General features: G+C 43.3%; 3 protein-coding genes and 1 long non-coding RNA gene across 10 annotated transcripts; 1 reads left to right on the top strand and 3 right to left on the bottom strand.

Annotated features, from left to right (window-relative positions):
• Positions 1-2840: 2840 nt before the first annotated feature.
• PTGIS (prostaglandin I2 synthase) lies at positions 2841-77420 on the bottom strand. Of its 4 annotated transcripts, none has more exons than XM_059733160.1 (11): positions 77325-77420; positions 63381-63509; positions 34026-34149; positions 33091-33269; positions 22612-22746; positions 21279-21433; positions 18989-19170; positions 10980-11148; positions 9914-10095; positions 5552-5703; positions 2841-4703 (listed from the first exon to the last, which is right to left on the bottom strand). In XM_059733160.1, coding segments are annotated over exons 2-11 (1428 nt in total). In that variant the 5' UTR covers positions 63383-63509; positions 77325-77420; the 3' UTR covers positions 2841-4555. The 4 variants fall into 4 exon arrangements, with proteins under 4 accessions (XP_059589143.1, XP_019340078.2, XP_059589144.1 ...); XM_019484533.2 differs by lacking the exon at positions 77325-77420 and adding an exon at positions 73976-74148; XM_059733161.1 differs by lacking the exons at positions 63381-63509; positions 77325-77420 and adding an exon at positions 73976-74147.
• A 9140-nt stretch (positions 77421-86560) lies between these two features.
• Positions 86561-140120, bottom strand: B4GALT5 (beta-1,4-galactosyltransferase 5). Of its 2 annotated transcripts, none has more exons than XM_006267419.4 (9): positions 139912-140120; positions 104361-104495; positions 98956-99069; positions 97436-97560; positions 96298-96414; positions 95023-95210; positions 94630-94752; positions 93678-93779; positions 86561-89757 (listed from the first exon to the last, which is right to left on the bottom strand). In XM_006267419.4, exons 1-9 carry the CDS (start codon positions 140036-140038, stop codon positions 89610-89612), a joined length of 1179 nt encoding a protein of 392 aa, XP_006267481.4. In that variant the 5' UTR covers positions 140039-140120; the 3' UTR covers positions 86561-89609. The 2 variants fall into 2 exon arrangements, with proteins under 2 accessions (XP_006267481.4, XP_059589142.1); XM_059733159.1 differs by lacking the exon at positions 139912-140120 and adding an exon at positions 139607-139673.
• A 4229-nt stretch (positions 140121-144349) lies between these two features.
• LOC106740282 (uncharacterized) lies at positions 144350-171063 on the bottom strand. Of its 3 annotated transcripts, none has more exons than XR_009464318.1 (3): positions 170807-171063; positions 166295-166475; positions 144350-144560 (listed from the first exon to the last, which is right to left on the bottom strand). It is a non-coding gene; the product is annotated as an uncharacterized LOC106740282 (long non-coding RNA). The 3 variants fall into 3 exon arrangements; XR_002089449.2 differs by lacking the exon at positions 170807-171063 and adding an exon at positions 169088-169157; XR_002089448.2 differs by lacking the exon at positions 170807-171063 and adding an exon at positions 168673-168977.
• On the top strand, positions 169166-237153 carry SLC9A8 (solute carrier family 9 member A8). Its single transcript, XM_006267418.4, has 16 exons — positions 169166-169253; positions 169511-169689; positions 177154-177234; positions 198460-198518; positions 203609-203692; positions 204938-205039; positions 206353-206387; positions 209978-210121; positions 212203-212341; positions 214774-214879; positions 221218-221334; positions 223461-223543; positions 225684-225795; positions 226493-226713; positions 228082-228228; positions 228967-237153. Exons 1-16 carry the CDS (start codon positions 169240-169242, stop codon positions 229072-229074), a joined length of 1731 nt encoding a protein of 576 aa, XP_006267480.1. The 5' UTR covers positions 169166-169239; the 3' UTR covers positions 229075-237153.
• The last annotated feature ends 5511 nt before the right edge of the window (positions 237154-242664 follow it).

The following is a 242664-nucleotide window of genomic DNA, read 5'->3' as shown; positions in this document are numbered from 1 at the left end:
CTCCGACTAATTTAATGCACAGCAGCTTGCCCGTCTTGCAAATTACCATCATTTACGTTGGGTTTTTTTCTACTAAAAAAAAGATGGTTTACTTGAGTGTGGAAATCTATAGCTAATGTTAATGAAATGCATCTGTTCATCATCACATCACATCTGCTCTGAGGAGCTCTGCGTGTCTCAGCTCTGCACTAAGCACTCTTAAGAACAATCTCTCTCAGTTTGCAAAAATAACCTTTCAGAGGCAGGGTAAGGCCTGTTCAGCATAATTTGTTCCTAGAAACAAGATTTAGGCTGGCCTAACAGCTGTAATCATCTTTAGTATTGGGGTGGAACAGAAGTATCATTTTAATGAGTGATAAAAAGTATCATTTCAATGGGTGATTATATAATTATAATTTATTTATAATCCAACCAATTATGACTTATATGGGGGGGGGGGGGTTCCTGAAGAAAAGTGCACTGTATAATGCTTGTTAATGCTGGGGGTATTAGAAGTGGTTGCACCCTTTTGCCAAAGATCAGTTCTTTGCCACACACCCATTATGACTTGCCCTCTTCTCTTCCAAATACGAAAGAGCTTCAAAAAGCTTGTGTCATACTGCAAGCTCATTCTACCTTCTTTCACCTGTTAGCTTGTATTTCCGAGTACAAGCTTATACTCAGAGATGAAAACACAATCAGAATCTTAACTCTTTCTAGTTAAAGGGGCAAAAATTAATAAATTGAAGTTATTTATTGCTTGATGCTACAAGCTGCTGAGCAATTTTTTTAGCTCCCATGATCTTCAATGCATTGGTGGGTTGTGACTACTAAGCACTTGGCCAAAGTCACTCTGCACCTCTCAGGACTGAGCCATTGATGTAGATTTCAAAGACCATACATTTTTTTTAAATATCTCACTTTCTTTTTATGCCTGTGATTCACCTGTTTTTCACAATGTGATATTTTTCAGTGGGACATTCCAATAATTTGAAGTAGCATTAATTAAAAGAATGAAAAAAATTATTCTCTTTGCCTACAGCAGTGATATCCAGCCTTTGCCCCACAAACCAGATGGACAGCACTCAGTCAGTCCGTGGGCCACTTGGTGGGCCTGATCTGGTGCATGGGGCAGGGGTCCTGATCTAACCATTCCAGAGGAGTGAGTAAAGCCAAAAATGCTGGTCTCAGGTATCCCTGGCCTTTGGGATGGATAGAAAGGAGGGTCTCTTAGAGTTACAGACAATAGATTGGGGCTTAGAGATCTGTGTTCAGTTCCTAACTCTGCTATCACTTTTGTGTGTGATCTTTTTGTGACTTCAATCTTTTCAGGTTCCCATTTGTTAAATGGGGATAATGGCATTGCTACACTTTGTTTGGGTATTGCAAGATAATTTCATCATCTTGGCAGTGCTTAGGCATTAGGATAATGAGGATCATATAAAGGATCCAGCAAGAGCTGCCACCTGGTCTGGAGCAGCTCAGACTCTTAGTTCTCCCTGTAAACTGTCCATATAGCATATTCACTTATTTGCCAAAAGCTCTCATGGTACCATGTGGGAGTTGGTCCATGTTCTGGCCCCGCATCACTATAAACATATTGCAGCTGGCAGCATGCAGTAACTGCATACTGTTTCTCTGGTACAATAGTAAAGAATACCTAATCATCTGTTCCCTCCCAATGCAACTGGCTATCTTCAGTCATTCTTCCTAGGCTGCAAACATGACTTGTACCCACCCAGCATGTCCAGAAACCTCTACAAACACTTCCATTGATGTTGCTTTAAAGGTAAAGGACAACATTCAGCATCCGCTTGGTCCCACTGTTGAAGGTGCACAACTGACTGAAGCTGCTGTGGCTTCACACAAAGCCAAGAACATCTCAGGTACTGTAGTTAGGCCCTAAACCAGTGGTTTATAACCTGGTACCCGAGTACTCCGGTACCCCAAATGTACCCTTTTCTACATTTACTTTGTGGTCCTGTTTCACTTTTTTAGGAGTGAAGCTCCCTTGTAGCAGTCTATGGTTACAAGGGGTGCCTGTCCTGGGATATAGGGTTCAGCACAGATCTCTTTCTTATAAAAAAATCTAAAGTGTACTAATAACTTTTTGGAAAAATTAACAGAACTATTAAAATGCCTTTCCCAGCTGTAACTTAAATGCTTAGTTCTTCAGTTATCAGAAGTAAGTAGAAATGTGCATTTAAAGAAATTGCCATAGAGAGGCAAAGGATAGTAGCTAACAGGGCTATTACCAGACTAGTTATGAAATATGGGAGATGGACTGTATATTGCAAATACAGATCAGTCTAAAGAAAAGCATCCCAACTATGATAATGTGTTATTTTAGCTGAAGTGGCTAATAGCCCCAAGACACACACAAGCAGAGTGTTTTAAATAAGCCTCTATTGTAAAAGTGAGATTTTTAAGGCTATTTTTGTTTCAAAGCAATAAAAAACAAGAGTGGCATTTTGTAATGAAAAGTTTGGTTTCAACTTCAGTCACAAAAACTTGACGGGAACATTTAGTTTTAAATCATATGTGAACATGTAAATATAAAACTGTATCCTAATGCATTGCATGTGTGTAAATGAACTGAATCAAAGTAGCATAGGGTACTGTCATTCTGGCATTTTCAAACTTTGAGTGCAAGGCACTGCAACTTTAACATTCTTGTACCATAGTTTCTTTGTCTAACTAAAAGACTACCTGCACTTGAACATGCTGTGTGTATCGCGTGCCTTCCTGGAGAGGTGTGTAAACATCTCTCTTCCTCCTGGTAAAATATACAAATCAAGAATATCTGAGTTTTCTGAGATGAAAAATCTTATCACCGGCACAACGTTCTGAAACCAGTCAAACAATGTCCATGTATTTTTATTTAACAAACAAAAAGGTTAATCAAGTTTAATTTAAAACTGACCCAAAGCAAGGTTTCTTCTTTATTCCTTTACACAAATATTTTGGGAGAGGAACAGGTGCAAATTAAGCAAATTCTATTTAGAATATATCCCACGAATTCCATCATTATTCTCCAAATGTTCAAGACTGTAATTTGAGACTGAATCTTCTAGTTGCTTAAATCACAAGGACTCTAAGCCAGGCATCTTCTACTGGAATGTGGATAATAGAATATGGCCCAATTCTCCAGTATGGGGCAGCTGCTTTGCACCAATGTGACAGAAGGCAGCACACCCAACACCCACACCCCAGTGGGGAATCCTTTGTTGGTGCTGAGCCAGTGCAGAGACTTCTATATCAGCCCTCTCCCAAATCCCTCTTGCTTCTCCCTGCTGCCAACATAAGTGGAAGAAAGGCAGCATGGAACAACAGTCTCTTGGCAGCCTCAGTATCCACCAGCCTAAAGTCTGTTCTCATTGTATGCCTGATGGCCTAGCTACATACAACAACTGCAGAACTGGAGAGCTAAATGTAATGACACCTTTCAATACCCTCCCACCACTCTTCTCCTATCTACCTTCCAGGCCCTCCATCATCTGGGCTATAAAACTAGAATCTGGAATAGCTCTTTTCCTCCAGCAGCTCAGCTGATCAGTTAAAGCACCTTCCATTTAGTGATGCTGAGTCACTCAAAAGTATCTTCCTCAAGTTCTCTCTCATTATGTGGCTGTCAAGGAATACCAACCCTCTGCATGGACACCAGGGCTCAGCTACTCAGGAATAAAACCTAGGTCTCTGTATACTTGAGATCATATTTCTGCTGCCTATATTTAGTCACCCAGTACCCAAGGATTTGAATGAATGTGCAGAGTTAATTGAGAGTTGCACACTATAGAGTCTGACAGCTAGATTTTCCCTTAAAATGTGCTTTCATGATGCAAAGTTCACTAAGAGTATCTAGTGTTTAATTACTAAAAATACTTTGCGGAGTGTTGTAGCTCTATTAGCTACAGTCATGTGGCATTAAAGCTGTAGCCTCACAACTACAAAGGCAGCAAAATGGAAGGTGCTAAAATTTATGACATCATCCTAGTTCAGGGGTGGGCAATTATTTTGGCTAGCAGGCCACTTAATGAGTTTTGGTGAGCTGTTGAGGGCTGGGGGTGGTGGGAAGATGCCAACTGATCCTATCTGGCCCACCAGCCATTGCTGAGACCCCTAGGAGGAAGGGCTACACCCTGCTCTGCTCCATTCTGCTGCAGTCAAGGCCAGGCTGTGCCACACAGTGTGCAGACTCCCCCACCTCCCAGCATCCATTCCCCTAGCCCAGCTTCATGTTGATGCGGTGCAGTTGTGGCACTGCGGCCTCCAGCAGCTGGGCCTGCATGGGGAGTCTGCAAGCTGCACTGTCTGGCTTGGCCCCAGCTGCGGCAAAGAGATGCTGGGCACAGCCCTCCCTCCTCAGGCTCCCAGTGGCAGTCAGTGGGCCAGACAGGATCATTTGGCTGGCTGGATATTGCCCACGGGCTGTATTTTGCTCACCCTTGTCCTAGTTGCTACTATCCCCCCAATTAAGTTTAAAGCTGAGATTTAGAACTGGTTCAGTGGTAAGACAAGAGATACAGTTCAACACAGATGAGAACAAGTGGATGACGGAAGAGAAGCCATTGCTCTTTCACGAAGCTTTCAACTTGTATCGAACCATGATATCACCTTCTGGCTGTAATATTCCAAAGCCATATCTTTCCTTGTCAAACTCTGGGATCCCTGAACCGGGATGTTTCAGTTCCAAGTCAAAACAGGATAACAGGAGGAAAACAAACCTTAAAAAAAAAAAAGATAAAATAGTCAGATTAGCATCAGAGTATCCTTTGGTTTCTGTTCTAGAGGTCATAGTCTAAACTGCTTCTTAAAGCAGGATGATGTCTGGCTAAATAATCCCAGAAAAACTGTTCATCTAACACTTCAAAGCCTCCAATGAAAGGAATCCTGTAACTTCTCTAGGCTGTCTGCTCCAGTGCCAAATTCTAACTGTGCAGTCTGATATAGTTCATGCCAAATGTGTTTCAGGCTGAAGTTTTTGGAAAACTTCAGGAAAAATGGTTCAAGCTGCTACTGAGAATCAGAGTAGAGAAAAATAGCACGTAATCCTGTGATTCAAGATTACATCATAAAGCCCGAGGGGACTGAATTAAAGTTGTACAGATGATCTTATTTCTGGCATTTCCTAATTTTTGGACGCCTGACTTTGCAACCTAAATAGTTTTTTTCATGCATTTTGTATGTGTAATGTAGATCTATGAAACTGAAGCAATGAGTATACAGCAGTCATGAGCTTGGGAGCACTTTCAATATGGCACTATTTATGGTGACATAAATAACCTATTTACATAGTCTGGAGATTTGTCATCTTAGATGTTAAAAATACTACTTAAGTTAAAAATTAATTTCTAAAAGAGTTTTGATTTATTGAAGGGTAGACACCAATTTTATGGATGGTCTCAACATATTAACACAAACAAAATTCTACAGTCCCTGGGTAAGTATTGCATGTGGTGAGTTTTAATACAAAAAAAACCTTAATTTTCTATAATCTTCTAGGAGTTTATTATCATTAAAATTACAAATGGCCAGGATAAAAACCATACTGTAGGCATTTTATGTTACTTACTGTTTGATGCTATTAATTGCATGGAACTTCCCAATACATGTATTAATTCCTGCTCCCCATGGCAAGTTGTAATGTTTGAGTCTAGTCCCTCTTTTATAGAAGTCATTTTTCTCTGTGCCATCTGGATTGAGGAATCTGTCATATTTGAATTTCTGAAAAAGAATAAAGCAAATCCCCACCTACTGGTTACTGGACATGTTGCTAGAGCAGGTAGCTGTTTTTGAAACAGAAATGATTATTTGCTGTATATTTGTATTCTCCTGATATTAGCTGAACTGCTAGTTTAGAAAGAACATTGCAGACTCCTTAGGTGTATGTAGGAAGATATTCTGAAGGGAGGTGGAGCCCAAAGTGTACACTATGGACATACTTCCTGAATAAGGATTGGAGAATATGGGTCAACATGGTTATATGCCATGGGAAAGAACAGAGAGGAATTTCTCTCATCTAGGGAGTCCTTTAGGAGGTTGAAGGGGTTCTCGTATTTTAAGGAAGCCTGCTATAGACAACAAAGGAAAAAGGAGAAGGGGTGTTGGCATGGAAGGTTACTACTATGAATCTTTAACCTCAAAGCGTGTGCTCTCTGCCTTCGGCAATACAGTTTTCAGAGGCTATATTAGCACAGCAGGAAATGGTTTGCTTTGTTTTCTCTCTTAATAAGTTAGACTCTGTATATCTTTGAATATAACCTGATTTGACCATTAACGTTGAAGGGAACTAAATTGACTGTCCATCCATGAAGACTCTGGAGGCCTCTGTTTTCCTAGTTAGAGTCTACTAAGCACAGCCAGGACATAAAATGGAGCTGCTAGGGACTTGAGCTCTTTTCCCTAAAAACAGCAAAACTTCATGACAGCACGTAGGAGAAGCCAAAACCCTAGGAACGTGGTTGCCTATCAAAGAGACACAATCAAGAGTGTCCACCATACACCAGAAGAGAGTTACGCATTGTGAATCATGCAAAGAAACAGACAGCCATCAGTGACCTCATCCAATAGTGAATATGAGGCTCCATTTCCTACAGCAAGCAGGCATTCCCCACTTCTTGCATTTTAAGTCATGCACATATCTGTCCTGCTCCAATGGTTGGTTGCCTGCAGACAACTATGAATACTGAGTACTTTCATCTTGGTGACTCATGTTGGATCCTTTATGTCATGCACTAAGGAACCCAAAGCAATTAAAATACAAACTTAAGTGAATGAGCCCTTCCCATGCAGATTTCTGGTTATTTTGCTTATTCTAGGTCAATGGCTAAAATACATACAGAATGTATCTACACAAGCTGCTTACTGCACAGTAGCCTAATAACACTGCACAGTAGTGTGCTAGTCAAAAACCATGCTAATACACTACTGCACAGTGTTATTAAGCTACTGCACAATAAGTGTCACAAAAAAAACTTGACTGAAATTGTACATCAAAGTGATTTGCTTCTATAGCGAATCCAGTCTACAGGGCAGCGCTGGTCTTGGTTTCTTTGTATCTACAGATCAGCACCATAGCCAGATGTCAAGTTCATGGAGCTTGATGAGAAAATATTGGTCCCCAGCAAGCACACATGTAAGACGTGTCTACACATTGCCCTATGGTGACAGAGACGTGCTAAATCACCATACGGTGCACTACAGCGACATAGCAATCATACGGGTCTAGACATGATCCCAGCTACGTCGCCATAACGGCATGCTCCCCCCCCAGTATAGCACACCACTACAGTGATGTAGCGGCAAAATCTACCCATGCACCACGTGGTAGCCACCTGTAGAGCACCATGCTTTAGTACTTCCAAAGATAACTTCCATAGTACTTCCATAGCAACATTGCCATAGACGTGCCCATACATTCATAGAGTTTAAGGCCAGGAGAGACCAGTTTAATCATTTATTCTATACATCACAGGGCACAGATCCTCTCCCACTAATTTCTTACATCAAGTCAATGCAGGAAACCTTCACCTGATATAAAAATTGGCTCCTGTTGACACTGGCTCCAATGGGACTGTGACAGCATTCACCAGCTAAGGATTTACACTCTGGTTGAGCTAAACTATCACTTTTAAATACTTGCCTGGCATTCATTTATTATATTTCTAACCTGGATTTGTCTAGTTCAACTTTGAACCACTGGTTTTCACTGCAGCTTTCAGAGCTATCCACAATCGCCAATCTCTTCCTCCTGGAGGCACTTGTAAGCTCTGATCAAGTACAAAGCAACAACAAATCTGTGCAACCTGGGAAACATTCTTCAGCACCACCCACTTCATAAAAAGAAAAGCAGTTTCATTTTAGAATGAAGAAGGAACTACTGAATAATGGGCCTAAACATTAAAAAAAACCATGCACAACTAACAGCTTGCCTTGCATAGTGCTGAGACATCTTCAAACTGACAGTTCTGCAGACTGAAATCTTCAGCTTATCCACAAAACAAAAACTGCATTACAGCAACAGAGCAAATTTCCCTCCCCTTCTCTAGCAAATGTACCTCTGCTGTCTATAAAGGAGACAGGCTTTGTTTGGCGCAGCCAGTATATTTAATTTGCCTGTAGATGCAGGTGGTTCTACCAAACCACCAGCAAACCAACTCCACTGGTATTTTTCATGGATTCCTTCCTTGGCATAATAGCCTTAGGTACACTCTTGCCTGCAATAATCTTAACCTCAGACTTCAGTAAGCATGACCTCAAGATATCAAGATTTGTCCCTTACCTATGCCAACTCTGAATCTCTTCTAGTTGTAAAACTATAGCACTAGGAACTGCACAATTTGTCAAAGAGCCAGTTATGACAAAAGGTGTTGAGTTGTTGTTGTCGTCAAGAAAGGAGTTGTGACTAGAGTGAAAAATGAGTCAATTTTCTCTCTTTTTGCTTGAGGATTTTTTTCTTTTAAAACTAACCTGTCATCAGGTTTTGCTGAGTTAAACTAACATTTAGACTCTGCATACACCATCTCTGACTGGAGCACAGTAATTTAACCAGTTATTACTGGGTTTCCTGGCTTATAAACTGTATTTATCAGAATTTACATTATTTCAAGGCTGGTATCATTTCTGGCATCTTGGCCCCTGGCAGGTTCCATGGAGAGGAAGCAAAACCAGCTTGTTTCTTTGTTACAAAATTAGCAGGGGGGACTACAGGGGTAACAGATGTTTCTATATTTAAGCACTACATCAAGTTGTTATAGCAACTGAAAAATGGAATTCCAGTCCCCATAACAAGCCAGTGTTCCTCCTCACATACCACTGTTTCCACTTTTTCATTTTTAGAGCTCAAGTTTGCATGCCTTCCCAGCTTTTCCCAAAACACTGATTCTGGAGGACAAAAAGAGAAAAAGCACCTCTCGTTAGAAAAGTGTTCCTTAAAAAATATCACTTAAAAGGGAGAAGCAGAGGAAAGGAACATGGGATAAAATGTTCTCATAAATCAAAGCTGAGTTTATTAAAAGAGAATCCACAAAATCCTTCACACTGCTCCAAAGATCGGGTGCTAATTCCAGCTGGGAGTAACCATGTGCTGTTAGCATCTGGTGGCCACTCAGTGACCTGAGCCCAGCTGCACAGAAGACGCAGGAACCACTACAGCAGATGCAGCTCGCTGGCAGCCACAGCAGAGGGGCTACTGCCTCAACAGCTCATGGGGAGTGAATCCCCAGGCTTCATCATGCCTACTAGTGGTCCCTAGGAGGTCAACCCTGAGTCACATTTGCAGGATATAAAAAGTCAGCCTACTGCTGCCAATGCTGCATTTCTCCCATTTGACTGGTGGATCATGGATTTCTATCTATTTAGCTCTACGGACTTCTATCTATTATGCTCTCTCCACAGTAACCCAGGCTCTACATTTGTCCGGCCAAAACCTCACATGAAAATTTTAAGATTCATAGCTTGCTCCTGGTTATATAAAAAAATTTCAAGTTTCCAAATTTATGGTTGTTTGAAGAGTCCACCTAATTTAAGCAATCTATATTGTTGCTGGTAATTCTCACTTAATATTTAGTTTTAATTCTTAAGTGTCTAACATGAAGGTAGTGTTCTCTCTTTTCCTGACATGAGTGCACCTCTTGGATAAATATTCATGCAGGTGTCTGGAGCCTTTCATGGGAACAGACCAGAAGGGACCAGCTGCGTGGGGTCAAGTCCAGTCCCCTGCCATCATCATCAACCATATTATAAACAGGCCAAGCTTGAAGTGGCATCAGCTCTAACTGGCGTGTGAAAGGAGCCAAATTTAGGTTCAAGAACAGTTAACACAGTATCATATTTTCTACTCAATAGTTTTAAATAAACCAGTGCAGTATGCACTGTGAGGAGGAAGAGCAAAGAATGGTGTCATGAGAATTAAAACTCAGAAAGAAAAAGTTACCTCAGGGTCTTCATAGATATCTGCATCCATCTGGGGGCTTAAATATGGAAAAAGGCAGAGCCTATCTCCCTTTCTCAGGCTGTACTCCCTGCCATCTGCCAATCTCAGAGATGCATCTTCAAGGACTTCTCTGGTGATAAACGGGGCTGCTGTCAAACGCAGGGCTTCTTTCAATACACTGTCTGCACAAAAGGAAAACCAAGCAGAGAATTACTGCATCCAGTGAACAGAAGTGAGCAATCTGCAAACTGTTCGCTTTGCATTGGTGCATAATGGATGTAACTGTCCACTTCCAACAAAGCAAATTGCTAAACAGAGTTCTACCATGTAACCTGCTATCAAATGATGCTTACACCTTGGAGGGCTCCACATTTCCTGCACTCCCAGGGACCCTGGACAAGCAACAAAGGAGAGACAATGCAAGCTGTAGCCATGTCTTCAAGGATCTTCCCTAATATTCTCCTCCAAGAACGAGTGAAAGGGGCAAGTGCTTTGTTAATGAAGAGTGAGATTTCTAATGACAGGTCAACTGCATATGATCAAGTTTTAAAAAAATCCTTTTCATCATATTCAAAATCCAAATTCAGCTATGTAGCAGTCCCAGACTATACACATGATGGCACAGGAGAAAATAGTCCAATTGCCATAACTGCCTGTTGTGCCAGCATCGATTCTGACCCCCTGCCTCTGAAAACCCCAGCTTCACTCTAGGAAGCCAACAGTTTCTCATGATGCACACAATGCACAGGGAGTTCGCAAGTGCTGGGTGCTGCCAGGGCGGAGAGTCCCCTCAGGTACAGAACTCCCAGCCCCGGCTGTGCATGGGAGCCCAGACAGCTGATGTGTAGAGAGGGCTTGTGAGTAAGCACAGTTGTTGCTCAGGCAAATTAAGGGTGTGTTTGCAGGTACATTTTGCACGTGCAATCATTGCCTTCAAAAAACTCTTAGATAGGAAAAAAAAACTACATTACCAAAGATTTTTAACTGATATGTAAAGTTACATGATGGTAAGTGCTGTAAGTCAAATGCTGTAGTCCATCGACATCCACAAAAGAAGAGCACTAACCAAAAATAGGGGTGTTGTCCAGTATCTCTTGGCTAATGCCATGCATCTGTTTCATTGTTTGTCCTCTGTGTCCAAGTACTTTTTCTAATTCACCTTGAACTGCTGCCATGGCTGCAGGATGGTTTAGAAGAAATAGGAGAAGCCAGAAAACCGCAGGGCCTGCATTCCCCTAAAAATAAAGCACCCAAAAGGAATCAGAGTTATTAAAATTGTAAAGCGGGTGAATTCGAACCAGCAGGACTTCCATTATATTGCAAAAGGCACAAGTCAATGTCAATTCAATTTTCATTACAAATTCCTTTCAGTCAATAAGTGAAAAGTTTAGGCTGGCAGCTCAGTCTATTAACACAAAACCGTTCTTGAAGGACTGACTTTAAAGGACAATAAATATCTTTCAGACTCCTGTGCATTATTAATGGTAGTATTCCCAGAACTAAGTGGCAGAAACTTGAAAGATCTGACAACTCTGCCGTTAACAAGGGCAAGAAAAGAAGAAGCCTAGAAAGCTAAGACAAGAAGCTTGGCAAGTGTTCTGCCGTCATCTAGGAAGCCCACTCTAGCAGGAACAGAAAGTTGAGGCACAAAATGTAGAAATCCAGTGCTAGTTTCAAAACAACAGCAGACTTTTGCAAACAGTAACAGGCAAACCTTAATCAATAAGGTTTCAGTTACTTCACAGAAAAAAATTGCATACTACTTTTATGAGCATGCAATCCATGTGGGAAAAATTTACATCCACCTGGGAAAATTCTGTGATGAGGATCCTGTCTCAACAATAGTATATACTATAGGGTATACAGTATACCAAAATGGCTCACTTCACCCCTCTACAGTCTGCCCAAAGCTTACACACCAGTTAAATGCCATACAAGCTCTTTTGGTTACAGTTACTGCCATTGCCAGTCTGGTGCATACCTCAGTAAGTTTTACTGGGTATAAATCCACCTGATTCAAAAAACGTTGTCATTAGAAGAGGACTGTGATTTGCTCAGTTACTATTTTTATTTGCCAACCCTTAAACTACCAGCATATACCAATTACGTTACCTGCCAAACATGTTATAAACATGCAGCCCTCTCCAGCACAGCCAACTCACGAGGCTGAATCATGAATTTTACAATACTGAGTACTTATCTTCGAATGCCAGATCTTGGAGTCATGTGGTTAAATAAAACAGCTTACATTTTTTTTAAAGTAAGGATCTAATTTTCATGGCAAATAAAAAGAACTAAAAATGTATTTTAAAATTCCCATGATTTTAAAAACAAACTCACAATTCAGTGGCTGGATGATTTTTGAATGCTTGAGATTTGTAATAGTGCTTTTTCTGTCCCCTAGATTGTAAAGTACACATTTCTTGGGGTAAAGAATGGCTTTTTGTTGTGTTTGTCCAGCACAGGCATCTTAGCCTATGACTTATCTTTCTATGCAATACCTCAATACAAAACAGATAATAATAATAATAATAATATAGCCACTGTTAAGTGAGAGCTCATTTGTAGTGACATAATAGTCCCAGAGTATGGGAGGAAATGTGTCCGCATGTCAAACTAGTAGAGAGAAATATTTGATGGGCCAGCACTGTATATTTTTGTTCTTGTTAGAAAAAAAAATTGTGATGATTAAGTAAAAAGCAAAGGTGCATTTCTGTCAATACAGAGTGCATCTACGGTACATTATATCTAAGTAATTTAAAGAGTAAAGTGTATCACATAAATAATTCATTCCCTTTTTGGTAAGCATGATACCATTTTTGCTGCCTAAATTTTCAAGGAGGGTTGCTTTTTAATTAAAATGCAAGCATTTATAAATGCACATGAACATTTAATTATTCATGTTGGAACTAAACAGAATTAGACACACATTAGAAAGAATAAAGTATCTTTCATCTTCCTGTAGATTACATTCCAGAAAACTACAGTAGCTGTGAATGACCCGAGTTTGCCTTGTGATAAAAGAGGGTTTCAGTCCACTGCACAGTGCAATGTCATTTGAGGAAGATTCGTTTGCTGGTGTCAGACCAAAAAAGAACAAAGCACTGAAAAATCAAGTCAATGTTGAACCTTTTTCAGTGCCTATCTTAATGCAAATGCCTTTGCAGCAATTGTATATACTACTGAGGCAGATAATAACAGCTCAAATATATTTCAAAAGGTTACAAGCAACTGTTCTCTTCCTAACACACTGGCAATACCACCACAGAGGGTCCTCACCCCAACCCCCCTGATGTCAATGGGCTTCTCTCCACAGGCTCCACCGGGGTTGGGATGTGGCTCTAATGGGTATAATATCATCAGTGTACTAGAGAGTGAAACTGAATATTGCAAAGTAAAGAAAATCAGAATTACCTATGTGTGCTTTTGAAGATTTCTCCCATCAAGCTGTTTTTCTTAAAGACTGAGCCCCGCTTTATCTCTCAGATAAACTATGCAGTTTGGAGTGCAAACCTCAGTTTCTTTCAGGATAAATACTGTATTTACTCAAATATAAGATGAACCTGAATACAAGATAACCCCCCCTCCCCCCAGTAATTAGATTCCATATATGTAAAATGTATAAATTTGTTATAATTTTCCAGGTATAGAATCTAATTATTGGAGATTTGCCTTGAATTTGTCCCCTTCCCACAGTTACAGCACAGAAAATAAATCCAGCTCCTTCCGTCCTTGCTGTCAGACCCTTCTCTCCCTGACCCCATGGAAGTGAGTCAAATTTGAAAACGCTTTCTTTAAAATAACCATAACTGTAGTAAATTAGTTAATCCCACAATTGATGCATTTTACCTTTTTTGAAATTGCTGCAAGTTTTAGCACAGGTATTTACATAGGTGATGCATAGGGAGGGTATGGGGGTAGGGGCATGTGCCCCCCCTGAGATTAGCCACTGCCAATGATGCCACTGGTGTCTGTGGGCGGTCGCTGCTCACCACTCCCACCCCTTGCTACCAACACCGTCACGGCCGCCTTCACCACCAATGTCAGTGTGGCTGCCTCCGGGCAGTGCCCGCTCGGCACACCCTTGCCACCAACATCAGCGCAGCTGCCTGTAGGTGGTCCCTGCTCAGCCTGAATGTAAATTTGATACCTGCATCATGCACAGTAAATTTAAGCTGCCCACTTACTGCCAAGTAAATTTAAGCTGGTATAAATGCACATGTAGACACTCCCACAGTGCTTTTTTTTTATTTGCAAATATATTGCATTATTTCTACCAAAACTGTCCTGTGGCCACTATGGCTCACCTGACAGCCCAAATCACATCATTGGCATTATATCATACACTTTCCCAACACAATATCTGCACTGCACACCTGTGCTCCCATGCAACCATCATTCTCACCCTTGCCTTGTCACAAAGACATGCAATCTTTCCCTACACCCTTAACTTATCCGATGCCCCCTATATACATGATGCTAGTCCAAAGCCAAAAGGTTCACAATTTGCCATGTAGTTAATTGGGCTGGGCCCAGCAGAGTCAACAGTGTTCCAAGTCATAGTGACCCTGCAGACTGGCACTGATCAGTATCTGTGTACGTTCCAGATATCCCCCACAAAGGAACCATGTGCTAATTAACCGCACACTCACAACTGGAACTGGATGGTCTTGCCATGAGTCCTGGGATCCTCCAAAAATTAATATGCAGGTGAGGTGTAGGACGACCTGGCCCACCTCCACCTTGGTTAGGTTGGGGGCCACACTAATCATATACAACCAGCCAAGAGAGGGGATAACAGGGATTCTGATTGAATTGTTTGGGGCCCTGTTTGGTGATATTTGCCAGACATTTAAGACTGGTGAAGAAACAGAAATCTTTTGAAATGGGAAAGATACAACTCAGCTGTGGGAATGAAGAGGAAGTTGAAATGTATCGAGTGTAGTGGTTCATTATGACTTGGAAGAGTCAGCACTGAGAGGGACTGAACACAATGGGCATTACATCTTATCAAGACAGCCTGCACTGGCCTATGCCTTTTGGCTAAGATCAAGCACTTTTGGCCCCCAAAGGGAGAATGTAAAGGCTAGTTATAGTCTTCCTGGTACCAGCCTGGTATTGTAGTACCTCCATGCCTGGTGCTGCTTCCTGTAGAGGGTACCACCTGCACATTTTTTTAAGGGGAGAGCAGGGGAAGGTTTCCATCAGAATCAGTGGTGTCAGGGCTGACTCTGGTCCCCCTGGAGCCAGCCTGTTATTCCAGTACCTCCAAGCCCAATGCCAGTTCTCTGTGGAGAGAACACCTGCCTGCCTTTTTTTTTTTCAAAAAGGGCCCCCAAAAGAAAGAGGTTCCCATCAGTATGTTTGTTTAATATTGTCCATGTGTTTTATAGTCATGCTCACTGTCAGCTGCATTTAATCAACTTCATAGTTAGCTTCTCTTACAGAGCCCATGCTGCTTTTGGCAACAGTTTAATGATAAATGATGTGTTTAATGAGGTTTCCTTGTATGCAAATGTAAGATGATGGGCTTTAGGAAAAACTTGGTCAGTATTAAGCAATAAAGCTACAGTAACCAGAAATAAAAGAGAACAGATGTTGTAATGGATTTTTGTAGCCATAGATTATCCAATATACAAATATAGAGCCTGATCCAAGGAGACTTTCAATCGGTTTTTGATGATACCCCATATAATAAACCAATCCGATAGTTGAGGACTGTATATACCATAGAATATTAACAACGTCTAGTTCTTATATAGTGCTTCTCCACAGTAAAAACAAGCAGGGCTACAGACAGAAGAGGTGACTCACTGAAGGTTATACAGGGCCAGGAACAGAACCCAGTGAGCAAGTCTACATGTGCAATTAACGTGTCTGAATTTTCTGCACAGAAAATTCAGGCACATTAAACAGAGCTCCAGCATGCATCTGCACATGCATCTGTCAGGAGCAAATTTGCTCCTGACAGAAGCAGTTCAGTTTGGGGCTGCTCCATCCCTGCTCTCCCACCTCCCTCCCCACCCCCACAGCAGCTAAGGGGAGCTCCAGCTTTGGACTGGCAAAGAGCACGGGGGCTGGTCTTGATCTCCACAGGGCTGGGAGAGCTGTCCTGGTTACCAATCAGCTGCCTCCCAGCCCCATGGAGTTCAGGACTGTCTCAATCTCCACGGGACTGAGAGGCAATGTCCTGCAAAGCTGGGACAGCTCACCCCACCCTATGGCCCCCTGCTGCCTAGGCTGACCAGAAGCAATTTGCTCCCGGTCAGCATCTACACATGTGCTTTGATACATTAGTTTAATGTGCTGGTTTCTAGTACCTGTATCTACAAGTACTAGAAAATGGCACATTAGACTAATCTACCGGGCAGTAATTGCTGCACATGTGTAGACGGTGATGCTGCACTGCACATTAGATTAGTCTACTGCACACTAAAGCATCTCATGTACACCCAGTTTGATTAAGTCCCAGGCCAGTACTCTCACTTACTGCTTATAGACAATGGGTCTGACCCTCCACTTTACATCAACTTTGCACCACTATAATTGTACTGATGTCAACATTTTTCAAAAAACAGTCTCTTATTTTGAATGCCCAGCTTAAAGAAAACATTAGTCCAGTGTCTGTAAATTTAAATGACTGTTTTCAAGTACTTACTTGTGCCCGTTTTGATATAACTTCTTGTTAAGAACAGTGGGAGTTTTACACATTCTTCTTCCATTTGTTTTGAAGCCAGGCTTCTATCTATAGGGTTTTTTTCCTTATGTCACAGACAAGAAACTGACTTTCTAGAAGGCCTGGAACTATAGCTGTTTAGAAAACGTCTCTGCTCAAGATGTCAAACGTGATAAAATGCAAGCTAAAAACACCTGGAGACAGACTGTCATCTGTGATCTGTGCCAGAGACTACGTGTTACTTCTCCTGGGAGAGCAGCACCTTGGGCAAGGACATAAATGCTTTCAACAATAAGTCAGACACCACCCCCCAGTGGTGATTACGTTTCTGACTAGTTAGGTGCATAAGAAAAGGTTTACATATATAGCCAAGGAGAACCTTTGCTCCTACATGTGAACAGTGACTAGAGTTGCCAACTCTGAAAATTTTGTTGTGCGTTTCACAATATTTGGCTGGTTTCTAGAAGTTCCAGCTTCAGGATGCAGTGCATTATGTAAGAACTTCCACTTTCCCTTTAAGAAAAAATAAAAAATAAAAAAAGCAAATTTCCTAGCTTTATACCCAAAGAGAAAAACTTGAAAATGTGACCTCTAAAGGCTCATTATATTATTATTTGTTCATTATTTTCCAACAATCTTTTGATTTCAGAACCGTGACTCAACATTTTGGGATATTTGGGCTATGGTTGTGAGTAATGGGTATGTACATACATACGTACACGTTTTGAACACTATTGCTTACACACAGCAAGAGACAGCAGTTCAACTACTTAAAACTGGCATAGCTCTATTGGCTTCAAATGTATACCAAGTGAGGATCTACTCCAACAAATTCACTTGCACAGAATGATCTATGATTGATTTGTATCGCTTGTCTCAGTTCACACCAATTGTGATATCAAAAAATCCTTTGAAAAAACAAGAACATTCAAAGTTAAAGTTTCCTGGTGACTATAATTCACTGTACTAAGCCTGAATATTGTAACTCTCATGATCCCCTGCTAAAGGGCTTTGGAACAATAAATGATCACTTGAGCAGCAAACTGACAACACACCAGTTTTGTAGTGGATAGGGTACTATACTCATGACTACCCACCACCCTGAAACACATGAGTGACTGGTGCCTCCTGAATCTGGGAGGGCACCTGCAGATGCTGCTGACAGCAGCGGCCTTGTCATGGGGGCACCAACTCTACCGACAGCATCAGTGTCGGCCGTCAGGGGCGGCACCAGCCCATCAGGTTGGACACGTGGACCCCCTACCAGTTGCCTATGCTGAAACACTCTGCTGAGGAAGCATGCAGGTTGTAATTGAAGTCTGCCATACCAGATGCATTAAAAATAAAGCCAAGGCCTTGTGCTGTAAGAGTGGGACATGAATCTGTGTTTGTGTGCCTGGTGTGCAAACAGGTTGGCTCTGGCATATTCTCAGTTTACTCTGGATGAAAAGAGTGGAGTAGGCAAATGATGCTTAGCATTTACTTTGGAAGAAAGACTCTTCTCTGATGTAAATTTGCTACGGAGAAAGTTACTCAGGTGTATGTGTCTACTATCATTGTCAATCTCATTCTGGGGTAGCCATTTACTCAAGCTGGCTTGGACAAGGTGCTCCAGTACTACTCTGGGCAGCCAGCTTGGGAGAAGTGGTCGTGTGTTGCTCCTTACTCCAGAGTAAAATATATCACAGAGCAAAATCCAAGGGAAATTACTCTGGAGTCAATGTGTCAAGTGCCTAGACTGTAAGCACATCTACACGTTCATTAATGCACCTTAGATGCTGTGTATTTAGAATAGGATTTCCTATTAAAGTACTAACTAAATGCACAGTACCTAGAGTTACTGCGCAGTAGCACCAGAGCATGGTTATTTAGTGTCGCTACTCATTAACCTAATAACCCTGGGCAGTAGGCTATTAGCACCACTTGTACTGTAACGCACTACTGCACAGTGTTATTAGGCTAATGCACTGTAAGTGCCTCATGTAGATGCGCCCTGTAAGGAAATAAACTTTGGAAGGAATGGGCCAGTGCATATTTTGAGAAATGCCCTCTCTAGGATGGCACCAGAAGCCTCCACTAAGTTGTAGATTCTATATTATAAAAATAATGTTGATTCTTCTTTTCTGCAAGTGGTCTGGAGCTGTGCTTTTCTAACCCCAAGGCTGTATTGAAGGTCTAGATGACAATTGTGGAGTTCCCATTGGATATAGCTTTCTTGCATTGTTCTGTTAAGTCAATGTTATTTTTCCCATGCTGGTATAAATGTTGTCTTATTTTCCAATAGTATCATAATTTCTCCAGTGGACCCAGTCTATATTGATTCTAATGGAGCTCTGCTTTTTCCAGCCTCCTCACTTGCCAAAAGACTTCTCTCGCCAAAAGACCCGATGCAGTTTTACCTGTGTGACCCAGAGTTGCAGCAGCATGGCTCTGGACTGCATATCCTCATCTACTCCAAGCTCCTCTAGGTGCTTCTTGTAGCTCTCTAGCCAAGAGCTTTTATTTGCTTTGCAATTCAGTCTTTCTACCGACAGAAGTTTCCAGAGACGCTTCTTGATTCTGGCTACTTCCTTCTGTTCCACTTCACATAAAAAGCAGAAATTTGGTTACTCAATATGGGGGGACAGGGAGAAAGAAAAAAACTGCAACTGATCTGTTTTAGTAGCTCTTGGCTTAGTATGTGAGGATATAACTATAAAGCAAAGTGAAGATGTAACTGTAGACAGGTAAACATACTCATCCTGGTTTAAACCGAACCAGTACCCAACTAGTACACAGTCTGAAGATACAGGACTGCAGGCTTCAACCTACACTAGAGACCCAAATGCATCCCCAGGGCATCTTGTATTTATCTGCCCTGTTTGTTAGCTTCTGCTGAAGCCCAAGACACCACATTTGCCAATTGTGTTATCCTGTGCTAGAGAGACCCTGGACTAACAGGGCCTGTGTCTCTGGGCTACAATCACACCTTCGTACACTCAGTGATAAGAACACAGAAAACTTAAAGCTTTCCCAATGGTGCCATCTACTGCCCATAAGTGCTCTTCCAGATCTGGTCCAATGTAAACACTAGGACGGTCTTGCTCAGAAATCACTTACAAACCATATGCTCAGTGTCTCTGTGCTTTCCAGAGCAATGCTCCTTCCCTTTGTCCTAAACAGTGAGTCTCCATAACTGTGGCAGAGGCGAAAAGCAAATTCTCAGAAGGCAACAAAGAAGGAAGAATTAGACCCCTCTGTCGTCAGATATACCATAGTCCATGGGTTGTGCCAAAAATTCTCATTTTTAGCCTTGCCTCTATTGGGAAAGTGAATTATATTCGGAAACACAGTTAATCAGCATGGTATTAAGCAATGTTCCCTCTAAGGAGTAGCAGTCCATGAGCTTCAGTCCGTGAGTGCGCCACTTCAGTCCCGCCTCCCCCTTTTGGTGCGACTGGGCAGGAAGTGGGGGCTGCCTGGGGCCTGGTGCGGGCTCCACCGGCTCCGGGGAACTGCTCCGCTCCCCCACATCACCTCAGGGAGCAAGGAGGCACGTGGTGTCAGGGCTGGGGAGTGGAGCAGTTCCCTGGAGCTGGCAGAGCCTCACTCAGGGCAGGCAGCAGCTCCTCCCTGAGGTGAGGCAAGGCAGGGATGGAGGCTGGGGCTGGCATGGGCTCCGCTGGCTCCAGGCCTGACGCCACATGTCTCCTCACTCCCCAAGGCGACGCGGGGTAGCGGAGCAGTTCCCCGGAGCCAGTGGAGGCTGCACCAGGCCCCAGGCCCCAGGCCCTGTCCCCTGTCCCTGCAAGGAGCTTACCTTCAATACGTGTCCCACACCATAGCCCAGCTCCTCTCCCAGCAGATGCACAGCCATAAAAAGCTTGTGCACGGCAAAACTTTTACTTGCAAGCAGCCACGCACGTGCGCACCTTAGAGGGAACCTTGGTAATAAGTCCCATACAGTCATACTCAATACATTTCCTATTTGGAAAGCAAGCATTGACCACATCCAGCTAATACATTTCTTGACAAACCCTTATGCAAAGCTGATATGACCATGCTGATATTCCAGTGAGCCTGGCACTCACTTGGCCAGCAGGCAGCCCTAGCAAGCAGGTTCCATGAAAGTGACCTGTGGAGACTTAGCTGACTTTTGCCCCTTCCTACAGGGGCCAGGATATAGAGACACAGCACAGATCTCTCTGACTATGACACATGACACACCATGCCACGTTACAGGATTCGAAGTCTTTTCCCTTTTCCCATCCCACGTTCCACAGCAGCCGATACAGGGTCAGGGCAGATTCCTTCAGGTGGCACACAAGGGATGCACAACAGCCAATTCCCCAGATAGCATGCAAGCAATGCAAGAAGGGCCTCAGCTAAAATAAGTTGCCTTTACAAATGCCATGGGAGAATGGGGGTAGAAACTGATGTCTGGGGTCCAGAGGATCTAAACCATTCAGAGATTTATTGTTTAAAGACAATCATCTTTATATGTCATCTGAAAATCAACCAAAAGCCAGTAAAAAAAAGAAATCAAACCGCAGACCAAAACCTCAGAGATACATGCAAAGGGAATATTAATTAATCTGTATGTGCAGTTGCAGGAGCTGTGCCAATAAGTTAGCTGTATCATGGCATGGATTAACATGCTCGACTACCTGGCCTTATAAGAATGACTCTCTCTGCCCCCTACATACTAACCTGTGGTTAGCATAGAGCGGGCTGCTCTCATCAAAAGCCGATCCAATTTATAGAATTCATTGTAGACTTCAGAAGAATGGGCTCGGTCTTTATCTTGAGAAGAAGGATCATCATAGTTTTCTTCTTCATTGCCATACAGTGTCAGATATCCAGCTCTGTTTAGGAGAAACAAGGACAATACATTTGTTTCAGAAAAGATAAAACAAATGAAAACCTGGTTCCACTAATGTCCAAAGCAAAGCTTGTATTTGCCTGGCTTTCACCTAACAGGTTTAGTATTTTAATCTTAATATGTCATTAAAAAATTCTTTACCATATATTGCAAAACTTATGTAGGTCATGTGCAACAAAAATTATTTCTTAATGTAGAGGGTAATAGTACAGTATAAGTGAAGTTCTGATATTTTATTTTACATCTGTTTTGCTTTGTTTTTCACAGATTTGTCATGTACACAAGTACAGATCCAGCTCCTGCTTTTGCATACAGGTTACTTCTACAAAGTCTATACATCTTAAAAGAACACTATCAAAGTGTTCCCGTGGAGGATAGTTTCAGGCTAGACGTTAGGAAGCGCTATTTCACTGTCAGGGCGGCTAGGACCTGGAACCAACTTCCAAAAGAAGTGGTGCTGGCTACTACCCTGGGGGTTTTAAAAAAAAAAGGGCTAGATGAACATCTGGCCGGGGTCGTTTGGCCCCAGTACTCTTTCCTGCCATGGCAGGGGGTCGGACTATATGATCTCCTCAGGTCCCTTCCGACCCTACCAACTATGAAACTATGAAAGTGCTCATGTCAAGTGCTGAGAAGTTAGGAACGAATAAGATTATGATACAATCTTTCATTGTAGAGTTATATGGTATTTTTTTCCGCATTTGGTGCACAGGATGGATGGTGCTCACCATGAACAGCTGTTTAATATGTGCTTTATCCTTGTTGTACAAGGTGAATTATTTAGGTCAAAGGTCTGTCTCAAACTTAGGTAGCCAATTGGGCTAGCAGGGTTAAGACTGATTGGGTTCCGCCACCAATAGAACAGAATGGAGTGATCTGGCTTGCATCACCTTACCTGTTACTGACTACTCCACCTACAAGCCTGAACAATTTGGTACCTATTTATAGCTTGGTTACCTCAGGGATGAATTTATAGCTTGGTTATCTCAGGTCTGTCAGGATGAATCTAGAGTGAGACTCAAACTCAAGCCTCTGGAGCTATAGTGAGACACAAACAGATCTTCTCCCAAGCCCCTTAGCATTTTACATGCTGCAGTAAAGAAAAAAATAATGGAGCTTAGTGTGATATCCGAAGGCGAGGGACTTTACTGAAACTTTCACCTGAGCATTGTGCTGTAAGACAGATAGAACAAGCCTCCTTCTTGCCATTGCTGATTCTGGTCAGAAAGCAGAAGAGTCTTGAGGTTGAAGAACATTGCTTTTGTGAGGGATGAAAGGTTCTTGTTCTGCAGAGTCCTGCAGAGAAACAAGTTTGCAAAAAAGCCTTCATGTATAATTCTTACGATCAGTGTTTAGCAAGAGTCAAGTCCCACCTACATCACAGGCCCTATAACTCTGGTATCTGAACCTAGTCCACAAGCCCTGCTCAGACAAATATGCTCTGTGGAATGGGGAACCTGAGCAAAGTATCTTTCCCACTGCAGCGCAGCATGCCCTTCAAGGCAACTCCTAGAGCAGCAATGGCAGTAGTAGCATGCAAGCCCTGATCTGGATTCTGTTCTGTCCCAGGGTAGAAAGGCAGCTGTAAAGATCAAAGCTAGGTTGGAAACTCCCCAGCTTTTAGGTGCATTTGGATTTGTTTTTTGAATGGAGGTAGAAGCTCCTGAGAAAGAATCAAATGCTGAACACTGAGGCCACATCCCCACGAGTGGGAACATGTGCTTCATTGCACCTCAAAAGTTTGAGGCACTGCAAAACACACACAGTACACACAAATAGGTTCTCCATGTTGCATATATGCAGCACAGAAGCAAAATTAGAAAATGGGAAATCCCGTCACCTAAAAAGCACGGAGAAAAAAAGTGGCATAGTACATGTGGCAGCAGCATGCACCGCCCAAAGCCTGAGCCTGGTCAGCCAGTCATTCTCCAGCTGGCAGCCAGGCTCCACATGCCCAGATCACGACTGCTACAGTTACAGGAGGTCCCCAGGACCACAGGTAAGGCTGCTGGGGCCAACCCAAGGGTTGACTTCACCCTCCCCTACCCCACCTGGGGCAATTTGCCATGCACCAGAGCATGTATGCATGGGCAGGGGTGTTTCTTGGGGATAACCAACTATGTGGTCCCAGGGAAACACACCTGCATGCTCATGGGGATGCTCCCTGAGATGCTATCTCTGTGGATTTATATTGTGTCATTACTATCGTTCCTGTTTCAGCTAGAGGGGGTGGGGTGGTGCAGGCTCTATGGTGCACAGTTGGCAGCCCAGATGCTGCAAAATTCAAGGACACAATTGAAGTGCTCATGGTACAGTCTGTCAGATTCCCATGAACCTGTGAATTCTGTTAATACCTTGTCACAAGAACATGAAACAGGAAAAGTGACAGTCCAGTGAGTTGGACTTTACTGGCTCATGAATTACGAAGAGAATTTAGGTAGCAATTTTCCATCCTTGGAGGTTTTTAAGACCTGGATAGACATAGCCTTGGCTGGGATGATCTAGTTGGGGGTGGTCCTGCTTTGAGCAGGGCGTTGGATTAGATGTGACATCCTGAGGTCTCTTCCAACCCTAATGTTTTATGATTTTATGAAAAATGACTTAGCCAGGGAAAGGTCAGTTTGCAAATGCATTCACATTTGGGGCAAACCAGAGGTCAGATGAAAAATTTGATTGCAATGGTCTAAAATTTGCCATGGAGGCAAAGGGATTTCCACTGATGAGCTTCCAGTAGGCACTGCATTATGCTACTACTACTCTTGTTCCTTAAAAAGAACAGTCCTTCTGTGACAGCTGTTTTCATGCCACTGAAATGGTTTCCAAGGGACTGATTAGGTGTCATTTTCCTTGATGTATTCTGTCCACTTGGGACTTCCCCACACAAGACTGTCACACAGGACTGGAGAATACTGCAGCTCCAATCTTTTCAGGTGAAGTTGTGCTAATCTTTGGTAGCTGATTCAGTGCAATGTGCTGCTCATATTAACCCACCAGAGGAACACAGATGACCCTGTGAACCTTCTATTCTAGAAATTAGAATTAACATAATAAACACTATTAATATGCTAAAATAAACATAAGAGCATAATAGAGAGCAGGGGTACCATAAAACTTTAGAGCTCTCAAGCTATGTGTAAATGTAATGGTACTTAATAAAAAATCTGAAACGAGGCTCTATAATAGGGGCAGACAGTTATTTTGGCTGGAGGCTGCTTAACGAGTTTTGGTGAGCCTTGATGGCTGCCCTGCCCCCTGGTAACTGTCATGACCCAAAGGTCTGATTTTTGTGTGTGCTTCGGCACTAGAATTATCCCTGTGGGATTACAGCTTCATTGCACAGTGGAGTTTTGCTGCACAGAGAACCTGCATGCAAAGGAGAGAGTTCCCGCAACTTTGCAGCTGTCTTTGCAGGGTGCATTTCCCTTTGCAACACAGAAATGCACAGTGCAAAGAGTTCCCGCTCTTTGAATGCAAATTTGTTCCCCGCTATTGGCTAGTTCTAAATTATTCCCACGTGGCGGCTAGCGATTGGCCTGCTAGCCGTATAAGAGGCTTGAGCAGTTTCCACCCAAGCCGAAGAGGACTCCACATCCATCTTGTGGGGACTCTGGGTACGCGGCAGGGTGATAGAAACCCTGTGTGGGACTCAGAGGAGCTTGGCGGCCTGATCCACCGCCCACCTCTTCCCGTCTTCGAGTGGTAACCTTTTATAAGACGTATCGACGAGTTTTGAGGCGCGCTTGTCCTGAACATCCGGAGTTCTGTTTGCGTGGAGCCTAGCAAACTCCACGTGATTGTTCGTGTTCTTTCTGTTTGTAACCGCAACTCAAGCAAGTTTTCAGCCTGCACCGCGACCATCCCGGTGTAAGTAAACAATCTTAAATCAATCGTTAAGTGTCTGTGCCTAATTCTAGCTCGGCACCCGCCCTCTCCTATCCGGCGTGCCCGGGCTGCCGGCCACAGCCCGCGTGCAGCGTGACAAGGGCCTGGGTTCGCGCCCGGCCCGCACAGTAACCATCTTGGTACCAGAAGTCCTACCTCTAACCCCTGATCTTTGCCACCAGAAGTCCTTCCCATTACCCAAAAGTACTCTTTTTGGGAGGAAGTGTGATGCTATCTTGAAACCAAAAAAACCCAAATCATTTACTAAAAAATAAAACATCTACTATAACTTATTTTAATTTTATTTTAAAACATTTTTGGCCTGATTTATGGGTGCTTGCATAGTGTATCTAGTGGCAATTGCATAACAGCTTAAAATACAGTCCTGGTCTTGTATATTGTGTGTGGACGGCAAGGGGGTGTATGTGGGGAGATGTGGTTGGGAAGTGAGCGTGTGTGTGGTGGGGTGTGGGTATGGTGGGTGGGCATGGATGGTTGTGGGGTTATAGTGCATGGGGTGGGAGAGAGAGGGAGAGAGAGACAGGGCCAGGCCACCAACTCTATTGCGTGTGGCTCTCGTGGACTGCATGCGAGCCTCACCTGATACAGCCAGGCAGACCCCATGCCTAGGCTCCAGGCTTCTGCCACCTCACCCTGGGTTCCTGCCAGCCCCAGGGCACTGGCATGGGCTCTGTGCTCCTGCTCACCACCACCAACCCCCGCTGCTTCCCTACTTTTCCTCCTGCACGCCCATCTACCACAGCTGCCACCGCTTCCCAGCTGCCACTCCTCCAGCCCACTGCCACTGCTTCCTATCACCCCCACTCCCCACTATTCCCCCTACCTGACACCCACCACCGCTTCCCACACATCTCTTCCCCACCCACCCACCACTCTGGCTTCAGCCTGCCCTGGCCAGCACCACACATTCCTGGCTGCATGGCCAGGATCACATGGCGTGGCATGGAACCAGCCCAGCCTGGCACAGGCCCTGCAGCATGGGTGCATCAAAGTGGTTTCTCCTCCCCACTCCCTCCTGGCTAGGCCCTGCCAACTCCATGCCACGTGGCACGGCATGGATCCGGCCCAGCCTGAGTCCTGCAGCATGAGCTGATTGCGGTGGTTTCCCTCCTCCCGCATCCACTCTTACCTGACTTTCCACTTGGAAGGAGGGAGTGCTGGGAACAGCCAAAGGGTCACCAGGCCAGAAGTCACAGAGGCTTCTGATTGAGGGCAGGGGGCAGGCTGGGGCCAGCCCGGGCAGGCCTTGCTGCTCAGTCACTGGGTCTAGCCGCCAGCTTCTCCTGGGTCCTGTTCCCACTGGCCCCTCATCATCTTTGACAGGCAGCCAAGTGCAGATAATAATTCATTCTCTAAATTTTTTAGGGACCCCCACAGGCTGGATAGAATGACCTGGCAGGCTGGATCTTCCCCGTGGGCCACATTTTGCCAACCCCTGCTCTATAAGGTAAAACCAGCACCTCTAAACAATTGTCGCTCCATCAGTTTTTATACCTATATATTAGAGCAATGCTTTTCAACCTTTTTAGACTCAAGGCACCCCTTGGAAAATGCCAGCTCTTAGTTTTCACTTTTTTAACTACAGAAAAATAATAGAACAGTTTTTCTGTTGCAAAGACCTCAGAAAGACAACAACTATGCATTTCTACTTGAAATCTCTGGGTTTATCGTGTGAATCATGTTTGCAAAACTAACAGTGTTAAAATTGCGTGGCACCCCATGGCACCCTTGAAAGGATCTCAAGATACTTCAGGTTGCCACAGCAACCTGATTGAGAATAAATAGAGGGTTATGTCTGACTAAGGACTGCTTCCCCGAACAACTTACATCTATCTTTAACAGAGTTTAAAACTTCTGTTGGCAAGAAAATAGTCAGAAGGGGTCACTCAACTCTTCTCAATTTCAAAGGAGCAAATTTAAATAAACTAAGGGAACTCATGAAGTCAACTGCATTGAGAACTTGAATGTGAAGGAGGCCTGGATTTTTTTTTAAGTCAAAGATTGAAAAAAAAAACTATCTCAAGTAAGAAGAAAAAAAATTGTAGGAAAGATGCCAGATATAGCTGGATGACTACCTACCCTTAAAAGGATATCTGGAACCAGCAACAAATGGAAGTAGTACTGATAAGCAAAGAAAGTACTGGTTTCAGATTATATCTTTGAGGTCAAGAAGGGAGTAAAATGAAAACGGCTAATGAACAAAGCTAAATTATACCTTGGAAAGGTTATTAAAACATATAGGTAAACAATCATCAGATCTGTAAACCAAAAAAGAACATGGAAAAAACTGGGCCATTATGTATTTTGGGTGAGGCTCAGATAAAAAATAACTTGCTGTGGTCCAAAATCTAAATGAATACTTCACCTCAGTTTGCAATAAGGGAAATGAAGTTGAACAAAGGCAAGGCCAGACCAGCTAATGGGAAAGAAATTCCTACTACTGAGATGGAGGCAAAACTCAGAGAGCCAGAGAGCTTAATTCACTCACAATGGAGGAATAAGGACCAGGTAAATCTCTGTCCCAGAATTCTAGAATTCTTGGGGGTGGAAGGGAAAAGGAAGGAAAACTGGCACATGAAAATGCTGGTCAAGTAATAAGTACTTATTAAAAGGCTATAAAATTGAGGACAGCACCAAACCTTAGAAAATAGTAAATATAGAATATATATTTAAAAATGAGAAAGAAGTGATCTGGAAGACCACCGGCCTATTTGTCAGATCTTAATAATATGCAAGGATTTAGAGCTAATGTTAAGATAAAATGGAAAATTTTAAGGTGAAAGGAAAAATAGGGTTTACTAAACAGATTGTGCCAGATTAACAAGGATTTTTTTTCTATTAAAAAGTGAATGATTTTGTATACAAAAGAAAAGTAGTATATCTCATCTCTCTGAACTTTAATAAAGCTTTTGATATTGTGACACATGGTAAGTGTGCAAATGGAAGAAATTGGAGTAAATGAAAAAAGTATTAAGTAAATGAAAAAAAATGGAGTTAGTACAAGAATTGTAAAACAAATAAAGATTGGTTAAAGAGGGAAGATTCTGGAGAAAGGGGAAGGAAGTATCATCCTAGAAGGAGGTTATTAGTCTTGAGACTGTTCTTATTTAATGCCTTCATTAAGGACCTTAGGGCTAGGGACACACATTACACATAAATCAGTTTAGGTGATCAGAAACTGGTTTAAACCTGTAACAGAACAGACATTCAGTGCACATAAACCAGTTTGAAAATGGCTAAAACTGGTTTGAGATAAACCTGGTTGAATGCAGTATCAGACTTAACTGATTTGGGTCAAACTGGTTTATGCAATGTCTGTCCCAGGCCCCTTCCTTGTTTAAGTTAAATCAGAGTCCTCCAGCATCCCAGTTGTTCTGCAACCCTGGGTGGTGCTCTGCTCTCTCTCCTCCAGCCCAGCAGGGCTGCCCCACCCCTCTGCTCCCTGGCTGCAGCTCCAGCAGAGACTGCACTTAGAGAGCATCTGCCTAGCTTCCTCCTGCTCCTCCCCTCCCTGTCATCACTCCTTGCTCAAGCAGAGATTCCCCCCTCCCCTCTGCCTTACACAGACACCTCTCACCATTAACTAGCATACCGCATACTGGATACTAGAGGTGAGTGAAGCGGACCACATTCAATTGCCCAATTCAGAGGACAGTGATTTGATTCGTTGATTCAGATCACTGTGCTGATTTGATTCAGCTGAATCTGAACATGAAGATTCAATTCTGATTCAGAGAATCAGTGATTTGGCCATAGACACAGCTTTATATGTTTTTTCTATATACCTCAAGGTACCAGGTGCAGCTCAGGAGCACTGAGGTGGTGAAGCAGATGGAGCATGTGGAGGTTGGGGGTGAGGGGTCCCTCACATGCTCCGCAGCAGACCCAGAAGTGCTTCTGGTCCACTTCCAGGTCTGTCGCCAAGTGCACTGGGGACCCCCCTGCACTCCTGTGGGATGCTCCATCCCCCCCACCATCTCAGCATTCACGAGCTGCCTGGTACCTTGAGATATGTAGAAAAAACATATAAAGCTGTGTCTATGTCCAAATCATCGAACCTCTCCGAACCAATTCGGAGGCTGCTGATTACATTCAGAGAGATTAATGGGTCTCCTGATTCAATTCAGGTTCAGAGATTTGGCCACTGAATCAGGCCAAATCTCCTCTGAATCAAATCAGTGACTGAAGCTTCACACAGCTCTACTGGCTACCATCCGTGCTGTGGGAGACAGGACAAAGGCAGACAGGCCAGTTTCATCTTAGGGCTTTTTGGAACTAATCAACAGGTCACCTGATAATGTCCCTCTGTTCCTTTCTTGGAAATAGTTGTTTAAGAAGAGCTTGAACTAATGAGAGAGTCTGTTGTTTTGTCTGATGGGCTGATAAATGCTAAACAACTCTCTGTGTAACTCCCTGCTGTGTAACTCAATGCTCTTTTATCAACAGCAAGGGGGGAGGGACCTCTCCCTAATCAGAGCATCCTGCAGGGGCCTGGCCATGCCCCCCCCCCCCCCTCAGCTCAGCATTAGGGAAGGGAACGGAAGGGAGGGCTGTTCTAGCGGCCCCTGGCTTCCAGCCTGAGCCACTGCAGGCATGTGCCTGCATTTCTTCAGTCCAGAGGGGATGTCTGTACAGTTACAAATTGGTTCAGCGTAGCCAAGCTAGACTAGCCTGCAAATATTGAATCAATTCAGGCTCAGGCTTTTTCAATGTCTGTCCCTAACCTAGCAGAAGAGGTAGGGCTGAGCTGATGAAATTTGCTGATGAGACAAAGTTAGGATTCTGTCTCCAAAGAGGAAGATCAGGATGTCATGGAGAAAGAAGTGAATCATCATTAATAGAAATAAAGTACTAGAAGTGGGATGAAATTCAAAGGGTTGTTGGTTGTAGCCATGTTGGTCTAAGGACATAGCCAGACAAGGTTCTGATAAAATTCAAATACATTCAGAGACCAACAAGACGAATTTTTTTACAAGAGCTGGGACTTTAACCATTGAAAATGTTTAAGAAGGGGAAGAAGCAGGGTGTATGAATTGATCTTTAGACTGCTAGGAGCCACCAAAGGATGGGTCAGGAAAAAGGCAAGTATGATCATAGGATGCATCCAGGGAGTATTTCCAGGGGAGACAAAAATGTTAATGCCATTACTCCAGAGCTTAGTGAGACCCCATTTGCAACACTGTACAACTCTCATGCCGGCCACATAGTTTACATCAGTAAACAAAGCCCCCTGAAAAGAGCATGTTTGATGGGGCCCTGAAAGTGTGTGTGAAAGCAAGGAAAGATCATGTTTATACTCCAGTGGCCTCATGAAAATGGGACAGGCTGTGGTTTGAACTTTTGGGGACATCCCTGCTTTGCCAGTATTTCTATTACACTGAGACACAAGCAGCTGAAAAAGAAAGGTTTTTAACTGAACATAGGAAAGCTGGGAGCTTCTCTCCGAGTCCAGTCCTCTACTATCCCAAGTACCAAAGTCATAAAATACCTTCCATAAACTTATCACATTTTAGTTTAAATGAAGTTGGGATTTTGGCCCCATTCCTCCTACTGGAAAGTTCTTCCAGAACTTTGTCCATATGGTGACTTGCATTTAGACGAGACATGTTCATGGCCAGTTTATGCCTATTTGTTCTTCTGCCTATATTGTCCATTTAATTAAAGTAGCGCTTTTTCATCCCTAGTACATTCCTACAGGTATACTCATAAGGAGCAAACATATCCTCTCTCAGCTTTCCCTTTGCTAAGCTAAATAATCAAGCTCTTTTTGTCTCATCCCTGGTCATGCCCTGGGAAGAAACATGGTGTATGAATTGATCTTTAGACTGCTAGGAGCCACCAACAGGATGGGCCAGGAAAAAGGCAAGTATGAACCCCTTTTCTATGTTCAATGTAAAACCTTTCTTTTTCAGCTGCTTGTGTCTCAGTGTAATAGAACTACTGGCAAAGCAGGGATGTCCCCAAAAGTTCAAACCACAGCCTGTCCCATTTTCATGAGGCCACTGGAGTATAAACATGATCTTTCCCTGCTTTCACTCACACTGCCAGTGCCCCATCAAATATACTCTTTTCAAGGGGCTTTGTTTACTGATGTAAACTATGTAGCCGGCATATTTATGTTCAGTCAGGTTGTTTTCCCCTCTTTTATTTAAAGGTTTTAAACATGCCTTACTGCTGTCACACCAATCTTAAAAGATCTGACGTAAAAAAGTGATCCCAGAGCAGACTAAAACAACAAAGCCCCCAGATCTGAGCTGCTTAATTTCTCTTTCCTATGAACTATAATTTTTTCAAGGTGATTTTTACAGACATCTGAATAACATTCATTGGGAGCACAGTATTGTAAAAGCCATCCCAACTATTTCAGATTCTTAATGTCCAAATTTTGATCTGCCTGTCCTGAGAGGGCTGGGACCTTTTGATGTGGTCTCCTAGGGAGGTTCAGGTACTGAATTGAGTAATGGAGCTTACTTAGTCCTGCTCAGAGTAGCAGCAAAAGCACACTCTCTTTGTTGCTGGCTAACTCTTTAACTGGATGAGGCCCAACTTCTAGATCCTTTAGGATGTGGTAACAGAGTAAGGGCCATTCCTGCTGGCCATCACTCCTAGCATTCTTGAGCACTATGGGGAGATCGTCCCATTGCTTGTGAAGAGGACTACTTGGAGATCCCTATATCCTCTCCTTCCAAACTCACCTCGTGCTCTGTGACAACACTGGCCAGGAGTGAGACCAAACGGTCAATTCCAACTGCCTGACTGAAAGCAATCCTCTTTCTACAATATTTCAGGTTCATTTTCAGACATATTTTGGAAGACTCTTAGCCAACTTATCTACATTTCACCCCGATGATGAATTTTTCCTGAAGTCCCTTCAGTTCCTTATAACCCTTCTAGTTCTTCACCAAAGTCCCTTCAGTTTATCTAGACAATTCAGATGCTTAAGTGCCCAAACCTAAATACAGCATGCTTTCCCCAGCTATATACAGCACCACTATCACCTCCTTACTCTACCAAGAATCACTTTTACCTCTCTTTTGCAGGAACATGGCATTACACTTTTAAAAGAAATAGCCAATAATAATGTAAATGTTTTGAATGTTAACTAACAGATGGGTTAAGATCCATCCATCTTCACAGGTACAAATATTCCTTTAAAATTTAGGGAGCAGGCACTGAGGTTAGTTAGCTTGCTGTCATTTCAACCTTACAGAACAACTCACTGGAAAAATCTAGAGACAATTCAGGTCTTTTCTTCTATGTTGTTTTGTTCTTTCATTTTAGTTACCAGAGCCCAGAAATACCATCTCTATGGCATCATCGCATGGCTCTCTCATGAGATGATCATTTCACAAAAGGAACTGATTTATACAGAGAGAGAGAAAATGATATATCTATATATCCAGCATGTGGTATGCTAGTTAATGCTGAGAGGTATCTGTGTAAGGCAGAGGGGAGTGGGGAATCTCTGCTTGAGCAAGGAGTGATGACGGGGAGGGGAGGAGCAGGAGGAAGCAAGGCAGATGCTCTCTATGTGCAGTCTCTGCCAGAGCTGCAGCCAGGGAACAGAGGGATGGGGCAGCCCTGCTGGGCTGGAGGAGAGAGAAGAACACCACCCAGGGTTGCAGAACAACTAGGATGCTGGAGGACTCTGATTTAACTTAAATCTCTCTCTCTCTGTATATATATATATATATATATATATATATTAGCAAAAATGTCCCTCCATATCATACTTACAATCTCAGCATGGCTTTTTCATCACTAGGTTCAAAATTTGGCAGTTTGACATCAAACATTCGCTCCATTAAGATACGGGCATATTTGCCAAAATCTAGCTTAGAGTTTGATTCCCACAGCACTGCATCATAGGAGCAAGGGTCCAACAAGATGGTGATGAATTTTCCAGCAACCCGAATCTAAAGAATTAAAAAAAAAGAATCATAATGCAAAAATGCACAAAAAAGTAATAATGCAAAGTTTTCAGATAAATGAAGTTTATGATTCTTAGGACCTAAAATTCCATGCTTATAAAAAACACTTGTTGTGATAGGCTCCAAAAATTGAACCCTTTACTCAGGGCATTGCCTCAGAATATTAAAGCATAGAAGATCAGGCCCTCAAACGATGTTAATGTTAATAACATTTTTGTTCAGGTTTTAAGAGGATTATCTTCAGAAGTATTGGGAAGAAACTTTCCCCCTCCCTCCCGACATTATAGAACATTATAAAAGCATTTGCCTTCCACTGATGCAATGGGTTTTGGCCACTCTAAGAAACTGGATGGACTGAAGGCCTCCATAGCCTAATCAGCTACAGGAATAAAATAAAATAAAATAAAATAAAATAAAATAAAATGTAGCTCTGAAAACTCACATTGCTCTGTCAAAAAAACTTCATGTTAAAACCTTACTAAAAATCAAGCCATCTTTGCCTTGCTTAGTTTAAAAGCAGCCTTAACCTGCTGTGGTGCAGATGAGGGAAGAAACAGGCCAGGACAGGAATGGAGAGGTTTGTAGAAATCACTGCTTTTGATGGTAAAGAATTAAAAGCAGCTGCTCAGACATCTATATGAATGACTTACTGGTGCAGCTAAACTATGCACATCCCAGCCTAATGGTTACCTGGCAGAATTCAAGTCATGCTGGCATAGAGGATTCATAACCAATACTTACTGTGAAAATATCTCCATGCTTTTGTTTCATTTTAGACAGAAACTTGGCAGGATCTTTTCCAAATTCTCTGGCATGTCCAAACCAAGGAATATGACCTTTGTCAAGTGGAGGGTCACTCGGTAGCCTGGAAGAAAGATCAGCTTAAGCTCTTAAAAGATAATAGTTTAACAAATCCTGGGACTTGCTTCCTGCTTGTCAGCATGCTATGACTGTCTTGTGAAAAATGACATCACAAATGGCACCTTGCTTTGCTTCCTCACTTACTCATGAAAACAATATTGCACAAACCCCCCGCTCAGGTGTGAACTACAATCTTGGGTATTGCTGCATGAATCGTTTATAGTCAGCCAGAAATTTAGACCACTACATTGATTCATAAAGGGGCAAGAATTAAACAGGATTTCAAAGGAAACTCCGTTTTTAATTCGGCTCTTGAAGGCAACCAGTGTAACCAGCAGCTACATATCATAAATGTTCATGACAAAGATACTGATTGAATGCGTTTGAGGGGAAGAAAGGCAATGGACATAGAAAAGTGCTTTAAAATAATCCTGTGAGTCTTGCAAACAGACTGACATTTTAGGGAGTACAACTAGAATTCTTTTGCACCAGTAACTCCCTATATTAAACTCAAGTATATCAATAACATGGACATGAGGAAAGTTTGGCAAGGGTAAAAGCATTAAGGGTGGAGAGATGCTATTTCCCTCATTTGTGCTGTTTTTTTCCATTCTCCAATTATTTTTAGAACATAGATTATTTAGATTATTTGCTGTTGAGTCACCCAGCCTGCAACCTGAGATTTTAATTTAACAGCCTCACTTTAAGGTCCAGGTCAAATTCCTACTTACTTTACACTGGTGCAAAAGTCTGGCACAGAACCCAGATTCCCACCAGTACAACCAAGATCACAAACTAGCCTAAGCACAGGGGGGGAAAAAATAACATGCCTAGAAATATTTCCAAAACATTAAATAACATTTGAAGGAGGAGGGAGAGTAGGGTCTATTCATATCAAAATTTCAGATTGGCCCTGTTGGCGCTTCAGAGCCATGCTCCGAATTCTTTCAGCATGATACTATTTTACACAAACCCAATTCATTTTCCTGCTTCTTGATTTTGACTGATTTCTGCTGAACCCCTCCTAAACAGCATTTTCCTCTTGCCTGAGAAGAGGACTCCAGGCCTAGAAACGGGGAAACTTTATTGTATTCAATGTTTTGCAAATTATTTGACCTCCTGTAGTTCTGTACAAAGAACTGCCTTTGCAAAAGTGTTCAGCATCATTTAAACCCATGGCTTCTTCCCTACCAAGAATAATTTTTTAAAAATTAAGAATAAAATGAGGCCCTGCCACAGGCAAATATTCTCTATGTGATACAGCTATCACTTGAACTGCAAAACCTGCCCAAGAGGCGATGTTCTTGGACAGCTGCTCCAACACTTGGTACTGGCATAGCTAGACTGCGACTATACTAGAAAATCTTATTTAAAGCTAGGTGAAGAATGACTCGACTACATCAGTGATAACCAAGCAGGGTGTCAGGGCTACAGGGAGATCCTTTGAAGAGAGCCCCAGGGAGTGTGAGGAGATCATAGACTCCCAGAGAAGTGGGGCTGGAAGGGACCTCCAGAGATCACCTAGCCCAACCCCCTGCCTGAGGCAGGATCATCCTGACCCAAACCATCCCATACTCTCCTTAATCTAAACCAGCGGGTCCCAAACTCCAACAGCTTGCGCACCTCCAAGTTAAAACGCTACAACCTTAAGTACCATCAACACATTTTTCAGTTCAACCTTAAGTACACCAGCAAATTTTTGTCATATAAAGTAATTACAATCAATCTGTTAAAGCGTACCGATGACAGGCAGTCTGTGTACCACTGGCGGTACCCATACCACAGGTTGGGAACCGCTGATCTAAACGTTACATCTGGGTACTGTCACTCAGACCTAACACCTGAACCTGCTACAGGTAAAGCACATAAAGGCAGGCCGAGGTGCAAGGAGATGAGCGGATAACAGCCAGCTTGGGCTCTCCCTCCTCCCCTGCAAGGAGGTAACCCTGCAGTACCCAGATTAGTTTTGGGGGTAGGGTGCCATCAATTCACAACAGCTAGGGCGGTGGCTGGAGTGGGACCAGCGGGGCCTGGAGTCTGAAAAGGCCGGGGACCCCTGGTCCGCGTGGTAGGTGTGATCCCAGCCTGGCAGCCACCCCAAAAAGGCGGCACTAGGGGCACCGTCTCCTGCGTTGCTTTTGCAACCTGGTTCCTGCGGCCAGGATCGGCTCCCTGCCCCTGCCCCTGCCCCGGCTCCCCTCGAGCACAACCCAAGGGCAACGCCGCTCCCGGCCGTCCCGCCGGGCCCCTAAGGGAGAGGGCACGGGAGGGACCAGGGGGAAGCAGCGCGCCTCCCCGCCGGGCTCCGTCCCGTCCCGTCCCGTCCCGGGACACCGCGGCGCAGGCGGCAGGAGCCCGCGGAGCCCGTCCCGTCGCGGGGCAGGTGAAGGCGGGACACTCACCGCGTCCTCCGACAGCGCCGCAGCACCAGCAGCAGCAGCAGGAGGGAGATGCCCAGCAACAGGGGCCAGAGAGCAAAAGACATCGCGGCTCTACCCTCCCCGACGGACGAGAGCCTTTAATGCCTCTCTCCTCCCGGCCTCGGCCCCGGCCCCGGCCCCCCCTGCGCACCGCGGCCCCGCGCCGCCCCTCGCGCTGGTGGGAGCGGGCGCGGCGCGGAGACGCCCAGCCCCGCTCTCCCCCGCCCAGAGCATCGGCCAGGCCGGGCTCCCGCTGCGCTGCCCGGGTGCGTCTCCGTCCGTCCCGCAGCCCCGCTCTGCCGGGAGCCCCCGGTAGACAGCTGTGTGTAGACTGGTGCCCGTCCTCCCCTGCCCTGAGCCTCACGCGGAGCCTCTCGGAAAAGCCTGAGGCACAAGCTTTCGTCTCCCTGTCTTTGTGAGTGAGCACCGTGGTGTTAGACCTCGAGAAGAAACACTGTCATTCTGCTGAAATGCAAGCCCTGTTGCAAAGCCACAGCCCGTCCTTCTAACAAGGATGGGAACTGGCCTTTCTTCCAGAAAATCTCCTTGAGCAATGCCAATTCAACCCAACTTTTGTCATATTCTGGACAGCTGAAAACGTGCCCTGAACAGAAGCGCACAGCCAAAGAATGATTGTATTTGAATAGGGAGGAAATCACCAGAAACCTGGCTGAAATAATTAAATACTGTTTTCAAAAACAACTAATATTTCCGCCATCTTTTAGGTAACAAGAGACTGATATTATTTCCAAATCCTGTACTAGCTCCTGCCACTGCCACAAGCAACACAAAGTGCAACACTTGAGATCAGAAGCAGGAAAAATAAAAAAAAAAAAACAAACGGGGCTATTTTTAGGTTATTTTAGATATTCCTGCATGAGACTAAAAGATGAGTTGTCACTGATGTCAATGAACACAAGCAGCCTGCTCTGTAGTGTTATACAGCTGTGGCTATTTGGGGTTTATTTCAAGACACAGAGGAAGGACCCTGCCTTGACTATTTTGTCAGGGCTGAAATTGTGAAGTGAAATTCTAAGCAAGTGAGCAGTTTAATAGAGAGGACATTTGTCCACTTTTGTCATTTGTAATCAGCCTGCTAGAATTAAGGATCTTTTATTCAGTTGTTTTTGCACAACTCTTTAAAAGTAAATAATAATAGCCATGCAGATATATTGATTTCTTGTATTATTGTATTACTGCTAGGACTTGGAGCTGTGATGCTAGTACTTTACACGTAATCACATTTTGCTTTATTGGGACACAACTGTGCCAAAACAGTTACACAAGAGACACATCCTCACTGCTGTTTGACTTGAACTGACTACCGACCACTGGGTGCATCTACACATGCGCTTTACTGCAGTTATCTAATTAGCTCCGTGTCGCTGTCTATAAGTGTACCTGGAATCTGGCTGCCTGGATGTATAAACTGAAAATACCACAGTCATATCTTACTAAAATATATCCTTTTCCCAACACATTCACTTCCTTTGGTACAGAGACAAGCATAGTGTCAATATGACAGGTGTTCTTTCAACTATTTTTCCTCATGAATATAGATGCCCTTGTGGATAGTTTTCCTCACAAGTCTGATCACCAAAAATCTAAGATTATGTATAGACAACGAAACAACAACTATTCTCCTGAACCACTCTAGTACAGGACAGTAAGCACGGCACACCAAGTGAACTGCTCGTATAACTCCACCTAAGGATGGAGTGTCTGAATCTGTTTTGGAAACATAGCAAAAGCGCAATTCTGACTTGATGCCATATATCAGGAGGTTGTACTGTTCATTTTTAAAAGAAAGTCTCTATTCTTGCTTGTTTGGCAGCATCCACATATCCTTTCTAACAGGAAAACTAAAGTACAATAAAGTATTAAGAAAAAACCCTGATCTGAAATATAGCCAGTTTTATTGGGCTTTTGACAGAGCACATGAAGCAGTTTCTCCTAGTAGATAACGGAGCAGCTTGTTTTGACAGGAAACAATAGGAGCTGTGATACAAAACAATGTAAAAACTTCGACAGCTCTGCTGAAGTCTGTCCTCTTTTTACTTTTCTTAATTTTCACTCAATTTTAATCTTATTTGCCTTTTCATCTCCTTGGGTACATATTTTAAATTTTGAAATCTATGTTCCTTATAATTAGGGACCTACTTAAATCACAGTTTTGCAGTTTTCGTGGAAACAACCAAAAATGGCAATTTCCACAATCACCATGAAAAAAATGGCATTTCCTGTGATTGTTTTTGCAGAATCGCCCCACAAAATATCAAAGTTTACCAGAATGCAAAGGAAACGTGGCAGTCCCAACAGCCATAGAGGCGTGATTTGAGAAAGAACGACTGAGCGGCTGAGCTGGTGACATAGACACAGTGAAGGTGCCAGTCAGGAAAGCAAAAGGGCTTTAGTGCCATCTTTTAAGAAGCCAGATGCAATGCTGCAGCCTGAAGATGATAAATGAAAGGAAATCCAAAAAAGCTAAATACATTTCAGTTCAGGATTGTGTAAGGCAGTTCCCTGGAGGAACCTTGCATGCAGATAATGGTAAACTGTTTTGTTCATCATGCAGTGTGACTGGATGTATGGAGGAAAATCACCATTGATCAGCATTTGGAGCAAAAGGCTGTTGCAGAGGCTGAAGAAGAGTAAGAACAAGCGACTATGTCTTTGACCTTTAAAAGACCCACTGAAAGCAGCCTGACAAGAAGAGAGGCTACATTTGCATTAGCGGAAGCATTCACAACTGCCAACGTTCCTCTGGAGAAAATTGATAACCCTAAATTAAGGGACTACTTGAACAAACACGTGCCAAATTCTGACAGTTTCCCATGTGCAAACAAGCTTCTCCATTGTCTGCCAGGAGTAACTGCTTCACATGTTCAGTCTACAAAATCTGTATCAGCAGAATATGAATCAATCTTGATTGAGGCAGAGGAAGCAACAGATGCCCAAGATCTATGTTCTGCACATTTTAGTTGTACCTGGGAGCTGGACAGACTGCAACCTGCCTGTTTTTCAAACAGAGCTGGTTCATCTTGCATCTGTCAGTTTTTCTACTTACTGTGGCACAAGCTGTAATGAAAGCTGTTGTAAACTACAGCTTAGAATGTAGCAAGATCTCAGCATTTCTGTCTGATAATGCAATGTATATGTGCAAAGCTTTCTCTGATGTGCTCCACAGGATGATGCCCAATGCAATTCATAATCATCTGCAATGCACACATCCTTTCTTTAGTAAGGCGCACACATTCCTGATTTGGATAGCCTGCTTTTCTCTTTTAAAAAAGCGTTCAAACATTGTCCAGGCTGTAAGTTTTGATACAGAGTAAGGATCAAAGTGAGGATCTACAGGCATCTGTCACTTCCACCAGAGCCAGTGCTGACAAGGTAGAATTGGTGGTTTAATTCAGTTTGTTAACATGCAAAAACCATGAAGAGCTACCAGCAGTTTGTTACTAGGAACTTGAAATGACATCCCACTCAGTGCATGCTTAAACAATGCACTCTCTTAAGACAGGGAGACATTGAAAATTAAGTTTGTGGCTGAAAATGCGATCTGGTTCATGGAGCTTCTAACATGGTTTGAAAGTCAGCAGACTTTGATTCCCCAACCACACAACAAGCTGATGGATTTGATAAGTTGAGTTGAAAACACGGCATCATAACTTTCAAACTGCCAACATGAAAACCAGCAGAGACAAGAACTGTTCCAGGCAATAGCTTCAAAGTTGAATCAGTACTACAAGTATGATTAGTTAACACCACTGCAGTTTAAACAACCAGTTGCCTCCTTTTTTACTGCTGTTTCCATTTTTAATCCCGATCAAGTGCCTTTTCAGAGTTTTGACCCTCAGCTACTGAAATCAATCCCTACATGGCAGAAAGAGCATGACCAGGAACATGCTGTTTATATGAACTTTGTCAAAGAGTGCCAGATGCCTTTCACTATGTGACTGTGTTTTTGGAGTCTGTTTCTGATCGGTTTCCACATCTTGAAAACTTGGCAAAATGCTGCCTTACGATACCAACCAATTCAGTGGACACAGAACGTGCAATCTCAGTACATGGACAAGTTTTCCGCAGAGACAAAGGGTGTCAACTGGAACCGCCAGTGGATGCTGCATGCAAATAAACAACCTTGATAGAAATAATTCATGTTAGTTGTTGAACATATTCAACAATTAACATGAATTATTTCTATCAAGGTTGTTTACTTGCAAGCTTTCGGGTACACTCATCTTTCCTCAGGCACAGGAGAATGCAAAGAGAGAAAGGGTGTGTGTGCCCCAAAATTTGCAAATAAAGAATTTTTTTAGCAAATATCTAGTTGGTCTAATAAAAGATATCACTTCTGCCATGAGTTCTGATTCCTTTTGCCGGTAGACCAATATGGCTACAACCTGTACCCCTTCTAGAAAGGTTAGCATTATTTAGGCATGTGTGAAGTGGGCCATATTCGATTCGGATTCAGCCTGATTCGGGGGACAGTAATTCGATTTGCTGCTTCGGATCACTGTCTCGATTCGTTTAGGCCGAATCCAAATCTGAAGATTCAATTCTAATTTGGAAATTCAGCAATTTGGCCATAGACACAGCTTTATATGTTTTTTCTAATTACCTTGAGGTACCAAGATTGACTCGTGAATGCTGAGATGGTGGGGCGGATGCAGTGCCCCACAGGAGCAAGTGGGTGGGCCACCGAATACTTGGGGGCAGACCCAAAAGTGGACCGGAAGTTGTTCCGTTCCACTTCCAGGTCTGCCACTGAGTGTGTGGGGGCAACCCCCCGCCCCGGCTCAGCAATTGGCCGCAGGTAGACCACGGGTGCCCTCCCACATCCAGGAGGCACCAGTCACCAAGCCGGGGGCAGGTCCCCTGCACACTTCAGTCGGACCCAGAAGTGAACTAGAAATGCTTTTGGTCCACTTCTGGGTCCACCACCAAGTGTGCTGGGGACCCTCCCCTCCCACCCTGTGCTCCCATGGGATGCTCCATCTGCCCCACCATCTCAGCCTTCAGGAGCTGCCTTTTACCTTGAGGGATGTAGAAAAAACTCATAAAGCTGTGTCTATGTCCAAATTGTCAAATCTCTCTGAATCAAATGGGAGGCTTCTAATTCAATTTGGAGATATCACTGGGTCTCCTGATTCAGTTCGGATTCGGAGATTCGGCCGCCAAATTAGGCCGAATCTTCACCAAATTGAATCAGCGACCAAAGCTTCACACAGCCCTATTATTTAGTATTACTAACCTTTTTGTAGAAAGCTAATAATAAATTGTGATAATATTAGTTACAATTAATATTGTGTATAAATTTATGTTCATAATATAGTCAGTTTAGATTTAAATTTAATACTTCATCGTATGTAATGCGGTAATTTATTTGATATTTCCACAGAGTTTGGTATTTAATTATGCCATGTTTTTTGCCTCTTGGCCAATCAGCAGCAAAGGAGGGGTCTCTGTGAAAAGACTGTGAAATTGGCTTCATGGGCTGCAAGCGGCCCATGAAAATCCCTTTGTCTCACTGCAGTTTAGCTAGGTTCCTTATATGCTAGTGGGAAGTTTTTAAGAATGGCCTGTACTTTTGTGTCTTTAGCAAAGGGAAGTGTAGCTGTAAAAATGCAATGTCTAAAGTTTCAATACTCGTTATCTAGCTTTGTGAAATGCTTTTTAAACCTGTTCTTAATCTCAAGCAAGCAGCTCCAGAGTAAATACATATCTCCAAGTCTTTGAAGAATAAGATTTAATGTGCAAATCCTGTCATCTTTCCAAAGGGTTTGAAGAGGGTTGGTGGCAGTTTTGTCCTACAACTTACCAGAGTTGTGGCTTTCCCTCCAGACTTCTGATTTGGTGATGTGAGAAAGCTACTAAGGAATATTCATTTATGAATTTGGCTTATCTTTACCCCATCAACTCCTTTAGTGTCTGATTTAATTACACGGAAATGTGTAGATTCATGGATTTCAGTTGCCTTTGGATCACATCCTGAAAGAATGTTATTAACTGTTTCCTGCATTAAGCTCTGAATAGTGGAACATTGGGTTTGGAGAGGGGCTAGAAGGTAAAGCTGATTTTAATTTGATTTCCATCCTGGACCATTCATAGATTCACATATTGTAGAGTCGGAAGGGACCACAAAAGATCACCATGTCCGACCCCCTGCCTCTTTCCTGCCAGGGGTAGGGGGTCAGACAAAATAATCCTATGTGGTCCCTTCCGACTCTACAATCTATGACTCTATGAATGGTTCAGGATGGAAATCAAATTAAAATTGCACTCAGCTTTACCTTCTAGCCCCTCTCCAAACACAATGTTCCACTATTCAGAGCTTAATGCAGGAAACAGTTAATAACTCTTCATAGGAATATTTTGATATTTTTCTAATGAAAGCCTTTTTCAGCAAAAAGAGCTACACTTTGCAGGACTGCAATTGCTTACCAAAAATGCTTGCCCTAAATAAGAATTTACTTTTTCATATACAGCAATTTTTTTTAACTTGGGTGTTTTTCCTGTGGAGTGTAATAAACAAATTCAAGCACCACAAATATTTACAATTCCACTTTAAGGCTGTTTGCCCACAACTGGATCTGTGATTTCTTCACTTTTTGGCCTACCAAAAAAGGTCAACCAGAGGAGAAAATGTTTGGATTATTCCAAATGGAAAAGATGACACTGGAAACTCTGGCAGACCCACTTATGGAACATCCAGTTATTGTGGATACCTCTAGATGCAGAGGACTAGGAAAGATTTATTGCTGTGGGATTTTGAGAGAAAGGAAAAGTGATTTCCTTTTCCGTTATGTGTCAGTAGTGTTAGTTCTAGTGTGACATACCCAGGTAGAAAAAAGCCCTAATTAATTCAGATCAATCTGTGCTCAGATTAAGCAGATGTATGAATAGTCAAATCCCTAAAATGAAAACCTGCCCAGTAAATCCAGAGATAATATCACTGGGTTGATCTGAAATCTTATGGACACTTTCTGCCCAGTAAATAATTCCTGTTGCCAAATGCCAATCATCTCCAAATTGTATTAATTGCTTCAGACTGAGGGCTTGATCTGAGTATTAGATATTACATGATTTTAAGAGATTAATAAAGCATAAATACTTTAATTTGCCAAACAATGTGCTGACAAATGCATGCCCAGAACTTTTTGTTCCTCAGAAATGTGTCTTTTTCATCTCTTTGGGTTTATTCAGGGGAATTTGCTGAAAGACAAGGGTAGCAATCTTAGTGGGAATGTGTGCATCAAACATAAGGGAAGTTCCCAATCACAGAGTTTGAAAGTTTTGTGTCAAGGCTTAATTTCTTTCTGGTTGTTTAGATTAAAAATTCAGTGTCCATACAACAGAGCTGGCCACAGCATAGGGAAAATTCTTCATAAAGTTAATCATCAACCAACAAGTAAACAAATCTGTGAATAGTATGATTAATGTTGTATAATGGTCAATTAATGGAAAATAGCCACACAATTTATCTGAAATATACTGAAAAGTTTCAGAGCAATTGCTCTACCAAAAGCTATTTCATACCAATTATAGCAGCTGAACTGGGTTTATATGAGCCATAATCTTTCAAATCAGAACTCACAACAGTATGCAGGGTTTGAATTACGGGGGATCTTGGGCGGGCTGAGCCACCCCATAAGAGATGACAGCTCTTTCTCCCCTTGCTAGAGCCCCTTTCTAGAGATTTCTTGCATACCCCCAGGGGTACATGTACCACAGTTTGGGAACCCTCACCTCAAGCTGCTGACAGGCAAAACTCGTGACACAGATGACCCTGTGTGTGTTAAGGCGCAGCGGGCTGAAAACTGCAGGGGTAGTAGCCCCTGCTGAGGCCACAAAGCCTGCCAAGTTTCAAGGAGATAAGTGCAAGGATTTGGGGAAAACTGCACCTCAAGCTGCTGACAAGCAAAACTCGTGACATGGGTGACACTGTGTGTGTTAAGGCACAACAGGGTGAAAGCTGCAGGGATGATGGCCCCTGCTCAGGCCATGAAGTCTGCCAGCTGTCACAGAGATAGGTGCAGTGTGGTTCTGGAGCCCTGCACCGCTGGCTGCTGACAGGCAAAACTCGTGACATGGGTGACTGTGTCTGTCTGGGGACAGTGATTGTCTGTTTGATTATTGGTTGGTTTCAAACCAGGAAACATGGCTAGCTTCTGAGGAAATGGCTCATTCTGAACTGATCTGCACTGAAGAAATGTGTGATCCTGCTCTCCATTCTCCCATTAACCAGAATGGTACAGGATGGAGTTTAGAAGGGAGGAGAGCGTGCATGACCAAGGTATAGGGACTGACCTGCAATCCACCAAACGTGGATTTTTTTGCAAAAATCTAGTTGATCTAATAAAAGATATCACCTCTACCATGAGTTCTGATTCCTTTTGCCTTTAGACCAATATGGCTACAACCTGGATACCTGACACATGAAAGATATCACATTGTAGTTGATTTTTTAAATGAAATCTTCATAATTTGACAAGGAGGAAGCAAGTTTTACCACCTGAAACCCAGGACCCTGCCGCTGCTTTTATTTGAAGTAATCTGCATTATCACAGAGTCCAGAGATGCCTCACCACAAAAGAAATTGTGGTCCAGAAGAGCATTCCGTCTTTGTATTCTTCCGTAAAATATGACACTTCATAACCGGAGGGAAATATGACTACATCCTGCTTACCACCAAACAGCTCCTAGGTAAACAGCCTATTCCAACTTTTCTCTGAGCCTAACCTGCACAAAATGAACAGTTCCAAACAGGAGATTTTACCACACCTTTAACTCTCCTATGAAATATGAACTTTCATTTCTACCTAGGAGAACTTTTACAATCTTTTCTCTGATGCCTGATGAAGGGTGTTTGTGCCTGAAAGCTTGCAATTAAAGCATTTTTTTTGCAACAATCTGGTTGGTCTAATAATAGAGATCACCTCTACCATGAGTTCCTTTTGCCTTTAGACTGATATGGCTACAACCTGGATACCCTTCATATATATATATGCATATTCATGCACATTCACTAGCTGTTTTTTTTCTGAGAAACTACTGCTGCTGACACACACACACACACACACATACACATATAATATGAGCAGCAATAGCTTCTCAAAAAAAAAACAGCTGATGAATGTACATAAATGTCACCTCACAAATCTCAAATGGGCTTTCACCCAACAAATACACTCCTCCAAAGAGAGAGCTCTTTTGAAAGAGCCACCCAGATACCATGCACAGTAGTGCTGTAGTATAAAAACAAAATCCCCACAAAACACACACCATTAGTTGACATATCATCCTTCCCTGGAAACTATATAAAAATCCTCAAACAGTTGAAACCCATACTAGAAGAAGAGCAAATTCTCAAAGAGATTTTCCCAGAACTACTCATCCTAGCCTTTAAACAGGCACCAAACCTCACTCATCTCATCACCAGAAGCAAACTTCCTATGGTGCAAAGCACACTGAATAGATCCATACAACGCCAGGACAAGAAACGTAAAACTTGCCAACACATTTCCACACTCCCACAATTACTACACCCTACAACAGAGCCGTCACCATTCCTGGATCTTACACCTGCACCTTGTCAGGACCCAGGGCAGCCGGCCAGCAGATCTCCCTGACTCCCACCCAGACAGATAAGGGTCCGGGGCCTTAGAAGGCCGTTAGGCGGGTACTTGTGACGCTTGGAGTGGAATTAATTAGGCGGACGCTTATCGGTTGCAAAGCAAGATTATTTACTCACGCCGTCAAGGTGGTGAATAGCACAGGTCAGAGATACTTGGTTAGTTACAGCTTAAGGTTCGTAGGTCATAGGTCGGTCTGCATAAGACTTTTTTGGTCGGGCAGATAAACGGAGAAAAAAATCAGGCCGGCAGGTCGTTGATTTACGTCTGATAAGGTTGAGACGAGGGAGACTGACAAGCGATCAATTTGTTAGTTATTCTCACTCATATGTTCAGAGGTTTTTTCAGGTGTGTGTGCGGAGGTCTCCCGTTCTTCAAGGAAGTGAAGACGGGTTTTATTTGTGTAATAGCCAATTGCTTTTCGCCACGTTATAAATTTAATTAGAATCGCCAATTATCTAGTGGTTTTCGCTAGGGTGTTATCATAGGGTTACTCCCTGTTTTTTCTGACCAGTTATAATGATTTATGTACAGCACAGAAGGCTAAGTTTTATTTCTGTTAGTGGCGCAGCAATAAATTTCTTTTTGACATGCACAGCAAAAAAGCGGTTACTATCATTGTTAACCCTTAGTTAACCTAGTGCAGAAAAAAACTGTTTTGAATGGTTTTACTTGTTTGTGACATGGGCACTACTTAATTTGGTTGTGACATGCCCCCTTGCCCATGGCAGAGCAAGTTACATCATGTTTACATACAGACCATTTTGTTCATCATTGTTAGTGTTTGGCAAGCAGGTGTATACAAAAGCAAAAAGCGTGGTTAATTTCATTTTGAGATACTGTAAAATTTAATAACTAAAACATATAAATATAACAATGGCTATTATGATTAATGGTAAACACAAGATAATCAAAGACGCCGACACTTGAATTAATTTAAACACAGTAAACTGTAACCCTTGATTTTATATAATTTTTTCTAATTCGATTTTTTAAGGTAATTGAGAGTGCGGTATTAGATTAATGCCCCCTATACGGAGGGTTTTTTAAAATTGTGGCTTATTATACTTGAGTTAAATCGTAGCTTTGAAAAAACTAATTTTTCGTACCGTTATTAGCGGCCTTTCTTCATTTCTTTTACTGTCACCTCTCTTCCCAAATCGTTTCTTTTCCTCTTCTTTGAATGTACAGGTTCCTTTAGAACCTTGACTACTTGTCCCCTTCCATCATCATCTCCCTCATCTCTTTTCTTACGTTCTCTCAATGAATGCTTCTGTCCACACCCGACCTTTCTGCGACATCCCCCAAACCTTCAGACTATCAATGCTGTTCTTTCTCAATAATTCAGAGCTTTTTACTCAAAACATTATGACTTGGCTTCACTGCGTAAAGTTTCAAACAGGCTTCAAAACAAAACAAAACAAGTATGTACAAGATCATTAACAGAAAAAGAAAAACCATAAAATGAGTCATTAGTTATGTTTTTGGCCTAAAATGACAGGTTTAAGACCGAGTTGGAGGTTTTGAAGTCAGCTTCGTTCGCCAAGGAACCTGTTGGTAACAGCAGGAATAGAGCGACGACCCTGCTTGCGACATATGAGCAGGCGGCCATTGTGGCGTTGACCCGGGTGTGTTGCAGGTTGGTGCTTGGTGATTCTCGCAATCAGGCAGTCACAGATTGCCTCTTTGTCACCGCTGGGCCTGTAAGGGAACAAAATAAATGAACGGACAAACAAACAAAGAAAACTAAAAAACAATAAAATTGTCTTTTGTATATCTACGAGCATAATGTCGTAGTGGTTGGAATAGTTTATAGATGCCCCCTTCGAGTAGTTGCTTGTTGGGGCAGGCTGCGGTGTTATTCGGAGTGCGCTGTTAGGCGTGGGTGCCTCCGGGGCCCGGACCAGTTGGCGGGATCGGTCGAGGTTGGTAGCCTAGTATATGTGCCAGTTGTCGTTGTCCTGCATCTTCTAGGACGTGCAGCCGTTGTTTGGTAAGCATGAAGTAGTTTAGGAGGAACCCAAACATGGCTCTTTCCTCCGGTGTCCTCTGGGATGGCAGTCTTGATTTTTTTCGTGAGTTGAATTGGGAATGTCTTGGTCCTTGGTATTCGACTGGATATGCAGTAAGATAGCTTACGGCCACGGCTGAGTTTGCGGTTGCTGACTTCATAAGGGCTTGTAGTCATGGAAATTGACTTAAAAGATTCTCTGCTGGCTGAGTAATGAGCAGGTTGAGGAGAAGGCGAAGGGTGATGGTGTCCTCTTCTCCATAGATCTCCATGTATGCTTCGATGACATCAAGGGTGGTGGTGGTGGTTGCACCCTCTGGGTTGGTTACTTGCATGGTTATTGCTACAGGATGAGCGGCAGCTGTAGTTGTTACTGTGTTTGATGGGAAGAACGGATTCTCGCTCGTTGCCCCCTCCCTGTGGTATGGAGGTGGGGCCGTTGGGAGCGACGTCATCTCAGGGGGCGGGCTTGCTGGGTGGAGTTCCACCTGTTCTTTTGTGGCTCCGCCCTTTTTTTTCAGGTCCTCCGGGCAGCTCATATTTTTCTCGGTGCCATTTTTTGGTGGCAACGGAGGGTTTTGGCACGCTGCCATCTCCGCAGCAGCTTTGCTGACTGTAGCTAGCTGGGTTTTTAAGTTTGCATTTTCACGCAGCAGGAGTGACACTGCACAGAGCGGCACGTTAATCATCTTCCCTTTGTCCCACTCGGAGCTTGTCCACTCCATTTCGACTCCCTCCTCTCCTTTCAGCGAGAAGTAGCCACTGACGCACCCTGTCTCTACTCTGCTTGCTTGGTGATAAGCGATGTGAGCCCATAATTCATCCGCGTTATCTACGTGGCGCCCCCCACTACACCAGGGGCAGTTCTTAATTAATTCCCACTCCATCACATTTCCCCTTGATCCTGTTCGTGACGCCATGTCGGGACCCAGGGCAGCCGGCCAGCAGCTCTCCCTGACTCCCACCCGGGCAGATAAGGGTCCAGGGCCTTAGAAGGCCGTTAGGCGGGTACTTGTGACGCTTGGAGTGGAATTAATTAGGCGGACGCTTATCGGTTGCAAAGCAAGATTATTTACTCACGCCGTCAAGGTGGTGAATAGCAGAGGTCAGAGATACTTGGTTAGTTACAGCTTAAGGTTCGTAGGTCATAGGTCAGTCTGCATAAGAGTTCTTTGGTCGGGCAGATAAACGGAGAAAAAATCGGGCCGGCAGGTCGTTGATTTACGTCTGATAAGGTTGAGACGGGGGAGACTGACAAGCGATCAGTTTGTTAGTTATTCTCACGCATACGTTCAGAGGTTTTTTCAGGTGTGTGTGCGGAGGCCTCCCATTCTTCACGGAAGTGAAGACGGGTTTTATTTGTGTAATAGCCAATTGCTTTTCGCCACGTTATAAATTTAATTAGAATCGCCAATTATCTAGTGGTTTTCGCTAGGGTGTTATCATAGGGTTACTCCCTGTTTTTTCTGACCAGTTATAATGATTCATGTACAGCACAGAAGGCTAAGTTTTATCTCTGTTAGTGGCGCAGCAATAAATTTCTTTTTGACATGCGCAGCAAAAAAGCGGTTACTATCATTATTGTTAACCCTTAGTTAACCTAGTGCAGAAAAAAACTGTTTTGAATGGTTTTACTTGTTTGTGACATGGGCACTACTTAATTTGGTTGTGACACACCTCCAGAAGTGTTATGTATCTCATCCAGTGCACCAAATGCCCTGATGGGAAAATATGTAGGAGAAACCAAAGAATAACTAGTACATACCAGAATGAACGCACAGTGAAAATCTATCAAAGACAAAAATATCCAATTACTTGTGAGTGCACACGTCTCACAAGACAATCACTCCCTCTCTGATCTCTCACTTCTAATCCTCAAAGGGAATTTCCAAAATACCTTTTGTAGACAAGCCTATAAACATCACTTTCATAAATCTACTGGATACAAAAAACCATGGATTAAATACAGACATTGGATTTATGACATATTACAACCTGCTGGCCACCTGATAACCCAGGTACCTGCCTGTAGCTGACCACTTACATTCCTTCACACATTTCCCTCCCTTCCCCCACCTCCCCTTCCTCCTCTACCTATTGTCTTCCAAACTACCGCTCATTTGCATTTTCACAACTTCTTTTCTGCCTTGGAGAACTCAAAACACCAGCAGTCTCCCTGGGCATTTCTACACATACATTTTCGTGCTGGGATATGCCGGAGATCCAGCACATCAGAGCACACTCGATTAATTGCTAGACTTGATTAATCGCAGACTTGATTAACTGCATCGCGTGTGGTTGTTTTATCAGCAAAATACGCATCAGCATGTAGAAAATAGTGGTGGTGTGCTTTTGAACTAAAACACCTTTGCTGTGTTTTAGTTCAAAAGCACGCCTCTGACATTTTCTCAGTGCTGACGTGCATTTTGCCACGTATACAACTCGCGGCGCAAACATGTGTACAAATGCCCCCTATGCCTGAAGAAGGGTGTTTGTGCCCAAAAGTTTGCAAAGAACATTTTTCCAACTATTTAATTGGTCTAAAAAAAGATATCACATCTACCCAAGGAACCTTGCCTGCATAAATGTCTTAGCACTTACTTCTAAAAGGCTTGCTACATCTCAAACTGCACCTAGACCACTAAAAGAAAAATTTGGAACAAAAATGAAATTTGGGGGGTTGGTTTGTTGTAATGGGGAATACTTTCTTTTCACTGCTTTCAGAAGTTTGGGAAATTCACTAGGAACCTGAGTGTTGCACCTTCAATAAGGCTCAGTTTTTAAAGGAATGCATCAGAGATGCTTCGAATCTTCAAAATTTCTTACAAGCCAAAGGCGCTGCTTTTTAAAAGATCCCTAAAAAAGATCCCACAGGCACATAGGTGGTGGAAGACTGGGGCTGACGGGGCTTTGCCACCCGAAGCTAATTTTGCGGTGGCCAGCAACAGCGGCAGCGCCATGGTGCTGCCATCCCACAGCACCCGGCACTGCTCGGCGTGCAGTCAGGCCAGCGCCCCACGTGCACCACTGCTCCAGTGCCACTGCCATGCCCCACTGCCACAGCACCACGCTCAGTGCCCCTCCTGTGCACTCCTCACTCAGCCCCCCCAGTAATATTGTCTCCCGCCTCCGGTGCACAGCTATGTCTTAGGTTTTCCAAAAGCACATACACACTCTGAATCCAGTTCTAAAAATGGCCTAGTCCAGAAGCCTCTCATGTTACAATTGGACTTTTCTGGCCAAAACCATCATTTTTGAAAGCCAGGAAAAAAATAGTTTAGCTGCATATGCATTCGCTAGAGCCACATTTACAGTGCTGCTTTCCTGGTGAAACCCCATGGCACAACCTTGATACTCCTTTTTGAGGCCCACCAAGCTAAGGAGTGCTGTGTTAGAGAGATCACCTGTAAAGACATTAGCCTTAGATCCTGTGGGCCCTATCCTCAGTGAGTCAATCTGTTTTATGACCCCTAATACCACCAGGCCTGTTATTTTTAACCTTTTCTGGCACTTTAATCAGTGCAACTGTAAAACTGGAAAGAAAAAAATTGTAACTCAGGATATTTGTATGTAGACATGGGCTGCCAAATTTGTGCTTCAAGGTCAACGGAAATCCCTGCCTATTTCATGTGGCTATGAGATTATTATCGTCAATGCATTTTTAAAACAGGTCCTAAACAATTCAAACTGTTTTTCTGGAATTTCAAAATGTGCTTCTAGTTTAGGCAGCAGCAAAACGAAGCCCAGAATTGCAACTGGTCAGCCATTTTGTCCCATGGAAGGAAACCAACACCAGATGGAAGGACTACTGAAATGGTGAATGCAGGATTTCTGCTTAACTAAAAGCAGTGTAGAAGAAGGCACTGAAAGAAACTCATTTGGATTAGAAGCATACCACATAGCATGTATTCATATGAGTGATTCAAGGGTCAAAATATGCTGAGCAAATACTGTTAAAGGGTCTGATCCTGGGTCAAAACTGAGAAGAACTGCAAGTGCTCAAGCTTTTCCTTTGGCAGGGCCCTAAAATATAGAGATGAAAAAAACGTGACCACTTACCAAACACACACTTCTTCCTGCCTTCCCCCGCTCCAAAGAAACCAACCTATCCTACACTCAGACTTTTGCTCTACTGATTGAACTCTCTTATATAGCATTACAAAGCCAAGAGCACAAAGGGTTTTATACTCAGATCTGGGGTCTGGATGGAAAACAGACCAGGGTAGGGACATGTTTAGGACATTTTGAACCCATTTCTCATTTCTGTTTTTTTCTATCAGAAGCTTATTTTCAACAAAGTTTAATCGGCACTGTGTTCCATTCCAGCAGCAAGAATAAAAGCCAAGACTCTCCTACTCCAAGAGCACTCCCTGTGGCAAAAACATCCATGATTTTATCATGAAACTCATGCTAACCGGCTCTTTGGCAGTCATGTCATAATTCTGGATTTCATTAAGCAATCTTCTTGTCATAGAGTTAGAAGAAAATGTCTGAATATGTCACCCTGCAGGACACTGAAGCTAAAAATAAGAGCGAGAGCAACAAAAGGCATGTGTTATTGCTTTTTAAAATCTCCCAGTTTTTAACATCTGAGCTTGAAGGGACTGTGATCCCAACTATTTGGGCTCTATAAAGGACTTCTATTAGTATGACAGAAATAGGCAGAGCAGTTCTGATCTTATGTAGCTGGGGGCAATGTTATATCTACATATTAATTAGTGCATTACAGTACTTTCTCCTATACATAGCTCTTACACACTATGTGCTCTTATTTACTAAGGTTTTACTACCCATTTCCCTACCCAGTACCACATTCTCCAACCTCGTCCAATTGCTTGATTTTTTTCAGGGTATGGTGGGGTTACATAATCATGCATTTTTTTCTGCAGCTCTTCACCTCTCTCAAATCTGACTGGCTCTTTTCCAGCCTCCTATTTTATTCTCATCCTCTTTTTCACACCATTTCTATTCAGCACTGAATTTTTAACATGGGAGGAAGGATGCTTTAGGTGAAAATGTGCTTAATACAAATAACCACTAATATTTCCATGCATTCCAGAAAAGAAGATTTTTTTAAAAAGTTTAAATCAATACTGCAAAATTGTTAAGTAAACTTGGCAGGCAAAAGCTTCTGATTTCTCTCATCTGCATGGGGAACCTACTAGATGAACTGCACATCCTTATTATGCATAAAGGACAAGATATTTCTTTTCCATTTACAAATAAGTGCTTTCCTGTTACTATATTTATGAACTAAAACACCGCTGATTGTTGAAGTATTGACTAAATGCCATGTAAATCCCAGCTAATGCAATGAAACTTTCTGTAGGGAAAATAAGCAGATGTTTCCCCAAACCCACATTTGCTTTGCATATTTAACTGCAATTTCTTATGGTGAAAGTCCTTTTATTTTCCTTTTAAAAGCATCTGGATTAAATGTAATAATCACAACACCATACTGGAGTAATTCTTCAGAAATGTCACACACCCTGCGGTCAACAGATTCCAAGCTGCAAAAACAGGGAGGTGAGGAGAGTGGTTTCTAATCAGAGCACCACCCTGCAAATATTTCTGGATTTGAGTAACTTCACTCATCCTATTACGGCCTTTGATTACTCATGTTTGTAAAGATACTTGTGTCTATGGCTAAGTACAGATAGTCAAAAAGTCTGAGGCTGAATTGATTCACTCTTCGCAGGTTACACTAAGCTGCACAGATTGAACCAAGGAGCAAGTAAACAGACATTCACTTTTGATTCCGGAAATGCAGCCACGTGCCTGAAGTGGCCTAGGCCAAAAGGTGGGGGGCGCTAAAGCATGTTTCCTTGATCGGCTGGAGCAGACTGCTTGGGCCAAACCAACCTGCCCACTCTGTAAAGGGTTTGCAGGGCAGGTGCAAAGCATCCTGAGGGACTGTGAGTTAACTTGAATCTGGAAGGGATTTCAAACAGAAGTTTTAATAAAGCAATTCAACCTAAATCAGTTGAGTCTGAAACTACAGACATCCAGGTTTATCTTAAACCAGTTCTGGCCATTTTGAAAGTGGCTTATATGCCTGACTTTCTGTTGCGTTACAGATTTGAACCAATTTCTGATCATTTGTACCAGTTTATGTGTAATTTCTGTCCCTAACTTAAGTGCTTGCAGAACTGGCTTCTTTATTATTTCATGCTTTAGGCTTTCCATTCAATGTCTATGCTGCATGCCTGGGTGGATATCAACAACTGATGGTGGCAAGCATCAATCCTTCGGGATCATGGTGTATCCATGAAAGCCACCCAGGAATTTTTGGACGACTGGGGGCTACCCAGACCTTCCATCCTCCCCTTAGGCCACTGAGACAGAATCCAAAGACCTCCATGGCTATAGTTGTATAAGTGCCTAGGAATCAAACCCAGGTCTTCTGTGTGGTAGGTAAGGATCCTACCTCTGAACCACAGGAGACTCCTCAACCGAAGTTATTGAACCTGAAATTGCTAGCTTGTAAAATGTGTGTTTCTACTACTTGAGCTAAAATATGTGCCCTGTATCAGGCTCAATCTGTAGGCATGACAGCTACCACTAGAAGGGGAACAGAGCATCGTACAGAGGGTATGGATTACACATAGCACAGCAAAAGGCAGAACTCTGGGATTTCCCCCTCAATATATTTTATGAAAATCAAATGGAAGCTGCAAATGCTCAGATGAAGATTACTTGGTAATTTCTCTGGTCAACTATTTTATCTTAAGCATCAGTTTAGGTTCAGTGGCAGCCTCTTGCCCTATTTTATACTCTTCTTCATGGTACAATTTTGTATTTGTCTAGGTTTTGATCAAGGTTTCACTTGCTTTGAAAATGTGCTGCTTTCTCCTGACTCTAGCAGGCTGTGTGAATCTACTGTTATTGTTGCTTCTTGGTCTGTTGGCTAACATCAAGTGTATTACCCATTTCCCTTGCAAGAGCTTGAGCAAAAATAAAAGTTGGTGAGGAGGAAAGAAAAATCATCCATTAGGATTTTCTTTAAGATTTTGTTCATCGCAATGGTATTTTTCCAGATATCTGTGTTCTGTTAGGCACAAGAGGAGAATAGGAAGGAAATGACACAATCTACCAGGCCTTCTGCAAACATGTACCATCTCCCAGTCCTGTGCCTTTCTCAGATGCTCAAAGCTTATTATTTTAACCATTAAAAAAATAATTTAGGAATCAAGGGGAAAGAGGTCACGTCTCTCTTAAGAACTCCAACCAGGGGTTGCTGTATTTTTTCACTGCACTTCCCAGAATTGTTTAAATTTGAATAAAACTTTCCCTATCGCATATGTTGTTATTCTACAGCCAAAATAAAACAAGCAGATCTTTTAAAGGAACATTTGCAAATTAAACATCCAGAACTGCCTGGGAAAACATGAGGTGAGTTTTGTTTGGTTTTTTTGCCTGCTATAGCTACACTACCTCCCCGACTGACATAAACTAAACCAACAAAAACCCTCTGTTGTTACCAGAGCTGTGTCCACACCAGGAGTTTTGCTAGCGTCTTTTCATACCCCCAGCCAACATGGCTATGCCAGCAAAGCTTTGTAGTGCATCCCAAGCCTACACTGTGCTGGCTGCAATGTGCATGGCTTCTCCCTCTGGTTACGTACCAGCTGGATCACTCATCGCTGCACCTCAACAAAATAAACAATAAAAGCAGGACTCAGGCCCTAAAAGCCATGAGATTGTCTTAAAAATCATGAGATTTTACCACTGTATAAACTTTGGGGCTTTTTTTATTTGTTGCTCATCTGTGAAACCAGGGTTCCCTCCTTTTTCAAGCTTTCTTCTCAAATGTGAAGGATAGAAAATCACTGCTTCCAGGCTTGGCTCGTGCAACTGAGAGCAAGCAATGACATTGCTCAGGACTGTTGCTGTGGCCTGCTGACACCTCAGTGCAGAGGAATCCCAAGAGATTTCAGCAGGTGGCAGGGATCCTGCCCCGTATTTTATTAAATGCAAAACCCCTTTATCTCTGATGCAGCGCTGCATACGTTGTAAACGCTGCAGTCCAACTCTCCAGTTGATTTTTTACTGCTTGATTGTGTTTCCTTTGGAAAGGGCTGAAAACTATCAGGATTTGCTAGTGATAGATTTCCAAACCTTAGATAACCAGTCTCAGTCATTTGTCAGCCATCATCATCAAAATAAATGTTTATACTTTTCTGTTGATCAGGAGACTGGTCTTGCAGCAACTGCATCTTCACTAGGTGCATCTACACATGAATTAGCATGACTGAATAAACTCCAGCACAGTTTGTTTCAGACTTTCTTGCTCCTGGGCATGCCATTTGCACATATGCCCTGTACCACAGCACATCAAGTTGAGGCAGAGCCGCCCCAGCTAGCAGGGAGCCCCAGGGGCCAGCCTGCCAGCCCAGGGCTGCTCTGACCTGGCTTAATGTGCTGCAGAGGAGCTGGCTCAGACACAAGGGTACTTCAGTATGGGGCTAGCCAGTAGGCAGTAGGGCTGTGTGAAACTTCGGGTGTTGATTCGATTTGCAGGAGATTCGGCCCAATTTGGTGGCTGAATCTCCAAACTGGAATTGAATTAGGGGTCCAATATAAAGGTCTGAATTGATTCAAAGCTCTCCGAATTGATTCAGAAGAGATTCAGAGAGCTTTGACAATTCGGGCAGTCCCTGCCTGCTGCAGCATGGAGCTGGAGCCAGACTCAGAGCTGATAAGTAGGAGACTCCTGCCAAGCCCCATCCCCTGCCTGCTCCCCCAGCCCCCCTTGGCCCCCTCCCACTCCCTCAGCCGTCCATGGCTGCCCCGCCCACCCCAGCTCCCGGCCCTTTAAAAAAAACCCTGACTCACCAGTTGCTGCCTGGCAGAGGGTTGATCCCCGCTGCCCCCCACTGCCCCCCACTGCATGGGAGGCTGTACCATGAGCCCCTCCACCCTCCCTGCTCCTCTAGCCCCCCACCCCATGGCTGCCCTGCCCACCCGAATCTACCGCACAGTAGTAACAAGCCACTGCACAGTCAGTATCACCTAAAAGCTGGTCAGCAATGCTACTGAGCAGTAACTCCAGTTACTGAGCAGTTATTTAGTACTTGTGTATACAAATACTAAATGACTGTGCAGTAATGACTGTGCAGTGTCTCGTGTAGATGCAGCCAGTATGTACCTAATGTGGGGATTTAAGCTTCTATGTGCAATTTTATAACTCAGATATGGCTGCACTGGGCCTGTGAATGAGCAGCAGAAAGTGAATCCATGCCTTGCAGTCTATGATCTGCAGTGGGGCTGGAAACTATGAGGGTTTGTTAAATGTTACTATAATTGATTCTCCTGAATGGTCTCCCTTCCCTTCCTGTACTCACTGATTAATGGGAAGTGAGATATTTTTAAAATAGTATCTTTTCCATGCAGGCAGAATGAGGCACTTTTATCATTGTGCTTTCCTTGGGCAGGTTTTGTGTTAATTTTGAAGTCTGACCTCTGGCCAGGCTTCCTTTCAGGAGTGAAGAAGCAAGCCTGTTGCTTCCAACTGATTTATGCCCACCCTTTTACTCCCCCTGCAATTCTACTACTTTCTCCTTTGCTATAATAAGAGAAAAAAATAACACATTTTAATTAATAGAAAAGTCTGCAAAAGACCTAAAGGGCAACCTGTGATTCTCTTCCTCTCACAAGAGCAAAGGAGGACATTCTCCAAATAAAGGAGCCACAGAAAAAGAGTTTTGCTACTAATTGTTTCACAAGACTGCTTTTAGACAGCTCGGTGTTGATATCTCCCATTGACAGATGGCAAACAAAAGAAGAGAACAGTTATATGGCAGGTCTGACTCAGAGTGCCCCACTTGTGCCCTCAAAGACACACTTGTTTTGTTAAGACTTTGACCCTAGGAGACTTGTCAGAGTCACAGAACGAAACATGTCACAGAACCAGGGATAAAAGGAGTGAGGACATGGGGCAGATCCAGAGGGGGTGCAGTGGCAAGGCTGCACCCCTCTTTCCGACCATGCTGGAGGTGCAGCAGCCAGGGATTTAAGTCTCAATATGCATTTCCTCTCTTCCCCTCTGTGCTCAAAGGTGCGTCCCTTCCTCTCCCCACCACCATCCTCTCCCCTGCCTGCTGCTGGGCTGAGGGGGTGAGGAGGAGCTCCCACCTGCTCCAGCTGGGTTGCATGGGGCTGTACTCAGCCCCAAATTGCAACAGTGGTGGCAATAGGCAGGTGCATTCCCTCTCTTTGCCTGCTCCCCCTGGGTATTTCCTGCCAGCCCAAGAACATGGCCCCTGGTCACTACCACTGCTGCCCCAGTGCCCAGTGAATGCAGCCCCCAAGCCACTTAGCTGGAGTGGGCAGGAGCTTGTCTCACTTCCAGGACAGCACCTGGCAGCAGCAGTCAGGAGAGAGAGAATGCATTCATCACATGCATTCATCTAGTCAAAGCAGAAAGAATCCTTGGTAAATGGGATTGTTGAATTAATCAGTTAGCTGCATAAGCTCACGGGGCTCATTAAATGCTCTGGATTTTCAGGGGAATGTCCCTCTGCTGTTATAATTATTCCCTAGGTCACCATTTTGTCTAGTTACACCTTATGTTTTATCTTCTCTAAGCCATAGGATATGCACTAGCCAATCAGCCCTTGCTCACTCCCTTTCTAATACCTATTGGCAGAAGTGTATTCAGCCACGTTTCTTTAAACTCAGCAAATGTCCTCTGAGTAAGAACAGAGATCTCATTATCTTTACAGGGTGGAGCAGCAATGTTCCATGAATCATAGATAAACCAGGGAAAATAGGTACAGTCCTGGCAAGCATAAAGTGAAGCAACTACAGATAAACAGGATGCCAAAAAGCAGAAGTCTCAAGGGGAAAGACGAGGGGGGAAAAACAACCACCAACCAGTACTGTTACATGGCTTCCAGGCAATACATAAGGATAATGCTTCCATATGGAGCACTATATGGCAGGGGCTCATCAGAGCTAAATAGCAACTTGAAGAGTGTAGATTCTCTTTCATTCTCTAGAAAGCACTGTATTTCACTGTATAAGGAAGGTAAGGCTTTGTTCTTCCAAAGTACCTTCAACCTAGTGATCTTAAAGCCCTTTATATTGCTTCATCAAAGCATCATAGAAGCCCTGGAAATAGCTATGTACTACATTACCCTGTTTACAAGTGAGAAAATAGAATCAGACAATGCTCTGAGAGTGTACTTTTTAGCATATATAAGTATGAAGAGTATACCTACCCACTTAATTGGCTTGCACAGTAACTAGAGCTGTGCATGCAGCCACACTACAAGCAACCAGTCAGATGTCTACTAAAAAAGGATTGCGAACTAGTATCCACCAGCTTTTTTCAGAGAAGCCAAGTAAAGGCACTGCCCAGAAACAGAACTAGCAGGTGAAGAAAATAAATTACACAAGTTGTAACACTGTCCCCCACCCCGCTGCTAGAAATGCCATGGCTCTTAAACTCCATAGCAGGCACTTCTGCCCTGGCAGGAAGAGACCCTGTATGATTCCTGAGAGGAAGAGGAACATTTTGATTGGAAAATCACCTTGTTGTCTCTACAAGGGACAGAAAGAACAAAAAACAAAGCTCCTTCACTACTAAGGAGTGACTCGCCAGATCCAAACCAGCCACCTCTTAGTAACCAGAGGCTGGGAAGATTCTGTTGCCAGCACATCAGCTTGTCTGATGCCAGTTTGCCCAGGGACAAATGCTTACCCAAAACCAGGGCCCCTACTCCAGGGAACAAGGTAACAAGCTGATCAAAAAGTGCTTCCATGTAACAGTGTCCCAACAAAAAAGCAACAGAAAACAACTGCTGTTTCGCTGCAATGGAAAAGTTTTGTAGGACTGTATTGGTTTCAGCCAGATTTGATTGAGCAAGGCAAAGAAAGGCATTACAGAAAGCCCAGTCTCCAGCACCTGCACTGCAGCAAATTCTAGTTCTGTACAAACAGTGGAATTGTATAAATTGTATTGCATTTAATCAGTGATAAAACCAGGTGGAAAAAAAAACAAACCTCTAGCTATATCCTCAACCAGTCTGGCCCCTGATCATTAGGGGTAAGGATTTGCTACCCCTTATGCACTCCGAGTTATACATTATCCCATGACCGCTCCATCAAATCAGAGGGTTGGCTTGTGCGGTCAGAAACTACCATCACCATGGCATTTCTGTGATACACAAGGCTTATATGATCCTATTATCACAGTATCAAAGAACCTCACAATCTATTTATGCACCTGAGACCTCCAGTGAAGCAGGACAGGGCTATTACCCCCATTTTCCAGGTGGGGAGCTGAGACTTGGGGAGCTTTTAGGTTTCAGAGGAAGTCTGTGGCACAGCAGAAATGGGAGCTAGATTTTTCTGAGCTATAAGTTGGTGCCCAAGCCATTCAGAAATCCTTTCACTCCAGTTAGGCTCCTTCTGAAGTCAGTGGGAATAATAGAGCCAAACACCTCTCAAGATCTGGCTCCTAACAGCGACCATATGATAACCTACCTGATATCCCACAACATTAAAACTAGTGTCACTGTTGGAGTTCTGCTACATGTCTGCTTCACAGGACCTGGTTTGAAGGGAGTACATGCGACTCTCACGTTATGAGGAGCTCCATGAAAATAGTCCCTTGGAGCTGGGCAGGTGATGCCATCTCTGGGGCTCTTGGCAGTGCCTGGAGGGATCTTCCAGTTATCTCCAAATAATAGACCCATAGCGTGGCTCCCTTTCAGTACAGCTTTAGCAAACTGTCCACTTACTCATGGTCATAAGAAATATGTTTATCAAGGAAAGCACTGATATGTTAGGAAAAGGAAGAGGCGCTGCCAAAATACACTCTCTGAAATAACGCAGAACTCCCCAGATACTTGGGGTCTGCTCCTTCCCAGAGGAATGGAGCTGAAACGACGGAGCTACAATGGAAAATTATTCTTTCTGACATCAAGCCTTATCTGAAGGCTGAGTTCATCACTTCACTGGGGGGCTAGTGATGGTAACGGGCCTTGGTTCCAGGTGGTCTTGCAAAGACTGCAGCCTTCATCCACTTCAGAAGGTTTATTTTGGCCTCTGATTTCCTTTAGAGAAAACAAAACCTCATTCCTGGTTTGTGTCACTCTCCAAAGGCTTTCCAAACAATGCCTTTTGGGCACATTTAAAACAAAAATGGTTTCTATAGCCTGTTGCTAGGTGTTGCTTTTTTTTTTTTTTTAATCCCACAGCTCAGGAAATCTAGCTCCCATTTGTGCTGTGTCACAAACTTCCTCTGAAACCTAAGAGCTTCCTGTGTCTCAGCTCCCCAGCTGGAAAATGGGGGCAATAGCCCTGCCCTGCTCCCCTGGAGGTCTCAGGCGCATAAATAGATTGTGAGGTTCTTTGATACTGTGATAATAGGACCATATAAGCCCCATGCATCACAGAAATGCCATGGTGATGAGTAGTTTCTGACTGCACAAGCCAACCCTCTGATCTGATGGAGTTGTCATGGGATAATGTATAACTCAGAGTGTGTACGGGTAGCAAAACCTTACCCCTAATGATCAGGGGCCAGGCTGGTCTGAGGATATAGCTAGAGCTTTTTTTTTTTCACCTGGTTTTATCACAGATTAAGTATAGGATGTTGCCTCATTTATTTCCTTTTGGGTGGCCTTTCTGGAAGGACTAAGTGATCTCCAGGATGATTTGGGCTCCTAAATAGTCCTTTTCAAAAGTGAATTAAATACATCTAGTGCTGAAACCTCATTACTATTCTCTTATTTTGCTGATCCAGAACTATGGTCATACATGAGTTCTTATTAACCAAAGACAGATCCTATGTTAGACTCATTACCACTGAACTGACTGTCTTGGATCTGGCTTTTGCTTGCAATGGTCTCAGAGAAGAGGTTAGATATTTCTTCCATACCCCAGTAAGAATTGCAGTCTAAATTTTGGGAGTGGACATACAGACTGGAAAATAGCACAAGCAACTAGCTAAGATTTCATATTTCAGTACCTCATTTGTGAGCATAACTGCAGTAATTTAAATATAAATCAGGCCTGTAGTTGCAACTAAATGCTTTGTGCCAGATCCTGAACCTCATATTTTTAGGAGCACTTCACTGCATAAAGCAGCTTATTGAAGTCAATGGAACCGCTAGCAGGGCAAGATAAACCCAGTCCAAGTAAATAGGCAGGATCTCACCTTGTTTGGCCACACGTGGCTTCAGTGAGTGCAAGGTGTCTCCAGCGGGACCTACAGGGTCTGGCATGAAATTCATGTCCATCATATCCCTATTATAACTCCATTTTCCTTCTCTCTTCCCCACATCATCCTTGGCTGGACACCTTGCTTGATAGAACTGTTATTTGACAGCCGTTTTATCTCGTCTACAGGCTCTTAAAACCTTAAGCTGTTTATTTGGTTTATTAAAGTCCTCATGACATTCCAGGGAAATATAACAGCACTGGCAGTTTTATGTGGTTTATCTGACCAGTCCAAATGAAAGACCCAACCCTGCTTCTACTGAAGTCTGCGGGACCTCCAGTAATGATTTCAAGGGATCAGGACCAACCTTGTGCAGAAGGAAGGCCTCATAAAACATCAAAACAGCAGCAGCCTGTTGGCTTTACATGACTCACTGCAATAACAGTGCTGGAAAAAGAAAACCTTGGCTCCCACTATATGCTCAGGGCTGGAATTCAGAAGCTACCTTCACCCTCCAGTTGTGAGGGAGGCTGGGGATCCTTTCTGATCACTCAAGGGCCATTTTGTTTCCTCTGTCCCTGCAGTCAGCAGACAATATTAAGTCAGAAGCGAAGGGTTCTGCTGCTGCAGTGGAAAGTTTGTCGGAGCAGTCTCCATGAAAAGACAAGGCATTGTTGATCCTGGCCAACATCACATCTGCTCAGTGAAATTAAATCCTAATTTGTCTGTTATACTGGGACTGAATTTTGGCTCAGAGCAAGAAAGCAGGCTTCTCTGGAGTTATCCACAATGGAGGGGCCTGGCCCCACATCTAAAAGAGCAGCAAAACTTGAACTTTGTGGTAGGTTTTGAGTGTTTAAATATCAGGAGGAAATAGGAGGGAATCCAGGGAAAATGCATCATTCTTGCATAAACATTTATAGCACTGGAATAATGACATTTAAAGGAGAAGTTCTGCTTCATATTCATAGCTTTACAAATAATGATGCCACATACATTTTAGGGCCATTCAGCCTCCGTCCTGGTCACTTCCTTTGTGCCAATGTTTCTTCTTAAGGCTGTAATGTTGTTTCCATTGGTATTAAAGTTGTTGCCAGGGTCTTCAACAGGTGCAGAAGCAGGGCACTATGAAAAGAGGATGTGTAACTGTGATTAAGGTCTGAATGCCTTAGTTAGGCACCATATGTTCCTGTTTCTTGCTCAAGTTTGAATTAAGATCTTGTCTGAATAAAGGCATTTTCTGCACCTGTTTAAGTCAAAAGATGGTCAGTTTTTGTCCTGCCAAAGAGCAACATAAATTATTTCCACCACCAGACACCAGAACCAGCCTATATTCTTAAATTGTAAATGTACTGGGAATGCAGAGCACACATAGCCAAGTAACATGCACTAAATAGTTGAAGGGGGTTACTCATTGTTTAAACTACTGGACTACAGCATTTTTTAAGCCATAAAATACCACACTAAGCCTGTTGAAATGTTTGCAGCTCAAGTTCTTAAAGCCCCAATTTTTCTTCCAAGTTCTGAAACTACTTTCTTGGAAAAGTTAGGATTTATCTTGTTTACAAAGCTTCTACAGAAGTGACAGACCCGCTACAGAAAGGGGAAGCTTCACTCTGCAGCTTAATAGTATGCAGGGAGTTTTTTAATGAACTATTCTCTGAATCATAAGAAAGAAATGATAGGGTCAGATCCTAACTGGGAATATAGCCCTGAATTTTTAAAAGATGGCCAGTCAAATGGTCTCTGCTTCAATATGCCAAAGATTGTATAATAAAATGGGTATTTAATACTTTAAGTATTACATATAATGGTTACTATTAAGCAGAAGTTTTCAGCCATATAGGCATCAAAGAAGTACACACAGGGCATGTCTAAAAATGCATTTATGCTGACTTAAATTTACTACGCAGTAAGTTACTCCATAGTAAGCAGGAATAGGTTGGCTTCTACATGTGTAGGTGTTAAAGCACATTAATGCTGCATGTGGACTGACTTGGGACTAAAGTTAATCCCAAACCAGTTAACACTCACAGCAGTACTGCCCGGTAAGGTATCTACACATGCATTGCTATGCAGTAACAAATTAGGTGTAAATTTGATACCTGCATGATGCAGGTCTCATCCCATCTGGAAAGCAGGCCTTACGTGCCAAAGTATGAGCATAAGTCAGACTAGTGCCTAACAGTCTTCAGTATTTGCCTACAAATATTCAAGTGTAAAGCTGAGGCTGTCTGGGTCTCTTTTGCCTTTAAGATACTGAAGAGGCAAACTCGAGTTTTAATTTTTAAGGCATCCTCTTTGTGGATATCTGGACCCAGGAAATACCTGGACTCATTGCAGAGCTCACAGCCAGGTATCACCCAAGCTGGAGATAGAAAAATTAAGGAAAGGAGGGGCAGCTCTGCATCTTACATTAGCATATAAAGAGGGTGCAGGTCCCAGCTTCAGAAACCACCTGAAGTGACTGCATCATGGTTAGTCAGCTGACTGGGTCTCAATCACAACCCAATGGGTCTCAGGCCCTAGGCTTTTTCCTTCCGTGGACTGTTCCTTAATTCATCCATGTTCAGACCCAGGCCAGAGTTAGGGTTCTGTGGGACCACTTAAGGATCACTTGGTCCTGGACCATGTCAACAGGACGACTGGAAATCAGACCCTGCAAGAATTTCCTTTTATGAGCAGAGATTTTTCATGGCTACTGTGCTTGAGAGGATGTGCTTTATCTGGGCTATATTGTCTTTGTTTCTTCAATAACCCTGTTTATTTCGTTCTGCATTCAGGCAGGGAGTAGCACAGATATGAACCTGGAAGGGGAACTCCACACAGCAGTTCATCAATACTGGAGACACCGTTCAGTCTCAACAACAAACTGGGACAACTCACAGGAGTAAGGACCTACCATTGAAATGCAGAGGTGCAGAGCAGCTAGGACACAAATTCTGCTTGAGGACACAGTCTGAAACCCAGGAACACAGCACATGCAAGACATGGCACAACAGTTGTACCTCTGTAAGCTATCCAGGCACTTCCACTGGGCCTTCCTACATTTTGGTGTACATCACATCAATCCAAATACGATAAGTTTAGACAAGTAAAAGATAAGGGATAAACAGAGCTAGCAGTAGGCCAAGGCAAGCAGATGCAAATTCTGGGGCCAAAATTTGCCAAACATGCAAGGAGGAACTCTGCTTCTCAGCATGAAGCATGCCCAGGTTTTTCTCTCTGTGGGCTAAAGCGATACATTCTTGCATCTAGCCTCTAACACTTGCCATCCCTAGAAGTTTTTTTTTGCCGCCTATGAGGGGCACCCTCAAAGTCCTTTAATGCTTCATTCCTGTGTTTTGTCCTGTATCCCACCTTTACTCGCCTGTCACATCTTGATGTAAATATTGTTTAGCTGTTCTTACAAGCAGGAGACTACCCACTGTATGACCGATGACTCGGGCTGTCCTTGCACGCTCCAACCACCCCCGTATGTGCCCCACACCTCACAGATGTTATTTGTACATCTATGTTGGGGCTGTCAGCCACCACGGGCTTCTCACCCCCGTCTTTCTCTAGCTAGGCCCACCAGGGTTTGACTCTGAGGCTCCAGCCCTTTAGTACTCTCTGGGCCCGTGTCCCTACTTTTGTGCTCACTACAGCACCAGACCTTCTGCCCCCCTTCACACTGCACCCCTGGGCACCATTGGGTCTTCTGACTCCTGAGGCTTGGCCCCTTTCTTATGGCTTGGGCTACTAGCCTAGATCCACCCACTAGGACCCAGCTTCAAAGTCCTATTTTCCTGCAGCCAGCTCTGGGCCTCTGGCCCTGTACAGCTGCACCCACTAGTGCACTGGGCCCTTTGGCCTTTTATGACTGCGCCAAGGCACTAATGAGGCTGCCTGCTCCCCTAAAGCCTCAACCACAAACCACCGGTTTACTAATCAAACACAAACAAGTAAGCCCATGGGCTGTAACCAAAATAAAGTTAAGGAAGGCAGGCTGCCAGCTCTTGTTTTCCATGGCTCAGTGCTTTTGCTTTCCAGTGTCTGCTGTGCTCATTCTTGTGGGGCTGCCGCAGTTTCTCTGGGAGTCATCAGAAGCCCACCCCCTCTGCAGCCAAAACTCCCTTTAGCCAGCTCAGCCCAGGGTTTATAGTTCTGGCCTGCCCACTTCTGATCACCTGACGAGCCAGCAAGGCTCAGCTTTTAACCCCTACTCTGTGAGCAGGCTGTGCCCAAAAAGTTCTGGTCTTAATGGGGCCAGCCTGCTTTCTGGTAACAGGGCTAGGGTACCCTGTTACATAGTCCAATGCCCTAAATGTTTGAACAAAACCATGCAAGTGAGGTCAAGTCTTATGTGATAATTTTTGCTTGTTCATTTTGCAACAACACGTGGACACCCCAGTTGAGATCAGGGTTCCCTTGTGTCAGTGCTGAACAGATACTGTCCACCTAGCAACCAAGATCTCCTACCCAAGAACTTGGAGTTTAAGTTGAGCAGACAGGCAAAGAGTCGGGGGGGGGGGGGAGGAGGAAATATCATCTTCATGCCACAGATAGGGAAACTGAGGCACAGAGGAACATGCCAAAGGCTTGAGATAGTATGGCTGCCTCAAAGCTGAGACTTGGACCTAGGTCCCTCAAATCCCAATCCAGTGTCTTCTGTGTGTGCATATAAGTTTGATAAACTCCTTTCCATGCAGAGATCATTTGAGGAGAACTCAGCAAATCACTCTGAACTAGTCACATCTCCAAGGAAGTTCATGTCACTTTGTACTTGTAAATTATCCAGAGCTGATGGTGGCACTCTCAGGACTGGTTATTCAAAGTTATGAGCATTTGTAGACGACACTTTAAAGTAGGTTAAATGCCTTTCACCGCTTTAATGGCATTGTTGTTTGCCTATTCGGTGGCATACTGCACGTTAATTCCAGCTGCTGTAGCATGTTCAGTGGCATAATGCGCCTTAAATGACTTTGGGGCGCTGCAAAGTAAAACACCTCCGAGGAGTTTTGGTTTCCTACCCTACAGCCATGGAGGGAAGCACCAGGCTCTGTGCAGCTCAGGGGCTGTGCAGGCAGCCCGGGAAGGCAGGCTTCACAGAAGAAAAGAAAAAAAGAAAACCACAAAAAAGTGAGCCTGATCCCTGCTCCCTGGAGCCTGTCTGCCTGAGCTGCGCAGGGGCCCGGTGCTTCCCTCCATGGCTGCGGTGCCTCCTGGGACTGCCCGAGCTGGGTGCCTGCTGGTGGGGGCCACCTGGAGGGACCACTGCTGCTGCAGAGAAAAGCACCAGCCCCCTTTCCCCCCTCCGCAGCTCAGGGACTGCTCTGCCTGCCAGCAGCTCGCTCTGCCCTCCCCATCGCTGGAGCGGCAGGTAAGGATCAGGCTCTGACATGGGAGTACACGACACAGGGGTTTACTTCACCCTAAACTGAAGCAGTGTTTTTTAAAATATGCCCCATGTGCTCACCAATGTGTGTGTGGGCTGTCACTCCTCTGTAAGCAGCTTTCAAGTTTTTGCCTGTAATGAGCGTGGAGACGGAGCATGGGAGACGAAGCTCCCACGGTTCGACTCTGTCCTTTACCTGGATGAACACAACTCCCAGGACTGAGTTTCCAGAGTGAATTTTAGTGATTAGAAATTCAGCTGTTACTTTGGCGAGATTCTGCAAAGGACCCTTTAGTTTCACTTGGTGAAACAGTCGCATTCACAGGGTGAAAGCCTGGCCCCAGTGATTTTAGCAAAAGCAGGACTCCATGCTGGGATATTTGTGATGATCAAACACAAAAATCTTAAATCCTGGTAATGACACAGGCTAACTTCCTATGTGTTACAAGTTGGTTGTGGGTAACACAACTGGTCCTTGTGATCTGTCTGTGTCCAGACAGTTATCAAGAGCATGTGAGGAAGCCTAGTTTAACTTCCCATTCTTTCCTCTCCCCAGAAGCATAAGGATTCAGTCAGTGACGCTGGTTAGAGAATATAAGAAAGCACTAGCATTCACATACAGGAGATAATCATTTCTCGCAGCTGTGGGACCATCTCGTGTCTCCATCTTCTGTTGGGTTTGTGCAACCGCAGCTTATAACCTTTCCAAAGGTACTTTCTAACCCTCGGACAACAAAAGTCTATTTGTTCAGGAAAGGAATCAAAGATCGAGTTGCAGCTTTGATTGCTTCCAGGTTATTAAGCATTAAGATATGTCTGGGATCTTTTGTTTGGCTGACAGATGGTTATATTTTCCATTATAACCTAATGCACATGCAATTGCTGACCTAGCAATTCAATGATTACACGCAAAACTCGGTAATTGTACGTACAACTGACTATTCACATTTGCCTGCAGTTGTATGATGTAGACATGTAGTTCACTTAACCCTGGGCATGATCTTTTCTGCAAAGTCAGACATTGCAGATTAGATGTAGGAGAATTACTAGCCAGATATTTAAAGATCTTCAGTCAGTCATAGTAAAGCGTGCAAATTACCAGCTCTCTCTCCACATATACGACATTAGCACACACACTTTTGTTTCTGAAATCTAGACCTCATAATGTGAGGCAGAGGGCCTCCATTTTCTGAAGGAATCATGCATAATTACCCATAAATATGTAGTTACCATGGCTACACTGAGAATGGCTGCTATTTCATATATGCCAGGGGTGTCAACCATACAGCCCGCCACACTGCTCTTCTATCTGGCTATTGGTAGCAAGCTACTAGGAGGAGACAGGAGCATATCCTGCCACAGAATGTGGGGTCCCTGGACCCCAGTGGACATGGGCATCAGTGGCAGGCCTCTGGATCTCCCCCTAGTCTGAACACAATCCCGTGCTGCTGCCTGGTCCCCAAACCTACACTGCCACCTGAACACAACCCCACTGCAGGCCCATGGATCCCACCTGAGAGGAGTCCCCATGGTTCAGATCTCACCTAGAGCCTAGGAGGAGTTTGACACCCCGATATACGCATTACATATGCATTTTTGAAATCTCAATACAATTTCTCATGTCAGTTAGGGGAGTTTCACTGTAATGAGGTACTGGACCTTCTGCCCATAGTGTCATACAGTGCAGGAGATGAGACCTGAAGGAAATTAAAAGATGCCCTGGGGCAAAAAAACAAAACAAAATAAAAAACAAGGATACAAGTACCCAAGTGATTTAGGAACCCAAATACTGGCTTACTGGCTTTCTGGGAGAGGTAGGCCTATAAGCCACTTCAGTGATTCAGAAATTTCACTCCAACTAATGTGATTCTTGCAATACCATCATTAATGCTGGCAATGAAGGTTGTGCCCTTGGTCAAATGGACGAGTTCTTTTCCCAGAGTCTCTCAGCTGCACCAGCATACACCGGCAGAGCAGAGGGGCCACAAAAGAGTAAGGGGCAGCTCACTGATTTTACAGTGGCCTGGAAAACAGCCAAGAGCAGCCAGAAGGTGACTCCATGGAGGAATGGGGGCTAAAGCGCCCTGGCAACATCCCGCACACAGGAAGCCAGTAAGACTGGATGCCTGCTGGTTCTGCACTCCCCAGGGACTTCCACAAGCTGAGGAAATCTCCAGACCACCACTCACCACTTGTCAGAGCAAAGGCCAAAGATTTGTGCCTCTGCGCTTTGTACAAGGCATAACTTTGTTCCTTCTCCCCAACAATTTGCATTAGGCCTTCCTAGCTCTGCTTTGCCAGCAGGTGGCAACTTTAGACTGTTTTTATGAAGTTTGTTCTGCACAGCGAAGAACTGGATTCCAGCTTTGAGAACCTTAATGTCCCTGTTCACAGCTGTTAATCCTTAGATCTGTGAACTTTTGTTCACTTCACTACCAACACAGTTCATGTCCACACAGTTGTTCTGCTAAACCTAAGGAAGTGCTGCCTTTGTGACAGACTTCTGCTCCTGCTATAGGGATCCTTTGCTCTGGTTTGCTTGTATGGGTGGGTGCTCCAGGCAGGCACATCCAGTGGAAATCCCAGTTCTTTCCTAGCTAGGTTCAGACCACAACTTCCAGGATGCATTTCCCTGCATGCTTTAGCAGTCTCCTGGAAACCATTCCCCATATAAAAGAGAGGAATCAGGCACCCTCACTTTAGGATGTTCATATAACCTTAAGCATCACAGGTGTGTTCTGGCTACTTCCAAATATGCAAGATGCTTGAGAAGACATTTACTGCTCCTTGTCATCTGCCAACTCTGCCTTATCCATCCTCTGACAACCCATCATTGCCTATTGTTTCACAGAAGCAGGACAAGTGTGCAGAGCTTCCAATCCCTGGATTCAAACTCAGGTAGACACGTGTGGTGATTCTGGTGTTCAGTTATATTATACGTGCTGAAAAAGAACTGCTAGGGAGAAGAAATGGCATCTTCCCAAGGTTAACAGCCTCATCAGAATATTATAGCACCAGCAGTAGCATAACCCTGCTGAAGCCTCTGTGGCAGCTGAGAAGCCAATAGGAATTCACAGAATATAGTGGCCCTGCTGTTTTTTGCTTACCCATGTAATTCCTCGGAAACCGCAATAAAAGTATCTTCTTCCTCATCATGGTCTGAAGTGAGTCAGTCAGCATAACTATTTTTAAGCATCTGTTCAAATCACATTAATTGCAGAAAATTTACAGCTCTTTCCTTCATGGTGCCAAGCACTTTGCTGGTTGTTTCATTTCCCTGAGGTACATAGCGGGGGATTGAGCTCATACTGTCAAGTGTCATTTGCACCTCCTCAGGCCTCTACATGAGCAGCTGAGGCCTCCAGGCCAGTTTCTCCACTCCCTGGCAGACCTCCCTCTGCAGACACCTCCTGCTGCAGGAGGGTTTCCCAGGAAAGGCAGAGCTGTGAGAATGGCTCCATCCTTGCCCACATTGCTCAAGCATCCTAAGCACCTGCAAACCATGCTGCCCTCCACCTATCCTTGGCCAACAGGAATCCTCCTAAAAAGGTGGCAAAACTGAGAGCAACTCAAATGCATTAGAGACCAAAGTAGCTGGCAAATAACCCCCCAAAAATATAGGGATGAAGAGGATCAGAAATGACCAAGGCACTCTCCTTCTCCACCTCACTCACTCCTGCACTTTCTGAGCCTCTCTGCAAGTGCTCACCCGCAGCACCACACCTTTGCAGACTTTGCGCTCTGCTGAGACAGCTAGTATTTAGAGAGGCAGAGCATGTACACACACCCATGCCCACCTTGCTTCTCCCCAGCAGGTTCATGGATGTCATTCCTTGTTGTTCCCTTTAAGGAAAACCATGTTATTCCATCAATATGAAGGTGCTGGTCTATATGGACAGAAGGGTACAGCACGTATGTACAGCATTTTGATATCTCATATATCCCTCCTCTCAATAATTATTAACCCAGATACCAATTCCATGAGTCTCTGCAAAGAGCAGGGTGTGGTGTTGCAGATGGCCATGGGTTGGTTTTATTATCCCATTATTCCAAGGAAATTGCTCCTAGTCCAGGTGATGCAACTGTCCTGTGGTTCTGCTGTGTTACATGTACAGTGCCACTAGGAGTGACAGACATTGGCAAATTAATGGTACAGCTAGGAGAAGGAGCACGAGGTGCATGCGGCTGCACACCCCTGCTTTGTGATGGTGCATTCAAGGCCCAACTCCAATCATTCAGGGCGTTTATACCCAAAACATCAGGACTACCCCTTCCTTATGGGCCTTGAAACCACCTAGATTAAAACTTCAAGCAAGGCCAGATCATATTAAGCCTCACTGCCAGCTCAGTGCAGGCCATTTTCTTCTCCTCTCTGGCATCCATTCTCTGCTACTGCCTTCCCATAGAGGAGCTCTATTCATGCCGACTTGAGTCACTTTAGCAGTGAGTAGCTTTGAAAGGCATGAAGTGCTATGTACACTTCTACCCTTCTCACTGGACAAAGGCAACATGCTCACTTGCTTGGTCTCTCTCTCTCTCTCTCTCTTTGCTCCTACTAATATCAGTAGCAACACCAAACATTAGTGCCAGTGGAAGCTGGAGTGAACCTACAACTTTTCCTGAAGTCACAGATAAGAGAAATGTGCCAAAAGGTACACAAGAAAAATTAGTGCTTAACCATCATCCACTTTCTGCCAGGACAGGAGGTGCCTGGGTTTTCCTAGGTGATGAAACCAGACAGAGGTTTGAAGGGGTAAGAACTGGAGGCTTACAAAGAAACATCAGACAAGAGTTAGGGCCACTTTTGTGGCTCAAAGTTGTTGAATGATTTCCCTCAGGCTGGCAGATGCATTGAGCCAGATGTGTAGCTGCTGTAAACCTCCAGTCTGCTGAGGGTCTGGCCCATCCACCCTTGCCTCCAGCGTACCTGGGGGAAACTTTCAGACAAACCAGTCTTCTGAAGTAACAGACAGGATTTCTATATGTAATGTGTGCAGGTGGAAGCTATAACTACAGGGCAAAACTACTGTAAAATGCATTGTAGTTGCCCTGTGACGAAGGGAAAAAGCTTCCCAGCATAGACGTTTCCAGCCACCACATCATTTTAAAGAAAAGCTAGGGCTGGCCAGAGACCATTCCTCCAAAGCCTTTTTGGAAATCAGCTTTTAATATTAAGTTTTCCCTGTCACTGCAGCAGGGGAGCCAAACCCTGAGGCTGGCAGGCGGCACAAGGATCAGGCCTGGGCTCCAGGGGCAGCAGGTGCGGGGAGCTGTCCCATTTCTGAGGCAGCTCCCTGCTAGTCCCATGCAGATCATTGCTCAGCTTGGCATAGAGTGGGCAGGAACTGTCCCACTTGTGGGGCAGGTCCTGGGCAGCTCTGTGCCAAGCGCAGCTTGCCTAGCTCAACATGGAGCTGTCTGGGAGCTGCCCCACAAGTAGAGCAGTTCCTGCCTGCTCCCTGCTGTGTGGGAGCAATTTCCTAGTCAGCTGTCTACATGTACTCCTGCACAGTAGCTAATGCAAAGTTAACCTAGTACCTGCATTTCTTGGTACTAGGAAACCTCGCATTAGCCTGATTTACTGTGCAATAAATGTTGTGCACATGTAGAAACTGACACTTTACTGCGTAGTAGATTAGTCTACTGTGCAGTAAAGCATCTCATGTAGACATGCCCGGTAACTCTTTCCCTACCTCTGCTTGGGGATTTAAAAGGCTTTGCCAGCAATAAACAGTTAATTGTACCTTCTAGTGTCCCAAGGAGGAAGGGAAGTGTTATTTACCCCTATTGCAGGCAAGGAAAAGGAGTCAGAGGATGGCAAGAGCAAGGTCAGATACAGTCTGCATTGGAGGCAGGAAAAGAACCCAGAGGTCTTGCCTGACAGCTTCCTGCTCAAATACTAGCAAGTACATCCTCTGGACTGAATGGTACTAGTATATTTAAATACCTTAATTTTCCTGATTACCATTGTCTTTCATGGGAGGAAGGTGAAGGGCTCTGCTGAACCCTCATCCTGGAAAATCCTGATTTTCCTCCAAACACTCCTCAGAGCCCAATTTCTGTCTTTCATTTCTAATTGTAGCCAGACAGGGATAGCACATTTCTGAGCAGGACAGGCATATACATAGCTGTTAGTAAGATGCACAACTGAGTAAGTGAGAAACTACAGTAGCAATTACAGACTGATCCAAAACTGCCAGGGTGTCTCACTTACCTTATTTCATAAGGTCAGAACCTTTCACTTTGTGGATTTCCTCTATCAAGGGGCCCAGAGGGATGAAGGTCCAGAAAGCATTTGTCAAAGACCTTAGATGTTCAAACACACACAACAGTTCATTGTTCGTCACAGGCCCTGTGCCCCACAACCAAGACCTCAGCTGGTCAAACTAACCTAACTGTGCAGAAGTCAGCAGTGATTTATAGCAGCTGAGGCTCTGCTTTAGCAATCTGGAGAATTCTGCATCTTTGCACAGACCCCAGCAATCAAGGATTAGTCTCTACTTTGCACACCAAGAGGTGAAGGGGCTGGAGCGGTGATTTGCAGCACAGGGGGCTGTGCACTATTAGCACTATTAGGTATGCAAACACTTACATATGATTCACAAGATAAACTCAGAGGTTTCAAATAGAAAGCCAGTGTCAGAACCATTCTGACCTGCTGCAGTCTGAGTTCTCTGCAGCAGAAGAATTGCTTGGTTATGTTTTTGTCATCAAAAAACAATTGCAAGCTAAGAGCTGGCATTTCCCAAGGGGGGCTGGGAGTCTAATGAAGGGTGCTTTGGGTCTAAAAATGTTGAGAACCGTGGGGCTAGAGTACTGCTGTGGCACAGGGCAGGAGCTGAGCACAGTGACAGGTGAGCAGATGTTAACGAGAAAGCAGCTCAGGGGACTGGCTTTGTTTAAACCCCAACAGGCTTTTCTCTCTGGTTGTGTTACCATTCTGGCTTTATTAGAAACCTATTTAACTAAAACTCCCTGACAAGAAAGGCCAAGCAAGAAGCTCTCTAGGAGTGAGACAGCTGACAGGCAGGAAAGGAAACCGTTATGGCCTTAGAAGGTTTATGCTGTGGGAAGCTGTCTCTCTGCAACTCTTCCCCCAACAGATGATATCAATGGCCCCTCCTGCATCTGTCTTCAAAGCAGCAGCACTATTCAGAGTGCCAGGGTCAGTCCAAGATAAGCCCTGGGCAATGTATTTGATTTCAAATGTCACCATGGGGAACATGGGCTAGTGAATGTAGGCAGCTGGGTTCTGATTTGCCAGGGCCTCAGTTTACCCATCTGTGCAATGGAAAGAATAGACTGACCTACCTTCTGAATTGCTGAGAGATCTTCAGGGCTAGGGACAGAAGTTACATATAAACCAGTTTAAGTGAGCAGAAAGTGGTTTAAACCTGTAACAGAATAGAAGTTCAGTGCACATAAACTAGTTTCAAAATGGTTGAAACTAGTTTAAGATAAACCTGTTTGAAAGTAGTATCAGACTTAATTTAGGTCAAACCAGTTTTTGAAACTTCAGTTCCAGACCCCTTCCTGGTTCAGGTTAAATCAGAGTTCCCCAGCATACTTTCCAGCCCTGCCTGTACTTAGCCTGTATGAGAAGTGCTTCTCTAAAAGAGCAGTGTGCTATCGTTAATTTGCACAGAGCACTTGGGGCTCTGTAGAGGTCCACGAGTTTCCCCACCATGTTTGTGGTAAGAGGCCTGGCAAGAACCGCTTTTGGTTTTCCATTTCTCATGCTGTGCTTTAGTCCTGCTCCTGTAAACAGGACTGCCTGATCTCTTCATGGCGCAAGATCCCACATCTACTGAAAGATTTTTCTATTGACTTCACTGCAAATTATATGCCCAGGCACTGAAGGAAAGCAGGGGTTTTAGCAGGTGGGTTGTAAAAGCAAAGATGATTTGTACTGAGTTTCTACTTATGTGAACCCTCACAGTCCAGATTTCAGCAGGAGAAACACCAGCTCCTGAAATCTGATTGTAGCTGATAAGGGAGTTACTGATTTTTCAGCTCTTAAGGTATTAGTGACTTGAATCCCTGGCTGGCTTGACCCTTTTCTGAAATCTAATCAAAACCCCTCAATCTCCAGCTCATTTCTCTGCAAATGAATCTGGACTCCCCCCCACCCCTCCCTTCTCTTCCCCCTGCCGCTGCACTGACTTGATTGCTTTGGTGTTAAACATTTTTAGACAATTCAATCATGGACCTTTGAAAGCTGCCATCAACTAATGAGTTCAAAATTATAGATGGAAAAGGAGGAGAATGCAAGGAATCCCTGATAGTAACACAGAACTAGGGCCCAGCGTGGGGAAAATCCTGTTATTGGCAACAAAGCCCACCTACGAGCAAATCAGTGGGATGGGTCCCATGGTGATTGTTGGCTTAGAAATGGTATTTAAAGGTTTGTTTTTTGGGAATTGGATATATATATATATACACACACACTATATATATATTAGTGTGTGTGTGTATATATCCAATTATATATATAATTGGATATACGTGTGCGTGTATACTAGCAAACTGCCCGTCAAGAATGACAGGGGTGGGGAGGGATGGGGGGAGGGAGGGAAAGCTTGCTAGCCCTAACACCCTCACCACCACCTCCCAGGAGTGGTGGGGGGGACTTGCCCCACTGTCCCCTCCATCCCTCTCTGCCAGCACCCCACACTGCTGCCTCCAAGAAGCAGGACCGGGTTGGGGGGGGACAGCCACTGGCACTGGCCTTGCCCACCCCCCAGTCATGGCAGTGCTCCACCATGCCACCACCTCCTGTCCATAATGCTCTTGGAGCACTCTGGTTGTTTCAGTAACCAATCAGAGTGCTCCAAGAGTGTTATGGACAGACAGACAGACTAAGCCTTTTATATATTAGAATATATGTTATATGACATTAGAATATATCTGTCTGTCCATAATGCTCTTGGGGGGGCATGGCTCCCAGCAGGACTTGGTTCCAGCCAGTGCTGTGTCAAGAATGACGGGTGGGGCATAGCTCCAGCAGAGTGGGCCAGGTGGACACGGGGGGGGGAAGTGGCACAGGGCCAGACACAGAGCAGGGGGGTGGCACAGGGCTGGATGCAGAGCAGGGGGGTGGCACACAGCCAGATGCAGAGTGGCAGCAATGCAGGGCAGTGGGTGGTGGCAGTGGCTGCCACGTGCAAGCTTCCCCTCCATACCCGCTCCTGGGATGTGATGGTGACACAGGGTGGTGATGCTCCGTCCCCACCCGCACCCCACCCCCCCATGGGGAATTCACTAGTATGTATATATGTATATATATATGTATGTATTAGAATGGTTCAGGACGGACAGCAAGGGTTAATTGATTTCTAAAAAGCCTTGGTCACACATGCACAGTTGAACACAGCCTGGGAAAAAGGGGGCATGTACCACACTAGATAAGTTGGCACCAGCCAACAAGGCCCCAGAGCAGGGGAGCCTAAGTCCCGGTTTTGGAAGAACAAACCAAATTAGGAGAAGGCCTGGAAAGACCAAATTATGTGATGTGCTATGTGATGAGCTATGTGGATGTATGACAACAACACAGAGAGACTAACCAGTGACAGCCACAGATCAGGAGTCATCAGGCAGGAAGGAGAATATAAAAGAAGGACTTTGCTACTCCAAAGGGTTCCTTCCCATTTCTTCTCCCTGAGAGGGTCCCTGAGAGGGGTCCATGTCCCCCTGGAATGGTCTCCGAGGCCACCATGGACAGAAGGCACACCACCAGCTCGTCTCATCCAGGGTATGGGCCTCAGCATCCCACCTCCAGGCTGCTTACATCTGACACCTAAGAGAAAGCCTCAGAATGAAACCTGCATCCTTGCAAGATGTTCTTTGATTCTGACAGCCCTAGGATTTGGTTGATATATAGAATTGCTTGTATTGTTTCTTTTCTGCTATCACTGTGTATCAATAAATTTGCCTATTATCAACTGAAAAGTTTGTGACTGGTCTGAGGGCGGGTCCCCTCCCTGGAACAAGGCATCTGGGTCCTAAATCCAGAGCCAACAGTGGTCACCAGTTTCATAGTTGATAAAGACTTTAGCTATTGAATCCAATCACAGTGAGATGCTGGGTCAGCCTAAGGGGGATACTAAAGTCCAGGATACTTAGTAGCCGTCTTCCATGCAGTGCAGAGGAAGCTGGCCACTTGATCTGGCCTTTGGCTACTGGGCACCATTGTTGCTGGAAGTGGGACCATGACTGAACTGGGGTGGATCTATCCAATCAGCACATTTCGTTCACAGCTAACGTGTCCAGCTTGAGAGCCCAATGCCTGGTCATGCTGACACATGCACAGACCAGGGCTTTATTCTACTATGTCCCTTTGTTAATAGAAACTGGCTTTGGGGCCACCCTGCTTCATACTGACTGATAACTGTCCCAAGGGGCTGTTACATCAGCAGAGAGGTGCCAGAGCACAGCAAGGTCCTGCCTTAACCGCACTCCCCATCCTTGAGGCTGTTCCAGGCCTCTCTCAACCAGTAACTCAGGCCAGTATTCCAGCTTGCACTCCCCTGAGAGCTAGGATCTGGCCTTTGCACTATGGCTCAAACATACAGAGGCAACACACATATCACCACAACCCTCTAAGGGTCTCAAATTTCTCCTTTTTCCCACAGCAGCTGAGTAGCCACTTGTATACCTGGTTTGCATAGCTATGCAGGTACCCCACTGATTTGCATTGCCAAGCACCAAGGAGCAGTTAAGCTTTCTGTTCTCTGCACTAGGAAAGAGTCATGGGGAGCTCACTGCACAGGCCCACAGCTTGTCTGGCCTTTTATTATTCACCCCTGTTGGCTCTCTACCCACTATTTTAACATCCTGGGAAGGATTTTGAAGAGTTTCTCAGCCACTTTTCAATGCATCCTTCAGCAATCCAAGGTAGATACCTGTTTTCCATAGCTATCTTTACACAAAAATCCACCCACTCTTCAAAGAAGAACAGTTTTCTTAAATTCTAGGTGTAAGAAACGTGCATTAATGATACAGACTTGAAGCAAAGGCACTTCTGATACCAGCAGAGGGAGATGACTGGCTCTCTTCTCCAGAAGGGCCCCAGGAGCATGCACTTACCTCACCAGAGCAAGACTGTGCGAGTGAGTCTGCTCTTTTGTTTGTTTTAATCCCCAAGCAATTAAGCATGCATGCATACCTGCCAAGGTTGTCCGAGAGCTTGGAAACATTGACGTGTACAGCTTTTATGAGCTCGCCTGTTGCTTTTTAAACAGCACAGCTCTAAACCCCAGTGCCATTGTGTCACCATTGGACCTGGAAGGCCTAGCTGAGGAGGACCTGGAGAGAAAGGGGCTGTCCCCTGATCTTAGAGGCAGTCAGTCTCTAGGCCAGGGCCAGTCTAGTTTGCATCCATCCCTTTGAACAGTAGCTCTTAACTCTTTTAGACTTGAGGCAGCCCTAGGAAAATGCTGACCCCTAGTTTTCACTCATCCAGTGAGTGAGTTATAATTTTCTCCTCTTCTTCCATCTATAATTTTGAACTCACTGGCCCTTAGTGTTCACGCCTCCTTGCCCTTGTCTGAGCAAAATAATAGAACAACTTTTCTGCTACAAAGAACTCAGAAAGACCACAACAGGGCAGAATGTTTTTGACACTGTGATTTCCTATCTGAAAACCCTGGGTCTGTCGTGTGAATCATGTTTGCACACCTAACAGGGCTATCATTGCATGGCACCCGTGAAAGAATCTCAGGGCACCCCAAGGTGCCATAGCACCCTGGTTGAGAAGCACTGCCTTAAAGCCTACTCTGTAACAAGCCCAGCCTTGTCGTAGTGCACTGCTTGTGGAAGAGCCAGGAACAGGTGGTATAACGCTGCCTGCATAAGCTGTGTCACCCAGGGATTGCTCAAAGCAACAGATGATCCCTGTTGTTGTAGTTAGGCAACTCTTTGTCCCCTGTGTAGCACCTCCCAAGACCTGGCCCCCATCCTCGGCTTTCTGTCTTAAACAATGCCATTGTCTGCATGCACGATTGCACAGTAGCAGCACTTAAAGTCTTCAATCCAGCCTGCAAACTTGCAAACCACAACAGGACCCTTTGGGCTCCAAGGCTCTTGAGACACTTTGAGGTCTGCTGTGCTGGAGAGTGGAACACGCTCCTCGGAAGAGGCAGCCCAAGCCTTGAAGAAGGCCCACGCTAACCAGATCAGACCAGCAACTGTGTGGTAGAAAGGGAGAATCACTACTCTAACTGTGCCAAAAGGGAACTGAGCCACAGAGCAGTAATAAAGATCCTGTGCTGCCTTGAGGCTTAAGGGCTCCCGAAAGAGGCTGTGAGTCCTTTGGACTTTTTTTCCTTAGATGTCTTTGCCCCTAGGAAACCCTTTCAAAGGACACATCCCAAGGGCTGGTCAGCTCTCAGGGACCATCTGCATGAGGGAGATGTCCTGGGGTTCTCAAGGCCTTGCAGGACACACAGAAAGGCAGGAGCTTTTGGCTGCCCTAACACTTTGCTTCTGGGCTAAGCAGGTGACAGTGCTGCAGGGCTGGGCTATTTGCTGACTCCAGGAGAGGGAACAAAGCATAAGGAAGTACACGCAGGGACGGGAGAGGGGGTGGCTGAATTGTTTGTTTAAATGGTCCTAGCAAGATCTGCAAGGGGATGTTGCAGAAGATCCATGTGCAGCACAACCCGGCTTTTCCTCCCTTCCTCCTTTCTGTCACCACTTGACTAACTGCGTTCCCCTAAGCAGCGTGCAAAAGCAGAGCCCAGGAGGAAGGATAAATGCAGCAGAGCAAAACAGCTGGCCTTGCCCCAAACCTGCCCAGCTCCCAATAGTGGGAGATGCACAGAGCCCACACTCAAGTGCTCCAAGGCACAGAACAAGCACGGCTGTGCTCAGCCAGGCTGCAGCACCCTCGGCTTGCTGTACCCATCTCGGTTACATGCTATAACCATGTTTGTTCACGGTCTCGGTTACAGACTGCAGGAACTGGGTTCCTGGGCAGGGCTGTGGTGTTCTCATGCCCTCTATCTACAGCCTAGTTTTGGACAGCACATTTGTCAGGGCTCTAAGCAAGGACCCCTGTGTTGTCCAAAGTAGCTCATGCCCTTGGCTGGTCTCTCTCTCAGCTGGCAGTTGCTATTTTCCTTGTGACCCTCTGCCCAGTTGCCCTCCCATCTCACCCAGGAGCACACCAGGTGCTGAGTGCAGAGCTCAAGTACATTGCTGGTGTTGTAACAAAAGCAATATTAGAGCTTCCTAACAGCACTCTTGTCTGAGAAAAGTCTGAGATATCCCAACCCAGCCATACCTTATGCACCAGTTTTGGATCCATGATCACTGTAGGGCAATAAAAACACAAGGCCCAGGATGAAGAACATCAGAACAGGGGATGTAATTTCTGGGGCCATATTTGGGAAGGGAATAAAGATACTGAGAGATTCAGACTCTGATTGTCCTTAAGAAACCCTGCAAATATTCCAGCCTCGAGGGTGACATTCACAGTACTGAGATTCCTCCTGCTTAATAAACACCATCAATGCCCAAAAAAGAAAGTAGTAAAAGAAAATACTTAAGTAGGAAGTTTTCTTAAGGGAAAGAAATGTTGGGCAAGTCCAAGAAGTTGACAAGGACCTGCCTTCTGGCTACTGATGAACATGAAAGGTATTCTGCAACAGAGTGTGCACATAGATTTAGTATGTCCCTGGAACACAACAAGGAACTGAAGTCCACTGAAGTGCCTTAGTGGCAGTTCCTGGCACAAACTTTCTGTTCTGACCAGCAGCGCAACAGACACCAGCCACATGACTTCCTTTTCCTGTACCTTGCAGGAAGAGGATATTCACTGCACTCCAGATGCATGTTGGGGGAAATGAATAGAGAGAAATAGCACCCGCCACATCCCCTATTGGATATCACCTCCTGGAACCACATCCTCCTCTGAGGAAGCTGCGTTCTGTCCTGCTGAGGCTGCCACTTGAAGCAGTGAGCCGAACAGCATCAATCTTCAGGCTGTGCTAGCCACAAATTCAAATGGCATCCCTCCCCTTCCTTCTACAGGACACAAAGGACTTCCTCATCCTAACCGCATGGTGTTTCAGGTCCTCCAGGTACCAAGAAGTCCAGAGTCTCAATGGAACATGCACACAGCTGGGGCTGTGACCCGAGAGCTGCAAGGAATTTAGCTCCAGATGTTTTGTAGGTGAAGGTCCTGCCCATGTTTGGAGATGCTGGTTGTGAAGGAAGCAACTAGTTTTTAAAGCATGTGTTGTGATAAGCAGGCACCGTCCACCCCACACATCATTCTTTGCTAAGCATTTCTTGCACTTGGTTATTACAGCTGCTCTGCCTGTGCACTCAGGAGCTCCTGCCTTTCACCAGCTCAGGCCTGTCCCTTCCCAATAAGAGCTGACCTCAGCCCTGTTCTAAAGTAGCAACATATGGACTTTTTAAACACAGGAGCTGTTTTCCTGCTATGCTCCCTGAAAAAGTAGAAACACCATCAAAAGAAAAGTTGAAAAGAAGCAGAAAAACCAATTACTGCAGCTTTTGCATTTCTGTCACAGTCTTTTCATTAAGAAAAGAAGTGTCCCAGTTGATAAAGGATTCCCACAGCAGATCTACGCCAGTGGACATTCATCTCAGAAAACTGCACCCCATACTAGCCTTGCACATGTAATGGAGCAGGCATGACAAGACAAGGCCATCACACTGTAATTTATTGCAGGGCATCAAAAAAAACCTCAAAACACTAGAAATGGGAGAGGACGAAGGAGTCAGTCAGGAACCCAGAGACATCTGGGGCTCAGAGGGATGCATTCCTTAAAGAACCTTTGGGCAGGAGAGGGACACTTTACAGAAGCAACCTCCACACTTATTTTATGGGTACTGTGAGCAGACTGCTGATTTTTTCTCCTTGAAGTCCTGAATTTTGGGGCTGGGTCTTGGTGTTCTCAAGGCCTCTGCAATGGGGACCTTAGGCCTGCTTAGTCCTGGTTCAGTACTAAAAATGTTCGGTACCAGGCAGCATCCTGATCAAGACCTGAATTCATGAGCCACGGCCATGTGGTTGCATGGGCCCTAGAACCAACTGCCCACCAGTAGTTTTGGGGCTGCTAATAGATCACAGCAGCCCAGATTCTAGTCCTTAACAGTTGGTCACCTTACTTATGGAAGGTATCATGGCATGGAAAGATGGCTTAAGTACCTGGAAAGCCCTAGCTTCAGTGATGCCACATTGCTTCTTTAGTTAGAAAGGGGCCTAGACCTATTCTGAAACTTCACTCCCTGCGCTCCCAAATGCTAGGGGAACAAGGATGGAAATCCTCTTCTTTGAGTCCTCTCTCCAGAAGAGTGGTTTATCCTTTTATAAAGCTCTAAGGCAGGGATGTTGAACTGGCTTGGCCCTCTGAGCTCGGTCCAGACCACAGGGATCCTCACAGACCCACCTCCAAAGGCACAGCAAATGGCATTAAGAACCTATGGGAGTTAATGCAGCTGTCACTTACCTCTCACCACTGACTTCCTTCCCCAACGTGGTCTCACCCCTTCTACCCCGTTCCAAAATTCCCAGACCCAAGCCCTGAAGGCCAGATGAGATGGCTCCTCGGGCCAGCTTTGGCACCCCTGCCCAAGGGGCACATCAGCACAAGGGTATATTTCACCCCCTTCAGTACAACACCCTTTGAAGACTCATAAACAGCAGAATCACATGCAGACAGGCCAAAGCAATAACCCTGCATCTGACAAAAAGGCATTTATTGTCTGTGTGGCTGATCTGCAACCAACGTGGGAATGGAACAGTTCCCTGACCTTGCAACAGCCAGAGAGAAAAGTGCAAGCAGCCAGCAGAGCCTCATGACTCCCCATGTGATGCATGTGAGAAATATGAAGAGCCAGAAGAAAAGTCCTTTCCTCCTGTGATACTTTTCCACCTAAGGCAGGCAGGCACTGACTCGCCTTTCAAGAAGTCCCACACCTCCTGGATTTCCTCCTGATAACAAGGAATCCTTGCTAAGATACTGCTACATGCCTGGTTTCAATTACCTAATTGAGAGGGCACTAGTTTCAGCTACCAGGAAATGGCACCACATTTCACATTATGCCTGTGCCAAAATGGAGACACCTCAGGCTCACCATCTGGAGGCCACCTATGCTGGAGGGTTTTTTTATTTGTTGGGGTTTTGGGGGGATGGGGGGAGGGGGTGTTAAGGGACAGTAAAACTAAGTTTCTGCATAGGCTGAAGTTTTATTTCATGGAACATCATTGGCTGTGTGCGCTGAATCAACAGGCTAGCACCTAGCTTGACAGAAGCAGGAAGGGCTCTGTATGGCTCCTCTCCTCCAACCTCCTTTCTTCTCAACATTATACAGTTACTGCATGCGAGGTGGAAGATGGGCAGCTCTGAAGTCTCTGCAACTGCAGAACAAGTACATCCCAGGCAACAGCAATCACAACTGTCATCTGCTCCACTTCAATCCAGCCATGAAGAGACCAGCTTTTGGGGGTTATACAGGAGTCCCGTCTTCCCTGCACTTTTCTCCAAGATTCCCAGCCAGGCAGCTAATGAGCCACAGTTGTATTTTTAGGGACACATGCCCAAGTAGTGGACTGAGAACCCAAGCTCATATCAGATCTGATCCAGCCAGACAGTGGTAGTTTCTCATCACCTAATCCACTTATTACCCATTTGAAATATAGTCTAAGAGGCAAAAGATGCCACACAAGAAGCAATCCTCTAATCAACTCTGCTCTGCTCTTGTGTCAGTAAAAAGCTCTTGCCACAACCATTAGTGCCTAGGAACGATGGATGAGTAGGTTTTAACTAGGTTGCCATCTCCACATACTGAGAGATCAGGGCAGGGAAAGAAAATATTTGTTACTGAATCAGTCCCTGGGGTTATCACCAAATTCAGTGAAGGGCAGAGAAAGTGGTTTGAAAACTTCCCCTTAAATCGTATAATTAAACTCTCAACGAAGCACTGGGAGACGTATGCAGGCAGCAGGCTCATAGCAACACGAGGGTGGTGAATGACCAGACATGCTTCAAACCCAAATCAGTAACCTGAAAACAAATGGTTAGTCACTTTTCAGGTGACAGCGTTAGAATTAATGTGACCTTGAAAGAGTGTGTCATCTTGTAGCCATGAGAACAACACAGCAAGTGGGAGGAAACAGCTCCTAAGAGAAGGGAGACATGAGGAAAGGCACAATCTCAGTTAAAAGCAGCATGTCAGCATTTCTTTTGAGGCACTTAAAGGCTTGAAAGAGGAGTTGAACTGCAGGAGGCAAATCTGACTCTGTTCAAGCTTGCTGACTGAAAACCCATCCTCTCCAGTCCCTCTGAAAAGCAGAAAGCAATTTAAGGCAGGGGGAAGCCCTGGTATGCTTAACTCCCACAAACACCACACCCATTTATTCTAATCTCAACCCCAGACTGTACTTATTCCACCAGCTGGATCCTATACAAGTATAGCTATTCCTAGCTAAAGCAGTGAAGGATCAAGTTCTGCTAGAATACCAGGAGCTTTGAGCCTTAAGGAACTGTTGCATGGCCGGAGTTTAAGAGCATTTAACTCTGCTTATTTGAGGATCATGTCCCTAAGTGGAACTTTAGATGAAGTGAAACAGGTGATTAAACTACATAGTTCACAGGCTGCACAAGGCTCCCTTTACAGCGATGCCCATTTCCCCAGGTGATTAGATCAGGTAAACTCCTTAGGTATTACAAATCATACCCTTCCCACCATTCAATCACAGCTAGGGCACAGGACCAAAAACTAGGAAGTGCAAGTGTGATTCCAGCTCTCTCTGTAGCCTTTGCCAAGATATTTCAGTTTCCTCTTCCTCATACACAAGACAGATACTTGGCAGCCAAGAAGGGTGAGAGAGACAGACAACTAGTGTTTACCAAGACCTTTGTCAGGAAGCTACGCTATAGCAGTGACATCTGTAACACATACTGGCCCTTTCCCAAAGACTAGGGACATGCAATGTGAGGAGGCAGACTAGGGACAGCAGCAGGTACACAAAAGTTGTATGATAGGTAGTCCGGACATTTGACGTCAATGGATAAAGAGCATTCTGTATTCAACTCCTAAGTGAGGAAGACATGGCTGAAGAGCCTTCCCTTTAACATGAACTAACTGCTCATGAGAACTTTGTCAAAGGAAATGCCAGGAGTTTCTTCAGTCTCCTAGCCAATAGGCAAAAACGGAGGCAGAGAGTTTGGTGTAGATATCTGTCTGTTACGGATGGGATCAACAAATTTCACATTACAGCCATAAACCATTCAGACTACTAAGCTTCCACCTGACATTCAAGACTCACCCAGTTCAAATACTGAACTGGATTAATGGGAGTTCTCTTGCCTTTTTAATATTCTTAACCTTTAGGATTGATCAGCCTGTGACAGCACATCAGGATAATCCTCAGTTCTACCACATTCACTTCAGCTTCGCCCATGTGCTCATGAAAGAGGAATGGCAGCTTAAGAGACAAAGGGAGATACCTGGGGCAACGGTGAAAAAGCTGGTGTACTGGACCACTGCTAATCATTAAAGATGAGATGGTAGCACTGAAAAGACATTACGTTCTCCAGAGTAGGAGCCATCTTAATTAGGTCGTATAGTACCTGGCACAATGGGATCTTTACTTCAGTGCAGCAGCTCCAGGTGTTTCTGTATAAGCCAACATTGAACTTCACACTGGAGGTCTCCATTCTTTTAACAAGTGAAAACTCTTGTGCTGAATGCATCAAAGGTACATAAAATACTCCCCTCAAAGAACACATAGTACCTTTAAAAGAAAGACACCACTGCAATCTCCTTGGTCTTGAATATGTATTTTTTACTGAAAAATCATTCATAAATTAACAAATACAAAAATGTACAAACACATGAGTAAATAAATGTAATGACACAAAGGATTGCTTTGCTGAAAAGTGTGTGTGTTTTAAAACACTAGATTTCAGTGCAAAAATGTACCCCTGGCACCTCTTAAAAACTTAAGAAGCTCACAAAGCCATGATGATGAAAGGATATAATATAGCTAGAGTTAATGCTACCTCTGATCGTGAATGACTGAAAAAAAAGCATGTGGCTCTTGCTCAGTTGGTAACTTCTGTAAAGAAGAGGAGCTTTAAAAATAAACTTTAAATAAATATTTTAAGCAAATAAAAACCCACATGGCTTATTAAAAAAAAAAAAAAAGAAATCAGCATTGATCATGTCCTGCCCCCCAGCAGGGTTGGTACACAATGTTGATGTACAAGGGATAAACGAGTGGCCTTGGTGAATTTCAGCTGCCAGAATATGTACAGTTCTCTAGTATGAGACTTTTTACACCATAACAGCACATGCGCTCAACAGTATTTTTTTAAACAATTACATTTACTATACAGTATTGGACTTAGCTGATAAGATTAACAGTGCACATTTTAAGATATTCCACATTTTAAAGAGGGAAAAAAACAACTCAATGTGATTGGGAAAAATTAGAGTGATGTTGATTAGGTGAAATGGACCCTTTTACGCCTGCCTTAAATGAGTGCATTTCTGAGTAGAGGTAATGTCTTTTTAAAACAGAAGGTGCAACAGATGGTAAATACACATTGAAAGCTGAGGATTCAAACTCAAGTACAGCTTTTAACATCTACTCACACATACATGCACGATTCCGGTGGTGGTGAATTTAGACTATCTGAAATACATTCCTTGTTTGAAGCACCATTAAATAAAGATTTCTAGCAACATCTCAAGATTAAAAAGGTATGACAGGGGAAGTAAAGGGTCTGCACTTGAAAAGGGTCCACAATAATTAGAACAGGAGTAAGAAGCAAGTCTTTATTGCTATATATGCGCCATAAAAGAAAATCCTTACCTCTGTCTGTAAATAACCATGTAGGATTCCCTCAGGAAGCAATTTTAAAGCACATGTATTCAAAGACTTTAAACCTAAATTACAAATTTATCAGCACTCTCAAGGGCAGATTCTGTCCTCTCATGCAGGCTGATTGATAAGATCTACACAACAAGAACTCCATGTTTTCTAAACTAAGTTATTCTCAAGAGACAGAAGAGAGGCCTGGTCAGTCACACCCACAGCAGATGTGTATGGGGATCATATGTCCATGCAACCAAGAAAACCAATGTAAACTATTAGAGTTTAGAAAAACAGAAGGCAAACAATGTGATAAAAGAAAGTTAAAGAACTTCTGAGGTTTAAGCACTCACGTCACTATATATATATATAAAATATACATGTTATGTTAAAGCAACCCCCCAAAAAAGCTTTTACTGTCTGGAAGGCCCAGTAAAAGTGAGTTTGTACATGCTGTATAATTGATGGATTTGTTTTAAACCAAAAGAAAAAAAAATTAAATAGGCACAACCAAAAAACATCATGTCTAGGGAAGAACAAAAAAAAAAAAAAATCTATAAAACTGGATGGGGATATGGACCAAGCTCTTCAGTTCTTGATACTTATGTTTTCCTGAACTAAATTTAATGTCCTTCATTTTTCACATTGTGATTTTAAGTCTGTGGCTAAATCGGTCCCACTATTTGTACTGCACAATGCTTTCTCTGGTTAAAGACCATAACCAAGTGTTCTACCTATGGTTATAATACACATTAGTTCAGTGTACTGTTTCATTTATACAATAAATATAGCAAAATACTATTGCATAAAACAAAAAAGTATTATATTAGAGGAACCACTGCAGAACGCTGTTAAGTTGGGGGCAGATTTAATAAACCGCAGCCAACTGCTCAAACCTACAGACCACGATAGAGGAGAGAAGATATGAGCTTGGGGATATGTTCAGGGAGACCAGATAGGCCTTCTGCTGAATCTGGCTCTTGGGGTGGAAAAGAGCATGGTGGGGATGGGGGGTGTGAAAGACTTATTTTATAAGTCTACAATCCAAGCTTGCACTTGCCAACAGGTATAGGATACAGGGGTTTATAGGCAAAGAAAGCCATCAGGAATAGAATAGAAAGACGTGATAATTTTTCACAGGATCTGTTGCAAAATGATGCAAGTTGGATGCTTTTCCTTTTAATGTAGATTTCAATACCCTTCCCTCCCCACAGTTTGTCATCAGATGTGGCTTCAGGTTTCTAAACTCCTGCATCTTACCAGTTAAGGCCCCTGGTCCTGTAAACACATATGCACGAACCTAAAAAAATGGCTTTACTCACATGAGCAGTCCCATTCACTTAATTGTATTCATGCAAGTCATTCCTTTAAGTACATGTGTAAGTGTTTACAGGATCGGGGCCTACGTGAGTGACTTGAATACATAAACTTTTAGCTTGGGTTTTGAATTGTAAAAGAAAATAAAAAAGGCAATTTACATAGCTTATTTACACTTACACTTCTTTAAGAAGCGATTCCATTGTATATACTTCAAGCAGGTCATTTAAAAAACCACACAAATGTAGAAGAATGGTATAAGTTTTGTTTGTTCTCCCATTAGGGCCATTGCCTACTGGACTGCTTCTGGCATCCAAAGTCAAGCAGCCAAAGAGTCATTCAGCCAAACTGGTTCCGTGAGAGAAAAGCGTGTCAGAGAACAGTTACAGTATTCGAGATTGTTGGAGGAGACGGAATGCAGAGATGAGAGCAGCAGGTCACACCGTTGTTCTTAAAACCAGAAAGCGAATCAAGTCACTAGGCTTGCTGCACAAACACTTGGATTGGGTCAGTACAGCTAAGACGATTTGTGCGTGCGCTTTCAATCTTATTCTTCAAATCTTATTCTATACTGTGATCCTTCATTAGACAATGCATTTGTTGTCCTTGGTGATGCTATAAAAGAATGTCTAACGTGTTGCTTTCTTGGCAAAGGGCAAAGCAAATGTTTTATCTCCTCTTAATATTCATTCACCAGAGCCAGCTCCGGCGTCAGGTTAACAGTTATGTTTTTATACAAGGCGTCATATGTAATGTTTGGAAAATAGTTCAAGTTATTGAGACCATCCAGGGATTGCCTCTCTTTTGATTTCCTCAGCAGCGCATACCTGTTTAAAGAGAAAAAAAGATGGATGTTTTCACTGCCAAAAGCTATTTGCAACTGTGGAAGCCTAGGCTAAGAGCCACTTGGAAATCTAGGGCCAAAAGAACAAGCAAAACCATGAAAGATGTTCCAAGCATGAATGCTTCATGGCTAGGCTGGCATGGGCTTCTCTGCAAACTTCAGGTGTGTAAATATTCCAAATGGTTCTCCAAAACAAAAAGTTATAGCCCATAGCTGGGAGGATATGTAACACAGAACACAATCTCCTCAATGTAATTTTATGTTGGACACACAAGAAACTTCCTCAGCCTTTTTTTTTGTCTCAGTATGATCCAATAACCCCCTTCACAACACATGCAAAGCAAACTTACATGTGACAGCTGAGTGACATGAATCTATCTTGGGATAGCATGACACTCCCCACCTGGGAGAGCTCACCATCTCAGTGACACCCATAGCAAGTGATGGGAAGATGACAAAGGTTATCAATTTTTTAGAAAACTGAACCCCACAAAGAAGCAGAAACAGCCGATACTGGACTAGAGGCTGGGGGATTAAGAGTTAGAACTGAGTTTTGGAAGAGGGAGAACTCAGGTAAGAGGGGACTCGATGCAAGTTTTGGGGCAGGAAAGAACATCCCAAAGATACAAGGACAAGACATAGGAGTGAGGAAAAAGGAAGGGTGGGAAAAACATTCAGGCAGAGAAGGTACTTTGATCTTCTTTGTTTGTATTATTGTATCTAAGTACTTCTCAATCTTTAATGCATCTAGAAGGCAATAAGTGAAATGAGTAAGACTTTGAACTTCATGTTCAGAAAGATGGAAGGAATGAGGAGTGAATAGACTACTGTGCAATAGAAGTAGCAGGAAAGATGGTTTTAGCTGCAGCACCTTGGATATATTGAGTCAGAAGGAAGGAGTGAGGCCAGAATGAAGTTACAATAGTTCAAGCAGAATAAACTACTATTATTAAATACAGCTTTAGCAGCAAGGAAGGAAAGAATTGGAGAGGGAAAAGCAGCAATGTTGATAACGTCAAGGATTGAGCAGGGGGAGGGGACCTGCAGGTTTGCCAAAAAGAAGAATGGACTGAGAAGAGTTCTACTTAACATGAGTCAGTATGAGAAATGCTGGGATACACCAAGAAGAGCTGAAGTAAAGACAGGCTCTCACTTCCTGGAGCAGGAAGACCTGAGGTTTACTTGATCAAAACTTAAATTGCAGGGACAATTAAGAACAGTCAACCAGGCAGGAGGAAAACCGAAGGAAGTCAGTCTGGGACACCCATTGTAGAGAGCTCCTTTGGAAAACACTAGGTCAGAGGCAGCAGATTTGAAAGGCACATGGAGGACATAGTAAGCCACGCAGCTTTGTAAAGAGTCCAGCTTTGCTGCCCTGCTGCCTTGCTACAGTAGAGCTGTATGCCCCACACAGCTATGCTGACAGCAAACAGCAAACTTGCTCGCACTTGTGTTGCTAGCTGTAGTGTTAAGCAAAGCTAAATTACTGCTTTGCTTAACTACATATGAGCTTGCCCTCTACACTGGTGACTAACTGCAGCAAATCCCCTGACTAAACATGACTCTAGTTTAAGGCTAAAAGGACTAAGTACAGAGGCTTTTAAAGTAATCAGGGCATCTCCCTACAGGTACCAGGCAGCAATGGGCTACTAAGCTATGCACTGATTTGTAAAACCTCTTACTACGAGTCAAATCAGAGATCAGTCTTCTTCTGAACCCTCTAACACACATCAGATAGCAATACACTTCAAGCACATCACCCAATGTGACACTAGTTTTGGACTGGAGCAGTGTCAGCCTCTTAAACTCCAGATCTTAGGAGACAAGAAGGCAAACCTAAAGCTCACATTTCTGCTGCCTGGAGCCTTTGATACTTCAGGGAAACTGAGCACCTGTGACATTTCCCTCTGAAATGGACTTCCGTGCTTTAGTCACAGAAAACTGAAGAGGAAAAATGCAGCAAAGGAGAGACAGCAGTTGTTTGAAAGCAAAATGAAAGCTAAATAGAAGGAAGAGGAGGATTACTGAATGGGAGCTCTTAAGAAAGGAAACTTGAGGTTGGAGAGCAGCCCAGAATGCCATGTATCACAAGTTCGTTTCTCATCTGAATTTGCACTTAGCTCATGCAGTGTTTGCCAGGGAAGATTTTGCAGAATTCCCATTTAGCAGCTTCCCTCGTGCCAGCAGGAGGCAGCAATACAATTTAGATTCAGGAAGACTATTCCAAGCTGCTAAGACATGCAGCTTTTCACAATTACCTCCAAAGAGTTTCTGCATGTGAGCTTCTGTAAGGCTCTGCTTGGCTGCAGATGCATATTGTAAACTAACCTATTAAAGGTATCCAGTTTTTAGGATCCCTATTAATGGGCATCACTTTCTGTGGTCCCTGGAGCTATCAGGTGCCAAAGCCACCAGCCTCTTTACAGAAAGTAATAAAGGAAATTCAAGTGGCCAAGTACTAGTAGATACCCTACACTAAGAACTGAAGAGGCACTGGGAAGTGTCTAGCTCTGGAATGTACTGGAACCCCTGTACCATCTGTGCAGGTAACAAGTACTTCAATCTACAGTACAGGATTGATACTGGTACCTGAAGGGTGGATAAGGATCTTAACACCTAATAACTGTCCAGAGCAAAGGTGTCAGTGAACCCATCCCAAGCTTAGAACAGTCTATTGTACTGGGCCCACAGGATGCTTGGGGGAGACACAGATCTGAATCGGGTCACACTGCTCTTTATGACTACTCTTCTCTAAACAAGGAGTGAGATCCTGTTGACACCAAACAAAACTGGGAGCCTAGAGAGACTGCTGGCCTACCACAGTGCTCCAAGGGGCAGTATGGTTACAGCCTTTAGGAGCTGACAAAGCCCTCATGGTACTCTCTAGGGGAGTCAGATGAGACTACCTGGATTTTGGGGTCCAACACACAAGAGAACTTCTGTGGTGTATGCATTTTTCCTACATAAGAGGGGTACTTGGAGCATCTATCATTGATAGGAACAACTCCCCCAAAAGAAGGGCAGGTGGTGAATCCAGGAGATCTGTACCTTGCAGGGCCTTTGTAAGCCTGCTGCAAAGAGGCGGGAACTACAGGTTTCCAACTCAGACTTCCAGGTGAAGAAGGATCTGCAGAGGGCTGCAGAGTACAGGCACAACTCTCCTGGACACAGCTACTCAAACACGCACATAGGACATATGTGCCAACAATGAAATGCATATGGACAATGACTTTAAACAAAATGTATGTGACAGAAGATGTTGCTTTGCTGTGGAAGTTATGCTCACAATGCAAATTCAGAAGACTCTGAAAATCCAGGCAGTCTAGGGGTAAAATCGAAATGGAGGTTGCTGCAATAAGCGTAACACTAAAATCAATTAATCCTTTTATAATCCTGGCTGCAACCTAAGCAGGGCTGGCCTTGTTCAATGTCTGGATGAGAAACTTTCAAGGAAGAACAAGGGTTGCTTCAGTATATGATACTAATTACCACCTCATTAGTAATTAGCATTCTTTCCCCAGAATGTAAAACCATCTCTCCTCTCAGAATATAGCTTGTTAGTTATAAACACAGACAATAGGTGGGTTGGCTGGAAATGCACATTTTTTGCTTGAGTTTGGAAAAACAGTCACAAAAGTAAGGATTTTGTATCCGTTGAGTCCAGGGTATTAAATGGCCCAGCTGAATTCTAGTTTGGAAAGTGATACCTTGCCCTCATCCCCTGTACGAAGGACACTGAAGCTTGCAATTTCCCTTCCTGGGCTGAGACTGTTTTGTAGTATCTTTGTGCCTTGTTCAGTCCCAAAACAAGTATCACCCCCTGTACAAATGACAATTTGTGAAATGCTTTGGAATCCCATAGGATCAAATATAAACAATGCCCCATAATAAAATTTCACTTGCCTTCCTAAGAACTGCACTTCACCTCGATGATGGTGTGGAATTGACTTGTATTTCCCTGTGTCTCCTTCTGGTCGAGTCACTGTGTAGCCTGCATACTGCACTCTGCATTACAAAGATAAAGCTGACTGTTGCATTTGCTCCAACGTCATTACCAACACAGAACAAATCACGAGCCACAATAAACTTATTGTCTGTAGTGAGTGTGCACATCTATTCACTAACAAAATGAAATGGGAATGTTGGAACCAGTTTAAGCTTCAGGCAGCTTGTGCTATTTTCAATATACCAAGCTTTAGCTGAGAAGTTCAGCTGAGCAACAACTTAACTTTTATGGCAAAGCTGAAAGCCAACAATTTCACAGGTTCCCTATGACAATAACCAATGCTACCCCACTCTATTAGCCTCAGATCAGTTTTGCGGTAGCAGGCTGAATTCACTAAAGCAACCTTCCCATTTATTCAGGCATCTTAAAGTGGTACAATCCCAGCTGAAAGAGATATGAAATCTCAAGTGCACAATCAGCATTGCCTGGAGAAGAGAGGAGGGGATACTTCCCTTCACAAAATTGTATGTCCCTCCTCTCTAGCAGAGGACAGAGGCTGGAGACTTCTGAAATTGCTTAAGGCTGAAAGTTTAAGTAAGCAGGCTCAGGGGCAGTCCAAAGTAGTAGGCAAAACCCACTGCTTGTCTTTGGCTTATTTTAGAGCAGAGGTAGGCACAGCCCCAAGAAGTCTGATTGTCAAGAAGTTGGAAGCATGTACTGTACACCCAACAGCTATGTCCCCAACCCATGTGGCAGTATATTTCAGTGTTAGGCCAGACAACAACAGGATGTAGCATGGAATTTGCCCCACAAATACCTAGAGTATTATACAGTATTATATCTATACAACAACCTGTGCACCCCCCTATTCCTCAGGAAGTGGACTCGAGCCAAGATGCATAACAGTACCTGTTCCAAAGGTCATCATCTTCTCCACCCCAGCCCCAGAATGCATTGGGGAAACCATTAATTTTCTGGAACTGTTCCACTGTTAAGCCACTCACTCCTCCAAAGAACTCACTGTAAGGGAGCCTAAAGAGAGAGACAGTTAGTCAAACTTATTGGGAACATAATTTGTCACAGTTCAGGACTAAGGCCATTGTCTATTCCCATCCTATCAAGATATCTGGACAGAGATGACCTAAACCAAGCCATGGGTATGCTTGTTTCCCTCTGCCTTAGTGGGAGTGGCTTGTGTGCTTTGTGCAAAAACTCTAAACCTACTTAAATTTGACCCTCTTCCCTTTTAAAAGGCAGCACTGCCAAGGGGTAACTGTACCAAAGGGGAACACTGGTGCTTACAGATACATATATTTATCCAGCTTGGCTGCAAAGTGTCTTGGCATCTGTCCACATCCATAATAGTTGCGGTCATTTTCTGGTATGTGGTCCACATCGTGGAAGATGAGACAATCCCAATCCAAGTCCTTCATTGCTTCCCGGAAGCCAACATTGAAGAGCATGGCACGGTTAAAAGGTTGGTTACCAGCCTAGGAAACGGAGTTATTTCTCAGAGGAATACCAAAACATAATGCACTTTTCACCACATACACAAAGTATGGTGCAGTAAACCCAAGCCCTTCATGGGCTCATCATAAGCCTCTCTAAGCCTTTTAGGACAAATGTGGCATACAAATCAAATACGTAAAACATCCTCAAAAGAGAGGGTTTTCAATATTCTGGTGCTGTGCAGAGCCACAGCAAATAGATATTAAATCCCTTTTACCTCCAAAGGGTGCTGCCTCTCTGATCAGCTGTATAGGATCACTCTAAACTCCAGCTGATTAGAGAAACAGTGTTCACTAAAGTCAGAGCTGCAGCAAACAGCTGAGAAGACTGAAATTAAATTTGGCAATGTAAGGCAAGGAGGATGCAAATGATCCAGGTTTTACTGTACAAATTCTCAATGTTACATGTAGAGAACAGGTCTTTATACAAGTGTGCATGGAAAGGCTAAAAAGATGGTTATTTAATTTCTCTAGCCTCCTATCCCAAGGTTGGTGGCTACTGTAACAAAGAAAAGTACAGGTCTACTAAAGCCATGCTACAAACAGCTTTCTACAGCTGAGTTACAAAAAAGTTCTGATCGTCCTCTCTCTCTACCTGCTTTTGCCCCAAAAGAGGAAGGACAGGTGGGTTTTGAAACATGTGCTAAGGGTTAACAAAAGGTAGGTAGTTTGAGATTTGGAAAACATTTCCCCATCACAGTTCATTCAATTTTGATCTTCATTAATCAGATCTTTCTTGTACTGCATGGAGCCAAACCTATTCAGGTGTTCCAGACCAATATGCCATTCCCATGGCATTGTATTAAGAAAGGTCTGGTTACACATACCAAGCAATATTAGCCAGAAACCTTTGAAAGCCTGTGATATAAGTTCTGCAAGTGATAAATGTGGCACACTTGGGACACAACTTGGGCATTTACCATTATTACACAATGCCTACAGTGAAAAAGGAGTTAACTTGATGCTGCATACTAGAGCCCAGGGAAAAAGATGCAAAAACACACTTCTTGTTCTAATGGTTATTTCCACTGGAAAAATACTAGCCTGGAAAAGTGTGGGTATCACTTACTTGCTCGATGATATAGAACGCAAACTGTAAACGTTGGCTCTGAAGCATTGGAATAAGGTGCCTAAAGAGAACTGGAAGATGCTCATAACGATTGCGGAATGGGATCAGGATTGCCACCTAAAGAAAAGGCAAGCAGATAATTAATGCTATCACTGGAAAGCAGCTGTCACTTTAGTGGCCTACATACCACCACCTCAAGGCATTGTCTGTGTCTGATGCCATGAGTATTGTTACCCACATCCACCCAACAAAGACAGTGGTGTTACAAAAGGGCCATCATCTAACTCTTCTCTCAGGATGCCGAGACAGTTCCTTTAATGCACTGTGTCTCATGCTGGGGCATTTCCCATCCCCTCCCCCCCCACACACCTCCCGGCACACATCTCCTTTGCTTTGTGGATTTCAGGGCTCTGGTTTTAAAAAAAAAACAAACACTTACTACCTGGGGGATTACACGCCTTTCCAACTGCTGGTGATAACTGACACTGACAGCACTGGAGACTGAAATCGTCTCCCACTAGGGAAGTAGAGCATGAGCCATGACAAAAGTCGTCTCTAGCACGCTGCCAACCTGTACATCAGGGAGCCCATCTAGCAGTAACGTACAAGTCCCAGGTCATACAGTCTCCCTGCAGCAATTAATGCCCCAAAGCAGAGGTGGTCTTAGTGATCTGGACACCTGTCAGCTAGGAATGAGACCAAGTAATTGACTGCACATGAACCATTAATTGTCATCAACAGGCAATACCTTTCAGCAACTATCAGTTGTGATACACATTTGAACTACTGGAGTAGACAGATTCCACATGCCACTGGTAGCCTCAGAAGTTCTTACAAAAACTAAACACTGAACCACCAGTCAGTAAGGAAGCCCTTGGCTTCAGAAGTCTGTTGAGAGGTATTTTTCAACAGCATATTTCAGGCCTGTGTTACAGGCATCCTTGTACTCCTTATTAATATAACCCAAGGGAAAGGTCAAATGTAAAACAAAGAACAGTTCTTGGTAAGTTTGTTGAAACTGCTAGAAAGATATCCATTGGACTGACATGATATCAAAAAACTTTCATTTTGCACTCTCTTGTACTGAGAAATGGTGGCACATTCACAGTGGCACACGGCTGCTCCAAGTATAGTTTACCTTCCAACGAGGCAGGCAGTCATTAGGTTTCCAATGGCCTCCTCGCTTGATAGAAGGGTCTTTAGAGAATACTTGATGGATATCTTCCATTGTAATTTCACTCATATTTACATCAACTGGACCCTCTGTGCACACAATGGAAAAAGAGAAATGTAAGAAAGGCAAATGCTCTCATTTGGACAGGAACATGCACCTCTGGCTTCTTGACTAATTTGATCTCTTGGCTTCTACCCCATCCATGTGTTCTGTCTACTTCCTTTTCTTTTGCTTGTTAGTAGAGCTGCTTGCAAAGCAAGCATTTCCCTGCCAAACATTAAAAAAGTTTGATGAGGAAATCCTGCAAGTGTCTCATGCTTTCATTCATCTCTGCAGCCTGTCTCCTACTCAGACATCATCTCCAAGGTCTTTATCCTTAGGGGAGGTATTACATCACAGAAGGTCTCTGATCACAGTTTATCATGAGAGATGTCTGAATAGGGGGGGCTTGTCCTATACCAAATGAGAACATGAGGAACTGCAGTAGGATTCCAAATCAGCACAAAAAAGAAGAGTCTTAGGCAGAAACAGATGATTCTCTCAAAAAAGCCAGCTTTGGTTTCTTTAAAAAAAACAAAACAAAAAACCCCCCAAACACAAAACACAAAACACAAAAACCAATCTTCTGTTCAAAACAAATTTTAGCGGAGAATTTTTGATGAGCCCTATTTATCACTGCTTTACTCTGTGCGGCTTTCCACCCCGTGCTTCTTCAGCTTAGCCACTAATTTTTAGCCACAGGCCAAGGAAGACAGTTGCTCAGTGAAATTCAAAGTTAGTTTAATTAGAGGATAGCTCAGTGGCCCAATTCATTGTATTCCACTGTTTCTGGGACTAATCCAAGCTGGAAAGCACAGCAGTAACCACAGCAGAAAGAAGTAAGGGAGCAAACACTTCTGTCATCTTACAGCTGCTGTTAATGTCCCAATGGAGCAGTGAGGTATTGAATCTTTTCACTGATTCATGTTGCACAATCACTCTCTTGTTTCAATTTGTCAAGTGATGGGCTATTGGTTTAAAGGGAAAAGTGTCTCAGACATACAGCTTGATTTCTGGGATCTGGTAAACAACAAGTTTCCAAGAAGAGACAGTTGCACTTGCAGAACAGCATTCCTATTCATTCCTCATTCCCACCCTTCCTGACAAAGTTAAACATAAGAGGTACAATATATAATTATATCTGTAGGTAAAGAGTGGTACTAGAATGCACAATCCAAAAATCTGCAGGAACAGATCAACTGGGCTCTGGAGCATGTAAGTAAAGTGTGTGGTGTCTGGGAGCCAGGTATAATCTAATCAACATGGCTGCCAAACTCCCAAAGACTACAGTTTATACCACAAAACCTGTAACAAGAAGGTATCTTCCTCCTATTCCCCTCCTACCTCCTGCTCAGAGGAAACAGGTTTTTGATGGGCTGCAACCAGAAGGAAGGGAAGCATGGGTTGGAGGGAAGGAAGGGAAGACAAGTCACAGCACTACTCACTCATAGAAGGGAGTCTCTCGGGACAGGTATGGTTTGGAAAGTAGGTAAAATCTTCAGGAAGAAAAGTTGTGGTTTGCAGAAAGGTTTCATTGTGATTCAAATCAAGAGGATAATCTGGGGAAAACAAAAAGCTGCTTAAGCTTTTAATCTTACAGCTATCTCCACTATTCAATTGCTAACAAACCCATTCAGCTGGTTACTGCACATGGACAAGGCATCGATGGGAAACTGCATCATGAACTGTAGGCAGTCTCACAAAAAAATTGTTCCTTGAAGTATCACGATCTCCTTGACCTGGCCAGCTCAACAGATGAACACTGTAGGGGGTAGAATTGCAGGGACAATCCAAAACATTTCTTCATAGCAGAATAGCTGCGACTAAAACCTGTGGAGCAGGCACCTAGGCCATGATATGCAGAAACTCAGACTAAACCATCACAAGGGCCCCTTGTAGCTTCCAATTTATTAAATTATTTTCTACTGAAGTCTTTAATAAACTGGGCTGAAGCAAGTTAGCCAGGAAAGGTAAGCTTCTGCTAATACTCTGTAGACTTCCAATGACTGCAGAAGGGAGGCTGAAAGGGAAAAACTGTCCCTGGAGCACTCCTTTCCTGACAAGGGCACATACAGGAAACTCAGTTAGAGAAGCCCATTACTTGACAGCCTGCCTTCCCCCCTCAGGCCAGTCAGCTGACAGTCAACTGGTTGTTGCTCCTAGCCTCGTGCCAGTTTGAGTCACCAGTGCAGTGAGCTGACAAATCAGTTGACTGTTAGCCCTGGCTGGGACAGCCAGCCCCAGGTCCAGTCTGAAGGGCTTCCTCTGGTGGGGATTTCAGACCTCACCAGGAGCCTCTGATCCCCCATGCCACAACAGTCTAGCTACAGCTACTGGGCATTGAATCTGAAAGTCCCTAGTGGTGAAGCTGCCTTGGTGCATTCCTTAAAGCTGTCTGGGTGCCACAGACCAGGTTGCCTCTCCCCATGGTTTAGGTCTGAGCACCAAGAAAGTTTTAAAAGGCATGCCTGCAACTTAGCTGCAGGTACACTCTTTAAAGCTCCTCGTGTACCAGGACCCACAGTGCGAGGCATGGGGAGCTGGGAACTCCTGGCTCCCTAGTTGCCTCTTCCACAGGTGCTCCTGGAACTTAAAAAGTAGGCAGGCAGTTGAGGCTCCCAGCCGCACATCTGCTTTTTAAAGGTCCAGGGTGCATAGAGCCTGAGATTGAGGATACACTCCCTTATGTCAAGCCCACAGCACCTCCCCCTCCCCAAATCTGCCTCTGAGGATTGGGTGGGACTGCTGAGACCAGGAGCCCATGCTGTCCCCAGCCCAATCACACAGCTGCACCTTGGTTGCTCCATGCCAGATCTCGATGCTCAGCTGAATGAACATCAGGATCTACATTTTAGTCCTGACATGCCATATGTTCAATTTAAGGAATGATACAGACAAGCCACAAAGACTTTACACATTATATGTGTAATATCTTTGTGGCGTGTTTGCTGTATTATCATCACACTATAAATTGGCTTCAATATGTGGCTGGGTTACTATTTGAGGAGCAATAAAATTTTAATTGCATGTGCACTTTAAAGTATGCCAGGGCCCTCAGTGATATGTACTTCTTCAAATATTTCTATTATTTTCAGTCTTTACAATAAAGCTAGTGTTTACATTCTTTCAAACTAAACACTTCAGTTTTTCTTATGCAGGAAAACTTTCCCTTTAATTATTTTGGGTTTCAGTTGCAGAGAAAAATATCTTTTTCATTTACACTAGTTCAAACTGAGAGTTAGAGGCAAGAAAGATTTCTCCCCCTCTTCCACCTGGTTTTTCTTGAGAGACTGCAAGAAAACAAGACAGGCCATGAACCTGAAAGTTGGGGGGACAGATCTTCAAAAAGATGTATACAGTTACAGAAGGAGAAAGGCAGCTTAGTGGAATTTCTAAAGGGTAAAACAACTCCTACAAAAAGTAAATGGACTTGAGGTATCCAGCCTGCTTAAAAACCATCTGAAATCCCAGTAGGTCACCTATCTCCATCTATAAGAGTTCACTGTAGACCAGATTTTCAATTTGTCTATTCACTAGGTGTGTTTAGTAAATCAGTTTTCAGCATATCAAGCCAAGTTTTGCATTCACTTTCCCTATGTACCCAGCACATTTAAAGTATTTTGTCTAACAAAAACAAATTCTAGTTCCCATCCCAGGCTAACAAAAATCCAATAAATAAAAAAAAATAATTTATTTTCCAATAAAATTGTAACAGGTAAATCTGAATCAATGTATTTTAAGATAATAATTGTTCAAATAAGCATAGGTAGTGTGATGTATTCTCCTTGTTAGGTAAAATACTAATGGTTATATTTGGTTGCAACCAAACATGTTTCAGTTTTAACAAATGAGAATGACTCTTTAGGAAAAGAAGCAAATGTGACAAGTTATTTAAAAGGGGGTGGAAAAAAAAGAAAAATCAATCTTTTGAAGCAGGTTCTCTGTGTGTGTGGACTTAAAATGGTTAGAAACCAAACCGAGCCACTTTGCGCTAACCCACCATTCCCCTTCCAGTATTTCAGTTTCCTTCCTTAGGTTAATATGTGGCATCCAGTGTCGTTCGTTCAGTTCATCCGTTAGATGGTGTAATTATTACCCCATCTTATTCTAACGAGACAGCAAGAGCCCACAATGGACTTGCAAATGAACACCAAAAGACTAGCATTTTAGTGCCTATCTTGGGTGTGTGCTTTACTCTGATCAAATTTAAATAAACAAATTACCATTAAAATGGTGCATGTATTACGTGCTCGGTCTTGTAACACCCTGTTTGGCTCTCTAGAGGTATATTGTGCTGCTGTATGATGTTCTCTACACTTGTAGCCTGACATTGATAAGTATTGCATTTTGTGCTTGCCAACATATAAGCAGAAACTGTAGTTCATTTAAAAAGGGACTTAAAATTTAGTACCCGTTACTGAAGAATGACAGCTTGCTCTGGACAGTGAGGAGGGAGTGCTTTGTAAATAAACAAGAGTTGTTGAAGCAAAGGAAGCATGTTGGAGGCAAGAAATTTAGCACAGGCACATACAGCTCTGTGAAGATCACAGTATGCCTGGCCTTCCAGGTTTCCTGCTTCAGCACTAAGCTGCATTGCATCCGTTATTATGAAACAACCCTGGCACAGCATCTATTTAAAATTATGCTATCCCAAGCATAAAGTTAGGGAGACTGACAGTTAATATGGTGGTGCAATTTGAAACGTACAATTGAAGTCTATCAGAATTATATAGGGCTATGACGACCCTAACTCAAGTTTGTATATTTGGGCCCTTATCACAATGCTATTAAATGCCTTCCAGAAGTGTATTGATATGACCAGCATCTGTCATGTATACTTTTTTCTTCTTCCTTCCTCTTCTCAGGGGAAGTGTGTGTCAAGATATTGGTTTTTTAAATCAATGTTATTTACATACAGTGTGCTGTACAGCTATATTAGCAGGGTCAAAATCAAAGAAGTGTGCCTTAGAATAAAAAGTGATGGCCCCATCTCTGTTTGGGAAGGCAGACAGATCTCCCCAGGCAACAAGTCTGAGCTTTGAACAGCCTCATTCACTTTAGTGGATATTAAACTCAAATGCCAATGACACCGATGACAGTATTCTTGCCTCCTAAGAATAATAAAATAGCTACAAAGGAGAGGAATTATTGTGAAGATTTACACCCGTTTCAAGAAAATTCAGCACTCATCCTCTCATCCTGGAAAGATGCAAAGAAGCAGCTAATGAAAGGCATAACCCACATGTCTATAAGAAAATGTGTAGGCCTTTACCATGACATGCAGTGAGCAAGGAAAAGGGGGCAGTTCATCTTATTTCTTTCCCGTCTAATCACAGTTTAAACTCCCACAAGTTTGAAAATAGATTAAAGCAACTTTTTCTGAAACTTAAAAATGGAGTGAATGGATTGAGTTGACGAATCAAGGTTAACTTTTAAATTAGGCAGATGAGACAACCTGTGTGACAAGGGAACTCATTTGGGGGCATCTGAGGACTTTCACTCCTCTATTTATAGCAGTTAATCTAACCACAGGGTGCCAAAACCTTAGAAATGGTGTGACATCTTAGACCTCACAGAAATTCCAGAGATTTCAAGAGATTAAGTTGAGGTAAGACCTTGGTTTTTGCTCATAAGGAAACCTGTCTCAAAATACTCTTCCCTCATTTGTCCTCACTACTGAAACCCAGGAAAGTACTTCAAGACTTCCTCCTCAGAGCTATCAAGCTTGGCTGAAATGCACTAATACTTACTCTAGCATGTTAGAACATAGCTAGTCTTAGGAACTAATGACTCACTCAGGTGTCAACAGTGAGAAGGGCAGTTTCAGTGGGAAATCAGTTCACACGCTATAGTGTCACCTTGTCCTGCCTTGTTTTAGTTATAGGAAAAAATGCCTTGATCTCTTCATTACAAGTAACTGTTTACTGTGCCCCGTCTTCCCTAGCAAAGGTTTGATATAACTTTACCACAAACTTCCTAGAGTAGACATAGCTAATACCTGCAAAAGAGGTGGAGGAGAAAGAATGGGAATGTATAGAGAGAGGGTCATGTCATAATGGAATTACAAGAGCTGACATATGAAAAGACGTCAGTACCTCCAATTCCATATTGCCAAGAACCTGGATCATCTATTAAAGGTTTGTCTTGCAATGACACAAACATGGGAGGTAGGAAAAAGTCCAATTTGGCTCACTGGCCACAGTATAAGTTGATGTAACCTTTTGTATTCAAACTATCTATTAGTGTAGTATTCAGATGCCCAAAGTTGCCAAACCAGCACTCCCATTTTAAGAGAGAAAGTAGTTTAGTAATTAAAAAGATAGGGGCTCGTTATAGTTAGAATCCCCAATTCTATTCCAAGTTCTTCTACTACTTCTGGCTGAACTTCAACAACCTATTTATGTTCTTCTTCCATGTAAAGCAGTGAAGCTTGTAAGTACATGTTCTTCTGTGTACCTGGAACAGTGTTTCATTCAAGCACTCATTCAAGCCTAGTCAGGTTTAAAATCAAGCCAGACATGCATGTGGTCAAGGGCTGAAAGCAGAGATTTTTGAAAATGGGTTGTTGTGTTAGTCCTACAAGAAAACAAAATAATTTCTCAGGGTGAGTATGTTACTTGTACATCCCTAGAAAGCAGAAGGATAACAGTCATTTTGGATTTTGTAAATACCCCCAAATTACTAGAGGAATCTGAGGAAAAGACTGCACAGAAAAAGGAAAATAATATCCTCCCCTGTTCTGTATTGACCCACATATATTCAAACCCTTCTAGAAAAATGGTTTGACCTGACTCATTTTCCAATGCTAATGGAAACACTAATCAAAGTTACTTAATTACTAAAAATGTACCTGAGTCATTTACGCTGCTGTTCCTCTTGGCATAGGCACTACGGACCACCTGCTCATAAACCTGAGCTCCTATTGTTCTCATGTTTTCACGAATCATGATGCCTTGGGCTTGCATCATGAAGAGGTAGGTGTTCACTGCAATAGAAAAAAAAAATATCAAAATTAGCAGCAACTTCTTCCAAAAGCAAAATTTAAATCATCAAGCCTTTTTAGAGCCATTTGGTTGTGCTTTACTTCAATTTCCTCTTGCCAAGATGTTCTCTAGGGGACACATGCCGAGGTTACCCTGCGAGGGATGGGAAACGTCATGCATTATTTGAGAAGATGACGTCCAAGGGACATTTTGAAATGTATCCGAGAACAAAAAGTATTTATACTCTTAATCCTGTTAACCCAGGACCGTACTAAATTTTGAGTGGTTACATTTCCTGCTAGCATCCAATATCATTCTGTGAGGTTTTCAAGTAAACTACGAAATATCAAGAGTACTTTAAGTGAGGACTAGGGGGTAAATTAATAGGATTTCTGAACAGAAGCTCTCCTGCGACATGGTTACTAAGTAATCACTGCAAGAAGATAGAATTAATTTCATTTTCATATAGCCTTCAAACTCACCCTCACACAATGCGCTTCAGGGAACTAAAGTTATAGCTCAAAGGTGTCTACAATAGTGCTATGGCATAGCCTTTCAAGCAGTCAGTTTACATCTAAGCATTGATACTGACAAGTTTTCTACTTCCTTTGGGAAAAAGCCTTATGGGTTTTTCTTTCAGCAAAGTTTTCTTAATATTTACTTATGTGTACCTTCCGTCTCGCACATTAACAGTTGTCCCTTGCCATAGTCAATATTTATATTATGTCATTCCACTCATCCCTGGTACGATCATAGAGAAGAGTGCAACAACCTGAGTGTTATTTGGCACTAAGCAAAGGTCTCACCTCTATAGTGTCAGAATACATAGGTTGGAGGAAGTCTCTTAACCTTACAGTGCCAGCTCTGCCTTGAGAGAAATCTTCCCTCTCCTGCTCTAATCAGCTAAAAGAATGCTTCCCTAGATGGGCAGTGCTTTATCGAGAAAGACTTTTTCCTTGTTGCCCAACAGGCAGAGTGATAGGATTTTTTTTCCTGCTGCAAGTCTTCCTCCTGCTCCAAATCCTTTTATTTTACTTCTCAGAATCAGGGACCTGCCAGCCCATTTACGTTTCTGCCAAACTGTTGTACGGTATTGGGAGAACAAATCACTATGCAAATGCTATTTATTGCATGCCCCATCCTTTTAATTCATTTCTTCTGAACCGCAAGAAATTCATGTCCTGTCTTGCCATGTGTCAGAGCTTCCTTTCCCCTTCTGCCAGATTGTATCACAATTCTAGTTAAATTTAAAATTTTGTAATTCAGTCTTTAGAATGAAGTGGAGAAAAAAACCCCCACATAACCAGGGATTTCAATCCTGCACTGGTAAATGATCAAGAGTACTTAAAAAGGAAATCAAGTAAATAGTTAAAGGAAAGAAAAAACATTTACCAAGGGAGAGTAAAACAAGGTGGCTTTGTTCAGTAGAAGTGAGACCCTTGCAGAGAGGAAGCAACAATTCAGAATAAAGAGCCACTGGACAGAAAGAGAGTACTGCTAGGAACGCAAACAGCAGGCACTGGTCTTCTATCAAAGGGGAGAGCCTGTTGCAGGAGAAAAACTAACACGTCAGCACCAGAAAGTCCGCTGTTCATTACGCGCCTTCTGGGTCACTGAGAACGCAGGTTAGGTAGGTTACCCAAGGGCACTGTATTGGAATCAGAGTGCAAGGCTCTGCTCTGAAGTGAGATAACTATTTGGGAATAAGCAGTTGTATTTTCAATGCCTAGTTCAGAGTCTCCCGAAAGATCACAATATTTTCTCTAATCAATCATGTAAAAAAAAAAAAAAAATTACAAACAAGGTTTAAAGCCTTTTGCAAGCTGCAAGGGAGACAAATCACCAACTAACAGAGAACCATGCAAGGTTACTCTGACCAAACGGGGTATTTATTTAATCCACATTTTAGCTTTTATGGATTAGATTCTAAATCAACAATATACGAATGCTCTTGGAAAGATGAAAACCAACCAATCTGTCCTGTTCTTCAAGCATTCATGGTTAGAAGAAGAGTCAGACTTTCAAAAACAAGTCGTTCAAATTGCTGCCTCCAAGGCCTGAATATCTCATGGGATTAATAATTACATTGGGAGTCTTTCACTTGTAGGTCATTGTTTCAGGTACAATAGACACAGCACTTCCTAAACAGGCTAAAGATATACATAGGCTACAACCAGCCCCAGGGGTCAGAGTAGTGTTAGCTATGCCTGTGCGAGATGGAAGAAGAGATTTTCAATTGTGTTGAAGTCAATAAGCTAACTTGACCTTTTTGGGGCACTGTCTCTATGGGTAGGAATAGTTACTGACTGGTAACAGTTTAACAGCCTAACCAAAATGAATCTTCAGCCCTAGTTTAGTTCAGTGCATAGGCATCTACTATTCAAGGCCATCATAATAAATGGCACTAATTAGCCTCTTGGCCAACAGTGCAGGCAGAGAACAAGCAATAAACAGTCTTAGAACAAACAAATCCCTCTTATAAAGAGAACCCTGCAGCATGGGGTGAAGTTCAAGGACAACATCAGTTAAGATAGTCTCGGCCAAAGATAAATGCAGTTAAAATTCTACAGGAAAAAAAACCCACACCTAAACTGAACACTCCTCCAGACCAAATAGCCTGTCAACTGCTCATAAGAGTCAGTAGAAACTAAAAACCAAAAAACCCAATCACTAAACCATGGTTCTAAACCAGGATTCCACCAGATCCTTTGAAGGGTGCTGCAAGGTGCGAGGAGATAAGCAGATAAAAGCAGTCTCAGACTTGTCCCTGCCTGGCCTGTCCCGCATCCTTACTGCTGGCCACTCTGCAAACAGGTAAGCACTGTAATATATCAAAATCAGGTGCCACTAAATTCACAAGAGTTATGGAGAGGTGCCTGGAGTCCAAAAAGATTGAGAACCACTGCTCTAAACACTTGTTAAAGCCCAGGGCTCTCAATGTTTTAGCTATCATAACTTTTCAGTAGAATTTGAACTGTTCCTTCCTTAAGGCTTTATTCTTTCTTTATGCTACCGAGTCCTTGATAAGCTCTCTCATAGGAAATAAGTCTTCTTTAAAGGGTTTAGTGAAGTAGTAATTCAATGGCACAACTAAGGAAACCAAAACTAAGTAAAAATGGGAAGGGCATCCAGCAATCGCTTTTGTAGAATTGTTCTTAATGGACAAGAAAAATTTTCTCTAGTAAGACTATGTCTCAGCTTGGTTGCCAAATCGTTTGAAAAGTCCAGCAGAACTGAATTTCCTGAATGTGTTAGTTTTGCACAATTCTAATATTATAATCTTAATTATTTTGTTAAAATAAATACTTGGGGCTCGTTTTTACAGAAGTATTTGTGGTCACCTGCAGCATCCACCCCAGAAAGCACTGAAATACAACTGGTAAGGTCTGACAAGTTATATTCTCTTCCTCTACCCCTTCCCTCATGGGAAGTAGGATGGTGAGATGAAGGAACTGATCTGAGGTAAGATTAAGCAACTTCCACAACATCACACAGCAAGACAGAGTCGGAATAAGAATAGGATTGCTGACTCCCAAGCCTTTTTAAAATAATACTTTCTTGCAAGCTGCTTTTCTCCTCAGTCATTCTATTAGGGCTTGATGTGTAAAAGGAATTAAGCAGTTCCATTTTCAGAAGCAATACAGGCTGAAAATTGGACAGGAAGACAGCATGGTTCCTCCTTCTCTTATGTGTACACAGCATCCAAGATGGTTGTTGGTGCTCAATGTCAAGGGGGTATGGGCCTCAGAAATGCAGTTCTTTGCTCCATTTTAATATAAAAGCATTTAGCGATAAGGAGAGTTTCTGCAATTTCTATAGCACTGAAAAAACTTGCTGATGCTGAACAAATAATAGTTCAATCCAGTTTTGCCAGGAATAAGGAAGGGAAAAAGAAAAAGCATGACCCAGTGTCTCCTCCTTATTCAATTAAGACAGAGGCCAAGTCCAAATAAGCATGGCCATATGGTATGTGGCACCGCAGACCCATCTGCTGCTAGTGTGCTGTTGCTAGTTGTTCCCGGGGAACCAAACGTCCAATGCTTATCTGGATGCCAGGGAGGTTTGTCCAGAGCTTTAAATATTCCATTCATTTTTTCTCCTGTTCTATTAAATGGACTAGATGAAGCACAGTCTAGTAAGAGCCACATTACATGACTTACTCACTTGGACTTTCAGAGAATTGCAGCAGAAATTTGTAACACATTGTCAGAGGATTTGCCATCTCCAGGGAAGTTTGTTCTTGCTTAAAAACAACCCATATTTAAATCGGATACGACTTATTTCACCTATTACCCCCTTTGGTGAAATTATTAACACAAGACCTGTGCAGAGAAAAGCTGTTGCATCAACATGCTAACTGTAAAGACACCACAGTGGTTATCCTGACTTCCTCTCGTAGTAAAGCAACTTATTTTCCAGCTACTGAACTTCAACGATCAGAAATGACTATTTGATAATAAGAATGATTATAGAAAAATAAACAAAAGAATAAAAAACCCTTTATCATTATGATGCACTTTAAAGTGATCAGAATATAATCAGGACATGAAACTCATTCAGCTCCTGAAGGAATCAGCATTTTTTTGTAAAGTAATTTTAATGACTAAAATCTTAACATCAATGAACTTTCTAAATAATTTTACAGGGTTTTCAGCAACAATCAAGGTCAGCTGCAAACAGTCATGCACAGAGGCTTCAATACAGAACTTCTGAAGTGAAGACAAACCTTCCCTCTTATATCATCTTTTGATTAGCTTCCAGGTGAGTTTTAAGGTTTACTGACCTGGAGCCTAAAATTCCAAATAGTTTGCAGCTTGACACAGCGACAAGCTGCTTCACTCCAAGTGATACTATCAAAGCTACAATCAACACAGCAACTCAAATTGGCAAATGCATCTTATGGCATTTGCTCAACAAAAGGAAGGTGAATAAGTACTCAAACAGTTACACTGCTTATTCAGGTTAAACCATGTTTCAGCCTTGAAGCAATTTTTGATGTTGTGAGATATTGTTGATCTAATCACACAAGAGTATCACTATTACTTTACATTTGCATCCCACTTTTATTCCATTGCACAAAGCATTACAAACTACAAAAGGGTGGCAGCCAACTGGTACGTGCCACGTCAGGCAAGAGATGGTGAAAGGTGGGTTGAAGAAATTCTGAATCAAGTCTACAGAGCATTAGTTTCCACTTTTCTGAGCACCGTTAAAAGGTTCTCTACTGACTATACACAGAACGATGATCAATTTTAAAACGGTCTTGTCCAAAAAGACCCCTCCCATGCAAGGGCATAGAATTCATGTACCTACATTAGTAGGCTGTAAGGCCAAACTTACCCTCCTAGTATTTAAATAAGTGATTTCAGTTATGTCAAATGTTAATTTTAATAAAATTTTAGCACATATATCTACAGCTTGAAATCTCTGATTGAGAAACAACTATCACAGCTCTCAGAGAGAGATGGAGAACACCAACTTATGAATAAAAAGAAAATATGGCCATGGTAGAAAGACTGGAGATAAATTTTTATTAAGAAACTAAAGACGACTAGAATAGTTGTAACCAAGGAGGAAAAGTCCAATTGCATAACCAATGCTTCCTGTAATAGTTTCTATAGTTATTATAGTAACAGTTTCAACCATTACTCTAAGCCTGCTTACAGATGTAAAAAAAAGTGCTAAAAAGGCACTTTTACTTTAAGCTCAATGCACTTCCCATCATCTGTATAGATCAGGCCCCTCAGCAAGGCTTTTTGAAGCTTTTGTCAAAGCAGATTAAAATCAGTTTTAGATAAAAGCGCCAAAAAGCCCAGCTGAAGTTCCCGATCTACACAGACGCTGGGGAGCTAGGTTGAACTAACGTGTTTGCTCTTTTGGTAAAGCACTGTTTGTTTGGTTTGTTTTTGGGTTTTTGTTTGTTGTTTGGGGGGGGGGGGGGAGAGGTTCACATCTGTCAGCAGCCTAAATGACCATCTGCCTCCACAGTAAAATCATAAATGACAAGCAATAAATCACCTGCACCATCTCTCTGCGGTACTATGAAATTATCTTGCCCATCAAATTTTGATAGGGCCTGTAACTTCAAATTGATTTTCTTGTTGCTAGATAACAGTTACAGTAGCCACTGCAGATACTGTGAAAACAGACTGGCACCAGGGCTTTTAAGCAACGTTGCATGTCCTTTATTAAAGGCTGACTTATCAGGAAACTTCGGCTGCCTTAACAAAAGCCCACAAACATTAAAAGCCCTGTCTACATTAAGACTTTTGTAGACTTGATAGCAGAGCACCACTGGAAAAGTTTAACACCTCCCAATGTTAAACACTTTCCCATTCCTTACAGAGTTTAGCATAGAGAAAGAGGTGAAAAAGATTACCACAAACCCGTTATTTTAGACAGAAAAAATGCATGGCATAATGCAGCAATGTTAGAAGGCTGGATTAAAATATGCAGAAGACAAGAATGGCAATTCTCCTTCCTAAATTAGATAGGAAATAGTAGAAGTCTTCCTGTGTATTTCAGGCTTCAAAAACATTTGGTTTTTATAGATGTCAAGTTCAGATTAATTGTATACAATTAGAGTCCAACATTTACATAACTGTGGTGACGTAGTTGTCACCCCTCCATCTATCATTTATTAATCAAGTTATCATCCTTGCTGCCCTATTTATAGCCTTAAGCTGGGCTAAAAATTAACAGGACAAAGGTGCCAAGCAAGTAATCATACAGAAAGTCTTACCTATACTTGGCAAGTAAATCAAACTGCATAGGCTCAGAGAAAGAAAAGAAATCATAAAACACTGCTTAACCAAAAAATGATTGGGTGTTGGTGAACGAATACAGTTTGAAAACCTGAACTTGTTCTGAAGTTTAAGTTATAAGGGTTGATAATTGTTTCTTCTTTGAAAAACTGTTTATGGCAAGCATTTAGTCTAACTTTTTGCATAGGAGGGCCAGAAAGTTTCTCCAGTAACTCCTACATCCAGCTCATAACTACTGGTTGAGTCTTTTAAATATATCTCCATCCAATTTTTAACTAAAGAATTCAAGCAATCGAAAACCAAATACATCCCAAGTAATTTCCAATGGTTAATTTAGAAACTTTGTAATTTCAGAAGAACAGGTTTCTTTAGGAAAGAGAGAGTGTGGCAGACAGGAGAGAGCAGAAGGACATAAGTCTGCATGTTCATTTTAATGCGCTTCCCCTCCCACCTCCAAGAACCTCAAGTTCAAATACATTTCAATCTCATACCCCTGAGGTAATCAGATTTGTGATTAAACCCAGGACTAGGGAAATCAGAACATGAATTCAAATTGGATTTGATGGGTGGCCCTGAGCAAATAATCCCAAAGATATACAGAATGTAGTTTTTCCTCCACTAATGAAAGGAGTAATGCCTATCTACCATAAATTCATTTATTAGAGCGCACATTAAAACATTACATTATAAAGCACATTAAAAACAGAGTTTAAGTGACTTATTACAGTTTATACCAAACCAGTCAAAGACAGCCCAACTCCCAGTCTCTTGGTGAAATGACTAAATGTTTTTTTTATTAAGTGTGACAACTATATAAAGAAGGGAATAACAAGGAGCAGGCAACAGGCATTTACCTGAACTAAACCTTACCTTTCTAAAAGGAGGATGACTCTCCTACTTTAATTATATTCAGAAGATACAAATACAATAGTTTCCCATTTTACAGTCATTTCCTCCCCATCATACAGTTATGCAGATCTTGCTCTGTATACTGAGGGCAGAAGCGAGAGAACAGATATATTCTCTACTGGGATTGCTATTTTCCTCCAGCCAACAGCACTATCTCTTTTAAGAAGAAAAGGACATAATAGCTGCCAATCGGATTTCTCACTAAGCCAGAGATAGTAATGCTACTGTGTCCAATGAGGACTTATGGGTATTACAGTTAAATCTATAATGCCACAGACTCATTTCAACGAGCAGCAAATTGGTAGTTGACACCTTATCTTTTCCAAAAGCGATGGCACCTGCATACTGCCAAGACTCTGGTCCCAGGCAAACATCTACAACTCAGCACAAATGTCTTAAGACATGTGAACTCCAGAGATGCTTCAGTCCCAAACACCCTAGCAGATTGGTTCTTACTGTGTAAATCCTTTCATTCACAGTATTGATTCACCACCATTCTGAGGCAGAAAGATCTTTCTTATGAAGAACAATTTGAGTTGATTCCAGTGAACACATTTTAAATTAGTGGAAGAGGAAAATGTTCCACATGCCAGGCTACAAATCCAACTAACTGGTCTTATCCACATTCCTAAGGCTAGAAGGTAGTAAGAAGACTGCAGGGATGTGGGAAAGGACACACACAACAAACTGAGAGCAAGTGCACATTCAAGACAGCACACGTGTGAGCACTAGCCTGCTCTGACTGGATCCAGGAAGCAGTTTGGCAAAGCTCCTAAGACTCTCTCCCACATGGGTACCAGGTTGTTTCAACACAAAGAGTTTAGTAAACTGATTCCTGGATCTAGTCAAAGCAGAATGTAGATTGTTTGTGATAATGCAATGAATGATGAACTCCATTATCCCAAAACAGTTTACCTTTAAAACACTAAGCTCTTTCAGTTTCACCTTTAAACAATTTCCAGATACAAAAAAAGTCTTCAAACATACTGAAAAGGAGCCCAAATAGATTATTTTTTCCTTGTTAAAACCACTACGTTTCTTCACTTGGCCTTTCTAAGAGATACTGACCTTTGAGGCTCAGAATCCACAGCAACTCAGAGCATGACCAGAGTAAAAATTGAAAAAAAGAGCAACTCATTTCTAATTTAAAGTGCCTGTCTGTAGTACACACAATTTTAAATGCAGCAAAAACACTGTAATCTTTAACATATTAACATCCTTTATATTAGAAAGAGATTATCTATGGCCAAAAGAGATAACACATTATTTTTAGCCTGGAAGATTTTAACGTTCTAAAGGGTTTATCTAGTCAACTAGATTAAATAAAGACTTGCTATCCAATTCAATCCTAGTTTCATCACAAAGTTTTAGTACCCCGGCTACAAAGGAAAAACAGCTTATGGCAGACAATAACTTTGGATACTCCTCATTCAGGCAAAAATGCACTTTTTTTTTTTTTTTTTAGCTGTGCATTTTAAACTCCGTATCGCTCAATAAATGCATCCAAGTTACTACAGAGATCTCCTAATGTGTTGCAACTAAACCATCCCTTTTGAAAACCAATGAGTGTGGCACCTGGTCACCGCTCAAATAATGGGCATGTCTTGCTCCTATGAGGTTTTTAGGTCTTGGGCAGATTCTTATTAAGTTTCTCTTAGATCTAAAATAGGTCTAGGTTTATAAGGTTTTGCCAACAGAGCTCTGTCAGTCAAGATGTGAAAAGATCATACCCTTTTCTGACAAAACTATGATGGCAAGCTTCCTTGCATGGATGCTGTTTCACCAACTGAAAAGCTGCAACCTGAATTGATATAACCTAGAAAGGTGCTGCTATACCAGCAGAAAATCCCCTTTGTAGTCACACTCCGCTTCTACGTTAGGGGGCCCTGCTGGCATTCCTCCATTAAAATAACTACAGAGCCCCAGGTCTGAGTGCATTTGTAAGACACTATTTATCCCACACTGTTCACACTGGTAGTTTATTTACTGCACAGTGGTCACTCATCCCTACCTTGCGAGCGCTTGCTTCCATATGTAGACAAGCGTTAAGGTACTTACTCTGCTGGTATCCAAGTGTCATGTCATGGCACAAGCTATGACATGGCTCCTCCTACTGAGGAGACATGTTTATTCCCTAAAAGTCACATGCACTCTAGACGTCTCTTATAAGTGGTGCTAGGGGCAGATCCTGAATCTCAAGACTTGAAGTTGTACAGTTTCATGCAATCTGTTGGTGAAAATTTATTTGTATGTTTAAGGTTCTGTTATAGAAAAAGGGCTTTGACTTTGTTTGCCTTAACTAATGATGCAGCAGCAATTGCACCAATTTAGTTCTCTTTCCTTTGTGGTTTTACTACAGACTTTAATAGTTAAGATGGATAAGTGACAGTTTTCTTATCAGTATATTTTTTCCTACAAGTTCTCAGCCCTGTATCATGAAGTTCCTCAACTTTCACTGATGAATGCAGACTGCTTCCAGCTATAAGAAGTTCAGGCTGGGAGAGGGCTTTTTATTTTGTTTTGTTTGCCTACACGGATAGTTGTGGCTTGCAAATAAAATGAAGAAACCCTTGTGCCTTCTCTAGCAGCACCATCACTTATTTTTCCCCAAGACAGCAAAGAAACCAATTTCTTCCCATTTGCACATAATATCCATTGGTTCAAGTGGCGAGTCCACATTGCCAGAGACCAAAACAAACAAGAATGGGGCTTGCACAGCAGAGAGCTCCCTAGAAGAAGAAGTGGAGAGATGAAATATTTATTTTGGCTTTCAAACAAACAAACAAACAAACAAAACCACACACAGCAAAACCCCTCCCCACATATTTGAATGCTAATACAATTAAGATAATGCAAAGTACCAAGCTTCTGTGCAAGATTTCAGAGGGCTTATTGTCAGCAATGATTAACTGGAGCCCGAACAAAACCACCGCAGCTGGTGCATTTGCTTAGAACAAAGCAGCTGACAGTAAAAAGATGCAACCTTGAAGTTCTTGCAAAAAGGCTGTCACTAAACACATAGTTGTATAAAAATACTAATGTGATAAGACAATTATTAAGCTTTATCTTGAATTATGCCGACTTTGGATATTTACCACTGTAATGCACTTTTCTTACACATAGCTGATAAATCTACATATTAACAAGGTCCAAATTACTGCTAGCAGCTGGGTAACAATGGGATAAAAAACAAACAGTTCTGAATGACCTTCTACCTTGTGGCTAACAAATGTGCCATTTTATGTCCTGAAACAGCACATAACTCAAAAGGCATTTGTTAGGGATCTTCCAAGACAAGACTCTCAAGGTGGTTTAGCAACTCTTGTTTAACTGTCCATTTTAAACTACTTAAGTATTGAGAAAGTGGTATTTCTAGTTTGGGTCCACCATTTCCAGTACCTATTTTCCAGTTTTCATTATAAAAAACAAGATTCACTAGAGGTGGCCTTGTAGAACTATCATGGTTCCCTTTTCAATTCCCCATCCTTCTGGCCATGGAGAGCCAAGTTTATCAATACTTCAGCCCAGGCAAGCCAGACATGGCCTTGTAAGACTGGCATGATGGCTCCTTCTCCAAGTCAGAGGCACAAAACTATGAAGAGACCAAGCTCTACTGGACTTTGCCACTGCCAATATACTTATGGCACTGTGCCTGGTCTGATACAATTTAAAAAATTAAATCTACCTAACATTTAATTTAGCCATTAACAAGGCTACACCAGGGAGTAACAAGGCTACACCAGGGAGGGATACCTCTGTAGCACTGAATAATAACCAACCCTCACCCAGAGGATAATTAAGACATCACAGCTGGCAGCATCCTCCACAGCTAAGGCTGTGCACTACAAAATCCCCAGTTACTAGAAATCAGCCAACTAGCACGAGTATCAGAGGGCTTTACTGCTTCTATATGAATAGGAAGAAAAAAAAATGTAAAGTAGAAACAAAATGCACTTACATCAAGTCCAAGATATTAAATACTTCTGGTGCGCTTCAAGGAGCCAGGATAGATTGTGTGCATTTCAAGAAATTAAACATGAAAGTCTGGATAGTAACTGGTATTCCTGACAAATATGAACTTGATTAAATATATTTTGCCTTTCCAAAATCTACCTGCAGCTTCAACTGAATAGGGTGCTTGCTTCCTGCCCTGTACTATTTCACAGCACTGCAATAATTTAAACTGTTGCCACATTCCAATCAAGAGAAAGCCACATTTCAGTGCTGCAGATGTCCAAAAAAGACTCTTAGCTGCCCCACAGTATGTTTGCAATCCTCAAATGAAAGGTACTGGAGAAGTGCAGAACAGAGCACCTGTGAACACATCATTAAATATGCTAAGCCTTTAAATCCACTTTAATTGAGCAGGTGGGTCCATCCCCATCTTTCATTTCTAGAGATACATGGAACTGAATGGGTCTGCTGTTTTCGTACTTCCACTGGATCTAAACACTTCGGACTGTTCTAAAAATAGAATTGTTCAAAGAAAGTCCTAAGCATGTGTTATTCAGACAGATGCATCACGTCTCAAAAGAGGCTACAGTCTACCTGTCAGCTACCCAAACGGCCATTCTCAGAGGACATGACAGGACAGATAAAACAAGAACACGTGAGGAAGTTTTAATTAGTATCACTAGGCAATCGGAGCAAGTGCTCTGGAAAGTGCACTTACAACTAGGAAATACTTTACAAATAATTTCAAGCCCTCTTTCCTGGAAATCCTTCGGGAGTATGACGCACTCAAAAATCCAAAGAATATTGGGAAAAGGACAGGAGAAGAAAATTCAGTAGTCAGAAGGGGGTCAGCAACAGGACAACCTTGAGAAAGCAAGGACCTTCAACTGACGCCATCTGTGAGCTTTTCTCTGTATTACATGATCTAAGCAGAGAACCTGCAAGCATCAGGGACCAACCGCAGTATCTCACACATACAAAGGCACAGCCTGTTCCTGTGAAGTGAAAGGATAAATAAAGGTCTAGTTTGAATAACTCAGATCTTTACATTACATGGTGATCAATGGAGAAGGGTGTGGTAGTTCTAAGGGATGCCAAATTCTTGACTCAAGACTTCAAGACAGCCAAAAGCCAACACTCATTAAGGGGGGGAGGGGGACGGACCCAAACCTTTCTAATGACTGCTCCCACACACAGAACACACCAAAATCCTAAAACAAATAGGCAGTAAGGTTTGCTCTCCTAAAAAGTAAATCCTTCCTGATGAGAGAAAGAGAACAGTAGTTTCAGTAATTACAGCTTCAAGTATTTTCTCAACACATACTAAGCCATGAACTATGCGAGCCTTGTATCCAGGATGCACAGAACCCTTACCAACACAAATCCCCTACCTTCGAGGCCATGACCTCTACATTAAAAGAGAGGGCAGACAGATGTTGACACAGTGTCAACTTTTTATTTAACACATTCTTCTGAAAGTGACTCACTAACTTTTGTCGCCATTAGACTTCCTTACATTGTTCTACAACTGACTGTGTGACCTTGGGCAAGTTGCCACTCCCGGAGCTTCCATTCTTCCAATCTGTATAGCGAGGAACAATACTATTCACCTAGTATTGTGAGGTTTAGCTTAAATGCTTTAAAATAAAACTACAAGATCCCTGAATGGATTATCATATGGAAAATTTTAAAATGCCATTTTCAACTATTATTTTTTCTTCAAGTTCGCTCCCCATGCAATATAATCATTCATTAGAAGATTCCCCCAAATATTTAGATGTTCTGCTTGACCCATCTAGTATGATCCCAAAAGGAGAACTGAACTGAACTGAACTGAACAAAGTCTTTCAAAGTGAGAGAGAGAGAGAAAGTAAGCTTGAGTAATTAGATATCCCACTGAAAAAACAGTGCTGGATGTTAAGTGATTTGGGTCAGGGATGTAGGTTGGAGCTCTGTTAGTCTAAATCAAAAACAGTCAGAAGTCTGAATGACCAAGGGCCAAGTTATGCCCTCTGGTTTTGAGACTGTTTAGGTCCTCAGAAGACTGATCTCAGCAGAGACCAACCTCTATCACTTAGACTGGCTATGAATCCAGGAGAAATCTAACCAACACTGATACTATATATGTAGGGGTCCACCTAACTCAGAGGCGGCTGGCTGATTTTGCAGGCAGATCCAGCCACCGTTTTCACAGGCTGAGTGCAACACCTCCTCCCCTCACCTGACTGGCTGAAGGGTCCTGGCAGCCCTGCCTCTAACCACTGATTGGTTGTGAGGGCTGTCTGTCATATGGTCCCACCCCTCATGGCCAATTGGTGTAGAAGGGTGCAGCCACACAACAGGCAGCCCTCTCAGCCAACCAGCAGAAAGGGGCAGGGGGGGGTGGCAGCCACATTGCCAACAGCCCCCTTCCCCACCAGGCTGCACAGTTGGGCCACAGTGCCATGAAGACTGCTAACTCCCTCTGGGGAGCCAACATTTTATTTTCAGTGCGTTTTTATTTGTTTCTGGGTTTTGTTTTGTTGTGGGGTTTGGTTTTTTTTTTGGGGGGGGGGGGGGGGGGTTTGCAGCAAGCCTGTCATTTTTCATGGAGCTTGTTATTTTTCACGGAGCTTGCCCAAATTTCCAGTTTCCACAAAAATCATAACTGCAAATTAGGTAGGGTCCTACATATATGACACAACAAAAGCAGTTACTCCTTAGTTAAGGCTGCAACCATGTTTCCACTATAAGCCTGAACAGACACACCTTGTAAGATCTGTTTTATGGGTAAATCAGATCTATTGCTAAGGCAGAGTTTCTTCCTCTGCAAGATCTGAAGCAACTAACAAAGGGCTCTTCTTCCACACAGCCTCCACCTGTGCAGGCCCAGACCTAGCAAAAAGGCCATTACAGAAAAAACAAAACAAAACAAAACACTCCAGAAGAAAGGGAGAAAGCAACAGTAACACTCAGCTTTCTGCTGGCCATGCTTCCCGCAGACTTGGAGAGTTCTGGTCCTTTGGATATTAAGAAATCCAGGACAGGAGCCACCTCCTGCTGGATCCCAACCACTGAAAGAAAAGAACTCCAACACCAAGGACTAGTCACAGCAAAGGGTCTCTGTTGCTAGATCACGATTCCTCTCTACAGAATAATACACAGAACGAGGATTAAAAATATGATGGACAACAGAGATGGTGCTAGCTTCCAAGCTCCTTCAGAGGTAGCAACATCTCATCACTGATATAAGCAAGATATATTAAGATGTTTTCTGGAAGAGGGGCGAGGGCAGTATTCTGTCACTACCCTTCTATTTTGGCATTGTCATCTCTGAACAGCTGTATTAAATAGAACCTGAATGGGATGGAAAACTCTACGCCACAAAACACTTCCTACTACATAGTCAGAAATACCGCTACAGATCAAAAGATACTGCAGGTACAACAGGCCTTTCTGAAGATATCCAGCAATTGCATTAATACTCTTTCAACAACATTTACACTCTTACTTCCTTTAAAGTCTAGCTTTTCTGTTTGGTTCCATCTCTGGCCCCCCTTACAGGGCTTGTCTCTCTGAAGTTTGGTGACTTATAGTCTGCAAAACTATTCCAGTTGCTTAATAAAGGCGGATATCCCCCCCGCGAAATGTTGTGGGTTTTTTAGCTGAATATTTTAGCTTGATAGCTAGTCTCAGAGCTGACGTTTTCAGGGGTTCTGATCCATTTCAAATAAGGCAATGAGCTTATCCCTTGATTAAATACATAGCATAATCCACCTAAATCTTGTTAGCTGAGAAGTAAGTCACTCATCCTCACTAGTTGCAGGAGGCATTTTATTTCACTGCCAGGAAAGCACTGAAACCTCTCTGGGTGAAGCCATGGCTGAGAAAAAAAAAAAAATCACCTGCATATTACAACAGAGAGGTAGAAAGTGCTGATGAAACAGGTAGTTTGGAAATACTCATTGAAAGACAACATAATTCAGTATCAAGGAAATCTGATACTGATTCAAGTTACTGGGGTTTGCAAGCTGCATTTATAAGCCTTCGAGTTAGAAGAGTCTACAACAGACGGCCACCATTTGAAAAAAAGATACTGTCCACATGCACTTCCTCCTGTGTCTGGAGTGTGAATGCAGCTGACCACAAGGTAGTTTTGTGGGGAAAGGACGGGCGCTCTACTGTGTATCAGTTGCCTTGTGGTAACTGCTCCTCAGCATATTTTTACCACACAGCAAATGGAAGTTAAGCTGAAGTAACTTCGTCCTTAATGAAAGCCCTTAATGAAACTACTAAGTTATAAAGAAGCGGCTCTCAACCTTTCAGACATGAGCATGCACGACGTGTGCCTCCAGAGGCTGGGGGGGCACAGTGACCGCCCACAGGCAGTGGCGACTGGGGAGCCATGAAAAAACTTACTGAATAAAAATTTATGGAAAATAAAATGCTGGTTCCCCAGAGGGAGCTAGCAGTCTTCATGGCACTGTGGCAGTGTTGGCGGCGGGCCGAGCAGGGAGCTCCTGCAGACAGCCACACCGGTGTCAGCAGCAGGGAGAAGAGGAAGGGGCAGGGACGGGGGTGGAGGCTGCTATTGTCAGCAGCGGCTAGCAGCAATCAGGGACTGCGCGTGGGGGGGTAATAACCACCTGCAGACACCACCAGCAGCATCAGCGGCACTTTTGCAGGGGGTGCACCACCAATCTCAGGGGTTGCATGTGCATCGCCAATGGACTTGAGGCATGACTCTGTGACTTTCATGGATTAAGTGGCACCCAATTTCAAAAATTAATTTATGTATGACAGCACTTACTTCCTTACAGAGGTCAGGCTGTGGGGGTGGAGGAAATCAGTCAAGCAGGGACAAGCCTGAGTCTGAGCTCATCTGCTTATCTCCTCATACCTCAGGATCTTGTGGAAACCCAGGGTTTCATGGCACCCTGCTTGAGAATCACTTGTTATGATGGCTTAGGTTTCACTTAAAGCAGACAAACATACACATTCAGCCACCCAAGCAGCTGCCCCATGGTAAAGCTCTGCTTCACTTTGCCAGGGGAAAACTGGGTGCAGTGGCCTTAGCTAGCTCAGCAGTAGGAGTTCCACTTTCTGCCCTAGCATGGGCACAGGTTTGGGTTTTTTTAGGGCATCAAAGTATGAAAGGCAGGTGGAGTAGAGGGGGAGGAAGATTCCATCATTATGGACTGTTTATAAACACACCATGTTTGTCATGTTTCCCTTATTCCAGGAAAAGCCAGTCAATTCCAGCAAGCAGCTCACTAAGAGGAGAAAAAAACCAAAAACAAAGATTATACACTTTTAGACATGCTATCAGGGACCTGCTCCATACTTTAGTTTTAGCACTGTAGTTATGTTGTTGGGAGTTGTCAAAATAGTCATGACAATAACCCCCTTAACAACTGGACCAGGATGAGACCCTTAGTTTGATATAAGTGCTCTTTTCTTTTCCTATCCTACCTGTAACTGGTGTAGATACCCTCATCCTAAGCATATGCAGGCACATGAGATGCATATACTTACCCAGAGCAGGACAACTTTCTAGGATGTACAAGGCCTATGTGTTTCTTTTCCACCACGTTTCACGCAGACACCAAGGATGGTGCTGTACTGACAGAACATTAGACTTTCCCCCGCTCTTTTCTACTTCCTCAGCCTTTGTGCTTCATAACACGGAGGTCAATATTGATGATCCTAGCCTTTGCCAGTTAGGTAAATAGATAATAAAATCAAAAGTTTCAGGAAGTCTGACTGAAAACCCCTTCACAAGGCAGTTCCTCAAGTTTTGTTCTTTTTGGCACTAGTGAGGCCATCCTTTCTGGAGTTTTCCGGTTAAGCTTTCCAGGCTGCAGAGAAGAGATTCTATTGGAAAAACCAGCACCAAAAATTCTTTTAAGCGTCTAATAAAATAATGAAAAGCACAAACAGCCAACTGACTTGCATGTCACCTGGAACATGATTTCAGGAACGCCTGTGATTCCTTACCACCAGGCCTTTCTATACAATTTAACTCTGAAGAAGACTCCCTGCTCGAGTGATTTGTGTAGCAGTGACTGCAATGTGATGCAAATGCCAGCAACAATGCTTAGTCTGACTCCAAATAATCATGTGGGGTTCTTTCGTTCTCGTGCACCGCTAGTAAAGATACTACAGGGGAAATTCTGCCTTCAGCATCAGCTGGGCAAGCCTAATATCAGCAGTGTGACCAACCAGACTCTGTGCACTACTCTACAGCTGGCGCCCAAGGAGGAATGGAAGCCAACTTACTCTTAGACTGGCTCAGCAGAACTTGCAAGTACTTAAAGACTCCAATTCTGTGTTAGTTGCTTAAAGTCAACAGATACACAATGACATGTATATCAATACATACAACAGATCTGTTGATAAAGGTATCAATTTTATACACCTTTAGACTATCCTTGTAATTTAATCAAATAGTTATCTACCTCTAAAGCAAGAACGGTTTACATCTAAGGCATTAAAAAATTGATTTTTTATTCATTTAAAAAGATAAATGTACTCTAGCAGACTTTTTTTTTTTTTTAAACAGAAAATCTGCATTTGTGCTAAGATGCTGCATAAGCCATCTGCCAGCAATACAAGTGTGCTAGATACTTGGCAATCAAATATATAGAATTTGAAGGAGTAATTTGAAGTCTGCTGCTTTGAAGAGTCGTATTCCTCCCTCATTCTCAAATGTGTTTCAAAGTGTAAACATTGAAGACAGTGCATATCACCCCTCATTACTGTAAACCCACCCCAATTCTGATCACGAGAGCTGATAGGAAGTGGAGACGAAGCCAAGCTTCCATGTTGCATGAGCAGCACTGATGGTAGGTACAGCCTCCAGTCAGAAACATTCGGACAGCTACCAAAAGGACTCAAATTATTTAACCATTTTAACTTGTAACCTCAGTGACCTCAGAATGCCCAGGAACAGAGCGAGGAACAGCCAGTTTGTAAATAGGCAGTCCTATAGCCAAACAAACGCTTCCCAAGGGTATTTTTAAAACAAAGCACTATATACACTAGTATCTTTTAAAAATCATGTATTGCATAGGAAGATTTGACAGAGATCTGCTACCAAGTACACAGGGATCTCTAGTTACCAGCTGCTGTAACAAAAACGGTTCCTAAGGGGAAGGGCTTCCTGCAGAGTAAGTATGCATGATAAATGACAGCACTTCAGCATTGCAGGGGGATTTCACCGCTTTGTAGGTTGCTGCTGTAACAATCTTCTCTGACTCAGCAGCTGAAAGGAATGCTGGGAAGGGAGCACCATAAAAAAAGTCATGCATTATTAATGTGGACTCTGGCAGCAAGGCGTGAGTTGGAAAAACACTGAAGAAAAATATGACTGCAGAACAAGAGAATGAGCTGCATGCACTGGGACAGGTCACTCCATTCTTTTTACACTTCCCATTTGGAATGTGGGTACATTAGACACTTGTCTAAAATCTCAGCCAGCTGCTAGGGTTGCATGCACTCCAATACCACCCAGCTTTTACTTCCTTAACATTGTGCCTCAGATCAGAAGGAGACCACACACTTACTGCAAAGGCTGTCAAACTCATCTGGCCCAGGACTAGTCCCCTGGCTGGGTGAAGAGTGATGGGCTGACCCTACAGACATTCCCTCTCCCCGCTTCACATGCTGGATCCAGTGCCTGCAGTGCTTGCTCCAGCTGGTCCAGGACTGCATTGCACTTGGCACCCATGCTGCCCAGACTGGGATGCAAGTGGCACATGGTGCGTATTCCAGTAAATCCAGGGTGGATGCCATGTGCAGCACAAGCCCTGGATCAGCTGGAACAAGCATGTGAGCCAGCAGGCAGTGGACCTGTGGAGACTCCATGGAGCCCCCTTGGCATTTCAGATCCAGACCCTTTGCAGGAACCTGTACTGCACGCAGTTTGCATAACAGACTGATCGGGGGGGGGGAGGAGGGTCCTGGACTGACCCCATGTGGGGCCAGCACTGGGGGCTGGATGATGTGGTTCCCCCACATCTGACACTCCTGCCCTAGAGCATGGAATTCAGATTTCCCCCAAAGCATCAGTCTTAGGGCTAGAAGTACTTACTGATTTCCCTTTCCTTTCTTTCTATTCCACTAATCCACTTCCTGCTTGTGACCCCTATTTCTCCCTTCAATTCCTGGCTAAGGAGCCCATTATGTTGCTAGCTTGAGGCATGATCTTAGCCATGATGGAGAGAGCTCAGTCTCCAATCCAGACCAGTGTCATGGAAGAAGCAAAAGATAAATCTGCAGAAGAAAAAAAAAAAAAAATCAAAAAAAAAAATCACACTTTTACTTTGAGGCTGTGCATGCAACATTGACTGGATCAGCAATGGCTCCCGTTTGGGAGCCAACTGGAACATAAGGCTGAGGCCTGGATTCTGTACCACATGGAAGACTATCACAGGAGGATACAAAAGTTTGTGGAATACAAGGAACAGATTGGTTACATCTTAACAGTGCTAGAAAAAGATACCATCAAGTTGGTAGCTGGCCAATTTGTCTTGCTCATTTGAAAAAAAAAAAAAAAAAAAAAAAAAATCAGCATTTTTGCAATTTGCTTTGGGTCTTGAAATTCCATTTTTCACACTAGGTGGTAGGTAGTTTAACATTAGCAAAGACATGCGAATCAAGCCATGTGTACAGCATCCATGTCATAGCATAATTACACCCTACTAAAGAGATCCCAATGAAGCACTGAAAGAGAGGTAGTCCCTTCTCATACAGTCTTGCTTTGCTACCCTATCACCACTTCCTCACCTAGTGCGGTGGTGGCCAACATGCATTTTTATTGCTTTTCCCAGATACCACGCATACTAGATGTCTAACAACTCTACAACACTTCAGGGTGGGAAGTGATGAAGGCAACTAATTCATGGTTGATATGTGCAAAGTCATGACAGCGATGTCTGTGCAAGGCAAATCTTGCAAATGTTCATAGGGGGCAGTGAACCCATCTTAACAGAAGGAAACTGACAGACTTAAAACATTCACTAAAAGGGTCAAGAATATATTACAAAGGCTTTGCAGTTTTAGTATACAACAACAAGCAGATGGATACAATTGTTTCATTTCAACCCTGAGAAGCTCTGCTGATGGTGCTGTTTGCCTGATAGCTGAGAAGTTTTCAACATGGATTACTAGTCTGCCATGATATTGCTCATGGGTATAAAACTAATTACATTTCAGTAATTTTACATGTACCATAAAAAAGGAGTTTTCTGAAGAGGTATTTATCCACTAGCTTGGAATCAACCTCCAAGAGCAAAACGTTTAATGTCCTGAAGTTAGTTCAATGCAATGCATGATGTTTAGCATCTTGGGCTGTTTTTTTCCCTGTAACATGGCCTTACAGAAGCATTCTTATCATCTGCAGTTTTAGAAGTCCTCTGCATGCTTCAGTCACTGTCATGAACACAGACCTGAGTTCACTATGACAGAGTAGCTCTAGAGGTAGTATCTCATAGATGACAACTGCATTCAACCACCAAGAGAAGAAATCAAAAACCAGTCAGATTAACTTCAGGAAACGCTGCAGAGTCCTGACAGTCACCGACTCAGAAGACCTGGGTGTCCTTTTACTCAAATCTAAAGCTCTGTTTGTGTACGTCAGAAAGATGAAACACAGTGTCTCATGCTAGGACTTGAATTTGTTTTTCATAAGGATTGCAGAGTTTTTTTTGACAAGAGGATTAAATCACTAAGCTACCTCCCACCAGGGGATAAGTTTTCACAAAGAAAAACAGGGAATTCCAAGATCCCTACATTGTCTCAGCCTGCTGAATGCCGGACACACTCCAGGCATTCCTACTGGAACTGTAATTACATGTTCAATCCTTTCATTGCTTCTGGGACTCTTCCCAGAACTATGATGCATACATATCTCTAGAGATATTCCTGCTGGGAAGTTACATCACACATCACTATTTTGGGTACAGTTCTCCCATCAAAATAATGGTAGTTCCAGGAAGACTTCTAAGAGCAGCAGGTTTTTTTTAATGGTTAGGTTCAATAGGTCCTAAAGAGAAGTCACAAGGCGATATTCACCATGTTGACCTAAATCAAGACTACTGGATTTTGTTTTTCACTCTTTGCATCTTCCCCCCCAGGCAAGTCCCTTCATCTTTTTGCCTTCCAACAACCTACCCTACAACAATAACAACAAAAAATGGTTTCTGACATCTTGAGACTGACTTTGCTATAATTTGTTAAATGATCCTAATTGTGTGTATAGAGCCACTAAAGTGCAAAGATTTAAAATGTTCTGCAGCTGAAAAATATAACCAGACCTGCACATGTACAAGAGAAGTAAAAGATGCTATGGCAATAGATCTGTTTTCAAGAAACTTGATCTAACCACTACATTTACATAATAAAGATACGTTATTCACCTTGACTAAGCCTTAGCAAAAGAAGCCCTTCAAAAGTAGTATAACTATTTGATGATTTCCCCCTATTTTTTAAGACTCTTTTGTATAAGGACTGCTGCAGAAGTTCAAGAATTCTGCAAAGCATGACCTGGATCATAGTGTAGTAGCATGGAGACTTTGGTAGGGTTTTTAAGGTGAGAAGAGCCACAATTTATTGTTCATCCATTTTTGCACTGTGTCTGAGACACCCTACAACAATTCCAGGCTAACAGTTAAACACCCATTCTGTGCTTAGAAGTTAAAATTCACCTCCATTAACAGCACTGAAATGAGAACAGTTGCAACAGACATACAGATCCCTATCTCATTTCTTTTCAGATTAGTCTCTAGGGTTTTCAGAGTGTTCACATGGTGCAGATGCTGCCTGAGTTAATATAATTAATTAGTCCACCTGGAAAGAGACAGACAGACAATAGGCTCAAGAAAAAAAACAACAGCTGACAGACTCCTTTGTATCTACCAGGAGTGATAGCCACCTGAGTTGTCTGAGCCCTGTTGAGACCACAGCCTTCCTTGCTATTGGCTCTAGTTGCCTGACCTCAAATGGCAGCTTAATATTCAGGCTGCGACCCTTCAGCTGTGACTTTCTCTTCCCACTCAGTAATGGAGACTAGACTTCTCCCTAAGGGGTCCACTGACACCTTAGGAGCATGGTTACAACATGATCACTTCAAAGAAAGTGACTCTAGCTAGGAACAACTGTCAGTAGAGATGGAAAGGGTATTCAGCTCTTGGAGAGATGCCTCAGTCTAAACAATGAGTGGCAGGGTGTCCACAACATCAAGGCAATGCCTTGATCCACAAAAGCCCAAATCCAGTATCATGTGGGATGAAGTGCTATGTGCATTTAAATAGGGGTATAGGTTGTAGTCCTGATGGTCTAAGGACATAGGCAGACAAGCTTATTTGCGTAAATCTGATATCTTTTATTTGACCAACTCAAATAGTTGGAAAAATTCTTCTTTGCACAAGCTTTTGGGTACAAGTACCCTTTGTCAGACTAAGGAAGTGTCTGCAGTTACACACACCAACATACCCTTCATCAAGCTGACGAAGTATCTTTGCATCCAAAAGTTTGCTCAAATAATTTTCCCAAATATTTGAGTTGGTTTAATATATCAGATTTACCTAAAGAACCTTGTCTGTCTATGGTTTAGGTTGTAGCTGTGTTGTTGGTCTAAGGATATAGGCAGACAAGGTTCCTTGGGTGAATTTGATCTCTTTTATTAGACCAACCCAAATGGGTGGAGAATAGTTATTAAGCAAGCTTTCGGGTTCAAAAACCCGTCGTCAGGCTAAGGAGGCTGCAGCAGTTGCTGTGTGCTCTTCCTGGATGGAATGAAAGGAAGAGCACACACCAACTGCTGCAGCCTCCTTAGCCTGATGAAGGGTTTTTGAACCCAAAAGCTTGCTTTAATAACTATTCTCCAACCATTTGGGTTGGTCTAATAAAAGATATCAAATTCACCCAAGGAACCTTGTTTGTCTGCCTATGTGCATTTAAATTGGTTTGGAGAGTGACTTGGCATTGTGAGCCCTATTTGGGGAGTACTATGATGGACACCATCACCGTTTTGAAACCATTATGTTTCCGTAAGTTACTTAGTCATCTTACAGATGCCATGGACCAAATTACATTAGTAAGAGTGACTAAAGATACTGTTTTTGTCATACAAGGCTTGGTGCACTGTATAGCTACTAAGGCTTTGATATTTCTTACTTGTACGTTGCTCAAAACCACAATGCTGAGCATAGAGCAAAAATGGCTAAAAGTAGCAATCTTGGATGAAGAACAGCCCAACGCATCAAACAACAGGCTTTAAAAACCCAATAATCCACCATCTCAATACAAACGTATCCAAGCCAAACTAGTCTGTAGTCTTGCTTAAAGAAAGGATTTCATTCAATACATGTTGAAACACAGTTGTAGCCCTGAGGTCATCTATTACTCAAGGCCTAGACACACTAGCGTGATTTCCCTGGACAGTAATAACTTTGTGTAAACATGACTACAGACAATGCTCTAACACCATGGTAAAGTGGGGCTTAAGACAGTCCCCTGGTTACAGGTTCATTTTAAAAGAAGCAGCTCCTTATTCAAAGCTAATTAGTCATGAAACAGGGATTACTTATGTTTATTGGCAGTCGTATGCCAGACTTAGCATAGTAGAAATATGAATTTGAAATCCTAGCAGTGAGAAGCCTGCTTGGGTGAACAAAGCATTTAAAACCACTCCCCAGCATTGTGTGTAAGAAGGTTGTACTGACACTTATTCACAGTCTTATCTGGCAAAAGTTAAAAAAAACAAACCAAAAACAAAAATGGTAGTGAACTTTATGGAGAAGCTGGCTCCACTGCAGCTTCCAGGGTATACATAACAATATTTTACTTTGGGTCTTGTTCCTATATTTTCAAAGGTGAACAGAAAACAGCTGCACTGTTAAGAGACAAGTCTCCATATCAAGAAGCATGAAAAAGGATCTTTCAGAAAGTATTGACTGGAAAACCTGCAGACAGGAACTTTGTCTCAGTTTCCTGTATAGCCACTTTGCATACTTCATGGTCCTAGTTGCTGGTCCTTTTCTCTCGTCTTATACCTCCACTGCTCAGCAGAAACACTCCAGGGAACCATCTGGCCATCCTGTTGCCTCCCAACAGAAGATGGAGCTCAAGATTATAATTCAACCTGGGTAGTTTACGGCTGTCACAGACCTTCCAGTCATCTCATTCACATGGGAATGATGGCGTCCAGGTAGCAGAAAGAAACACTAGTTACCATTCAAGCAAAAACATGAAGCAAAATTATATTTAAGTTCTTCCAGGCATAATGAAGACACCAAATGCCAATGTACCTTTCAAGGTTGGAACTATGGCCTAGCAACAGCACACACTTGACTCTGCACAACTGGGATGCAGATCAGAAGTGACCAGCAATCTCTCATGGGAGCAGAGTATGCTGGTTCTACCTTTGTGACCAAACTGCAGTAAAAGAACAAACTAAGGCAAAACCTTGCTGTCAGTGACAGATGCCCAGCAGGCAAATGGTCTCAATAGCTGTCTGTGCCTTCATTATTTACTTTGCTTTCTAAACATTTCCCTGAGGATTGTATTATCAAAGAAAGAAGGTATCACTGGCACTAGATTTCATTCCTTGCTCCCTATCCTTTCCTCTTGTCTTATACCTCCATTGCTCAGCTAAAACTCTCCATGTAACTATATGAACATCCTCTTGCCTCTCAATAGAAAAAAAGAGCTCAGGATTATAATTCAAACTGGGTAGTTTAGGGCTGCCACAGACCTTTCAGTGGTCTCATTGTTGGCTACACCTAGCTTCACCTTGTGCCTTATTGCAACTTTTTCACCACCAAATACTTTAAGGCAGGGGTGTACAACCTTTCTGAATGTGGGTCCAGATCATGAACTTTTTATCACCCAGTGGGCCCACGAGCCATATTCAAAGACCTCACAGGAAGCAGTATCACATCAGCCCCCCACCCCCTCCTCCTGAAACAAATGTATAGTGTTTACTTTCATTTCCCATTGCAGCACCTCGGGCCTCAGAAAACAGCTTGGAGGGCCGCATGGTGGCCCACGGGCCATATGTTGGACAAGTCTGTTTTAAGGTATGTCAGTGATACACAGGCCATTAAAATGTACAAGTTGCTCTTGATAGAGTAAATGAGACATTTTACAGAAAAGGCCAACAGCACACACATACATACACACACCATATTATTGGAAGTTTTCACTTTTTAGACTCAGTGTTATTGCACCACACCCCATTCAGATAAATGTTGATAGTACAGAGAAGAGAAAAATTGCCCTCAAGAATTTTGCTGCCATGCCAAAGCCAAGTTCCTGTTATGACAGTGTTAACCAACAAGGGTTTTTATTTATGCCAGTAACCAACACCCCACTGATGGGTGTGAAATATGCCTGTCATCACCTAACAACATCAGGGAAATAAAAATCAAGATGAACTATAACTCTTGCAGATAGGAAGGAATTTTTACTGAATGATTTAGATGTGCTGCACTTTCATACCCCAGGTTCTAACAAAGGAGATTCTCCCCGGAAAAAAAAACAATTTTTAAATAAAAATTAACACCACAAGCCTCCTGCCCAAAGCAACACCTGGAGAAAGATGCCCAGTGCATACAGAAGGTGCTTTGCAAACTCATGTATTAAAGCCGAAGACCTCCACAGTGAAGAAACTATGTAAAAATAACCTTCTAAGAAACAAGAACATATCCTTGCAGATACCTAATCTTAAAGTGAAAATGCTTAGGATGAAACAGTAACTCATTTTGCAACCAACTTGCAAAAGCATAGCTATTCATAACAACAATACAGAGTAACATCCAATTTCCCCAAATCCTTGTAAACTCAATGCTACATTTTCAAGAAGCTACCCTACCACCTGAGCACAAAACTCCAGATGTGCCTACTCAGGCACTCAAGAGGCTGACATCCTTCTAAATATATACAATTAAAAATTCAGGGGAAATAAGGTTGAAATTAAAGGAAAACCTTTGCTCAAAAACCTAAATCTGTGCTATGTTTTTGAGTGGCTTCTGTGTGCACAAGGACAACTTCTTGCTTTAGTGTTATCTTCTGTGTAGTTATACACAATAATAATTACTTATGTAAGTTTGCTTCTGTGCTTATGCTTAGAGAAAAAAATGAGAATAATTTGTAACAAGGATGAAAGTAGCAAGAGCAGGAAACAAATCTAGAAAACATTTCCTTAGTTCTGGCATGCAAAGAAGTAGAGCTGTTGTCTATAACACGCTCAGCATGAGGAGGTAACCACTTAAGTCTTTGAAATCTATGCATTTAACAACCAATCCATAGTACTGACACTCAGTTTTCCTTGAAGCGTAACAATTAGTTGTCACTGTATATTATATGAAGCAGCTATGAGATGGCACTACGTTATAACTCCAGCCAAACCCGAAACAAAAGGTAGCGAAATCTGGAAAACAGGAAATGTTGAACAAGAGGGAAAACCCACTCAACCTGTGTGTACAGCCTGGATATGAGAAAGTAAATAGCTTCCACATGGATTTTGAAGAAAAGGTAGTTTGTATTTTGAAGTGTGCACACAAACAGGAGTGGTTTACTCAAGTAACAGAGAAAATTAGGGGTTGGGTTCACACTGGTTCACTGTGCAAGCTCTAGCTTGCAGGATGTTAAGAAAAACATCCTTACCCATGAAAATAAGGACATGAGGGGGTGAGGCTACCCGAGGTGCCAGGGTGGATTTGATTTAAATCGAATTGATTTAAATCATGACTTAAATAGCGATTTAAATCACTGCTCAGGAAACCTCAATTTCATCATTGTTTTCTACAGAAAGTGCATTCTTGTTTAATATAGCATTAATATGTATTATTCACAACTCAGAGAAAGATGTAGCTTTCACTTTCAGAAGATACACACTATACATTTTAAAGCAGTGATTTATTTTGATCTTTTTTCAGATTAATTTTGCAGCTCCATCAGAAAACTGAATTATGATTTGGTTATTTTATTTACCAAAGCTAATTGAAGCAGATACTTGTGAAGTCATTGGAAGGTGAACTATCTTCAATTCACTAGATTAATCATGGATATCTGGGGGATATTTTTGCCATACTGTATTAGAAGGACAACAACAACCATCACCAAAAACAACAGACATTTAAATTGTTTTACTTAACTAAAACAACAAGCTTATGTATTCTGAATATTGTTCTTCAACAACACACGTATAATTATTTTAACAAAACAAACATGTATTTTTGAATTTGTAACTATTTTAGTTATAAATATGAAATGTGTTTGTAACAAAAATTAAATAGATTATTTCAGCCAGGTAAATATGAGAAACTGAAAATACTTGTAGAGATAACAGGGCTGATGGGTAGGTAATCATGTGTGTTATCTCTCATCTCCATATACTGCTGTTAACAAGGATGTTATCTCTGAAGACACAAATCCAGTTTGAGAAATGAAACTGCAAACTGAAACTAAGCATCACAGAGATGCTTAATGGGATCTTCTAGACCGAGCACTGAGTCCCATTGGGTAGAGCGGATTTCTTTAATCTTCACTAATCTATACAGGAGCCTCTGGGAACCCCATAAGATTGAGCCCCTAATACAGTCCATTTAGTCTATATTGTATACTGCTGTGACCTATGTATAAAACTTTTCTAAAAAGGTTACATGAATATATTGTCTCAAACAGTACACAGTTAGAAGTTATACCCCCATTCCATGATGATATCTTTGAGCTTTAACATATGTTAAATTAAAACCATCTTTATATAGGTTTATTTTTTAAAAGCATCTTAACAAAAATAATTATTGATTTGTATCCACCCTGCCAGGTGCAGAGAAGACAGACAGGGACCTACAAACCTAAACATCCAAGAACTTCAGGCTTCCCATGAAAACATGGCAAGTTCAGCCACTTCCTACAGAATTGGGGCTTTCACTCCTAGACCTCTCTACAATTTCCCATTGCAGCAGATCAACCTGCAGTAGCAAGAAAAAGAACTGCTAGACTTGGTTATAACAGTAGAGGCCTCTGCAGCCTGGCTAGCCCATCTATACTGGCACAGGCTGCAGAGATCCAAAGCAGCAGAATAAAAGGACCCTGCTGAAGACTGTTTATCTAGCTTTTCTGGTTGTGAAGGAACCACATGTGTGTCAACATGTACTTCAACACCAACAAGTGAATAACACCAAGGAAGTGTGAATTGTCCTATTAACACAGAAAAGTGTCGACTGGAACCTCAAACATGACGATTTAAAGCTTATCTACTCCAGGGAATTTTTACAAATCTTCAGCTCAAGAAGCTATTTTCTCTGTTGTCTCAATTATGTTGGATCATGGCAAATCTGAGTGGTGCATCTCATCTAGGGACAGTCGCAAAGTGTGCCTATCGCTGGTGCAGCTGGAAAAATGACTATGTGGGGTATGTTGGTACAAATTCTATACAGCCATCAGGCCCCAAGGACCAGATTTTTAACAGTATTGTACTAATACACAATGATGAACACTAGAGCACTTACAGAGGTGGATTTAGTGAAAAACTATTCAGCTCTTCAAACTATTAGTAAGATGCTTTTACACATGCTCCAAGGGTGGTGGAGGAGAGGGGGGTGCTTTACAGCAGCTCCAACAGCTGCCCTAATTAAAGCACCACAGCATCTCGTGTATCAGCGTCCCCATGCTCATTCCACAAGCTTTAGTTTAAGCACTTCCACTGCCATTTTTAAGCATGGGGATGCAGACACATGGGACACAGGAGGCTGCTGGAGCACAGTAATTACTGCACTCCAGCAGGTTCGATGAATCAAGTCTACTCTGACGTGCTGTAACTACAGTGTGTTGGAAAAGCCTCTGCACTTGTTTACAGGCACCCCAAGGTCTTAAGTCTCTATGGCAACTGGGATGAGCAGGTTTGGAGGAATAGGCAATGACTAGCACCACAGGAGCAGGGCAACTAAAGGGCAGGCCAAAAGGAAGTTATGATGAAGCAATACAAGAACAGGGTTAAGGATTTAAGAGAAGTGCATCTGGAGGGGAAGGAGGAAAGGGAAGGAAGAGTTGCTAGAGAACACCCCTGAAATTGAGTGCCACTCATGAGTAGTTTTTTAAAACAAAGGGGCAGGAAAGGTTCAAACCCCAGACAGATTTCTCTCCAAGGAATTCCTGCATCTCAGATGGTGACTGATCAGTTGTAGAAAAGGATAAATAAATTCTCATGTATTCCTAATGCACCTATCCACCTAGTAACTCAGATGGAGGTTATGCATGGCCACCTGTGGAGTCAGCAGCTCAACCTATCTAAAAACAGCAAGAAACTTCTGTGTAACCCACCTAAATGTATACTGGATAAGTACATAAGTAACTCAAATACACAGCAACTCTTTGCCTCCACTGTCTACTTTGTAATGTAATGTGACTGTACTCCATTTAACCACTTATTTGTTAAAACTGAATGAGAACTGTCAATCTCAAGCTTCCATAGCGGCCTTGAAATGACTAGGGTCTGTCCGTTTCTAGCTGCTATTCGAAGCATAAAGCACTTTGAGAAAGGTGGCAAGAGGCTTAATAAAGTGTGAAAACCTTAGACCTGCTTTTCCCCCCCCCCAGAGTCAATGAACATTTTTTACCCTGATTTCTGGTAAAGAGGAAGCCTTTTTTTCCCCAGAAGTGAGAGAACACTGTGTATATCACAGAGGCTGCTTTTCCCAATTCCACTCCCAGCAGGGGCAAGAACAGGGGCATCAGACAAGGAAGGTCTTCCTACCCAGACAGACAGAGAAGAACACCTGAAAACTCCTGAAACACATGTGGTACTTACCAGGACAGACATGGGGGAGGACGAGAACACTGCCACCCTCAGCCCAAAAAAGAAACCCAGCAGGGAATTTGCCCCTTCTGTTAATTTCAGATGCAAATGCTTGCACTATGGTGATGGGTGACAAAATAAATATTTAAAACAGAATGGGTGGCACTCTTTCTCCTAGCTCCTGAAAAAAAAACAACCACCTCCTTCACTCAAAACCTTTCATGCATTTTTTGCTCTGCTGAGGCTAATTACTTCTGTCAACAACGAATCTGCAGAATCAGAACCTTAGTGCTATTGACACAGATTTGTATTGTGTTCGCTCTATTGTATTCACACCAGTATAATGAGACTGGCTCATCCCTGTGGGATGTATGCAGTTAGACCTTGGAGAGGGGCTTAAATTACCAGGAACAACCAGTAGCAGTGGTAGCCCCTTTTAAAGTCAAGTCGTTGAACTGTTTTAACTATGTAATTAAACACCCAACACAAATAGATCAGTACAAAAACACTTTGTGAAGAGCTAAGCATCCATTGCTTTCAGAGATCTATGCAGAAGTTCCTCCACATCCCACAAAACTGGGCAATTTGGTTGCAACCAGAATGTGCGTACATATTAAGCAAAACCTGAAAATCAGAAGATTCTCCACTTGAAGCAGGGGAGAGGGAAGAGGGGGGCACACCAAATGCGAACCAAACAAAAGAATATTACTCTTTTGATAGAGCTGCCTTCTCCCTTGGATAAAGGCAAATAGGAAATGAAGTCACACCAAGAAAGCTACAGGGTTTATTTTTTCAAAAGTTACCACAAAAGACATCTGTGCACAAAAAAGCCTCACTTTCATTCTAGCAATCCTTTCTGAGACTAAACAAACCTTTCTCTGGAAGGGTCTGTCTTACCTCTCTTTCCTTGTGGTCAGAACTCCTCGTTACTTTCCCTGGTTTTGGTTAAAGTATAGAAACAATGCAAAATTAAAGAAGTCTCATCAGTCCCACAACTTCCTCTATTCTTCAGCTATCTGACTGCAAAAACTTGTAGTCATCTTCCCTTGCTGAGGAGTCCAGCAAGGGCTAACAGTAAAACAGTCGCTTCTCAGGGCTCTTTACAGAAGAAAAACAGACCAGCCCTATTCCATTGCTAAAAGAAAAGTGTCAGCCAGTTCAAACACTGCTCTGCTAGAGCTAGAGAATGTAAACTGTGTACACCAGAGCTACTTCATACCCCATGTGGTAGATATATTAAGAGCTACAGAATAGTTACATTAAGAGCTAGGAAGCCATCTAAAGACCAGCTGTAAGCAATCTTAACTTTCCCTCCAACCCCACTCATCACCTCAGCTTCCTCCTCTCAGAAGAGCTAGGCAGAGCAAAGTATCGGAATCCTGCAAGCACAGAATTTTCTATATTGTCTTTAAAGGATGTTTTATTTAAGGATTGCAGAACCCCCCTCCTAATGAGCATCCAATCTATTTGCAAGGTCAAGTTATGCAGGTAAATGAGCATGCAGAACTCTAGGTAGCAGCACAGGTTTCTAGGTGAAAGCCACAACAAGCAAGCCAATCACTGCAACCTATGCCCCAGGTCTTTTGCTTTGGCACAGCTCAGACACCACTTTTAGCTGAATTTGGGATGAGGATGCTGGGACAGTTCTGTCCCCGAGGACAAATCAAGATTAAAAAAGCCCATGTTAAAATGTGCAGCACTCTGTCAAATTAAAAACATGTTCATTTTATGAAGTGGTAAATAATGAGCTCTCTCAAAGGTTCATATGATGCCAGTACCAGGCTTCTTCCCAGTCATTGTGGAAACTAAATATAAATTTAGACCCTCTGGGGATTATTTTATACCAAAATTATTCAGAATACAGTTGTCCAAAAAATAAATAATCTGTTAATAAATCTACTTCCCTACTCACTCTGAGGTGGAATGGAGAGCATTACATGCTACTTTTTACCAAGAAGTCAACAAGAGGCATTTTTTGAATGGAAAGATCTCCTGTATTTGAAAGGCCACCTGAATCATCTCTGAAGCCTTCAGATGGGGCGTTCTGTTAGCATGCTCCTTTGCCTGCCACATGCAGATGTACAGGAAGCACTAGTTTCATAGAAACATTTATTCCCAAAGTTGTTGGAAACACTGGCCCATTGGCTGATGGAATAAATGATTGTCAAGTTGCCCATTAGCCCCTTGTATAACACAGTCCATAAACAGAAGCATCATAGACTTTAGAGTTTGATTTACAGCTATGAATTTCAGTAAGCATGTGGAATTTTGGCTCCAACATATTCAGCCAAGCCCTGGGAAACAGCTGATCCAAAGTCAGATGCGTGGACTGGAGGTGAAAAGGCCCTGTACACCAGAGGTCAGGGAAAACAAGCTCCCTATAGGAAGAAGAAAGTAGAAATGCATCCCCATCTCCAGCAACAGGGACATTTTCCTGACATTTTCCATGCCTAACAGAACCATCTTTTCTCTACAGATCTTTGGGAACCTCATTTGGCATTATCAAGAAGCTCAATGACAGCATTACTAACAAAAAGTAGGTATGCAACAGTATAAATTCGCTAACATTTTGGATGTGACACTCAAACAACTCCAAGTCTAGACAATATTTCTTCACCTGTGAGGAAGCAGAAGGTGTGGCCACAGACTCCAACTGCTTTTTTATCATCTCTACTCAGCATTTGAATCTGTGGGGAGATGGAAATCCCACAAAATACTGCTTTTCCAGAAGGTTTCCAAAGCTGGATACCAGGGAAAGGATACATACTAAATAGAAACAAGCAAAAGCTACCTTTAGAAGCACACTGGTAGGTTTCATCTGAGTTCTCATGCTCCAGGACAAGGCTACAAGGTGTGGAGTTTGCAGACACCAGAGAAATGCAATTAACATGAACACCCACAAATTGTTTAACCATCATTTTTTTAAAGCTTGCTGTACCAAAAGTTAGGTTTCAGGCCAAATTTTACCTACGTTAGCTATGATGTCACAGAATCATAGAAAATGAGGGCTAGAAGGGACCTCAGGAAGTCATCTAGTTCAACCATGCCACCTTAGTGGGGGGAGAGGGGGGGAAGAGGAGAGGAACAGGACTCCCACAACCAATTCTGCTGACCAGGGGGAATCCCCCTTGCAGCCAATCTTGCTGCCCAGGGGCAGGGGGTCCAGACGCGGCAGATCCCACCAATAGGGGTGGGGTGGGGTGGGGTGGGGAGGTCTCTTCTAGTGAGAAAGTTTTCCTAATATCTAATCTAAATTTTGCTTGCTATAAGTTGAGACCATTGCTCCTTTTTGTGTTATCTGCCACCACTGAGAACAGTCTAACTCCAGCATCCCATGGAAAAAACTGTCTTTGTTACTTTCTAAAGTACAAAGTACAATAAAATCGCTCTCGCAAGGGATAAGCACAAGCAATAAACAAATTATAGGCATTTCATTGCATGTCTGCCCGGTCCATTATGCATGTGTGTGGTATATTATGGCTGACTAGCAAGAAAGGAGTTAGGACCCAAGATAAATACTTTATATTGCAGCTCATGACACATTCAAAAAATGAGATTAAAGTCAGTAATGCTTCTTAGATAATGCAAGGGGTCACAAGAACTAGGCATCATAATATAAAAGTAGTACGTAATAAGTTTCAAATCAACAAAAGGAAGATCTTTTTCACACAGCATGTCATTCAAATTTGACCTCCTGACGTGATGGAAGATAACAGTTCAAAAAAGAACTGGACAAATTCTGGGAGGAAAGCGGCATCAGTAGCTATTGAGCATGAGAGTGAGGGGTACCACCTCTGAATTAAACTTCCTAGCCTTAAATGCTGGAGGCTGCCATGCAGAGGAACAGTAGGGGAAAAAAACCCTACCCTGGTGAGACCCCACTTCAGTCTCCCATTCAGCATCTGCTCCCTGCCACAGGCCTGTTTAAGCCCTATGTCCCCACAACACAAGTCAGCCCCCTCCTGTTAACAGAGGGGCCTATTAAATGTGTGCCCACTGATTACTTGGGACAACAAAACAACAGACTGTGGAACAAACTTCTTCCAGAGGTGGTGCAGGCACCTCCCTGGGGGTTTTCAAGAGGAAACCAGACAGTCACCTCACTGGGGTCACTTGACCCTGGTTGTCCTCCTGTCCAGAACAGGGGGCCAGACCCAATGATCTGTGAGGTCCCTTCCAGCCCCTAACAACTATGAATCTATGAACAAGTAGGGACAGGAGTGAAGGTCATAGGTTAAAAATGAATGTACCAAGGGGGGATGGGGGGACTAAGCAGAGCACTCTGGACAGTGCCCACTAACCCTCGAACAAGTCCAAGGAAAATGCCTCTCTTCCTGGAGACACGAATGGACAACGGGCAGGAAAGCGGCCACACAGTCCTGACCGAGTCCTTCTTTCTGGTCAGATAAGCGACCATCAGGGCTGGGAGAAAGACTGGGCAAGACGCGCCTCTGGTCTGACCCCGTCTATGGCAGCCGTGACGTCCGCAGCTCAAAGCAAACCCTCCAATAACCAGGGAGCAAGGTGTGACCGGCGTGGACCTGGCGCCAAGGCAGGACCCGCATGGGACGCACCATGAGGACAAGCACACGGGCATTTCTGCCCCTGCCCCCTTAAGGAGGGCTGGCTTTTCTGCCCACCCCACCCTCCCCTCCCCTCGCTATCACAAACTGAAGGCCCTGAAAATAACAAAGAGAGACACCTGTGGGGCTCCAGCAAAGGGAGCTCCGTCTCCAGGGAAGCTCTCGCAGGCTGGAGGCGTCAGGGGACGCAAACCCCGAGGTCTGGCGGGGCGGGGCGGGGCGGGGCGGGGCGGGCCCTGCCTGGAGCCACCTGCCCGGGGAAGCCTCCTCCCGCCCCTCAGGCGACAGCCGAGCCGCGGCCCCGCACAGGGGGGTCCGGGCGAATGGCGCCGTGCACAGACGCCCACGGGCCCGGCCCCGGCCCTCCGGAAGTTTCCGCGCCCGCCCGGCGGATGGTCCCGGTCCCGCCCCCGCGGCCCCTCACCGATGCCGGGCGCCACATAGACGAAGTAGAGGAAGGAGGACGAGAGCGAGAAGAGGAAGAGCGCGGCCAGCAGCGAGCGCCGCGGCAGCAGCCGCCAGGCCCCCCGCGCGCCCCGCGGCCACCGCATGGCTCCGCGGCCCGGCCCGGCCCGGCCCAGCGCCGCCGCCGCCGCCGCTCACGCGCGGGGGAAGGGGGTCGGGGTCGGGGCCGGCTCCGCGCTGCGCTCCCCGTGCTCCCCGCGCCGCCGCATGAATGAGGCGCCGGCGGCCGCGGCGAGGGGCGGGGCCTGGGCGGAGGGGCGGGGCCTCGCGTGTCCCGCCCCCCCCCTGTGGGGCCCGACTGCGTTGGGGCCCCGCTCCTGCGGGACGGCGGTGCCGGGCCCCGCGCCGAGGAGCGGCCGCGGTGACTCCGGGGCGGAGGAGGCACCCGCGGACACCGGGCCCGGGCATGGGCCCGGGCGGGGGTAAGTGCAGGGCGGGCCCTTCCTGTCCGCAGCTCCTTCCCTAGCCCCCATCAAGCAGGTACGCACTGCACCCCATTTCCCCATCGGGTACACACCAGACCCCCCCTTACTGCATCAGGTACATACTATACCCCCCTTTCCTCATCAGGTACACACCATATACCTCCCTGTCCTCATGAGGTACATGCTACACCCCTCTTTCCTCATCAGGTACGCACTACACCCGTTACCTCACCAGTGAGGTATGCGCTGTACCCCCTCACGTCATCAAGCAGATGCGCGCTATACCCACCTTACCTCCTCATCAGGCAGGCAAGCACCGCACTAAGGAAATCCGGTTTTGAAGCGGGTGCTGCTCAGTTCATGCAAGTTCTGGACGGGGCCCTCAGGCCTACAATGATTGCAAACCACTGCTCTGATCATGAGACCTGAGGCAGCACATGGCTAGAAATGAGGAGGGGGAGGGAGTACAAATGAAAATGGGACAGTGCTGGTCAGCCTGATAAGTCAGAGACTCGCACGCCAGCAGCCAAACCGCTGCCATGTTCTTTGCAGGCATCAAGGCAAGGGAGAGTTTGGAGGAGGGATTGGCAGAAGAACCGTGTCATGTTTCTGTGGATGTTTATTTCTCTCAGGCATGAAGAGCAACATGGGAGAAAACACGATAAGTGCTTATTTGCAAATAGAACCAGTGGGTGATGGAGGCTGACAGCTTGGGCCACACAGAGAAGGAACGAGATAGCAAAGGAGCAATAATAAGAGACAGGCTGTACCCTCCCATTACACCAACTCACTCTGTGAGGCTCAAGGAGCTGCCTGGAAAAGAAAATCCACTAGCCAAAGGAAAACGAAAAAAAGAAAAGGTCCCATCTGCACGACCCCTATGACCAATTGAGGGGAGCAGATTACAATCCAGATACCAGTCTGCATAGATCAGACCTAACCATGAAACTGCCTGGTCTACAACCGGATTCCCAATCATTTATGGGTTGCGTGCCATGGGAGCAGCTCACAAAGCAAATAGAAGGGATAGATCATGTCTCTATTGCTGCCACTGCTTGAATGGAGACATTTATCTGCAAGGCTCAGTTAAGAGGACAATGGCATGTTAGGGCATTGGTAACAGAGACAACTCATGTGAGCCTTCTGGCAGAAGGTGCTGCAAGTTTCCGGGATGAACCTCATCTGGAATGAGGTTGCAGTTGATACCTTAATCCCAGTTCCTGGTTCCTTTTTCAAAGTCAATCTTTACACAATGAAAGGTTGTTAGTAATGAATTACACAAGCTAAAAAGGTAAGATTTCATCAAAAATGTATATTTACTAATTACAATGTAAATAATATAATGTATCAAGTACATAGCCCTGAAAAAAGACTGGGATTATAGGGCAAAATCCTTTTTGGGTCACCCCAAACCACACCAAGGGAATAGGGTACTACCATCTCTGGAAAGCCAGCATTTGGCATTTGAGAAGGCATGACTTGGTAAATTGATATAGAGTTAGATATGAATATGGTTTTATTTCAGTTTACTTAATATCATGGCTTCAACATAACTCTTACACTATCATTTTACTTAACATTGTGTATAGAAATCTCTGGTTGAAAAGGCAGAGGATCAAATGGGGCCTGAAAAGGCTTCTTTGGGAGAGCCCCCCCCCATGGTGGAGAGGTACAGGGGTGATCTGAAAAAGTTTTTGACTTGAAATCCCAGCCCAACCTCAGACCCTTATTTGGTGCTGATTACATAGCACACAAGTGTGCAGGGCTCGCAGTTAGCTGGCATGCAAAAACCTTGGCACCATCCTGCCCAGACTTATTCAGGAAAGTCCCCTGGTCAGGGTAGTGTGTGGTTTGGAGTGATCCAAAGTGGGTTTTGCCTCATAATCCCAGCCCAAAATAAATTCCTTATTCGGTGTAATATACTTAGCATGCAGGCATTGAGGGGTGGGTGTCCGGGGACAGGCTGGTGCTCAAAACCAAGCATCGGGTCAAGCAGGGACCTGTCTTCTTCTGGAGATTCTCCAAATAGTGGAGAGGCGTATCTTGGGGGAATCTGAAAAGGATATTGTCCCAGAATCTCAGCCCATAGTTAGTTCTTTATTTGCAGGAATGTACATAGCACACAGGTCTGGGGGGCTGTCAGTTGGCAGGCTGGCATGCAAAAACAGAGTACAGTATTGGTTCAGGCAGTGCCCTGCCCATACTTCTTCAGGAGAGCCCCCTGGTGGCAAGGACATGTTTTGGGGTGACCCGAAAAGCATTTTCACCTGTAACCCCAGCCCCAAACCACCTCTTTATTTGGTGCTATGTAAATAGTACATAGATCTGGGGGGCCATCAGTTGAGAGGCTAGCACACAAAAACTGAGCTTCAGGTCAAGCAGCGGCCTCCCAGATTTCTTCAGGAGATTCTCCAGGTGGTGGCAATTTGTGTTTTGGGGTGACTCAAAGGATTTTACCTGATAATCCCAGCCCAAAATCAACTCCTTATTCATGGCCATGCATTTAGCACATAGGCCTGTCAGACCATGAACTGGCAAGCTGGCCCATGAAAACCAAGCTTAAGATAAAGCAAGAGCCTGCCCAGCCTTCTTCAGCAGAGTCCCCCAGTGGCAGAAACATATCTGGGGTGACCCAAAAAGTATTTTGTCCCATAATCCCAGCCCAAACCCAGCTCTTTATATGAAGCTATTTATTGCAAAGGCCTGAAGAGCTGTCAATTGTCAGGTTAGCACACAAAAACCAAGCTTTGGGCCGGGTAGAAGCCTGCCCAGGCTTCTTCAGGAGACCCTGATGACAGAGACATGTAATCTGGGGTTACCCAAAAAGGATTTCTACCTGTAATCCCAGCCCAAACCCAGCTCCTTGTTCAGTGCTATATACATAGCACACAGGCCCACAGTGGGGGGGGGGGGGGGGGGGGCGGCATCAGTGGGCAGGCTGACAAGCAAAACCAAGCTTCAGGTCAGACAGCACCCTGCCCAGATTTATTCAGAAGTGTCCCTCCAGTGGTGGTGATGTGTCTTTTTGGGTGACACAAAAACAATTCTGCTCCATAATCCCAGCCTAATCTCAGCTCTTTATTCAAGGCCTATGTACTTAATACATGGTATTATTTAACATTTTTATTAGTAAATATGTATTTTTTCTTAAATTCTAACTCTTCAGTTCATCCAATTCATTGCTAACAACCTTTAATTCTGTAAAGATTGGCAAGGAACCAGGAACTGGGATAAGCAACTGGGAATAAGTAACCAATTTCAGCCTCATGTTTCCAGGGCTGTATCTATTGCTCTTATGATTAACCTCTCCCTCTGTTGTCCCAGCATTAGTGAAGGTCCTCTAATAATAACAATGATTGTGGATATAAATAAGGAACTGGTGTTTTTATTAGTCTTACCTAACACAGGGTACTTTGAGCAACAGTGCAGCTGTAGGGGCGTTAATCCATAACACGGATAGTGCTTTGAGCTGTGTTTCAGGCCATTCTCATCTTGAGCAGATGATATAATAAAAGTGTAATTTATTTAGTTCTCTATTTCTAGTATGGTGAGCCCCTCCCTATACATGACCAGGATCCTGTTGTGCTAGAGACTGTACACTGATGAAGGGAGCAGTCCCTGTAACTCTCTAGATGTCATCAGGGATCAGGGTATGAGAGGTAGACACAACAGATAGGTGCCTGTGAGGATACTGCAAAACAGAAGAGCTTAGTAGAGCAATGAAAAATTTTAATTAAAAAGAATGTGACTAATTTTCCTAATGTAGACAAGACATTGGAGGAGTCTTCAAGGCAAGGTCAGGACACAGGGGGAGTCAGTTTAAGGATGCTGGCACTATGGCTGCCAGGCCGTGCTTGTTCTGAGGATAAATAGGGCCCTTCAAGTCTCCAGGGTGATCAATCAAGAACTAAATTAATTTAAAGAAATTAAACCCTGAGGCCCAAATCCCACCCTGACTTACAGAAGAAGTCCTTAATGTTGCAACAGCAAGGTATTTATTAATTCACCATAGCCAAGATGAGAGGACTGTACAAACTTTCAGTTAGTCAGACATTTCCAAGATATCCCCCTGCGTAACTCCTAACAGAACAGAACAACCCTCAGCCAAACAGGTGCATCTTGTGCCACTGCCAGGTTACAAAACTGGGACAGCTTTCTTCCTTCTCATTTGATCTAGAACAGCCTGGAAATAATCAGAGATGATATGTTATTGCAAACTATACTTTAGACTCTGCATGTGTTTAATTAAGAGATAAATTGGCAGAAACAGTCAGCAAAAGCAGAAACAGGTAGTTGCCATGAGGGCTTTTGGACCCTGATGATATCACCAGAGCTGAGCTACTTATTAGAGTTGTTACTCTTGCTGCTTATGAGCTATTTGATCCAGGTACCTCCTCTCCCACCCTTCCAGTCATCCCGTTCAACCTGCTCTCGCAACTCCCCTTCTTCCCCCTTTTTGCTTATCCTTTGCTCTCTGTGCCCCCTTCCCTCCTTTGTCTACCTAGATAGCTAATTATCTCCCAGCAAAACTCCATCCAGAAAATTAGTACAGGAAGAAACCAACCCCCTACACCTCCCACAGAGGCCTCATGGCTCTAACATGATGCTTGTAACCACAACAAGGATCACCCTGTTCCTGCATCACATCCCTTCCCCAATCCATGTCAGATTAGATGGTGAGCATTTTGGGGCAGGACCTCTCTCTTAGGGCTTGTCTCAACTTAAACAGTTCTATCAACATCACTGTTTTTGTTGTGCAATTTTTTCCCCTATAGAACCATAGTGTAGATGCATTATAAAGATGCCCTTTACTGGGCATAGCTTGTGCTTTGCCTCCGCTACAGGTTTCTCCATATGTCAGGTAGGACTGTGGATCAGTGTGATCCCCTGACCAACACTGCTGTGCTAGCAGCAGCCCCTGATGCAGACGAATGCAAAACTCATACTTTTAGTGGTACAGCTTGTTTTGCTCCTGGGGGCTGATTCTACTATTCTAGTAGAAAGCACAGCATGGCTGGTGTTTTGTCAGTACACTGTACTGACTTTTCTTTACTGACAATATACTCCTAGGGTATGTCAACATCTTGTCCCTGGGATTCCCAAGGAGTTTTTTGAGCATGCTGCACCCAGCTGCTCCTGTTCACATGAGCCAAATCCAGGTACAGAGCAGTGAAGCCGATCTGGGGGCATCTCCCTGTGACTATTGTTGTGATCTCTGGAGCCCAATGAGCTTGAGAGTAGCTGCTTTGCCGCTGCATTTCCAAGCTTGACATACATGAGCAGGATGTGCCCAGGAGCATCCTTCACTGAAAGAACTGGGAGACGGTGTAGAATAGTCACATCCCTAGTCTAGACTGAGCTGGTAGGGAAGGAGGGACTTGCTGCTTTAATTATTGTTCTGTCATTAGAGTGCCAAAACTTCTAAGTGTATACAAGCCTTTACTCCATATTTATGCAGTATGCAGCATGAAAGTCCCCTGATCTCAGTGGAGGTCCTTAGGGGGTACAACAATACCAATAATAAACAAGTGTAATTATTATAATTAGTTAGTCTGGAGATATCTGTACTGAAGATAATCACCAGGAATCTCAGACTGATCCACAAGCTGACAGCAATGCTCCTCACCCTCTCTCTGAGATCCTGAAATAAAAGGCACAATATAACTGCAAAATGTTCATTGATTGTTGCTACGAGGCCTTCTGCCCTCACTCAATATATATGACTCAGAGCTGCTAGGACTTTTTGGAAGATACAGGCCTACCTGCAGTGCTGTTGTTCCTTCATTTCCTCTCCATTCCTCTGTTGTTAGCACTGCACACAAATGAAGGAGCAGTGCTGCAAGGCAGCTATGAGGGTACCTGTTAAATATCACCGGCAGCAGCAAGCTGGGAATACCCTGAGGAGCGGAAGGAGGGGGAGGCAGAATGCTGTGGAGAGGGGAAGAAGCACATTGGCAGGTACAAAGTGCCTTAAATCTGTTTTCTTTATATTGTCTCCTAAGGGATAAAAAGGGGAAGGCAGAAATTAGGGGGTTCTGGTGACAGGAAAATGAAAGAAAGGTGAAGAGCAAATGAAGGGGGGAGGGACCAGGAAGAGCTGTGGAGGGAGCAAGGAGGAGGGAGGCAGGGAGAAGAGGGGTTTTCACAAATGCAGCAGAGCAGACCAGAATGTTAATGGCCAGTGAGCCAGACATCCTCCTAGATGCCCTGCTTCTTCTCCCTATGCTCTGCTGCTTCCCTGTAATTCCCCCATCTTGATCTCTGCATCATCCTCTGCATTGGAAGGACATTTCCTGCCATCCAGCAGACCTGGGAGAATTGTCAGCTGCTAGCTGAAAAGATCTGATATCTCAGCCTGAGATAAAACAGGTGAACACTGGAACATATAAGGAGAGGCTGGGGCTGCTGGGTACAGAGAGGAGGGCCCTTTGTTTCACTACTTTTATGCTCATCCTGAGCTGCTGTTCTTGTCTCTTATTTCACACCTGACTATATTCCAGGTCAGTTCAGGAGTATTACATCTACTAGGTAGGGACAGCTTATGCTGGTAGGCTAAGCTCTCAGCATCTGCAGGGAGCCCACTGCTGTCTTTGTCTGGATCACTGCCTGCAGAAACAGACATGTCTGCCCTTGTCAAAATAAACAGCATCCTTCCTTAATAGCCTTGTTTGACTGTGTACCCCTCACCTGCAGCCAGGAAAGTATCAAGCAATCCAATGGTGGCAGCAGCCCTGACCAGAGAGCTATTATGTTTTAGTGTCTTGCTAAATACACGGGTTTAATGCAAACTATTCCACTTAGTGCTGGGTATGTTATAATTTGTTTTCATGGGAGGAGGGCTGGACCATCTAGATGTGTGCATGGGACTATATAGATATGTGTATAATAGCAATGCCTATGACTTACATGCACAAAGCATGTCATGTAGCACACATGCACAGACAGTTGTGCAGGATCTTTGAAAAAATTATCAATGCAGATACAAATCTAACTTTGCAGGTTTTAAAAAGACATGCTGAACTGGATAACAAGAAACTGGAAGCAGAACAGTGTTTATTAATGCAGAGTAATTCATCTGCAAGAGTATCAGAATGGAAAGACACTGTTCCCAGAAGACACTGGTTCAGACTAGTTCTCAACCTAGTCCACCCACTAAACTTTCTAATAAGACTATTAAGGCCCTGATCCTGCCAACTCTTGTACACACGCTTCACTTTAAGACTATGTTGTCCCAATGCAGTTAATGAGAGTAGTCAGATGTGCAAAAGCAAGCACAAGAGTCTTGAAAAGGTCAAGGTTGACATCAGTAGAAGCTCTCACTGACTGATCATTGACCCTTATTGCCCAGGCATGTCCAGAGCAGTGCCTGAGAACTAGCTTTTATGAGTTAATCCATTTCTCTCAGAAAAAAAACCCTGATCAAAAGTATTTTAGACAGTTATGAGCTTTTAGAGAATTTTGAGAGCACCAGGCAGAACAACAGTCCAAACTGTTAAGTGTGTGTCACTGCCTTTTTCAAATGATCCAGGAAAATTCTCTGCTCTTGTTGGAATCAACCCATCTCTGCTAACATATTCCTACCAAAGGCAACTTACCCTAGGGCTCATAAAAATGCTTCAGAGGAGCTAAATCTCTTCTTTATGGAACACACTAGATTATAAAACAGACGGGCAAGTACTTTCAAAAACTTCCCAGGGAAGAAAACTTCAGCTCCTCCTAGAGAGTGAAGAAAGGAAACCCAGTGGTTATAATGCCTCTGGATTTGCAAAAAACTTTTGACAAAATCCTTACAAGAAGCTACTAAAGTAGCAACCTAGTCATGGACTGGGAGCTAAAGCACTACCTGGTGTATTGGCTAAAAGTTAGACAACAGGATAAGGAATAAAAGGTCAATTTTTAACCCATCAAAATGTTAAGGGCCATTATGGGGTTCTGTACTAGGACCATTTTTATTTAATATATTAATGACCTGTGAAGGGAGCTGAACAATAAAGTGGTAAAATCTATAGGTAACAGAAAGTTACTTAGGTTAGTGCAGTACAGAAAAGACTGCGAGGAACTTCAGAGAGAGAGGTCTAACTGACATGAACAATGGCACAGGAGTAGATGAAACTCAGTGCTGATTCAGGCATCTGAACACATACGGGAAGAAATAATTTGGCCTATTCAGAGGCACTATTGGATAGGATTCTAAACTAGTATCAGAGAGAAAAGACTGGGCTGAAGTTTTGGCTCTACTGAAGTCACTGCAAAACTCCTGTGACTTCAAAAGCTTCAGGATTTCACACTAGGATGGAAATGTGATTAGCTTAATGAAAACCTCTGCTCACTGAGCATTGGCAGTCTAAACAAGCAAACAAAATGTGTCGATGTATAAAGGAGGGGATGGAAAATAATCATGCAAATCTTAAGATGTCAATTATATAAACCAGTACTACAACTTCATCTATTCACCCTATAGCAAAAATAAAAATGATCCAGAGATAGGCAATGCAAATTACTTGAAACTATAGGAGTGATATCTATATGAGAAGAGATGGAAAGGTTAGCATTGTTTAGTTTAGATAGGATTGAATTAAGAGGAGACACAATAGGAACATACAAAATAATGAATTGTACTGACATGGTAAATTAAGTAATCCTATTTTCCCTCTCTCATAATACAAAACCAAGAGGATGCTCTGTGAAAAACTAATTTCATGAGCAGTCCCTGAAAGGGATCCTAATGCTTTCCTTCAAAGTATTTGGTGTTGGTTAGTAACAGGGACTGGTGACTAGACTAAATAGACCACTAGTCTGATTTGATATAGAAACTGTTTTATTTCAGTAAGTCTTTCACCTTCACCCCACTCCACCTCCACAGCTGAATTCTGATTTAGTCTATTAATATATTCAACATACTTGGCAGGAGTAAAGTATAACCGTTTCCAGCAAGGGATTTAATAAATTTGTTTCTTCCTTCCTGGATTATGATTATTTTAAATATGTTTAATTACAAAGACAAATAACTAAGCTACTTCTCTCTCTCTCATCTCCTCTCTGAGGTCCTAGCCTTCTGATACATAGGGAAAATGTTTGTCAGTCTCTTAAAATATTTGCCGCCCATCACTTCCCATATCCAACCAGTCTTAAACTTAGTGTTATTACCTCTGGAATAACAGTTATAACCAAGCCATAGCATGTATTGCATTAAGGGGAGTTCATTTCATCTCCTTAATACTGTCCTAATATTCTTCAGGTAACTGATCTTTTGAGTTACTGCAGGAAAGATACAGTGTCAAGAGCAGGAAGAGGCCACAAAGGAGGGTGATCTCTATTGGCCCACAGTCAAGTCCCTTAAAATATTTTAAAATCAAATAAATAACTAGAAATGCATTAAATACAATTTAATATAAATATATTTTAAAATGTTAGGTCCTTCTCTTGGCCCCTAACTGCTGCTTTCACTCAGCTCAGTTTGGTTTGCTTATGCTGGACACGTCCACTTTTAAACCTAGGCCCTTTCACAGCATATTTTTTTCAAGTCCTTAGCCGAGTGTGACAGCACTTGAACAGAACAAAAACAACAGAGAAATGTCTGTACTAAAAAGCTTTCAATGATATTTTACAACCACAACATTTCTATTACAATTTTTAAAATCACCCCTGCTTCAGATCCTTGGCAGAGCCGTGGGCACTTCGCATCACTGCATTTGCACGAAGTGGCTCTTGGCCAGCAGAGAGATCCCCAGGGACATCGCCACAGCCTATGTGGATCCCCAAATAGTGCAGAGCCTGCACAGCAGGTTCTACGAGGAGAAGGAAGATGGTAGTGCCTATGAGCTCCAGTCACAGACCACACTCCACCTCCCAGTACTGTACAGACACAGAATGAACCAGCTGGGAGTATACCGAAAGAGCATCCTGGCAAGGCTTCTCTGTTCCTCTACACCAGCCATATCAGCCTTTTAGGCAGGTCCCCAAACTAGAGGTCACAACCTCAGGGTCTCACAGCAATTACAAATGGAGCTGCCTGACCCATGGACCCCTAATGCCTCTCAATCTGCAATCACTCTGTGTGCCTACTTGGCCGCTTCACAGTAAGTGTCCCTGTGTCTACAATTTCCCTGCAGTAACTGTGAAAGGTAATCCAGGACAACCAAGCCCTGTTTCATTTAGACAGCAGCTGCCTCATTTTAATTCTCACTGTGTGCATTTACATATGAAATTAAGGTGAAACAATAAACTCCAGAGTTGTCTGAGCCAGAGTAAACTACTCCTGGGTGCAGCATTTACACATGTGCCTGGGATAGCAGCAATTCGAGCCACGGCAGAGCAGAGCTGGGCTTCCAGAGGGGACAGGGGTCAGCACTGGGCTCTGGGTGGTGGCATCAGGTGGCAGAGGGCCTGGCTGGGGCACATAGGCAGCAGAAGGCTGGGGCTAATGGGGCTTAGTCTCCCAAATGCGGGGCAGTGGTGGCAACGGGTAGGGCCACAGGGCAGCCCGGGCATAGGCTCTGGGCAGATTAAGGCCCCCGTGGTGAGGGAGGAAGTGGGGGAGGGGGAGGGACTAGGGTGAATTGGGCCCTGGGGCTGGGGTGGGTTGTGGGTCGCTCAGAGCCTGGGCAGTTCATCCAGGGCCACAGAGGGGCTCCCGCTGCTGCATGCACCCTGGCAGAGGCCTAGAGGGCATGTGCCTCCTAGATGTGTGCGCAGGGCGGAGGTGGGCTGTCACTGCAGGCTGGGCTCTGTGCCCCACTGCCACTACCCCAGGAACGGTGCAATGCCATGTGCCTCCCATGCATTGGGCGCAGAACCCAGTCTGCAGCAGCAGCTCACCTCTGCCCCGCACACAGATCAAGGGGGCATATGCCCCCTGGGCCTGTGCCAGGGTGTGTGCATTGGCGGGAGTCCCCCCATGCCCTTGGATGAGCTGCCTGGGCTCTGAGCATCCCACAACCCTCCCCAGTCCCAGGACCCCATTCACCTCAGCCCCTGCCTCTGCCCCACTCCCTTCCTCACCATGGGGGCCTTGATCTGCACCCTCATGTCCCTTCCCCATGAGAGATTTACTTACTGGGGGGGATGTACACGTGCACGCATAAGCCTACCCGTGCTCAGTCCCCACAAATAATATTTTCTCTTTCCACCTCTGCTGGGGCATGAGTGAGCTGACCCTGCGGAGCCACGTGGCTAGACAGCAGGCAGGAGTCTGGCCCCCACCCGGTTGCTGTCTACACATGCGTTTCATCAGAGTAAATGACCCTGCCATAAAATAGTACTGTCCCTGACACTACTACCTTATGGCAGAGTTAATTAGTTTACTGCGCCCTAATACTGGTACACATGTTTATGGTGAAACTTTACTATGGAACTAATTAGTCTACTCAGTAAAACACACATATAGATGCATCCACTGTATGGTAACTGTGAAGCAGATATGGAGGAGCCAAAAATGCTGAAAGTCCCAGACATCTATTAACTGTGAACACAAAGTGCTACACTGTATTGGGGTGCATAATATGATTTTTCTGTAAGTAGAATTGCAAACTAGAAGAAGTTTAGGTACTCCTGCCTCTGGGGTTACTGTCAGCTGGAACAGGTTAGAGAAGCCTGTGTGTGTACAGCTGTCCCAGGTCAGGAAGAGCACAAAGATAACAGAAAGCCACCATTGTTCACCTTGTCTGGGGTTACACTGTGATCCTTGACCATAACCAAGAGTTCTGGGTCCTGACATTATGATCTAATGTAGTCAGCAGTTCCCTGGGTAAACTTTCTTCCTGCAACTCATTTCTTTATTTCTTCCTCTTTTATGATTAAACTGACACACAAAACTGAGCAAGAATTGACTAACTACTGACAAATATGATATAGGGATCATAAAGCCATATAAACAAACTTTACACTGGACTGATAAAAGGCTAATTAAGGGTAGTGCTGAACTTGGTACAGTTAGGTAGCTAACAAAGGCCTCAAGTCACTGGGAAAAACTAGCACATGTAAAAGCCAAGACGTCCCCAGGTCTTATAAAAGCAGCATGGCAGGGGGTAAGAATAAGAGCATGTCACAGAATAAGCACAAAGGGACAAGAAAGGCAGGTTCTGAAGGAAGTAGCGGTAACATAACTGAAGAGCAAATTCAGCAACTGAACAAAATTCATTCCAAATATGAACTACCTGGTGTGTAATTCACATCTGCAACCAACTGTAATGATGGCACAGGCTAAGCAGCTTCAGTAAGACAGGGAAATGTAACAGTGGGACAAGACATTCAATCCAATGTCAGGCACAGAAGAGGTACTTCCTAGAAATGCCCTCAATTAATGACACATCTAGTGGCTGCTTTAAACCATAATTTGTGAGCTAATGCAATCACCCATGGGCATAGAGGGTTTGACTCTGCACCCACTGAAGTCAACTGGAGCATGGGCATTTTCTTCAATGGAAAGAAGAGGGGCTCAATTCTGCTTCAAATGCATCTGTGTTTGTCCATAAACTCTGGGTGCAAATGGCAGAAGTCAAATGTCAAATGCAAGGATGGGCACAAAAAAAAACACCTGTGCTCAGTCTGCTAGTTAAGCACAGCTGATTATTTGCATCTCTGCTTCGCTATTGCCCTCAAGAGACTATGGTACAAAATTCTTAGTTCTTGAAATGTGGATCCTGGAAGCCTCATAGTGTTGTCAGCCTGCACACCCATCTTCCACCAAACAGAGATCCACACATAGAACACAAAAGATATTTAGCTATACTTAATTTGCTTTTTTCTTAAACAAACCCAGTGGACTTACCTACACCATAAACTACTGCATTCCACCAAATCTGTTAGACTGCTAAGATTGTTTTTGATAGGGGCAAAAAAACAGTGCCAGAAATCAGTAAATGTTATAAGTTAATTATTTTTTGTTCTCCTATGACTTGGAAACAAAAGACAGATTTTTCTCCCCATAAACCAAGATTTAAAATGCAGCCTAAGGCTTAAAAGTTCAGAAACAAACCCTGAATTATGAAGTGTCTATTAAAGAAATGGTAACAAATCTTAAAGCAGAGCAGTGCTTTCTTGCTTCTGTCTGAATTTAAATTAAATAGAAGAAAAAAAAAAAAAAGGGAGTCCAAATTCATCCTATCAGTTATCACCTTGGGTATGTAAGAGTATTCAAAAAATTAAATGAGTTTGCCATAAAAACTTTAGATGCTTCCAAATACATGGGTATCAGTTCCATTGCAACTTCATGACAGATTTTTAGCAGAAAACTGTTCCTGATTAATTGCAAGTTCTAGGCCCTGGCACAAGAATCCAGGAAATAAATAACTTGACTGTATCTGACAAACTGTTGAATACAGCATTAACCATATTAACACAGAAGGTTATGGGTTACATGAAACCAGGGCTCAAGAACAGCTGGCAAAAGTGCTTGGGAATATGCTCACTAAATCCAGATTTCACAGGAATCTAGCCAGAGCCTGCAATTCTGCCGGATTGTGTATTGCCCTTAATAAACATTTGAGGAGAATTATTTATTGTGCTGATACAAATAGCTGCATTGAGCAAGAGTATTATCTCCAAAATGCTCATCTTAAGTTATCTGGTTAGGAAGAAGAAACAGTATCATGCGGCTTAGCAGACCATCTGGATCAAACAATAAATTCCAAAGAGTCACTATGAATTGATAGCAAAAATCCAAGGAGCTCAAACACGGTCTTAAAATTCTTTAATAGCAAATAAATACACAAAAGTTCATGATTTGTCTGTAGACAATTAACAAAGAGAAAAAAAAAAAGATCTAAATCTACCAAATTAATTATGTCTCGTGAGCAGTTCATCCAAATCTGAGAGTCAGGATTTTCAGATTTGTACCCTATACAACTGTGCACGTATCATATGGATGAATGTTCACGTCTAAATGTGAGGCACTAGTGATGCAGGTAGTTGTTCATCTGGGTGCACAAATCTGACACACAAACACATTCCTATTTTGTGTGTGACATTGCTTGGCTCTGAATACATCTTGTAGAGGGACCACATTATTAGCTTTCTGTACATCCTTTTCAATTAAACATATATAATTTATTAATAGTACCTATAAAAAGGACATTCAAGGGCATATTGGGCAGTTATCTTTGAACATCTGGATGGACTACTCTTTAATACAAAGGACTTATTAAGTGTGTATCAGCAGGACCATGTATTTTTTTTTCCAGATGCCATGGTTCAGAAAAACAGAGATGGACTCAATCTGTGATCAGATCAGATGGGTTTTGGTTTGTGTCTGATGATGTGGTAGCCCTTTGAAATCAAAAGGGATACACCAATGGAAAACAAGCATAATGTAGCAGAGAATCAAGCTTAGGAAACCATTTACTTTACAGATTTGGGTGTGGTAGTTTCGATCTGGATTTGGCTTGCTTGCATTCTGTCTCTTCCAGTAAGTCTTCCATGTCTGGCAACCTCTTCCATCTCACTCTCTGGATGGTAGCTCAGTTCTAGTATGGCCAACAGTAGGAACATGACAGTGGGAACACGTGTGCTACAGTCAGAGGTGTGATTGCACCATGGGTATGTATACTCAAGCCAACTCTAATCTAGCTCACTGAGGTACCAATAGCAGAAAAGCTGTGAAAAGGCAACTTCAGAGCAGAATAGGTACTGCAGTACAGACACACAGTCCTAGGTGGCCTGGTACAGCTCATGATATTGGTATGTGAAGTAGTTTAGATATGTTTATATGTGTTGCAACCGCTCCTCTGAAAGCAGTGGAAATGTACCCAGTGATAACATGCATAGGGAGGACAATGGGGTCCTTTATATTCTCTCACTAAAATCACTACCACCTTACTCGAGAGCCTCTGCTCCCTCATTAAAAGTCTCAATTCAACAAAGGCCTTAAAACACATGCTTATGACACACTGGTTTCAATAAGCTGTAAGCACTTGTGTTACCCGAATCAGGACTTAAAGTGTTTAACCCTGAAGGGTAGACAACTGCCAATCTGTGAGTCATTTCAGGTTCTCTCCCATAGATGTTCAACTCCTCCCTGTTCCCAGCATTTACTATCATTTGAACTATAAGCATTTATTTTTCCAAAGAGATTATTTTATCTCCCTTCCATATTAATTTAATTCTAAGGGAATCTTAGTTATTTTCTCCTTTGCTCCCTATTGTTCAGACTAACTGTGGGATTCTTGTTGTTCTAAAAATACCTGATTCCACAGTGTCTGCAGGAGCACACATTACTGAGCGCAGCAAAGGTGAAATCAAGCCAGAAAGGTCTTTGCTGTGCTCTGAATGCAGCAGCAGCTGCTGCTTCTATTCCAGATGATTTATACCTCATCTGGAGAACAACAGTTCACAGCCCAGAGTAGTTCCCTCTAATGATTTATTTGGCCGTGCTCAGGTTTTGGCGATGTATTGTATAATTTTTTTTTGCAAGAAAGTGACACTACAAGGGAAGTTAATTGCTCCTAACACGGATGGTGATGGTTTTCGAAAAGCTATTTGCATTCATTTTCTAGAACATTAAATGCGTATGTCCCTCCAAGGCTCTGGGCTCAAGCAGACTGAGATTGTTCCACTGGATTAGTCAGCTTTACTGTATCCAACTGAAAAATTAACAACGAGGAATTCCCCATCTTGGAACACAGCTAAAACCCAAATCCGGTCAGTTTGGATGTAGGATTATATGCAACAAATACAACAGTAATACTCTGAATTCTCAGTGTGATACTGTAACAACTCCAATGCCTCCTAGGATTACACACTGTGCTCACTACCAGTGTTTCCCAGCCTGTGGGGTGAAACCTCTGGGGTTGCTGGTGGGGTACACAGGAATCACAATGGTAACTAGCATTCACCTATTTCAGCCATTTACATGCCCCTGTGCTTTAGCTACTGCCACTTCCCTCACTGCCCATTCTCTCGCTCATCCCTTTGTCAGGCACCACCACCACCACTTCCCTTACCAGAAATTGCTGCCAATTTCCCTACCAGCAATTTTCTCCACCAACAGCATTCAATAGCAACCAGCGACAAAGGAAATGGCCATGGCTGAATTAATGGAGATCAAGAGAATTAGTGGCAAAGGAAATGGCAGTACAGGGGACACAAGAGAGACTGACTTTCCTGCGGTGGAGTGTAAACCCACAGGTTTAGGAAATGCTGCTCTATAGTACAGCTGGTCAGAATTTTATGGTAACAGGAAAGGACTGTTCCAAAAGCTTAGGCCTCTACTACCTGGGTTAAAGAGAAACCTTGAGCAGTTTGTGGAGCGAGCCGACAGAGAGCAAATCAGTTCCATATCCATCTACATGCACACACTAGTTTATTAAAATATTTTAAATATACTGTTATACAGACGCTAGCTTCCTCAATGCTGTTCATTACAGAAATCTCTTAACTTTCTTGATGCTTATTGCTGAATGTACTCCTTATATTTGTCATGACCCAAAGGTCTGATTTTTTTTGTGTGTGCTTCAGCACTAAGAATTATCCCCGTGGGTATACAGCTTCGTTGCACGGAGGAGTTCTGCTGCGCAGAGAACCCGCGTGCAAAGGAGTGTTCCCGCCACTTTGCAGCTATGTTTGCAGGGTGCATTTCCCTTTGCAACACAGAAATGCACGGTGCAAAGAGTTCCCGCTCGTCATATGCAAATTTGTGCCCCGCAATTGGCTAGTGCTAAATTAGTCACACGTGGCGGCTAGCGATTGGCCTGCTAGCCGTATAAGAGGCTTGAGCAGTTTCCGCCCAAGCCGAAGAGGACTCCGCATCCATCTCGTGGGGACTCTGGGTGTGCGCGGCAGGGTAATACAAACCCTGCATGTCGCTCAGAGGAGTTTGGCGGCCTGATCCACCACCCACCTCGTCCCGTCTTCTAACGGAGCCTACTATAAGACGTATCGATGAGTTTAATGCGCGCTTGTCCTGGACATCCGGAGTTCTGTCTGCGTGGAGCCTAGCAAACTCCACGTGATTGTTCGTGTTTTGTCTGCGTGGAGCCTAGCAACCTCCACGTGTGTTCGTGTTTTCTGTTGTAACCGCAACTCAAGCAAGTTCTCAGCCTGCACCGCAATCATCTCGGTGTAAGTAAACAATCTTAAAATCAACCGTTACGTGTCTGTGCCTAATTCTAACTCAGCGACCTCCCTCTCCGACCCGGCCTGCCCGGGCTGCCAGCCACAGCCCGCGTGCAGAGCGACGAAAAGGGCCCGGGGTCTGACCCAGCCCGCACAATATTTATTATTAGTACAAGACCAGTGTTCTGTATCATCATCTTTGATCCAGACAAGCAAACTCCTTTTCCTTTAATGGAACTTTTAGGCCAGTGCGTCTCCTTGGGTACCCTGTGTGTTTATATAGTACCAGCTAATGCAGCGCAGTCTATTTATATTCACACACACACACACACCTGCCCTCCCCCATGCAAAAAATATCCTCAGCAAGCTGTACAAAAGCTTGAAACCTTATTCTTTGAAGCGTGAAGTACTGACAGAGACAAAAATCTTAAAAATATGAACTTCCTGCATGACCTAATCCAGGGTGATGGTGATCTTTCACTGATGTAATACTTTTCAGTGTCAGAGCACTTTAGAACTGATTTGCTACTGAAAAAGAATTACCTTTTCTACACCTCACAAGGCTGGACATTGAACACCTCCTGTGAAACATGGAGTACTCTCAACTTCCAAGAAGTCAAAAGTAGTGAGGATAATCAGTGTATCCATGCATTCATCTACCTTTTTACATTATTCTTGTCACCACTGTATTTGATAACCTCTTGGGACAACACCCAGCTGCTCAGAACAATGCACAAAAGACTGGAACAGAGAGGAAACATAGAGTATCATTTGCTAATAAAAAGTTCCTGGGCATTTTAGGGAAGCAGGTAATGAGGACCCAAGTTGAAATTTGGCCAAGACACCATAGCTTAATATCCTGAATGGTACCAACAAGTGCCATGTGATCTTGAATAACCACAAAGGATAACAAGAACTGCTGCCTAGAAGCCGAAGCCAGGCAAATTCAGTTGAGAAATCAGGCCTGATTTTCTTTAACAGCTGAACATTGGCACAAACTACTACAGGAATTGGCAATTTCTCCTGACCTCAATGTTGTCAGATTCCCGACATTCAGGAAGTTAGACCTTAGCCCAAATAAATTCTCTCTCACTCAAGCACAAGTTACTGGGCTCAGCACAGAAGAAATGATTTAGTGGCCACAACTGGCCTGAAATGCTCTGACTACCAGTGGTAACTTCCTAACATCCTGCTGCAAAAATACTTGTAAGCTTCAAAAATCCTTGCAAATGAGAGCACAGATTATGTAATATAAGGGAATATTATGAGTTCATCTGAAAAAACTGCACACTGCAAAGCAAGATGTAGCAACAGGGCACCGCTCCTAGTGCATTCCTGAGCTACATTCAACCACTGAAAGAACAAATTATTGTTACGTAAGAATGATTAACTCCATGCATTTTGCTGCTACAGGCTTTGGGCTGGTGATTCCGTGGGTGGTGCTATTCCCTGTGAATCATCATTACTGAACCAGTATGCAGCATCATGTTAGGGAGTGACCACTGATAGCATCATAACATCTAAGGCCAGTAAGGACCGTTAAATTATCTAGCCTGGCCTTCAGTATAATCACCCATTTCTTTGGTGCGGAGCCTCGTAACTTGTGCCTGAATGACAGAGAACTTATTTGGGCTAACGCCTAAATTCCTGAATGTCAGGAATCTGATAACATTGAGATCAAGAGAAACCGCCATTTCCTTTACTAGTTTGTGCCAATATTCAGCTGTTAAAAAAAAAAAAATCAGGCCCAATTTCTCAATTGAATTTGCCTGGCTTTGGCTTCTAGGCAGCAGTTCTTGTTATCCTTTGTGGTTATTCAAGATCACATGGCACTTGTTGGTACCATTCAGGATATTAAGTCATAGGGTCTTGGCCAAATTTCAACTTGGGTCCTCATTATCTGCCTCCCTAAAATGTCCAGGAACTTTTTATTAGCAAATGATACTCTGCCTTCCCTGTCTGTTCTCGTGTTTTGTGCTGTGCATTGTTCCGAGCAGCTGGGCGTTGTTCCAAGGGGTTCAAATACAATGGTGACAAGAACAATGTAAAAAGGTAGATGAATGCATGTATATGCTGTGTTAATCTCACTTCTTCTGATTTCTTTTGACTTCTACTACGTTCCAAGGCCTGAGGGTCAGACCAAAGACCTAAGTCTGACCTCATCCCAGTGTAAAGCAGAAGTAACTCCACTGATGTCAGTGGAACTACACCACTATGGAAAGTATCACAAGTGTCTACAAGAATCAGGCTTTGAGTTGTTAATGAGGCAGACTGTCCTTGACTTCAGTGGGAGTTAGTCACAGAAAGGATTGAGTGAAAACTGAGGCAGTCTCAGGATGTTATCAATTGGTAAAATGCTTCCTTCCCTGAGCTCCAGGGAAACAGCACTGATCTTAAGAGAATACAGTCCTTGTAAGCATAAGAAAACAGTGATGTTACCACGATTAGCTGTTGGCAGAGCTCAGTGGAGTTGAAATTTAACCCGGAAAGGCATAAATGAGGCTCAAGAAAGAGTTGAACCCATAACCTTTGGTTCACAAGGCAAATAAAGTAATTGGGCTAGAAAGAATCATTATTTAGGCAACAGAGATGAAAACAAATGAGGATAGTGGAGCTCAGTCTTCCCTCCAAAGAGAAAAAACCAATGGCATCCACCTTGTTTGGCCTAGGAAGCAAATAGCTCTCTACTGCACTGCTGCAATACATCTTCTTTTCACTGCAGAAAATTCTCTCCTCTGCACTAGTTCTCATCTTTGCAATGATTATCTATACAGACTCTGGTCCATTTTTCTTCATCCTATTTATTTGCTTCATTAGATCACCGCTCACTAGAATTAAACCTTTATCACTCTGGCTTTCTGTCAGTGACTCCTTAAATCTGCATTTCTTCCCAATCTGCCCCAGACAGCAAGAACCACTTCCCAGTGCTTTAGTTAGGGTGAGAAAGGCCATATGGTTTTAGGAAGTGATGTCTCTACTGGGCATAAAACAGGGCCTGTTAGTTATGTACTAGAAGTGGTTTGTGTAGTATATGTTAAAACACCACTCCCATTATCTACAGAAAAAATGCTGTCCTGATGATGAACTACAGAGATAACCTAAAAAGCAGGACATTCTTCTGGTGAAAACTTCAGAGACATGCCAGTTTTAAAAAAATTGCTTTGTGGAAAAAAGGAGCCATGCAGGAGAATATGTTAGAGTAGTTGAGGCAAGGGTTAGAACACCGGGTTTCTTACACCCTAGATCTGCTATTGAGGCAAGGAATGGGGCATGGACCCAGGAGCCACCTGGCTTCTATTCCCTGGCTGTCCATGTACTCACAGTATGATGCTGGTCAAATCATTCTGCCTCTGCTTCCCTTCCCACATTTTATATGGTCTATTTGTATTCTACACATTTCAGAGCAGATGTTCTCCCACTAGTGGCTAGCATAGGCAGGCCCCATCTTAGCTGGGGCCTTTCACTATGTCTGTAATACAGCTGATAACAGATCGTGAGTCACCAGGTGTCATTAGACGTCACTACCTCTGCTTCTAAAGGACTTTAACATCAAATACATTAAAATAAACAAAACAAAAAGAGAATTTCTTAGTTACATGTGGGGAAAGTAGGTTGACTGACTTTCCCTATGGCTTTGGGCTATGTGCTAGTGTTCTAGTGTCAATAAATATAAGTACCTTAGTTACTGGAAAAGAAAATAATAAAGCATGCATGATTTAAATACACTCAGTTGGAAAGGATTTAGCTAGTGTAACGATACCCACTATAGGAGCATACAGTAGAAAGCTCTGAAGATGAAGAAAGCAGAAAGCAGACAGTATTGGCTTTGACTGCTCTCTGGATTTCACTTCATTGCCTGTAGTCTGACTCTAGGGCATTGAACACAATAGCTAGACTCCAATCTACATCAAATACTGAATCCAGCTAGTTGTCCCACATGGTCAAAAATCCAGGAAAGTCTGCAAGGTTAAGGAAGATGGCATTTGTAAGTGCTCTCCATGTAAGCAGACAACGGGGTTAAAAGCAACCTGTTCAAATTTGCTGGTACCAAAATTTGGGGTGAGGTGGGCATGCTAGCAGGGAGGGAAAGACTGCAGAAAGACCTGGATAGGTTGCAGGGGTGGGCTAACAAAAACAGGATGCGTTTCAATACTGACAAGTGCAGGGTGCTGCACTTGGGCAGTAGTAACCAGCAGCACACTTATAAGATGAGAAACTCCCTTCATGACAGCACAGAGGCAGAAAGGGACCTTGGAGTCGTCACTGACTCCAAGATGAACATGGGCTGATAATGCGAGGTCATGGTCGGCAGAGCTAATCGGACCTTATCGTGCATCCACAGGTGCGTCTCAAGTAGGTCCAAGGAGGCGATCCTCCCCCTCTACGCGACACTGCTCAGGCCACAGCGGGAGTACTGTGTCCAGTTCTGAGCACCCCACTTCAAGAGGGATGTGGACAACATTGAGAGGGTCCAGAGGAGGGCCACCCGCATGATCCAGGGACAGCAGGGCAGACCCTACAATGAGGCGCTATGGGACCTGAACCTGTTCAGCCTTCACAAGAGAAGGCTGAGGGGGGACCTGGTGACCATCTATAAACTCACTAGGGGGGACCAGAAGGGCTTGGGGGAGACCTTGTTTCCCCTAGCACCCCCCCGGGATAACAAGGAATAACAGCCACAAGTTGTTGGAGAGTAGGTTTAGATTAGACATCTGTAGGAACGACTTCACAGTTAGGGTGGCTAGGATCTGGAACCAACTTCCAAGGGAAGTGGTACTGGCTCCTACCCTAGGGGTCTTTAAGAAGCGGCTTGATGCCTACCTGGCTGGGGTCACTTGAGCCCAGTTTTCTTCCTGCCCAGGCAGGGGTTGGACTTAAAGATCTACAAGGTCCCTTCTGACCCTACTTCTATGATAAGACAATGTGCAGAGATCTCACTACTGGGGGAATATTCAGGCAATAAAATGTCAGCAGATGTCCCAAGTCCCAGAGAGAAATCAGATGCCTCAATATAAGGCATAATCCAGGAGGTAGATTACAGGACTGGAGATTTGGATATGTAGGCTTTAAAACTACCCTCAGACTTGCTGTAGTGCACTGGACAAAAGTCCCCAATCCCTTGGTGCCTCAGGTTATCTGTAAAATGGGAACTGTATTTTCCTACCTCCCAGCAGGGTGTTAGGCTTAATTCATGAAAGTTGCCAGACTGGAAGACTTCCAGGAAGAAGGCTGTACATAGAAAGTTAGGGATGAAAGAGACCTCAGGAAGTCATCTAGTCCAACCCCGGCTCAAAACAAGACCATACACAAGTAGATCACCCAGCCAAAGATTTGTCTAACTGGGTTTTGAAAACCTCTAAGGATAGAGCTTCCACCACCTCTTTGAGTAACCTGTTTCAGTGCTTTACTATCCTCCTAGTGAGAAAATTCTTTCTAATATCTAATCTAAACTTCCCTTGCTGCAAGTTGAGACTGTTGCTCCTTGTTCTGGCATCTGCCACCACCGAGAACAGTCCAGCTGTGTATTCTTTGCAACCGTCCTTCAGGTAATTGAAGGCTACTAATAAGTCCCCTCTCAGTCTCCTCTTCTCTAGACTAAATAAGCCCAGTTCCCTCAGTCTTTCCTCATAAGTCATGTTCCCCAGCCCCCTCACAATTTTTGTTACCTTCTGCTGGACTCTCTCTGATTTGTCCACATCCTTTCTGTAGTGGGGAGTGGGCAAAACTGAACACAGTACCCTGGATGTGGCCTCACCAGTGCTGAATAGAGGGGAATAATCACTTCCCTTCACCTACTGACAACACACCTACAAGGTGTTACTATTAAGGAGCACAGTGAGAATGCTGCAACGTACAGTGCTGTGCAATAAATAAAATATATTCAAACTAAGGCCTCAGCCTGGACAACTTAGTGTGAAGGCAAACATGAGGACAGTACAATTTTGCTAGTTGCTTTTTACCATATTGTTGGCTCCCCCTCCTGATCCCCCCATTTGTCCATTCAATTCACTCACTGTATTCCATCCATGTAGACTCTGGGTGCCAAACTTATCTGGCCCCGTGGGGCTAGGGCCAGCGTGCAGGGTTGGTCCAGTGACCCACAGACCAGATCATACAGCTCCACAGGCTGGATCTAGCCCGTGGGTCATATGTTTAACACCCCAGATGTAGACTGTAAGCTCTATAGGGTAGGGACTCTGTTGTTCCATGTCTGCCCAGTGTTTAGCAACTGTGGCCTCCTAGGAACTAAAGCAAAACAAGTAAATGGATTGTTACGATTATGAAACATCATTAGTATGCAGTGGAAACAAGCCCATGAAACTCTTTCTGGAGTCAATAAGATCTTTCAACCAAGAACGGGAAAAAGCTGGTGATGACGGATTATAAAGTATTCCAACAGTCACCACCCAACAGATCATTCCCATCATTGTTTCTCATTTAATTAAAGAGCCTTAACCCTGACTAGGGGACAAGCCCACTTTCCAGGGCTCCTTGTGCTTGTCCATTCTGCTGAGTCCTACAGGAGGGGTGTAAAATGACAGCATCTCCCTATGCAGCCTCACCCCCGTTTCCTCTGAATTCCTATTGTGCTGAGAACGTCCTTATCATTCCATGTTATTTTATGACTGGTAACAACTGGATGGACTCTGGTCCTGGATCATGCCACATGCTGCACCTCCACAGCTGTGGGCAGTTTATTTACATCCCCAACTGTCTCCACCTAGATAAACTCAGGATCTGTCACTTTAAAATAAGCAACATATAAAATGAAAAGCAAATAAGCCATCAGACTCCAGGGTATGCAACAATTTCTAAGCAGCTAATACTAAAGAGGCCTGAAGAGTTACTCTCTGCTGATATAGCTCATGCCTGGAACCCACCAATATATTTTTAAAGACTAAAACACATTAAGCAGATATAAAAACAATCCTATAGAATGACGGGTTTAAAACAATTTTCAGCATTTCATCAGTCAGCCTAAGTGAATCCTTCCCATCTGCCCAAAAGCAATAAAGCAAGTAAATTACATGGCTGTCTCTTTGCCTACCTTCTTAGCAACATGCTTAACTTTCCTCTGTGTAATAAATACATGTCCCACAAAGGTCGTTCATCACTACTCCCAGGACAAGGAGTCCTTGCTTTCTCATTCTCGCACTAAAGCACAGAAAAATAAATAAAGGAGTAGGAGGAGATGATCTTCTAGAAAAGAAGTTATTTTCAGGGCTCTGTAACTCCCAGGCATCCCCAGTCTCTGGTAATAGCCTGATAGCATTTAAAGGAGTGGCTGTGAGACTGATCCTGAAGGGGGCTGAGCACTTCTGATGGGCAAGTCTACAGAAGGACTGGTGCTAGAGCATTGCTGGTATAACCTCCTTATGCATATACTGGATGTCAGTTGTAAAGGATCCTTTGCTGATACGCATGCAAGGGATGTGGGCACATTAAGTCTATTTGGTTTGTAATGTTGCCTAGTAGTTTTGGAGCCTGGGTTGATTGCTGCCTGTAAAGTGGGCTTGCTACCCATTGTGCAGGTACTCAGCAGTTGTTCTCAAGATCAGACACTGGCTTGGGAGATGCTGAACAACATCTTCACTCAAGGAAAATTGCTTGTCATTTGTATCTTTTTTCCCCTCACTGTGAACCCAAAATACCCTAGTGAGGGACAGCACTCAAGTGTATTAAATATCTAGAATCAAATGCAAGTTAGATACATGGTGGTAAGTGTAAGTTGCATATAATCTCTGACGGCCACACACTTTAATGCATTTATCCATATAATACCCTGTGAGATAGCATGGTGTTATCACCTCCACTACACAGAGGAGGAACTGAGGCAAAAAGTAACTAAGCAACTTACTTAAGGTCACAGACAACATTGGTGCCAGAGCAGTAATTTGAACCCAAATTGTCTCAAATCAATGACTCTCCTAACTACTAGACCAGACTTCCTTGTTTGGTAAGCACCCTGTTCTCTGTGGTTGATTGATTCCAACCTTCAAGAGAAAGGTTATATATGGTCAGTTACTCATGCCTGTCCACTCTTAACATCCCTCCAAATAAGTATGTATTTAGGCTCCCCAGTATCATCCAAGAATGAAGACTAAGTACAATGTTACCTACAGACGCATCATTTTCAGATGAGCTTTTAACAATTATGACATTCCTGGGTTCTATTAAAAGAAACATTCAACACAGACATTTAACAACAGATGCTCATTAGATGTGCATCAGAAAACCACAAATGAAAAGTCTGCAGAAAGTGTTTTGCCACACTGATAGTTTTGTGCCGTGACATTGCTCTCAGTGCACGAAGAGACCGTCAGCACAATGTGCCAACCTGGTGTTTGGTTCAGTAACTCTCCCAGTCACTGACAGTAAATTTGGTCTTCACTTTCCTTCAGTGATTTCACCAGGTCACAATATCAAGCAAGGCTGTATTTTCTTCACAGGAGTCAGACAGGGAACATGAAGATTGCTCTACCGCCACAGAGGAATGTTTTGTGGTTCATACTCTCATGGTTTCAGTCTGAGCTGCCTGAGTTTTACTGCTACAATCACTCTGAGTAATCTGCTAGCAGACTAAAAATCTGAAATCTGAACTTTGATTTCATTGAAGCTGTGACTGTGTGCAAGAGCTGAAGATTTGCCCCAAAAGTAATCTCTAGCTATGGCTCCCCAGTTCCCAAACACAATCACCCAAAGGCTTGCTCCTTCTACACTTCCAAGAGCCTTTTCCCTTAGTCCCATGCTGTGCTGCCTGTTTACACCTCCATCTAGGGTTCCTGTTGCTACCTCTTCACCCTTGTAGGCTATACAATTATCCTGTCATCCTGCTTGTGTCCCTTTTCAGCTGCTTTCACATCTCACCTGTTCTGAGGAGGGAGGGTTGTCTTTGTGCCTTGTTCACATATGCCTCCACTGTCCAATCTCTTGGCTTGCTTGCTCTGAAGTCTTCACTGCCCTTCTTAAATTATGACCCACTACACTTCAGTGTGGTCTCCTGCCTCCAGTCAGTGCTCTCCCATTCTGCCCCAGCTCAGCCCAGCAGCTGGAATCAGAAGATCAGTTTCTGTTAAAAACTCTCATGTTATCAATGGTGCCTTTTATACAAATTAAAGCCCTCCATATTAAAAGGCTCATCTCTTTCACAAGGCCAACAGAGCAAAACAAATGTGAAGTCTCCTGACCCTGCCAGTGGGAGATGTGATAACTCTAAACAAAGAAACATTCTCAAAAAAGAAACTACAGCTAAAGCTTCAGACTAGCCAGGCTAGGGCTTTGAGGCTGGCCTCTGTGCCAGGCACAGCACAGTTCTATAATGGCAAAGGCAGCTTAAGATATAGTAGTAAGGCACAAAAGATAATACACCAAGGTGCTCTGTGTTGTGTCAGCTGCCCAGGACCCCAAGGACCATGCCAGCATCTATCTAGGTATACCCACTGCTCCAAGAACTCGGACAAGGGACAAAAAAGCACTTGGGGCAAGAAGCTTTGCACTAGGGAACTGGTGTAAATTATATTAGTGCAAAGCAGCACATCCCCCCCCCCCAATATTTAAATTAATTTTTTATTAATATCTCAGTGAAACTCCCATATGCAAACAAACAGGAAGAGCAGTTTCACTTTGTAGAAGCTGAAGGAGGAAGCATGGAAAATTCACCTACAGTAGACAGCTAACTTTACCCATGACACAGCAGCCAGCCCGCCTCCACCAGAACGGTGTAATATTTTGCAATTTTCCATGCAAGTTCTTCAAGCTCTGTGTAAATGTTACAACTTGTCAAAGTATTTCAAATTTGAATGCAAACAATGTTTTAAAAAAAACATGTCCTGGTTTTTGACAAGCTCTATTAAATAATGGTGAATTAAGCCCTGCAGTCGGTGTGGATGAGGTACTGTTTGTAATTCCTGTTCTAAAGTGTATGAAAGGTGAAGCACAAAAAGAATATGAGTCTGCTTCTGTGAAGTGCTGGGCACTTGTAGCTCCCACCAATTTTTCTTGGAGTCCTCAGTGTGCCGCACCCCACAGTTCCCAACCCTGTAAGGAGGCAGCTTCAGTCTCCACTGAAATCTCTGGGAGTTGAAATTGCTCAACACACATTCATTTCTGACTCAGAGTCTTGTGCTTTAAAAAAGTCCAAAAGTGCATTAGAGAAAGAGAAATCAAGCAGATGGAAATTAGCATGTTCTAGACAAAAGGAAATTAGCTAAAGGAAAAACAAGTGCCCTGTAGTAAGAGTAGTAAAAATATCTAAGTAGGTCACTACACAGCCACACCACAGCTGAGTGCACAGGGAGTCTTGAGGGCATATAACTGAGAAGCATGAGGAAGTCTCACATGCTACAAATATGACGCTTCTATAATATGAGAACAGGCAGCTCCTTCCAAAGTTTAACATTGTTTTAAATGCACACAAACCTTCATTAAATCTTGGTGCATATTAGGGTATCACTCAAGATTACATACATAGAAAAAAAGAGTATGTAAAAACAAAACTAGCACTTTATTGCCATTTATATAACCAATATAACATTAAAGACATGATTTTAATTACTAGGCTGCATTTAAACCTTCTAAATGGCCCCCCAAATTTACAAGCCCAGTGTCTTTCTTTGCTAATTCAGCTTTTTTCTTGAAGAGCTTCTTCCAGAAAGTGTCAAGTCTCCAGATTCCTCTAAGGGCTGAAAAGGGTGTGTAACGGATGATTCTTACTTATAGGGCCTGTTATTGGAGTACCCCACTTTCTCATCATTTAAACATATTCATTCAGTGCCGTAGCAACAAAGTTTGGTGCCTGGGGCAGAGCTTGCAGCAGCAGCCCACCCTTGCCCCATGCAGAGATTCAGGAGGCATATGCTAGCCCAGGTGTGCGCACAGTGGCAGGAACCACCCTTCCCTGTCCCTGCGCTCCCCCAAACGAGCCACTCGCGGCTCCATCGTGTGCCCTGTCCCTGCTGGGCAGCGCCTATTGGCACTGCTGCGCCCAGGGAGGTCGCCCCCTTTGCTACGGCGCTGTATTCATTGTTGCAGGCCCCCGACGAGGCAAGGCAGGGCAGGGCTACGTTCTCCCTTTTGCTGATGGTGAACTGTGCCGCAGGGAGGCTGTGATCACATCCTAAAGCTGGGACCTGAAACTGAGTTTTCCAAGTGCCGTGCTAGGCGCCGAGACATCAGGAGTGTAAACCCCCGTACCATGGCTGCAACCAGAGCTTGGGGACAGCACGTCCAACGTGATGCCACGTTACCTTTACGCACCACATAGCGACACCAGGGGACGAGGCACGGCGAGCAGCGGCTGCGGTGCCAGCTCTCCCCATTGAATTGTGACCCTCGGGACAGGGAGTGCTAGCTCGCGGCCTCCGCTCCCGCAGTCATGCGGCTTCGTGGCAACTTTGGCTCCAGGGACTGGCAGGGAGCCGGGAGCCCCCAGCCCGTAGCGAGGGAAAGCCAATACCAAGAGCCCCCAATCCCGCCCTCACTCCGCATCCCAGAAGTGCTGCAGTCAGCTGCTGATGACATCACAGCATAGCACAGTGACGTAATGGCGGATATATGACGCCCGCCCCCCCACGCACGACTCGCCACCCTTCCCCACCCCCGCGTCCGGAGTGGGGTGGGGCCGCTTCCCCGGCCCGTCACGTGACACCGCCCACGGCTTACGTCACAGCCTCAGTCAGGCGAGTCAAAGCCGCGCTCGCATATCGGCGCAGCGCGCATGCGCCCTCGAATCTCCCCACCATAGAGTTCTGTCGCGGCTATAGAGCGCCGCGAGGGCACCCGGAAGTGGGACGTGCGCTCCGCCGGCCGGGAAGATGGCGGAAGTGGAGTGAGTGGGGGCGCGGGGTCGCCGAGGGCAGCGGGGGCGGAGCGGGGCTGGGCCGGGCAGGCGGTTCTACCCTGGGCAGAGCCAGCTCCACGCTGCCAAGCGGGAGCCCCTGGTTCTGCAGCCCCTGCCGAGCCCCCAGGTGGCATGCAGGGTCCCCCCCGGGCGTGGCTGTGGCGAGCATCGGTCCTGTGGCGTGCGGTCCCACAACGCCCAGCGTCGTCCCGCTCCCTCTAACTGCGCCCGTGTTGTGTTGGCAGGGTCCCCAACGCCACTCGAGAGGCACTCAATGCCACCCTGCGCGCCACGCTGGCGGTTACCACCAAGCTGGTGGCGCCCACGCCCGCCAAGCCGATCCTTCCCGTGCAGACTGGAGTCGAAGCGCAGCAGGAGGAGCAGTCCAGCGGCATGACTATATTCTTTAGTCTGCTTGTATTAGGTGAATGCTTATGCATCAAAGGGATGCGTGTGGTAGCCGCGTGGGTCTGAGACCAAAAGAAATGTGAAAATCTAGAGCTCTTGGTTCAGAGATGATGCCTTTCGTTAGACCAACTAGGAAACGGCAGAAAAAGAGGATTTTTTGGTGGTTTCCGAGTTAGTCAAATAAAAGGTATCGTTTCCGAACCAAGAGCTCTAGATTTGTGCACGCCTGTCAAAGGTCGTCTTACTCGCAGTGTAGCGTGTTCTGCGTCAGCAGCATTGCCCTCAGTCTTGAGCTCAGGGCATAGTTAATTGTTCTGTGTTTCTTCTCTTAGCTCCCTAATTATGGAGTAGTTCTCATGTCTGCCAGGTATTTAGGAAAGTGGGGGATGCAGGATTATGTGCGTGAATGAAGTATGCGAACAAGCAAAGTGCCATCCATTCTAACTAAATAACTAAAGATCATCCCGGACGTCATGCCTTGCGCACCAAGCATAAGGCACAGTGGGTTTTTGACCTTGCTTTCTCTAACGTGAGCACATAGTAGATTTTTTTTTTGTATCCACGTGCTATAACACTCCACCATATGCCCTCTTTTTCCTAGAGAAAGGATGCTAGAACACATGATGGATGTTAATCGCATTACTTGCAGCACTGTCAGAAAGTCCAGAGGCCCAATGGTGTTCAGCTTGGTAAAAGACCCTATATACTTAGAATTGTTGAGTTTGAATTCAGTTAATTTATGTTCAGCTCTAGTAAGTCACGGGCAGTTTGTTCCTACGCATGCAGATTCAGTTGGAATAGAATGGGTATCTGTACATGATAGTTGCACAACCAACTTTTCAGAAAATCTGGGCCATCAGAAGCTGCCAATCTTCCCATCAAAACTTGGGGATATGGAGTATATTTAGGCTTGACAAAATTCAATTTTTATTTTTCAATAATTTCAACAGCTAGAAGTCGGTGTTAGTTTGTAAGCATTTATTTCAGTTTTTATCTATTTAAATTTTCAGGATTACACAAAATTATGAGTATGGAGCGCAGACAGTTTAATCATAATAGTATACTGTTAAAAGCTTTATAAAATGGCATTTTGGAATATAAAAAGTGAATATCCATAAATCAGTAAATCATACCTGCTTTAAATCATTCTGTTTATTCTTCAGGAAACAGTTGCGTAGGCAGGGACCAGAAGAGAGTGCAGTCTTGCTCCCAGAGCTCTGAGAACACGGGGTGAGGTAGTGGCTGCCCTCAGGCAGGACCTTGCTGCCACCAGACTGGAACTTCACATACTCTTCCCCCTTCTCCTCTCTGGGGTTTGGGTAGGGCTTTGTTTAGGTAGCCTGTTATCTCACTATAGTAGCATCTGTGAAGGAGCACATAATTGCTTAATTAATGAGGCATTAATCAGAAAGGAGCAGCTAATTGCTTAATTGAAGTATTATTAGGCCAACATTTCCCAACCAGTGTGCTGTTAGGCAGGTCCAGGTGTGCCAAGGCATTTTGGGCTGGAGCCACACCCCCTGCCTGCTGCCGCTGTGACTCCAGCCAGGCAGGGGGCATAACTGCAGCCCAAAATGCCATCCAGCTGGCTGTGCGCCATCCTCCTTCCGTCAGCATCCTGCTGGCCACGCACCTCCCCCCGCTCCGTGTCCAGCGTGTTGTGGTGCTTTTTTATTTAGGTAAATGTGCCGTGGGCCAAAAAAGGTTGGCAAAACACTGTATTAGGCTGCCCATTGTTTTCCTGTTTAATCCCTCTGCCCTCTATTCCTTCTCTTTTTCCACTGCCTAGTAACAGGGGTAAGGATTTCCTGCTACAATCCCCTTTCTATAAGTTTTGATTATTACCGATGCAAATAGTTTCCATGGGTCTGTGACTGAGGTGAAATTGCCATTTATCAACGTTTATCAATTTAAAAATATGAAGCCTGCCAAGCCTAAGTATATTGATGTTTGTTACTTCAAAGCAAGTCAAAACTAATAGGGTTTTTGCTTGTAGCTGTGTTGGTCTAACGTCAGAACTAGCAGGCAATTTTAGAGTGTTTAAAGATCTTTGTCATACCTTTTGTATGTTTATTAATATAAGCAGAGGCCCCACCAAAGCAAAGCCCGTTAAGAAATCCCTTGTTTGCCTAGTTTTGTTATTGTCACTGTTTTTGCAGTGGTAACATGTAAAGAGTCTGGCAAACTGAGTAGGAAATTGTGCAGCAATATGGCAGATTTTATTAGTGCTTCTGGGGAAAAAAGTCCAAACAGTTTTATCCCCCTATAAATATTGTTACTAAACACAGCAAAAAGAAAATAGAAACTTTCTAATATACAGAATGCTGTCTTTCCCTGAAATATCAGTTTTTGTCTTCAAGAAAGAACTTAATTTCTCTGTGGGACCAGTGAACAATTGATATTTGAGTAGATGAGAAGGAAAGACCAATGGAAAAAAATGCAGTAGCTCAGAAAAAAAAAATCTTAGCTTAAAAGAAAAGTCTCAATGTGCATGTGGGAACAAAAGTGAATCACTGGAACACGCTAGATATTGTGGATGGTAAAATGGCTCATAGAAAAATCTCTTTAGGATAGGGCAGCTTCTAGCATTGTGCTAAGTACCTTGAGATTAGGTAGGTTCCTAGTGAAGCCCAAACTTCAGAGGGCCATAAAGTAGCACAGGCTTCAATTCAGGCCCCAAATTTCTACAGCCTCTTATTCAAATAAACCCCAGTTTTGCTTGGGTAGCCCATTGGCTAGAAGAGCATATTTTGTAACACTACTCTTCTCTACTAGATTCACACAAACCCTGGGCTCCTTGGACCTATGCTACGTGCCCTAAATCTGCTTTCCTTTCCCGTTTGATACACAAGCTCCATTCGGCAGCCCGGTCTAAGCACTTTCTTCACAGCCTCTTCATCAGGGCAAAATGGGGCCCGGGGGCTGGATGTGTCCCGCCAGGCCATTCTATCCAGTTCACGGGGCCCCTAAAAAATTTAGAAAATTAATATTTATGTGCCCCTGGCTGCCCATCACGCAGCCCTCAATGGCTTGCCAAAACTCGGTAAGCGGCCCTCTGCCCAAAATAATTGCCTACCCCTGCTCTTCATTGATGTCATGCCCATGAAAAAGTGTGTGGCTGCAACAGATTGCAGGTCAGCAGATAAAAACATACTATTGGTCCCCATGGAGTAGGTGACAAATTGGCAAAACCTGATAAGCATTCATGTAATATTTCTACTAGTGGGAATCTATTCTCTGAGTCTGCATTTGCATTTTATGCTGTTCTATTGCCAAAGAAAAATACTTGGAAAGAACTGGCATTCGGATCTGTTAAAGATAAATTGTACCGTTAATCAGATAGTACTTAAGACTGAGGGCTAGATTTTTTTTAAATGTTGGGGCACTTATTTAATGCAAATAAGCCCCAGGTATTTTCAAAAGCTTCTAGCTGTATTACTCTCACAAGCACTCTTCAAAATCCTACTAGGCAACCACCTGCATCTTTATGGGCCTAAATATCTTTAAAAGTCTGGTTCTGTGCATCTTACCTTAAAAGTGCTATATTCAATTGGCGTTCTTTACAGAGCGTGGGGTATGTGTCAATGAGTTCTTTGATGGCTGCTCAGTCTGATGCGCAAGTGACAGTCCCACCCACAGGTAGGGCACACCTACGCACTAGCAATGCTCTGAATCAGAGCAGCAGATTCTTTCCTCCTCTGATGCCAGTCATCACAAAATTTGATCCAGTGTGCCTCACAGCGCCTTGCTCCATCTGCAAGCTCACTCTGCCAACTAGAGTGGCATTCTGCATTCCTTTCCCAATCATCCACAGAGATTTCAGAGGATGCTGAGTCATCTTTGCGAGCATCCCAAAATCTATGCAGCAATCCACCCTCCCTTCATGAGCTTCAGAGTACAGAACGTTCTTCAGGATCCTGTGATCTGGCATTTACTTGACACGACCAGGCCACTGGAGTCTTTTCTTACTAATCAGCATTCCCATGGATGGCATACCAGCACAATTTTTAAGATTTCCATATTTGTCACCCTGTCTTGCCATCTTATTCGAAGAATTTTACACAGGCATCTGATATAAAAACTGTTTAGTCTTCTGATGTTTGGCATAGGTCATCCATGTTTCTGAGCCATATGAGTGGATAAAACACATCCTATAAATAAGAACTTTCACTTTAGTTGACAGTTTGTTATTGTTCCAGGCTCTTTTTGCAAAAGAACAAAGTTCTGGCTGCCAATTCTACTAGCGAGCTCAGCATCAAGATCTACATTGCTGGTAACAGTTGAGCCAAGGTAGAAAAATTGGTCAATAACATCCAGATGAGTACCATCTAGGGTGATATCTGGAACTGGTTCTGAAGAGCCTTAGTGCAAGATAATAGTCCTCTTCAAGCTTGTTGTTAGCCTAAAGATTTTGCACGAGTTAGAGAACTTGGTAATGAGATGGTATAGGGCATCAACACTGTGAGCTACAAAGGCTGCATCATCTGCAAACAACAGGTCTCTTACGATGATCTCCTTCATCTTTCTCTTAGCTCTGAACATTGCAATGTTAAACTACCCTCCGTCGTGTCTAGTGCTAAGGTAAACAACCTCTCAAACCTCACAACGCGTTATGAAGCAGGAACGAGAAGCAAATGTTAAAACAAGTGGGAGCCAGTATTCAGTTCTGCATCACTCTGTTGTTGTTGTTGATTGAGTCAGACTCTTGGTTTTCATACATTACAGTTGCATTCCTGCTATCATGTAAGGATTTCACAAAGTTTTGCAGTATATAGGTGAACAACCAAGCTTCTTCAGAATAGTGTGAAAACCTGATCAACTAACCATGTCAGAGGCTTTTGTTAAAACTATAGAAGCCTTGTACAGTGGGATATGCTTCTCTCTGCACTTTTCCTGCTGTTGTCTTACACAGAAGACCATATCTGTGGTGACCTGTCCAAGTAGAAGTCACACTGGCTCTCAGGATAAATTCTCTCAGCTGATGTTTGAAGTCTAGGTAAAAGAATGTGGCTTAAGATTTTTTCCTGCAATGTTGAGAAGAGAAATACCTCTGTGGTTATTACAGTCACTTCTCTCTCCTTTGTTTTTATAGAGTTGGATGAAACAAACATCCTTGAAATCTTGAGGAACAATTTCTTCCTTCCAGCAGAATACCAGTACCTCATGCAATCTTTTCAGGAAGTCTTTGTTTGCACATGTGTAAATTTCAGCAGATAAATGGATCTTGAAGCTTTGTTATTGGGAATCTTTTTGATACATTGTTCAACTTCCTTTAGTGTAGGTTTGGCATCCAGCAAAGTCATAACTTCAAACCCAGGGAATATGTCTAGTTTACGTTGGTCTGCTACAGACTCCCTTGAGTATATCATTCCATAATGCTCGATCTTCTCCAGTTGCTTCCTCTTATCAGTTATGATATTACCATCCAGGTCTTTTAATGGAGCTGTCTTGTACTTTGGCCCAGTGGCTTTTGTAATGCCCTCATACAACTGTCTGCTGTCAGCTGCCTGTTGAATGTTGTTGCAGAGACCCAGCCAAAATTCTTGAGCACACCTCCTGGGAGCTGTTTGAACAGCCTTCTGAGCTGCTCTTAAGCTGTTGAGTGAATCAGTAGTAGGACTTGTAGGTGATTAGGGTAGTTATTTTTCTCTCAATGAGTGGCAGTAATACTTCCAAATGGTCTACAACGTAGTTGACATTTTTCTTAATATTCTTCCAAAACTCTTGATTACCACATTGTACATACTTGTCTTCAGGACTTCCCATACATCTGATGCAGTTTCATTCGTTCTCAGCATCTTTGCTACTTCTTCATTGAAAAGCTGTTTCTTGACAGGATCATTGATTTGGCACAAGTCAATATGAGGTTGTTCAGCAGGTTTATTGTGGTGGATCTTCTTAGCTCATCCCTAAACAGAGCTGCTTGGAAATCTTGGTAGGTGCGTCAGGGCCCTTATGCATCTCTTGGATCCCTGTGACTATCTTGCCAAGACCTTTAGCGCATATACCGAGGCAGAGTTATAGAGGAACAGAGGCTGCCATAGTCCTATCATCCCCCTTTTAGACCACTGAGCCAAAACCCAAAAACCAGAAGAGTGCTATATAAGCACTAAGGCAGACAAAGTTCCTTGGGTGAATTTGATATCTTTTATTAGACCAACCCAAATAGTTGGAGAATAGTTATTAAGCAAGCTTTTGAGTTCAAAAACCCTTCGTCAGGCTAAGGAGGTTTCAGCAGTTGGTGTGTGCTCTTCCTGGATATAAGCACTAACTAATTTATCCCCTAGATTCCCTTCAGAATTGGGCATTGTCCCTGCACAACAGCTGAGATTCAGAGGGTAAGGGGCTTGTTCAGGGTTCCAGTTAAACTAATGCTACTGTGGATGTCAAGGGTCCGTGCTTAGTTTGTTGTCATGCACTGCTTGTCACTTGTAAATTAGTAAGAGTAAAGCAAGCCACATGTGAAGTGTGAACCTATAAGATTATAGCAAATATGTGTATTTCTGCAGGCAGTGGCATGATACCCATTGCTGAGCTGTATGCGGGGGAAGTCCTTTTCAGTGGGGCAGAGGAAAGCAAGTAACTGTGCATTATGTTTGCACTTGAAAACCATTCTTTTCAGTGAGGCTGCACTCCAAAGGGAGAGCAGGTACAATAGACCATTTGGTTAAAAGCTGCAATGAGTTCATAAATTGAAGCAGATTAGTGGAATGGACTGCACCCTTGAACGATTGCTGTTCATTTCCCTTGGAGACAGAAATTGCTGAATTGTAATGACAGTAGTTCAGAGAGACTTTTTGTTCTTAAATATGAAAAAGGTTTCCTTGAAGTCAAGGCACCAGGGCCCTTGTGTTGCCTTGAAATTAGGATTGAATTAGGTTCAGAGCCCCAGATGATTACCTGGCACAGTGCAGTAAGACCCTGAAGATAACTTTGTCAAACACAGAGTTTAAAGCAGACTTGAAATTTGGCATACTTAACGGCTTTCCAGTAGCCAAGGATTATTGTCAGTGATACTTGATTTTTTCTTTTTTTATCATGCACATTGTGTGCGTGTGCATGTTGGTGTAAAATTCGAAAGTATCCAGTAATAGGAAACAGTAAGAAAACATTTATACAAAGAAAAGTAGATTCTGTAAATGTACATCCCATGTAGCTTTCATAACTTTCACTGCCTGCTACATGGAGCTTTCTTTTCAGCTGAATCAGTCTCTAATGATACCGTGAGGCTGATATTAGTAATTCTAATGCATTTTAGTGCTTAAATATCTATTTTTAAAAATTATCCCATTTCTCGGAATCATTAAATACTTAAGAGTCTAAAAAATGATTACATTCCTTTTTGCATTTATTTTAAATTGCTAAGAAAGGGCCAACATTTATGTGAATGGAATATTGTTTAGAAGTGCATTTTTTTCTCTCTCTCTCTCTCTCTCCTCCTCACCAGTAACCATAATATCATTGTATTTTCCTCCTACAGCTATCTGCATCATATTGGTGCATTTACTGATAAAGTACAGACTTCATTTTTTGCCAGAGAGCGTGGCTGTTGTTTCTTTAGGTAAGTAACTGTGTGGTTTCCAGTTTGGTCTTTTTTTTGAGGAAAGCTTAACTTTAAAATTTTTATGATCCAAAAATATTACGGGTTCTGTAGCCAAGCAGTTAAATTATGTTTCTGTAAGTAAGGGCCAGACTTACAATATACTCAGCACCTAGAAGCTCCCATTATTCTTAATCATCCCACTTGATAAATCATCCACTGTTTAAAAAAAAAAAAAAAAGTAATACTTCCTCAGTACCGGTTCTGCCATTAGAGTATGTTAATGTAAGATTTTCAAAAGGACTTAGCACTCCATAAGAATTGCGAGACTCTGTATCTTGTAATTTATAGAGACTGCTGCTAATTAATGTTTCCATTTATTGTATTATTGTAATAACTGACTGACTTTATCACAGGCATCTGATTGGAAACACTAGGATTTCTATTCTGCCTCTTAAAATTGGAAAAGGGGAGGAAATCTCAAGGCTCAGTAAATATGTCAAGACTAAAAAGATAACCTGGTCAGTAGTGTCAAACCGCAGGATGTTGCTAGCATGCCTGACTTCCTTACAGAGTACCTTATCTTTTTTTCTTTAGTGGTGCAGCATTTTAAGACCCTGATTCAGGAAAGCAGTTATGCATGTGCTTAAAAATGATTCAAGAAAGCACTTAAGTCATGTGCTTGAGTTCAGTCAATGCAGTAATTCCCCACAGGTTGCCTTTCAAAGGATATTTTACAGGGGTGCACAGATAGAGATTTTTTGGGCTGAGACCAGTGGCCTGTTATTAACCACCTATATTGGCCTATACCAATACAATTGCCAATATGCAGCCTGGCAGCTTGGACAGCAGCATTCGGCAAGTCTGTTGATCTCTCTCTCTTGAAGGGGTGGGGGCGGGGAGTGGAGTGGAGGGTGGCAGATAGAGGCCCCTGCAGCGAGGGAGGGAGTGAGTCTGGAGCCAGATGAGGGATGGAGCTGCGAGCGGCTCATCCAGGTGGCATGGGGAAGGTGGCTTCCACCTCTGCACGTACCCCTGGGGGAGCCACGGGGGTACATGTCCCTAGATCTGTGCACGGGATGAGGGTGGGCTGCCGCTGTGGGCTGGGGCCAGGGACAGCGCCAGGCTTTTCCCAGTGTGGGTGCTGGGCCAGGACTGCACTTGAGCCAGGTGGCAGCACTGGAAGGGGGTGCTATGGGGTATTAGCCCCCACTCTGTGCTGCTGCCACCACCCACCCTAAGCTCAGCCCTGGCTCACCCCCCTCTACCAGAAAGAGCCTGGGGCCATCCCCAGCCCGCAGCAGCAGCCCGCCCTTGCACCACACACAGATCCAGCAGGGCACATGTCCCCCGTGAGCCCCCCGGGGGTGAATGGAGCAGCAGAGGGTGCATGCAGTGGCAGGAACCACCCCCTGGACAAGCTGCTCGTGGCTTTGTCCCACGCCCAACCCCAGCCCCACTTCCTTCCTCACTGCAGGGGTCTCAATCTGCCCCCCTTCTCCTCCTTCCCTGCCCCTTCTCCTCCAACAGACTTACCAGCCGGATGCTGCTCTCCAAGCTGCTGGGCTGTCTATGTGCATGCTGCAGCTGCACATGCACACAGCATTTGTCAGCAACATTATTGGCCACTTTAGCCAAAAAAAGTCAGTTGCCAATTAATGTCAATTTTCCTTTTATCAGTGCCAATATGATATAGACCAATGCATCGGTGCACCTGTAATGTTTTACTAACCGCCTGCTACACATGCATCCTCAATAGTCTGGGGTAAATATAGCTATGGCCCTGTATACAAAAGGTTTTGTTGGCCTTTCTTTTGTGATATGATTGTGTTTGTTTCAGTTTTAGAACATTTTGCTTAGTACATGCATTCAAAATTTGTTTGAGAATGCACCATATTTTTTCACTTACAACATACACTTTTCCTTCCAAAATCAGCTCCCCCAAACTGGGGTGCATGTTCTAAGTGGGGAAGCTGTTTTCTTAACTGGAAAAAAGAGTGCTCCTGGAGACCGTTTGCATGCCATGCAGCAAACTGAAGGTGTGGAGTTTGAAGCAGCAAATGAGCTATTGGTAGTATCTTGATGAGGCTTGTGTTTTTGTTGTGGAAATACAGGAATTTATATAAAGATCTACTTACAGTAGAGAAATAAGTCTTCCTACTGCCCTTTGCCAAGGGTCTGGAGCCTAACCTTGTGTGACATAAAGTCCTTCTGGAAACGTAATGTATTTAGAAAGTATGACCTTACAAGTGACAGTCTGCTACACCAGAAAGTTCCTGATGTCACACTTTCTGGACATATTATGTTCTCAGGAGAACTTACTCTGTCACAGCCTGCTTTCCAAAAACAAGGTGTGTGTTTTATTTGGGAGTATGCTATATGTGAGAAAATATGGTGATTTTCATGGTAACTTGACAGTTTGCTCCAATTGTTAAAAACTGCAATGAGCTTAACTATCTCAGTGGTATCATCACAACAGGTCTTTCTATAACTTCAGATACCTAATATCAGCTCTTTCTATAACTTCAGATACCAGGGGACCTGGTGACCGTCTATAAACTCACTAGGAGGGACCAGAAGGGTTTGGGGGAGACCTTGTTTCCCCTAGCGCCCCCCAGGATAACAAGGAATAACGGCCACAAGTTGTTGGAGAGTATGTTTAGATTAGACATCCGTAGGAACGACTTCACAGTTAGGGCAGTTAGGATCTGAAACTGACTTCCAAGGGAAGTGGTGCTGGCTCCTACCCTGTGGGTCTTTAAGAAGCAGCTTGATGCCTACCTGGCTGAGGTTATTTGAGCCCAGTTTTCTTCCTGCCCAGGCAGGGGGTCGGACCTGAAGATCTACAAGGTCCCTTCCGACCCTACTTCTATGATTCTATGATAATAGCATCCTTAATGTAGATCAAACTCTTAGCCACTTTGCAGTAAGTTGGAAATGGCAGTAACTTGATTTTGCTCTTGGATTGGTTGTCCTTTGTAGGAACTCCACTGATTTCAACTCAGTTACTCTTGATTTACATATGTAAACGAGAGGAAAATTAGGCCCCATGTTGTCTAGTGTCCGTATTACTGAAACAACATTTAATCAGGAGGGTCAGCTGTCTGCGACTACTTACTGGAATCTATGTGTCTTGATATTTTTTGCTTTAGTCACTGGTGACACTGGCACTAACAGGCATTCTAAAAATACACCACAAAGACAAAGATGCTTTGCTGCAGTCCTAAACTAGGAGGGTAGCTGTGTCACACTTAATGAGCAAGTAGTTCTCATGTTTCTTCTGGGCACTGCCTGTTGCATTTTTGGGCACATTATCCTCTTCCATTATTTCCTGCACTTTCATACATATTCTCAGAGCTCTCTTCACCACTCCAGTCAAGGCTTTCCTTCTCCCAGACTCACAGTACCTTCTGGCTTCCCTTGAAATAAGAGTGACCTGCCTGGTGCAGTGTCAAAAGGATTTTGAATTCAGACCTGTTTCTTGCGGGGGAAAGGAGACCAGATTCTCTCCACCACTAGGCATAACTCCTGACTGCAGCTGTTTTTAGTGCACAGTATTTGATTTCATGGTACATCATGTTGCCTGCAGCATGATGCATGTTAGGAAATCCTGCAGCATAGACAGAGATGTTTGCTTGAAGAATTACATTTGGAGTCAAATGGTTGTCTCAGAAAAGAAAAGAGAATTCTAGAAAGCCTGGCCTTCCAGTATTTGGCAACATAGATCACAGAGTCTTGCAAGCACATCTCATTTCCATGAGCACTTACTATTTTGAATAGCACCCTCCACTTGGGCTGTATGTGCACCCTGTGCTGCCTCATTCTCCCATACGTGGGCATAAAGTGAGAACTGCCCCAGTCCTTGCACAGTTCCCTCTTAACACCTGTGGCAGCAGATGGAAGCTGGGCAGTGTCCAGCCTGGCACAAGGGAGCACTCCTGCCCTTCTGCAGCCTCAGCTACTTCCTTGAGTACCAACACCAGAGGTCTTCCTTTGCACCAATTCTGGGACATGGTTTGAGGGAACCGTCTTCACCCTTTCTCTTGGCACTGGCACATCACCATTAGAATCACATCCAAAGATGCTGTTCTTAAAGATGCATTTTTGACTGTCTCTAAACTGCTCCAAGCAGAGCACTTTTCTGTCTTAAAAAAAATGGTATGCTATTATTGAACCCAGAAAATGATCTGTTCCAGTGTGTGCCTGGCAGCAGGTGTGTTAACCACAGAATGGCTAATAACTCTGCTTACTACTGTGGCCTTACTTACCTTACCACAGGTGCTAGAGTGATGTCTTTAGCGTATGTTAAAGGAACGGAAATCTCAGTCTCCTTTGGCATCAGCTGAGCACCCCACATCAGAACGGGAGGGGCCCTGTTATAAGGGAGGAGATCTGGTTTGGAAAGCATGCTAGTTTCTCACCTCATAAGGAATGTCCTCTTCTCAGATGTGGTGGCCAAGATGAACTCACTTGTAGTTGATGGTTTTGGAGGGCTTCCCAAAACCTGCTCCTGTAAGTAGCTGAAACCTTTGACATCAAGAGTTGACCCAGGAGAACATGCACAAGCTAATGCTATCCTCAGCTCATCCATGCCAATGTGAATTGTTCTACCAGGATAACTAAGAGGAGGATACAAAAGAATAAGGTGAATAGCGTTTTGCTATTGATAATTCTCTCTTCAGAAGGAAGAAAAGGTCTTTGTCTTATTCTAGACCAATCAAATGCATCCACCAACTGAGGTTTGGGAGGATAAAACTTTCTTCTCATATATTTCACAGATTTAAGGGACACTAGGGCTGGAAAGGACCTTGTGAGATCATAAGAGTCTAGCCCCCTGCCCAAGGGACAGGAAGTCATCTGGGGTCAGATCACCCCAGCAAGATAAGCATCCAAACATTTCTTAAAGGTATCCAGAGTAGGTGCTTGCACCACTTCTGGGGGGAGTCTATTCCAGACTCTGGAGACTCGAACGATAAAGAAATATTTCCTTATGTCCAGTCTAAAACAGTCTTCCAGCAGTTTGTGACTGTTAGACCTTGTCTTTCCCTAGGGTGCCTGGGAGAACAGATTTTCTTCCAGTGTCCTGATGCACATCCCTAATATACTTATAGGCTGCCATGAAGTCACCCCTGAGCCTTTGCTTTTCCAGGCTGAAGAGTCCCATGCCTTTCAGCCTTTCCCCATAAGGCCTGTTCTCTTGACCTCTAATTATGCGCGTGGCTCTCCTCTGAACTCTCTCAAGCTTTTCCAAATCCTTTCTAAAGCGTGGAGCCCAGAATTGGATGCAGTACTCTAGCTGTTGCCTCACCAAGGCTCAATAAAGCAGGAGAATGACTTCTTGAGTCTTGCTTGAGATGCATCGGTAGATGCAAGCCAGAGTTTTATTTGCTTTGCCAGGTGCGGCATCTCGTTGATAGCTCATGTTCATTTTGTGGTCAGTCATGACCCCAAAGTCTCTTTCGGTCATGGTGTTAGTGTAGCACTGCTGAGCCTATGAGTATGATGTGGATTTTTTCTCCTGAAGTGGAGCACCTTGCATTTATCTGTGTTGAATGTCATCAGGTTTTGATCCGTCCACCTTGCAAGCCTGTCCAGGTCAGCCTGAATTGCCAACCTATCCTTTAGCGTGACTGCACTTCCCCATAATTTGGTGTCATCTGCAAACTTAACCAGTCCGCTTCTGATGCCCGAATCCAGATCATTTATGAATATATTAAAGAGTACTGGTCCAAGTACTAAGCCCTGAGGGATGCCACTCGTCACCATGGGTCATGTTGACTTTGTTCTGTTGACTATCACTCTCTGGGTTTGACCACATAGCCAGTTCCCCAGCCATCAGATCGTAAGGTTGTTGAGGCTGCAGTTCCCCAATTTTACCACGAGGACATTCTGTCACTTCAGCCCATCATGCTCAGCACTGGGTTGTGTCTGTTGACCTACACGATGCAAGCATCCGTACTACCATTGACCTGGCCCACAAAACATACCTAAGATATGATGGGGCTATAACACTGTTGCCATTTGGACTTATACTGACAATTTCTGTGGAATGCCTTGCCATGGTAGCGGCACACTATGCAAAAGGAGATTCACATCACTCATATGCAAATGACTGAGTCACAGAGACATATTACACTTGGAAATTTGGATGAACTTTAATGAGCCCTCTCTCTGTTCATCCAGTTGCACCTCCTAGAGAGCAACAAGAAATTCTCATGCATTTCATAACAGACAATAGAGTTCAAGGGGAGAGACTATATTCCATACATTTGGGTCTTACTTGCCAAAGGACAGATTCCTCTCACTTCAGTCATTACTAAAGGGGTTGAAATCACACGCTGCTATGAAACTAGCCTCATGTTATTGGGTCAAATGTCCGTGTGAACATATATGATGTTGCTTGTTCAGCTTCTCTTGAAACCACTGCCAGGTCAGTCTGCTCCCCTGCAAAACACCTGATGAGCTTGAGAGTCCTAATAATACTATCGCATGGCTTCATAGCATTGAACTGGTGACTTTACCTGATGATACCCCAGAAAGGATACCATCTGTGACTGTCACAATCCAAAACATTAGCCACAGATGTGTCAGGGACAAACATTAATAGATATGTGGGATGAGGTTCCCAGAGGATGTGAAGCTTCATATAAATGCTTTTGCATTGAGAGTCATCAGATTGGGGGTATGTTTCCCTATCCATAGACTGACCACATGGAAATTCTGGACAGTGTTGCCTCAGTGTTCCTGAACAGGGCTCAAGATAAGTCTCCTAATGGGTTCTTAGATAGGCTGGTGTCACTCTGATACCCACCAACTGTCAACTCTGACTTGGTGCAGAGTCACTTGGAGGGACTGGATGTGTTCAAGTCAGCAGGCCTGGATGAGCTATGCCCGAGGATACCGAAGGAATTGGCCGGTGTCATAGCAGGACCACTGGCACGGCTGTTTGAGCACTCATGGTGCTCGGGTTAGATCCCAGAGGACTGGTAAAGGGCCAGTGTGGTCCCTATTTTCAAGAAGGGGAGGAAGGAGGATCTGAATAATTATAGGCCAGTCAGTCTCACCTCCATCCTTGGAAAGGTCTTTGAAAAGATTATGAAGGATCATATTTGTGGGAGTCCAGCAGGAAAAATAATGCAGCAGGGAAACCAGCATGGGTTTGTAGCAGGTAGATCATGCCTGACCAGTCTGGTTTTTTTTTATGACAGGGTCACAAAATGCTTAGACATAGGAGTAGAGGTAGATGTCGTTTTCTTGGACTTTAGCAAGGCCTTCGATACGGTATCTCATCTCATTCTCATAAATAAATTAAGAGGCTGTGACACAGATGTTTACACGGTCTGGTAGGTGGCAAATTGGCTTAGCGGTCGCGCCCAGAGAGTGGTAATAGGTGGGCTGGTATCAACCTGGAAGAATGTGGGTAGTGGGGTCCTGCAAGGTTCGGTCCTTTGACCTGTACTCTTCAATATCTTCATCAGTGACTTGGATGTGGGTGTGAAGTGTGCTCTGTCTAAGTTTGCAGATGATACTAAATTGTGGGGTGAAGTGTACACTCCGGAGGGTAGGGAACGACTGCAGGCAGACCTAGACAGGTTAGAAAAGTGGGCAGTACACAATAGGATACAGTATAACAAGGACAAGTGCAGAGTGCTGCACCTAGTGTACAAAAAATATCCAGCACACCTACTGGCTGGGAAGTGACCTTCCCAGCAGCACAGAAATGGAAAGGGATCTCCGTGTCATAGTGGACTCCAAGATGAACATGAGTCATCAGTGTGACAAAACCATCAGCAAAACTAACCACTTTATCATGCATCAGCTGATGCATGACAAATAGAGGGGAAGTATCACCTTGGATCTATGTGGCACTGGTCAGACTGCAGTTGGAGTACTGTGTCCAGTTCTGGGTGCCATACTTCAAGAAGGATGTTGATAGACTTGAGAGGGTCCAGAGGAGGGCCACTCATATGGTTAGGGGCTTACAGGACAAACCCTGTGAGGAGAGATTGAGGGACCTGGACCTCTTCTGACTCCACAAGAGAAGGCTGAGAGGTGATCTTGTGGCCACCTACAAACTCATTAGGGGGATGCAGCAAGGGATTGGAAATACTCTGATCACCAGGGCGTCTCTTGGAGTAACAAGGAACAATGGTCACAAACTGACAGAGAGCAGATTTAGGCTAGATATCAAGGAAAACTTCACGGTAAGGGTGGCCAAAATTTGGGTGCTCCTCTAGTGAAACTAGCAAATCAATCACAGTAGCTTTAAGCCTGAATGAAACAGGGTTAAAGTTGCAATGCTTTTGCTGCACTTGTTTCTGTGGCAATACAGAGGTAACTGTTACATTGCAACATGTTATATCATTGTTATCTAATATCAGTGCAATTATTACATATGTCTGTTTGCTCAGTAGTACAGATGTTAGTAGAGCAGGGGTGGGCAAAATACAGCCCGCAGGCCACATCTGGCCCACTAAGCCACTCTGTCCAGCCCCTGGGCCCCTAAAAAAATTTAAAATTAATATTTATCTGCTCTTGGCTGCCTGTCAAAGATGGCAGGAGCCAAGGGCAGTAGGACCCAGAAGCCCCACCCTGCCCCACCCCACCCGCAGCCATTTCCCTGCCTTCCGACCTGCGCACTGTTCCAGCACCAATTGGCTTCTGGCTGCATTGCCAGACTGGGGAGCACAGGGCCGCACCAGTACCCCGGGTGTGTGTGTGAGTGTGTGTGTTTGTAGGGTGAGTCTCACATGCACACCCCACCATACACGTGCACCCACGCCTCCTTCGTACTGCTGTACACACAGACCTCCACACCCACACCCCCTCACACACCCCAGCCACCTTCCCCCCCATACACCTCCTCCCACATGCTCCCAGACCTATACCCCACCACAATATACGAGTGTAAGACTTCATTTTAAGCTATTATATACAATCCCCCCTATGTGCATTACACAAACGCATGTAAACCAGGACAAAAATATTTTTTGAATGAATAAATGTTTTAGATGTTCGCTTTTTAGAATATAATTTAGTAATTTTCTGGTTCCAAGATTGCAAAACCCCTTGTTGAAAGGAGTACTTCTGGGGGCAAGGGAAGGGACTTCTGGTGGCAAAGGTTAGGGGCAGGACTTCCAGTCACAAGATGGTGACCAGGGGGTGGGGCAGCTGTCAATGGGCAGGGCTACCCATGCGGCCCTTGACAGCTTGCCAAAACTTGGTAAGTGGCCTTCCACCTGAAAGAATTGCCCATGCCTGTGGTAGACAACATTGGTGATGAGCAAGGATCCTGGTTTTCCCTAGTAAAAAAAATTGCAAATTCTCTGATAAAAAGTACCACACAAATTCTCTGATTAAAAACCCTAAATCCATTATTAAAATGAAAGGCCACTATATATAGTATCAGTTGAATACAATGTTTTCTTGATATAGTTTCAGTTTTGAAGCAATATGGAAACCTACCAGTTTTTCAATCACAATAATAAAATAAATTCTAAACGCCTATAAATTTTGGTGTCTGATTTTGGGTTGCTTATCATAGAAAACAAGAGCTCCCCCTGCCTTCTTCCTCACAGAGCACAGATCCAAGCCCCTCACTCCCCATCCACAGCCCGCCGGCTCTGCTGGTGCCCCTCCCAAGCCCCCCCTTCCCACATGTACACACCCTGCCCCCCCAGCCCTGTCAGAGAGGTCCCCCAGCTGCCAGGACTATGGGGCCAGGAACCCAGGTCCACAACGCCCTGCCCAATGCAGCAGCACCCAAGCCCCAGCTGCTGCCCCTGAGAGGCAGAGCAGGGCTTCTTGGGGAAGCTCCTTGCTGCTGTGAACTGTGCTGCTGTGGCAAGGCATCCCCTGCCCACATGGCAGCAACAGGGGCAGCAGCGCAGTGTTGTGTCCCTTGCTGATGCTACTGCCACGTGGGCAGGAGGTGCTTCAGCAGGGCAGTATGGAGTTTGCAGTGGCAAGGAGCTTCCCCACATGGCCCCGTTTTGCTCTGCCATGCTGGGTTGCACCCACTGGGCTGTGAAGGATCTAGGGGAGGGCAGCGGGGTGGGGAGCCTACACCCGCCCCCACCCTGTGCATAGATCTAGGGGCACAAGTGTTGTATGCGCAGGGCATACAATGTGAACTAAAAATGAGCAGGAATCTTATCCAGATAAGGCACAGCACTGCATTTATTGGAACATAAGACATAAAACATGCAACATATAAAGAACAGTAAGGTCTGCTTCACTCATTCTCGTACTCATTCATTGATTCATACAAAAGAAACAAGCACGCACACACAGATAGTTAGACAGTCCTGCAAAGGTTAAGGAGTTACCAAGTGCTAAAGTTGCTCAGGTCAGGCTGGCCGGCCAAACTGACCATGAGAGATGGAGTCAGGTTTCGTTGGACACACCCAAAACTCCTCCTTGCAGGTAGAAAAGACCCAAAGCCTTGTCTTTGTTTTCATTTGTTGTAGTGATAGCTGTCTGTACAAGTCTATGGATTCCACTGAGTCAGAGGTGAAGGTCATCCTCCTTATCCTGTCGGCAGGCTGGGATTGGTAGGACATGATCTTATGGCTTTGTGGTCTGCAATCTTCAGGGGGATCATTGCTTGCAGTCTTCAGCCATCAGGGTGAAGCATGGTCTAGTATTTGGTAATCCTTATCTGCTGACTCAATGTTGCTGCAGCCTTTAACTGTTAAACCACAGAAGGCTATTTTCACCAGCTGCAAAAGGACTGTCTTCCTTCACGTTGTCACATACATTCATTCTTTCCACATATGCCAGGCATACCACAGACCCTTACACAAGTGCTTTCCTTATACTAAATTTAAGTTCTGAAGTCACGAGACCAATATGTCCAATATATTTATGCTAAGAAATAAGAAATTTAAAATAGATGGTTAATTCCAGAACACTAATAATGACTGATCAAATTATTATAAAATGTAAATCATAACAAGATTAACTTTATCTTAGTGGTTAAATATTTCATTATATAAAAAGAAAAATAACAATATAAGCAATCAAAGCAATTATAGTTACTGCAGTACTACATAGGCCGCCCCTGTTCCCTCGGGAGTGTGCGCAGCAGCAGCAAGCCAGCCCCACCCCCTGAGTGAGCTGTCTGTGGTCCCATCCTGCTCCCACCAGGACCCTGCAGTTGCAATCCACACACATCCCCTGGCTGGGCAGCATCCCCAGCCCTGCCCAACTCCCTCCTTCCCTATGGGGGCCTCAATCCCTGCCCCTCCACTTATCTGCAGGAGCTGTTCTGAAGGCTGCCTGGAGCCATGTGCATATACATCAAATCCTATGAAATATGAATTTTCATTTCTACTCAAGACAACTTTTACAGTCTTCTCTCCGATGCCTGATGAAGGGTGTTTGTGTTCAAAAGCTTGCAATTAAAGAATTTTTTTTGCAAAAATCTTGTTGGTCTAATAAAAGATATCACCTCTACCATGAGCCCTGATTGCTTATATACATGCACATGGCACCATCTGCCTGACTGCCCTCCTCTTGCTCCCCCAAGCCCCCTGCAGGCTGGAACTTTGCCAGCCTGCAAAGAGCTCTTTGCAAAACTGCAAATTCCGTGCGTTTCTCCGTTAAAATAAAAAATCCACATTTTCCTTGGGCAAAGGGGAAAATCCGCATTTTTTCCATTTTCCCATGTGATGAGCTTCTTGATTAAGCAAGAGGGCACCCACACTGAAATTGGTGCCATTTGCGTGGCATAACACTGGTAGCTTTGTACCTTCTGGGAATTGGCAACAACTTGACACATTTCCTGAGAAGGCAATCTGTTACCAGTCACAACTGGTCACCGGTGAAATCTGTCACCAGGTTCATATTCCATCAGTGGGGAAATCCAGTGGTAACCCTATTTGCTCATGCCAACTACCCAGACTTCTCCAGAGGTGGCATATATCTGGGATCTTTGCCAGACAACCTTTCTTCTCCAGTGGCATCAAGGATTCCTTTACATCAGGGATGCTCAACCTCTGGCCTGCTGGCATCTAGCCTGTGGGGCTCCCCAGAAGTGTGGAAATTTGGCAGTGGGGAATCAGTGGCAGCTAATAGTGCCACCCCTCCCCACTGCCAAATTCCCAAGCCCTGTGTGGTAGGGCTGTATCCTCTCCACCCACATGGTTGGACTGGGGCTGGGCCACATCCTCCCCTCCTCACCACAGCTGGATTGGCGCTGGGCCATGCCCCCTTTCCCCACGGGACCAGATCAGGGCTTGGTCACACCCTCTCCCCCGTCCACAGGGCCAGGTTGGGCTGGGCCAAGTCCCCTTCCACCGCACAGCTGGATTGGGACTGGGCAACACCCCTTTCCTCAGCACAGACAGATTGGGGCTGGACCATGCATCCTCCCTTCCTATGGGTCCAGGTTGGAGCTGGGCCAAGTCACCTTCCACCGCTTGGCTGGACTGCTCCATGCCCCCCTCCACACGGCTGGATGGGGCCCTGCTGTGCTTACCCTGGGTGCCAGATTGGGACCACCAACTCCACTGGGCAAAAGAATTGGGTACCCCTGCTTTATACCATCTCACAGATTCTGCTGATTCCCAGGATGATTGCCAAAGCCAGACAAGAACAAACCAAGCTTGTTCTCATAGTTTTCCACTAGCTAAGATTCATCTGGTGTGTGCAAGCTCTGGTCAGACTTCCAGGCCATCCCAAACTCTTGGTGCAAAATCAGGAAATGTGGACCCAGAATAGGAAGATATTTTTGGCAAAGATTTACTCATCTAAATGTCACATGATTCTTGATGTGGGTGGCTCAACACAGTGCAAGCCCCCAGTATGGGAGATCCTTGAGTATTTGCTGCAGTTAAAACATTCTGGACTTTTAGTTAGCTCAGAGTCCATATTCCAATGATATCAGCTTGTCATCCACCAATACAGCTGCTCTCTATTTTCTTTTCTCCCATGATATCAAGATTTCTCAAGAGGCTAGTGGATACTTATTGTGGTCACAAAGCCTACTCCATTAGTGGATTTTTACATCAACTTTCTAAAACTTATGAAGCCTGTATGGTGCATTGTAGGATGTTCCACCTACCCTCTTATGTTCAACACGTTACTGGAACCTTGGCCAAAAGAATGGGAACTTTGAGGCACTCGTTGTGGAACTACTGTATAGTTTTTTCTTCAAAAACAAAATCATATGGAGACCTTCAAACAATCTATTCTACTTAAACCAATCAATCTGGGGTCTTCTCAAAGCTTGTTTTCCTTGCATTGGAAAAAGGAAGCTACATACTTTAGGTGTATCCAGAATTCCAGTATCTGATGCTGACAGACCCAAATCTTTTAGATTTTCTCCATGTCTATTTGTGGCCAAGCTGGCTACTACAAGGCTCAAGCCAGTTCATGGAAAAGACTGAAAATGTATTTCACTCTGTTATCAGCTGGTTGGTATACTTCTCTCTCCTCCATTTAATAGTTATTCTGGCAGAGCTCAGGTGGCTATTTGCCCTGCTTCTGCAGTGTACTGGTATTTCAAATCTGTTGGGCAGTTATGTGGATCATCCTACGCACATTTGTCTGGCATTATGTGCTGGATTTAGAGTGCTAAATCTGATGCCAGATTTGGGAGGGCAATGCTCCAATATCTGTTTGATACTCCTCAGTCCCATCATCCTGAGTGTGTACTGCTAACATTTAGAGAATCCACACAGACACCATGAAAAGACCAATCAGTTGTTTAGCAGTAACTGATTCCTAGAGGCATTGAAGCCCATTTGGACCCTACATCCTGCTTCTCATCCTTGCTGTAGGAGTGCTCAGTACCATGGACTTTGCATTACAAGGGAATAGGAAAGGACTGTAGTTGCACCATCCTTTATGCCCTCATATAGGACCATGAGGAGGCACAGGATACAATGGCCCCAGCAGTCAGTGATTTATAAAAGATTCAGAGTTCAAACACAAGAGGTGCTCACTCATCTTGCAGTGGGATCCAGATTGACACATTCCAGGGAAGCATGGTTCATGCAGGATAAATAAAACAACTTCCTTTCCAGTTCCAGCTTTACTTGGATTTATACCATCAGGAGAATGCAGATTTTATGTAAACTCTGTACTGTGATTTTATATAAACTCAACTCTTTTCATTTCCTGTATGGTACCACATAGATTTCTGGAAATTGTTTTCTTGTTATGCTACATGGAGAAATGGGTGAGACCAATTACACACATTCTAGCGTGTGTGACATTTCACTTCTGTAAAACTGAAAGAAAGCCTGATAAATGTTGGGCTTAGAAAAACAGTTGGTAGGATTCAGGGAAACCCCAAACTTTAATTGTAATTCCTTAGGGCGATTTTCCTCTTGCAATACACATTGACATAAGACTTAATAATGCCTGGTTGCACAATTATAGAATGAGATTTAATTGACAGTACTTAGTGCATAATAGGTAAATTTGCCTAATCCATTTCCTGAATGTTTACGTGAAGAGCCACACATACTGAACCTAGTACCTCTTTTGAACTCAGTTGAAGTAAGGAAAGTACTGAGAGCAGATTTTAGCTTATTGTGTATAGTGTTCTCTCTCATAAGCAGTGATCAAAAACTTTAACTTTCATTATAAAGGCAAAAGCATTAAATGGGGTCAGTGTCAGAAAGGGACTGTCAAACTCTTTGTGCTTTGCATATCAGAGCTTCGATTGAGTGTTAGTCTGGAGAAATGGAAGGGAATTTCATCACCCTGCTTTCCCCCCACCCCCAGCTTAGATGAAAGGGTGAATTTCTTTTGGCTTGCTTACCGTTAGCGATCACTGATCTGGCTCTCTCGGCCTCTTGTAGGCTCAGCTCATGTGTGTACTCTAAATTCATATGCAGTGTCTCTAACCTAAAAGTCAGCAGCTTACTGGTCTGCATGGTTTGGTTTTGGACTCTCTCACTCCAAGTTCCTGCTCTGGGGGTTTCTCTGGCAGCAGGGTAATACTGATCTGAGGTCCAAAGTCAGGACACAGTACAAGAGTGGCAAGCAGCAGAGGCACAGACATTCTCTTCTGTGGATCATCCTCTGCAACAGGGGAGGATTGTGGCCTGTGTGCTACACTCCTATTCTTATGCACCCCAACAGAAGCTGCCAAGTGAAACTTCCTAAAATTTACTAGATGGGCACAGAGGTATCTGGGAGTATTTCCACACCGGATGGTGTGTGGGCATTTGCAGTGCTGTTGTGAATGTTAACCACTGCTTAGCTGCTGGGTCTCTCCAAATCTAGACCTGGTGGAGCAAGCAAGTAGAACTCCCCTAAAATCAAATGTTGTTGTGGTATTTAACAGGGCTGTGTTGGTCACTATCCTTTGAGTCCTGTCTGTTTAGTTTACTGACACAAATGACATTTATGCTACTGTCAGTTCAGTCTACATCCTCATCAAAATTGCTAGCTAATTGCCAGCAAATTACTGTCAAAGAATCCTTGTTACCTGTGGTGATGGATGCAGATGAAAGAATGCAGCTTGAGTTTCAAGTATCCAGTTCTGCCTGCAGTGCCAGAAGTGAGGAATCTTTTTTTTTTTGACTTATTAAACTGAGCAAATGTTCTGTGGCAGTCGTTGAAATGTAATAAACAGCACAGTGAGACAGACAGGAGTTGTTCTTAAAAAGGGTTTTTTTCCTGTTCTTATTCTAAGTCGGTAATTTCTTTTTCATTCTTTTCTCTTTTTTTTTTTTTTGGCCGTTTCTAGCTGCATTGCACAGAGGAAGCAGTGTATTCTGTGGGCCAGATTCTGATTATTACAGACTCACTAGTCCTAAGTTTCCATATACAAATCAATAGAATGGCACTGATGTAAAACCACCATTGTATTGGAATCGAGACCATTCGCTGTTGTATAACAACACATTTCTTTGGGTAATATCTGTTAACCCCCATGCTGCTGCTGAGGCAGCAAGGAGGCCCACAGTCTGGATCCAGCCCGAGGGGGCCAGTCAAGTTTGACATTCCTGGTTTGCAGTATCAGAGGTTCACTTCCATCCCTGTCTTGAGGAAGTCAGAATATCTGCAACTAATTTTTGTGTGCAAGTTGTCTGCTGCTCCTACTGTCTGCTGGAGTGAATTTCACCCAAAGTACATTGCACACATTTTTGGCCACCTGTTATAGGAGGGACAAATTAGTGGTTCTGTCATATTGAATGACCTCTGCTCCAAGCAGCAACATCTTGAAATCTTTATTTATTGAATATGAAACCTATTCCGTTATCTGTCACCTACAGAGCCTTTTTTCAAACACAGTTGCAGGCTTAGGTATTAAATTTAGAATAGCCTTGCAAAATTGTGCAAGCCAGGGGCTACTTTTTTCCAAGCAAGTTACAATGCAAGTTTGTATCATTTTCAAAGTCAACACAAATTTGGTTCCCGAACGTTTTAATTTTCATGGTAGTTTTACCAACCTGATGTTAAAAGTATCACCTGACCAAAGTATGGTGCTCTGTTTACATTATGTTTATAAAGTCTTGTATGTCTAACTTGTTTTATAACATTGTCTTAATGAATGCCTAAAAGGAATGTGTCCCCCATAATAAATAGATTTAGTAACATTATATTGTCTGTATTTATCACAGAACTAAATCAAGCATTTCAGTGCAGTTGCATATGAAACCAGAGATGATTGATTTAATTTTTGAGAATAAGCAACCAAAGAAATCCACATCCGTATTAAAAAAAAAAGTTTATCAGCAGATGATGAATTATAATCACTAATGTGACTGGCTTTGACAAGTGTTTGAAGTCTTAGATTAGTTTTTAAAAAATTGCTTTCTCTGGCACACTTTTCCACAAAGATGTCAGGAACCAGAAATAAGCTGGGAATAAAAACAGTAATTAAAAATAGATGCAGGGGATCTGTTGACTGCTGAGGTTTTGAGTGATAAAATCATAGTTGCTACCATTTCCCAGAGCCAAGCAAAACTAATATATAGCATTCTTTAAACAAATTACAGACCCTGATACAAGATAGAATGATTTTTTGACCCAGATAAGAACAGGGAGTAAAATGTTCAGAAAGGGAGCAAAGTTGCATGGGTTATTATAAATCTACTGCTAGTATAAGACCTTTTCCTTTCCACATAACTGTTTTTTGGACAACTTGTGGTTACCTCTTCTATTTTCCTCCAGTAAGAAGCCCTGTCAGGTGGGGCAACCCTTTCCAAACATCTTTAGTGCCTAACCTAGATATTTGTGAAACCCAAACGTGGCAATTTAATGACTTTTTTTTGGAACAGTCAATGCCACTTCTTAACTGCTGAAGCACTCTCAACTCAATAAAAAGAAAGGATCCATAGAAGGCAATTAAATATTGGATCAGTGATGGGTTGGTTGCCTGTGCTGCTTCTGCAATTATCCTGTACAGAATTACTCCTTTGTAGTTTGAACTAACCTGAAAGGTGGTCGTTCGGTGGAGAGAAGATTGAGTTGACCTGATTTGTTTTCCATGCTTAAATCAGCGAGACAGTATAGTAGTGTGTTTAACTTAGCATATAACTTAGCCCTCTGGTATGGAGCAGTTTCAAAGTTGTGTGTATTCATACATGTACCCTCAGGGTAGCATCTTTCATCCCAGTGTATCATATGTTTCCCATTATTAATAGTTACTACAAAATTGTGTAAATCTTATTATCTAAAATAGTTGGGGGGGGGAGAATCCAAAATGGACTACTTCTGGTTACATGTTTCCTGTCCTTTCTTCTTCCTCATATGCACCTTTATCCTGAATGTCTTGCTTCATCTTCAATCTGTATCTTGCTTCATCTTTATATCTTTGTGGTGGCTGCTCCATATAACTGGAATTTCCTTCCAGTAATTATTCTCCAAGGACCAATTCCTCAAAGGTTTTTGGGTGCTAACCCCTTTTTCAATGGGACTGTGATGCCTAAATACCTTTGCGGAGCAGGGTCTAAATAACTTCCTTCTTTTTGTTTACATTCCCCTTAATGCATTTCCCTTTTGAAGCCTTTTAGGGATAATGCTGCAAATATAAAAAATCATTTGAAAATCACACTGCTTAAATCTCAGTCTTCCGTTTTTGCCTTATATGTATGGACTGCAATATTTTTCATTTAGATCGTGAATTTAGCGGCTGTGTCATCAGTACTATCTGTGCTGCTATAATGTCCCAATCCACGGCTTCTAATATCACTCCCACTTACAGCATTAGGGCTGAATGTTGGTAATAAGGCCTGTTATTTTGCTTATGAATTACTGCATCTGGATTTGATCCTACATTAAAGTATAGGAGTCCTTTAATGTTCCTTCACTGACATTTCCTTCTTTTCTCTCCTTATAAACTGGTTTACTTAGCAGTTTCTGTCTTCTTGGATAATTGCCTTGAAATATTTTTGCATGAAAGAAGGCTTAATCCTCGTGGAACATCATGTGTATGACACATCCATCAGGAGTTGTCCATGTGATACTATTTGTGAGATTCTTTGGATTGCTACAGTATGACAGTAAAAATTATACCAGTTACAGGGAAACAAGCTTCTCAGTCACCTTTTACTTTCCATTCAGTGGGTTTCAGTGCTGCCATTTGACTATTGAACCAATGCTCCAAATCAGGGGTGGGCAATTATTTTGGCTGGAGAGCCACTTAATGAGTTTTGGTCTCCTCTCAAAGACCACATTTCTCTCTCTCTTACCCTGATCCCCACGCCACCTGATCATGCTGCCTAGAACTGCAGCACACCCTGATTCCCCACCCTGCCCAGAGCTGCAGCACACCCCGTTCCCCACCCTGCCTGGAGCTGCAGCATGTCCTGATCCCCACCCCACCCAGAGCTGTAGGATGCACCAATCCCCGCCCTAACCTGGAACCTGCCACCCACATCTTACACCAGCACCAGCGTGGCGCACTGAGTGCCCAGGTGGGCACCAGCATCAGCTGTGGACACAGCCAATAGGTTCTGGGTGGAGATGAGGGCATCCATTCCAGTCCACAGCTTGACATCATGTCAGTGCTGGGCATAAGCAGTCCCATTCACCCACCCACCTGATGTAGCAGACACTGCCCCACCCATCCAGCACCATGTCTGTGGACTGGATCCCATGAGTTCGTGGCCAGTCGCCTGTGGGCTGGATACAGGCAGTTGGCGGGCCAAATTTTGCCCACCCCTGCTCTAAATAAAAGAACAAATATGCATGAAATTAGGGTCCAAGTAATGAAAAATTGCTTCACCCGTTTTTGAAATGAGGCTGAAAGTTGCGTTCTTGACTCAGTAACTGTGGACTTGTTAATATGGAGCAAGGTTCTCCGGCTGGTGGTCTACATGTGGCCCATGAAGGGTTAACTCACAATTCCCTGTTTGGGCATCACTCCAATGCTGCTGGGGGTCTTTGGGCTCCCATGCTGTCTCCTCCACCATCTGCTTCCTGCTCCTGCTACTACTCCTGCTTTTGGGGGTAGGGTAGGGCAGCCTATGGGGCCAGGGGTACTTGCTGGAAAGCACAGTACAGTAGGGAGGTGGGGGCATTCATGGTGCAGTGGGTGCCCATGCTGCTTGCATCCTGACAGGCATGTGACTTGGCAGGAGTGTGTGACCCCTAGCCTCTCAGAAGTTGGACATTCCTGGTCTGAAGTCTGCCTGCCTATCTCTTTGGAGATAGATAACATAAGATAGCATCATGAACTATAGCCATTCAGGCCATGTCCAGACGAGCACAGCTGTGCGGTATGTGGTGCCACAAACATGTCTGCAACATCACATACCATGCATTTAGATGTTCTCTGTGCTGCAAGGGCGCACTCCCCGTGCGTGCATTGCTCTGCTTTTTTTTCGGGGGGGGGTTTGACCCCTGGATATTCAGGGGTCAACCCCTCCCCAGGGAAAAAAAACAGAGCAGCACGCTCATGGGCAGCATGTGCCACTCAAAAGCGAAGCCAGGCCACTCAGAGCCATGCTGCAGCTGCCGGCCAGGCTCCATGTGGCAGAATCGCTGCTGCTGCTGCAGCCCTGGGAGGACCTCAGGTAGGGCTGATGGTGTCAATCCAGTGCTGGCCCTAGTCTCTCCTACCCCACCCAGGGTAGCTTACTGCATGCCAAAATGTGTGTGGCACAGGCGTTCCCCAGGGACAAGTAGCGGCAGCGCAAGGTGTGCTGCTGCTACTTATCCCTAGGGAACCAAACATCTATGCTTGTCTGGACGTGCCCTCAATCTCTGACAGCCATGATAAGGTTAGTAATTGTTTTAGAAAATGATCCTGGGTCCTTGTTGCACGTTACACTTAGGACATGTTAACTGTGCTTAAAATGTGAGCATTCAAGCAGTAAAACACGTGCTAAGTGCCATTGTAGCATGGCAGAGTTAGGACTTTTCTGCTAAGGAGTATCCCCAGGTCATATTTCCTAACACGTTTTGAACTACTTTCTGACTGCTCCACAGAGGTAATATGATCAGGACACTGTTGCATTGCAGGGGCTGGGAGTGACAAGGAGGGGTCCAAGCCCCCCCACCTCACCAGAGCTGGTTCAAGACACCTGTTCCAGTGTCTCTAGGAAACTGTTCCAATATGTGCACCCGTTGGAGGAGCGGTTCTGTTACTTTCCCACACTGATCATAAACTGGCCTCTAGTTTGTTGCTTGTAGCTTCTTGCCCACATCAGCATGAATTCACCCTTGCGCCAGAGTCTTTTCATCTGCTGTTTTCTCCTTGAGCCATGCTGCTGTGCTTTAAGTGGCACTGACGTGGTTTATAGATCTTGTGATGACTCAGGGGTGCATTTCACTCATCAGTTCCTGTTTGAATAGTTGGCTCATTAGAAAGAGAGGCTGGATTAGCATTTGCGTAAAGGTAAAGAACCATTTTGAGTGAAACTGCTGTTCACATTAAATAATTGAAAAATAAAAACTATGACGTTATACCTCGTTTCTGAAACTGCCGCCTTTTTAATTGTGAATGCTACCTTTTGAAATCTCTGCGTAATATATAAATATCCAACCTGGCAACATTTGGTACCTCATAGCCCCATTTTATTTTGAAAGGTATAAAAAAAAAACTGTTTGTGCAACGGACACCGAAACATTCCTCCAGCAGGCTGTTTTAGGAATAAGAAAGCTGGTTGCTTTATTTACATCTTGCATTGTCTTAATTTTAGTGAGATTTAGCATATGAAAATAAATCAGTAGAGCTGTGAAATATAATATGGGATTATTTTGGTATTCAGTTACTGTAAACTGAAGAGTTTTGTGTTTCTTGAATGTTCATTAAAATGTCCTTTCTCTTTCTCCTAGGTATCCTCATGGGAGCTTTCATAAAAATTATAGAGTCTCAGAAACTGGCCAACTGGAAGGTATATTTGAAGCAATTCAACTTGACTTGTAGTTATGCTCTTTGGCAGTTTTAAATACCAATTTTTTTTTTCCTGCAAAACTCATTTCTTTAGGTTTAATTTCCAAAGTTTTGTTTTCTTTTTGCTTTCAGGGTGGAAGGTGTTTGTCACCTTTGTGGCAGCATAACATTTTTTATGGCACGGCAAAGGTCGAGCAAACAGACATCCATGCCCCTTTTCATGCATACAGAGATGTGCTTTAGAGATTCCCCATTCCCTGTAAGTGGAGAAATCCAGGGTTCTTTGCTTACAGACATGCCCCAGAGATTGCCCAGGGCGTAAGTGGGAAACCCTGTCTTTCCCCTCTTACAGAGACAGACCTCATAAGTGTCCAGGGTGTGTCTGTGTAAGCGAGAAACATGCTGTCTGTTGTCCCACAAGATTGGGCCCCTGCCCAGTGCAGGACAACAGATAGCATGTGTTTTGCCCAGTGAAGCAGATTAGTTGTGAGACACATCCCACCACAGCTGATCTTTGCATGTCAACCTCTGCTTATAGCCCAAGAAAACCAGCACCATGAGCTACTTGGTTTTTTTCTTGTTTTTAAGGGTTTTATCTTGCTGGATGCAGAGTGCCTTCTCAAAGGTGTCAAGCCTTTTCTGTTTCTGTTAGATTAACAGCAGTACAGGGTTCTCAGCATCTTGCAGGGTTAGAGTTATTGGAGTAAAAAACACATTAGTTCAATCTTTTTTTTCATATTGGCTCCTCTCCATACATTGCCGTGCACTTAGCATTAACACTGTAATGTTGAGGCTTTTCTTAGAAAATACTGTTTGTCTCCCACAATCCTAAATGTGATGCTTATGGAAAATAGCTAGTGGGTGGGTGGGTGGGCAGGCATGGCACTAACCTGGAGCACTATAAAGAAGGCCTTAGGAGGACCCTCTTGTGCCCCCCACTTCCCCACTACAGCTGGAGCTTCTCTCACCACTAGATTGTCCACTCCCCATTGCCATCACCGGCAGCACTTGATAGTAATGCCAGTTGGCAGTGACAGCAATTTGTAGTATGCAGCAGTGAGGATAAGCTCCAGCGCTCAGCCTCAAGAAAATGGGCAGTAACAGCTGCGCTAGGGGTGTGCAAGAGTGCCCACTAAATTTGTAGCCCAGTAGTCCAGGGTGCAGACTGTACTTAGTTACACCTCTGCACTTGGAGGTTTGGCCTGTTTGGTAGAGAAGAGCTGGAGCTTTTCTTCCAAACCACTTCAAAACAGAATGAGCTGCATTACTGATTTAGGGGGGGGGGTTGTTTGTTTGTTTGTTTGTTTTTAATAAAGTTTATGCTTTAAAGATGTAGCAAATGGCAGCATATAGAACAAATAAGTCATAAATCAAATCGTCCTCTAAAATATTTTGGGTGCCTGTACACAAGCCAGGAGGCTGCTCTGATGTGCTGTAATTACAGTGTGTCGGAACAGACTCAATTAATCAAGTCTGCTGGAGCGTGGTAATTACCACGCTTCAGCTAGCCTCCGCGTCTCGTGTATCAGCATTTCGATTCTTCAAAATGGCAGCAGAGGGCGCTTTAATTAAAGCTTATTTGACAAGCTATAGATAAAGCGCCTCCACCACCATTTTTAACTGTGGGAACGCTGATACTTAATACACTCCAGGTGCTTTAATTAGAGTGGCTCTTGGAGCTGCTCTAATTAAAGCACACCCCATCCCCCCCAGAGCACATGTAAAAATGCCTTTCCATTCTGCACCACAAACCTCTTGGGAGTCTCTTGGAAATGTTCTACTAGTAAATGCTATGAGACCAAGTGGTGATTATAGAAGCAGCACTTTCCACTCCATATGCTGGAAGCATGGCATAAGCTGCCTTTTTGGGAGCAGAGACAATGTAGCTGTGCAGAGGGGTGTCTCTAGTGTCTGATCCTCCATAAAGTTTCTTTTCTCTGCCTCTGCTTAAATACAGAGCTTTCCCTTTGGAGGGGGAGAATACTTGCAGCAGTGACTCCTTGTGGTGAGTCCCACAATGGCTTGAAGATTTTGCCCACTGCAGGTTTATATGCATTTAGAAAGCAAGTAGCTCATGATTCAGGTATCCAGGCTGTAGGTGTATTGGTCTACAGGCAAAAGGAATCAGAAGTTGTGGCAGAGGTGATATCTTTTATTAGACCACCTAGATATTTGCAAAAACATTTCTTTATTTGCAAGCTTTCAGGCGCACACACCCTTTCTCAGGCATAGGAAAACACAAAGATTGTAAAATTTCTCCTAGGTAGAAGTGAAAATTCATATTTCACAGGACAGCTGAAAGTGTTGTAAGATCTCCTGGTTGGAATAGTTTATTTTGTACAAATTAGGCTCAGATCAAAACTGAAACAGTCTTTTTACCTTAAAATATCTGGTGGCAAGCACCCTGCTCTCCTGCCTGTTGTTGGAGGTAAATTTGCATTTTCACAGAGCTCAGAGGCACCTCAACACACAAGAATTTCCTGCCCAGAACATTCCATCTCCCCGCTCTCCTGTGAAATATGAAACATCATAACCGGAAGGAAACATAATTCTGCGTCCTGCTTGCCACCAGTCAACTTCGACGTAAAAAGACTGTTCCAACTTTTATCTGAACCTAATTTGCACAAAATGAACCATTCCAACCAGGAGATCTTACAACATCTTCAGCTCTCCTGTGAAATATGAATTTTCATTTCCACCAAGAAGTTCTACAATCTTTGCATTCTCCTGTGCCTGAGGAAGGATGTATGTGTCCGAAAGCTTGCAAATAAAGAATGTTTTTGCAAATATCTAGTTGGTCTAATAAAAAGATATCACATCTACCACAAGTTCTGATTCCTCTAGCTTATGATTATCTTCTGGTTTATTATCAGATGATTTAATCTTCAAACTCTTTATTTGTTTTCTGTGATCTAATTGTTAGAATTGAAGCGGTGGGAATTGGTTTAAAACAAAATGGTTTAAATTGCCAATTTTATTTTTGATTAAATCCCTTAGAAGACCTGGCCACAGGTCCTTCAGTTTCACAGTATTCCAGCTAGTTTCTGTTCATAGACTGGCAGACAAAAAAGCTTATTTTCTGCCTTGTTTCACTTCTAGTTGTGTTTCAATGTTGAATAAATTATCTGTCTTTTTATGTATTTAAATTACTTACTATTGGCTTTAACATTGGTTGCCAATTTCAATTTTAATTTTAAATGTTTTAATTTAAAAAGAATTAATGTAAATGGAATGAAAATGGAATGCAATGCAGCTGAAATACATTATGATTTCTTTAAAAAAAGAATTAATAAATGTTAATCCTCCTCAAAAATTAGTATACAGATCCTATGGAACAGGAATAAGAGTTGCAGGTCAGATGGTGCTGCCTAGGAGATCTACTTCTTCAGCTGCCTATACCTAGCAATTTCTGTTTTTTGCATATTGACTTTGCTCCTTGTGTTGTGGAAACAGTATGGACATATATCCCTGCCCTAAGAAATTTATCATCTAAATTTCTTGCTGATAAGCTTTAAGAAGACACCAGTGAACTTTCCTGTGCTTCCTGGTAGATAAAATGCCTGGCGGTCACAATGATAAAAAAAGTCTTGTGCCTGGCTTCGGTTTAAATGTAGAGTGGATTCTTTCATATTGTATCCACTTTATTCCCTCCTCCTACACTTCACTTTTAGCTAAATTAAAAAATGCATTCAGTAAAGAAGGTTTTATGCCTCTAATGTTCAGTTATGGAATCAGTGGAAAATGGGGGTCGTTACTGAATTGTACATAAAGAAGATATCATAAAAGATATTGCTGTTAAATGTATTTCAACATAGGAGATGAATTCCGTTTACTGATAAGTCTGCACTATCCTGTATGGCCAGAAGATATGTTCATAACAAGTGCTGATTTGAATGCAGTTTTGCATAGACAGATGTTTCTATTTTGAAGAATGGGACTTTGAACAAAGTTCAGGCCATGGACACTGTATACATTGGAATCTTGGGATTTGGTGCTGTTCATCCTGTGTTTAAAGAGTCCTTATTGGTGTCTATAAAAACTATAGGCTTTTGGCAGTCAGAGCTTTTGGGAATCTTGTAGGAGCCAGTGGTGTTCAGAAAAACACATTGGGCCACAGATTATGCATCAGTGACTTGGCTTCCCTGCTTAGACTGCCAGCAAAAAAAGGGTGCCAATTACTGGTGGTGTGTGTTTTTGCAAGCCAATGTTAGCCAAGTGATTAGAGCAAAAGACTTGGAGTCAGGAGACCTAGAAGCCTAGTTCTAATATACATTATTGTTCATTTGCATCATTCTGACCTCATAAAACAAGTTTAATGTGGATCCAAATTACATTTGCAAATGAGAATGAAGCCTGTGAAACTGGCATGCCTATTCCAAAGCCCATTAAAGTCACCAGGAGTTTATTTATTGATTTCAGTGAACTTTGGATCAACCTTTTTGACCTTAAAACTCTGTCTGTAAATGAGATACTAAATTTACCCCTTGCCCTCTATTATAAAGCCTTTTCAAATCTTCAGGTGAAAGGCATTTTATTTAAATGCATACCTGACAGTGAGCGTTCACTATCAACTATGCTTGGGACCATGATCTGATATTACATGGTCCACTGATCAGCTATCTAATGGAAACAGTATTTGGTAACTATTAACCTTGATTAAATTCAGGTCAGTGACTAAAAGGTGAAAGGTGTATGTGCCCTGTGACCATTCACCATCCAATTTCCTTTCAGGTTTTGAAAGCCTACAATAAAAATAGTAATGCTTTCTATAATAATATAGAAACATCTTCCTTCATGGAAAATGGTTTGTTTTCCATGCAGCTTGTTTAGGAGCAGTTGTTCATGGTAAATAACACTTTGTTCTCTATCATCAAGTAAAAGTATTTTGAAGGATAATCTTAAAGTAGTTAACTATCCCCACAACCTCATTTTGCAGGTGGAAATGAAGCAGACTAATATAGTGTTCATTTCTAAGCAATTTTACTTCTTAAAAATCGTTCCACTTAAAAGTGACTATATTTGTTTTCTAATGTCTTATTATTTCAGCTATTGTGCAGCCCTTGAAATCTTTCCTCACTTTTTATTTTGCAGGAAGAAGAAATGTTTCGTCCAAATATGTTTTTTCTTCTTTTGCTTCCACCTATTATATTTGAATCGGGATATTCATTGCACAAGGTGAGACCTTGTACAACTTTTATTTACACTCTGAAGTTTTCCCTGGAACAGATTTTCTAAGCTGCACTTATGCAAATCTGGAATAATTTAACTTAATTACAGCATATTTGTGCTTCTGTAATTGAGAGTAAAATATAGCCTCTTTGACCCAGAAAGCAGGGAATGTAGATTCTAATATTATTTAACTGAGCATTAGTTGCTAAATACTGTAGAAACATAAGAAGTCATGTTCCATGCTCCAAGAAGTTTATAATCTGATGCAGACAAGATAAGGAAGAAGGGCCTGAACAGAAAACTGGAACAGTCCTTTCTTCTTCTCCCTTTAAAGTTGACCACATCCCACTTCCATTTGAAACATTTCCTTTTGACCTGGCTTTGCACAATCAAAGATGTTGGCCCTAATTAGGATATGGGCATTATAATAAAAAATCCTCTTTGTGTTATGAAAAAACAGATGGATTTTAAGATTGCAGCATGACAAGAAGGAGAAGTATGTTTAATTGATCTGCTCTGTTGTTGTATCTTAAATTTTAGTGAAGTTTTAATTCCAAAATTAATGGCAGCTAGGACTTCTAGTATCATTGTGGAGAGAATTGTAATAATCACACTGAGCTAAATGAGAATTTGACCCTACATAACAGACCAGGAAAGATATTAGTTTAATCTATTTTTAATTAATAACAGGAAAGTAAGATATTTGCAATGAAATTAAATCACAGCCTGAAATTCTTGGTTAGTACAAATATAAAACTTTGTTAATTTAAAAAGGACTGCTTAAAATTATTCTAGACTTATAATTTGAGACTATGTATTTAACCTAAAGGTGTAGAATAAAATAACTGAAGCACAGAGATTCTTGAGTTAAGGCTGAAGCTCTGTTCTTAAGGGTGGTGGATGAAAACCTAGGCTTGCCATCTTTGCATAGTTTTAATGTTCATGCAGCGCTGTTAGTGCACAAAGAGCAAGCCTTGAAATGTCTTTACCGATCTGTCTGAGTAAAGATACATTACTGTGGATCTATTGAACTCAAGCCAATCAAGTGTTAAGCACAGATAACCAAACAATTGAAGCTTGCTTTTACTCTGCTATTTCTGTTGCTTTACTGCTGTTTAGCTGTCTCACTGAAGGACCAAAGAGCCTCAGTTGTGGCCCAGACCGCTTGGTAGTGTACAGGCACAGAGCAAAAAAACTATCCCTCTGCAATGCCTTTTCACTCATTCACTTTATCTTGCTTTTGTGTTTTAGGGTAACTTCTTTCAGAATATTGGTTCCATCACCCTATTTTCTGTATTTGGCACAGCTATTTCAGCCTTCATCGTAGGAGGAGGAATTTACTTCCTGGGTCAGGTAAGAGAAACATCCTTGAAATGACTGCTTTTTTTTTTACAGGAAAGAATAGTAACAATCACACAAATAGGAGCCTATTTGTGCCCCCACACAATGAGTTACCAGGTATTTCTCTCCTAACTTACCTCACTTGCAAGTTAGCTCATGAAATTGAGCTTTTTGAAGGATGAAATAGATTCATAGATGCTAGGGTCGGAAAGGACCTCAGCAGATCATCGAGTCCGGCCCCTTGCCCTGGGCAGGAAAGAGTGCTGGGGTCAGATGACCCCAGGCAGATGCCTATCCAGCCTTCTCTTAAAGACCTCCAAGGTAGGGGAGAGCACCACCTCCCTTGGGAGCCCATTCCAAATTCTGGCCACCCTTACCATGAAGAAGTTTTTCCTGATATCTAGACTAAATCTGCTCTCTGTCAGTTTATGACCATTGTTCCTTGTTACCTCAAGAGGAACCCTGGTGAACAGAGCATCTCCGATCCCTTGCTGCGTCCCCCTAATGAATTTGTAGGTTGCCACAAGATCACCTCTCAGCCTTCTCTTGTGGAAGCTGAAGAGGCCCGGGGCCCTCAGTCTCTTCTCATAGGGCATGTTCTGTAAGCCCCTAACCATACGAGTGGCCCTCCTCTGGACCCTCTCAAGTCTATCAACATCCTTCTGGAAGTACGGTGCCCAAAACTGGACTCAGTACTCCAACTGTGGTCTGACCAATGCCACATAGAGGGAAAGTATCACCTCCTTGGATCTGTGTCATGCATCTGCTGATGCACGATAAAGTGCAGTTAGCTTTGCTGGTGATTTTGTTACACTGACAACTCATGTTCATCTTGGAGTCCACTATGACTCCAAGATCCCTTTCTGCTTCTGTGCTGCTGAGATAGGTGGATCCAGGTGGAAGAACTTATTACACAGAAGGATTACGGTTAATTGCTGGTACATAAATGCAGCAGGAGCTACAGTAAAGAATTGAGCAAAGGAATGGCAGCCTGAGACCTCTTTAATTTCTAGTTTTAGGATTGTTGATGACACACTGCATAGCTTGGATAAATTCATTTAATCTTTTATTTCTCTCTCAGTTCCTTATTTATATATCTGAGCTAACAATAGTTCCCTGTCTCACAGCCGCTTTATAAACTGTCCCTAGAATTCATAGAAATTTTGATTCTAAAGTATGTAAATGTTTTATTAAGATTTTCATCATAACTTTAGTTTATTCAAATGGATTAAAATGCAGTTTGAAACCATCTGATGTTTGAATACTAAATAAATGTATGCTTAGTGAAAAATAATGGAAACATAGCTGATTTTTTTTTCTTTTAGGCAGAAGTAATTTATAAACTCAACATGACAGACAGGTAAGCTCTTGGTAAAATTGCCTAGTATGTCATACAGGGCATTCTTGAAAGTAAATACAGCTTGTATAGTAATTCATTGGGATTAACATTTTAACTTTTCTGATGCCTTTTCCCAAGTGAATTGTATAAAGGCTCCCTAACTCAAAACATTCATCATCAATGGGACTGTTAAGATAAGGGAAATACAACAATGAACAGTGTGCAAAAATGTTTTCACAGTCTTTTCCCAAATTCCTCCCCCCCCCCAGCTTCGATACATAAAACCTCTACGTGATGGTGTGCATTTGGTTAACTGACGTAATTAAAATATCAGTAACATAATGAAGGGGTGGGGGGCAAATGTGGCAGCAGCTCTGAGCACTCGCTTAAGGGGAGAGGAGGACTGCAGAAGTACCAGCTGCCACTGCCCAGAGCACAGAGCTGCCTCAGTAAGCCTCTAAAATACAATATGAAAAGATGGTTTTCTCATCCAGCCCTTTTCCTTAAAGAAGTAATAAATTTATAAGGATCGGTATCCCCAAATTTTTTAAGTATTTGGCAAAGGTTTGATTTTTTTTAGAAATCCACCAACTTACACCAGAAGTCAGATGCTGCTCTTGTTTACACTGGTGTAAGTACAGATGGAGCAGAATATTTGGCTTTAATATTTTTGTGTGGTTTTTTTATTTACTGAAGTCCGCAAATCATTTGACTAGTTGGAACCAGGCCAGGAAATGTGACAAGAAAAAACATTCATAAATTACAGAAGTCTTCCATACCTGACTCTAGCATCTGGCTGTACACAGCTGAATGCACTCATTACTTTGAGGGGGCTCTCTCTCTTGTCTTAGGATCTAATGAAGTATTATAGTCTCTCATGAAATTAGGCTGTTTTGTCCTCCCTGATGGGGAACACTGTAAGTGAAGCAGATAGCAAGGTGAAACCAACATCATGAAACAACAACACAGTCTTTTATATTAGTCATGCAGTCTCTGAATAAATATTTAGCAGAAAATTCCTATGTCTAGGTTTGTTATATATTCTGTCAAAATGATGAATTCCCCAATGCTTGTCTACAACTAAAACCCAGTATACTGGCATGAGGAGACCTACAATAAAAACTAAAGTGTGACAGTTCTTCTTTATACATGACATCTGAAATGTTAAATATTGTAACAGTGAAAGCAAACTGAGTATCACCCCAGATGATAAAGCCTCTTTCAGTTTCAGCAACTTTAATAGCATGACAGTGGATTTGAGCTGTGCCAAAGTTAATTTATCAAGTAACTGCCTAGGATAGGTTTTGCATTGTTAATAAGATTTTCTACGGTTTGTTCATTCTGTATTGTTGCACAGCTCTGATTTGGACTGACATATATCAAAGAACTGTTTCTGTTGCATATCGAAGAACCATTATGCAGTGTTCTTCTTTTTTATTTTTGTGGGACATCTTGATGAGATGCTTGGGGTGAGGTGTATTGTTCCTACCACTTTATAATTCAGTCAGTAGTGTAAAAATGTCTCTTAGTTTATGTTTGTCTGTCGCATTCATTACAAAGTCATCCTTATAGCCTTTAAATGTAGCATTTAGCACAAGTTATTAGGGCTAATGGAAAACTCAGAGTATGAAGGATCCCTATTTCATGAAGCTCTATTAACAGATCTTCTATATTTAACAGTTGATCCTTTCTCCCAGTAAGCAAACAACACTTTTCTGATTTATGCATTGTTGATCAGCTGTTTGTTAATGGGTTTCTGCAAAATAATCTGTAGTAATCCAAAGATATGTACAGTGTTTCGTAGGGCTGTGCGAGGCTTCGGACCGTGCTTTGGATCCGGAGAAGCTTCAGATGCTTCTGCGTCCGAAGCAGCACGTCCGGATCGAAGCACTGGCTTCATTAGGCTTTCCGAAGTGATTCAGAGCTTCCGAAGTGCTTCGGAAAAGCTTCAGAGATCCGGCCATAGGGTATAATGGGGAATCAATGAAATATTTATAACTTTGTTGTTTTTTGTCTGATTTGGATTAAATATGCAGGGGTGGTAGCCTCTGCTGAGAGCATGAAGCCTGCCATGTATCAAGAAGATTGGTGCAGAGGTTCGGGGGGAACCGCACCCCACATTCGTGAAAGCAAAACTCATGTCATGTCTATGTGTTACAACACAGTGGGGTGAAAACTGCAGGGGTGGTAGCCCCTGGTGAAGCCACAAAGCCTGCCAAGTTTCAAGAAGATCAGTGCAGGGGTTTGGAGAGAACTGCACCTCAAGCTGCTGACAGGCAAAACTCGTGACATAGATGACCCTGTGTGTGTTAAGGTGCAGCGGGCTGAAAACCGCAGGGGTGGTGGCCCCTACTGAGGCCACGAAGCCTGCCAGCTGTCAAGGCGGTAGGTGCAGGGGGGTTCTGGGGCCTTGCACCTCTGGCTGCTGACAGGCAAAACTCGTGTCACGGGTGCTTATGCAACTGTGGCTGTCTGGGGGGGGCTCGACACTACTGCAGGCCTGACTGCTAAGCTGCTGTGTTACAAGTCACCAATCAATCATGATTCACTCAGGGACCAGCTCAATACACAGTTGCTAGCTGACCTAACCAGTTAATTAACATCAATTAACACCTACAAAACCAGAGACTAAAGAGAGGAAATAATCAATACAGACAATTAACTGCCCCAAGACAGAGACAGACACAGTTGCACAAACACCCATATCACGAGTTTTGCCTGTCAGCAGCTAGGGGTGCAGGGCCCCAGAACCCCACTGCAACAATCTCCTCAACAGCTGGCAGACTTCATGGCCTCAGCAGAGGCTACCATCCCTGCAGCTGTCACCCTGCTGCGCCTTAACACACTCAGTGTCACCCATGTCACAAGTTTTGCTTGTCCGCAGCTTGAGGTGCAGTTCCCCCCAAACCCTTGCACTTACCTCCTTGAAACTTAGCCGGCTTTGTGGCCTGAGCAGGGGCTACCACCCCTGCAGTTTTCAGCCCGCTGCGCCTTAAAACACACAGGGTCATCTGTGTCACGAGTTTTGCCTGTCAGCAGCTTGGGGTGCAGTTCCCCCCAAACCTCTGCACCTTTCAACTTGAAACCTGGCAGGCTTTGTGGCCTCACCAGGGGCCGCCACCCCTGCAGTTTTTCACCCCACTGTGGTGTAACACGTAGACATGACATGAGTTTTGCTTTCAAGAATGTGGGGTGCGGTTCCCCCCGAACCCCTGCACTGATCTTCTTGAAACTTGGCAGGCTTTATGCTCTCAACAGAGGCTACCACCCCTGCATATTTAATCCAAATCAGACAAAAAACAGCAAAGTTATAGATATTTCATTGCTTCCCCATTATACCCTATGGCCAGATCTCTGAGGTGGCTCCGAAGCTTTGGAGCCGCTTCGGCCAGATCGAAGTGGAAACCTGGTCTAGAGCTCCGGGTCGGATTGCTGCCATCCGAAGCAGCCAGATCTGAAGCCAGACTGCATAGCTACCTACTAGCACAGGCCTAGTGTTTTGCTATTGCTTATTATTGTCTAATATGTTATACATTTACACTAGCTTATTCTTTTCTTTTCTTTTCTTTTCTTTTCTTTTCTTTTCTTTTCTTTTCTTTTTGTTTTCACAGTTTTGCATTTGGATCCTTAATATCTGCAGTTGACCCAGTGGCTACTATTGCCATCTTCAATGCTCTTAATGTAGATCCTGTGCTTAACATGTTGGTATTTGGAGAAAGTATTCTTAATGATGCAGTCTCCATTGTCCTGACAAAGTAAGTACAGTCAAACTATGTGTTTGTGAAACAAAGGAAACAGCAGTTATATAATAATTATTAATAGTCATTGAATTTGAATTTGGATGTAGGGCACCCTCTTAGTTTACCACAAAGGTGCTTTCTTTTACCTTGTAGCTCTAATGAATTTTGTTACTGATTTCTTTATAAAATGCAACCCCTTTGATTTTTTCATAAAAAACTATATAGATAGAAGGTAGAAAATACATAATGATTTTGATTTAATATTGTGGAGTTGCTTGTGTGTATGGCCAGCAGTTATAATTAGGGGCTAGTCAGTCTCATCTCGATCCTATTCAAAGTGCCTAGACCAATGGTTCTCAGCTTTTTTGGAATCAAGGCATCCCTCATTGAGCTTGAGACACCCCTCCATAACTTCTGTGTATTGAGTGGATGGGGGATCATCTAAGCAAGGAAAAGCCTGAGCTTATCCTTATCTGCTTAGTTTTTTCTGCTTGTCTCCTAATATCTTACGTTTCCTCAAAAAGATTTGATGGCACACCCAGCACCCTGGCCGAGATCAGAGGCCTAGCTGCTCCACACATTTATGCTAGTTAATTTACAGCAGTTTTATACACCAATGTAAACAACAGTATCCAGAAGGGAGAGATGAGCAGCTATTCTGGAGTAAATGCATGCTGTAGTCTATGTGGCAGGGGAGCAGGTAACAGGCTATTTGTCTTGAACAAACATTACCTTCAAATAAGCTGTAGACATAACACTTGAATTGGTGTAGTTTTATTCCCAGTAATTCTGCACTTGATTCAGATAAGTCACAGCAATGTAGGGCTGTATGTTGTGTCCATTTGTTATTTTACATGTGTGTAAAAGCTGAATACACTGAGATGAACTTATTCTATATCCAAGTCATTATTATTATTGTGATCACATTTAGCCTAAGAGTATCTCATCCATACAGTGCAGATCTACTATGAAAATTACCTTAAAAATGTGTTTGTGGGATTCCATCTGTGTTGTATCTCATTGACCCAAGATTTGATTCATTCAGTTTACAAGTTCAGATGTGTCACTTTTTTCTCCTACTTGTCCTGAGTGTGAGAACCAAAGTGTTCTTTATTGCCCATGTAGATTTTTGTTACCAGACACTGCTCTCATTGCTCCCTTTTTGACTTTGTGGTCATTAGCTTATGCCAGCAGCCATGCATGCAAGCCGTTGGGGTTGCACTGATGATGAGCCTGTAGTTAGTATTTAGGGAAGAATACTGTTGATGCTGTCTGCCAAGACAAGAGTCTTACTACTCTGTCTTAGGTGTGTTGGTCATGCAGGATTAACAGGATAAAACCAGTAGTAGTAAGTCAGTGAATATAATTGTGAATAGAAGAAGTAGCTCTGTTGAGTAAGAAAGTAGTATATTTACATACTACTTTTCAGGGACCAGCTGCACTCTTAGTACCTACTATATGTCCTTTTCCATAGGGCTGTGGTTCTAAGAACAGTCATAAATAATATTCTACCAGAAATCTGAATGCTGTAGCATAGTTATATTCCCTGGGATTCCAAGAGATCTCTTCTTTCCTTGAAGTTCTCTTTTTGCCCTTTTCTTGAGACTCTCCAGTTTCTGTCATGTACATTTAAATATCTGAGGGGCGCTTTTCCTGCTTGTTTGTTTTGTTTGCTCTCCTGAATAGGGAGCATGGGATCTGTCTCATTTCCTTTTCTTGACCTACGTTTTTAGAATAAAAAATGCATTATTTCTTCCCTCTTAGAAGTATGAGACCTGTTTTACTGCATAAGGCATCATCATAATGGCCTATTTATGCCATTGAGGGATGCCTCACAAAAGCAATGCTAGATTTTAAGATCTTTTAGCAGAATTAGCTTTCCCTTTGGGGATTGCACCAACACTTGATTTAATGTCTTCTGACATTCCACTTGCTGTATATATCACTGTAAATGCCTTTTAAGAGCAGTAGCAACAAAATGTAGGTTGGTTCATTGGGTTTGTTGTTTTTTTTTTCTCCTGAACACATTTGGCTTTTCCTGATCCAGGCTTGGAATTGATAACTGTTTTCTTTCTAATTTTTAAAATTGTTCCCAGCACAGCAGAAGGTTTGACAAGAGACAATATGTCAGATGTTAGTGGATGGCAAACCTTTCTACAAGCATTGGGTTACTTTCTTAAGATGTTCTTTGGCTCTGCAGCCCTTGGCACCCTTACCGGGCTTATTTCAGCATTAATATCCTTTTTTTTTTGGTCATGTAATATAAACACAGAAATTGGTAAACACAAACATTCTAACACAAATGTCATCCTGTTGTTCTCTAATATATATGCATTTTTTTTAGAGGGGGCTGACTTTACATAGGGTCTTTTTGCTGTCCAGAGATATTCTTTCACTATTTAATGTTAGTGTTCCTGGGCATATTTGAAAAACGTGCATAAAAGCTTTGTTGAATGTAATTAAGGGATAAGTTACTCTAATAGCTTCTATTACATGAAATAGACTGTTATAAAATATGCTAATTGTTTTCTAAATTCTTAATATATTAATTCAGTTTTCAGCACTGATCCATTTTCATCAGCATGTGTCCCAGTTTTCACATGCATAAAACATTCCATTAATTAAAAGAAATAAGAAAAATTTAGTTCTCCCTTCAGGGACTTGAAAGTCAAACCAAGTCATCCATCCCTATGCATTGTATTCAGCTAGTTGAATATGGATACTGCACAGCTTGGATTTGTATGTTGAATTATATCTGTGGTTTTCCAAATCAGCTTGAATCAGTTGCTAAACAACCCATGAGCTTTTCTACAAAGATAAGGAAGATTGCTTGTTTAAACCAGGCACCTTTTTTGCTTTTGCAAGCTTGTTTTACTGTTTAAAATAGAAACCACTGTGGATCATTTTTTGTAGTAATTTTATCCTACAGTTATTCACATAAACTGGGCCATGTTGTCAAACGCTTTGTTTTGTAAATGAGTGGAACTGAATGTTTCTTAAATGCAGGCACATTTGATCTTTTTACTCATTAGGATTACTCCATGAACTTTTAATTTATTCAACAACAGCTCTGCAGATGGTGGGGAAGACAGACCTTTATAAAAATGTTCTGTGTTGAATTCAGTAACCTCAAAATGAAATGAGACCAGACAGAAAAACAGTTGATTTTTTCTGTTATATTACTATTGCTTGAGCTTCAAAATATTAGTTTTATTGCTAGAGTGAAATATTTCATTGAAGCAAAGGAAATCTATAATAGTTGCCGGCAGATAGATATGATTGAAAGTTGCTGGTTCATTACCCAAGAGGAATGTGAACTTATGTGTCTCAGACATCTAATCTTCTGAATTTTAACAAAGACGGTATGTGGAATGTTTTAAGAATGAGACAAGGGCATGATTCTTCAAATGCATGAGCATGTTTCCTTGCTGTAGATGTTATCACTGATCAGTCTTTACCTATTTGAAACCAACTAGACATCTAGCAGAGTATACAGTGGATACTGTGGAGGGTGCACTTGCCATGCCAAACGCATTGGCCAAAATCTCATTTCCCTCTTTGGCAGCCATGGTGCAAATCAGCTGCATGGGGTGGAGGAGGACAGACTTGACACTGTACAAAGTCCCTGCTCATGAGGTCTGTTACAGGGGAATTACATAAGGAGATTACATTGCTTTACAGGTAGTATGCACTGTTTGTAAAATGGGCTGTGCATTTGTTTCATGGTCTGTTCTAGCCTTTAAACTGCAAGAACAGCTATAGAATGAGTCTGGTTTTGCTTTATCACCCTGAAAAAATTAATACCCTTTTCTCCATATGATAATGCTCAGCACTTCAACCCCCAGCATGGCCCCACAGCTGGAACACATGTAAAGGACCAGGGTTTGGTTCCAAATGAATTGAATTCTTGACACTGCCTCAGTAGACAATCATTTTGCTTAGAACTTAATTTATTCCAGGATTCTTTCAGACTCTATCAGAGTCAATGGGTATTGTGCCATTGACTTAAATAGAGCCAAGATTTCACCTGTAGTAAAAGAAAGAACTACCTAGAGTATACATGTGCAGTGTAAGGTTAGCTCAAACTTTCCTAGACATCAAAATACATTTCAAAAAGGATTTTATCTCCTTAAGGGAAAAAGAGGAAAAGAAATGAGACCCATTTCACTTCTGTGGAACAATATGGAATCTACCTCATATTACAATTAGAAGGCTGTCTGTGGCTTTCCTATAATGATTTTCATGCTCTTTGTTCAGCTCCTGGTAAACAGAAATTCACATCACTGTTGGAGATGTCTGTAAGTCTAAGCAGAGATGTCAGAGATTGAAAATTCCTGAAGAGGTGATCCTTCCAGATGCAGGTTTAAGTATATTGACCTGCCGCTATCCAAATTACATACACTGCGTCCAGAAGCAGTGACCATCAGTTGCTGGAATTATCAGTCTCATAGGCTTTCACTATGAACTTCACTTAAAAACAAAAACCCTTCCACATAAGAAATTATTTCTATGCACACTTTATCCATGAAACATTTTGAAGAATTAATATTTCCTGTTCACTAGACAAATATATGAAATGAGGTGATTTGTTTTGTAATGGTTTGTAAAGATGGGGATGTTGCTTTGTCCTGCTTCTCTTACTTTTTCCATAACAGTTTGATATGTACGTGCTAAAACAGATTGATTTAAGGAAAACACCCTCCTTGGAATTTGGGATGATGATTATTTTTGCTTATCTCCCATATGGATTGGCAGAAGGCATTTCGCTGTCAGGTATGGAGCAAAATTAATACATGCAACACTTTGTATTTGACTATAAGGGGTTACAGGAATTAAAATTTCTAGTGGTTTTTTCTTTTTCTGCAGCCTGGCAAGGTACATGAGGCACTTATGAGCACTAATACTAATAATTATAAGCTTTTCCATCTATAGCACTTTACAAAGTATTCATTAAGTTTCCCATGCTTGTGAACAGGATGATAATCTGATTTCAGATGCGGGAAACTGAGTCACAGTGATTCATCCAAGATCACACAGCAAATCAGTAGCATAGTTGATTGTGAAAGGATGCAGGAGCAGTAGCCAATCTTTAGTAAGCAAGAAGGGAACTATAACTCCTTTCCATTGTACGAGCAGTCTAAAAAGAGGTTAATAGAAAGCCTGATAAGAAGCCAGGGAGAGGATGTCTCAAAAATGACACCTGTGAGTATAGAGATACCCAATCTAGTTTTATGCAAGCTAGCTCGGGTATTAGTAATGGAGCTCAGCCAGATGGAGCTCAGTATGATCTAATTTACTCTGCTGAGAAGGATGTAATCAGCATGTGGAAATAAATTGGACCACGCTGATCTCCATGCTGCCACAGCTGGACTGCTACTGCTAACAACACTATCTAGGTTAAAGCTAATTAGGGTACCTACACTACACTGTAACTGTTTCTGTGACTGCAGTGTAAACATATCCAGAGTTTGATGAGAATATTTGTGAGGGTGAAAAAATAAGAGTGGTTTTCCAGTTATTTGAATAGAGCTGCAGCAGTACTGTGGCTTGGCATAAATATTCAGTGTTTGTTATAATCAGTTTGGATAAGAGGCTTTTATGGTAACCAAATGTTGAACATCTGTGGAATTGCCCCTTGCCCTGTCTTTCTCAGACTAGCTCTGTATCTGCCTTGTAGCTCAAGGATTGGCCATTTACAGCCCATGGCCTGCAGAGCCAGTTTATTTGGCCCTTAAACCTGGGGCGAAGGAAGGGGCTTAGGGCATTTTGGCAGTAGGGGATTTTTCCCAGGCAGTGGGGAGAAGCAGTGGTAGTTGTGGCTGTGGCTCCAGCTGCAGCAGAAGTGGTCTGTTCTTGGAGATAAGCTTGATTAAAGTCCCCCTCTTCCCTCCGCCTTCGCCTGCCACACACACACACATACACTGCAGTATGTTGCCAACCCCTGGCTTGTCAAGGATGTGCACCCAAGTGTACCTCTCTGCCGGTGCACATCTCAGCACTTTATTAAAGTTCCCATTTTCTTTCTTGAGCACTGTGATAAGCACCTTGATAAACTTGTCAGATTTGCATTCAGGGAGGTTTACTACAAAGCCAGGTGCAGTTTTTTTGGTAACAAGCTCCTGTTCAATAAAAACAGCACTGCTGTCTGTATGTACTTGCAAATTTGGTGGCTATTAAAGGTCTTTTCTCCAGAATTAATGATTAAGATACTGAAAGTCTCACAGCAATGGATTTAACTCATTGAAATATGGGGAGATAGAGTACTGTTCACAAATAGGGATATGGGTCATATTCAGTGCAAGGCACTATATTAATTAATAATAGTTATATTGGTTAAACAGGGAATACTACATATTAGAACATTTAAAAAATAATTGCAACAGATTATAGCAACAGTGAGATTTACTGAATCATTGTCCTTCTGGATGGTTACTTAGATATTTTCTGATCAGGTGTATGATCTGTTTGCATAATTTTTTCTTTAAACGTTCATGAATTGCGAGTAAAGCCTGTAATGCCTTCTGTTGACTTCTGATATCATAGGTGTTACAGATTCTTATAATACATTTAATATCCTTGATATGCCTGGTGTTTTAAGGGCATTAATTTCATAGATTTCATAGACATTAGGGCTGGAAGGGACCTCGGAAGATCATCGAGTCCAGCCCCCCGCCCAAAGGGCAGGACGTCAGCTGCGGTCATAGGATCCCAGCAAGATAAGCATCCAGTTTCATCTTGAAGGTGTTCAATGAAGGCGCTTGAACAACCTCCGGTGGCAGGCTGTTCCAGACCTTAGGGGCTCGGACAGTAAAGAAATTCTTCCTTATGTCCAGCCTGAAACGATCTTGTAGTAGTTTGTGACCATTCGTCCTTGTCATCCCTTGGGGCGCTCTGGTGAACAAACGTTCCCCTAGATACTGGTGGTCACCCCTGATAAACTTGTAGGTGGCCATCAGATCACCCCTGAGCCTGCGCTTTTCCAAGCTAAAGAGCCCCAGGGCTCTCAGCCTGTCATCGTAGGGTCTGCTTCCCTGACCTCTGATCATGCGCGTGGCTCTTCTCTGGACTCTCTCAAGCTTCTCCACATCCTTTTTGAATTGTGGAGCCCAAAACTGGACGCAGTACTCCAGCTGCTGCCTCACTAAGGCCGAGTACAGGGGGAGAATGACATCCCGGGATTTGCTTGAGAAGCATCTATGGATGCAAGCCAGCGTTTTGGTCGCTATACTAGCCGCAGCATGGCATTGCAGGCTCATGTTCATCTTGTGGTCAATGATGACCCCCAAGTCTCTTTCTTCCATAGTGCTAACCAACATAGCACTGCCGAGCCTATAAGGATGCTGCGGGTTTTTTTTCCCAAGGTGGAGAACCTTGCATTTATCGGCCTTGAACACCATCAGATTCTCATCCGCCCACTTGCTGAGCCTGTCCAGGTCAGCCTGGATCATCCGCCTGTCTTCTGGCGTGGATGCTTTGCCCCAAAGTTTGGTGTCATCGGCGAACTTGGCCAGTCCGCTTCTGACTCCAGTGTCCACATCATTAATGAAGATGTTGAACAGTATGGGTCCAAGGACAGAGCCCTGGGGGACCCCACTGGTCACAGGACACCACGATGAGTGACTTCCATCAATTACTACCCTCTGGGTCCGACCCCGGAGCCAATTTTCCAGCCAGTGGATCGTGGGGGACCCAAGGCGACAATTGGCCAGTTTCTCCAAGAGACGATCATGGGACACCAGATCGAAGGCTTTTTTGAAGTCAAGATATATGACATCAATCTCATCTCCCTTGTCCAGGTGATAGGTCACCTGGTCGTAGAAGGAAATGAGATTGGTCAAGCAAGACCTACCCGCAACAAACCCATGCTGGCTATCCCTTAAGATGTTGGCGTCGGCCAGTCCATTAAGGATGGCCTCTTTAATAAACTTTTCTAAGATCTTCCCCAGGATACAAGTCAGGCTGATGGGCCTATAGTTAGCCGGATCCACTTTCCTCCCTTTCTTGAAGATAGGCACCACGTTGGCCTTCTTCCAGTCTTCGGGCACTACACCAGAGCGCCAAGAGTTTTCAAAGATCCGCGCTAGAGGCTGGGCTATGATGCTCGCCAGCTCCTTGAGTACCCTGGGGTGAAGATTGTCAGGGCTGGCTGACTTGTAGGTATCCAGCTTCTCAAGATGTTCCTTCACAAAGTCAGCATTAATGGAGGGCAGGGGATCACCCTCACCCGGACTTCCCGGCCCTGTAGCGGGCACGGGCGTTCCATGGGGCTGATGAAAGACCGACGCAAAGTACCTATTTAATAGGTTGGCTTTTTCCTGGGCGTCAGTTGTCAGTTGCCCCATCTGGTTCAGCAGGGGTCCAACGTTGCCCCTGCTTTTCCTCCGGCTTCCCACATATCTGAAAAAGGACTTTTTATTGTCCTTGATGCTCAAAGCTAGCTGGAGTTCAGTTGCAGCCTTGGCTTTCCTGGTCTGCTCCCTACAGGACCAGACCAGTGCAGAATAATCCTCCTTGGAGGTGACTCCCATCCTCCATCTTTGTGTCCCATCCTCCATCCTTTAATCCCATCTTCTCTGGAAGAAGGGATTAAAGATCCCTTCTTCCAGAGAATTTATGGTTAAATGGTTCAAAGTGAATGTGGGTTATTCAGTAAGGGTGCAGAGCCATTCATAGAGATCATATTGTGCTACTCAGTAACGCAAAGTGAGATGAAAGGAACAGGTGCTGCTGGCTGATAGCAAGAACATTTCATCTAGCATACGTCTTGGGGCAGTGAGCAGGTGGCTGGGGAGGAAACTGTTTTCTTAGAAGACCTCTCTAATGTGTTTTCATACAAGTGTTCCCTGTGATTACTTCCTCCTCTCAGTTTCCTCTGGCCTTGTCATCACCAGGAAACATTTTCTGCCATGTATTGTTTAACATATGGGAACTAACGTGTGGCAGATTCCTTCAGGGGAAAATTTTCACAAGCACTTAGAAAGTGGAGTTAAGTATGATGGTTCCCAAGCACATGTGATGATTACAACCACCTTCTCCACTCCTGGATTTTACCCTGTTACTTACTTGTTAGCTAACATAGGGGTAAATGCTGTCTTTCATCCTACTGTGGACAAACTTTTTCAGTGCATATTCTAATGAGTGAATAAACATTGCTCCTTCTTGGTACTGAGTTAAAATGTGCATCTAACTTGGATATGTCACGACATAGCCTTAGCTTTGTAAGTATGCATAACTCTACCAATGTCAGTGGAGTTCTACTGATTTATGTCAAGTAACGGTGTGGCCTTCCTGGCCTATAATTACTATAATTCTGCAAGGAAAATGTGTAGTGCTAATGCAAATTCCCTAGTCTCTCTATCTGCATGCACAACTACTCTATTTGGACATGCTGTCATGTCATAAGCATGCAAATGGAAACATAAACTGTTTGAACCCAACAAAGTTTGATGTTATTTAATGCTGTCAGTAGGTTTTTGCCATGCATCTGGACTGTGCTTATATACTTGACTTGTTATCTAAACATTTTAAAACATAGAACTGTTTTTATTCCTGGTTCATTTTGGCCATTCATATAAAAAAACACAGTAAAATATCATAAAACTAGAGTTGCATTAGTACAAGTATATGAAAAATGAGGGTTAAGAATTTTATTTCTTATTAGTTGTTCATAATACTGTTTTTAGCACAAGTGTAATAATAATGGTGTAATAATAAAGCCTATAATTTGCTTGAACTTCAAAAAGTGAGTCATCAAGAGAATAAAAACTTTAAATAACCTTAGTCAGGTCATACCTCTGTTCCAAACAAAGAGTTCTTTTGATCAAACCTGGGATATTTGTTCTTGTCTCTGCCTTCCAGTTCATCTGGGCCACTCCTGTTTGGCCATGGAGCACCAGCCAGATATTGTTGGTCTTTCAAACTTCCTTTGTTTTTGGCTAAATAGGGCTCTACTCCCAAATGTCATCTCGTCCTTTTTATGATCTGCATTCCAGTTAACTTCCTCCAAGAATTGTTTAGAAACTGGGTGAGAGAAATCCATCCCGACCTTGAGGCAAGCATGCAGAAATACTGTGAGCTACCTTGTTCTTTCAAGCAGATGCTGCAGCCCACAGGTTGGAATGGCAGCTGCACAGGTGTTAGGGCAGCTGGATCTTCATAGCCTCAGTGGCTCCCACAGTTATTTGCTAATGCTAGTCCATCTGCTTGTCTAGTGTGGCCAACTTGGGGACCTCTGCAGTGTACAGGGAGTACAGAGGTCACTTTGCACAGCAGATTTATCCTCCTGTCATTATAGGCCCTAAGTATTGTACTGTTTGTCCACTTTGCACAGCAGATTTATCCTCCTGTCATTATAGGCCCTATGTATTGTACTGTTTTTCCACAGCTAGAGTAAATGTTGCCCCAGGGCCAGAGTCAGGAGAAGTTTTTGAATGCTCAGATTGATAATAAATTGCAGGATGTGCCTGCTTTTGCTGTCATCTCACCTCTATGTTTGTAACTGCATTGAGCTTAATGTATATGGCAGTGTGCATGCTAAACTCTGACCTCCATTTCCCATTCCTGTCTCTTCTACAAATATTGCCTGGCAGAGCAGTATATAGAGCAGGGTGACACTGTGCTGGAATCATGCAGTTTTACAGCCCTATTGTTTGTTTGCTTCCCGTTTTGGTCTCGCCTCTCTTTCCAGTTCATCCTGCAAGTTAAATTTAAGGCAGGAAAAAGTCCTTGGGTTCAACATGTTGCACAGTCCTCTGTCAGCCTATATAAGCAAACAAGGATGTGTTGTTCTTAAAGATATGTAGAAGGCCAAATTTTACCCTTGAAAACCTCTGCATATGGATGTTAAAATGCTAGCAGAAACTTACAGCTGATTTACTCTAGAGCTTCCAGTGTTTCTGTAATGACTGGAAATGAACTGGTGCTAGCCACAATGCAAACATTTTCCCTGGAGTAGATACACCCTTCAGTTCTTGCTCCTCATTTCCAGCTGTGGAATGGAGCTAATCCTGCCTGATGGCAGTGTGTGAGAAATAATTGAGCAGTGTTTGTTAAGTCACTATGGAAGTGCTAAAATACAGTTCTCCTGTTTGATTGTTGCTTTGCATCCGCAGGTATCATGGCAATCCTGTTCTCTGGTATTGTGATGTCTCACTACACACACCATAACCTTTCTCCAGTTACACAGATTCTAATGCAGCAGACACTGAGAACTGTTGCTTTTATGTGTGGTAGGTAGTACTTGTGAATTAAAATTCAATTTGTGTGAATTGGTATCTTTGGTGGGGTAGAAAAAGAAGTGCTTGGGCTTTTATAACCATTCGTATGTCAGAGTTACATGTCTCTACCAAAAGACTTACTAACATGGAGGCTGCAAGGCAGCCTAAAGTCACCTTTACTGACATATCAGATAAAATATGCAGTAAATCTTCTCCCTCCCCCATCCTCCAGGCTCTAGCTAAGACTTGCTACAAGATTGATAACCAAATAGATCTCCTTGACTCCTTCTCCCCCTCTCCTCCTTCCCCCAGCCTATTTTCAGTTGCAGGAGACTGAATATGTCCGTATTTTTTAAAAATGTCTTTAGATCTAAAGAAGCTTTTTGGAAAAAAATAATATTTTCTTGGAAACTGGTAAAAATATACAGGAACATCTACACAAATAGCCCAGAACTGCACTGGCAGGCTGTAGCCTTCTTTTTTTCCTTTTATGGGCCAAAATTTTAGGAAATGACGTGATTCTATGTCACTTATATACCCTTATTTTTAGGGACACTTGCATGATGATAATCCATACCTTATAGAAAAAAATAGCATTTACTGTCTGTTTCTGCCCTTGAAACAAAGAGCCTGCCTTGTTAGGACTAAAACAGCTGTAGTCTTATGCAAGCAAAGTAAAGCTTTTTAAGCACACTGAGTACTCTTAATAGTAACTGGACCTTGTGCTTCAAAAATAAAATCTTGTTATGAAGATGCCTTAATTAATAATTGTTAGTGGGTGGCACTGTTACACACTTTAAAGCATAGTTTTCAGGTGTCAGAGCAGGAAAGATGCAGTAATTTTAGCGTGCAGGAGGTTATGAAGTGTTGTAATTCAGAAGAGATTAAAATATACAGTCATAGCACTTTGTAATAAATAATAACATGGTTTTGGAAAGTTTTATATAGGATTTTTAATTTTTTACAGGGACTGAACTAGGGTCCATTGAAGTCAGTGGGATTCATTTCATTAACTTCATCGTGCTTTGCATTAGGTCCGTCTTCCCCAAGCAAGCAGTACCAGTGCAGATGTTTCTCTCAGTCATCTAGAGCAGCAGTTCCCAATCTGTAGTACAGGTACCACCAGTGGTATGCAGACAACCTGTCAGTGGTACACGTTAACAGATTTATTATAATTACTTTATATGACAAAATTTGCTGGTGGTACTTAAGGCTGTATATCGTTTTAAATTGGTGGTGTGCAATCTGTTAGAGTTTGGGAACCGCTGATCTAGAGTATGGTTCTGACAGCCTGACTCATGCTCCTTAGTTTACCATTGAAGTTAATTAAAATAGTCATGGAATAAGGCAGAAGAGGTCAACCTGTTGCATTCGTGCCACAAGTGGCGCAGGCAGTTTCTATCTATGGTGCACAGCAGACCGGGAAGAGGGCAGGCAGCATAGATTTCATAGACATTAGGGCTGGAAGGGACCTCAGGAGATCATTGAGTCCAGCTCCCTGCCCCAGGGGCAGGAAATTAGATAGGGTCAAAGGATCCCAGCAAGATAAGCGTACAAACATTTCTTAAAAGAGTCTGGAGAAGGTGCTTGGAGGAAGTCTATTCCAGGCCTTGGGGTCTCAGACAGTAAAGAAGTTTTTCCTTATGTCCAGCCTAAAACGGATTTGGAGGAGTTTGTGGCCATTGGACCTTGTCATCCCTTGGGGCACTCTGGTTCCCCCAGATCCTGATGTACACCCCTTATATAGCAGCAGATAGGGCAGGGAGCAGAAAGCAGAGCAGCAAATCAGGCAAGAAGCACACAGTAAAGAGCAGCAAACAGTGCAACAGATCAGACAGAGATCAGAATAGTGGATTGGGCAGAGGAAGGGGATCGGAGTGGCATTTGGAGGTTACAGGGCATATTGTGGAATGCCTGCCATAAAGAGTGGCCCTCACTGGAGCACAGTTATTCAACAAAAGCAAGGGTGGCAGAATCTGACCTCTTGGATCATGGCACCTAGCGAGTCAAAGAAGCAACAAATATATTTTTATCCCATGTATGCAACCACCTATTACAAGACTAGGATAAGACCTGTGTAACAGATTGATTAAATCAGCAGTTTCGTTTGAATGATTTTTGATCTCTTTCTTTTTCAGAAACATGTGTTTTTGCATTCCTTGGTATGTCAATTTTTAGTTTTCCTCACAAATTTGAAATGTCCTTTGTCATCTGGTGCATAGTAGGTATTTATTTTCCTCTGAAAGTTTTCAAATATCTCTTATAGTATTTCTAAAAACACTTTTTACAGTATGTTACAGTATTTTTTGTATTCCATAATTGTTTGCAAAAACCTGTAGCTTTAACTTGTATAAAATATATTCTGGTGTTTTGTGGGTTGTACATGTTTAATCCCCATTGGTAGAAACATAACCATATCTTCTGATTCTCCACAATAGTTTCTGCCTATGAGATCATTTGAAAAGAACTACAGAAGCCCTATTTGAGTTGAATGTTCAAATACTCTGTTTTCAGAATCCCAAAAGCTGTTGAGATTGTTGTAGGGAGCAGATATGCACACAGAGTTCCTGAAAAACACTTTACAATTTTTTACAGATTTTAATTAAATTGGAGAGAAGAGAAGGTTTTGGATCTTTTCTACCAATTCAGCATGAAAGATTTTAAGAAACCAAAAGAATTAGACTGCATTAATGCAATCTATAGAAACAATGTAATGCAAAGAATTCTGCCTCACTGCACACAGCCAAAGTATCACAGTTTCAAATAATTCTCTCCCACATATTTTTTTTCAATGTTAGCAATAAAATTAACCCATACATGAACTTTTTATACTCCCACTCACCTCCCATAACGAGAAATACCCTTCTAGACCTGCATACTTTCCCGTTTCTACTTATTCATTTCTACCCTTTCCCACCCCCACCCTTTTTAATTTTTCTGTGTTGTGATGTTGTGAACTGTTGCTTTTAATTAATGGCACTTTGAATTGTTTCACAGAAAGCTAACACGTTTCTTTTAGCATTAGGATTATAATATTAATTTACAAATACATCACATTCACATTTCACAGAGGGAAGAAAATGAAATATGAATCTATCCCTAGGCATGCTGATCTAGAGGGTAGCACCAAATCCTGCTGCATTTGAACCAGGGGTTCAAGAGTAACCTTGTTTGGCTGCAAGAGATTTTGAGGTGTTGGTGTCTGCTGTGGGACCTGCGAGGTTGCTCTCGCTACGTTACCCTTGCATACCTACCTCTCCCCCCGAAAAGATGGCTACTGAGTGGAATTTCATTATCACTGGAATTTCCCTCGCAGCCCTGAGGCAATGTAGCAATTATGGCTGACTGCCAAAAAAGGAAAAAGGCACAGCCTTCATTCGGTCTAATAAAAGATATCACCTCTGTCCATGAGCCCTGATGCTTGGTTGCAGTAATTTTGAAACAGAGAAAACAGCCGTTAGTCTCTTAAAGCTACCCGCGCATACTGCTATGTTCTTTTACCAAAAATACTCCGGGAAGTGTTGAGGGGCTGAATTGTAGCCTGCTTGTTTGGATTTTGGTCTTTTTTTCTGAGGCATTGAGGAATTTTCTTTTTGCCTCTGAGTTGTTCCACCAGTGGGAATGATTAAAGAAGGTGGACTGCTTTGGGGCTGCCATTGGAGGAACTAAACCTCTTCTCAGATTAATCCCTGGGTTCCTTGGGATGCCCGCATGGCTTTCAGTTCAGTTGTCATTAGTAAAACTGTGCCTGACAGCCTTCAATTATGTCTATAGTTTGTGTAGTAACGAGTCTGGTTTGGCTACATAGGGCCGGTGTTTAAGCATTTCAATTCTGCATTAACCTAAACTGTGAGGTGCTTTAAATTGAATTACCAATGTGTCTAGTTTTGAAGAATATATAGTGAGACTACTATGCTCCCCATACTGTTCGCGTGGCAATTGTACGTTGGAGGGCTCTGTACCAGCATTTCTCAACCTGTGGGTTGTGACCCAAAAGTGATTCACAAGAATATATGAAAGGGTCACAAACAAACTTTAAAAAATGGATTCTTCTTTAAAGGAGAAAAACATGGGAGACTGTGGGTTTTCCATTGCAGGCTGGTGGAGTTCCAGCCTGCAAGGGGCTGCTTGGGGCCCCCTGTACCCTATACTGCCTCCCAGGAGTCAGGGTTGGGAGTGAGGGGCGCTGGCAGGGCCAGGAGGCTGTTTTGTACTTAAATTATTTACTGGGTTGGGACTGGCCATCAGTGTTTACGAATGAGGCCTGGTACAGAAAGGTTGAGAACCATTGCTCTGTAGGGTATGGATATAATGCACTAAATAGCCTTTCACTTATTAAATTACTTCCTTGCTATTTACAGGTGCTTGTCCTGCTTGGCAGAGCAGTGAATATTTTTCCACTTTCGTACCTGATCAACTTCTTTCGTGATCATAAAATCACCCCTAAAATGATGTTCATTATGTGGTTTAGTGGTAAGTCTAAGTGCAGAGTATACGTCAGGGGGTGACAACATATGGCCCATGGACTAGATCCAGCGCACAGCAGCTCCTAGGCTTGCCATCTTCAGTTTAGTCTCTGCTGCAGCAGAGGTGGCATCGCCAGAGTCTTAGCACCTGCTTTTTTTTCTATCTGTTTCCTTCACAGCATCTGCTAGACACTGGGGAGGTGCAGGGGCACAGTCCACAGTGGGAGATGAGTCACAAGTGGTGGCCTGCAGTTGCCAACCCCTGGTATGCAGGATTGAAAAAAATGGCATTGTGTTTCATTGTACTAGCTCCTCTGCAACAGATCATGTCCTGTGGGTGGACCAAAACTAAAGTGAACATTTCTGTGCTTCTCAAACCTAAGTCCAGCAGAACGTGTCCTTATCTTGGAGGCCCATGTGGAGATAGTCCAGCCAGAATGATTCTGCAAAGCTGCTGCTTTTACAGTACCCTGTTTGGGGATCCAGAGCCTGATAGATTTAATTTATTTAAAGCTTGGTTGTTTAGAAAGCCAATCAGGTGCTCAGGGTGATGGCCACAGTGTAAGGACCTATATGGCCTTAAAACATATGTTTAGAAGAAGAGATTTCCAATGTGTTAAACACCATGGTGACTGAAGAAAATGTTGAGAACAAATCCTGAGGTTAATGAATGACTTTTCCTTTGATATATAAACTCTTGCCAGGTTTACGTGGAGCAATTCCATATGCCCTGAGCCTTCATTTGGGCCTAGAACCAATAGAGAAGCGACAGCTCATTGGGACCACAACAATCATCATTGTATTATTCACAATTTTGTTGTTGGGAGGAGGAACTATGCCCCTGATCAGACTGATTGATATTGAAGACTCCAAAGCACGAAGGAGGAACAAGAAGGATATTACCCTCAGCAAGACTGAAAAGATGGTTTGTTCCTCTCTTATGTTTCCCATGTGTAAAAATGAATTACCTGGTTTTTCCCTTTAATTTGCATAGTAAGGATCAATACATAGTAAATATACAGTGACATTTTCTACTGGAAAAAATTAAATGAAATAATACACTAGAGTATAAAAATCATCATTTACAAATCCTGTAAAAGCATAACTAATCCAATATTTATGTGATCAGTTCTGTTCATACACAAGGATTTGACATTATGATTGACCTAGTCTAATTTTAAATTGATTGATTGAAAGTACAGCCATCCCCATAAAAACACAGGGCAGAAGATAAGAGAATGGGCTGAGTCGTATACAAATGGAAAATAACTAATAAAAGATATCATAGCTACCCAAAGACCCTTGCCCAGCATAATTGTGATTCACATTCTTCAGGAGGCCAAGGGGCACATTAATCATAAGAGGCAGATGGAAGTTTTTAAAAAACAGTTCAAAATAAATCAGAGGTCATGAAAAGATGGTAGAGATGGCATCCGTATAACTAGAGCTTATTTTAACATTATATCTTGGCTAATCTAAAGTACTGCAGAATTCTGTCCAAACGTTAGCTCTAATTGCACCTAAAACTTCACATTGTCTTTGGCACAATTAGTGATTAGAGAGAGCATAACTGTATCCCAGAAGACTTGTCTCCATTCCCATGCTGCAGCCAACATACATGTAAGTTAGCTGCAGTGAGGAATAATTCAGTCCTGCACAAAATGTCAAGGCCTTTACATTCCTCAGAGTCAGTTGACCTGTAACTTCTGTTTTACTTTTTGAGGAGACCCATGCTACAATGTCATTGTCATTTAGACAGTTTGAGAACACACTGCGTCATCGCCACTATCTAATTAACATTATAATCACCTCTGCTAATTGTATCAAAGTATTGTAGCTTCGTACAGTGAGCTGTTAATATTTCTAGATAAACTTGTCTTTAAAGTTATTTGACGTTGCTAGCATATGAGGTTTCCCTTGTTGCACTGTAAAATAAAGAACATTTGAGTCTCTAAAGTTGCAGCGTTAGTGGGGGATGAAATGATAATTAATCATTGGAAGTGGAGCCTTTCATCTTCAAATCAGTAGCTCACTTCCATTACAAGTCAGTCAAAGCTAAAAGTTGCCTTCTTTTCTAAGCTATTTACTAATTTCTGTGGAAAGGTATTGAGGGTCTCAGTTCAGTTCCTAGAAGATATATTGTCTAGATGAATCTTACTGTTTCTACAAGTGTTACACAGCTAGGCAAAATGGCTTATTCATAGCAACCTACAATATTTCAGCATTTTTCTAGTATTTTCTTTCCTAAGAAGAAAGGAATTTAAGGATATCTAATTGTTCTGTGATCTTTTAGGGCAATACCATTGAATCTGAACATTTATCAGAACTCACAGAGGAAGAATATGAAGCCCAGTACATAAAGCGCCAGGACCTCAAAGGCTTTATGTGGCTTGATGCCAAGTATTTGAATCCCTTTTTCACTAGGCGGCTCACACAAGAGGTGAGTTCTACTTTCTTGGAAAAGAAACATTTGTGGTAGCATTGGTTTAGCATTCTCCTGAATTCCGTTTCAGACCAATCACAGATGTGTACTGCAGGCTTGGAAATTTTGATTTGGGCAGAGTAATCTGACTAACATGGTACCTGTTCAGAGATAGTTGCCATGATCAAAGGCCTGTCAAATGCAGACCCAGTAGAACCTACTTTCGTTTTCTTGCTCTGTTCCTTTGCTAAATGGCATTCATTTCAGTCTGCATTTCCTGTGCTGTTCTACAGAATTTGGCAGCAGGAGGTTGGCCAACTGAAGCTCGCATTCAGTTTATACCTGGAATCCAGAAGTATAAGGCCGGCTATCTAGGATGCTTGGAGAACAAAATGGCACTCATGGACTCTTGAAATAAAATGAATCACTGAAGCTCCCACTTCCCCCTAACACATGTAGAAAAAAAGAAGATTTGGGGTTAGGCCACCCAAACAGTATTGTGACTGCTGTGTCCCAGTGAACTGAGCCTTCTATAGAACACAGGGGGGAAAAACATCCATCATCAAAATAATTATAGTTGAAAGTAATCACTGATGGATTGTATAATATTTCAGTTAGGAGGCATAATTGTGCATGTATTTGAGGGTGAGAGGTGTGGAAATGAGTATTTTGTGGAGATACACCAAGTAAATGTTCTATAAGGCACATACACTTCTGTATCTAAATAACAGTTGCTCTTATTTTCCTTTGCCTTAGGACCTGCACCATGGACGCATACAGATGAAAAGCCTTACCAATAAATGGTATGAAGAGGTGCGACAAGGGCCCTCAGGGTCTGAAGATGATGAACAAGAGCTTCTATAGCAAGCTGGAAAAAGAATATAATGAGCTCTGATAACAGAGCACCAAAACATAGATATATGTAGCATAAAGAGTCTGATTGCACAAAAGCCAGGGCATTAAGAACAAAGCCTGTGGGATTCAGACTTGGTTTTGTGGTGTTGTGCTTAGTTTCACAGAATGAATACACTGTGTTGGGTAAGATTAGTCATTTGCTGGAAATGCCCTACAGTAGTACAGAGGCACATGGTGGGTTGAGCAAAGAGAACCATCTTTATGTCCTAATTTCAGAACACCTGTAAGTTTCACTCAGCCCATTCAAAAACCAAACCATATGCATTAAAATGATATTAATGTTAAGAGTGCATGTAGGGTGGAGGTTTATTCCCCCTCGTGGAATTTGCTGTACATGTACGCTGTAGCACAGATTCTGTACTATGACTCCACAAAACAGAATGCATTATACTTTACTCTTTACTTTTTTAATACTCGTTTGCATCTAGCAGGGGGATTACGGTTTTATATTGTGAATTGTATCAACAATAGTTTGTGAATCTGCCTGGAATCAATTTTGCATATTATGAATCCAGATTTGATAACAATCACCTGATAGAAGATGCTGCATGTGTGCAGAAGTATCTTTTAAACCCTAGGTCCTTCTGCCCCAGTACTAGCCATATCAGCCACTTACAGACGTTAACAAAAAAAGAAAAGTGCTTTACTAGAAAAGGCAGCGCGTTAGTTTGACCAGGCTCTGCAGTGCCTGTATAGATTGGGTGCTTCACCGGAGCTTTTTGGCACTTTTAGCTAAAGCTGATTCAGTCAGCTATTGGATAAAAGTCCAAAGCCCCACTAAAGCATCCAATTTATATAGACAGAGGGCTAGCCAGGTCTAATTAATGTGATGTCTCTTCTGGGTATGCCCTTTGTTCAGTGTGGGAGCACACCAAGTTTAAAGTAAGGCTTAATTTTGTGGGGTGGGGTTTAACATCTATAAGTAGCCATCATGAAATCTTTTTACGTGACGGGACCTAAACTTAATTTGAAAAACATAGATTTTTTTTCACTATTTTTTTTCTCTCATCTGTAATTTAAAACAATGGAACTTGTATTTTTTTTTAATTGTATTAAGCAAAGGGTTTTTCCTGGCTGGCAGTATGGGCTTCTGATCTCAAACAGCAGCTATCTGTGTTGATGGATTCTTAAATTTAAGAAGCATTAGTAGCAGGCTATCCATATCATGTTTTTTCAGAATTAATATAGAAGAAAAGCTCACAAGACTTTTTAATACTATGCATTGTTGAAACATCTTTTGGGAAATGCCAAACATTTAACCTTCCATTAAGTTGTCCAGCTGCTTTAATTTTTTTATATGTTCATAGTGCCACGTAAAAACGTTTGGCACCCTAACCTCCTCCTACATGCCATGGTCAGCTTGAAAAAAAACTACATGCCATGATAACACATGCAGTGATTACCACACACTTTTATAGCCAATTTTATTGCCACCTGATCATTACCACATGCATTTTCTGCAACTGTGTGCGCAACTGCTGTCCTCTGTATGCAGATCAGGCATTCAGATGCACATAGAAAATGTGGTATAGCTTTTTTTTCTCCTCCTTTACTGGGTATTTTTGTCACAGATCTATGGTATATTTTTTCCAGGGGATTAAAAGACCTGTCAGGAATGTATTCAGAGAGCATAAATTCTGAGTTCTGCATTGACTGAGTAGTTTTTTATGTGTGTATGTTTGGAGTCTGTTGTGGTATTTATAAAAATAAGGCAGCAGCTGGTGAAACCTCTGTGAGGATTCAATATGTTCTTCCCACTGTCAGTCGTATCAGATTAAAGTGATTAGGGAAGTGGATTAAGGTTTTGGTTTCCTTTTCTATATACATACTTTGAAACATGCCTTTTGACAGTGCCTGATGCTAGGAAATTACTCTCAGCTCTAGATTAGCTGTGCTTAAATCCTTCAGTGATATCTCATTAGCAGCATCACCAGAGCTATGGGCATCTTTCAGGTGTATTTCATGTTGACAGAAGTTTTGGAGGATGATAGCCTTCTTCAATCGTAGCTGGGTGCGCACTGTCTGTGCATTTTCACTTGCAAATTTCTGTATCTCATGAGAGAAAATGCTCTTTTTCTGGTAACAAGGGAAGCACACTTTCTGTATGAATCAACCATGACATGCACTACATCTCTTGTCCTTATATGTAAGCAGACTGTGTCATGCTTTATAGAACTGAAACACGCATTAATGTGAGTCTGCAAAAGAGAAAGAACTGAGCCTTTTTTGGTGCTAAGCACTGAAAAATGACCTCTTGCATGCTTTTTAAGAGGAGAACAAATCTTTTTAAAAAATAACAAAGGTTTCTTCATCCTTTTTGGTAACAGTAAATTGAATTAATCTTTTTGTTACCAGTACATACTTATTAGGGGTGTGTGCTTGCACACACAGAATATGAAAACTGAAATTAGAGAAACATGAGGTGAGAGAGAGAGTGTGCGTGTGTGTGTGTGTAAATTTTGTATAGCTGTTTTTTCAGGTGCCCATTCAGAGCAACTGGCTCCATTTTTTATGGGTTGTTGAATCTGCTCACACAAAGAATAGTCTAAGCCAAGGCTGTTCAACTGGCAGTTAATGTGAGGCCCCCGGGCTCTCACCCAGCCTCTGCTGCCTCTATCACTCTGCCTGCAATAGCAGCCAGAATCTCCAGGCTTCCCCTTCCTCCTCCAGCTGCTGCTTCCTGTCTTCGCAATACGAGGCCTTCACTGGTGCAGCTGCTGGGGCATGTGCCCCCCACATGGGCTTAGGAGTTGGACAGCCCTGGTCTAAGCTATTAGGGCCAGCAGGCCATTTTGAGATCATTTAGGGCATGAGGATTGTTTTCTACTGTGTTTATTTTGTTTGCAAGAGAAGGTAGATGTTATATCTGTAAATAGGTAAACATCGCATTTCAGGCCAGTCTTTCCCAGTTCAAACACTTGAGCTTTGGGCAGTAGTTTTGGGGGGTGCAGAGTGTTATGCACTAGCAACTAAATGGGAACTAAATAACTGAAGTAAATTTTCAGTCACTGAAGAGTTTTTTTGTGGTTTTGAGATTGGGTCATTTCTGCTTTCTATTAACCACTAGCAGGCATCTGTTTCTGAGAATCTCATGTTATAGGACACAAAGGCAAAGGAGCCTAAAGCCTACAAAGCCACCTTGAGCCCCTCTGATCTTGCGTTGTCTATGCTGATCATAACTTAGAGCAATCCGAAGGCTTCTCTAAATTTATACCAGTTGCAGTTCCTCCAGCGGACTGTTAGCAGACATGGACTTCTGTGCCCCTTTTTCCCTAGCTATTCTCCCTGTTAACAATACTAGATTCTCCATTGCTACACTACCACGCCATACTGGAGAATCCCCTATACTGGTCTGCTTGTCCTGGAGCCATTATATGGGGTTTAGAGTCACTTTGTAATGGGAATGTAACAGAAGGCAGCCAAAGATCAGAGCCACCATTCTCAGTTATTTGATTATTCCAGTGAAAGAAGAGGCTAACTAAAATGGATGAAAGGTCTGCACTAATATAACTTCCTTAAAAGGCTGATCTAGTTCATTCATTCTGTTGAATTGGTCATTTCCTGCCCTCTGCTGGCGATTTGTGAAAATGCATTTAGATTTAGTTCACAAAGCATTTGCCAAGAGAAATTTAGTATCCATTTACATTTAACTAATGAACTGAAATAAATTAATTAAATGAGCCTGGAACACTTCATTTAAAGGAACTCTTTTTTTTTTTTTTTTTAATTAAAAGGCAACTATATTAATGCTTTAATATGAAGTTTAATGGATTAATCAAAAAAACCCCAACAAAAGCAAACTTACATTTATGAGGGGGAAATGGTTTTGTGGTTATACCACATGATTGGCAATCAGGACTTCCAGAGTGTCTGCTCGGCTCTGCTTTGGGCTCTGACTCTGTAACGTCAAGCACAATATTTCACTTGTCTGTGCCTCATCTTTCTTATCCTGTAAAATGGTTTTATCTGGGTTTCACTTTTTAGATTACAAAAGACTTTTCAGAGACCCTGTACAGCTCCACTATACATTTTTAGCACTGCAGCTTTGATGCCAGCCCCCTCCTCAAGTGAATTTTGGGACAGTAGCTTGTAGACATAGAAGCAAACTGTAACAGCCCACAAATGACTACTCACAAATGTTAGGTTGCAATCTTTCTTCTTGCAGTAGCTGGGTATGTTTTATCCTGTATTATATTGGATTCAGGTAGAGAAATACCTGTTTTTGTCCCCTTTTTTTTTTTTTTTGCCAATAACTGATTTTTCAGGTTTATGTTTAAATACTTTGGCTTTCGGTGACACTCGTTACTCTAGTGTTAGCAACTCTCAGATATTTGGGCTTTCTCTTCACAAAACTCTGGGAGGCAAATAAATATGTAGATAGTTACATCTTGTTTTGCATTTGATGATTCCTCTAGTACAGTACTTTGCACTTTTCTGTGTTGAATTTCATCTTGCTGATTTCAGATCATTTCTCCAGTTTATCAACATTATTTTCAATTCTAATCTTATCCTCCAGAGGGCTTGCGACCTTCCAAAGCTTGATGTTGCTTGCTGTCAAGCAACTTGCATGTTACTTTTTGTAAGTGAATACCCTATTCCACCCTCCAAGCAGTTAATGAAAATACTGAATAGAGCTGGACTCAAGACAGATCTGTGAGAGCCCCGGTGATTGTGACAGTGAAGTATGGATAGCAGCTCTTGTACATGCACCTCATAATCATTTCATTTAAGCCATATTTCTCAAGTACACTTATGAGAGTGTCATGTGGGTGGATGTTAAAAGCCTTACTAAAGTTAAGATACAGTATTTCCCCTATGCACTAAGCTAGTTACCCTTTCAAGATATTGAGTGCCTTTCCACTTGTTGAAGTTAGGTTGACTGATCTGTAATTCTCTGGGTCTTCCTTTCTCCCCTTCCTAAAAATAGGTTTTCTGTTTCCCTGTTCCAGCCCTTCTGGACTCCCCCAATCCTCCAGCAGCTCTCAAGGATCATCACTGGTGGTTCAAAGATTGTTTCAGCTGTTTCTTTAAGAACTCAAGGGTGAAAGTCATCAGGCTCTGCTGACTTGAATATGGCTATCTTACCTAAATATTTTTTCATCTGTTCTTCCTGTATTCCAGACTGTACTCCTACCCCTCTGTGCTTAATATTGATTGTACTAAGTATCTGGTCACAACTGAAGACTAAAGCAAAAACCCATTGAACGTTTCAGCCTTCTCTGAATTAGTTCTGTAATTTCCTCACTTTCTCCTTCAGATCATGGTCTTTTACTTTCCTTTGTTCTTCTCTTACTCATAGCGTGTTTATAGAACATTTTTGTATTGCCTTATACCAACTCCCTTGCTAGCTTTCATTTTGTACCTTTGATTTCTACTTTGGATCACACATGCTTGTGCTCTTCTTTAATTCTCTTCCTTATCAGTACATCCTTGTTTCCATGTTTTGTGCATTTCCTGTTTGATTTTCAGGTCACTAAAGAGCTCTGGACACATCCTAATAACTAATATAGAGATTAATCTTTCCTTCCACATGGGGCAGTATTGGCACAGTGGCAGTCTTGGAAAGTGCCAGCTCCCCTGAATTCCTTTTTCCCTTTGAAATTCTTCTTATGAGATTTTACCTTCCAGCTGAATTCTGTTTTCATTTTCTTTTTTCCTAATGTCTTTTCATTAAAAGAACATTAGAGAGAGACAGCACAGTTAAAACCTGCCTGAACTCCAGTGTTTGCTTGCCTTTGACAAGGATCTGCACATGTGGTTGTCTGTTGTTTCACCTTTAAATCATTTGCTGACCTCATATGTTAAAACATTTCTGCAGCAGGTCCCCTCTTCCCATAAATATGAGCAGAAGATCTTGGGGTAAAGTAGATGTTTATGAATGTAGTGGTGTCGGTTGGCACTGGCTGTAGCTGTCTGACCATAGGGAGTACCTAACATACTTGACACAAGCAAGCTAACACATCTCAGCTAACAGCTCTTCTTTTGGCTTGGGCAAGTGTCTTTGAACAGCCTATTTTACAGGCCAGAGACAATTTTGCAGCACCAGCAGAAAAATCTTGAGCTAAAAGCCAGGCTCCACTGCTCCTCTGGGTATGTTCTAGCAGTGTGATGACCTTGAGACTGCTGCTCAGAGTGGCGACAGGCTGTAAAATCACACAGCTCCATAATGAAGACACAAACCTTACAGCTTTTACCCCAAATCCTAATCCTCAGGCTTTTGACGGTAACAAATACACACTTGTCCTCCCATACAAAATTCTGAGTGAACACGGGGCCAAATTTTGCTGGTGGTTACATTGGCATAATGCTATGACTTTGACCAATTTGGGAAGCCGACTTCAGAACAAATGACTGAAAGTGTCCAAACTCAGCTAAAATTCAGATTAAGGTAACATTAACAAAAAGCTATGAGGCAGTAACCACTTCTGTAGTACCTACGTATCAGTATATTTGCAGCTCCTGTCATGATAATAGGGAGGCATCCTCACCTAGGCAAAGCCCCAGTGGGACTGTAAAGATCAATAGTAACTTGTTTTTAGTTGGAAGTAACTGAGAAAGAGGTGCAGTATTTTGAAACCACAGTGAATGAGCACACGTTTGTCAAATTAAAACATTCTTGATCCATTTATTTTCCCTGCTATCTTGGAAGTAAGTGAATTTCCACATGACCCTCACCGCACAGCAGTCTATTGCATGTCACTTACAACATTTTTATTTAAGGAGGCTTGGTGAGCATTTTGGCTGTTGTATTTCTGCATCAAACATTTCCAGCTGTTCAGAGCTTCCACTTGAATGGCTAAACCGTAGAGCAGTTCATGACGGGTCACTTTAGCTTCTGGCTTTCTCTGGCAGCAAGCAAAGAATGCTGCTTGTCATCTTTCTTGGAGGCGAAGCTGTCCTACTTTCTGCTTAAAGGAGCAGGTTTGGTAGATATTAATCTCTGTGGTAGATTTCGCAAGTGTCAACAATGTTCATAATCAGACTGAGATTATGATGGATGGCAAATAGGAGGGGTGAGGGACATGCCAAAGGACTGTTTTTGCCTCCTTCCATGATTTTTCTAAAACAACACATGAAAGTTTTTTCCAAAGTGATACAGGGGTATGACCAGCAAGGAATGTGGGAAAGAAATAAATGTAGCATTTACTCTGAGCAGGGTGAAACCCACAGATGATTAATTTATGTTGGCTTAGAAATGTGTGATGCCTCTTTTTATCTATGCCTATTGGTTTTTGCATATGGAAAATGTGCAAAAATGATGTTGTATTTGAATAGTAATGCTGCATTAGAGTTCCTGCTGCAAGCTGCCATCACATGAAAGAAGCCAGAAATATCCAGGCACGACTTTGAAGTGAGTGGTGTTTCACAGTTAAGAATTTTAGTTCCTAGTTTCATGGAGTATGTTCTCACTTGAGAAGCTCAAGGATACCCTCAGAATAAGTAAGCTTGTGTCTAAAGTTAGGCTTATCAGGTTCCAGATCTGCATATACTGGTAATACTTCTACCCACTTTGTTGAGTAATTTTCTGAATACTTTTGCAAATATTTATTTGGTCATAACTCTCCTGAGAGGGTTTGGGAGGGAGCTTTATAATATAATTGTTTTGTTTAGATTTCAAGAGATTGGTAGTACAAAGATAATGACATAGAAATTTCACTTTTTAAAATTATCTTTTGCAAAATTCACCTGTTTTAAATGACCTTATTTGCATGCATAATCATGGATTTATGTGTATATTAATCCCCAAATTCTAGGAATATGGGTCCAGATACCTTTAAAAGATTTCCTTATGACTTTCACTAGATTTCTGATTCTTTCAGTCTTTATTAACAGATTCCTGTGTTTGCAAAATCTAACATTGCAATTCCCTTCTTGATTTGCATTGAGTTCTTAGTAAATGTGTATTGTTGGCAACGGGTGTGCAGAATCCAAATGGTTGCATTTGCCTGAGCAATTTAAACTTCAAGAAGTTGTAAATGGAATAGGAAATTTATTTATTTTTAAATAAAAGTTGTCACTGAAAAAGCAGAGCAGGTGTGTCTGATTCTGCAGGGTTTGTAACCTGTTGTGGCTCTGCTGGTTAATATTCCTGATTTATTCCAGTTTCTGCACAATTATTCTTTATGGTGCCATGTCACTAGTGCCTGTGTGCTAAATAGAGCCCAAATAGTGTGAGATGGCTGCAGCTTGTATTACACTAGTAGAAATCACCAATGGAAGACACCAAATAGTTCAGCTTTCTTCCAGCTGAGATTGGTCTATCTGTACTTTTTAGGTATACACCTTGACTCTCAGCTCACATAAAGACCACTTCCCCTGTGCAGCCATGACCTATGTAGTGCACTGAATTCTAGTTTCAGTCCTTTACGCTGTTCCGGCTGTCCCATTAGTTCCAAGCACAACTGCTTAGTTATGTTGCTTTCACATATTCAGCCATTTTCCCTTCCCTCCCCATTTCAGACAGTGTCTTTAAATCCTGCCTGTGTAGCATTAGTTAAAAAATATATCTTAAGTGCAGAAAAAATGTTGGGGGAAAAAATTGGAACAGCTTTAGCAGGGCTCTGTAGTAGGAAGTGAAACCTAGCACCTTTAGGTTGCAGGTTTGGATCCTGCCCAAGTCCTCATCTCAGTTCTTTGTTGTTCAACTTGACCTGGGTTGGTGATCTCCATACACTTGGGTGGGCTGATGTATGCACCAGCAGAAGACAACCATTGAATGAACACAGAGCCTGCTTTCTAATCTTTTGATCCTGGAGGTCACCCTTTCAGGTCACTAGTGAGGAAATGTGCATCACCACTCTTGTTTCACAGATAAATAGGACACCTAGGTTCCAGGTCACCTATTAGACACTCCTTTCTCCAGACAGCAAAATCATGTTGATGTACCCAAGTTTAACTAACTCAAAATTTAATTTAGTTAAATTGGTGCAACTCCATTGTGTGGGCACTAAATCATTTTCTGACTGTCTTGTATTAATTTAGTTCAAGTTAGTAAGGAACCAGATATTGTACCCTGAAGACCGCTTATCTGACTTCCCTTAGACAAAGTATAAATGCATTTCTTTAAACACCTGAAGCAGTTGAGAGAAACTGCTGGTTTGGGGCTTTGCTTTGAAAAAAAATGACAGAAGGAATCTTCCATATGTTTTCCTACTTGTTGTTTAGGATGATATTCCTTTAAGTCAGCCCATTTATGAAAGAAAGTTGAACTACTTTCCTTCAAAAAGGATTGAAGCTTGACCTTCTCTCTTGAATCATGTATTTTTTAAAACAAGAATAATTATTAATTTTTGTATTTTCATAGCATCTAGGAGCTCTGTTGGTGGGCCAGGACCCGATTGTGCTAAGTGCTGTATAAACCCAAAAAAGACTATAATCCCTATCCACTCTGCATAATAATCTGTGTTGCACATATAGGATGCTGCTTTGCGGCTGTAGCCAGGAGTGATAGAGCCCTTTGCAATGTGATTCAAGTTAGCAAATTAAAAAGAATGGCACGCTCTACCTACAAACTATGTAGGGAAAGCAACAGCTTTGTTTCTGTGGAGCTTCCTTGGATTAAATCATTAGAAAAATTAGATTGTGAAATTATTAGTATGTCAAGGCAGGAGCATAGTGCTATTAACTTGGTTCCTAGACTTGTCACCTTGATTTGGAATTCAACAGGCTTCAAGGTCTTTTGCCTCCCTGGCTAGGGACAAAAGTTACACATAAACCAGTTTAAGTGATCAGAAACTGGTTTAAATTTGTAACAGAACATAAATACAGTGCACATAAACCAGTTTCAAAATGGCCGAAGGTGGTTTAAGATAAACCTGGTTGAATGTAGTATCAGACTTAACTGATTTGGCTTAAACCAGTTTGTGCAGTGTCTGTCCCAGACCCCTTCCTGGTTCCAGTTAAATCACAGTCCCCCAGCATCCCAGCATGCTTTGTAGCCCTGGGCTGAGCTGTGCTGTCGGCTCCAGAGAGCAGGGCTGCCCTGTCCCTCTGCTCCCTAACTGGAGCAGGGGCAGGGGCAGGGGTGTGGCCAGACACCAGCCTGGCATGGCCCCCTGAGGCACAGGGAGCAGGGAGGGGGTTTATTCCCCCCTCTCTCCCTTCTCCCACCAAGAGACAGCAGCCAGGGTCTAGCAGCTCCCGAACCAAACGGAGAGAAGGAAGGGGATTTAATCTCCCCTCTGCCCCCTGTCTCACCAGCAGCTGGGGTCTGCCTGTCTGCCGAGCAGCCCCCGTCAGCCATCCCCCTCCCCAGTCCAGCTGCAGGGACAGGAGTGTGGCCAGAGCTGGCTGGCACAGCCCCACCATCTGCGTGCCTCACCTAGGGCTGGGGCTGCAGGGCTGAGCTGAGCCAGCTTGCGGGTGCTGCTGAGGGCAGACACAGGAGCCAGCCCATGCTGGGTCATGGGGACTGGGCCCTTCCCAGCAGGTTGCAGCTCAGCCTGGGGCTGCAGGGGTTGTGCTGCCAGATTGCTCCCGGCCCCCTGCGCCCAGGCCAGATGGGGCTGTCATGTCCTAGCGGCTGCCACTTTGCATGGGCAGGACCTGGCCAGGTAGCGGGCTGCACGGGCCGGCTCAGAGGTGCCAGTGGGCCCTGAGCCTGGCAGCTGCCTGTTGCAGCCACTACTGTGCCCCCTGTGCTGTGCAGCACCCAGTGGTTGCAGTTGCATCACAAGCTGCGTGCTGGCTAGGGCCGAGCGGGCTGTTCTGCCCCTCTTGCCTCCAGCTGCTGCTGATGCCACTGCTGCACGGCACTGCTCTAGGCCAGCAGGTGGGAAGCTTCAGCCCCGCAGCTTCTGCCCAGCACAGGGGGCTCCGGCTCCAGGTCCAGTTCCTAGATGCTTTCTGCCCACTCTGCCCACAAGGGTTGCTCATCATGCCAGGCAGGTGTAGCAGGTGGATGGCAGCTGGACCTGGAACCAGAGCTTCAAGGACTGGGCTGAAGCTCCCCCTGCCCCAAGCAGCACTGTGCAGGGTGGCAGGAGCAGGAGCCAGAGCTGGAGGTGAGGGGAGAAGAGCAGCCCTGCTGTGCCAAGCTGGCTTCCCCACCCCCTCCGGCCCAGCCACCCAGAGCAGCACAGCAGGGGCAGGAGTGTGGGAGGTGGGGAGTAGCTGCTGGAGGCAAGGGGAAGCTGACTGGGCCTGGCAGGGCTGTTCTGCTCCCCTCACCTCCAGCTGCAGCTCCTGCTCCTGCCACTGGAGCAGTGAGGGGGCAGCAACCCTGATGGGGGCAGGAGCCCCTGTCATGGTGTCCCGGGAGCTCAAGCCTCTTCCCGGCAGGGGATTGTGTTGCGAGGGCAGGCTGATCAGAGCTGCCGTAGTCTGTGGAGCGAGTGGTGGCACTGGGACTCGGAGGGGTGGCCATAGCTCCCCAAGCCCCCACTAGTGCCACTGCTGCTTGTCCCACGCAGTGTGTGGCAGATCTGCAACTCCTGCCCCTGCACACAAAGTGGCCCCCGCACCTGGAAGAGGTTCTCGCTCCAGGAAACCATGAGAAAGGCTGCTGCCTCCGTCAGGGTCGCTACCCCCTCACTGCTCCAGCAGCAGGGGCGGAGGCAGGGCCAGAGGCTGGCAGGCATAGCCCCTTAGGCGAGGGGGCAGGGAGGAGGGTTATTCCACTGCTCTCCCGTGCAGGCAGTGATCGGCGGTGGCGGCGTTCAGGGCTGGCTGATCCCAGCTGCAGTTCCCTGGGGCCAGAAGGGGGAATAAACCCCCGCTGTGCCCTCTCTGCCTCAGGGGGCCATGCTGGCCCACCTCTGGCTGTACCCCTGCCCCCACCACTGTAGCAGCAAGGCAGGAGCACTGGACAGACCCCAGCTCGGGTCCCTGATGGTGGGACAGGGAGGGAGGAATTAACCCCACCTCCAGACCAGTTCATTTGGGGCTACTGCCTGGGCTGGTTGTGCCCCCCCAGCACAGCTTCCCTGTAGCCAAGGGCTGCCCCAGCGACTGGCTTGAGCCACTGCAGGCATGTGCCTGTATTTCCAGAGTTAACAGTGACAGTCTATTCACTTGAAAATTCGTTCAATCTAGGCAGGTTAGACTAACCTGCAAAGATTGAATCAATTCAGGCTCCAGCTTTTTGAACGTCTGTCCCTAGCCCCTGTGGACCACGCTTCCTTCAAAACTAAGACTGCAGCCCAGGGTAAATAAAAGTCCTTTGCCCAGTACAGGTTAAATTTCTGTGTTTAAAAGACAAGTACCTGCCACTAGAGGGTAGCAAGGATTCATACTGAGTGCCTTTGTGTGTGAATGTATGTTGGCTAAATTTCCAGACTTGTAATTCCGCTTCTGGCAGCAATAGAGTGGAGATGTTTAATAACCGAAGTGTATCCATTATCGAGCACTTTGATGTCACACTTGAACAGTAGCTGTCCCAAAAAGAGAGAGTGAGAGAGAGAGAGCAAGAGTGAGAACGAGCTTGCAGGTGAACCCAATGGCTAGATCCTCAGCTGGTGTACACCTTCGGTGCTCCATCAGTGTATTCTCGATCACAGCCAGCGCTATGACAGTTGGCACCACTACATTGCATTTTAGTGTTCCCTTTGACTTGTCTTCACACTGAAAGTCGTCGAGGACAGATAATGGGACGTTTCAGTTCTTCTTTCAGATTTCTAGGCCTTACGCTGTTATGTGAATCCAGCTTACTTGTGTGTATCCCAGAGTGGGTTGGATCCCTGTGATGTGATGAGGGATGCTCCACCTATAAGCCATGTGCTGTGATGAAAAAGTTGAAGTACAGAATTTGTCAGCATCCCATGGTTGTATATTAATGAGATGACTGTTGTAGCCAGGTTTCAGCCTGGACAGAGGACAGCTTTTCCTATCCTTTCTGAAGAGAGATGGATATGTGGAGTGTAACATTAGAATGAGCTGGATAGTGGAGCTTAGCAAAATAACTATAATTATGGACATAGTCATGACTAATTGTCTTAAAGGGAATAAATACACCATCTTAGGTATTAGTATTGAATGCAACATTTGTTCATTACTGATGGTAGCAATTTCTTTTAGGGTCATGCAAGAAGTAGAAAAATAGTCTCTTTGTTGAAGTACTACAGGATGGATTTGGAAGCTGAGTTCAATCATTATTCAGGGCAGGTGCTCAGCATTTGGCTTGGATGGTTTAGGGATGATTTTACCTTGAGCTGTGGATGACCACCTCCTAAGATACCTTCCAACCCTATTTTTCTATGATTGTACTTATACAACAAACTTCTCAAGTGGCCTTGGGCAAATCACTTACATTCTGTCTCTCTCTCTCCCCATTGGGACAAAGACAGCAGTCCTTCTTTTCATCTATGTCCAGTCTTGAGGCCTCTAACCACTACAGCAGTCAAAGCAGTCATGCTGTGTTGAATGTCTGGATAGAAAATAGGGTCTTATTTTTAAAGTGAATCAGCCATAGGTGATAGATAGCCAATACTTTTCCTTGTAGCTAGGGGTGCTATTGAACACACGACCCAAGTCAATTGTGACAACTTAGCAGGGAAGACCCCTGTACAAAATTCCCCTGATGGCAAATCTCCTTTATAGACA

This window comes from Alligator mississippiensis, chromosome 9 (genome assembly GCF_030867095.1).
Source record: "Alligator mississippiensis isolate rAllMis1 chromosome 9, rAllMis1, whole genome shotgun sequence".
In the NCBI taxonomy this organism is placed as follows: domain Eukaryota; kingdom Metazoa; phylum Chordata; order Crocodylia; family Alligatoridae; genus Alligator; species Alligator mississippiensis.
The sequence above is the reverse complement of the archived record's forward strand: the minus strand, read 5'-3'. Positions and strand labels throughout refer to the sequence as shown.

Bases quoted from the DNA above. Each gene is read 5' to 3' on its own strand.
- PTGIS (XM_006263368.4), bottom strand. From the start codon at position 36,630: ATGTCTTTTGCTCTCTGGCCCCTGTTGCTGGGCATCTCCCTCCTGCTG. The intron at 34,150-36,547 runs GTGAGTGTCCCG...TCTTTCTTCCAG, and splicing joins CGGCGCTGTCGGAGGACGCG to GCTACCGAGTGACCCTCCAC. The intron at 4,704-5,551 runs GTAAGTAACATA...TTTTTTTTTAAG, and splicing joins GCAATTAATAGCATCAAACA to GTTTGTTTTCCTCCTGTTAT.
- B4GALT5 (XM_006267419.4), bottom strand. From the start codon at position 140,038: ATGCGGTGGCCGCGGGGCGCGCGGGGGGCCTGGCGGCTGCTGCCGCGG. The intron at 99,070-104,360 runs GTACATTTTTAG...TGTTTTCCCCAG, and splicing joins CAGCAGCGTAAATGACTCAG to ATTATCCTCTTGATTTGAAT. The intron at 93,780-94,629 runs GTACTGTTATGC...TTTGTAATGCAG, and splicing joins GATGATGACCTTTGGAACAG to AGTGCAGTATGCAGGCTACA.
- SLC9A8 (XM_006267418.4), top strand. The intron at 223,544-225,683 runs GTAGGTATTTAT...TGCTATTTACAG, and splicing joins CCTTTGTCATCTGGTGCATA to GTGCTTGTCCTGCTTGGCAG. The intron at 225,796-226,492 runs GTAAGTCTAAGT...AACTCTTGCCAG, and splicing joins GTTCATTATGTGGTTTAGTG to GTTTACGTGGAGCAATTCCA.